Raw genomic sequence first — 210,002 nt, 5'->3', positions numbered from 1 at the left:
TAAGGAAGCTACATTGATTTCCATTGGAGAGCACGATTTTTTGAGACTTTAAGAAAAGCCTCATGTATTATGGGGGGGGGCTTAGTTTGGCCTGTCGATATCGATAGGTTGTAGGAACTAATGCAGTTGGCAAATCTGCTAAGTGCTACAATCATCTTATATTTTTAACGGAATCTTTTACTTCATTCGATTTAACAAACATGTTTCTGTAAAACCACATTCAGATGACATCGTTTATTGTCATTGTCGCTGTTGGCTCGTCCGATAGGTAAAGTGAATATTGATGTGTTTTACGCATAAAAATAGAAATTTCCTCAAAAAATTGTGTGTAGTCCGATCTTTTGGGATGTTGAGAGTTTCTGCTTGACCTGACCCTGAATAAAATATCTGAAAAACCTGTACAAATGATATATAATGGCAAAGAGTAACATCTTCGATTTTACTTAGTCATACTCAATCATGACCTTTTGTTCATAGTTCATCATACAGCACATGGTTTTTGACATGGTTAAAAAACGCATGATTAGTTATCGAATGGTCTAGTTAAGAAAAATAATTCGGGAGGTAAATTCCCTCTCTATTGGCCCACTGTTTACATATAAAACGAAAATTTAAAAGATAAATTGTTATACTTCGTGCGTGACTGAATTTGTGTCCAAATTTGAACAGATAAAACTCTACTGATGTCGGAGAAGTAGATATATATATTCAGAAGACACATACACACATTCACGTTAATGATGTACATTCATTCATTTATTTAAAAAGAAAGAAAAAACGAGGATGCATGCTGTACACTGCAAACAATTGCTGGCAAGAGTCGATCTGTTGATGAAAGTCGGAAAGAACAATTTCCGACCACCGCCGAAAGTCGAATCCAGTGTGGTGCGCATTGAGCCGCGAAATCCTCCACCGCCAATCAATTTTTCCGAATGGGACGGATTGACCAGAATAGCATTTTTGCGGAAAAACAAAACGCTGGCCGCTTCATTCAAGCAGACATCGGTGCTGGAAACGCTGGAAAAGAATTACAAGCTGCACTGTTCGCTGCACAACATTGTAAGTCTTTGAGGTCTTATTCAACTTTTTTTTTGATCAGCTACCGAGCATAATCTCTGAGCAATCAGCTCAGCATTGGTGTCTTCAGACATTCTATTTTTTACTTGCTGTTTGTAGTTCCCAGCTTTGCCTAATTTTCCGCTGTGACGAAATTAAATACCAGACAGACATGACGACATTTCGGAAATAACGACCTTTACAAAATTCAGTCTATTTCAGTCAAAATTAGGTCTGGTTGGTTTCCAGGTTATATGAAGCTGAATTGAAGGTTGGCTAGTCTGTTCTCGGATATTCGTTCAAACGATTCAAAAATAATTGTTTTCTCAATTGTATGTCGTAGTTGCTGATGCTTGTATCCTACGGCATAGGATTACGTTAGACAGAAGGGTTAATTTAGTCGACAAAATGTAAAATTGTTCGACGAACTGGATGAAAAAATTAGAATTTTTATTCAGTTGATTGACCATATGCAACCCCAAGTCAGGTCCAAATGTCATACCCATTTCTAACAGTCAACTGAATTATTTTGTTTACAAAAACTGAAAATTGGTGTGTGGAGTAAGGGGTGACGAAAGAAATTCCAATTTTGTGTTACATATGTGACTTGATCTACGTACTGCAAACGGAAGAACAACGTAAACCGGTTGAGGCATATCAATTCAATTCTCGACATAAACTAACTATACACCATGTGATCGGCATAAATATCCACTGTTAAAAGAGAGAAAAAACTCAACCAAAAAAGAGAATTGACTCAATGGCTCCACCATGTATACACACATACATAGCATCCACTCCGAACCGGTTATTTGTTTCCATATTCCTTATTTTCATTCATTTCTTTCATTTCACTCAAACCAACTGGTACGTTGTATATTTAGTATATCGGAACGGCAGTCATAGCTTAGACTCGTTCGTGGATAGAAGTTTTTCGTTTTTGCAGAAAACTTTTAAACGGTCAGTCGGAGCATGTGTTGTATTAATGTCTAAAAATATAAAAGTGAACATAATAAAATATTCAATAAATTTCGACACAAAACAAAAGGAGAAATTGAAAAATTGAAAAATTGAAAAACAATTAGTCTCTGTGTGCATGGTAAAATACATTCTGTCTAAAAATTGGTTTGTTTATTGAGTTGAAAATAATTTGTATTGGTGTGATGTATGGCAAAAATTTCAACGTTAATCGGTTCGATGTCCTTTTTCATGAATATTTTATTTCCTTACACAAGTAAGCCAAGTCAACCGTTTGATTAGTGTTTCGTAAATAAACTTCTGTTCATTTCTATCAATTCGAATAACAACCTGCATTAATGTATGCCGTCTGCAGTTGTTAATTGAATACAACGTCACGGTCAATAAGTAGCGGTAAGTTCTTAACAACCGATAAATGATATCACGAACAATTTCGAAAGCGACGATCCCATGAAAGAGATCCCTTAAAAAATGTGATAGAACTGTATGAACCGAATAGATCGATATTATACGATATACAACTGCACGCAACAGAAATATTGAAGAAGAAAAGAAAAATTGAAGACAACAACAAAAACTCAGACAATAAAATAACGAGCTCTCTTCCATTCTCGAAAGAATGTTTGTTATGGTCCCGTGTGGTCATACGAACGAAAAAAAAAATCTTATTTCAAATCGGTGCACACTGCACAACATTACAATTCCAATTGAAGAAGAAAGAAGAAACCACATAAATGGATCTTTGTGTTCACGTTAATTGGGATCCATTGATGGTTTTTACCATTTTCATTGAATACCGGCAACACATAATATTGAACATCAATGATGTTTGTTTAAGAAAATTATTAACATTTTGTTCAACTCTTTCCAGTTGTTGAATGTATTACAAGGGATGTGGTATACAGTTGGCTGGAAGGTAACGGTTTTATGATCCTTCTTTTTCTTTGAAAGTTGTTTAGTGTTGGTTTCGTGTTTCGGTAGAGTAGAGACCGATTTTGTTTAAAAGTTTATTTAAATACTAACAAAGACTCATCTTCTTCAATTTCTCTGAAAAGAATCTTGGCCATAGATGGTAAATGCAAATTTAGCACAAATAATCTTTTTGATGTGCAGCCAAAAGTTTTCTTCACAAAAATGTTTTGAATGGAACTTGGAACGACATGCATGTAACTTGTAAAATGTTGCCATTCCCCAGCGTAAACTTAAACCTGATTCCTATATTTCGTCAAGACCTCGGTGTAGACTGGCAATTAATTAAATTGTTCGAGCACAGTTACTGTCTCCACCACTTTTTCCAATGTTAAATTATTTATGGAAACAGTTGTGGTGACGAACAAAACGGAGATCATATCATATAACGGTAAAACTGAACAATAATAATGCACCAATGGTGCACGTACTTTTTTCCGTGAAGAAATTATTTCTGTTTTCATATAAATATTAAATTCGGATGATGAACGGGTTTTATGTTTCTTACTTTTGTCTTATTCCGTCTGGAGCCTGATACGGTAACCAGCAATGTCCACTCAGAGTTATTATCGGTAAACTGTTGAACGAAAAGAAAAAAGTCCGTAAGAAAGATTTGAGTAATTGCTGACTAGTCGTGTCATTAACACCACTTAACAAGTGAATTGGTTTTTAGACTGCTTCTGTTTTCAAACCGATCAATTTAAAGCTATTAAATCGTGGAAAAGTTAATTCAATTTAAATGATCGTTATATCACTAGACATAATAACCAAGCTCATTTAATCGGTTCAAATGACAAGTTTTGATTCTTTGTTATAAATGTGGCGAATGTCGAAAAGAATTTCTTTTCAGCTCAGTGACGAAAAGCGAAACTTTCGTCGGTTTCTCTGCGTGAAAAGCGTTGTATGCAACTCGGTGATAGATGCTTTTTGCCTGCGGCCCGAGTGTCAATCTACATATCTTGTAATGATCGGAACAGGTCAGGTTCGACATGGTCTGATTTAAATCAATTCAGGTTCAGGTGGAGCCCGAAACCGAAATTTTTTAGTTCAAACTTTAGTTCACGTTCAGACCAAGTTCAAATGACCCGAACCTGAAATAAGAGAACCTGACTCAAATCAGGTCAGGTTCACGTTGAGCCTTCTATTTGGTTCAGGTTAAGATCAGGTTCAGGTCCACCTGATCGGAGTCTTATTTACATAAATAAATATTTTTTGTTCATTTGGCTGAGAACACAAGTTTGAGTTCAGCGTAGTTACTGATGTGTGGCAAACAATATTCATGTGAGCCTGCGAGCTAGTAAAAGCCGTGAATATTGTTGGCAATAGTGGTTAACGTTAAATGTGGCACAGAAACATCTGAAATGACTTCATTTTTGCTCGTCTCGTTGGTCGAGTTGAATAGGCGCTGGATTTATAAAACCAGAGCTTGTCTTTTCAGATTTTAATGTCTAGGATGTTTCACTTAATAAAAATAAAAGATTGTTGGTCTTACACCAGAGTTCATAGGAACTCAAATTTCTCGTATTTGAGTTAATGCATTTCTCAATACAATTATTAAACGTAGAGCTTGTGCAGAATCAGCAACAACTGAACTTCACCAGCTGTTCAACAAGCATACTCTACTTGTGTATAATATAAAATCAAAACACATTCTAAACAATGAGCTTACTACAGTCATACAGTTATGTGCGCACATAGATGACCTTAACGTATGTATGTAGCTTGCCTTTGAATTGTTTTCGATACAAAGGTATTGTCTTTGTCGACAGCTGGAGATGTTCAGCTGTTGCTGATTCTGCACAAGCTTTACTTTTAATAATTGTATACAAAAAATTCTAATCAATAACAACTACGAAAGGCAAAGACGTAACAACTCAATCGCAAAATCATCCAATTCAGCTATAACGTTTTGTTTCACCGCCATCCGAGACACACAAGGTAGCCTACGTGTCCAAATTGCATCCGTCTACTACTGAGACTGAGGTTGTCAATTATTTACTAGACCATAACGTTATATCGTCGGCAGATGAAGTGTCGTGTAAGAAATTAGTTTCGCCCTACGTAGATATTGATACCGTTAGCTTTGTGTCCTTCAAAATCACTGTTAATTCTAAATTTTTTGACACTGTTATTGAAAGTAAATTGTGGCCCGGAAACGTTGTTGCTCGGGAATTTGTGAAACGCTAACAGCAAGTGAATTTTGTAGTGTTTAGTCGTCTCGTTTTAAGAAATATTGTAAGTAGTCAGGGGGCGTTTCGCCATTGATGAAATGAAATTCTCTTCCCCTCCGAACGATCCGTTGCCACTTGTTGCCAATTTGCGCCTGCAATTCTCTTTATACCATTATTCCATCTCTCTGGTGGTCTACCTCTAGGTCGTGTTTTAGGTGGTCTCCAGTTCATGATCTTTTTGGTACAACGATCGTCCGTTCTTCTTGCAATATGTCCCGCCTAGCTACACTTTAAATATGCTATTCTTTCCATGACATCAACGACTTTTGTTTGTTGTCGAATCCATTGATTTGTCATTCTATATCTGAGCGTAATTCCAAGCATACTCCGTTACATGGCTCTTTGTGCCACTCTGAATTTATTTTCAAAGAGCTTATTCTTAAAAAATATTTCATCTACGTCTGGGTGTGCAGTGGACCCAAAACTTGTGAAAATTCGAAAACAAAAAGTCCGAAAGACTCCGAAGATTGTTTTTCTCGGTATTTTTCAGAGACTTTAATCAAAATCGTATAATCACTGAAAATCCATTTCTTTAGTGTAAGTTCACCTTTTTTGACCAGAAACAACAATTCGAAATATTTGCTTATTCCTACAGAACGAAATGTTCGTCCCGAAAACTAATTAAATTTTTTCCGTTTCTTTGTCGTTTGTCGAAATACGACAAACAATTTCATCAAATATCAGACCCCAAACGGGGAAGCTCAATCAGTACGAAATGCGAAATTCCTTAAATTTTCTTGAGATTTTATTAAGATTTTATTCATGCAGAGCTATTGTTTTCAATCAAAAGATAGATTTTCATTTAGAAAACGTATTCAGAAACACTTAACAGCACAAACACACAGCATATATAGCTGGTGGAGGTGCCGTATATTTTCCTATATAAACATATAATAAATAGCAAACAAAGACGATTGGTATAAAGCTTACATTGAATTCCCATTAAGCTTTATAATAGTAAATTACCTCTGCTTTACCTCAATTGAGGTATTTTCCTTACCCTTTTCATTAAATACAAACCTTTCACTCATGATGTATAGACCAGCAAATTAGTGAAGGTACATCAAGCACACATAACGTGCGGTAAATATGTTCCTGTTAAATGCTAATTTTGGACTGGCATATTGGAAATTTGTCAATCAATTTTATTGGTGGTGTTGTTGTTACACCACGAGATTAAATAGATTAATAACAATCTGTGGAGCTATGCCGTTTGTTTAGTTTGTTGGTATAGGTAATGAATCCAATGGGTCCAATTTGTTGAGTCATTATATTTCATGTGTCGAACGTTTTCAATTAAGCCGAACACATATCGGGCTAATTAATCGGTTGCAATGATTGCCATGGACATTGATACAAACATCTCGGATTATACATAGTTGGTGGATTACAAGTGTGAATAAATCGGTAACTGAAGCGTATTAAAGACATAGCAGGATACATCTGTCAAATGGGAATGCATGTGTACAAGAACGAGTTGTCTATACGCCCGTTAGGTTCGGGTGTCGATAAATTTTTACCGGCACTCCTCTCAATTACGTTTCGGTTCAATAAACAATGAACGGATCAATGTCTTAACCAGCAGATTTGCGATACAAACGAATTAAATTCGTGAATGAAAAGCCAAAGTTTTTATTTTCTGCACTTTTATGCACACCTGGACTGTGCATATGTGAACTTCTATATCACCAATTTTATATATGTTAGATAAACGGTATGGACAAATGATAATTATCACGCAGAGTTTACCAGTTTATCACCACGAAGGTATACGTATTTCATCACATCAATAAATGGAAATGTTAGAAATCCATAAATAATTCAAACCAGCACACCTACTTAATAGTTCGGTTATTGTTTGTTTCAAATTCCGTTGAAATCATACACTTTCTTGCGTTATTGAAGATGCAATTGGAGAAACATAAAAAATATTTTTTCTTTTATGTGAACAACCACAGACGTGGTAGGAGTTGATGTTGTTAAATTGGATATTCGATTTTGTTTTTTAAGTCAACAAAAAACCTTACAAATGTAACGTATAATAGCCGGACTATGAGTAATTAAGATGGTAATAAGTAGCTAAATGAAAATAAAGTCGTTGCAATAAATGCAATGTAATGAACTTGTTATTAAACAGCGTTTCTTCGGTCGTCGATATTATACATAAATTAAATGTTATGCCAAGACATATGCCTGTTACACAGCATCCAGTGAACTAATAAAAGAAAAATGTGTATCGCGGTATCGCCCATATTTTTTTGTTGTGTTTATTAAAATTGTAAATTTATTACACCTCATTCATTGATGAATGATTGTTTTGGATATGATCGCTTCCCACTTCAATATGCTTTGTTGAGAAAACATAAAAAAACCGCATCCAAATGAAGAGTTTGTGCTTGTAAAGTATGTTAAACAAGCTTGTCAAGGTCCGTATTTTGAAGTTAAATTTCATTTAAAATACAAATTATGGGGAAATGGTCCCAGATGTTTTGCGTACACTGAAAGAAGTTTTAGTTGACAGATGTTCGAGACCTGTACAACCGCAACAAAGTTATTTTAAACTATTGAGGTAGTAGAGTCAGCTTCTACTGAAATATTTACAACCGATCTGAAGTTCTTGAAGATTTTCTGTAAATTTCAGGAAATTTTCAGTAAATTGGTTATAAATTTCAGCGACAAGGTAGGTAGTCATTAACTCAGTAACGAGTAATGACTCTATTACTTTTGTTGTGTGAAGTATTTTCAACAGATTGATTGATTGAAAATCGTTTATTTCATTGGTTTTATCCTACATTTTGCTTGATAACACACATTAACCAGAACTTATAATTTATTTTGTCATCGCTGTCGACAACAGATGACATTCTTTCCTTCTTTTTTGGATTTTTGTGTTTTCAATTATTCAAAAGTAATCCATAAACTCATGAAACAAGGAAATTTTTGAACTCACAAGTTTCAACGAACGAATGTAAGAATGTTCTGGGCCAAACACGGCTTTGTTGGGCCAGAATTTTATGTGGAACATAATTGATAAATACGTCGTCATCATTGTAGATCAAGCAGTGGATTTCTCGCGATAATATATTATCTTTTCGGCTTTAAGTTCGCATTATATTTTATGTATTAATGGAAGTCAATGCCGAGCAAACATCATAAATTTTATGACATAAAATTGGAATTTACGAGATAGTCGACTGACATAGACATTAACCTTTCACAGACGGCATACCATCAGAATGTCGAGAAAACTCCCGCCGCCGAGCAAGATTCGTAATTTTGCAAATGGGTGAGAACTCGATCTGGAGTAATTTCCATTAACAAAAATCCCAAAAATGTTCCATTTGTACTCTAGATCAAATTCGCACCAATTGGTCCAATTTTTAGTTACGTGAACATTCTCGATCGAAATCACAACTGAAAAATGTATTGGCGCGAAATTTCTATCCAAACGAGTAGATATGTAAATGTTAAATGAAGAAATGTGTCAAATTTCGCGATATGACATGTCCCTTTTCTGCATTTAATATTCAACGAAGATTTCCCCTAGCCATCATCAATGTGATCTACAATCTTTTACTTCATTACAGGGACTATTTTAGGGAAAACGTTTTCCCGAATTTCCTAATTTTCCTGATTTTCCCAATTTTTCCTCATTTTCCTGAATTTTTCCGATTTTCCTTATTTTTCCCGATTTTACGTTAATTCTAAATTACACTTCAAAACTCTCTTCCAGATTTAATGGGTAAATAAATTAAATGGTTTGATAGTGGTGGACGATTTCCTGAAAGTATTTGTTGTCATCTCAAAGTGGATTGAAACCATCGAGTCCTTTTTTCTCTCCAATGAAGATAATACCTTGTAGTGAATAGCGAACTACACCTCCATCTCGATATTTCATGTTATCTAAATACTAATGTCAGTCTCTTAGACTTCTTCAATTAATAATAAATAAAATTCTATCTGAAATCACATAATGAGTACTGATGAAACGATTTTGTTAGTAAAGAAAGACCAAGAACCGCGGTGCTTGATCAGCCGCGAAAATTAAACGTATGTCTGAGGTGCTCTGTCGCTAGGAGTACTGGGGAAAAGTCATTTTTCATATGAACTTTTTGTACAATAGTGCGATCAAAGTAGTGCGTAAATGGATATTCATATATGACGTTTGGAAAAATGAAGACCCCTTTCCTGTACATAAAATCTTGTTGCTAACTTGTGCCTAATCTGGACTCGGCTTCGCCTCGGATTGACAATTTTTACATCTATTGCTATATTGCGCAAAATTTCCATTTAGGCACATGTCAGCAAAATATCGATTGTTAAAATGAAGCGGAAATATAGAACCGCTGTCCGTTCCGTTGTTTAAACTAATTTTCCGAAAAAAATCGTTGCATTTTTGAGGCATAAAGTAGAACAATTTTTTAGTTTAAAATAATTACCAACTAAACACAATTTCATTAAATCGCAATTTTGTCCATAATCACCGTGCAAGGTGAACTCACTCGAAATTCATTTAACTAGATACTCCAGAATCATAAGCTAAACGTTCCAGTCAACCGCTACCTCTACATGACAAATGATAACTAATCAAAATCTAATAACTCGGCCAGGATTATTATCTCCATCACTTAGCAACCAGCAACCTTTAGCAATCGGGGATTTAAATACTTCGTTCGGTATCGGATAAAATTCGTCTAGACCGAGAGGAAATCATTGTAAGAAGTTGCAAAAGAGTTGCACACGTTAAGAAGAGTTGCAAAAGAGTTACAATTTTTAGTGATTTAATAATCCGTCTAGATTTAATGTTTAAATCTTTATAGCATTAAACAAAAGAGGTCAATTTTATGTTTTTTACCATTTTATGGTCAGGAGATCTGTAGTATCTGTAATAATTGAGTTTTCAATCTGCAAACCAATCGGAAAACTGACGTATTTATTGTAATTAAACTTGTTCAGATCTCTGTCATTTATTCTCAAGACCCTATTAGCGACTGCCACTTCCGTTTTTATTGAAAGAACCTTTCAGCTCCGATGTTATATCTTGAATTTACATTTTCGAAAACGACTATATCAACTGACATGAAAGTTATTCTTAAATATTAATGATTAACTACTACCTCAAGTCTCAGTGACAAATTAACTATGTCAAGGATGTTAATCATTTTAAAGATCACCCCTACTGTCCCGTAGTAAGCCACCTCTAAATTCCATTTCGTATTCTAAATATGACGAATATTAAAAACATCAGCGCAGAATATAATTCAAACCAAATAATTTTTTTCGCTCTAGCTAGTTAATCCTTCACAATGAGATTGTGAAATTTTGGTAAATGTTTCGAAATTGCAAACTTCTCGTTGTTCCTCAAATAAAATAATCTAGATTGACTGATGACTTTATAGAACACCCAAATATCTACAATTAGTATAAAAACCCCGACAACTGTGAAATGCAGAACAAACGAATATTGAATTCAAAATGCCTAGGTTTACGCAATAAAAAAAATATTTTTTTATTTTCTCTTTCCTATTTTCCTTATAATTTTCCTCAATTTTCCCGATTTTCCTTAATTTTCCCTATTTTTCCTAATTTTCCCTATTTTCCTTAATTTTCCCGATTTTCTCTAAAATTTTCCCTAAAATAGTCCCTGCTTCATTATGTTGGAACATGTTTTTTGCTATATATCACCGCGTCAGTTAGAGCTTGCTGTTTATTCCTGAAGTCGTTATCGATACCAGATTATAACGAAATACTTTCGTTTTTTAACTTATAGATCACGAGCCCACGACACTTTGAGTCCCTCATAAGGCCACGGCTTGGAACCTTCATTTTGGCACCAATTTGGACTTTCTACGAAGTGAGATGGCCGACATACACACTAGGTCTACCCTCGTTAGGGCCATTCTAGGGCCTAAATCTAAAAGTCGTAGAACAAATGTTTTTCGTATTGTGTAATGTAGCAAAATGGCATAGGTTTCATGCCGTGGCCTTATGAGGTACTCAAAGTGTCGTGAGCTCCAGGTCTATTACTCTGTAATGAATTTCTGGTCGAATAACGGTTAACTTAAGCATTAATTTGAATATACCCATTCATGTATTGCGCACTCTCATCATCATTGCTCATAAGGCGACTTGTTAAAACGTTTTTACATTTTTTTATTTTTAAGATGTACAAAATAATTATTCAGTCACATATGCCCCTGTTTTGATATTTTGCTGGAAAATATTTATTGACTTCAGCTGTTTCCTCAGTAAAATCAATATTTTGTTTGTATTTTTTACGTCATTAAAACTCGATCAAATGGGATATATGAATTCATGTGCTGGTGTCTTCAAGTTTTATAAATCATTCACGAGGCATGTCGTTAAACACTTTTTTTTAGATTGAGTATTTGCAGTGTTCTAACTGATGAATATAAGTATTTTCTCGGTAGATGGATGTTGTAGATGTTATAACGTCTACTCCCAAAAAAGTGTCCCCTTCAACAGTTCAATCATCTTTTCAGAATTCCCAAATACTTGGTGTTCCCTAATATAACTTCCTGAGTGGAAACATCGACAAATGATATAATAAACGTGTTAAGTACCTACTTCTTGCATAAAAGTTGGTCCGAATCTTCATGCGTAAAATAATCGAACTCACAGTAATCAGGTTGACCTGTTCCAGGCTGGGGCTGACTACCAAAAGGAAGCAAATTTCACTCGGATAAGGAGTCTAAATACGAATAAAAAAAACAGGAAATGCACTCTGGGAATTGCCCGACTAGCCCATATGACCAGCCGAGCCTGTCGACCCGAATATTTCTTTTAATGAACGTTTTGAAATGGATACGTGCTAATATTACACAAATTTGTAAATTTTGATAGCAATTTATTAGCATCCCCTAACCTATGGTGTGTGGGAAACGATTGAAGTCAATCAAGTTGACTAGGCATCAAAGTCAATATCCTTACGAGGTCAACCTGACCATTTCTTACTTCAGTCAGTTGAATTATCAAGGCTCGAAATAATTGTTTTCTATAAAGTATCGATCAGTGTTTTTACCTTTCACAAACGGCAATTTTACTAACGGATCTATTAGTTCATTTGATCTAAGTATTTTCAAGATATTGATTTCCGAAAACGTTTATTTCTTCAATCAATGTTGATAACAGATGATAGCTGTGCGTACTTTTTGACATGCTCTAACGGATTGGTCCACGAAAATTCTTATGTAAATAGTTTTCGTTAGATAGAGTTTCAATTAATTTAAAAAGGGCTTGAAGGTCAAATTCGTACATAGTTGATCTGCCGATTATTCCCATCAATCACACAAAAGCTGCCCACATAAATTTCTCACTAATTTTTATACTTTTTTTTGTTTATTTACTGAGAACATTAAAATCCGATTATATTATCAGAAAACGAGTGGGATGACAAAAAGAAAACGGCAAAATTCAAATACTCACGAGAAATAATCTCCATTTTACGTTTAGTTTTGGAATTATGAATGAATTTTTTGGTATTTCTTAATTTATTACTTTACTCTGTTCAACACATGTATACACACACAATCGTCCACAAAGAGCCCAGAGCCACAAGTTCGACTGTGTCTGAACACATGTTTAATAATAAAATTTTCATTGAATTGAGATACTTACCTAGACTCTTGAACAAATCGTCGAAAAAGGTATTTGAGGACAAACTTCTTTGTTTCAATTTTAGTTAGATGGTTATGGTGTTGTTGCGGTATTTTTAGCTTTGGACGAAGGATGGAGAATTGCAAAAAAACAAAGAAAATTCATTAAATTAATTTCGTAATGTGAAATTGCACTTTGGCATTGAGTGAAATTATGCAGCAATTATGGGTTGATGCACTTTTGATATTCATTTGACGGTAAAATGAAAAATTCAAACTGAATGAATCCAGAATCCGTAATTTAATTTTGTGGAATTTCCTTGTCATAAAATTAAATTATTGGATTTCCTAGAAATTAGATGAAAAACTAAAATGTGTTCGTAAAATGGTTCGATATGCTCATGTTCACATTCATGTGCTGATTAATAATTGGATTTTTAAATATTTGATTTGGTCGACTTTGGGCTATCAAACTGTTACAGTGCATACTGTTCTGAACTTTCCAATTCCAAAATTCACAGTTGCTAGTTCATTATGATCTCTGAGAATTAGATAGGCGTAAAAGCGATTGTTACGAGAAGGATAACCGAGAGAGCACGTGCATATGAGGATGAGATCACAGTCTGTAACCTGTGCAATATTGTTCAATGTTGTTACTGTTGCGAAATTAGTCAAATTCGTTTTTGAGCGATGGTATTGACACCACATGAAGAATGAACTTTAAAAATGAAATTTCGATTGACTGACAACTCAGATCATAGAAAGTGTCAGGCTCGATGATAGAATTTTTAGGGTGGGTCGAATTTTCATTTTTTTTTTAAATAAAATTCGTCTGTTCGTTTTTGGGTGTTTTTAACTCTCTACTACGTCCAGGTTTTTCTGATACCATTAACATTGTCTGTCCGGTTTATTCAACATAATATTACCTGTTCAGACTTGTGGGTTTTAAAGGGATGTTCAAGTGAAAAGTTTTGTGTATGAAAAGTCTAAAAGGACAAACAATTTACCCCGACCAAATTAACACTATCTCCAACATGCTTAAGCCACTTATGCCATTTTGAAGCTATCCCGTATTATTATTGATTTAACGACGGTAATGTTTGTTGTAACATTTCACATACGGTAAGCATATCAGCAGTTTTACTTCAGATACTTCATTTGATCTGAGTATTTTCAATGGATTTATAATCTTTTACTTCATTTTGTTTGAACATGATATTTGCTACATAAGACCGAATAAGTCAGATGTTCTTGTTTATTCCTGAAATAGTTATCAATAATAACAGATGATACTGTAGCAGATTGATTTAAATTGAGATCCACATATTTGTTTATTGAAAAATGTTAACGTTAAGCACCACTAAAATAAGTGAGTGGCCACTACGTGCCAAATACAAATTTTTCTTCAACAAATCTTTAAAATTTTGTCCGAGTTATTTACTTGTTTGCTGATATGCTAAAATCAGTAACTATTTTAAAATAATCTCAAAGACCATTCTACACTCTACTCCAAACAACTATGCAAACAACTGAATAATTTTGTAACCAAATTCAATCAAAGACATTCATCAAAACCGCATACATGTTGTACATTCGATTCAGAACCTGTAAATTAATTATTCAATTTTGCAACAAATCGTAAAGTCCATTAATCAAATTGCTTTACCCACCAGTAAAAAGTTACTCAGCGATAAATTGAACAGTTTGCCAGCTATCAAATATCTGGGATCTTTGGTGTATTCCATAAAAATGGGAATCATTTTCTGGTAATAAATCGGCCTACCGATCCAATTCGACGAGTATATGGCGGTAGTTAGTTGGGCATTTTTCAGCAATTGTTCCGTGCCGAAGTAGCAAGGTAGAAATATTTCCGTGGATAGTGTCATGAAATAACTCAAATAGAAAACAAAATTTACTATCTCATTGGCTGGATTCATCTGCAAATAAATCGAAACAGCACGAGAGAAAAAAAAAACATTTTAAAAGCTTAAAAAAGTAATCGTTGAATGTAAATCAGCTGTACCATAACTATTTGGAAAACGGTCACACATAAAATAGCACCGCTCACAAGAAATTGAATAAAAAATGGAATTGAAAATACATTTTCGAATGATTTTTGTAGGCTGAAAAATGTAAATTGTTAATTTTGATTTAAAACTCTGTGAAAGAAGTATTCACAAAGCAGGGACTGTTTTTGAGGAAATATTTTCCAAATTTTTCCGAAATTTTCCTACATTTAAGAGTTATATCGCCAAATCTTCAGGTGATTTTTTTAACTTTGGAAACAAGCGGTCTCCGATTTTAATGAGTGATAGCTCGTTGGATTCGTCTTTCAATTCTAGGAAACACGTGTCTTTCACTTTTTCTTAAAAAAAATTGTTTTCTTTGAAAAGCGCTCAAAAGTGAAGACATGTCAGAGGGTACCGAAAACAGTTTTTCGGCAATAACTCAAGAAAAAATTATTTTAAATTGTAATGTTGTACGATTGTCGGCCTTGAAAAGACCTACAGGTGGAGTATACGCACCGATTGGTGCTAGTTGATCCACTAGAGTTATGACTAGAAATATAGTGAATGTTCGGAGAGTCCGCCTTTTCTGCAGCTTCGATGTACCTCGGAGCTGAGTATGGGGTGTTGTAGCTGGCCTCTCCCACTATCGTTGCACATATAAATCGTTCCAGATGCTCTTCTGGCAGTTGGGCCCTCATAAAGAAGGAAAAAATCTACATTTTGACACCAACTTTTTTTTTCAAGACTTCTGTAGGCTTGCAGCCCAAAAGTACCGGGTTCATTATATGTGCAACGATAGTGGGTGAGGCCAGCTACAACATCCCATACTCAGTTCCGTGGTACATCGAAGCTGCAGAGAAGGCGGACTCTCCGAACATTCACTATATTTCTAGTCATAACTCTAGTGGATCAACTAGCACCAAGCGGTGCGTATACTCTACCTGTAGGTCTTTTCAAGGCCGACAATCGTACAACATTACAACCATTTAAAATAATTTTTTCTTGAGTTATTGCCGAAAAACTGTTTTCGGTACCCTCTGGCATGTCTTCACTTTTGAGCGCTTTTCACAGAAAACAATTTTTTTTAAGAAAAAGTGAAAGACACGTGTTTCCTAGAATTGAAAGACGAATCCAACGAGCTACACTCATTAAAATCGGACACCGCTTGTTTCCCAATCACCTGAAGATTTGGCGATATCACTCTTAATGCGAAAATAGAGAAAAATTGGGGAAACTATTGAGCGAAATAGCAAATAAGAATCCCTCAAGGGTTAGGGCCTATTTTCACGAATCAAAATTTCAGATTTTCAGATTTTTCAAAAATCTTGAAATTCACAAAATGTATCAAAATTTTCGAACTTTTTAATTCTCAGCAGCTTTAAGACCTTCAAAAATTTCCAGAGAAAAACATTCTTGAAAATAGGCCTTATTAAGTGTAGTGTGAACAACTTTACCTGGAACTAGTAGAGTGCATTTGAAAGCATTCAATTAAATTCAAATAATTTCGGTGATCCGTTTCGATAATCTTATCATCAATTTCAGTTGCATGCACGCCCAATCTCTTCAACCGCATAGCTAGTATGTCCGTATGCACGGACATCATTATCATCAAATAAACGGCAAATGTTTCCAACAAAATAATTGCGAATGCCATAAAGAATATTCCGATCACTTGGTACGCATACAGCAGACAATAATTAAATGTGTTGTTATGCCAGTCCACCGGGTACCACGATGGATAACTAAAATCATGAGAACATTCACTCGTATTTTACCTTTCGAAATGCATATTATATCATTTTGCCAACGGTAGTGTTCGTTCCGATGAAAATAGTGGTGAAACAAGTGAAAAAAACACTGCTACACCGGCGCATCCGACATAGCACAATGCAATTTTGTTAAACATCAGTTGACGCCTTTTCAGTAAATCATTTTCCATTTCATTTCTGATTTGAAAGGTTTTGATGCTGGCCAGCAGTTGTTGAAGTTCCTTATTATGGTAATGGAAATTGAAGACTTTGATAACAAAAGCGGCTTCACCCAGCCAAAGAAACAGAGTTTTTGTTATGAGATGCACTTCGGTTAGATAGAAAAATATTGTGAATTTGCAGACAACGTAACAAAAGGTGAAAATAAATTGAAAAGTCACGGCATAGATCATGTATAGAACGTAATGTCGATTGTGATTGGGCCAGAGACCGCAGACTTTCAGAAATAATATTATTCCACGAACTGACTTCAGTATTTTAATGGCCATATCTTTATGGTTGTGTCTATTGTAGAAACGTATACGGGTGGCTGTTAAACGTACACTGAATCGAATAACAGAAATGGAGAATGTTAAATATCGTTAAATGGTTCGAATTTTCTTACACCACTTAGAAACGATTCAAATTACCATAAAAGTTTAATTAAATCGCTTGGATAATTGATCACTTATTTTTCAATTAATTTCAATTTGTTATTTTCGGTAGGTGTTTTTGTTCTAGCGAAAAAAAAATATGGGCAACCACGTTAACCTGTTACGGGCGGCTATCATCTGTTATTGACAATGACTTCAGGATAATTAATGACAAGCTCTGACTAATGTGGTTTTATACACCAAAAAGCATGTTCAAACAAATTGAAGTACAAGATTTGAATATGCTTAGATCGAATGAAGTAATAGATCCGATCGTAAAATCTCGTTCATATTTGTGCGCTGTCTGTAAAAGATTAAATACGGCTTTAATATACCTAGAATACTTGATGAGATAGTAGTAGCGTATGTCTCTTTGGAAATTCATAAAACTAACCTGAAAATAATGAGCCTGTTTTGATGTGAACCTGAATTCACCTGACGCGTGAATAATCATCAGCTTAAACCTGGAACATCATGTTTACCGGTAAAATTGTATGAAAATTTCAGGAAATTTCAGGTTTTCAAAAATCAGGTGGAATTTCCACGATAAAGGAACTAAGGTCAGGAAGTAGTAAACAATGGACCTCTGTGCTTATAGAAGTCTCTTAAAACTATAATCTCATCTATGAATTTGAGTGACCTCGACCTGTACTGAAGTTTTAGGTTGAGCAATATTTTATCTACATCGATCACGGTCGACTTCCTCCGAACTAATGGTAAATAACAATAATCAAATGAAACATAAAGACGTTTCAAACAGCTGGTTTGGTAGCATCTGCTTCGAAATTTTTCTGTGCGGTCTTCGCCTTCGACAATAAATTTTACCATTCTCATCACATGTATTGTTTGATGAATTGAGCGAATGTGAAATGGAACAGATCTACAAATATTCTTTATCGATCGTCAATCATTACGTTCCGTAATAAGGATCACAAAATTGTGACCATGTCCAATTATTACGACGGTTCACTTTGTTAAAGAAGATAATGTTAATTGCTCATCTAAATATAACATATTTTATGTAATGACATCGTGGAAAATGTACCTGATGTTAGAAGACAAGTGTGAATTCCGAAATTTGAAGAATTCATGCTAACAATGTCCTATATGTTGTACTCGTTGTATTGCTTGACACTATTTTGTGGTTTAGCTTTAATTTAACGTACTGAATGAACGGTCTGATGCCCAAGTCCAGAAAACAACAAGTTGCTGCAAGCTGTTTATAGTTGCTCTTCTCCGACAAAAAATAATTTCTTTTTAATATTTTACTCGTTTGAGACGTAGGTCAAGGTCACGGTGCCTTATTAGCGTGTATTCATCAATTTCATTTCATTTCGAGTGAGCAACTTATCGAACAAACACCAATCAATGAAGTTAGCTCGCCATTAAAAGAAACCATTCAACTGAAATCATATTTACCTTTTCGTGACAATGTTCGCAAATAATCCGAAACATTAACAGTAAAACTTCTCAAAATTGCCCTCAATCAATGCTAAAAGGTATGCAAGTCAAGGACAAATGTCGAAAAAAAACCCATCCACACAACATTCCGCTGAATAAAAAAAATTCTTTGTAGACAAAACTAAAATGTAATTAATTTGCCATTAAGCCAAAACACAACACTCCTCAAATACTGACATTATATGCATTTATTAGTTTGTTTACTCACCAAACTGAACTCTCTCATTTATGGTTATGGATTTGTAAATATTTGCAACCGAAGAATTAACCATTTTTTTTCTATCTAAAAATGATGATCAAACAAAATTTCTCCCAGTCAAACCATTCATTGTATTTATATACTGAAGTGGTCATCAACAATAGAACCAATTGAACATTTTTAATAATAAATAATATTGCCTGTATGCAATTTCGATTCCAGCTTAAAATCCTCTGTTTACCTGTTGTTCGGTCATATAAAATATACAATTAAATCGATGCAGCGTTATTATTTGATACGAGCATTGATTAAATATTTTCAATGGACTTTGCTGCAATCCGATTACAATGCTCATCCGTACGGCTGGCGTAACATCGTTTTCATTTTAAATTATTTACTGATTGATGTTATATTCCAATGTGTACAAATGGGTTGAAGCGGGTGTGACTATGATTGTTGATTAATCTTTTGTTAATATCATTCTGTAAATGAACGAATCTGCGAAGCCGGTTCGACTCATTTTCACCTGTGGAGTTTGTGGATCAGATATGAATGCGTACTAAGTTCGCACTTTGTAGAACAGAGGATTATGACACTATTGATAGGGTGGCTCTGTTGGAGGGTGTTTCTGTACAACATAACAGGGCTTATTTCAGAGAATTCTCAAAAATTCCGAATATTCTGAAATCTTTTCAGATTTTTTCGGAATTTGCAGAATTTTTCAGAATTAATTTGCTTTGAAATAAACTCTCTTCTGTTGTCGTGACACACACTGAATCATGAAAATCCGATTCGGAAAGCCGAGCTCATTTATTCTTATTGGCAATATAGTTCAGAGCTTATTTTTAGGAATTTATTTCTTAAAAATTCTGCTAAATTCTTCAAAAATATTCCTAAAAATTTATAAAAATTCCAAAATTTTAAACATTTTAGTAATTTTCTTAGATTTTTATGGAATTTTTAAGAATTAAATTCCAGAAAGTAGGCTCTGTGTGTCAGAGATTTCAAGCTAGCGAATTAAAGGGATCTCTAATTGTCACCATTGAAACTGGACTGGATCTTGTGACAAGTAGTAAGAGGAAGCAAATGACGAGTTCTGTGCCAATACAGCAAATTTTATTAAAATTACAAAAGGTACACTGTGATATCCAAAGTCGCGATTTATGACCAGTCTAAGCCTACCTGCCTACCACGCACATGTTTGGTTCTTTCCAAAGTTGGAATTCCAAACATACAAAACATATTTTCATGTGTCGGGGCCGAAAATGAGGGAGTTTCGATATTTTTCTCAGGTTACACAAATAACTATTTTTATCTGCAAACCATTCGTACCTCATACTTTTCCTTCCGATGACGAGATGTTGTAGCTGTCAAAATCGCAAAGTGTGTTCTTTAAATTGCTTGATTAGACTTGGAAATCAGAAATTTTGGCTGTTGTTTTTTAAATGAATCAACATCAAGAGATTGATAATATTCCAACTCAGTGACTGTACCGACACCAAAACGATAAAGCTTTGATTCGGTTGTTCGTAACAAATTTAAATCTCAACAACAATTTCAAGGCCAAACAAGCAATAATTTTTTTTCTCTCATTCTTTTCTGAATTAAAGTTAACTTTTTTTTAATTTTTTTTAGAGCACACACATCAGTTGCAGCCTGATAATACACTTTATTTTCTTCGTCTCACAATCTCGTATATAATATTCGTACTTCGTACGTGATAAAATTTTGTTTTTTAAATACAGTAACTTGTAACGCGATTTTTAATTGATCTTAGGTCAGTTCAAGTAACCGTCATTAGCTCGGGCGTTATCGGATTTCGCTTGCATTTTTGTAAGAAGTTTATTTAGTTAATCATTAATAAACCAGTGATGAAAGCCTTTACAGTAGAGGAATCCTCTAGTAGATGTACTTATGTCGTTGACAATGTTCAAATTATCGCCTCAGATGAGACCTATGGCGACAAGAAAAGTTTTTTCAGTTCAAACATTAAAAATCTTTTACGTCGTTCGTTTAAAAACTTTCTCCTACAGTGACGGAAACAGAATCTTTTACTTCATTAGTTTTACCACATATTTTGATATTTAATAAAAATCTGACGATGTCGATAATAAGCCGTTTATTATAAAAATTCACATTTTGCTATGTCCTTAATCTCCGGGGTTCTTAGGGCAGATCCTCATAAAGTATGACAAAAATTACAAATAAACTTTTGTACGAGTTGAAACATTGAGTTACACTATTCAATGAAGTAACTAAGGCGAAAGGCAATGAATGATTTTTGGGTCACTCAACAAATTGTATAATTTTCCTCAATTTTCCTCAACAAACTTTGCATAACTTTATCACTTTTCCATACTTAAACGTAGTAAAACATGCACTTAACAATAACAGATAACACATAACTTAAAGTAAACCAAAGTCTAAGGCTGACAGCACAGTTTAAATTATAGAATTAAAAATACATTTAATATGGACAGGACGAAAAACCATTGACTATCCGACAAATATCGCGATATCTTTTAGCGCCATCACTTTCCACTTGTTGACGTTCGAGACGCTGTTGGGTTTGGTGACGTGAATGGTATCCCAGATTTTGTCGCTGATGGTGGTGGTGGTGGTTTTGTTGGTCAATTGGTTCGAATATTCGTTTCAGAAACAGTGGCTGTTGTAACGCAAAATTGCACAAGATTAAAATGATCAATGCAACGCTATAGAACTTGTACATTTTGTAATTCAATTGATGCGTTTTCTAACAAGAAATTGTGTACAATTAACGAGAGCTTTCAATTTCAACTCGGTTGCTCAATGACTGTGGTCAGACTGAGTGTAATCGTTTCAATTTTGTTATTATAGTTGATAAGAGAAATGATTAACTATGAACTTGAGCTATTTGAATTGTTATGGTGAGTGTGAAATCGTCTGCGAAATCATTCAATTCCGCAAAAAGTTTCGCATGGCTTCATTTGAATAAAATTTTCTGAAATTTTCGATATTTTATGGAGCTTATGGGAATTGCAGCTTATTACTTCTGATAAACTCAACTTTCAGCCAAAACTTAATTGGTTAAATTTTCATTCAAAAATCAAGTTCATACTCGCGGATTTCGTTAAACCGGTGGAGTATCATACTATACTTACTAAGAAGAATTTCTTCAACTTACAATGAAAATGAAGTGTTCATTCAACCTTAGAAGCCATAGCAGGATTGTTTTACTGATAACAGATTGTTTTTCTTTTAAACTGCTTTACGGGAAATGCCTTGGAATTGCGATTAGCCAAGTATTTTCCTAGTATTTTCGGGTCACGGTCTTCTACGAATTCAATTCCCTATTTTTTGTGGAAATAAAAATCTCTTCGAACCGTGAGAATAATAAGATTTTATGTATCTCCACACATAGTAACTGTTACTGGAATATACGATCAAAAGACCGTAGAATAAGTGGTCCGACATGAAATAAGTAGAATACGCGATTTGACTAAATTCTAAAATGAACCATTTATTCGGCCATTGAATCAGATCGAATGTTTTGAGTTTTATAGACGAACCACGGCATAGTAAAAGTAACCCAGGCAGGAGCGCTTGTTTGAGCGCTTGTTTGACTAGGGACCTGAATAATCTAGTAGACCCTATATTTTTTGCGAATTAATTTTTAGCCCCGTACGAAGTACGAAGGGGCTTATAGGATTACGATGCCGTGTGTAATTGATGGAATTCGAAGCAGACGGTAAGGGCAAAGTGTTTGCCTATGTTCATAGATGACGAATCCGCAATAAAAATTTGGGCCGTCTGTCCGTCACGTCGATATCTTGAGTAAATCAAATCCGATTTCAAAATTTTTTTTTCCCTGAAAGATAGTCAAAATAGTGAGGCTAAGTTCGAAGATGGGCATATTCGGGTCGGCCCTTCGTGAGTTAGGGCCACCTAAGTGATTTAAGGTCTTTTGGTGATATTTATGGCAAAATAAACGATGGAAATGTAAATGACACGGCAAATGATAGGTATTGTCAATACCAATCCAGGAAAAAAAAGTTTTTTTTTTTAAATCGGGTGAGTGGACCGTGAGTTAGGGCCTTAGAAGTGAAAAGCTACTAGGGCCCTATGTGTATTTTACATAGAACTCGAGTAAATTTCATTCGTTTTTCGTAATTTTTGTGTCATTTGGAAGGTAATCAAAGGCCGAATAGAATGTTGTTGAAAAAAAATAAATTTGGGTCCTCGGACTAAGGCCGCTACTAGGGCCCTATGTGTATTTTACATAGAACTCGAGCAAATTTCATCCGTTTTCCGTATTTTTTGTTTCATTTGGAGGGTAATCAAAGGCCGAATAGAATGTAGTTGAAAAAAAAATAAATTTGGGTCCTCGGACTAAGGCCGGTACTAGGCCCTATGTGTATTTATACTCAATAAATTAAAATTTTAGGGCGATTTGAAATTTTTGTTTCATTTGAAAGGAACGTCGTACGGGGCTTCGTAATTGCGCTATGCGCAATTTCTAAGATGTACACATTCCATAATAATTTTACTTTAACTACATTAACCGGCGCAATAGGTTTACGGTCAAAGTAGGGTGACAGACGCAATAGGGTCACGTACGCAATAGATATACGGGTTTGTACGGGGCTCAGTCGCAGCAAACGCTCCGACTGTTCTGATGGCTCGTTTCAACTTATGTCAGTGTTCATTTGAGTTCATTTTCATACAATGTATTAGGTCCCTCATTTGACGTTTCAATAATGAACCGCTCCTGCCAGGTTTACTTTTACTCTGCCGTGGACGAACGTTTAGACTACTTGTCACCCATACAAAACTACACGAATTTTGTAAGGATTTATATATGGAATGAAACGGTTTAATGAAAAATAAGAATGAAATATTTTCGAGTATTCAATAGGGTGTAGCGTTTTGACGAAAGTATTTTGTTTTTTAAGGCCTGCGGGTAGGTTCGATGCAGAATTATTAACGCCAGCAATACTGAGTACAATTAGGAACCGTTTTTGCATAACTTCTGTAAAAAATTAAAAAATATGGTTTTTCTCGTACCATTTTTTACACACTAAAAGGTCAACGAATCTGTAACCCGGTGAAACTTTACGTCGAGTCTATATTCGTTTGAAAGCTCTTGAAATTCCCTTTAAAATAAGCTACGACACGACTATATTGCTTCCCAGTCACATATTTCACCAAGCTTTAAATCCAGAAAAATTCTCAAAAAGTGATGGTCGGGAGCACTTCTTGTAATTTTTCATCAGTGAGTCAAATTTTTTTTAAATTTTAGAGTATGCCAAATTGAAGCCACGGTCTCTACGAGTAATTATCATGTACACTTAACAATTGTTTTCCCACACAGTCGCCAGAACTGATCTCACTATAGCTTTGGGGCCAAAAAGTCGGTTTTCAGAGGTGCGCTTGGGAGCGTCGAACTTCAAATTTTTTTTTTTGATATTTTCGTGATCAGGGGACTATTCTGCATCGAACCTACCCGCAGGACTTAAAAAACAAAATACTTTCGTCAAAACGCTACACCCTAGTATTCAACAATGGATCCTACTTGTCATTTTACAGACGGGTTGCGACAAGGAAAATAACACAGTCAAATTACAAAGAATTGTTTTAGAATCTTGAAAATTCCTGAAAATGAAGTAAAAGATTTATTATCAATCTCTTGTAGATACTTAGATCAAGTGAAGTAAACAAATATATGCGATTCTCACTCATATTATTGTGCTGTCTGGGAAACGTTAACGATCGGACGAGAAAATTTATTACAAGAATGGAAACTAGAAGTTAGGGCTCCTAAAGAATTTATGTGGTTGTTGTCTCGTTCTTAAATTAAAAAATTGGGGTTGGTGCTCGGGCTTCTTTTGAGTCGCATACGGAGGGAATCTGCATATATGCATATGCAATAAGTGCGCAACCATAATTTTCGTTGAGCGATCACAATTCAACTCTTTTACGATTTATATTCTTTCGCCTCATATCACCTATCAACTGAAAATCGTTGTTTATATTTCGCAAGATTTAGAAATAATCATCGTTTGAACAAAAATGTTTAATTTATGAGGAATCACCAGAAGCATTTAATGTTTATTTAAATACAAAACCAAATGATTTACGTCTACTCGTTCAGTCTCTGATGGTAACGTTGTGTTTATTTCCATATGATATGTGCTCCATGCTTCATCGTATACATATATGCGTGGCTTAATTTAATATGCAAATTTGACTGTATGATAATAGGTAATCAAAAGCGTTTAAAATGTATTACAAACTGTCTGCATTGCCGTAAATTCATTCAACTTAGAATATCATTATAATATTATGTTAGATGATCTATCCAATCGTGGGTAGCCGGAAGATGTAGGCACATGTTCATTTTTCAATTTCATCACCCGTGTGTTTCGAAGTGCGATACCTAATTTATATATAAATATGAAAAGTATGCTTCACAGAGTTTGAGACACGCTAAAGATGCGTGCATTTATTTCGTTACATGATTACACGACTTGTTACTAAAAGGCATCATAATACAAACACTGTACTAATATGGGGCGCGTTGGTGGTTTTTTTTCCTTCTCTCTCTCCATTGAATTAACACTTTTTTTTGTTGCTGTGATACAAAATGAGAATTTATTGTACAAAGGACATCAAATTCAATATCGACAGATTAAACATACAAATTTTGATAAACAGCGGTGGAATTATAAGATCGGACAACGCGATATCAATTCATGACCATTCCATGTCGAATGAAGAATGAACGATTTTGCTTGAAATTGTTGGATTTGAAATGAAGACAGTTGACGTTTATTCTGTAATAGTTTTTCAGTAAAACAGCCTACGGGCTGAAGAAACTCATTTCCATAGTATTCATTGAAAAATCGTGTTCTTGTTAATTGTTATCCATCTGAACAACGTTGTCTTCAAGTAGAATAAGTCGATCAAGTACGAACAGTCCCTGATAGAATTTAGAGTTCACTCGGTTTACCAGTTTTTATTTCCCAAGACTCTACTCGATAACGACCAACGACAAGAAGTTCTTGCTTAATATACAATAAATAATTTTGTCGTTAACTAACCAATGACTGACACAGTTGTAGCTAAACTACAATAACTTGTTGTATCAATCAACAGAAATTAAAGAAAAAACGATTGATTGTAGGCGTGCGTTGCTTCATATCTCGTGTATGTTATGCAAAATGACATGTAAGCAATTGGAACGATTCTTTTGTTGCAGGAAGGTGCCATGTCACATTAGTGAATTAATGGAAAACTGATAGTTCGTTTCGAAGAGTCTAGCGATAGTTTCTTCTTTGTAACCATTATTAAAAACTTCTATTGACATGACATCGTCAAACTCTTCGAAACTATACTGCATGAGGTAACTTTGCCTCCAGGTAATCTGAAATTACTGCCATAGCAGGGGTGGGCAATGGGTAAGGGACCGAGACTGACGTAGTTCACAAAAAATTGTTTTCATCCCTAGATGTCAAAAATCGATTTTAAAATTTTTTTTAAATTGATTTACAACGAGAGTAAAGTCAAAGAAGCTAAATTTTCGAGTTTTCAGTTGCCCACATATTTTGACCTCTACCAAAAACTTATTTTGAAATTTTTGTTAGACGTATTAGTCTTATTCGACTAATCGGGGTCCAATTTAACTGGAAAAAATAAAAACCGAAAGAAGTTTGTCGAAAAAGTATGTTTCGTGACTCGTCAAAGTTCGCCGACTATGAAAAATTGAGTGGATCTTGAACTTGAATTTTTATTTTTTGAAAGAAAAGATCGATTTTTTACTGGCTGCGTCATTATTGTGAGCAGTCTTTTTTGAACTTAAAAATTCGTAAATTCATCGGGAAAATGATTCAATTTTTGCTCAAGTGGGCTTTAATTCTTGGGAATGTTGTAGGCTATACAGAACAGAAAAGTTTTTGAAAATAATCTGAGAATCGTTTGTGTCGTAAGTGCCTAAAATTGGGGAAAAAACTGAGAAAATCGAATTTTTGAAATATGCACGAAAAACATTATTTTTGATTCATTTAATTGAATTTAATATCTGTGGTCACTTTTCGATCCAACAATTTAAAATCGAAGATTTTGTGCACTTTTTCAAAAATTTGATTTTCTCAGTTGAGGCATTTTTCCCCAATTTTAGGCCAAACAAACACTTACGACACAAACGATTCTCAGATTATTTTCAAAAACATTTCTGTTCTGGATAGCCTACAACATTCCCAAGAATTAAAGCCCACTTGAGCAAAAATTGAATCATTTTCCCGATGAATTTACGAATTTTCCACTCAATTTTTCATGGTCGGCGAACTTTGACGACTCACAAAACATACTTTTTCGTCAAACTTCTTTCGGTTTTTATTTCTTCTAGTTAAATTGGAACCCATTTAGTCGAATAAGACTTCTTTGCTTCTTTGATTTTACGCAAGTTGTAAATCAATTTTTAAAAAATTTTAAAATCTATATTTGACATCTAGGGATGAAAACAATTTTTTGTGGACTACGCCAGTCTCGGTCATGCAAAAATTGCAGCTGTGGCATAATGTACATAACTTGGAGACAAAGTTAACTGCTATTTTAAGTCATTGAAGGCTTAACGAATCAAGTTTCATTTTTCTTATGATTCACTAAAGTGACACGTCCTCTCTCTGCATTTATCTCTTCAAATTGTGATGTTTCTACAACAATTTTTTCAATGGAACGTGTCGGGAACTTAAAAAGTTGTGCTCTCAACACCACATCATAATAAATTTTATAAATAAAATCCCTTGCGCAATATATCTATTATTGAAATTTGTAAATGAATACATATGAATCCATTAATTTCTTTTGAAATTTTATTAAAAAAAAATATTTTTTTTATTTACAACAAAATTTGTGGAAATGCCCTACAGAACCAATATAATTATTTAAATTCATCGAACCCCAATTTTTATTTTACCCAAACGTGTTGTTGATTCGAAATTCCTGTATATATACAGAATTATACGATAATGTGGTGCTTCAATTACATAAAATAAACATTCCGCACATATTTACAATGCGACCACTTCGGCAATACATATTTTGAAAAATGTGAACTTTCAACAATGTTTTAAGTGATAAAAAAAATATATCCTCAACGATAAAAGGAAAAAATACACAAAAATAAAAAACCAAAACAACAGAGCACCAACATTTGTGATAACGAACCGAAATACGAATCGGTATCAAATTCTTCTTGTAAAGCGCGCAAATTCTGCGACACTTAATATGTTGGGACGATTTCGGTTCGCACTTATCGTATTGCTGATATATGTGGTGGATTATGCTCATTCGCATCGACGTATTCGGGAGCCAAATGGAAATCGTGTCAAGAAATCAGGCAATGGAAATGGTGGAAATAATGGCGATGCTGGCAGTGTATCCGAAACGCAAACAAATCCGTTCTTACCGTTGCCGGGTTTGAGGGAACGTAAACCGAATATAATATTGATTTTAACTGATGACCAAGATGTCGAGCTCGGTAAGTGTTATTTGATTTTATTGAAGATTCTGTAACTGATTTAATGTTTGAGACGAACATGACTCTAATGTAATGTATGCAAGTACGTAAGATGCCGCATTGAATAAAACTTCGAATTGAGAAGTGGTGGATTGGAAGCTTTTACTATGTAACCCCCAAAAGCCAAAGCATATATTTTCGTATGTACTTTCCAATGACAGTATGTGTTGATGGTTATATTTGCACTTCAATGAATTGATTCCTGATACAAGTTGGTTTACGATGATATCTCGAACTAAATTTGAATTTACAAAATGTTGTACCTCGGGGATTTCGCTTTAATTTACTTGAAATAGCTATCAATTTAGATGTTTTATGAATTGTTAGCAGTACGGTATACGATATTTGGTGAGATATTTGAGGAAGCGAATGATACTCATTATCGTTATATCCTTTTTGCAGCGCCGACACAGCCTAACAACAATTCCTATGAAACACCTTTTAAATTATTTTAAATCGTTTCGCGAGGATATCATCAATTCTAATCCATATTCAGCAGCAACTTTACTTCCCGCTCTTTATTATTGAATATTAGACTTATGCGTCCGACTTAGCGATGGTGTTTTGTGTTTATTTTCACAAACACGTAAAGCTTAGTAAGTTGTTGCTTGGAAATGTGTGATGTTTTGAGCAGTGGGAATAAGGCCCTTTGGCTACAAACTTCTGCCGGATTGTTATTGATTGATCATGCCTTACAGATTGTGAGTTGGTGTGTTTGTTGTTGATATTGAAAATTGTATTGGTTTACTTGTAATATTATGAGACGATGGACGTTTTTTTTGCATTTTGAAACAATCTAGTCTCTTTAGTATTTCTTGAACAACTGAAACAACTTGGAGGTAGGTCTTTAAGACTTTTGTATGGGATCCTTCATGGGATCCTTAAAACATCCGTTTCAAGAAAAAATCCGGGATCCCGGTTAGAAATTAAAGATCCCTCAGGGATACACCAAAATTTCTCAAAAATTTTGGGGGTCACCACACAAATATTGTAGACCCTCCACCCTCCTCAAAACAACAAATTTCCAAGCATGAACGAAGATTATTCTAAAAAAATTCCTCTGAAGTAACTTATAGCTCCTTGGAATTGTAACGCATACTGGAGCTACGCGATGCATTTAATTTAAGAAATTATTTGAAAACTAGGTCCCACCTTTTGGGCCGGTCAGGTCCCTTGACTGACAATTTTATGAATATTATTTTAAATCAATTTCATTTCATTTTTCGTTGTTAAACTTCCGAAGCATCACCAAAGTCCAAATTCTTTGCAAAAGTACTTTTTGTATTCTCACGGCTTGGGGTAATCTGGCACACGGTGCTAAAACAACGCATTTTTCAACTACGTAAAATGTGAACTCAGACACTTGCGCGTGTCAATTTAAGATTTCAAGAGTGCGTTCTTTTTGCACTGTGTGTCAGTTTCCCCAAAGAATCACAAAAACCTTCGTCTGAGTCCAAATTCTTTGGAAAAGTACTGTTTGTATTCTCAATTTCAATTAACCATAAATCATAAATTAAATACAACGACTCGTGTAAATTACGGCCCTCGCTCCGCTCTGGCCGCAAACTTCCCACTCTTATCAGTTGTCTATTATTCTGTTTCATCGTCTTATTGTTAACGTTAATCAGAAGTAAGTGATGCGAATGTAGGACGACTAGAGGACTCAAGTTATCGTGTTTACAAGCAAAAAATTTGGACAAGCAATTCCGTTTTTCATAACATTTCATACAACCTTTGGGACAAACATTTTAGGGTATTTTCCGGCATAAGATCCTGACTTACAGTAAAGGGAATAAATGAAATTGAAAAATTGAAATTGAGAAATGACTTCAAAGTGTACGAAATGTTTCTGGTCTTAGTGCATCGACAAGCGGATGTCAAATTTAAACCAACCCGTTTATGAAATTGTTTTAGATGTAGGAGTGTGCTCATGTCACGACGTCACGTACGATTAACAAGCAATTATCAGTAGATAACCTGTCATTTGAGAACAATAGTATCTTATGATATATTCTAACACACGGTAGCATAGCGCAGATGATGTGCAATACTAACCAATCCAATTGAATAATTATTACGTACAACGTCCCTCTAACAATCGCAAACATGGATATGTTGAATACGACATACTTTGACGAAGATTAAATTTAAGTTAAAATCGCGAACCAATCGAAACCAATTTCCTCGACTCACCAGTTTTTTCTTCTTCTTCTTTAAAACCACTCCAGGTTCATTAAATTTTATGCCACGAACATTGCGTTTGCTGCGTGACGGTGGTGCGGAATTTCGACATGCATACACCACAACACCGATGTGCTGTCCAGCCCGTTCGTCATTGCTAACTGGTGTCTATGTGCATAATCATATGGTGTTCACCAATAACGATAATTGTTCCAGGTACAAAATTTTCAAATTTGAATTCGGGTGGCTATGTATACGCAAATTTTTTTTTTAATGCATCACAATCCACTATAGCACATCATGGCAGGCGAATCACGAAACCAGGTCGTTCGCAACGTACCTATCCAATGTAGGCTACCGAACGGGTAATATGCTAATTTTATCGCCGCTCATAAAGAATTGAATGTGATTATTGATTTTGTTAGTTTGGCGAAATGTGTGAAAGGCTATTTCTATTTGCCTTCCAGTCGTTTCAATTATTGAATGCGAAACTTTTGTTTTTTTTTCTTTTTCCTTTGCTAAAACTAAAATAATTTTCAAACATTTTTTTCTCTGTTCGTTATTCGTGTAGGCTATTTCGGCAAATATTTGAACAAGTATAATGGGTCATGGATTCCACCCGGCTGGTAAGTTTAAACAATCTAACAGAACAAGGAAAACTTTTTTTTTTAAATTCACAACACAATTTCAGGCGTGAGTTTGGTGGACTTATAATGAATTCGAAATACTACAATTACAGCATCAACATGAATGGCCAAAAGATTAAGCATGGTTTTGATTATGCAAAGGTGGGTATAGCTTAACTATATGGATTTATGTTTTCATTTTATTTTCCCAATGTCGGAACAATTAATCGTAGCTATCTGCGGAGAAGTTTAATTTTCTCTTCCTTTTCCTTATTGTTTTCGTATTTAAATTTGTTTTGAAGAAAATGGGTAGGTACCGACATACAAATCGTCTGTGAGTACCATTCATGCCATTCATTTATATTAGCTACATTCTAGCTGTTGGTTTAGACGCAAAGAATGTTGTTTTAATGGAAAGACATACAGCCTGTGTGTAATTCATTAAAATTCTACTGAACGCTCGAAATGCTGAGGATGAAAGTTTGATTTTAAATATTTAATTTCATTTCATTTGTTTGTAAATAGCCGGGAACGAGTCGAGATCATATTGGTTGTTGTGCATTTAGCTTTTTAGGCACATTGACGAACGACTGCGCAACCACATTCGATGTAATAGATAAAATGTAACGAAAAATTTTAAGAAATTCGAGAAAATTCGAGAAATTTCAAGAAATTAGTTTCCAAAAAGTAGGCCTTGCTGTAAAGAGCGTGTTGATGAATGTCTGACCTTTAAAAACGGCTAATTATCTGTTAACGACAGCATTGTTAACAACTAGCGATGGCCTACGGATAATGTTATCGTATCTAGCGAAATTGTCTTATTTAAACAAATGAAGTAACAGATTATAAGTGTCAAACACCAGTTAATTAAATCCTTTGTGAAGAAAATACTCAAATTCGTTTAAAATCCACATTAAATTCTTGTGAATATTTAGAAAGTCCTTTTTTGAGTTGTTCAAGAAAAAAGAGTCAAAGCTGACCATTAAAAATCGTCGAAATTCAACGAAAATCGAAGAGAAATCTTTTAAATCATGTAAAAATACTTGAAAATCGTTTCCCAATGTTTTTCCAAGAGAAACTAATAATTTTAAGCGATTTATTTACTTTCATTTTCAAGAACTTTTACACGAGTCCTAGGATTTTTATTCGATTTTCAACAAATTTCGTGATTTTTAAGAGGATTTTCTATGTTTATCTGACCCCTATCTATATTAATACGACGCTCGCAGGAAGGGTATACTTCAAAAAACGTCTCTATATGTTAAAACCACAAGTGAAATTTAGGGAAAATTAGGAATGTAAGGAAGACATTTTACTTTCAACTTTCAACCCTGAATGGTTTAAGCCAGATACGTAATCTCTAATCTATCATTTTACTATAAAATATATTGAACCGATCATTATCCTATCTATCATGATTATTCATAACAATTGTCCCAATTCAACTTCCATCTTTTGAATCCCATCTACAGGACTACTACCCCGATTTGATAGCAAACGATTCCATTGCATTTCTACGACAATCGAAACAACAGAACCAAAGGAAACCAGTTCTATTGACAATGTCTTTCCCGGCACCACACGGTCCAGAAGATTCGGCACCGCAATACAGTCATCTGTTTTTCAATGTCACCACACACCAGTGAGTATAATATTGTTATTTTCGTACAAGTTAAGTGGTTATTATGTTACTCACTTTCATGAATTTAATATCGTCGTCTCGGCATTGTGTATTTGTTTGCTAGTACGCTTCCAGTCGGTCGATTGTTTTTAAACAAGCAAAACCGACGAAAATTGAACGAATTATTTTTCATGTTTTCTTTATCAGATAATTTGGTGAATTTAGCTTTTCGTCGGTCCGTATTTATTTGCTTAAAAGTGAAGTAGACGGTTTTTTTGTTATTTGACATATACAATTGGAGACAATTTGATATGTGCAGATTTTTGCTCCAGCTGATGATGGTTCGCAAAGACACACTACTCCAAACTTTGCGTGTTAAAATTAGATTGTCGAAAAGGTTTGTCCCTGATAAAAAGTGTCCATGGGAGCGAACAGATCAAATACATTTTTTGAGGTATTGTATGGGAATAATACGATATCTTCACAACGTAGTTCCCCTGATCAAATTAGCCCAAAAATCATGCACAAAATTGGATGTTGTAACTGAAGTTGAATCAGTGCCATCTGTATCCCCTGAATTGATCAATTTTCAAATTCCCGCCCAAAATAATCTTTTTTGCGTTGCGCCTCTTGTAACCGACCTAATTTTAGAGTCTAGCTAAGGCACTGAGTTTAAGGGACATTGTGTACTACAATAATGGCTACATTTACATACAATTATCTAGAAAAAACCTTAATCCGATTAAGTTTATCGGTTAGTGTATTCACATGAAAGAGAAAGATAGTCTCTCCAAATGGCCAGTGAAAACAAGCTTTTGAAAGGGTGTTTATGAGTGTGACAACATCATTGGCAGCCAATGAGTAAATATTGGAAAATGCCAAAGGTTTATATGTGAGGAAGTTGCAAATCTTTGTAGATGCTCTCAGAAAACCATTGGTAATGAAGGCTGTGATGGTATTCACTAATTTCAATTCGTTTCTCAGTAAAATATTTTAGGCCACCAAATTCATATCTATGTAATCTGAAGGTCGTAATGGAACAATTTTATAATCGTCGTATGGTTATTGAAACCTTCATTCAATTGAATTCTATGAACAGTGTATGACTAGGCAAAAAGTAAACGGATGGAAACAATCGACTATATGTCGTCTGATTGTCGTCAACATTAATATTGCATGCCGAGTAATTGTACATCTTTATCTTTGTGTTCCAAGTTCTTCATTGACTTTAAGCAATATGAGAAAATATGAGAGCAAAAAATCATTTTATACCTTCGGCATTGTATGTGAGCTCACAGACGAGAACTCAGAAACCATTCAAATAAATTGAAAAGAATTTCCAATAAAGGACATTCTCCATTGTGGAATGGAATGATAAATATATATGAACATGGAACATTTCATACGTGACTGGCATTAGTGAATCGTTACGTACAGTTCCCAGTTGCACACACTTATCGGTTTATCTGATTCCGATATATATCGTCTGTGAGCGAACATATATCTGCTTGAATTTCATAGTCCTATATGGTGCAAAGTGCTATACGGGTTATCAAATTTTATTATTATTCCTCGGTTTGTTTACGTGAATTAACTGGAGAAAATCTCATTATTGTGAAAATAATGGAACTAAACATTACCCACAGAAGACACATTTGACGTCATTTCACAGACGGAAAATTGAAAATCTTGTAGTATGGTTATATCCTGCTATATGGTAATACTAAGCTATTTCCCTGTATTTGTGAGCAGGAGTGAGCATGACTTCACAGTATACGTACCCATGAAAGTCGTATAACATTTTAGAATATTTTAGCAAATAAAATTTTATGCTTTCCAGTGAGTCTAACTAAGCTAAACGCTAAGGAGCAGCAACACATAAAATATACAATCCAAGCACGTGAGAACAATAACATCGCGTGTTTCTACGTTGTAAATTGTTCCACGTACTCTCTCGACTTTATACACTTGTGTTACGTTTCAGGTATATGGGGACTTGTTCAAAATTGAAAGATTGTTATTGCCGACTGTTAATAAGAGAAAAAAATAATATTTGGTTTTGATAACGAAATGGATTTGAATTTTCCGATTTATGTCTACACTTTAATATGAAAATTGAATTCTACCGAAATTGGATCGAACGGCTAAGTTTTAATATAAAAAACAAAAGAATTGAGATTGAAGTGAAGTCATCGATGGGGGAAGTCTCTTTGAAGTGTAAGCTGCTGCCTTCTAAGCTAAGTTTTATTTGTCTTGGGACCTCACTAACATCTCTTTACGGCCAATAACAAGCCACGGTGGGGCTGAACGAATTTTAAATAAACATGTCGACTTCCATATCGGTTCTTTTCATATCTGAGTTAGGGGAGACATGTACTATACAACGGCACATGCTGCAGGCGCAACCGCTGAGCCGTTTCTGAGAACTAGGAATATTGTCGCCTGGCCCAGCGGAAGTTGCTGGACTAGTGTTTGAAACTGGAATCGGTAGAGGGTCAAATTCTAAGATCAACCATATAAAAATTATTACTCTCGGTCATTTGGTCGCAGTCGCAGAGCAATAGAAGCTGAAAGTCGCAAATTTGTCAACCGGCAAGGTATGGAAGTAACCAAAGTTCACCGAGGGTAGCAAAAAAGTGACCTTTCTGAAAATGTACCAAAAGGGACCACTTTCAAAATTTTGTTATTGCCATTCGAAAGAGCACATTAACCTAATCTAGAATCGCTATTACATTGCTGGGTTGGGCGCTTCGTCGTGGAGACATAACCCCTTGAGGAAGGTGAAAGTGCGACTTTCAACTTCTATTGCTCTGCGACCAAATGACCGAGAGTAATAATTTTTATATGGTTCTCAAAACTCACTAGTTCACTTCCATAAAATTCCCATGAATTTTATGTGGAAACAGAACACTGGGGGACTCGTCAGGAACGACAGTGTCGAGATTTTTGTTATTGTATGCGCTCTACGGTAGGGAAGGTAAACTTTTTGTAAAAAATCAAGCAAACAAATGAAACCAAAAAGAAGAGCAAAAATCAACATTTTAATGAAATAATATAGGCCGTCAGCCAATAACGATAATTCAAACAATAACAATAATATCCAAACATAAACGATAATTCCCAACAATAATGACCTGTCAGAAAAAAGAGCAATTGTGAATGAGTCTAGACGTACAGATGTGTACCATTCACAAACGGCCTTACTTCAAAATTTTGGTGGCAAAAGAGATTTTTCGAAATAGATTGAAAATCTTTTTTGATGCTACTGTAATTACTCGGCAACCACACAACGTAGAGATTCCAAATCGGTGTCAAAATGAAGGTATTGGAGCCAAATTAAGAATGCCGGAGGGAAATAGTATGTTACTAAGACTAAAAGTCTTTTTTAGCGTGTGAGAGGTTATACTCTAAAAAAGACTTTTAGTCCGTGGTACGAATAATATTTTTCATATCCGACGGAGAAAAAGTGCGACGAAGTCGTAATTTTCGGGTCCTAGGTATGAAAAAGGAATTTCTGTTGGAAGGTCTGGTGTGCCTGACAAGTTGTTGAACAAATACATTTTGTATTCGGCTATGCGGCAATTTGACATAGGTGTTTGACCACTGCCTTATCAGGGACTGATATACGTGTGGATTCTCAGTCTAACAGGATGTTTCTTTTAAATAAAAGACAAGCATTTAAGCATCTTCAATAACAATTTGTAAAAGGATAGTTATAATTGAAAGTTCAGTTCACTATTCAAATACATTCGGAGGAATTTGATAAAGGAATTGGTATCCTTGAACGTAAATTTTTTAATTCATTTAACAAAGTATAGCAAAAGTTTAAGAGCAATGAATGCTTTTCAAATTTGTAGCCTTCTCTGAACCAAAATTTTTTCTGAAAAAGTGAAACCATTAAACCAAGCAAAAATGTGTAACTTTTAAAGGAAAATTTGATTTGTAGGTGATAACTGATCCCACTTGGAGAAACATGTGCAGATTACACAAATTTACACAGTCTGCAAAGGTTACTCCAAGTGGAATTAGTTATCATACAAAAAACAATTTTTCCTTTAAAAATTACACATTTCTGCTTGTTTTAATGGTTTTAGTTTTTCAAAAAAAATTTTGGTTTAGAGAAATTATCAAAAGCCGAATATTTTTCCTCCCAAATTTAGACTACAAGGGATGATCACACTTAATTAAAATATTCCTACAATGCTGAAGGTTCCATTTCGAAATATTGGCAGACTTGACTACCATATAGGCAGGTATGGCAATTTGCGAGAATCGTTGCGACCTTATAAAAGTCAGGCACTTTCTCATGTCTGATTCTTATTTTTTTTTTTTTATCAACAAATGGAAACAACTGAATAATTTTCGCGAAGCCCCACTCGACAGAAACTCTGAGGCGACTCATTCTCTTGTTAACCGTTTGCTGTTTTTTGGTTAGACGCCCCTTAAATGGTACAATAAGCTCTTTTGACAACGGATAGCCAGCGTCACCGTACAAATGCGGAGGATTCTCCCACCCTCGGAATTCTTGCTCCAGTTTTGCAACAGTTTTACTTCTGGCAAGCATATGTCCGTCATGTCAAATACCAAATACAAAAAAACATTTGTTCAACGATTTCTCAGGCACGCTAGACCTTCCAACAAAAAATTCCTTTTTCCCTCCGGCATTCCACATTTGGCTCGAATATTTTGACACCACTTTGGATTCTCCACGATGTGTTGTTGCCGAGAGATACACTAGGGCTACCCTCGTCTTGTTAGAAATAATAAAACAAAAAAGATGTTCAATCTATTTCGAAAAATGTCTTTCGCCACCAAAATTTAGAATCTAGTTTGCATTTGAACCAATGCACCACCAAAATTTTGAAGTAAGGCCGTTTGTGAATGGTACACATCTGTACGTCTAGACTCATTCACAATTGCTCTTTTTTCTGACAGGTCATTATTGTTGGGAATTATCGTTTATGTTTGGATATTATTGTTATTGTTTGAATTATCGTTATTGGCTGACGGCCTCTAATAAATTCAAATCTCAACCCATCGGCTCACGCACAGATCCATTCACCCACTCATTCACTTTCGCACAAAAACTCACAACAGTAAACTTCACAAACACTTTTACTAAAACTGAAACCGAAAATTAAACAAACGGAAAACACTGACACTAACACTAACAAAAGCCATGGCCACTAATCTGAAAAAACAAAAAGGAACATTAGAACCAACGAAAAACAAAAATCAAAGAGAAGATAACCTAAGCACTCCACTAACACTGGAAGAAGTGTTAGCACGGCCCACAGCGCAATTCCTCGGTGTTTTCTTCTTTTCGAATTAAATGGTCAGTAGTGCTTGTCCGTCTGATGAAGGTGGTCTGTAGATGAGAGAATGAATGCTCGCCGCAGGTAGACTCCCCGTTTCAAAAGAATTCCAATGCGGTTTGCCAGAGTTCTATTAGAGTGGTCCATCCAACTAAGAATATGTTCTTAGTTTCTCTATTCTCGGAGCATGGAAGTGGATTCCAATAACTGAAAATCAAAATCTAAATAGGCGTCTAACGTTTGACAAATAGTCTGAAAGAAATAATTTTTCAAGAATATTTCAGACACATCATGAACAAGGTTGGTAAATCATTTTAGTGAAAGACGTAGCCACTGAGACTTCTAGTGGAAATGAATCTAGTCTATAAAAAGTGTAAACTGTTGCAGTCTCCTTCATCTCATTGCTTTTTATTGTTCATCTCTTTTTTTTCTAAAATGCAGAGTTACGGGTTCCATGTTTAAACAAAATTAGAACTTTCAGAGTCCTTGTCTGGGTAAATTGTTGCACCCGACAAAAAATACGTTCGACACTCCGACACTGTCTTTCCTGCTTAGATCTGAGTTAATTCTTCAAAATTATCATACGATTTTACTCAACACCATACGTTTTTCTTAGTACTCCATCGTACGATCATGCCCCGAATCCGGATAAACAATGGATTCTCAGAGTAACGCCACAAATGGAACCGGTTCATCGTCGGTTTACTGATCTTCTAATGACGAAGCGACTCCAAACGCTGCAAAGTGTAGACGTAGCAGTGGAGCGTGTCTATCAGGTATTTTGTTAATGAAAAATTGACATTATCACGGATTCAACATCTTGCAATCATGTTACACTAAAAGGAATTGAAAAATTTGGGCGAACTGGACAACACGTACATAATTTACACGTCAGATCATGGATATCATCTTGGACAATTTGGATTGATTAAAGGCAAAAGTTTTCCCTTCGAATTCGATGTTCGAGTTCCATTCTTGGTTCGTGGTCCGGGGATCCAACCAGCAACTGTGTAAGTAATCTGTCAATGTTTTCAATCCACCATCGATTGCATGATGTCATATTTAACAGAGTGGACGAAATTGTTCTAAACATCGACCTGGCGCCAACGTTCCTCGATATGGCCGGAGTTGCAACACCAGCACATATGGATGGTAAAAGTTTTCTGCCATTGCTGGTGAACCGACATCGCCATATAAAAGACACATGGCCAGACACATTTCTTATTGAAAGTTCGGGTCGCCGGGAAACGCCAGAACAAATTGCTAGAGCGTCTCTGTTGAAATATTCAGGTTCGCAAAACAACAACGATACAACGATCGATATGAAGAAAAGGGAAAACGATACGATCTTGATGGTCGATGTAGGATCACCAGAAATCGATGATCAGGATGATGATGGTTGGTTTCGATATCTTTAGTTAATTAACCGTTAACCAAAACAATTACTCAATTAGATGGTACAGTGTCGATGGAAGAAAAAGGATTAGAAGACGATTCTGACATCGACGGTGACGATGATATATTCGGACTGTTGTCTCAGGATTATATTGTAGATAAACATGGGGTTCCGAGTATTGAAGATTTGGATGAATCGATTGTACCGATCCTTGCGCACAAAGATTCTCGTAACTTTGACAATGAAGTCATTGAAGGACGGTTTGGTAAATTTCACTTTCCATTCCAGCTCAACACGATCAGCTGGATAATAATCTTCCTGCCCAACCGTACTTGTCGAAGGTTGCACGTTTAAATTCCGAATGTTCCGATCCGACTATGCAACAGAACTGCGTCAGTGGTCAGAAATGGCGGTGCGTCAATGAGTCCGGTCGGTGGCGGAAACATAAATGTAAATTTCATGTGAGTACTTTTCGGATCGTTTGTCTTGTTAGACCTCGTTAGACCAAATTTTCGGAATTCTGTTTCGGTCAGATCTGTTCCTCCCTTGTCTATTTTCGACTGTTTACCCTTCCTTATTGGTGACAACCCCAATTCACTTGCTCTCTAGTCCAATCGCTTCAATAGACGAAAATGTATCAACGGTTGCTTTGCCGTGATCAACGAAAACTCTGTATTTGATGAGATTCATTAGTTCCGGCTGAATTGTGACCCATACGGCATTCGGACGATTTTGATTTTTTGTATGGAAGGGCAATGAAGGACTTTTTATGATTTTTCTTCATACAACGACCGAAGGACTTTTTGGAGCCAGTTCCGGCCCTGATATATAACTGTATAGTAAACGAGACCATAACAAAATTGCTGAAAACTAAACATGTTCACACCATCACATCACGCATCTTATCTAAACAAAAAGTTCGAACAATGAAAAAACTCTTCTTTCCACAAAGATTCAACTTCAAACTCACTTGGCCGAGATAAACAAAATCTCTTCACCCAACAAAAGAAACTGTGCCTGTTTCACACCCAATGGAATTGTTTACAAGAAAATCAAAACTGAAAAGCAATACGGCAACAGTCACATGCAAAGGTAATAATGATGAGCGTCTGTGTGATGTTCTTTTTGATTGTTGAATGAATCAATGACGATGAATTCACTATTATGTTTGTAACCGTAGAACGAATGAGAATTTAATTGTGGGACGACAGAAACGCAATGCTATCGATATCGACAACGAATTGGAGGATTTTCAAATCGTTTACGGTGAGGATATGGTCAATTTGTTGAAATTATCGGAACAAGTTGATAAACTGGAGAAGGAGTTGATGGCAGCTAATGCTCATCGAAGTAGAACGAAACGGGAATCGGTGGACCATATTGGCAGTGTGATCACGGTAATCACCTCGTTTAATCTTGACTGACACCCGATCCCTTGAATATTTTTCACTTTGTTTTCCTATAGGAAATTCAAGATTCGTTAGAGGAGCTTGAGTCGTCATTTAAAGGCCAAGGTAAAGTGGAATCCCGTGGCGAAGAAAATGGTAAATTTGGCGCAAAATGTTTCATTGAAAATAACGGGAAGGTGAATTGTTCCGACATAATTTACGAAGACGAAAAAAGTTGGAAATTGTCACGCGTCCAAATCGATTTGCTGATCAAAGTGTTGAAGAACAAGATCAGCGATTTGAAGGACATTAAAAAACACTTGAAGGAACACAAGCCCGCCCACATGAAAGACTACGACGAAATCCCTTCGATCGAAGACGACGAATATACCAAAGACAATCATCCAACATTTCGCAAGCACAATCATCACGACAATCTCGATCACAATCAGCAGCTGGTTAACCGCACTACTGAACGCAATGAACCCAAACGATATCAATTGCCAGCGGCAGCCAATAGACATCGCAATATCGATGAAGAGTTGGCACGAATCAATATAACTTCGCCTCGATTACACAGTTCGCATCACCGACCGAAGGGAAATCGTTCCCATTGGAATACGTTTCGACAACATCATCCGAAGAAGGTAAACCTTGAGGATTTATTTGCCGACGATAAGTCAAAAGACAAAGTGACAACGCTCGCGCCGGCTAGCGTTACAGAAAGTGATATTTTAAGCAAAATCAGTAGTAGTAGTAGCACCACATCGAAAATAGATTTTGAAGACGAGACAACCAGAAATTATTTCAATGAAATGGAATCATCGACAAAATTTGAGGAAGATGTTCACATCACTGAAGCACCTGGTCGACGTAAAACTACCAACGAAATGAGAGGTGAATTGCACATGATTCGGTTTCTCCATTCGTTACTAACTTTGTAATTTACAGGATCGACCAATAGTCCACGAATTGAGAGAGTTAAAACCGAAGTCATTACGGAAGATCCAGATGATGCCGATAGTGACTTTAATCCGGAAGGGAAATCGTCATGTTTGTGTGCAGACGTTGAAGTGTAAGTGTCTTTACTGTATCATTTTTGCTAGGCCACCCTAACCTGCCAATTTTTACAGTGCTACCGTGAAGCCAGATTTGGCCCGTGATGCTCGTCGGAAGCTGAAGGAAGAGCGTCAAAAGAAGAAGGAAAGAAAGCGTAATCGAAAGGCCAAATTGGAGAAGGAGTGTCTAGCAGAGAGGATGAATTGTTTCAGGTTTCTTAACCTATGTCGTCCATTCAAAATGTAAACTTAATTAACTTCGACCAATCAACAGTCACGATAATAGTCATTGGCGCACTCCACCACTTTGGAACGATGAGCCGTTTTGCTTCTGCATGAATGCGAACAACAACACCTATTCTTGTGTAAGAACTATAAATTCTACACACAACTTCCTTTACTGCGAATTCACCACCGGAATGATAACTTACTACAACTTACGGATAGGTGAGTTAGTTGCTGTCATATGAACCCTCGTATGAACCAATGAAACACTAAACATCATCCGTTTCACATTTGCCAGATCCATTCGAGACACAAAACAGAGTGGCGTCATTGACGCCGGAGGAGAAGTCATATCTACATGACACGTTAGAGCATTTAAAAGGCTGTCGCGGTAAAGGCTGCACACTTCCTAGACACAGTACAATTCCCGTTCAGCAAGATCATGACAGCATACAAAACCAAAGAATCGGAACGAAGCGAAAAATTGACATGGGTAAGAATTAGGGTCTTGTCCACCGCGAATAGACGGTTTCGATTTTCGATATTTTTGCTTTTATTTTACATGCAGCTTCGAATCGTCATTTAGCGGAATTCGGTGAACCAAAGAGACGAAAAATGTCAAAGTGAGATTGAGAAGAAATTTTGTTTTTAATTATCGGTGAATGGTTACATGTGTATGTTTTGGCAGTTTTTGTTTTGTGCTTTACACCGAAACTTTTTCTGTAAACTAATTTTCACCACTCGCTCGTACTGGATGTTCTTCAGCTTTTTTTTTGTCTTTTGATATGTGTTCCCATAGAATCTACTCATTTGGCGAGATCACGTACAGACGGCAGTCATCTGTTAACAACACTGACAGCAATAATAAACGACAAGGACTATTGTAGCCTTTATAGCAAAAAGCATGTTCAAATCAAATGAAGTAAAAGATTTCTGAAATCAATCTCTGAAAATCTTCGATCAAATGGAAAAGATCAGATAGTAAAACTGTTAATATGCTTGCTGTTTGTGACAGGTTAACTCTATGATTTTTTGAGTATTTTTGGGAGAACATTTTCCACATTTTTTCTAAATTTTTCCACATTTTTTTGGGAAAATTAAGGAAAGTAATTGAAAGTGTGGGAAAATAGATGAAAATATAGGAGAATGTTCTCCCAAAAATAGTCACTGGATTTTGTATTTACTGCTTTTAGTACTATGGGTATTTTCACTGAACTTTAGACTTAGAGACCCTTTAGTAATATAAGTGCTGTGGTATCTCGTATTTCATATTTGTTTTATGTCAGACATTGAACACACATTGCTTTTAATTATGTCATATTACGATTGAGTGTTGAAGAAAAGATATTTTGAAGTAGTTTCTGTGACAGAGTAGAGGTGGGGTTGAACAAAACTTAAATAGAGTCGCGACACCTGCTCTAATTTTTTTTCATGTTCTTATTGAGGAACCACATTCAGTTCGCGGATCCATCCAGCCGTTTTGGAGAGCCGGCACTCCCCACGGCCATGAGTGCCGGTTCTCCAAAACGGCTGGATGTTATAGTACTCGAATCCCTCAATAAGAACAAAAAAAAATCAGAGGTGGGATCGCGACTCTATTTACGTTTTGTTCAACCGCACCGTGATTCCTTAAAGATTATTGTAAACTAACAGCAACATACTCTTTGTTGACCTCAGAAATGTTTTCAAAAATTCTGCAAAATAAACTAGTCAAAAGCAACATCATCTAACCTCTTCCTTTCTTAATGATTTCTCGAGATGAATCTAGTACTTCAACTCAATTTTAACCGGACTTGAATCAGTCTGAAAGACCCGGAAGATAATAAACAGACCTGGCCGGTTTTCTGGTTACCTGATGTTTTATGTACGTTTTCACCATTTTATATTTCTAATAAAATTTACCTCAGGTCACGCCACGTCAGGTCAAAGTTCAATCGGGTCAACGTTGAATCGGGTCAGGTTCAGGTAATTTTAATGTGAAATCTGAACACGACCTGAGACATTTCAGATCGGATGGTAATAATCGAACGTTATTAGTTTTGGGTGGAGCGTTAAAAATAATTCCATTTACCAATATTTCCATCTAATTGGTACCAATTTGATGATAATAACGGTAGCGAGAATTAAAATATTTGTAAAAGGAAAAATTCCAATGGTCGTCGATCAAAAAATATTGGTCGAATATAATTTCCCATTTCAGATCAATGATTTCCGGTCAAGGTCATTTCAAAGTCCACCTATTTCGAGCCTTACCAACGTTATCAATTGGTATAGGATGATTAAGAGGCATCGATGCTTTGCTGAAAAGCATACATTTAGGTGTTTTTTAAATACTGAATTTTAGTTTACTTTTGATGACATCTTTCCACCAGAATCCTTTTTGAAAAATGTACGACCGCAATAACGACCATGAATGGATTAGCTTTCAACCTCGCTTTCAACAGAAATTAGATTTTGTTGTAGCAGTTTGACCACCAGCTCTGAGAACAATGAAAATTATGAAAATTTCGTTAAACTGCTCGCTTTTCTCAGAGCTGGTCGAACGACTGAAACCAAAAGTAATTTTTATTTGAAGCTAACGCATTCGTGGTTGTTATTGCGGTCGTACATTTTTACAAAAGGATTTTGATGAAAAGATATCATCAAAAATGAGATATCTGACACGTAAATGTAGGCTACAATTTTAGCTGAGTACCGGTTCCTCTTAATTGATTTATAAATAATCTGAAAGAATACAGAGGTTCAAATACGAAGGAAATTTGAGAATTGCACTTGCACTGTTTAGTAGATTTTGCGATTTTTTGTGATCAGAATCTTAACCAAATTCATCCAAATCACTTAACATATTTCTGCGTTATCTAAATAATGGACAGACGAACTAATTTTTTTGCAATGCAACTCGTTGGTCAATAAGTCTTCGATCAAAAAATATGTCACACTTGTGAAAGAGATGCAAGATATGGTTTAAAATGTGATAGAAAGAGATACATATAGCCGTGACATACTTTCTGAAGGACCTCTAACGTTTTTAAGACATCAACAAAGCTAACACACTAACTCTGACAGACGTGCATCAAGTTTAAAACATTATTTTTAAACCAAAAACTAATTAAAATGAGGCTTTATGGTGACATTTTCAGACATTGGAGCTTTCACATAACTCTTTTAAAGTTCTTCCTAACCCAACCTTTTACCCTACTTTGCCTTTTCGACTTCAATTATTCATAACAGTGCTTCAGTCAACTAAATAAACTTCCGACGATTTTCAGGTGGCACAAACGGAAACAACACCAACACAACGAGCATTTGATGCGTCGCAATCGCTCGAATCGTCGACCCGTATGGAAGGAGCGTGATTTATATAATTAATTTGTAGAAATCGAATCGAATCGATTACATTCGTTCTGTAACAACATTTTTTTCCCCCAATTTGTTCTAAATTGATTTCATTCCAACCATTTCAATTATTGGAATGGAAATAATTCAACCTCGACGAGAGGTCGAGCATCCATAATGTCGTGTAGTTTATGACAGTAATAATTAGGTAAAATTTTTGTAAAATTGAGTGAGTCAAGCAGTGAGTATAGAAAAATTAAAGTTGTTAAATGCATACGGGGAAAAAATCATTCAGTGTTAACTTTGGAACTTAGATTTAAATAAAATTCAAAATTATGGACGTATGGACCCTGTACTGTCAGTCTCTAAGAAATAAGACGAAAGGAAATCTCCTGAAATTGTATGTGCTCAATACACGGCAAGACTGACTTTTATGCCAGAAAAAAACACAAATCAGGAGCTTACAATAGTTATTTGTTCAACGAGGGTAGAAAAGTAGGTAACGGAATTTCGATGATGTTGTTTGTGACCAGAGCGTAGCGAGAGTCACAAGTCAACAGAGAATCTTATCGTTTTTCCTATGTACACTCAACGTTTTTCACAACAAAGGCTTCCCAATTTTCAGCGGAGGGGTGAAAATGGCTGTGTTTGTGAAAAAAAAACTTTTTTTCGTTGTATCACATCACATTACCACATGAGAAATGTTAGAAGTAATTGAGCTTGGATTCTAACTTGGGCCATACATTCCAAATCGTTCAAACTGCACACTTCTTGCAGTTTAAGTTGTTAGTCGTTTGAGGCTTTTGCAACAACCCCTAAAGTATAACGTGGATTTTTCCTTGTTTATTTGTCTGTTCCTATTAGAGTATGAAGAAAATTGATCGCTGATTTAAATAGGTAAATTCTTTGTCTGATTGTTGATTCAAATTTTTCCTCAAAATCTTATTTCAATTTTGTGAAAAAAAGTATTTATTAAAAGGCTTTTAGGTATCTAATGATGAGATCCATTCACTTAGAGCGTAAGAGGTTGTCGATAGAAAAATGTTTTTTTTTGTAACGTTAAGACAAAAGATTCGTGCTATTGTAACACTGTAAATAGTAGTGCAAAGGTGTTTCTTCCGGGAGTTAATATACATAGAACCGTTCTCTCGAAAGAGATGGAAAATTGTTTTTTTTACGTTTGATTTTTATGCTTATTAACATTGTATGATGATGATAAAAGAGAAATAAAAAAAAGTTTAGCTGAAATCTACAAAATGTTTTTTCTGAAGTCCAGGAGGGAGTCTCCAGGAAAATTGATGTAGAACGAACATATTTTTATGTGATCAGGTACAGTAAAGGTCAATCAAATTTCAGCCTAGGTTTGCTTCTGCTGATTTACTCATACAAACAAAACGGATTAAAGAGCACTCAAAAGTCGTTTGTTCTTAGAAACTGACTTATTATCACTAAAGTCTACAAAGGAACCAAAAAAACCCAGCTATGTTCGCCAAAAGTTATGGATCACTTCCTACACTCAACGTCACTTTCAAATTTGCAGTTTTAATACAACGGAAATCACGTAACGCAATCGTTTCTCACGCATATTTGACACTTACATTGGATATCTTCATTGCAAGCGCAGCGCGCAGCGCTGCGCCTTAATACATGACTGTCCCGGCATCTATTACACGATGCCCGCAGGGCATCGTTGTTTCTAAAAATCTAAAAAGTAGATAGGAGTGTTTTTTGGGGTGGCGAGATGGGAAAAAGTCGAGTTTGGACCTAGGTTAGGGCTGAGGCCGTACCTCGGACCTAATGATTTTACGGTTGATTTCGGTAGAGCTTTTGATGCTGATTCAGGAAATGTAGGTCAAAAAAAATTTTTATGCGTCGCTTGGCCGCTAGGTGGCTTCAAAGTCGGATTTTTTGAAACGAAAAATGGCTGCCATTTCGCGTAAAATTAATGGATTGGCGTGAAATATGTGTCTAAAGGGTTTTCGAGGTCGGCGCTTCGGAATAAAAACATTTGAGAGCGGCCACATGCATGTGAGCCACCGCAAATTGCAAAAAAGTAGTTTTTTGGGTAGTTTTTCTCAATTTTCTCAAAAATAGTACATAGAACTTTTGTGCAATTTCCATGGTTGATAGCCGCTGAAAATACCTATCGATTGAGGTATATATTAAAAAAATCGGCGGAAGCGTTTTCGACAAAAGATGCAAAATGTGTCAATTCAGGGTACCAACTTTGATGCTGGGACGGCCACAAGATGGCGTCGTAGAGCTTTGGTCTCTTCGGGAGAAATGTTCAAAAATGAAAGTTGAGGGGGGTCCTAGAACAAAATTTTTATGTCCGAGGTCAGTGGACCGATTTGAGATTTTTGGTCACTCGATGTTCCAAGAGCCTCAAGGTGCGGTTTCAAAATGTCATTTTAAAGTTGAGGTCTTTGTATCGCTTGAATTTCGTGTTTACGTAGACAATATAACGCATCGAGTCGAAGAAAAAGAATCTGTTTTCTTAAGCTCGGACCGGCAATAATCTAATCTAATGTAAGCGGTTGATGCTGGATCATTTTCCTAAAACAATTTTTCGAAAATAAAAATTTGGATCAGTGCGTGTTTATGAATTAAATTACCTGCGAAAAGATAAGGCCTATCGACTGTACAACATTTGGTCATCAAACACTAAACATTTCATATTAAAATATTTGAGTTTCGATTCAACTTTTACAAAACTCCAATTGCATCAAAGAACCATTTTGTGGTTTGTAAACATCAACAATCTGATTGATATAATGTACGTCAAAATGGTAGTGCTAAACGTACTAGATCAAAAGGTGTCAAAAATGGTACGCTTTTTGTGAGCGCTAAAATTTTTAAAAGTTCATGTTCATAACTTCACATGCCAAGGGAAACTGATTGTTTTATTTTGTCACTGAATAAATAAATTTAAATTGCAGTAACAACTGTTGTACGCACTATTTACATTTTTCGAACATTGCAAACTTTCATATGTAAAAAATATCAAATTTTTCGGTAATTTGCTGAACATCGATGTGATCGATGTCGTGGGATTGTTGTGACCATTATGATTGTTTTTTGCGCTATCTATTTTATACTTTTAAGAAATGGCAAAGTGAAACATTTTCTTTGGTTAATGTGAATTCATCCTTTTACAAATTGTTACAGTGAAACGGTTTCACCGATTTTATTTTATTTTACGCCTTTAAAATCTTTTGCGACTTTCGAACGGATCTTAAATAAATGATTATCAAATAAACGTTTCCCGTTATTCATTGAAAATTTAAATAGGCTAATCCAAGGTAGTACCGATGCGCTTCGGCTATTATTGTAAAACTTCTTTCGAAGAAAGAGTTAAAATCTTCGTGATTGTTTGTCCATTTTCGTATTATTTTGAATGTTCAGCGGAGTCATGATGTGAAAAGTCGTTAGAGGCGTAAATTATGGAGAGGGTATAATTGCTCATTCTAATACAAATAATTCACCTACCGAGATGATCGTCGTCGGGATGATAGAATAAATTTGTCATTATGTAAAATTATTAAAGATCATATACAAAAATTATAGATTACATATAGATTAGGAGGATTAATTTTGAATAAATGTTCAAACGCAATCTTTGATTCCAGCAGATTATACAGACTGAAGTTTTTGCACTGAGTCAGTAGTACAAGAATATCCTGTAGTCTGTATAAATGTTTTCAAAAGCAATTTATCTGTCCCATGAAGGAAACCTAGGAGGATGGTTAAGCAGCTTTAGCTGCTTCAGATGTATCTCCTTTTGAGTTTACCACAGTGTTTTGATCATGAGCAGCGAGTAAGATGTATAAGAGACCAGTCCTTTATTAGTAGATGAAAAATCAATTCCGATTAGAAAATTACAAGCGCAAATAGAGTTACGAATTACGAAACAGCAACGAATTTCAGTGTTATCGACTGCTTATTATGTAGTAACGCTCCCTCTTTGTCGAGCTCAATGCTTTTCGGTGAACCGTCAGTACATTCCACGGAATACGATTTTAGTAGACTCACAATAGCGACCCTCATTTGCATCATCGCGAAACGTTCGCCGATACAACTCCTGAAATTTCAAATGCTACGTCACCCAATTCTGTTACAAAATTGAAATAACCAACACTCGTACCTTGGTCCATTAGAGAACGGTAACCACAGAAATTCATTGGTTGTTCCATTATTTGAATAAAATCGTTCTGGAATGAAATGGTCGGGGTCTGGGAAGTACTATAAGAACGGGCACCGCAACATATTAAATTGAAATCGAAACTTTAAAAAACTAAATGGAAAACAACCTCTGGATCTCGTTGTAGATTATAAATTGGTATATAGACTGGCATTCCTCGTGGAATTTTAAATGAACTGTACGGTTCCATCGAATAGCCTTCCATAGCATCGCACTCTCTGTCAAGGAATGGTAGAATTGGATACAGCCGTAACGTTTCTTTGAGAGTTGCAGTTAAATACGGCAAGTCATTCGCAATCAGTTCATAATTCATCTTTCCATGCTTCGCCAAAGCTTCGAGTATCTCTTGACGAATTTTAGTTTGAATTTTTGGCTATGAAAATTTGGTTTTTTGTATAAACAAACGGGGTTGACGATATGTGTAGCGTCAACGCACTTCAAGCATGAGTGGTACTCTAAATAAGGCACTGAAACTTGACAGACTATGCCTGAAGTGCGTTAGTAGCTTTCAAAGTCTTAGTCGAACTGAACTTACATGTTTTGCGATTAAGTAAAAGAAAAATTCGAGCGTCGACGTCGAGGTCTCGAAACCGGCGAAAAAGAAAACAGCCGCTTGTGCAATGAGAATGTCATCGGACATTACCAGTTCGCCTTTGCCAACTTTGGCCTTTTTCAGTGCAATCAATGCATCAATCAAATCGTTTCGAGTTTCACCACTTTTCATTCTGTCGATCATCACTTCGTCGTACAAACGTCGTAAAAATGCTTCGAACACCGGATGGAACGTCTTCACTCTCAAGACTTTGAAGAAATTGGACAAGAAAAATAGTAGCTGCCCCGCCACTTTATCCACGTATCGATTTTGAAATGAAATCTTTGCCATTTGCAAGAACTCAGACGTTTGCGGGTTTTTCAGACAACCGGACTCCGTTCCAAAAGCGACAATCGATATGGAATCAATTGTAAATCTTGCCAATAAAGAACGCATCTCTACATCAGGTGCACCGCCTTTCACCAATCCATCAACGGTCTCGCGGAGGCTATTTGCAATATTCTCCACCATGTAGAACATTTGCTTCATCTTCCCACTCGAAAATGTCGGTGATAGTTTCACGCGCAGCTCCTTCCATTGCGGAGTTTTTATTTGAAATAAACTTTGACCGCCAATCGGATCGTGTACTGGATCAGCGCCGGTATGATGGTTCGGAAAATGTTGGAAATCTGTTATTAAAATCCGTTTGATCAGGTCAGGGTCGCGTAACAGAACTGTCGGCTTATGAAAAACGTTGATGCCAACGAATGGCTTGCCAATAGCATCTGGATGGTTGTATAAATAACTTAATGCACTTGTGTTGCTCTCTTTCAGTAGGACAGTTTTGTAGAAATGTCCCAACAAAAGTGGTGACCTGATGTGCGGTATGCTACGCACTTTCCAAAAGTTTTGTTTTTCATACGCCCAGTAGTAAATCAATGACAACAAAATAATTACTACACCGAATAATACTAAAGTTAACATTGCTCCTTAGTTTGCAAGAGACACGACCGTATCGACTAACAGTTGTACGTAAACTAGTTTGATTTTTCGACTTTGAGGTATCATCGACTAATTTCGCTTTTTTTTGCGGAGGGGGAAGTAACTATATCTAAAATTGTGGGACCTATTTCAATGGGTTTCTTTTTAAATATAAATGAAGGACTCACTAGCTAGGCAATTAGAGACGCAGCCGAATAAGTTTTTTGAATAAATAAATCTAAATAAAATGTAATAAAAATATGACAAGTAAAAGGTTGTTTCTCAGCGTAACTCAGTGTGTGTAATTCAAAATAAATTGAAAAATTGAAAGTAATTCTTGAACATTGTCATGATACTACATGATACCTTACAGGCTGATAGCCTGTATTTGTATTAAATAATCAAATAAATAAATAAATCGTACACTTACTGGCAAGTCATGTTTTATGAATATCAAATTAAAATTTACAACGAACATATGTAATAAAATTTTATTTTCGACTCAGTGCGAAGCTAGAAAGCTTGTAGATTTCATTGATTTTCAATAATTTTCGTATCGTTCCCCAATAATTGTCAAAGGTCTTCAAAGGTCGATGAATGGGTATTTTTGAAACTCATTTTACGGCCGTTAAGTTAAATATGTACGAACACGAACTGTTCGTTGGAAAGCTCAGGTCAAGTACTTTCAGGGAATGCCTAGTTTGGTGTATGTTTCAGAAAAAATCATAAAATTGAAGTTGGGTGAAAGGCGTCAAAATCTATGACAGGTCTTTGTCAATAGAGATGACTGCTAATGTGCAACTAGCATGATCTCTGTAACATACGCTATCTAACCCTTCTATTTATGCCACATATGCCATATTTGTGATCATATATGAAATTTTTACAATCAAAGTCTTCGTATACCCTCCACTAGAAAATTTTCGATCACGATCACGATAGCCGAAAAATCTACAAGGAAAAATATCTTTAGAACCACTACCGTAATTAAGGGTCGGAACGGGTTCGGGTTGACCTGTTTTAGTTCAGGTTGACCTGAACCGGATCATAACCCGAATCTGAAAAATTATTTCAGGTTCAACCCAAACTCGACCAAAACTTGAATTTTCGATTTCGGGTTTAACCCGAACCTGACCTGAACCCGAAATTGACCAACCCGAATTTGACCTGAACCTGAATTTTCAATTTCGGGTTCGACCCGAACCTGAACTGAACCCGAAATTTTCAATTTGATCAGGTCGGGTTCCGGTAACCCGAAATTTTGAGCGTTTATTACACTAAAAAAAAGTCAAAAGTTTCGGGTTACCCGAACCCGACCTGATCAAATTGAAAATTTCGGGTTCAGTTCAGGTTCGCATTAAACCCGAAATCGAAAATTCAAGTTTCGGTCAAGTTTGGGTTGAACCCGAAATAATCTTTCAGGTTCGGGTTAAATCAAGTTCGGGTTCCGGTCTGACCGAAGCCGACCCGTTCCGAGCCTTAACCGTAATCAAATTTTCCAAACACAAATTGCACTGTTCGACTCCAAAAATTTAAATCAAAAGTTGAATTTTTTTACGTTGTTGAATGAGATCAGAATGACATCAGAATTCTTATCTAAAATCTTAATGGACAGTTGTCATATTTAGTCCAGTTCCTTGTGTCAGATAAAGCTGTAGAAAATGTTGGAAAATCTCAGTTCCAGGAGCAGTGCAGATTCAGTCTTATATCGCAACATCCAGACTTCAGCTTTCAACAAAAAAAAAAAAAGAATTTTTACAATGGATTGTTGTTGTATGTATGAAAGATTTATAACGTAAAAACTATGGTAGAATGATCTGTAGTACCAGTTAAGGTCTCACTTAAGGTGCTAAACTGGGCTCCAATATTAGTGCAACGATTCCTAGACTCACACTTCATATAACGAGTATGGGCCAAGTCCAGTTACAGTACTTAATATGATCCAGGTTCAAATATTAAAACTTATTTCACTAAAAAATTTCCAAATTTGACGAAATATCTCTCAATATGAGGCCTTGGCTTTCGCTGTCTAACTTACATTTCAATTTAAAATTTTCATTACAAAAACTTTTTTTTTTAATTCCAGTAGTCTGACCACCAACTAAGGAATTGATTTCCCCCTGTTATCATGTAAAAAAAAACGAAAAGTATTCCCACACTCTTTATTTCGTTACTTCGATGAGTCGAGATCCAGTAACTTTATTACTGAAACGGTCTCGCCTTGGGATGACAATCGACATCTAGTGCGATAAAATACCTTCATATTATTCTTATTACATAAATAACTATTGCAGATTTGGAAGTTAGGGCAAAATTTATCTCGTTATATCTGTTCTCGGCAGATAAAATAACCTTCAATTGATTTGAATTTCTCTCAATCGTCAATCATTGGTTTCAGTAGTGCGGTAACTACATTATGAAGTTTTAGCGAATTTTAGCCTTATCATTATGCCGTTTGTTATGATAAGGTAGAATTTTCGTCTACTTTAACAGTTAACAGTTACTGATGATAAACTCATCCGATTATAAATGTCTACTCGGTTGCATTTTGCATTTACATTGTTTGTTTATCGCTATGTAAATAAATTACTTTTTCCATTTTATGACAATTTAATTTGAATACTTCTGGAAATTAAAGTGACTTTTCCAAAAATAAGATTTACTCGGCCCAACCAGAGTTAAACAAAACTCTTGAATATTTAATTGAAGATAACTCTTGTACATGTAGAGTCGAAGATATGATAAAATGGAATGAGAGAACAGCTTTTATTGTTATTTTGAAAACGACGATCAAAACGGAGTGACTGAAAATCGACCTCTACTCAATACAATCGCATCCACATCAGTTTTATCTAATCTCTTCGGATTGGTTTCAAATATGGCTCAACCGTAACTGGAGAATTTTGTGGTAATAAGCAGTAATAACAACACAAATATACTCGATATACGGGATATACTGGTACTGGTACTTTCCGACAGAATTTTTAAGTTTAATTTTCATGTTACCAATAAGGAAAAAAGGCCGTGTCCACGCCACTGTACACTCTGTATATTTAAGAAAAAGAGATTGAAAAAATGGAACTTATCAAGTACAAAACTAATCGAATTGTGAACTTGGTTAAGCTTTTACGAAATATAATCTGAATTCGGAATTTATCATTTTACAGAGCGTAATATGAAGGCTAACTGTTTCATCCAAGAGAATTTATGCTTTTTATGAAGCGTAGTCTTAAGGGTTCATGTTCGATTTTAGTGAATCCATCCTTTAACGACGAGAAGCATCTTTGAACAAAGTATACAAACACTGCAGGTAATGCAAATGCTGAGTGGATCACAAATTTTACGAATTTTTGCCACTTCGCATCTTTTTCGTTATCTTGGGTGAATTTGGCCATATTTCTATCTGTGCTTCTCGACACGAAAGGTTCGAAACTTCAGTCAAAATATTCTTTTCGCAACAAGTGACGAAAAGTAGGACTTTCCGTTGTCTTTGATGCGAAAAATGTTGTGAGTGATTCTTTTGAAAAACAGGCTACCGAAATCGGACGCATTTTCCAGTGGACTTTTTTATATGTGTCTAGAAAGGTATTCGACCCTAGAAGCCAAAACCACTTTCAAAAAAAATTCTTCGAAGTTTGTGTGGCTGGTGAAAGGTGATCAAAAACCGAAAACTTGCACTTTTCTTACAAAAGTTTCTCCAGTAGCACGAGCCGTACAGGGTTGTGTGGGGTGTCATTAGAAAGGTACTTTTATGTACTTTTGGGCCAAATAGAAACTTATGTGGTTTGGATGCATCTGAACTGAAATAGTTATGTGCAGTTCAAGTTTTCAACCGAAGACTTACACTGTTCTTACACGAAATTTCTCGAGGTCCACAAAACGTACATGGTCGTGTGGGGTGTCATTAGAAAGGTAATTTTATGTACTTTTGGGTCAAATAGGGACTTATGTGGTTTGGATGCATCTACTATGAAATAGAAGTTGAAATGTTTAAGTGCCCATATTTCATTGTAGATGCATCCAAACCACATAAGTCCCTATTTGGCACAAAATAAACATAGAAAGATTCAATTTCAACGTAGAATATTATTCTGACCAAAAATTGTTCTACAGCATTTACTGAAATACTTTCGTTTTATAATTGTTTGCATAAGATAACCTTGGAAAAATATTTTAGATGAGCTATCGAACGAGAAAGTCGATTCACATACTTTTTCATTCAATTTCACTTTCAAATTTTAAACACTCATCGTTCCTCACGCTCCATTGATATGACATTGTATTATCCTGATCCTTTATTAGTACAGATTAAAAATCAATTCTTTTATTATTAGATTAGAAAATTACAAGCTCCAATAGGGTTTTCAAATCTTTTTCGATCGTTAAACGGCTGCCAACGAATTACGAAGCAGCAACGAATTTCAGCGTTATCGGTTGCTTAGAATGTAGGAAAGCTCCCTCTTTGTCGAGCTCAATGTTTTTCGGTGAACCCTTTGTGAGTTCAACGGAAAACGATTTTAAGAGACTCACAATAGCGATCTTCATTTGCATCATCGCGAAACGTTCACCGATACAATTCCTAAAATTTCATATCCTCTGTCACCCAATTTCAAAATTGAAAGAACCAACACTGATACCTTGGTCCATTAGAGAACGGTAACCACAGAAATTCATTTGTTGTTCCATTATTTGAATAAAATCGTTCTGGAATGAAATGGTCGGGGTCTGGGAAGTACTACAAGAACGAGCAACATTTAAAATTGAATTCGAAACTTTAAAATAAATGGAAAACAACCTCCGGATCTCGTTGTAAACTATAAATTGGTATATAGACTGGCATTCCTCGTGGAATTTTAAATGAACTGTACGGTTCCATCGAATAGCCCTCCATAGCATCGCACTCTCTGTCAAGGAATGGTAGAATTGGATACAGCCTTAACGTTTCTTTCAGAGCTGCAGTTAAATAAGGCAAGTCACTCGCAATCAGTTCATAATTCATCTTTCCATGCTTCGCCAAAGCTTCGAGTATCTCTTGACGAATTTTAGTTTGAATGTTTGGCTATCAAAATGAAATTTTGTCTTTTGTATAAACAAACGGGGTTGACGATATGTGTAGCGTCAACGCACTTCAAGCATGAGTGGTACTCCAAATAAGGCACTGAAACTTGACCGACTATGATCACTTTTGCCTGAAGTGCGTTGGTAGCTTTCAAAGTCTTAGTCGAACTGAACTTACATGTTTTGCGATTAAGTAAAAGAAAAATTCGAGCGTCGACGACGAGGTCTCGAAACCGGCAACTAAGAAAACAGCCGCTTGTGCAACAAGAATGTCATTGGACATTACCAGTTCTCCTTTGCCAACTTTGGCCTGTTTCAGCGCAATCAATGTATCAATCAAATCGTTTCGAGTTTCACCACTTTTCATTCTGTCGATCATCACTTCATCGTACAAACGTCGTAAAAATGCTTCGAACACCGGATGGAACGTCTTCACTCTCAAGACTTTGATGAAATTGGACAAGAAAAATAGTAGCTGGCCCGCCACTTTATCCACGTATCGATTTTGAAATGAAATCTGTGCCATTCGGAAGAACTCAGATGTTTGCGGGTTTTTCAGACAACCGGACTCCGTTCCAAAAGCGACAATCGATATGGAATCGATAGTAAATCTTGCAAATAAAGAACGCATCTCTACATCAGGTGTACAGCCTTTCACCAATTCATCAACGGTCTCGCCGAGGATATTTCCAACATTCTCCACCATGTAGAACATTTGCTTCATCTTCCCACTCGAAAATGTCGGTGATAGTTTAACGCGCAGCTCCCTCCAATGCGGAGTTTTTATTTGAAATAAATTTTGACCGCCAATCGGATCGTGTACTGGATCAGCGCCGGTATGATGATTCGGAAAATGTTGGAAATCTGTGATTAAAATCCGTTTGATCAGGTCTGGATCGCGAACCAGAACTGTCGGCTTATGGAAAACATTGATGCCAACGAATGGTTTGCCATTAGCATCTGGATGGTTGTATAAATAACTCAACGCACTTATGTTGCTCTCTTTCAGTAGGACAGTTTTGTAGAAATGTCCCAACAAAAGTGGTGACCTGATGTGCGGTATGCTACGCACTTTCCAATAGTTTTGTTTTTCATACGCCCAGTAGTAAATCAATGACAACAAACTGATTGCTACAGCGAATAATACTAAAGTTAACATTGTTCCTTGCAAGAGACGCGACCGTATCGACTAACAGTTGTACGTAAACTGGTTTGATTCCAAATTTTTATTTTCAACGACTAATTGATTTGATTTGGTATCTTTATCACGAAGGGGAAACAAGCTCTGCAATTATTGGGTTCTACTTAATTGCAGACCTTTAGTATTATTGAAGGCTCTACGAGCTAAGAAATCAAAAACTGAAAATGGGAAATCGTTATTTACACTCGCCAAACCATGAAAACACTTAATATCACGCGTCAATGGTTATATGTGTACCGTACCTGTTTTGGACGATTGATTTTAGGCAATTTCGCGGATTGTAGGCCGAACGAAGTGAGGCTTACAAGCGAAAGTGCCTTAAATCAACCGTCCCAAACAGGTGCACATGTAAGTTTTCATGCAGAGGGCCGGAAACCCGAGAAAATTCGAAAAATTGCCCTCATTTTCGGCCCCGAAGCATGAAAAAGTTATCGGGAACCACACTTTTTCAGTTCTCTCTCAGCAGACCTTGCATACAGGTCTTGGGATTCAGACGATGTTTTGCTTAATGGTGGAGTTTGTTTGTGTTATTCGTCAAAGAGAGAAATTTGATACGAAGACGGAGCTTACTCTCCGTTTCAACGAGTAGTGTGCACATAGAACGATCAATTCGTTCGGCTTTGTATCGCGTATTTTCGGTTTCGTCTTTATTCTTATTCTTCTCCTACACATTTAAGTTTAATTCCTTGAACGATGTGTAAAAATGCGATAGAAATGCTTTGTATTTGGTTTTGTTGTTTGTGTATTTCATGCTGTGACTAGTGTAAAATTTTGTGCATCACAGGATTGAAACCACTCAATCACAGTATGTGTCTGAATTCGTATCCCACGAGAAATATTTTTGCGTACGTATGTATGTTTCGTCGAGACGAAGTCTAGTCCAGGTGATGCAAATAACTATTTCACAACGGAGGCGAGAAAATAGTTATTTTCTCTCTCAGACTTCATATATAACGAACGTGGGTGAAGATCAGTTCCAGTGCATAGTATAATCCAGGGCTTTATATTTAAAGATATTTCACCAAATTTCAGTAAATGTCACTAAACATTCTTCATCACTTATGTAACATGAACTGAATGTTGAACTTATAACTGTGTCGCATAAGCGTATCAATACACTTTGTATTACATTAGGAGGGTACAGACGTTGCAAAGTTGAGTGTTTTGTCTTACAATACGTTGACAACCTAAAATTCGCAGCAAGTTGACAATCTTACTGCAAATGACAAACAGATGATAACAGACAGTGTTTCTTCCATCCCGCAGGCAACAAACGGTCATCACCTTTTATCCTAAGGTCTTTTTTTTACAAAATGGAGGAGAAGGTAATATGTTAAAACTTAGACCTTTAAACTCCTTATGAAGTACAATTTCGATTTTGGTGGCTTTGCTTGGGACAAAGTTCTATTAGAAATTGTGGCTATGTTGAACCGACGAATTCCTATATTTTGAGAACGTAAAACACTATAGTGATGTTGCTCGTATGAATGTTTGTTTTGCTCTGGTGTGGGTATTGCACCTGGCTCTGCTCTTGAGACCTCAATCGACTTATTATTTTACACATCAAAAATTGTTATTGCATTACATATAACTCAATTTTTGTTATTATCATGGAATTATTTTGAACTCGATTATCCATCGATTACAGCAGTCTGACCACCAATTTGAGAGTGTTTTCCCCCTGTTCTTATCCAAAGAAAAAAAATACGAAAAGCATTTGTTCCCTCATTCGTAATAACGTTACTTTGACGATAAGAGATTCAAAAACATAATTGTTCAAACATCAAATGCTTTAAATATGATTTTTGTTGTTGTGGCTAAAATGACTTTTAATTGATTCCAATGATTTGGTGAATATTTTCTCTCACTGCTTCGATCATTGGTTTCAGTAGTGCGGTAACTAATCATATTACGAAGGTTTATCGAATCTCAGCTATTCCGTTTGTTATGATAAGATAGAATTTTCGTCTACATAAACTGAAGATAAACTCATCCGATTATAAATATCAAAATATCTTCATATGTCTATCATATTGCTTATTTCTCAAAATAGCAGTCGACCGTCCCAAAATTAAAAGATTACTCAAAATCTCGTACGGTCGTAGATTTCTCAAAATTTTAAAGTTTTCTCAAAATACCAAATGACTGAAGATTTTTCCAAATTCATTTAGCGCTACTTCGAGGTTAACGATATCTCCAAAATTTTGAGAAAACTATTGGGCTAACTTAACCCCCATACAATTTAAGCTATAACTAAAAACTATAACTAAAAACTAGTCGGTTGGCCTGAAGAGGCGCCACATTTTTTTATACTTCAATCTAACTGTACTATTTTTTTGTGTAACAACTTCACATTGATTCATTCCTATGAAATGTCACAGCAGTGAAGTTTGTTCATGAAAAAATAATTCAGTGACAGCAGTCTTTTTATGAAGAAAAGTACTAATTTGTAATAGATTTTACCCTTAGTTTCTAAACTCCATTCTCCTATTAGCACGCCCAAAAACCCTGCACGAACTACACTGTCTACTAATAAAATCGAAAATAATACAAAATCATTTGAAAATACTGCGCAAAAAAGCGCTTCATATTGTACCTACATTACCAATGTGTCGTGTGGTGAAAATCGTTAAAATATTTATCGCAAACACAAAACAGTTTTCGATGTTTTCTTAGTATTATCAAATACTCGAACCACAAACTCTGATCATCACTTTCACAGGTAGGTGGCACCACATATACATTAACTGCTTCCGAATTCAATGTTAACTTACGGTTTAAGCCAATCAATATATCAGACATAGTTGTATGCCAGATTATCATTAATGCGTAATTCTTCGGACCATCAATTATGGAATATTAACTTCAATATCTTCTTCTTGATAAAAGAATAAGAACAATTTTTGGGAGTTTCCCGTCGTTTTATACCATCAGGAAAACACATCTGTCCTTATCTCACATATGAGATTGTGGCATCTATAACTCACTAAAATTAAATATTTAGTTTCGAAATTTAAATGTAACATTTTTGGACATTTTGGCACACGTTGCACCTCCGAATAAAAAATATTTTTATTCACAAATTGATTTTAGTTTCTGCTGATTACTCGTAAATTTCACATGAATTGAAGCCTGAGTTTTTACTGAGGGTAGCCACTTCATGACGCATTTTTTTTTCAAAATTGCCTTTCTAAACTATTTTCCTGTTAAAATGTTTGCGTTCAAGCGCAGAATGCGTCATCTAAAATGATAACAGTTATTTTGGAATCATGAACAGGGACTTGTGTCACATATCCCTTATTAGGAAATTTGGCTGATTCAAGTTACTTTAAACATTATGACAGACGGAAGTCTTAAGATCAAATATCAAGTCATCTCATCTGTTATTTACCAACATCGATCTACATGAGCTATAAAACATAGTAATGACTATAATAAGCGCTGACCCATAGAACTCCCTAGCAGCGATACATAATACCAAAAGTTTGAAATAGAGACATCGAGTAGTTAATGCTTCGTTTCGCCATTTTTTGTATGAACAATAAAACGAAATAGCGTGTGAAACAAGCCAACCATTAAATTGACATTCGACAATTTTGTTTCGTTGCTGGTGGGTGCTACGGATTAACATTGGAAAGATTTGTAGTATACACAATGAAGAAAAATGTTAAAACTAATGAAGTAAAAGACTGAAAAATAGTGACAATAGAATTCACCCGATTGAATACTGAGAATTACGTTTGAGCCATTTGTAAAAGGTTAATGAGAACGGGACATGAGAGATAAGATAATTCTTAAAACCATTTATTTTACATAAAATATGACGAGAAGAGGACAGACTGCAGCCTAAAAGTAAGATTTCAATTTTGCATTCATGTATCACAAGCTTCGATACTATCACGAAAAGCGACAGCCCAATTTTGCTGGTTAAAGACACCAAAGACATAAATCATTTGTTTTGAAAGTTTTGTTGGTTTGGTGTAACTGGGTTATGCGGCATTCGTGTTGTTCACCACAATGTGAAAAATAACAAAATAATCGGAAAATAGATAAATTGTTGGGCATATAATAATTGTGGTGTGGTGTGGATAGCGTGGATACCATTATAAGATAGAGTCCCAAACCAAACATATTGTTATTGAAACGAAAAATTTCATTGGCCGTGTTCTGTTTCTGGTAATCTTCTACACAACCACATCCTTTCTGAAATAATAATGGCATTTGAGAGACCAGGTCAATACTGTATTGACTTCAGTATATAATATCTCAAGAAAACCCAATTCGTTATCACAAACACAATGGTTTGTATAGTAAGATAAGCTTTATCAGCGAATTGTGAAAATAATTCTACACAGAGTAATATTGAATCGTTAATACTCTTCAATGCGGATAATCCGGACTATCGATAATGACATTAGCATAACAACCTAACGTCCAGTGTCTACATTTAAATGAATCATGCACAAAAATACATAAAAATTGATAAGCGAAAATAACACAATTTACGCAGAGAAAAAGAGTTCCAGCATTTTTCTCCGAACGTTTTATGCGTTCAGTCAATGGGTGGATAATTCGGTGAATTCCCTTTGCCTTCTTCAATTTGTACGAAATGCCCGGAAAACAAAAGTTTCGAATTTCATCAACACTTGTGTTCGTCATACCTCGTTTGGCATGTTTCGCAAACACCTTATCTCAATCGCGGTATAATATTTTCACAGTAAAAGTCCGGGCGAAAATGAAATTCGTTGTCTTATAGTCCCAAAAGACAATAGATTCGATTCATGAGACGTGTTTTAAACTTTAGAGACTTTCATTGTCACCAGGGTGAACTATAAGCCTGAAAACAAGTTACCAGAGCGAAAATAAAACTGTGAGACACGTACACTCAAAAATGCATCAATATCAATATGGTGATTAAACAGGAAAGGACAATCAACAAATATCAGCCGAAATTTGTTTCAGCTGATTCACTCATTCAAACAAGACAGGGTATGTATGTTTGTATGGTTCTACCACTACCAGCGTGTGCTGTTAATAAACACTCGTAACCGGTTTTGTTTGTATTAGTAAACCAGCTGATTATCAGCTGAAGCAACGCACTTCTGAAGTGACATATTTTTGACCGATACATTTTTGAAATCTTATTTTACCATGAAGCCATGTTGACTACTTTTTGTCGTCCTCTACATTTTTTACATTTGCACAAAAATGGGTCATCACGGCTTAATGGAATAAAAATTATTTCAAAAATGTCTCGGCCAAAATTATGTCACTAAATGTTCTACGAGCAAAGCACTGTGATTCTAGCACACGAACATTCATTTTTCCAACGTCAAAAAACCTCCAAATTCTCAAACATGTATGCGTGTACGATTGCTTGTGTGGTGTGTTTTTAATCACACGACTCCTGGGCGTAGATTCTCATGCTGTTCGTAATTTTAAGGAGGGATTCTTTTGAAAAACAGCCTACCGAAATCGGACGCATTTTCCAGTGGACTTTTTAAATGTGCCTAGAAAGGTATTCAACCCTAGAAGCCAAAACCACGTTCAAAAAAATTCTTCAAAGTTTGTGTGGCTGGTGAAAGGTGATCAAAAACCGAAAACTTGCACTTTTCTTACAAAAATATCTCCAGTTACACGATCCGTACAGGGTCGTGTGTGGTGTCATTAGAAAGGTAATCACACGTACTATTGAGCCGAATAGGGATTTATTGGGTTTAAAATCGACACAGAGATATATGCAGTTAAAGTTTTCAACCTAAGACTTACACTGTTCTTACTGAAATTTCTCGAGGTACACAAAACGTACATGGTCGTGTGGAGTATCATTTGAATGGTAATTTTATGTTTATTTTATGCCAAATAGGGACTTATGTGGTTTGGATGCATCTACGATGAAATATGGGCACTTAAACATTTCAACTTCTATTTCATCGTAGATGCATCCAAACCACATAAGTCCCCATTTGACCCAAAAGTACATACAATTACCTTACTAATGACACCCCACACGACCATGTATGTTTGTGGACCTCGAGAAATTTCAGTAAGAACAGTGTAGGTCTTCGGTTGAAAACTTTAACTGCACATATTTCAGTGTAGATGAATTTTAAACCCAATAAGTCCTTATTCGGCTCAATAGTACATGTGATTACCTTTCTAATGACACCCCACACAACCCTGTACGGCTCGTGTTACTGGAGAAACTTTTGTAAGAAAATTGAAAGTTTTCGGTTTTTGATCACCTTTCACCAGCCACACAAACTTTGAAGAATTTTTTTGAACGTGGGGTCTAGGGTCGAATATCTTTCTAGGCACATATAAAAAAGTCCACTGGAAAATACGTCCGATCTCGGTAGGCTATTTTCCAAAAGAATCCCTCAAGAATTCGTAACTTGACAGTTCTTATGGGATTTTACACATGCAACTGTGAAGTTACGAATTGTTAAAGTTACGACCAGCATGAGAAATGCAAAACCTATTTTTATTGCATCAGCCTCCGAATATTTCTTATGTTAGGAGCAGTGCTGTGCTTACAGGCGTTCACCTCAATTTACCGAAATTTATCGAAAAGCGTTTTCGGTAAATTTCGGTAATTGACCAGTAATTAATAGTTATTTATGCTACAAGAACTGTAAGAGGTGTTTTTTGTTCAAGGAATGTAAGTGGTCTGCATAACTCGTTGTACATTATATTGGTGACCTGTCCCGCGCCTCACTATTATAATTACTAGATTATTCATCACTAATCCAAACGATTTTTTTTAAGGAAATCCTACAATTGACCAAAGTTTTTTCTTTGTAAAACTGGTCTCCCTATACGTTCCTACATCCAATTTTTCATAGTTGTGATTACCGACTAACATAGAACTATAGTTTCACACTCTAGTCCTTTCAATTCACCTCGCAGTTTTGTCAAGGCTCTGTCTACATACTGTACGAGAATTGTACAATAGCCGAGAACTGTGTGCTTTGTTCGTTGATTTTTTTTTAATTCGATGCTTACAATATTCTATTCATCCAAACATCGAATCCAATGTTATTTTTCATTCTCATTCACAAACTAGTGTTACTTTCGAAGCTCGACGAACACAATTCTATTCAATTTCAATTGATAAACACAAACATGTATGGGTGTATGTGTGTGTGTGTAGTAGATACGGCATCAGTATGTTTATAAAGTTGGCATCATAGAGGCCTCAAGGCTCTACGAAAATAATAGACGAGAAGAAAAAAAATATTTCATGAAAATGCTAAATTCTCAACTACAAACGCAATATAATGTTATTGCATTGTCCGATTGCCTATCCTTATCATCCATTCTAGTTTGTGGATACCGGCTTTTTTTCTATCTAATAAACAAGTCACCACATGCGCACGACGAACCACACAATATTATTTTTGTTTTATTCAAGTACACATAGACGATATTCCTTATATACCGTAGCATCAGCTGAGCTTGGTTAACAGCATCGCAATACATTGATAAAAAGAAACATTTTTTTTTTTCGTTAAAGGCCGAATGAAACAACAACAAAACAAACATCATTCCATTACATTTCCACCAATTTGAATTATATATTGTAAAACGTATCCACACAATTGTTGTTGGTGGTATGGACGTGAAAAACACGAACAACACACATCTCATCGGGCCGGGTATATTATATGTTCGTATAGTACATACATTTTTATGTCGAAAAATTTTCTTTATTACTTACTGAAAGTCAGTCGTTGTCGGCAATTCGTGATATAAAGAGTTCTCCGCTTCTCTGTGTGTTGCGCTTTTTTAAGGTGGTTTTAATATTGAAACAAAGTATAAATAAATAGAAAAGGAAAATATTGAAAAAAGTGAATCTCTCGAATGTGAGAAAAGTGTGGAAAGGAAAACAAAATTTTCAATTTTTATTGGAAATTTTCAAATTATTCAATCCATCGTAAATTGTTATTCGAAGAAGAAAAATTAATTCATAAAGTTGAATAAACAAAAGAAGAAGGAAGAAGAAAAAGTTCGTGTTAAACCGGTCAGTGTTTTTGATTTCCCTGCAGTGGAAATCCCCATTATCGTTTAGCGCTCGATTTTTCGTTATTTCTTGAACGTTAACACCAACAACACTGTGTGTTTTTTTTAAACAGAATATCGTTGAGCAACCGTTTTGCACTTTTTGTTTTACCAATTTTCCGGACAAATTGATCGATATATTTATTTATGTACGATATTTTGTTGGATTGTCGGTGAAGTGTGTGTTGAAAAATCGAAAATAAAAATAATCCGAAAAAAAAATATTGAGGAATTGTTAAGTGAAAATTGTTTCTCCGAATCGAACGAACTTATTCGGCAAAACGAGGAAAAAGTTGAATTATGATTTGTTACAAGATAAACATTCAGATGAATGAATCGAAATGTTTTGATAGCGGTAAACTTGACATTGTGACCAGTGTAATCGATTGTACAAATCTGGATGTAAAATTAGTTGATTTGGGTGAGAATCCGTTGTATTTAACGAGTGAAGTAGTTTTGTGAAAATCGATCCGTTCGATTGATTTTAGTGGTAGAAAGGTAGGCGTGTAAGAAAAAACAATCTGGAAATCATAAACTGAATTGCAAAAATCATAATTATCAAAGACAGTCATTAAAGTTGATCAAGAATAATAAAAAAATAATTTCAAATTCTCCAAACCTCACAAACTCTATCGCGTAGAAACGAAATTAAATTTGTCGAAAAAAAATCAATTTACAAAAGAAAATGTCCACTGGAAAACGTCTAGCCAAACGATCAATTATAGGTACTCGTGTCTGTGCACAAGGTGCTGATCATCTCTGGTATTCCGGCATCATACAGGCCGTCAAAACTCCAGCCAGCCTGCGTGACAATAACAATTGCATCAATCTAACGCCGGACACCAAATATTCGGTCCGTTTCGATTCGAAACAGGATATGACCGGATTGGGCTACGGTGCCGGTCAGACGCGCCGGTTCGTCAAGGAATACCGTGAAACCGAGCTGATCGGTCCCGGTTTCCAGAGCATCATGAACGTTCATTTGCGTCCGACGCAAAAAATTTATTTGACTTACAATGGGCGCGAAAGTGCCGGTGAGGTGATGTCTCACGATTTGGATAAAGACGAAGTTACCGTTAAAATGCCAGCCAGTGGTCATGAGGTGAGTTCATGCTTTTTTTTCTCTTGGCTTCACTTAATAATATTGCAACACACATCAATTCAACCGAGCGCACAGCACATTCATCTTCTTCACATCAAATATTATGATTCATCAATTAACTTTAAAGTCCAAACACTTTTACAAGTTATCTGATAAAATATAATAAAACCTTCTCGACAACATACAGAAAACTCATTTATCAACAAAGAATTACCTATGGCCGCCTGTCCAACAAAGAGCTTTTTAATTCCCTTTCACTTTGTTGTAAGTAAAATAATAAGTTAGGTACATGAAGCAATCGTTCGGTTTTCTACGTGTCAGTCACTACACGCTGTAATCAAATAATGTTGCGAGAGAGAAATAAAAAAAAGTTACGAAAAATCAGAAAACTACAAAACCGATTCGGAGACCTCAGATGATGAAATTTCGTTGGTGTATTTTAATGGGTTACTTCAAATTCGTCTCAAATTTCTATTACGTTTTTTCCCAAAGTAAATAAATCTATGTTTTGTGGGCCGAATGCGGTGTGTGTATAAGAACCGATTGGGCCTCAAACGGAGAAACGTACAGTTTACCATCAATTTACCATTTTTGTTCGCTTGTTAGATAAGAAATTTCGAAGAAAGAAGACATCGAAATGTTGCTCATTGGAAAGTTCATAAAATAAATCAATTTGCTTTCAAGACACACGAAACTTCGGTGTGCATTTTCAACCAAAAAAAAAGATTTTTTTTTGAGGAAATTGTTTTGGTTATCAACTTTACGACCTTAGTCGGAGGTATACATAAGTATTGATGTTGTTCTAATTGCATTAAATTTCATCGACAAAAATAAACACACCTTCTAACACATGCTCATAGAACACCTTCGGTGGCCTGTAGAGACACAACATTTTTTTTTCTTCAGTAATTCATTCTATTTTCTGCTGAAAAAACTTCACTCTGGTAAAAACCAGTGAAATGTGATAGCAGTGAAGTTGGTTCAGCTTTGACATAAGTAACTTTACGACAAAATGTACTAGAATTCTACACAAATCTATTACATTTCAGCCTTAGTTTCCAAACACCCTTTCCCTATTGTTTGACCTACATTCGATCTGTGGCTTGTCGACATAAAATATACCAAGTTTTATGACGACCCTGTGGTCTGACTACGCTATATATCCTAATCGATAATTTTAAACATAGAAAAAATAAAATTCCTTTCTGTTCCGTTCCGTTCTATATCGCAATGTATCACCGGAAACAGAAACGATGAATCTACTCAACGTATTTAAAATTTCATTTATTTATCTTCCTTGACGAGAAAAAAAATAAAACATTCACTGTCTCTGTGTCTCATCATCGATTCTCTCAAGCATGTGCGTATACATAAAAATTCAATCGTTTCAATGAAACAATGATAAAGATAAATCGATCTGTGTACATACCCCGCGCATCCCGATAAATGTTATATGTAAATTGAAATTATTAAACATTGAACATTGATCTAGTTTCGAAGCGATAACACGAATTTTGTCATTAAATCAATTTTGAATTTAATTAAAACGATCACACACTTCCGATTCGTTTATTCAGTCAGATAACAATTTCTTTTTCAGTCGTTATTTATGCAACGAGTACAAATATATTTGTAGCCAATAAACATTGGTTGGTCAGACGTGAAATGATGTTTTTTAAGCTTCCGCCTCCCTGCTAAATTAGGGTTGTAAAGCTCTACCGGTCTTTGGTACCTTGAGAACGTTGATCCCGGTTTTCGTCGTTAACATTCCACACTCTCGTCAAGGAGTCAAAGGAAAACGTGAAAAATAATTAAAGTTGCTTTTTAGATTGAATGACGGAGAAAATCTACTACCTCACTTGTTTACAGACATGTAGTACTGAATCTTGTACTTCATCAGTGTTAACATAGAATTTCTTTACATAAAAGAACACTAACTGCAGCTAATTTTTGTCGTTGTCGTCGTTAGCAGATGATTTTCAATTTCTTAATGATGTTGCTATTCAATGTTTGAGCGAATAAGTTTCTCATAACTGTCACTGATTGACGCTGTCGGCAAGTCTTCTGTCAATTCATACCAGCTATATTTTCATGGACATGCATGACGCGGTCGAACATTTCAATAAGTTAAACAAATGATTTTACTCACTGCACATCCGGAAAATGAGTCATTACGTCATTGACAGAAGCGTTAAATCTCATGTATCGGGGGCCCAAATTAACTTACGTCATTGTTTGGAAGTTTTCATTTTGCCAAGTAAGGTCGCAGGTTCCAAAGAGGAATATGTAATCTGCCATGCTTAAAATCTTGGATGTCAAAAGACCAACAATAACAAGAACACTGGTCCACAAGCACAATCTACTATTTTTCTAATTTCTAAAAACCGAATTGTACGGACAAATGACGCATTTATTACGGCTTAATCATTGAATCGGACATAATTTGTGGCACAAAAGTTTCTGATTTGTGTTGTATAACTGTAAAACATACTTAATATATGTCAAAATTTTTGATAGAGTCCAACGACATTGTTCAATATAAATGAAATGAGTTCAATGCGATGAATAACCTTAATAACCCCCCTATTAACATCACAGTCGCAATTTTGTTTTATTTAAGAAGTAAAACAACAACTGTACAATATGTTTGCTCAAGCTCAAACAGCCCAGGTACATATTGTCATTTAAACATTTTAAAGAAAATTAAAATCATGAAAACCTCTCAATTTCAATATAACATTACAAAGTATACAGAAGTAATACGCACACACACACATACATACCCATGCATATATGTTTCTATTGAGATTTGAACCGGCCGTGATTGTAATTTAATTTAATTTAATTTTTTTTTATATTTCGGTTCCGTTTTGTTAAATCCACACACTTCGAAATTTAACAAAACTAATTCACTATTTAAAGCAGCAGCAGCGCTTTTTTTTCTCTCTGGTGTGTGTCGATCCATTTAGGTCATTTAACTTCTGCCTTCTGCGCTTTATGCGGCCTTTCGCTTTCTACATTATTTTATACGGTATACTTGAATGGTACATTATAAAATGAACATACAAAATACACAAAAAAAAACTTTTTTTTTTCTTTCCTTTTCTTCCAAAAAACCAGAATATATTGCCCGCGACTTACAGTCAAAAAAAATTTACATTTCAACCGAATAAAAACAACAAACTTTCTTCATTAAGAGAAATAAGTGTAACCCACCGATGGAAATGTAGTTTTGTTTTCATTCAAAAAGCAATAATCTCTGATTCGGTTAGTGTAATTTGATCAATTGACCAAAAATGTTCGCTAATTTTTAACACCAAAATTTTCTTCTTTCGACATTTTGGAATGTCTGCATATTATGTAGATTATATAGTCGAGCCAAAAATTGATTGCTAAACTGTTACAGAGAGTTACATCTATATACCTTGGTCGTGCTACCATATATATGTATTCAACATTTCTCGTCTATTTACTCGAAAAATTAATTTTAGTTTCGATTGCAAAATCAAAAAAAAAAATTTATCGGATAGACCATGTCTACAACATGATCATATGATGTGTGTGGATAGTATATGTGTGGTAGTATATTGTCTTATATTTCACAAATTACACTTATCTTATCAGTGGTGTACTTGTTTTATGTTCGATATTATTGTATACGAGTATTATATGCTGCAAAGCCGGGTGCAAAGCAATTCAAATTGGTATTGTATGTTCTTACTCTCGACATATTACTATCTAACTCGGATGTAATGTTAGAGAATTTTTTCCGACAACAACAACAAGAAAAATTTCAATTATTTACTTTACCAGATTCGTATGCGGAGAGATTCGTTAATGTCTGGGCCCTGGTTTTGTTACGTACTTGCCAGTTTAAATTATCATTTTTTTTCTGCTCTCGAGTTAAATCATACACATAAATCAAATTATTTCATTTTGTTTAAAGTAAAAGGGATTTGAGCATACAGCTCAACGTTGTTGTTGTTGTTTTTTTTCGAGGCAGAGAAGAAGGTTAATGTGATTATAGCATAATGCTCTATTCTCTGTGATCGTCGTAATTAATTCAAAGACATGTGTATTACGGAAAAATTCATATCCATTCGGTCGGTTTAACTTTGGTTGAATAAGATCACTTTTGTTGTTGTGATTTTGTAGAGTTTCACCGAAAGAGTTTCTCTAATGATTGAGAAATCGCTAATTAATATTTTGTGATGAGTACGAATTTTACTTGTAAATTATTTCGACATTTTTTTCGTTGTTTGGCCGATTTAATTGTCTTGGAATGTTTCGTTCCATTATTATTTGTACAACGGATGTTTTTCACATGGGAGTTTTTCTTTAATCGGATTTCATGTAACCAGATTTTACAATGTAACAGCGACAACTTAATTCAGTCGAAAAAGCATTCAGAATGCGTAAAATAAATTTTATTCGGATAATGGTGAAAGGTTGATGATTGTGACGTCATTTTAGTTTTATGTGGTGGTTACGCTTGACATACTCCTCATACTCTTTGAAGTGTATACACATTAATAGAGGTCAATCTGAAGTCTGGATTTTAAAATTGAGGATGTAGTAGATTGAGGGATTGAAGAATTTTCCAAAATTTTTGTTTGTTACTCAATTTGTCTTTTGACGAACATTTACAGTAATGTCAACCAAATCTAGTCATAAGTTTGCTTCAGCTGTTTTAACAGCTGGTCCGCTAATATAATCACACTGCTTATGCTTGCTTATACGTCTTTACTGATAACACGGCAACGTGTCAATGAAAGTTCGTAAAAATACTTACTAGTGTTTGTATGACTGCACCAGCTTACAAGATTTAAATTTGGTTGATATTAACTGCAGAAAGAGTCAGATTGAAAAAGATTTTTTTTCTTGTGATTTAACTATTTAAAGTCCTAGATTCATCATTTTTAATGGTCACAGTACAAAAACGAAATAGTTTATCTAAATCTTATCCGTCTTACGGATCTGGTCCATTAAGAATGTTTAAATTAAACATAAAATTTTCTATTTAAATCCAACTCATTGTAGGGAAATATTTTCCGAGAAATCAGTCGCGTTATGTCTCTCCCGGTAATATTTTTCTTCGTGTTGAAATTAGCAACACATTAAAATTGTTGTTCTTATCCCGTCAGTGTTAATTTTACATTAGGCTTATGTTGACTGTAACAGTCGTATTTTCGAGCTGTTATGCCCATAACTTCAACTCCATTTAAATCCTCTTACCGTTTCATATTCTCTTCCCGGCCAGATGGCTTTAAGTGATTTATCATTTAAGAAAACCTCCGTTTCGCGATGACCTAGTTTTAATGTTGTCGTTTCGCGTTGTGTATTCCCTTTCTGCAGAATTCACCGTCCGTCATATAAGATTGGAAATGTTTTATTTTCGACCATCACATTTCTTCCATATGATAAAAAAGAAACACGTCCACGTTCATTATGTAAAAGATCAATCAAACGAAGCCGATGTTGCATAGTGAAAGCAAAACCGACCTTCTGACTCTGCAATTTGACTAATAGGTCGTAATATATTTTCTAACATTTTATAATTGTATTAAATTAGATAAACACATTAATTAAACGATCTTTTCGAGATCTCGTTTGGCTAAATGGGGACGTTGCATAAGTGTCAAGAGATGAAGTGAAAAAAAAAAATGTTTTTTCATTTTATTCTCTTCTCTTTTTTCTTTTAAATTAACTGAAAAGATCAGATGTTAAAAAAATATAAAATAATTGCATTGACATACCAGTCAAGTCAAGCTAAACGAAATTTATATTTTTACATTGAGCTTTCATGCACATCCGAGCTCTGAGTTTCTTCTGAAAGAAAGTGTATATGACGACAAAATTATATAATTTTTCCGAAAATATTTCTTTTTTTCGTTTTTTTTTTGGTCAATACTAAAATGACACAACCATTGAATGTTGAATCGAAAATGCGTAAAAATGGAATTCGGTGGTTTCACCAATTCAACGCGTTTTTTGGCGTTGATAGATGCTTTGTCTATCATCATCTTACAATCAACATTTTCGAAAAAATAAATAAATAATTTCTTCAATCTAAATTCCTATTCATCGCAGATTTATTTCATTTAATGCTCCATCAATATTTAAATAATTTTTTCTTTCTCCGTTTCTAATGCAAAGGAAAAAGGCAGTACAGTGTAAAATGTTGTAAATAAGACCAACACCCGTGTGCTCACAAAAATAACATAAAAATCATCGTCAAAATTGCGTAACACCGCACCATAGCTCTCTATTTTTCTATTCGTATAATTTGAAGAAAGAAAAAAAATAAATTCATGAGCCTAGAGCATTATAGTAGGTATGCCCTAACATCCATCCAATACTATCATTTTTAACAGTTCTTTTTTGCGTGCGTAAATTTCAAACGTTTGCTGTTCGGTTAATGTTCGGATGCGCGGCGGTGCGCGTATATATACTATCTTTAATACTATTTTGTTTATGCAAAGAGTTGGATTAGATAGGAGAATATCATCATCGTATTATGAGACTCCGTTGTGTGTATAATGGTGCGTACATTGTTATTGTCATTCCTATACGCACAATACAGTCACAATTCCATACCGAATCGAAAATATGTTTACTTCGGGTTTTGGCTATAATTCGTTGAAGAAAAAAAAAAGTTTCTTTTTTCCACATTATGCCAGTGCTATGTTCTTCTACGTCATCTGGTTGTTTTGGTTCGAATATATGTATATTTCGGAAACATTATCATTTAAAGCAATGTGTAGAGTACCGAACCCAAATACACACTTTATTCGGCGCACTAGTACGCATGCGTTTGTTTTGAATTTTTTTTGAATTTTTTTTTCTTAGGTGCGTGTTTTACTATACTTTTGTTAGTTGATGTATACACTATGGATTCGTCTATTTTAATATGTGTATACAAATACCATATTTACGCACAAGCACACCGAGTGTGTTTTCGAAATGTTCAAATATTTTTCTGGGTTATTCATCGTTTCTTACGTATATACACATAAAATGTGTATGAAGCTCTCGGCTCTCGTGTATTCGTGCGTTGATATATTTACAAAGCTTTTTAAGTTACTACGTCGTATCTATACCATATTATGCCTCTCTCCTCTGCACAAGACATAACCTCTTTTCTGTAATGTTGTTGCGATATTAAATTGGGTTGTATATAGATAGCAACGGGTTTTTCGGTTATAGTATTTCTCTGAACGTAGTATAGTCGACAATTTTCGTTCATCAAAAATTTTCTTTTCGACTATATGGTAGCATGTATATAGCATACTCTGCGTTCGATGGAAATTGAAAAAAAACAAAATAAGTATTTCTTAAGCGTTGTGACTACACACATACACATGACAATTGTGCTCTACTGTGTTAATGAGATTATGAATTTACCTTGATTCTTTTGTCCCTATTTGAGGAGAGATTATTTATTTAAACAATCGAAGAGTAGATACATATTACGTGGTATATCAGGTGTCGTACACGACAAAAATGTCACCATGATACCACACGTGTAAAATATAGCTCTGTTATCTCTATACCGAAAATGTTCTGAGAAACTATTTTATCGTCAGGTTTCATTTAACACGCGCAGCAATTGGAGGTCATTCTAAACAAATAAACAAATACAGACGATGAATCTATGTAAATGGTTGTTTACAACGTAGATCTTAGCCTAGTAATTAGGCATTTTTATTCGCCAGTTTACTAGAATTCGTGTCTCTTTTGACTGACCTGGAAACTGTTGGTTTTTTTTTAGATATCTGTAGCTTTACTTACATAGCCATATGAGAGACACCTACAATGCGAAGTTTTCTTTTTGTACTACTGTCAAGCCAAAGAAAAGTTTGTTTTAGGTGTATTTGCCGTTGCTAAGTAAGGCTTCAGTAATTGAAGTCTTAAAATGAAACTTGACAGGAGGATAAGGACAAATTTGAATTAAATCTCCTTTGCGTCGTTATGTGGAGTAACAATAAAGAGGGTTGGTCATTTCATAATTACTGGTTTCGTCAACCTGACTTTAGTCAAAATGTGGCTTTCGTTAAAACGTGCCTTTCGAAACTCTAAAATTTATATAAAATAACGTTAATTCTCTAACACCCATCTCTTACTGCATCTTTTCGTTTTCCAACGAAACTTGTACTGATTGACCCCTCCGCTAAAACGTTTCGGGTTAGTTGACGTACCGATTCTAACTTATACCAAACAATTTCAACCATTTCATGTAAATAATACGAGACTTTAAAGCAGACGTTTGCGTCACAACTCCACAATAGTACCGAATACGTTAACGAAATTTTTCCGCAATTTTGACAAAACATCCAGCCCCAGCCAATATTAGCATAGTGCGTAAAGCGACACCGCTGACAATTGCTCAAATATATGATCGTGAAGTCGTTCGTAGACTGATTAAATAAATAAAATATTTTCTGTATACGATGAAACATGTGTGCCCATCAATGTTTGAATTAAAAACACATTTTGGGTCTCGTTTTGAAGAAATTAAATTGAAAAACATAAAAAAAAAACACCAAGGAAGTGGAGAGATATTTTGTGGATAATTTTTCAGACGAAGGTCAAGTGGTTGCACTTAACCAATCGACAAGATTGGTATCCATACCATAATTCCCATAAAAACTTAAATGAGCGAGCTTGGGTTGTAAAAATGCAGCGAAAACTAAAAGGAAACATTGTTGCGTAGGTGGCGCACGCACTGCTTACAAAAAATATATATTTTATGAGGTATTTGTCTATCGTAACTCGTTTTATATGTTCAAAATACACACGTATATATGGGGACCGGGAATTTTGTGCGGTGATTTTTTTTCTTTCTTCTTCTCTCGCCGTTTGAATTATACAGAAATATTCGCGCACCTCTCAGTATTAATATGACGTTGGCCTTATAGTGATGATGTTTCTAAATATTTTTTTTTTTTGGCAAACACATACCTAAATTTCATGTGGATATGAATCAATGTTTAAATATTTTCAATGTCAGATATACCGGTCGAATAATTTCAATGGTAATTTTTTTCTTGGCATTGAGCGACTGTGTATTCGAAGTTATGAAACAGACAGATACACAGTGAACAAAAGCGAAGAATTGAAGTCCTGTATTAGAGGAATGTAGTTTTGTTTGCATTGGGAAAGAGCAAAGAGACGTACGTCTGTATTTAGGTGGCCAAAGCATAATGAGTTTCTGATTGATCGAACTATTTCTATTGACTGTGAGATATATGACAAATTGATGTGTGATTAATAAATTCAACTTTTTTTTAGTAATAATAGTTTTCTCACAAATAGCCAATCTGCTACTTCTTTTGTTTAATGAGCTTCGCATAAATCTACTACTTCATTGGTTTAACCATACAATTTTGAACACGATCTAGAGCTAAATGTTTATTTTCGTCATTCTTGTCGATAACAAATGAATGGTCGTTCCCTTGCAAGAAGCGCAATGATTAGTATAATCTGTAAAATATCTCTGCTCTTTTCGCAGAATTTCAATTGTTTTTGTTTAACATAATTATTTTTGCACCAACTCAACCTTCTAGTAATTTGTAGTTATCACGTTTCATGCGTACCACTCCGAAGCTTGTTTTCCAATATTCTGTCATATATTCACTAATTTATGCCATTGATACCACGAAAGAGAAAAAAAAGTTATTGGCTTTGGTTATGTCGTCGCACAAACTGTTCGCGTGTATTCGTGGTAATCATGCGCAATAACAAAAATCCAAGGTCTTAAATATTAGTGACCTATTTCGATGAAAAATACTTAAGACTTTTTATGGCATTGCTTCGGAAACTGTATAAGAAATGAAAGAATGAAAACAACAACTACAACAAAAAAACTAAATATATTCTGTGTGCCCCACTCAAAACTGTGTTATCTAAACAGAAAATACTGCGCCTCTTAAATAATTCAAAACAAGTCATTAACATTTCCATAAAAATTGTTTCGATCTCGAACGAACGAAAAAAAGAATTTAATTAAGCCGGCGAATGTGATACTAAATATATTAAAGCGAGTTGTAGTATCATCGTAATAGAATAGAAAACTCTCCGATCATCATACTATTATGCAAACTATAAATAAATTTGTTTCCGACACCGATGTTCACCAGTTAAATTGTTTTGGAGGATACTAATATACACAAAGTTGGTGCGATGTTTGAGGAAAAGTTGCACGGAACATGAATTGATTCGATCATTCGATTTATTTGCGAACTCTGTCTACAAGTTTTTGATCGGTTGTGTACGTTATCGGCGTTTTGTCATACATTTTTCGATTCATATCTCTTAACAAGTTCGAAGAATTAATTTTTTTTTCGTTAACGGAAAACCCAACTTATTTTGACCTTCAAAGAAATGAAAAAAAAAAAAACAATAAAATTGAAGATACCGTGTACACTGTACCGTGCCACAGCAGTCTTTGTCCCATATATTTATAAAAGTCGGTGCTATATTAGATGGTGTGTTTGCTTTAAACGAAAAACGAGAAAACATACAAACACAATTTTTTCGTTCAATATTCTATGACGTCAATAAATGACTTGTTTTGACGATTATTTTCATTCTTTTCGATAAATATATTTTTTTCTACTTAATTTTCTGTATGGATATATCATATATTGTGCATATTACATACCTATATACACAGTCAAATGTGTATAGTATCTTGTTGTTCTTTTTGCCGGTTGTTTTTTGCCGCTTTAGTCACTCGGGTTACTAACTACGTTTTATCTATTGAAGAAAATTGCGCGCATTAGACAAAAATACGTATATATATCTGTTGATTAAAGCAAGTATTCGCAACGTTCTCATTCAAGTATTGGACGTTATTCGGAACGCTCTTACATTATTTTCCATCTGAATTTTTAAAGAAAGAAAAAATCGGGCAATCATTCACATCGTGTAAATGATGCGCTACCAGTGTTTCTTTATCGCTCAAATTGTTTAAACAAATTTATTGTGTAGTGAATATTATACCCCGCGAGGTCTACAAATTTATACAAATCAGAGAATTGAGATTTGTAATAAGTATACAAATTGGTTTACATTTGATTTGTTGGATTACTTTTTTTGTTGTTGGTTCGGTTCAATCGGTTACCGGCAAACTGTACCCAAAATCTCTACAATATTAGTTCAGTGACTCAGACGTGCCTTGCTTTTTTTGTGCTTGGGTATTCCGTGTATAGTAATTCAATTCAATTGGTGTTTTTGAACTTTGCATTTATTTGCCATACGATTTTTTTTCGCCGTTGTGCGAAAAGTTACACACGTTAAGAAGAGCCGTAAAAAAAACAAACGTTAAAAAGGTGGGTTGCGGATCATCATCTTCATGATCATGTTCATGTAAATAAATTTGTGATTTTTTTTGTTCATCTCTCGTTCGTTCATCTGTTTATACATTGTAACATACAATCGTTTTTAGTTAGGCTTATAAGTTGATGCGGTAAGTTTTATCATTTTGATATTTTTGTATGATGGTACTACTCACTTGAGTATCTCTTATAACACATTTGTGACTTTTTTTGGGTTTGGTTGAACGGAGTTTTGCTGAATTTTAATGACCTGCCAGATTTGTAACGGTGTCTCATTTTGTTCTCTTTTTCGAAATGGAATAAATTTAGCGTGAATTGTAAATGTTTTAATGGGATGTGACATTTTGGCGTTTTTTTTGTACCTATTCAAATATCTACAAATTGGTGCACGCATCCCATTTTATTTATAGTGAAAACATGCCATGCGGGGGTATATAATTTCGGATAATTGGAGAATATTTCGTGTACAGTGCTTCAGGGAAGGATATACATTTACAACTCTGCTAATTGCTTTACTCGCCGAAGAACAGAGTACGGTATAGAATGACACAGACCGAGCATACAATATTAGAAAGGAGATGTATATCATATATGTGCTCTATGTAGGCACGGTCGATATCAAAAAGTTATGTTTTTTAGCTGAATCAATTTGCCCTCAGAAATAATTTAGCCAGTCAGCCAGTCTGTCGCAGTCATTGCGAAATTATTATTGAAAAATTTCTTTTTTCTTTATCTTTACTCGTATCAAAGCAGAGTATGATTAGGACAGGTGTTTTGCGTTTCCATCATTTCCGTTCAGCCAATTAGCGAGATTTTACAAATTATTTTGAAATTATTTTTCTGACGTCGTAAGTGAGTCAGAATGATGATTTCACAATTTTGACCGGTGATAGCTATGTAAGACTTTGTACCTTCGACTTTTTTGGGTTTTTTCGGAATTTGTTTGAGAAATTTATCTGGATGATGTTGAAGCACTGAATGAACTCTGTCATACAATTTGCATTACGCAAATTAAGGTTTCTCCATCTACATTTCTTACGGGTGGTGAAAATTGCGCGAATTATCTTCATTCAAAGTCTGCATTCATATCGTGTAAAACTTAAATGTGCTGTAACGTACCGCCTTTATGTCTTTAAAAGAGCTTTAAACCTTTTGTGTTCTAATTTTCCAATAGAATCCAAAATTATGGCTTAACACGGGAGAAATGTTCTGAATGAAAAAGTCGCTTGATTTTTAAACACAAGCTTTCATTCTTGAAAAGCTCTCAATCCACTTAAACTTCGACTTTACTCTCAGACTGTGGAAAATAGAAAATTTTAATGTTCGTTCCTGGCCCACATACAATCCTCGTTTTCTTTTATATTTTCGTCAATTTTGTTTACATAAAAAATTGGTAGAAATAAATAACAAGAAGTCAACGCGAAGAACTCTTGTTTCAGCAAGAGGCCACCTTTAAAACCTTCATAATTTTAGCCTGTAATCGTCTGTAATCGTCTTACGCAATCGTAACCAAGTTAAGTTTCGAAAGTGATTCGAGCACCTGTCATAGCATGTAATGCAAATGTCGTCAATCATATCTTTTCTATTCACATTTCACTGAAAAGCGTTTAAGTGTCCGGATATTTGAGGTGTCTCTTTGTTTCGAATAATATGTTTTGTGCATTCAACGATCGAGTGAAGAAAAACGAAAAAAAAACGCACGAACGAATATGTAAACATTCGAATCAACATTATGTATTACTTTATAAGATGTAAATGTTTATCGAAAGAATAAAAGTAAAACATAAAAATAAAAGAAATGAAAGAAAAAAGCTAGAAAAAGTTGGGAAAAAGTAATGAAATCGACAAAACCGGTTCAATACGTTTTGTTGTGTTGTTGTTTTTCTTCTTCTTCTGCTCTCCCATTACATTGCGTTTAAATGTACCGTTACAGTACACCGCAACTCGCAAGATATAAGCATTAGATTATACGGGTTATACCAGGTTTTAGCTTTCAACACGACATATGTAATAATAACACGGATTTTCTTTTTTATTCGCCTATTATATGTTCATTTTCTGATCAATAGTTATTTATTTAACGAGTGAAGAAATGTTGGAAATAGCATGTCGATGGTATTGTTTTCGAGGGCCATAAGTCAACCGAGGAAATGCAATTTCCAGAGCTTTTTTCCCGAGTTAAATAAAACGTTTTTCACGACAAAGGCTTTTGAGGCTTTTTCAGCAGAGGGTAGAAAATGACTATTTTCTCGCCTGCGTTGTGAAAAATGTTTTATTGAAATTGTATATGCATCGTAATATATTCAAATATGAATTGACCATACGAATTGTTATTGATGAAATGATTGTTGTTATTGATTAGAATGGACACAGAATATTTTGATATTGATAATCAATAATTGTGCAACTCATTGGAAGATCTTTTTCTTCTTCATGCGTTGAAAAAAATATGGTAAATGAAAATAATCGGACTCGATGCTTCTATTCATTTAAAAAGAAAAACTATTCCGTGCTAGATGTTCACCAAAACGTTGAATTGAAGCGTGTAAAATGCGCTCGCATCTTTATTATGATTATGATTTAGTTTGATATTGCCATAATCATACAAATGATAGAGTGTAATTTTCAACAAAAATTAAACAAGATGAAGAAAAAATAATTAAAAACTTTCACCATTTTCGAGCGAAATATATGAAATTGTTGGTTTTTTTCTACTTTACAATATAGATACGTATGCACGTACTTTCAACGAAAAATTTCCAATTTCGTGTGTGTGCTGCGGAGACGCACGCAAAACCATAAAATATTATTTATGTTATGTTATTATTAACATAGATCGATATCAAAAATAGTTTAAAATAAAAAAAGAAACCTCTGAGTTTCATTGCATTGCATCGTGTGTGCATATGTAAAATCGAAATTCGTTCACAGGGTGTTAAGCTTCACGCGTTAGTGATTACTATATAACAAGCTAATTGGGCTCCACATTTTGGGTGGGTCGGATCCTTGACTGATAATTACTTTAGTTTATTCAATGTAATCATCGATTTCACTGCAAAATTTTGAAAATTTGTGGAGATATGCGATACGGTTGACAATTTACTAACCCGACAAATATTTTTGTGAAAACATTTTCATAATTAATAAAAAAACATTTTTCGGGTAATTTTGCGGAAAAGCGAGCAATTGGACCTTTTGCCGGCTTTTTCAACTAAATCTTGGCGCTCTATGCTACTATCCTACAATCCCACTTTTTCCCCGAGATAAACACAACGTTTTTCACAACGAAGACTTTCGAAGCTTCAGCGCAGGGGAGAAATAGTTATTTATGCAATCGAGGTGCACAGTACTTTGTATCAAGTTGCATGCAACGTTTTATGCCACAGAGGCATCTCAAGTTAGCAAATTTTGCACATTTTATGATGCTGAGTGACATAAATGACTATTTTCTCACCTGTGTTGTGAAAAGAAAATTGTTACCTGCATGCGTTTGTGACCACATTTCCGATACATTTTTAAATGCAGTGACCGCGAGTGATTTTCTGCCGTCAAGGGGGAGTGGACAACTCACCCTTTTACAAACATTTTTTTTTAACATTTCCCTGTGTACATATAATTACTATGTTCGGCGTATGATTGAAAATGTTTACGTAACCAAAGGGCGGTGAAAGTTCATCGAAATTATGTTTTGCACAATAACCGGTAAAGGCAAACATATTGAAAAGTGAGAAAAGTGTTTAATTTTGATTTTAATATTAATTTATTATTATTATTTTAATATCGATTGCGTTCTAATCGATTTAGTTAACATTAACATCCATGCGAAACGGTATCGATGCCTAACAATGTTGTCGGGAATCGATGTTTCTTTTGTGTATTTTCGTGTCTCTATTTTCGTGAGAAGGAAAATCAATTTCAACTCACGTTAGGTGTGTGTGTCAAAGCTAGGGCTTTACGTTAAATCATTGATGTGTCCAAACGAAAATTTCAATAATTATATGGCGGCTCATAGGGTCTAAAATTGAATTGCGTCCATAAGAAATACAGGGCACAACTAACTTCGCGTTTGTATTTTTAGATGCCAGACACCCTCTCTATTAGTCCAAAGATTCATGGAACCAAGTACAATTTTTATTTGCAATTGCATATCAATTACGGTATAATTTACGAGCGACTGTCCCTATGATTATCGCAACCAATATTCTAGTTCTGACTTCAGTTTCAAGTTTCGTTGAATTTTTAATACAAAAATTATGGAGGAGAAACTTGACTAAAACATAAACTTCGTTTCTTGGAAACATGTCAACCACCCTGTTTTCCAATCACACTCATCACTCAAGGTGATGATGATATGGCTGTTTAAAATTAACGAATGTAGACAACGTAATATTTTGCTTGCACAGCCAGTGTAAAATTATCCAATATTTATTTGTTGTGTTCACCGCAACCAACCAATTGGAATCGAAAACGCATAATTAGATTCAGTATATCGCATGTTTTAAAATAGTGTGTGTATTGATAGTTGTTATAAAACATCAGCCAGCTTATTACTTGTTAGATTTGACTTTCTATTACTGTTTTATATTTTCATTTTATAGAAAATAAAATAATAAAAAAATCAAATAAAACAAAAGTCAGATGAATAAAATGCGCGAAGACAAAACTGAAACTATTTAACAATTTGTAATATCCACACCGTATAAATAACTCATACTGAATATAGTTATATATCGTTGCCGAACACGGAAGTATACAATTTTTACTCTTTATTATGATTATGTATTGTGTGAAATGCATACATGTATTTCACTACAAAGTGAATGGTACAAATTAATTAATTTAATAAAAAATATAAAATCGTCAGCCAATATAATGAATTAAATGAATTGTATGCTTTAAAAGCTACATATTACATTTTTCAATGCTGCAAATTTCATTATTGAGCAATGAACATTAAAAAAAATTAATTAAGTCACAGAGACAATTACTTATATTCACTGAAAGTATACGGCAATTCAGACTACATTTCATTTCACTTTTAAAACTGTAACAATGTTGTCGGCAATGTTATGATTAACATTGCTGTTAGCCGCTTTTACTTTTTTAGGGCACTTAATTCTCTCGTGTCGACCTAGCAATTTGTATTCGGCACTAAACATTTTTTTCACATTGAAAGTTTTGTTTTTATTGTGAGCCTGACCAATTCTATCTTCGTGAAACATCGTTGGCTTAATGTCAGGGTCTGGTATTGTAAATTTCAAGCAATGAAATTACTGTCTGCCGAAAATTTACTGAAATTTACTGAGAATTGACCGTAAATTTACTGAGAATTGACCGGAAAATGACTGAGAATTGACCGGAAAATGACTGAGAATTGACCGGAAAATGACTGAGAATTTACCGGAAAATGACTGAGAATTTACCGGAAAATGACTGAGAATTTACCGGAAAATTACTGAGAATTTACCGGAAAATTGCTGAGAATTGACCGGAAAATTACTGAGAATTTACCGGAAAATTACTGAGAATTTACCGGAAAATTACTGAGAATTTACCGGAAAATTACTGAGAATTACTGAAATTTACATAAAAACTTTTTCGTTTAATTTTTAGTAAATTTCAAGAATTTTCATTAATTTCAGTAAGAAAAATTCCAATATAATCCTCGCTTCATTTCCATTCTGTTCGCTGGAAATATAAGTTGCATTTTGCATTCAAATGGTAAATCAAACCTTAATGAATATCTTGAGATATTGAGCCAAAGATTCAATCCTCCTTATCCCCTCCCATTTAAAACAGCAACAATTTGAAAGTCGCTCGAAACTCAAACTCGTTAGTTTCGGGTTGAAACTCGAATTTTACACTCAAAGAACGGCACACATTCTATTTAACCGTATACACTTCGGGCCTTTAAAGAGAATGGTTCGAATTGTTAAAGTTATACAAATGTATCGAACATTGAACGTTGGTGGTTTATCTTCCTTCTCTGCATCTGTGTTGTGCACATTTTGTTTCAAACTCATTATTTCAAAATTATTTCCAATCATCAAAATTCCTTGAATTCCCACAATTCCCATTTCTGTAAATCAAACGAAAATTGGAGATTTTTTTGAGGACTACTTAGTCTAGTTATGAAAAACGCATCGATAATTTCTACTTTGAAGTTTTTAACCGAATAAATTTTGGTCTCTCAATGTCAACACACACAGAAAAGCTCAATCAGATATGGGCTGCTTTAAGCTCTAACATATTTACCAGTCTTTCCAATAAGCTATTCCATAAACATCTAACTGTTAAAATAAAAATGGCTTTCGGTTTGTGTAGTCTATCTCAGTACAATTATCAATTTCCTTCGTACGTTTTTGTTTTTGCTACAATTAACGTTGTACATCGTGCTTTTTTCGATGATCTTTCAATAACTAATTAACGAAACGAAAAAACGATATCGTAAACATATAAAAACTGGATATAAACAATCATCAACCGGGTGTCTCCTCTATATATAAAACACATTAAGTTACCATCGACTTGTCGATGACTATTATTTTGTGTTTGTTGTAACATACCCAACTGTTGCTCGATGCAATTTCCAAAAATAACGGTACTCGTTTGGCTAGCTATAAATACACTATCACTGTAATAGACATTGGCTTGATAAGTGGATTCAAGCATGTCATTGAAGCGTTAAATGCGACATGAAATGTGATTTGAATAGCATATATACGCGTGAGTTGAATCAACTTGTATTGATTAAAAAATTATAGTACAACCGGCGAAGATGGGTGGGGGGGTATAGAGAAGGAAATGTTTCATTGGTCGATTGCAATGAAATCAGTTCTGATTTATTCAAGCGCAGTATAATGCACAAGTTTGAGTTGATTAACAAAGAACAGACAAAACAAAATCTTGTAACCCGATCGCATAATATGAGAAGCAAAAGGAATATGATGTTAAACGGAATGGAAAATGTCTGCATTGAGTATACCGTTCACCTTAAATAGAAGATTTTATTGTCAACTGTCGTGTGCGTCATTCGTTTAATTAAATTTAACGACATCATCAATCTCAAACCTAAGTACATTTTACTTGTACGATTTCTGTGTATAGTTCGTTCGGTGCACTGCACATATCGGTGTGTCGCTTAAAAATAATTTTTAAATGGAAAAACGCAGACAATTAACCTAGCACAAACTTGTTGCTCAAAAACCCATTGCACCGACCGGCGCATCAGATAAAGTTGAAAATTTATATTTAACAGGTTGTTGCCAACTAACAATGACAATATTATACACACACGGAGGAAGTGTCTCTCTCTTTCTTCGGCTACAATTTATTTGTTTTGATGAAAAACCATATCAGAGAAACATTCAATGTGTAATTGGAAAGAATAAGATATTAATAACGGTACAAAATCACCACTTCACTTGGCCACAGATGTAGAGAGAAAAGAAACATTTCCAGAATAACAACAACAAAATAACGAAATTAGAGTGTGGAAAAACAAACGATCAACCGTAAATAATTGGCAAACGATAATAATAAAATAATTTCATTTTATCTAGATGTGTACACCATGTATACAATTTTACATTGTGTACACTAAAATAGCAAGCACAACCGAGCGAACAACAACAACAATAAAAAAAAATTGAAAACCAAACCAATCTCTTCTATAGTTCAGTTCGCATAAATATCAGAAAATCATCATGTTATGCACAACCAGTTAAATATCTGTTGAATCTTTCTGCATGAACATGAATTATGTTTTGCTGGTCTTCGACGATACAATAGTTAGATATAAATACACCTGGCTCTGCCAATCTCTAACATGCCATCAACCATCATCGTCGTTTTATAGAAATAAAATTAAAAAACAAAAAAAAATTGAAATAAAAGACGAGCCAATAACAATAACAACCGCAATATAAGCCATTTATATACACATTTTGTACTGGATTTTATTTATGTCGTTTTTCGTTGTTGCTTTTCTTTTCTTCGCCATATATCGAAACGATACCGTGGAGCCACTACGGTTTTTCGTCGATTATTGAATCGCTTACATAAAATACAAGCAAATGCTTTTATTATGAGCTTCCTGCATTATAATATACATTTTAGATGCAAAAGTTTCTACAACATTCAATTTCGAAAATTTAATAGGGATTGAGCGAAGACAAATTGCTTACAGATATAAATCTAAAATTCAGTTAATTTTTTACGACTTATACGAAGGCTATTTATCAAACGGTCATGCATGTATGAAATTCCTTCAGCAACAGGTAAAAAATACTTTTCTCTGATTCAATTATCAAAAAGCTCATATATGATGGGAATATGTACTTTGCAGGGACTATTTTTCGGTAAATGTTTGAGAAAACTTTGACAAATTTTGTAAAGTTTTGGGAAATTTTGGAAACTTGTGGGAAATTGTTGAGAAAAATTAGAAAACTTTTTTTGACTTAAAAAATTTCAGAAACAGATTTCTGGAAATAGTCAATAGATTCAATTCCAAATTTCTGTAAGAGAAATTTTCAAAATTCCTGAGAAACTGACAGAAAGGTGGGAAATTTTTACAAAAATTTAAGATATTTTCCCAAAATTTTTGCAAATTCTTCACAAAGTTTGGAAAATTTTTGACAAAACGATTTCCTAAAATCGTCCGGGATACATTGTAATTCAATTCCAAATTTCTAACAGGAGGAAGAAGGAAGCATTACATGCAGCTTAAAAGGTTTACTGTGCACACTCTGAAGACTCACATCCGCATTTTCTATTATTTCCACACGCAGTTGATCCATTTCATCGTTTCCAAATTAAGTTTTGCATTATCGAAACGTTTCATGCAATGCTGTTGACGCGTATATAGAATAGCGAAACGAAACTGCAATCCAAAAATATATTTTGAAAGTGTGACACGTTCATGTGACGCTTTTTACGTATTTTATATATTCCATTATCAACAACAATGAGTTAATTAATAAACGATCGTTTCAAATCCGACTCGACTTTTGTGAAACGTTTAAAGGTTTGCATGTGCGTCATTAATGCATTTATTATCTCGGGGTAATTCTTTTGGCATTTTTTGAATTTTTAGTAAATTACAATTTCAACGAAATGCAGAAATGCAATGCCCTTCAACAATTTAACGTATTACTCATTGGACGAAATCGTTTTTAAATGTCTCTGGATATATCGTTTAATGACTGTGCAATGAAAGTGGGTTTACCTAGGATACTTATAACAGTAGTTTGTTCATGACAAATCTATTTGATAAATAAATATTCTAAGACATTGGACTGTGATCTGAAGCACATAATTTAATTCCGATGACTAAGCTCAATTGTTTCAATGATCCCAAGTGTTTGCAATCTCTTGTCGTTCGTCGAAAACAGAAGAAAAAAATCGAAAATTCCAATTCAGATTAAAAATAAATTTGAATTATGAACGGCACGTGCAGTCCTATGAAATTCTTTGTGTAAACACAGTCATTGTACTAAAGTGTATATGCAAGATCATTTACATAAGATAGCGCGGCCGCTATTTTTACTCGAAAAATATTAATTTTCAATTAAGTTTTTAGTTCACAAAATTTATTTATTTTTTCCCCTGTTGTCTTTGTTACAAATTCGGATCAGTTGACACAAGCCTGTCTATATACAATAGTTAGTATGGTGTGATTTCAACATATAGAAAGACAATAATAATAGCCTCATGTGCAGTGCAGCTGGTTTTTATTCATTTCATTAAGATGATTCATTTCGCGTTTTTTCATAAAAGTGAGCATTTTATCTGAATAATATGCAACTGTGAGAAACCTTCGGCTATAGCGGCATAATAGTTCAATGATGAAAGTGCCATAAGTCAATTATACACTCGTGTTGTACGTATACAACACACATGTGCCATAAAATCAATAAGGTCGAATGATATCCTCGTAATTTATAAAGTAAGCCACGAGGCAAACTGATTCTCTCGGCATTTGTATTTTTCAATTTTTAATTGAATATCTTGCAACCGAAGCTGTTGTTATTCAACATTAATTTTGCGGTTTCGCTCACATGCCATTTGCATTCGTTCAGTTTCGAATTGGACTGCGTCATATGAAACGGCCTCTGAGCGTATTAAAATACATCGACAATGCGCTTTTTTCCCCTATTGGACGGTTTATAATAGCGCGCGATCCGGTACTCACAAAGGTGTGACGTTTAATTGGTAGTTTTATTTCATTCTATTTGTTCATTGTTTGAAAATTTAATTTAACAACACAAAAAAAATAAATTAATTCATTTAATTAAAACCAGTCGCTTTCAATGTAAAATGCACAAAAATTCACGTTTACTTGGAAGCAATTTTCAGGTAGTGTTTGCGTGAAACATACCGATATTTCCGGTATGGATGAATGTATTTTCGGAGGGGGAAGTTCCTGATGCGATTTAGATTTTAAATACTTCAAATGTTAACAACTCAATAGCGTTGTTAAATTGTTCGTGTGAAAGTTCAAAGCCCAGTTGCAGACAGATTTGAACCGATTGTCAAATTAAGTGAAGTTGAGAGTTCAACTTCTGTACCGCTTACCAGGAAAATCATTGTTGAGGAGAACCGGAACTCAGCTTCTACTTCGCTCGTTGCTGAAAAAACACCTTACAACACAAAGCGGTTACCTCATGTAATGAATTACTTTCGCAGTATCCAATGCAATCTCTTATTTTATTTAAAAAAGAAAACATGACGCAATCGCTTAGAGGCTATTTTTCCTCTTTTCTGAAAGTCATTTCTTCTTAAATTGACTTCGATACAATGATTCAATACTATACTCCCTTCCTGTCACCTAGATACCTTTCAAAAAAGTCTTCGAAATGATGAAACTAAATCCAAATTCGATGTACAAAATTGCCAGTATTCCGTTCCGCAACACTTTTCCTTCTCTCTCACATCAAAACACTTGGTTTATATACAGAAAACACTCATACGAAACACTCACCACTCACAATATAACGATTTTTTTTTATTAAAAAAATGGTAATCCAAAACGTTCGATTTCCAGAGATTATTACCTTTCGACTTTGCCTTTCGATTTTCATTACGTAACCAGCAATCAGTGCATCTCAGATGATATTTTACAATTTTTATTACTTTTATAATATTTAAATCATAATAATGACAATGCGATCGTTATAAATACGTATACCACATATAACATTCTCTCACTCTTCTGTTCATGGTGTTCATGGTTCACGTACAATTTGATGAATCTACTTTTTTATGTGTGGAGGAGTGAAATTCCATTAAATCGACGATTAATCGTAATGCTATGCTGTTGGAATTATAAAATTGCAACTGGTGGTTTTTCGATATCGATAAATGAAAACCAGTTCAGTAGTATGGGAATTTATTAGATAATTTTTTTTCTTTATTACTTTGTTTGCGTTGTAAAAATAGTTTGCTCTCACATCGAAGCATAAAACTGAAAAGCATAAGCCAGAGCATCGAAACAAAAACAAATCCAAACAGAAATGAACGCGAAAAATTGCTCAAGACTTTTTGTAATTTTTTTTTTTTATTATTAGTTTAGATTTCAAATGTGGGCGGAAGGCCGCACATAGTTAAGGCCTTGGCTTACTTATTACACACAGACACAAATGTATGTTAAATGGCGGAGTGCTGCAACAAGTTTTTTTTTATTTCTCTTCAATTTTCTTTCTATTTTGCGTTTTAGACTTTTGCTTTGTTTGCATTGTAACATTAAATGGATTTTGTTTTGTTTGTTCGGTGTTAATAGAGACGGAATAAAAAACAAACAAACAAAACAAAAAACCAACGAGGTATATATGAAAAACCATTGTTTGTGTTATACAGTTTAATAAAGTTTGAGGAAGTTATTCAATTATGGCAAAAGGTGAAGACTGAAGGCGCATCACGGTGCAATTTGTCGGGCAATCTAATGATCCATTCTGTTGAATTACAAAAAAAAATAATTGCACTTTTGCGGTTGTTGATACGCTCTAAGATCAGTTATTGGAGTAATTGCTGCATTGAGTACTTTTCAGAAAACTGTGGTTTTCAGGAACACTTAATGTTGAACCATTTAATGTACAAGTTCTCTTTTCTATCTAAAAAAGTGTGAATGTCTATGCGAGTAATAAGGCAGTCATTTCATATAATGTCGTTTCTATCACAACTATACCTAGAACGACTTACGCTTTGCTGCTGTAAACAGAAAAACATTTTATCAAAAATCAAAATGCTAGCGTAGAGATCATGACTTCAGTACTCAGAATAGTAATTAGTTTTTCACTCAGCTCAATATCTAATAATTATTCAATTAACTTGACACTCGGTTCATCTTTCAATGAACTAGCGAATACTCTCCCGATAGAGTTGTGATAGAAAAGAGAATAGAGAATGACTGCCCTATTACTGTTCCAGTTGTCATGCTTATACGCTTATTCTCGATAAATGTAATATTACGTCATATACTTGGTTATAATTCAAATGAACAGAATTGCCATAAAGCATAGCACTGTTCCTAGCATTAACGTTCGTATGCCATATGTCAAGAAACCTCCAAATTTTCATGCATGTGCACTTGCATGTGTTGTGTATTTTAACTCAATCCAACAGAGCATAGCTTCTGCCTTTGTGAAAGAAATGTAAAAACTATTCTTGTGCCATAATCAGCCTCCAGTATGTTAATGCTAGGAGTAGTGCTATTCCTAAAGTAATAGCTGACGCTGACATACATCACCCATTTAGCATAAAACAACACAAGAATCGGTTTATATCTTTCGCTGAATTACATCGCTCTCGACACACATCTATCGAAGCGAACAGAACGAAACAATATCGTATAACATTACTGCCTCTTTATTCGATCGGAAAGAAATTTGCAAATTAAATTAGATTATTACAAGACCGTCGAACATGTAATTGATAAAATCGTCAATTGTATGTTATCATGGCTTACATAACCCATTTTTGAATTGTAAATATTTGTGTTCTCTCTCTCCACGACGACACATTGAAAAACCACACAGTCGATTCTGGTTTTTTTTTATTTCACAGAAGGCAATTTATTATCATTTCGAGGGAAAACATTGACGATAATTCCAATTTTTTTTTCGCTGTTGTAAAGAAACAGAAATTAATTATTTAAATTTGTTTTTTCTTTCCGCAATCGTTTTGTAAGTCTCCCTGGTTGATTAATAATGTCAATTAGTTTAATTAAAACGGCTGAGATGTACGGGTGATTATTGTTGGTGCTGTGTTGACATTTTAATAAGCTTCAATTGAAAATCATTTCAGGAAAATTCTATTCCGGAAAAATTCTTTCGTGCAATTACTGTCTGACGGACTCTTGTAGTCATCTGACGGACTCAACTCGACATAAAAATTTAATAAACTCCTAAAATTACCAACCAACTTCGACATTTTCCATGTCAGTTACATATTCTTTACGCCATACAGTCTACCTATTCAATACGAAAAAGTTAACAATACACTCGTTGCACTTCATTTTGATTCTGTTAAGGTTTCCACACTAAGCTTCAAAACCATTAAGTTTCGAAATTGCTCAGTCAAAGCGTCGATCTATTATTACAACATGAGCTAATATGGTGTGAAACACGTACCTGATGTATATAAGCATATAGTACTCCTTGGCGAAATCAACATGTATATATTGTACGTATATGTATATCACTCATATTACAATTGCCAACGAGCAATAATTATAATTTTTCAATTCGGTGTGTGTATAATGCGCCTGAGAAGTGATTGTTTCGCATCATATATTACACGTTTCTCGTTTAATATAATAACGTTGAAGTTATATGTAGATCAACCATATTTTCCCATTCACAAAGTTAACACTAGACTCATATTGGCTACAATGTGGAAAACGTTACAGTAATATATTGAAAATGCACTCTGTGATACTTGCACAAATTGCCCCCTCGATTATGTAAAAAATGGAAAATAAAATCGAGGTAAAAATTATTATAAAATTGAAACGGCAGTTTGCGTTTACAAATTCTCATTTTTTTTTCCTTTCCAACAACGCTCCGATTTATATATATATCGCTAGATCCATGGTACGTACTAGTTTAAAAAAAAAGAATTTGCTTTTCGCGGTTTATGCCTTAAAAATTCATGCATTTCGTATTGTTGCTTTGCGGTAGATATTCATATCGATATGGCTATAGATAAAACGAAAAAACAGCACTGACTTAAGTTTGTCGATCATTTGGATACAACTTGTACACAATAACACATAACCCACATTATCGTGTTAAAAATGATTTTTTTTCGTTGTATGCTCAACCAATTAAATTTATTGACGGGAACTAAATGGATAATGATTTAATACGCTTCCACTTGCACCATTGATTGTATAATTGTTCCATTTTACATGCACATTTCAATTTGATACTTAATTATGTTGAATGGCTCGTTCCGATAATGATCCAATAAGTGAGGCATCATATCCTATTACTCTCGTGGTCGTTTGAATTTTTGATTTAAAAAAAACGGAAAATGATTTTTGGAATGAAAATACGGAAGTTTTTCAAATAGAGGTACATTTATAAACGGCATCGATCTATAATTTTGTCTGCACAAGAGGCCCATCAAAGGCTTAGGTGCTGATTTCGGCTCCACTCGAACTAATTTTGTCAGGTGCCTGGAGGCCCTTTGCAGCCGCTATGTGTGAGGTAGTAAGAAATGCATGGCCAGTGACATTTTATCACAATTTTTCGCCATTTCGTAATTTTCTAAGAACGACGATGTTTATAGATTAGAACAATTTCATTGCAGTTATAATTCGCTAGACTTGTTCGTTTACAAAATAGTGTAGTGTTTTGTTAGTACCACTGTCGACATGGTTGATGAAGAATACGTAAATTTCTCTCAGATCGAAACAGTGGTCAAATGTTCCACTAAGAATTTTTTCGTCATGATTTACGTCGATTGAAAATCCTCTAACAAAACTTCAATCCCCCATTGCACCATGAATTTTCTCACGGACGCAATTCTGTCGCAATTTTATTTTAGACGACAGAAGCCATAAGAATCTGTACAAAATTTTCTTTTCAAAAAATTGCCCTTTATAAACATGCTTTCGTTCACCTTTAATAAACAACAAAGGACTGATGGGAAATTAAATTTAAATTTTTAATGATGTTTGTTTAAAGCTTTAAAGCACATCCAATTGTTTGTCAACCAAGTCACTGTTGTGGTCAAAACAATTGTATTGAAAATGGGCAATTAAATGTTGACAAAATTAAAGGCTGCTTTCTTTTTAAACAAATACATTAACTGCCTTGCACATAAACTATGTTGCGGTCACGTGAATGGATATGTTGAATTTTTAACGATTCTAATAATTGCCAGAGTAATTGAAAGGCTTATGATATTTGTAAATATCATTAAATTTTCACTGCTCCATTGATTTTTCATTGAACTGGGCGTCATTGTTCTATAGTCTAGTATTGTATCCGGAAATTTCATAAACAGTATGAATATCACATTACTCTATCACTTTACAATGCAAAGTTGATAATTAGCTGAAACAGCTAGTAGTAAAGACAAATTTATTTTGTAAAAACAATCGTGTCCTTAGAGATCGAGATTTCAATGTGAAATGTAAAAGTTATTCAAACAATAACATCGGCACGAAAAAAAAAATTCAAACAAACAAACAATCGTTGCAAATTATATCGACAAAAAAGGCATTTTACAATATTCTTCCTCGATTCGGTGAAAAAAATGGTGCTAATTATCAATTCCAATTAATCTGTGTGGAAATACCATTCGAATATAGCTCGCTGGTATTTTCTATTTTACATGTTTAATTATGTTCAACTGTATTCAAATGTAAAACCGCAGCATTTAGCATTGCCAACAAATTCTAACCTTGACATAAATTCCTGCATTCGAATACGGTATGTGGTATAGTTTTATGTTATGTACATTGTACATACAGTTCTTTGCATATTACCGATTCAATTGTGCATTGATTGAGATTATTGAAGCCGTAGTTCTCGTTTTGTTGGTAATTTTTCTATTATTTTTTCTGTTTTGTTTAAAGGTCTGATTAAGCGTTCCAATTGGATTAGGTTACAGCATCTTGTTCATATTTCGTTTCAATAAAATCGTCATAAATGAAGACGTTTGCTGGAAATGTGGAAGATAATGAATTAGATGAGAGAAACGGGATAGCTCAGTGGTACTTGCAATTTTTCTAGCGAGTATATCACATTGATTTCACTTCCTAAAGGCTTCCCATGCTTCATAAGTTCGGTAGCTACAGTGTCGTCCATGGTTGCAACGACGTAGACTATCGGATAACGTATCCTGAATATGGTGAATTCGAGACGTGGTTGGGAAATCGTGAGCTCCAGACCACAGCCTATCTTTGTTTGTATAACTCGAAGTATTCTTTATTTTTTTAAAGTTTACTGAACTTCCTGATTTTCTTGATTTTTTTTCGGAAAGCTTTCTCTTAATTACAGAAGGCAGTACGCCTGACTGAACTTCTTATTGGCCGTAAAAGCTTGTTAGTGAAGTGTAGGGTCCCAAAACAAACACGCAAAATGTGGGTCTACTTTATTATACCATACCTTTGCAATGATTGGCGACTTCCATTTGCGACATTACAATTGGATTAAAAATTGAAATGTACTGTCGATTGACTCGCTATATCGCAAGTTTCTTGCGAAAATTCCACCGCTTTTTCAGTTTTCAATTTAAATAACTTAAATAAAAAAAACTCACCTCAGGTCTGACAAGCTTAAGCATTTCAATATTATAATGCATTCCGTGAAACACTATCGTAAAGTGTTGTAATGCCACTTTAATTCACTTTACTTGGAATTGCAAATTGTTATAATTATGCGGCTATCAATGTGGCAAAGCTTTTTCAATTAGCTTGTGTTTATTAATGTGCGGTGGCACGTTTCCCGGAACAAAAAAAAGTGATTGATGCAAGGCCATTTCAATTTTTATATCAGGTGTATGGTGCGATGATGCCCATTGACCTAATTTGTCTTCCACACACACAAAAAATCTCGTCTATACAGAGTAAACGAAAATCAATTTATTTGGCTGAAACCGAATCGATTTCAATGGACGTTGAAATAGGTTTTTCAATTTTTTGTTTGAATTTTTTTTTTCTTCAATGAATTCATCGTTTATAAATAGCCAATCATCAAATGATACTATAAGAGCGAATTAACCTTGTCATCGCATATTACGACTGTTTTTCTAAAGGCCTATCTTACATTATGATGACAAAAAACGAGTTGTTTACAACAACAAAAAAATTATTGTTTATATAACGAATAGTGTGTCTATATATTCCAACCACACGAGTCTCTCGATAGAATTGTTTGATTCATCAAATTTGCGCTGCATAATTATACTTCAATATCTGAAACAACAAGGCGAGAACATGCTTTCAAAACATATGTTTTTCTTCTCCTTCGCAACATAATCATCTCATACCATGCGATGAAATAATAATAATGTGCTGAAACAGCACAGAACTGGTATGATGTATCGAGTGTGTATAATATGTATCGAGATCAATTGCTGACAAACTTGTACTTTTTAACAATGCGACTACGCCCATATAGTTTGTCATTTATGTAATTCACAGATTTGTTCGAAGTGATCCATTGGGCCTATATGAATATTAGATTTTTGCTAGAAGTAAATGTGTTTCCGTAATGGCATTCATATATCACAACAATTTTTTTTTTGCTGAAACTTAAATGTATCTGTTTGTTCGGTTTATTAATGAGACTTTGGCAACGCAAACTGTAAATATGGCATCTTTCAGAAATCGTAAAGGTTTGTCAATCAGTTTGAATTTACTACAGTTACCTCTTACATCAATTGTACTGATTTTTAGCAATGACGTCATACCAGTTTACAGTCGGTATAGGATCTATTACTTCATTTGATTCAAATATTTTCAAGAGATCGATTTCAGATCTTTTACTTCATTTTTTTAAAACAATTTTTTTTGCTATTTAAGACTGTGCCTGTCAGAACTTGCCGTCTGTTCCCGAAGTCGTTGCCAATAACAGATGATAGATACCGTAAAGGGTTTTTTTCTGGAACTCCCATAAAGTTGAAAGCCTTAATTATTCTGAGGTTCCGATTGACAGTTACTTACAACGTAGTGCCCAAGTTTTTACTTCTTACATCTAAAACTAAAACAACATCTTAGTAACATTTCTATCCTACTCACTCTAACAACTTCGTAATATATTTGTCTCACTCTCACTTTTGGCAATTAAAAGTGACTGGGAGAATAACCCAACCCACTGATTGCTAGACGGTTTGTGGCCAATATTTTCCTTTAATCGAATTAGCTTTCAAATGGAAGGGCCAAGAGCAAAATCAACACTATTGTTTATTACTTAAAATGGAAATGTACATCAAAACAATACCACCATTAAGTGTGACACACATTATGACGTCCACTGACGAGCACTCATTTCTACACGTCTTTCGTTCACTTAATGAATCGTTAAGCTGTCGTACTGGCAATCAACCAAAGAAATTATATTTGAATAAAAAATGGTCTCATCTGTTTCACACATGCAGTAGGTGTACAGTGTACACTCCGAATATAATTGGCATATAAGCTCTGAACATGGATGAATCAAATTGAAGTAATTAATGTAGTTACTCTCATGCGGTTCCATTTCCTATTTTAAAACAAATCTTATCGTTTTGTGAGTGTTTTACCTCCCAAACCTTTCACAGTCGGTCTACAATCGCGATAATTTCTTGTGGAGCATTTATATACGTATACAAAAGTAAATCTCCCAATCAATTTTCAATAGTAGGTCTAGGTAATCCATGTTATAGAGTGACTTCAATTTTCGCTTACAAAATGATTTTTACGCAATAACTAGTTACCGCAACATTGGATTACATTCGACGACGTTAAAATCTAAAATGTCGATTTCTTGAGTGTGCTGTTTGCCGTACTGTATGTTAGCTATACGGTGTAGTACACACACGGTGTGTTATTTATTTCGATTTTATTTTATTTTTCTAACATTATACAATTTTTGCTTGATTTGTGTTTGAGTTTACGGAGTGTATATTACAGCATTTTTCGTATTAATGAAGCGGCTGGCATTAGTTTCTTGTTGGTTGATTGAAGAAGCCTTGCTTAGCTATGTAGAACAATATTTGTGTATTTATGAATGCATTAAATTTCATCAATCATTTTTGAAAATTAAATAGATCGCAGATTATATTTGAATTATTTTGTTCCATTTTTTCTCTTCATTATTATTTTTATAAATTGAATCGATTGCAAATATTATGTTGAAATATAATAGGCAATCGTAGTCTGTTGTGTTGTTGTTGTTGTTGCGATATTTATATAAATTTCTTTGTTCTACGCGATAGATAAATGAATAGAATGGTTGGCTATTGAAATGGATTTATAGACTAGAGAGTCAAACAACCTTGACTATATTATTGGTTCTCGCACATGAATGCATATATAAATACAATAAAGTACAATAAAAAATAAAACCAGACTCTGTCTTATCAATCATCGTAATTTTGTCATTTGTCTATACGAAATGTATACTCTGTGTGTATATCGTATGTGCGTATACACATTTATATATAAAAAAATGAAAGTCTAGACACGCTTTATATGGAGCAAAGTGATTCGTAAAGTTTAATAGAAATTTAACGTTTTGTTACCTACTATAAATCCCAGTTTTATAAGTACCATATATTCAGCATATTGACCCATGTGTTCAGTGAACCGTTGTTCTTCTTGTTTCCACTTCGATCTTTATGACCTCAATATCTTGGAATTGTGCCATTTATGGTCCTTTGGACTCTACTTGATGAGCTATATTTATAATGTGAGTCCGTTTCGTTCTTCTGTCCTTTTTCGTGATGTTTGTCAATGAAATCAATATAGGTATCTAAACACAATAGACATTCGTGTTTGATAGTTGCGTGCCAAGGTTTCTTTCTCTCTAGCCGGTATATAATGTACAATAAATTATAAATTTTGTTTTGCAATAATTCGTTGTGTTATGTTACATAGCGTTCCTATACTTATCATGTTGTCTCGTTGTCTGTCTTTTTATTAATCACAAAAAAAACAATATTTTTTTAGAAACCATTTTTATAATTGACGAGACAGAGATTAAAAATTCTCTTTTGAATACGAATACCAATAGCTAAACGGTGGAAAACGATGTCATAATTTAAAATTTGAAAAGGAATCATTCAGTCAAAAAAAAATCCGGTAAACTTTCACATTGCCGAGCTGAATAACACGAAAGAGAAAGAGAGAAAAAAAAGGCTTAAAGCGATTTCAATCAAATTGTAAACTTTACATCAACAATTGACGATTTTACCTGCATTATATCATTTTACTATACATAGAAACCTCACAAAAACTCACTAAATTTTTTTTTTAGTAAAAATGCATTACATAAAATCAAAGTTTTGTTTCTTTTCGATTTTACAATTAAATCTAGTCATGCAAGTTTAGCCGGTATGGAATTTAACATTGTTTTTAGAAATCAAAATTTTCGATTAGACTTTTTTTTTATTAAACTCGCCGTTCTTCTACAACAAGTTTTATAATGCGAATGTGATTACAGTTCGGAACTTTAAAAAAAGCTTAAAACCGGGGAACCTGTTATTATGTTTGTATATATTTTACGAAAAAGAGCCAATAAAACAATTTTTTTTGTAGGTTACCAACGCCACAATCCACGTACAGTGGAGGCGGTTATCGATTTTATGTTGAACGCACCTTTATGCAATAATTTTTCATTTAAATGTTGGAAATTGTTTATATTCAAATTAGCTAAAAACCAGAGAGACATGAAATCCGTAATTTTAATAAAAATAAAAAATTGATATTAAGAATGTCACTCAAGCATATTTTATATAATACCTACACTATACACATAAAAGTTGTTATTAACCGAAGGCCGGCGAGTTTTTTTTTTCATCGTATTTTGTTTTCTTTATTATATTATTTTCATGTTATAGTCATGCATTCCAGATGTTTATAGGTTGCCGTTTAATTGAATTAAGATCTGTCTCTGGAAACCCTTTTAAATACAGCTGATTTAAACAGAGCACATGTATTGGTTTTTCGCTTTGTGCTTCCGTGTTGATCGTTTTACTTTGAATTTTTCAGAGGGCGATCTTTAAATAAAAAATTCGAAACCTTAAGCAGGCATGGAAGTTAGGCGGAACCAAGTTCCACAGATTTTTTTTCGACAAAAAGAAATCGGTTTACGGGTCCGGCATTGAACTCAAAGGATCAATGACTGATCGCCTGGCTTCTTCACTCGGGCAGTAATGCAAAAATTCGTTTTTGATAAATTGCTCAAATTAATGTTTGTGTCGGTAATGTTGCTCACATGACAACAACCAATATTTAATGGACATGTACAACAACATTACGGACTATAGTTTTTGCGTTTACTTCCTGAATTGATTATGGCATTTTTTTTAAATGACACGAAATATTCTACTACTTCAAAGAGTGTTCATGAGATAGACTGTATTGAAATAAGTGAAGGATTCCAGTTATATCGAATAATTTCAATGGGAATGAAGCATCTGCTGTTTCATTTTAATAGCGGAAAATATTTTTTTTTTGAACGCCAGTAATTAATTTATATTAAATGCATACGATTCATGTCAAAAGGCAATAAATAGATGAAAAAACCGTGGCGTTCAATTTAGCTTAGGGCAAAATCATTATAATATTTAATATTACCTAATTCCGGCTCCCGCTCAGCATTAAACTTCATTTCATATATATACCAATGCTAATCTTAGTAGTATAACCTCATAATGTGTATACTTAGTGTGTGTTTTTTTTATACATATAATTCTACACTTAACTCTCGCCTCTATTTCAAAATAATATTTATTTTGATATTATAAAATGCGTTTTTCTCTATGCTCTGTATACCAAAGCTAGTTAATTTATTATTGGTTTGACCCAAATTTGAATAAACGTATGCATGTGCGATGCGTGATGGGGATTTGAAATGGTTGGATAATACAAATTTGTGGACAAAAAAACATTGTTCCATTTACGAAAAAAAGAGCATAGTATGGTGTATGGTGTGTTTGTGTAAGACTGTCAAGGGAAAATGCAGTGTAATTTCCAGTTCCAATGAAATAAGGTATTTTATGCATCACAGTCGAGCTGGATTGTTTGATGAATAATAATTTTATTAAAGTCAACTTTTCTTTGTACACAGTGCACATTGGTATGTTTTTGTTTTTTCATTTAAATTAAATAAATATAGCCAAGCAGTGTACTTTCGACCGCTTTGGTTTGACAATACAGTTAGCAGTTGTGCATATTACTCATCTATTAATTAAAAACTTATTTGTCTAACTGAACTAGTTCTACAGATTGTTGTTATAGCTAAATCAACAATACGTTTGTTGACGTGATTGTTAATCCTTTCGATCTAAAAAATTTCAACAGATTCGAACTGGTTCATCTAGTAATGGATCTAGTACTTCGTTGGTTTTATTATACAGTTTGGAATGTAGTAATACAAAAGATGGACGGACGGGCGTAGAAAATCTTGCATAATTGAAGGGACGACAAAAACTTCACTTTGAAAATTCTTTCAAAATTTGCCATAGATTCAATAAAATTTCTTAAAAATTGTCCCGGAAAAATTGAAGAAAAGTGCAGAAGTTCCAATAGAATCCTCTGGAAATCATTCAGGGACTTTTGGTTAGAAAATCCTTTGTTACTCAAACTTTTTGTTTTATCATTTTCTCGACCACACTAGCCAGAGTTCCTTATTTTCCCTGTTGTTAACATACGGCAGTCTGTAAGACAACTTACAATGACCGCGTTTCTTGTTTTCCAATGCTCTTAGAATTAAAGTTTCTCTAAAAAAACATTTTTATCACAAAATTCGTTTTAAAATACAAGAGGCAAGAGGACGTTATAAAAGTGGGTAAAGGAAAATCTAAATAAAAATACATTTTCGTTTCATTGAACACATGAAGTGTAGTATTAATTTGAAAACATTTCGTATGAGTAATCTATCGAATATGCACAAGTCTCAATCTCCCCAGGTGTTTTATTTATAAACTGAAACGATATGCTTTAACACTTCTAAAAATATCATTTCGACTGACAGTTTTATGTCTCTCGGGTATTAGCACATACCGGCCGGCATTTTGTGCAACATTTTCATTGTGCGAATCAATTTAGTTGCATATGTCGACGAGATACTCGACCTAGTTTTTTCCGTTGAATTATAAATATACGACAACAAGTTTAGTGGTTTTGCCTTTAGAATAAAAATAAAAAAAAATCGATTTGTCGCACTAGTTTTTCATTTTTTCGTCAAACTCCAATAAGATAATGGTTTTTCTGGTCGTATGCATCCCACAGCAATACCGATTGGAAAAAATGAAATCGTTTCCTAATTTTTATTTTCATTTTGTTTCAGCCATCATTTGAATTGAAAAAGAAACTCGAAGAAGTTCGCTTATTGGAATCTCGTCGATCGGCTCGATTGGCTGATCAAGATCGGGACACCGATTTTGCCAGATTGGCAGACATGGGAGGTGATCGTCGCAGAGCATCGCACAGCATCGATGTGCCGTTGGTCTTAACGCAGCAAGGGTAAGTCCTTTTTTTCGCTAAGCAAAATGAATGTACATTGAATATACGTTGAATTCTCACATTTTCGGTCGAGATTTTGTAATTTGATAAATGTTCTCTAAGACGAACAAACTAAACAAAAAAATTTTAAGATGGCAACCTACTTTTAAATCTGTTACTTCATTTGATTGAAAAATCTTGTTCTTCACTGGTTTAAACATACATTTTGCTTATTTAAGACTACTTTGACCAGAGGTCGCCTCTTATTATAGTCATCGATGTCGACAACAGATGACATACAGTGTAATGGAGAATATTAAACCGATCATGTCTCCACACTGCATCTACAAAAAAAAAACGACAAACTAACTGACTTAATTTGTTCTTTAAAGTTTGTGTACTTGTGACCGGCGAGCCAAACATTAACACATTTGGTAATCGCAACCAAAACAAATATTTTTTTTGAAAAGATAATATGGCAAAAGTCTATTTCCGTTCATGTGAAGAATAAGAAAAGAAAAAAAAATCGAATTAGAAGTGTAATACAAATTAATGTTAACCAAGGTCATGTTTAAATCTACACTCACGAAATTTTAATTTATTTCGATATTAATAGATCAGCAAACAAAAACTGCACACCAAAAAATTTTTTTTTACATTTTCATTATAATTTTTGTGTTGGCTGGTAGCTTATTAGTTAGTTTTGTAGTTGGCATTACAGGTGTCTAAATACGTTAAGAATACATGTCACGTACCACACATTATAGAGATTGGTACATCCACATACGATGTTGGTATATGGGTACAGAGATAGATCCACTGTCGAAAAATGTATATATGTAATTCCGAATGTTACATATCACATGCACGATGTGCGATGAACAAAATCGAACCGTAAATAAAAATAGATCACAACCGGATTTTTGTTTGACATCCAAAAAGTATTATGTCATCGTCATTTTATGCACCAAACCACCGCACACCACAAACATAAAAATAAACTTCGTTAAAAATGATTACATACGGGAAAAAAAAATGTGCATGGATCCGTTGGTGGTTTTTTTTCTGCATTAATTATTTTGCTTCTTTTTTCTCTTCTCTTCATTTAAATTGCTGCGAATTGGTTATTAATTGCCGACATAAATTTTCCTCATCTTTTTTTTCCATATGAATTCAATTAGCAAAGTCATCAAATTGCACACACGCTGTACGTCATAATAAATGTTTTATGTTCGGTGTATGTACGACGTAAATTATGATGTGTGTGTTACATTCAGTTAGTTCGGTGGCGAACTGCATTAACACAGATCGCACGCTACTGGCTTTTCATTGCATATTATCATCGCGATGAATAGTGCAGACTGACGATGCTTTGGGTTTGAAAGGAAAGAAAATTTATTGAGAACATAACAGCAAATATAAGAAATTGGCACTTTCGGGTTATTATTTGAATAGTTAAATGTAGAAAGGAGACGTGTTGAATTAGCGAATCATAAGAAAAATAAATTTTCATTCATTTAGCTCTGCTTCAATAGCTCGGAAATATCATCAGTCCATTTAATAGTATATTTTGTACCTAGGACTAAAAGTCTTTTTTAGCGTGTGAGAAGTTTCCAGACAAAGCCGAAGTTCCTGAAACCACTGTCTGAATCGGTTAACAATTTCGAAGCAATGCCTGTTGGCTATAACGGTCACGAATAAGACGTGCGTTCCGAATAAATTCATATTTAATTGTCTTGATCTTTCCATTCCATTAAATTTTTTTAATTCTTTTTCTTCATCAACCGACCCTCATGACCCTAATCGATTGGATCGAATACGCATTTACAGAAATGAAAAAAAAAAATGTAAACCACCGTACTAAATAACAACTTAATGTAAAAGATATGTAAGTAATGGCAGACATGCATCCATCGTTTTGAAAACACTAAAAAGAAAATGGATTTAAAATAAGAAATTATTATTTATGATTCGAATTAAAACACATGCATCAATTTACATCCATATCTATATGAACATTACACATTGTTGTGCATGCATTAAGTAACACAACCATTTTTTTCCTCGTAGTATCCTCTACACTACACATTCTTCATGCTCTTTATTTTGTATTTTAATCATTATCATAAAATGAAAGCCAGGTTCCGGCATTTTATATTATATAACTGTATCACCGACCCGAAGTAATAAACCAAGAAATTTACGGTACCGTTACATTACAAAGTAATGACGCATTTTATTCTACGGTCCTGTGTGTATTCACATTATGATGATGAGCTTAGACGAGAGAACTATTCATTTTAATTTTATTGTTTACTGGAAAAGTACAATTTAAATGACAATGCCGTTTATATACATACATTGTACGTAGATGCTGTGTGCTAACTCATTTATGTTGTTCTACATAAATCATGATTCATGAATGGCATAATACCAAGAGGTCCAAAGTGTACATTCCTAGATAGAGAAAAAAAAACATGAAAAAACACGAAGATAAAGAAAGAATTAAAATGGGCACGCATAATAGAAGTGTTAATAAATTATGCTGATTACGATCGATGCTAAGACAAGAACACAGTGAGCCTCATCCATCAGAAACCGCACTGTAAGCTGATATGGGAACTGACGAATAACGAATGGTTATACGGTTAACATAAACAAATTTCATTTATGATCTTTGCGGTATACAATTATGAGAAGATAGTTATGGTCAACTGTGCAGTCATATTCTTTTGTCACTACGTGTTCCGACTATGAATCATCGTGATGACACATTTTTTTTGGTTCTTCTGAAATTCATCGTTATGACCAATTTTCGGCACATGTATCAGTTTCGCTTTTCGGAATCTCTTTTTCACTCGATCGCCGGTTTCGGTGTGAATATAAAAAGTGATAAAAGCTTTAATTGAATGCGTCACAAAATCGCGTCTTCGTTATATTAGAGATAAGTGGATGCATGACCGTCATTTGATCGGTGAGTAGATGATAAATTATCGACAGTTAGATCATCGCTAGTCGTATTTATAGAAGTATCAGAATAATGAGAGATTTTGTTAAAAGATAAGAGAACATCATTGTAAGCTCTACTCCAAAAAAAAACTAGTTTCGATTTTACATTCAGAATTACGTTTCACGAATTAAGTCGCTGGCCTAAACCAGAAATTCATGTGCCATATTCAGGTCTGTAAACAAATTTCTTTCATTTTTTTTGCAAAAAAAAACAACAAAATTATTGCTCAACAATACGCATAACTGAAATGCGGAACCAAAATATTTATCACAAAAAAAATGAGAACAACAACAACATTGGCAACACTTTGTTTGGAAAACACTTTCATTGCCGCTCTCACCAATACTTTAAAAAAATGAAATGATTGCGAACGGGTTTAGTTTTACGTTTCTCTAAATAACATTTCATTCATAACTTTCAATTCGCTATTTTCTCCAACCATTCTCTCACAACCCCTATTTTCTGTTCATTCTTTGATGATCCATTTAATTTTTACGTTTTGTTTGTTCGAAGCATTGTATAGATGCATTTAATATATTCCATGCTGCACGATTCGGATATATACACATGCAAGTTTAAAACAAGTAATACAAGTCACTGTTCCGCAAAAAAAAAATTAAAACCAGCGCATATCAACAAATTTGTGAATTGTTTTTTTGGGTATGGTCAGTGACATAACAAGTAAAGCTTAATATTCTTTTGCCTCCATACGTACAAAGCCTGACTATACAATACAGTTGAATGAAATGAAGAGAAAAAAAAATTGCGTATTTTAAATGTGAAATGGATTTTTTTTCTCTTGCAAGCATCTCCGTATTTTTTTTCGCAATCGTGGTGAATTGAATCCATGTCTTCCACCGTGTATTATTTATATTGGTGTGTTCGTATAAACATATTATTTTGGACGGGTATTTCAAGTTTAATTTATAAGCCACGATATACCTCATCAGATACCGTTAAGTCGAACAAGTTGTTAGGAATAGAAGCACATATAAATATTGTTGGGTATAACATGTCGCTAAAAAAAACAGCAACAACAAGTGGCTAACTCTATACAGTGTATGACTCGAACCGTTCAGTATTACGTGAGTGGTGGTTTGTACCTGTTAGAAGATTTTTGTTTTTGTTTTTGTGTTTTAAATTTTGCCATATTTGGAATGCTCTTTTTGTGGAACATGCAATGATTAGGGTCAGCGGTGAGGGGCTGTAAACTATCTGGTTCAGCTGATTTTATCGACGAGGTAAATATATTTGATGGGAAATCGTTAATCCGGGAGTATAGATCTAGGACAGGTGTTTATTTGTGTAGGTAATTATTTAGGACAGATACTAATGGAACGATTGGGGCATATTCAATAAGTAGGATTCTTAGGAGATTTAAATTATTTAGAATGTACAAACATCTGCTTGTCGTGTCCGTCGGTGGCAATATCAAGGACAATTTTCAATGGCAGACGTAATCGCAACGGCGACAAATTTGCTTAGTTTCTTAATCCTAATTATCTTAATCAAAATGTTGTTTTTTCCATCGTCCATGGATGTTTCAATTATCGATGGAATGTGCGAGAGTCTGAAGATATTATTTATAGACTAATGACGTATCATATACCCACAGCCCCTATATGTTTTTAAATGGACGAGAACCATATGTACATAATACACCGTCAATACAATATTTTCAGCGGTTTTGTTCTTCATTTTATATTACCGATTTGAATACATAGATTAAAAGCTTGAAAGGTCGCGTCAAGGTAAAAAAATTCATTATTCATATTCGTTAGATTGACATTGATCATAGTGTTATTATGTGTATGGTATACGTTCACGTATCCGAGGGGGAAACAAGAACGGAAAATCCTGTTCCACCATTCGCTCATTTTTTCCCGTCGTTCGCTCCATACATTTGCTTATATTTTACCGTCATTCGGTCATTACTGTTCATTCGGTCATATTTTCCGTTCATTCGACCATATGTTCCCTTCATTCGCTCATATTTTCCTTCATTCACTCCAATGGCGAATGCAGCCTGTCCCACTATTTGCTCTTGTTGTTTCCCCCTCGCACGTATCGATAAAACTTTTTATAGCTTTGTGCTGAAGGAATATCTTGGTTCGGTTTTAGTTTTCGTATCGTAACAATACATCGATTTCAGAAAGTAAATTGTAATCGAATTGAGAAGTAAATGGAATGGTAGAGTCACACTGTACGTCATCATTATATGTATGTACCGGATAAGGAAAAGTGTAACGTCTGTTCGCTAATACATTTATTGTAAGTAAGATAGCAAAACAACACACACAGCTCTGAGTCAGAATTGATTTTTTTTTTTTTCACAATGCGACCATAATATGCAAAGAATGATGATTTCCCAATGTTAAAACAAATATTAATCAAACAAAACACTCGACGATCACAATCGAAAATTAAAAAGTCAGCAAACGAAAAGACATTTCATAATAGCATATAATAATAATGTGGCCGAGCACGAAAAAATAAAAACACTTTCATTGCGTTTCGGTATTTTGATTTTTTTTTATTGAAACTAGGTTAGTGTGTTACATCAACTTGAAACAGAATTTTAAAATATATTTTCTGACTTACATACTTACTCGTTTTTTTATTTTGTTTTTTCGAGTAGTGCTGTGCCGTTTTTATTTTTGTATACAACATACTGTCGTAAGTGTATATATGGTATGGGTAGCCGTTTAATTAACTTGTTACCATGTTCATTTAAATTTTAAATTTCCATTTTTTTATCGTAATAGCTCAAAACCGTGTCCCTAACATGCTACAAAGTAGATTTACTGTTCAATTATTGAAGTTTGATAGAGTTCTTCAGGCCAATTAGCAAGTAAAAATAACATAGATAATGTAGCCTTTCAGAAACGGCGAACCATCTATTAACCGCAACGATGACAAAAATAAGCGTTGAGCAAAATGTGTAATAAGACTGAAGAAGTGAAAGATTTTTCATTAAACACTAGACGTTGCTCAAACAAACGAAGTAATAGATTTAATAGTAATGTGACAGTACACTTGCCTTTTATGAAATGTTTTGAAGTAGTAGATTTGATACCAAGCAAAAGTTACATAAAACGCCTCAGAAGTACCTCTTTTGTACTTTTGTTTAATGCAAACTAGAGTTACGCAGGTCATGTCAAACAGAACTTTTTTAAAGATGAAATAAATGAAATGAAGTGTAAGCGCGTATATTGTCATAGTTAATGCTACAGTTACACTTAGTCTCATATCTTCGGGGTTTGGTATTTTGACTTTTTTTTACTTGTACAGTTAAACAAGCGTACGAGTTAAACAGGGAAAGTGTGATATTGTGACACGTTTTAATTGCTGTTCTGTGTAACCTCCTTTGGCAGAAAGAGGTTCTCCATCTCCGTTTGTTGTTTTGCTTACTTGTAGCGATTAATCAATTAAAATACCAAATTTATCCTTTATGTACCGTGCGAAACATTTTCATCTTATTTCTCAGGGTAAAGCCTGACAGAGGTCATAATTCATAAGATTCGTGCTTGAGCTAAAGGCACATCATCCAATAAAAAAAATCATCCGAATTTTTTCCAACCTCCGACCTCTCTAAATCCAAATCCAGTCGATTTTCATTAGATTCCCAAGTTAGTGAAAGAAATTGGTTGACTCTCATTTTCTTTCTAATTTTTTAACGTTTTCAATGTTTCAATGTACCCCCGGCCTGGAGAGTAACTTCTCTTTTCTCAATTCTATCAAAACTCTGTCGATAGAGAACTCACTATACGATGTCGCTGCAACAAAGCCAATGTCAACAGAAAAGTAATTAATTTTTGACTCGACGGATTTTAGTCAAATAAAATGCCATCGCATAGCACATGATCTCAGGACTCCGGAACAGAAATCCGTTTTTAAATCAACCCTATATCGGCTTGGTGATAAGGGTTTGAAAAAACGTTTGTTGTCATTTCACCATATCGTTTTTTAAGACTCTTAGCGATATTTAGGCCCATTTAAAAACTGATTACTGTTCCGAATTCATGAGGTCATGTGCTATACGATGGCATTATATTTCACTAAAATCCGTCGATTCAAAAATTAATTATTTTTTTGTCGACTTTGGCTTTGTTGCAGCGACATCGTTCAGTGAAGTAGTGAAATAGTTCTCTATCGGCAGAGTTTTGATAGAATTGAGAAAAGAGAAGTGACGCCGTAATCACTCTCCTGAGCAGCTTACAAGTTATCAAAATACAGACGATTGAAGTTTATAATTGAAATTCGGTGTGTTTGAAATTCTTATTTCCTTCATGCTTTAACTGTCGAGCGCTTTCTCATGAACAAAAACGTTAGTTGTCAAAAATCTAACTAGATAAGCCAAAGGTTTTGTCATATCGGCATCGGAGCGATTTAGTTACGATTGTCATTTCAGTCAACCAGAGCCAATTCTATCCCTAAAATTTTATAAATAAATTTCCCTAATTTGGCTAAGTTTTAGCATCCTTTCTGTCCATCACAATTTCCCTGTTTCAGAACGTTTACCTCTTGTACCTTCTATTAGCCGGCTAATTTTACCGGTCGAATAATTATATGTACTATCTAATAATGATTTATTTATAATTAAAATACTCATGTATACATCGATTGACGCCATTGGTAAATACATTCATTACAAAATTGCATTGTTAAATATCCCTGTAAATAATGCATAATAGAAATAGTACAAAATCGACGTTTCCAACTGCACTTAGAGAGAAAGAATGAAGAGAAAAAAATATTAAAAAAATAAAATAAAAACGTCCCGATGTGAATGTTCATTTTATTGTGCTGCAATGGTTTCATTTACAAGCACTGCTGATATATAATTTAGATGTGCATGATGATAATTACATAGGAAATTCATTTTTTTTTTTCGTAGAACCTCATATACGATTATACTGTGGCGAACGAGCATTTTCTATTTTTCAATATTTATTTGAAATGCGATATCATAATAAAATATTTGAAAAAAAAGGAATGGAAGAAAAGAACTGTATTCGTGTAATTTGTATTTATATGTTAAATTACTGCCATAATTCAGCATTACTATAAAGAAAGGTAATAGTGCATCGGTAATAGAATGCATAATTTTTCAGATTACTGTACATCGAAACCATTCGTAAATGTTTCAGTCATGTATTCATGGACATGTGTGTACCTCTCTACGTTATGCATATCATTTGATATAATAGATTTACGGTGTATAAATAGCATGAACAGAAAAAAAAATGAAATTCTCGTTTCAATGTTTCGCTTCTGTGCATCCATTCGAAAAGGAATTTTGAATTGACTGTGCCAGACAAAAATTTGTATGGTTTAGACAGTTTCCCAGTTTAATCAGAATTTTTATTTTCTCCTTTCGAGTCAACTAAAATTGTTTTTTTTTATTGACTCAACATAAAAGCTTTCAAGCTCAAGCGAACTATAAAAACTGATTACGGTTTCAATGACCTTTGTATGTGTTGTGATGCATTACAATCGACGGGGAAAGAAGCCGGCTATTGTTTAGGGAAAATATTTTCCCTCATTTTCCTAGATTTTACAACAATTTTTCCAAATTTTCTCGAAATTTTTTTCGTTCTGAAAATCTAATAAAATTCAAGAAATATTGGAATACATTTTCACAAAAATAATCCCAGCATGGTTTCCATTCAGTTTTTCCTAGGGACTATTATTGGGAAAATGATTTCACAGATTTTACCCATTTTCCCATTGAATACATTGAGAACATTAGGAACATTCGGTAAAATGTGAAAATATCCCCTGCCTCTACATCCCTTTGCATCAAAAATTCCAAATTATTAGTTTGAAGCTCGTTCCAAAATGAAAATCAAAATTAATGAAAAGGTTCCGCCGTTCGAAATAATCGTAAGGATGATGTTGAATACATTATCATCAGAAAAAGAAAGGAATTATTAGAATTCATCCGTCGAGTGAACATCGTGTCCAATAGAAACAATTACAATTACAATATTCTATAACTACACCACAATCATTAATCGACAATAAATAAAATTAAATGCTGGAACCAACAAACCTATTCTTCACCAAATATGTAATAAAATAAAACTCGATGGACGCTGTCCCCATAATTATTCGTTGTTCATCTACCTCCATTTGAAACATATGAAATTTCCACAATTAGAGGATCAAAAAGCTCACATTTTATGTTCAATTTCCCTAAGCGCGTATGGAAAATAATTTTCCGTTCCATTCCATTACTTTTGTCGCGTACATTTTTGTATTGTGCTATGAAAAGTTTCAAGTTAAACCACACTCCGGTGAACAAACACACAAATTTAAAAACAAAGTAAATTCGCAGTGAAAGGAGATTAATACGGTAAAATTGTAAAACGTTTGCGCCTTTATTTCAATTTTTCGAAGTGGAATTTTAAATCCTTCTCCCGTTGCTAATTCATCAAAATGTATTAAATGTGCTTAACGACAAAAGCAGCGAATGTAAAGTTGCATATATGACGGGAAAACAACTCTGCAAACTACTCCACTCAGAAACCAATTTCATCATTTTTTGTTTTAATAAATATTTAAAAAAATAAAAATTATGAATGTGATACCAGCTGCCATGAAAACTGAAATCTGAAAATGATATAAAACTGCCACATAATTTTTCATTCAATGTAATGTGATAAAAGTGAAAGTTGATTTCAGTGTACAAAAATGTTACATGTTACACCAACCAAACAGATATCTCAACAATTACTTCACTCAATTTTTTTTTCTTTAATAAATAAATTACAAATTTCTTAGAGATTCCTTTGTACAGATCTTGTTAGAGGAAAAAAAAGTATGAAATAACAAGAAACCAAATGCAAAGATAAAATGAAACGCAACGCAACTCTATGCGATCGTAACTTAGAATAGTGAGAAAAATAAACACCTTACCGATCCATGACATAAAATATGTATGGCATATCTATACGATTTTCGAATTGTTGAATAAAAGAGTGAGTTGGTTGAATCAAAACGTTAAAGGCTAATTTTTTGAGAAGTGAATTTGTGCCAAAGAAATTTTTTTTCTCGTAATATCAAAAATGTGTCAGGGTGATGTTGAAAAAATTTCGTGTATTTGTGCAATTATATTGCTTCACGCTATACAAAACATACAAAATGGTTTGGTTACCTGATTTTGTGACATTTTTCATTGAGAAATGATTGAATTGATTACGTAAAATGGTTTGTCGTTGCGATTGAGACTTTATCATAGTTTGATCAGGTACTTTTGCTTGTTCGGTTACTTCGATAATATTGCAAAGATTTTATGTTCATGCGGTGTTGGAAAAAAATTTGGCCGATTATTTGAGGATCTTATTCTATCGACTGGACCTCAATGGAAATTTTTCGCTATTTTGGTTGGCAGAGTGTTTTTGATTGAATGTTTAATTGTATGTTGAACCGGATCTTTCGTTTTTTTTTTGATCAGGTTAATGCAATGCATAAAATATTTTTGGTAAATCGGCTAGTCATTTGTTATTGACAACGACAGCAAGAATAAGCTTTGGCTAGTTTTCTTTTACATAGCGAAATGTATGACAAAAATATCGAAGTAATAGATTCTGCATCAAACACCTTTTCACAATTGGAGTAATACGTCAAAAGGTGTCAAAAGTCGGTCTATTCCATCTGTCAAAGTGACGTTTTAAACGTCAAACCAAAAATGTTTAGCCAAATAATCACAAAATCGAAAATTTTTCTATGAGACTATTCCACTGATAGAATTGAGGAGCCATAAGCGGCTTCATAACTATTTGGCATGAAAATTTTGGTTTGACGTTTAAAACGTCACTTTGACAGATGTAATAGACCGACGTTTGATCCCAACTGTCACTTTAATGCTTATAAAATTTCCTTTTCTTCCAGCAGTTTTGCCTGCAATGTCAGAAACTTTAATATTCGACCATCGACATCATAATTCTGTTGCCGTAATGCATTTTCGGTGAAATATAGACAAAAGAAATTACATGAATCGCTATGACAGCCACAATGGTTCCATTGAATGTAATTCGAAGAGCTCATTTGCCTTTTGTAATGACTAACTGAATGCTTAAGCATTGATTTATCTGTTTATTTTTTATTCGGGTTACCGCTTGTGGATTACTCATCCACAAGTTTTTTTTTTAAAATGTTACGAAATTAAGCACAATTGATAAAATGAAGTCATTGCCACTTTCTCGGGATTTCCCTTTAGTGAATTCGTAATGATTTAGTGATGGCATCAAAAATTTTTTTTATGAACGCGAATCGTTTCTGATTTTGGTAATTCGACGGTGCCATAAGACTCATTGCAACTTATTCTTTAACGCGACTTTACCCAAAATTATTATCTACTGATCTGTGTATTGTTACTTATCAGTGTTCACGAAGGCTCTTCACTCTTCAGTGATAAGCTATTTTAAAATTTTACTCATCGATGTATAGGGAACATCCATAAATCCCGTTCCTTTCAGAGATTATTTGTGACTCATAATCTACTTATCGTAATTTTTTGTTATACTTTCTCAACATGTACGCAGTGGTGCCTTTTTTGGGGCCGAGGGCAATTTTGAATGGGCGTCAATGTGTAATGCAAGGGGAACAAAAAAAACTTATTTTTGTACTCGGGCGCCATATTTTCAGACCCAGGCGTTAAATGTATGTCTACTTTGTCCCACTATAACCCTCCCCCTCTAATACTGACGACATTTATGGATGTCCCCATTCTTTGACTTTTTAAAAATAAAAAGGCAAAAAATAGAAAATGATAAAAAAGTGCTCATCGAACGCCATTATAAGATTTGGATTGAGGTTGAGGTCTTCATAAAATATTTATTTTCGAACTGGATTTTAGCTATTGACTATATTCAGCTTTGAGATATAAACGCTTAATACCACCTAGAATCTATTGTTATCACCTCACGTCCTTCATGCGAATATATTTTACGCATTTTTTTTTCGTTGTTGTTGTTCATATATGCCACTGTCTAATTCTTGCAGACTTGACGTAAATTACGATCGTAAATATATGACAGCAAATTTACAATTTTGAATTGAAGAAACAAACAGTGTGTGTGTGATGGCCTTTACCATTTTTTTTAAATTTTTTTTTAATGTTGTGTTTATTTTACTTTATGTTTTTTTTTCCTCTACAATACGCAAACCCAATGTCATTTGAATTTTGAAATCAACCGGTATTTTATTATGTAAAATTTGTGCTATTAGTTTTAGTAATTTTGTAATAGCCTACACACACCGCAGTATTATACAGAAAAAAAAGAAAAATAAAATTTACAAATTTGTTTACGGAAATGAATTTGAATTAAAAATATTCATTCCTATACCTACTAAACCATACTCACATAAAATGGATACAAATATGCAAGTTTAAAGTTTGTGTTGTTAATTTAACCCAACATTTATTTACATTCGTTTGTTATAAGCGAAATATTATACCTCTCGCTTGAGTCTCTGCAGTTAAAATATTTTTATTTTTATTTTATTTTTCCAAATGAGTTGACATTGTGGCATCTAAATACAAGAGGAAAATTAGATGGGAGGAGTATTGATCACTATCACCGCAGTGTATAATATCTAAAATGTTTATTATAATTTGACCCGTTAATGTTTCGTAAAGAGGTGGTAATTGAAAATAAATCGGCAAACAATTGTTTGCTACGAGTGTGTCAAGTAATTAACAATTTTTTGGGAGTATTTTTTTTGGAAAAATACCAATTACTTCGCTGCTGAGAACTTGATCTTATGTGCTAAGGTAATGAAAGTGAGCCAGGTTTGAGGAGCTTTAGGCTTAAAAGTTCTTTAACTCATAGACAACTGACATCTTAGCTTTAAAGAGCTTTAGTTCTTAAAGCTCTTTAACTCATTACCTATGTTGTCACTATGATACCACATACTATGATTGAGAGCTTTCGAATTTCCGATTGGAATTGAAAAAAAGCTAGCCAGAACCAATTAAACCCAACAAGAAAAATGATTGAACATCTGACGATTAAAAATCAATTTTCGTTAAAATTATTTAATTCTTTAAAAACGAAAAAACCCTCAATTATCACCATCATTTCCTTCCATCCACAGGTCACGCAAACGTCGCCCATCTTATTCCAACGACACAGACATGTACCATCATTCAATACACCATAACGACGATCTAATGGACGAATGCAATGCTGCCCTGGTTCTGATGAGCCTATCCTGTTCGCCGCTATCACCGAGACAATACGCTACCACTCGGCTAGCATCCAGTCCCGGTGGCAGTAGCGCTTCGTCATGGTGTTCCGGTTCGTCATCGCCGCCGTTGAGCGATGAAGGTGCACCGCAAATGAACACATCGACCAGCCCGAATCGTGTGCGTACCACATCGCTGTCGACGTCCGACGAAGGCATCGGCATGGATTATAATGAGGACACACCACGGAAACGAAGGGTAAGTTTTCAATTTGAATTTGTAAAATGAATTGTCTGTCTCGGAATTGAAAGCATCACACGTTTTGCAATTTAACGGCCATAAAATCCATCATTTAATGAGCTGTAAAAATGGATGATGTGAACGCTACTCGTATTAAACGAAAATTTACACACTTAACAATAATCTAACAATGACCATGAACAACGAGATATGCAAATCATCAGTTGAAAACGGAATGCATATGCATTTTATAAAGTACTGGCATAGTTACACGGCTACAACGCAAAAATGTTACGAGCACAAACTAATATATTATTACAAAGGCAAAAGTTAATGCGGGAAAAATGTCAGTTGTTTCTGTGTTAGGGCACGTGTAAAACTTTTATAGAATGAAAAGCTCTCGCACACATTCAACAAACCGCATATATTGGCTGAATGCAACTCGTTCTAACCAAGCGCATTCATATTATATATCTTTTAGACATTGCTAGCTATACACGAGCGTTTCAAGGAAAAATGCATTCTATGCCAACAAAATTTTATATCATAAACTACGAGTAGGTATATCGTACATGTAAACGCCGGGCATGTGCGGTTTATTACACATAGGTCCCTAAAATTTTATTGAAATTTTAAGAATAGGAAAAACGACGGTAAATACAACGAAACTTCCATTTCGTGTGCCATTTCGGAGGAAAAAAAACCTGAGAAAATGAAAAACGGTTCTAAGAATTACGGAAAATTTTCGCCGACTCTATACACACCTACATAGTATAATAGCCGATATGTACATTTCATATAACCAGCTGACGTACTGTATATTCAACCATGCCAAGTGCAAGGCTTTTCATAACAAATTTTAAAAACGTATGAAAATAGCATGCGCAATTTAAAATGCATTTCAGGTCGTTGTGAGTAGGCAATAATGCAACAATGAAATGCACTGCATATTATAATTCCTTATCGGCACTTCTGTGTCACAAGTGTTTGACGGTGGAAAAAAACCTAACGTTGAATTTATGGGCACATTTATGAATCTGAATGAGCTTGACGGACAATGCCGGTTCTGTCTTTCCGATTAAATCAGGCGCAGATTTCATTGCCATGAAAATGTGTAGCGTTCGATTAGTCTCTTCGAAATAAACTTTTTGAGCACACATAAATTCAAACCACACAGAAAATAATAATTCGAAAATTGCGAGACGTACATTGTGTGTCCATAGAATGAGGAGCGATTTTAATTATCAAATTAAAATTGGCATAGACGACAATTTAAGAATGATGCTGTATCATTCACTTTAAAAGCGTGTCATTTTTAATTGAAACATGAATAGGAAAATGGGAATTAACGATCGGTCGTCATTTCGTGCTAAACTGTCTCGATGTTGCGTTGTATTTTATATTCGTTGGTATTCAACACATCTCAATTTGTTAAATTTGCAAATCGGAGACTCATCATGAATTGTCTGCCATTTTTAGCGTTTAATAAGCGACAAGCGTGTTATGGTATAACCATCAAGTCTGTTACTTCTAATGCATCGTTTTTACAATCAGATCTATTACTTTATTTGTTTTAAGACTTTCTAGAGCATGATTCAAATCTATTACTTCATTTTTTGAATATGGTTTTCTATAAATTGTAACGCATTAGTCATGAATCGTTGCTCATCGTCCATTTTCGTCGTCATTGTAATTTCATACTTTTACTTCAGTTGATCCTTGTTAACGTATCCATGTTTGTGTAAAAGTGCTTCTCGCTTCGCGTGCAGTAGAATGAGAAGACACGGCCACACACTATCGTTTTAAAACATACAAAAAAAAAACCATCTGGAGAGGAATTACGGCTGCATTTCTCTATTCTCTACGGCAGCCGTAATTCCTCTCCTGAAGCCGAAACGAAATACTTCTATTGCATCATTTACATCATGCTATCAGTAATACATTCCTGATCTTAATTAGGTGTATCAATCGATAGTGTTCGCTATCAACCGAATTATCCACGCGTGCCATTAATTAATTAATTTAGATTTTAGATAAAATCTGAAACCGCACAAAACCGACATTTCTTCGTGAACGAAATAATAACGAAAACGAGGCACGCAACGAGTCGACACAACATCATTTATTAAAAACCTGAAATTAGGAATATTAACAAAAAAAGAAAGAAGCGTAATGTCACCTCGAACAGATTCCTACACCAAATATGTGATGGGTTAATTTTCCGAACTATGTATACATACACACACACACCGGGTGGTCATACGTGCATAAATAAGTAGATCTAAGTACGACTAATTCACAAATAATAATAAAATTTACATTATTTTCGTCTAGACAAAGTATATGTCATGATTCATGATTGTCACGACATTCATTACCGTCGACATGTTAGGCCGACGATATTAATTTAATAACCTTTAGTCGAGGTACACGTTTATGACCGCTTATTTAATGGATTCCATTTAAATTACACCGATAACTTTTTGCTTTACTGGCCAAGTGGTCACAGGTCTATTATAAAAGATCGATTTTTATCACACACCACTGTATGACCGGGTTAATTGAAATGTCTCTACGCAACAACAAAAAAACCGAAACAATCTATCGACGAGTAGCAATCAAAGATTTCGATTACAGAGTTTCTGATAAGAAATATTTTCACTTCAAGTCTCACTGTCTGGTTGGGTCAACCTGAAAAATTCAGATGAGATCGGATTAGATTATGGCCTGATATTGATGTGAAAAGATATCTTTTCACCCGATCTGTAATAAATTATATTTCCTTGATGACTCCTTTGAAGAACGGACAGAGTTTATAAGATCTAAACGATCTGCACAATATATGCAATAAGTTTCAGAAATGACATACGCCTTAAGGGTTACGCTCCAGTGGTTTATATAATTTTTTCAAATTAAAATGTCTGCGACTTCTAATGTCTAGAATCAGATTGATCATTTATAGCATTAGCTAAATGTTTTGTTTACAGTCAGCAGTCGTCTGTAATCAATATACCGGCCCCGGCATCTCGATTTATATAGCTATTATAGCGCTGTAACAACTTGCATTATTAAACTGTAATCAGATCAATTTTATTCCAATTATTATTTGCTACTAACACAAAATAGACGTGCAGTCTGTAATAGCCAAGGTCAAGTTCACTCATCCGATGTCTATTTAAAATGCAATTTTTTTTTCGTAATAAATAAAAATGTTTGTGTGCTGTGCACAATATTACACACAATACACACAATCGTCAAACAAAAAATAATAATATTTATCAATGTCAGAGTTTCATAGAACTCATAAATCAACTACTGACAGTGTGGCGAAATGTTAAAATTGTCTGCTTTTCTGTATGTATAACATACGCATTACAAGAGCATTTTGTATAATTACACTTTTTTTGTGGTTACACAGCTCAGCGACATTTTTTTTTGCTAATTCGATAACTAGCATAGGTAAATAGTCTCGCATACAGAAACCAGCTTATTGATCTGTGGACTTGTCTGTGGAATAATTGTTACACAAGAAATTTTAATTGCTACAATGGATTCGTATATGATTAACATTTGAAAGACATAAGGAAATGTTTTGTAGTCTACCTACAGACATAATGTCAACACAGTGTGTTCAATTATTTATTGTAAATTAACTGTTGTATTGAAGGTGACTTGTTTAACAGTTTCAGTGCAATTTCAACTAGGTCTATTTAGGAAGAGAAATCATACCAATCAGTCATTTTACTGAAGACTCAGGGACTATTTTTGAAAAAAACATTTTTCCAAATTTTCCAACGTTTTCCTTGATTTTCCGGAAACTTTTTTTGAGTAAATGTGGAAAAACTTGAGAAAAATTTGTCAAAATGTTTTATCAGGAATAGTTACGGCTATAACCTGTGTTAATCCGAATGTGAGAAATATTTTGTAAATTTTGAAGAGCTTTTGGAGCTTTATTGTATTTTGATTATTTTATGGATTTGAAAAAAAAATCAGAGAAAACTAGATGAATGTTGTAACACATTCGCTGACTATGCAAACGACAGACTCGATGTCCATAAAAAGTACAATTTGGTCGAATTATTTTAAAAAGTCTTGTAAGGTCACAAAGTCAAAAGAAAAATAGAATTTACCCTAATGCCACTTGAAAATAGGAAGAAGGACATTCAAATGTTGCGCCAAATCAGTAGCCAAGGTGGTTGTAAGGTTGCATACAATTAAAACAGAAAAGCAAAATCGAGATAGAATATGTTGGAATTATGTTCACTGTTACATTAATCATACCTCAATGGTCTCTTTAACGTGCATTGCATGCATTTAGAAATAATGGATCCAAAGCATTACAAAGTTGTAGCAGAAATTAATTTCTTCACTTTACCAGAGTAAGCTCAATTAACTCTAAAAGGCAGAGACTATTTTTGGGAAAACATTTTTCCATGTCTTCGTGTTTTCCCATAATTTTATAGATTTTCAAAAAAAACATCTTTGAAAATTTGGAAAAATTGCGGGAAATTGTCGGAAAATTTCTTTAAAATAGTCCCTGCAACAAGCTCTCGGAAAAGGTTATGCATTTATAACACCTTCTCGGAAAATAACGACCATAAATCCGGTATATTATTAACCCAAAATTTCTTTTAAAATAAAAAAATCTTCAACAAAAAGAAACAACGTTCTGTACATCTCACCTAATTCATCGGTTAATTTAACGAACGTAAAAATTATAACATTACCCATAAATAGCACTGTACATCAGTTACCTAACCACACGTAATATATGCATATAAATAAATCGCATGTGGCGAAAATTGTATTCAAGTTGCAAAAAAGACGTCATTCAAAATATCGAAAAGGTTAGTGCAAAAAAAAACTGTCTGCACTTTTCGGGTTTTTTGTTCATCGAATAAAATTAAAATTTGATTCGTTAGATGATTTCATCAACGAAAGATGCAAAGTCATTAATCACAAGAATTTCGGGTCTTTTTCCATTATATGGTGAAGTGATTTTTGCAATTTTTTTTTGTATTCGAAAAAGAAACACGTTGTGTCTGCGTTACAATATAAATAGGTTTCTAGGTGACTGAGTACAACCAGACTAGTGTACATAAAATGCCAGACTTGAAAATGAATTTATAATTTGAGCTTTAGCTATGGATCGTGACTAAATGCATGACAATCGTTTTGTAAGAACTGTCGGCTATTTTATTGTTTATTTGATATATTTGATATATACCTTTAATTACCAATTTATTAATGACTAGTGATATGAGTGTTTGTTAAACATTGCAATATATATAATAGCTTCCATATACACTCATTGAAACAGTTTCTTTTTCTTAAATATATTTTTATATCAAATATTATTCAACCTGGTAGACGATCGGAGTGTAATGCAAAGTGTGAACGAACTTTTATCACAATATACGAAATACTCAAAATATTTTTTTTTTTTGAATAATCAAATGGGTCTGCTACAAAAATACTTTGTAGTAGAACATGCGTAAATTTATGAATATTTTTGTTAGATAACAATTCGTCTCGCATTTTTTACAATCCACTGTTAATTTATTAGTGTTGATGTAGTGTGATATGTCTGTGAAAAATGTGTTCATTAAAGTGAAACAAAAATTGGCTATCATTTTAGCGAAAAGTTTATTTTTCGCTTTTGAGCTGGTTGAAACTTTTTGCCGTCCAATATTCCCTCTCACAACCTCTCACAATTATGAGCAATGGATAAGACCAAGTAACTATGCTCAATGCTCATACTAATGAATCATCATTGGAATCGACTCTACACTTTAACTCGGCTCATGTGTTTTAACAAATCAACAAATAAGGTAGTAATATGCACAGCTGCAAACTCAGCTCACACCACATTTTATGTTCATTTTGTGTTCATCATCGGTTGGTTCAATCGTCTGTTTTATTCGAATCGTCTACTTGTAAGGCAGTTAGGAGCTTACATTATAGTGATGAATGGTATCCGATCTATTCTTTAATTATCGTTAAGACAGTTCATTGAGAATGACCTAGACGAAAGGTCATTGAGTTTTTGAGGTCTAGGTTTTAAATTCCGCCATGAAAATTTTGACCGGCTTTTGAATCTTTTCGAATCGAATGCCACTCTATTCTAGTTATAATGTTCAGGGTCTATTTTTGATAGAAGATTTTACTAAATTTTCTCTCATTTTCCTAGATTTTTCCAAATTTTGTCAACTTTTTCCAGACTTTTCCAACAATTTCATAGATTTTTCTGACATTTTCATTTTCGTAGATTTTCCTATATTTTCAAAAAAAAACTTTTTAGAAAATCTAGTGAAATGTGTGAAAGTCAGCAAAAACGTTTTCCCAAAAATACTTCCTGCTAACATTGTATCTTACCATGTTTTCCTATTGACTCTGACCGGAAAAAGAGCGCTGCACATTGATATATATTTGTAATAAACACTCGTCCCAATATAATATAAAAACATTGAATCTATCACACTAACTGTATCCTTATTGATGTATTTCACTTCGCACGACTATCTTTTTTCCTATTGAATTTACATTGCATCCAATCTTCCAATCACAGCACTGATTCAGTGTAACTGCAACATTATTTCAAGTCAATGCTTTCAGTGAAAGAGAAAACTTTTGCACGCAAAGGGAACGTAATATATAACCACCCACATCGTTGTTAGCATTAAACTCTTTAATTACATTCACAATTGCCACACAACCTGATCGTGCTCATAGACAACCACATTCATTAATGATGCAACGAGCTATATGCCCTGGCGCAAGAGGAGTGTTATCATATCACACAGTGGAAAATTTGGAAAATTTATTCCATCAAAGCCAGAATAGTTTGTGTCGCTTTGATATAATGTGGAAATTAATGTTTTGTTTATGAATGACATAGATGTTAGAGTAGAATAGTGATGTAATCACTTTTCGAATCTACATTTACTGCAGCTTTGAGAGTGCAGTAAATGATTGTCCTTAAATAGCTTATTAGGTGAAGAGGGGAGAAGGGTATAAGATCTGATTCCGACTGAATGCTCATTCAAAAATTGCGTACACTACAAAGACAAAGTAGGGCAAATATTTGCGAAACTCTTTATTCGCTCAATCAATTTTTAATAAGACCTAAGCGTTCCCTTCCTTACTGTAATCATCTCAACTCAACCAACAAATTATATGGAATGTACACCTAAAAAAAATGCAAAAACCACGTTAAATAAACATGAAATCCATTAGAGAGACATTCACCGGAAGACACGGAATCAATAACAAGCATAAAATGTTTCCCGTACAGTGTTTTGCCATCATTGAGTAACTTATAAAATACGATCCATGTACAGCGCACAAATAATATAGAAAAATTGTACCCCGGATTAAATATGTGCTGGTGCTGCTATGCTTTTATTGAATGGTGGCGGCTGCCATTTATATCAATACACATTCAGCATACACAAATATTTTATGAAAACCTTTTTTTTCGGTCGCTGAATAAAGCAAAAATTCTAAATAAAATAAAATGAAAAAGAATTAGTCTATCCGGCGGGCGCCATGTCATTGCAATTTGAAGAGGTTTTTTTTAGGTCATACCTTGCAACAAGTACTGTTATATACTCATCCGGTTGATAAGCGACTTGTTGGCTTTTAACGTGAGAGACAGTGTATCGTTCAACGTGTCAAGACGAAAATCTGTGATCTGTCGTTCGCAACAATATCGACAATTAATCAAATAAACAATCGTTCTAACCGTAACAAATAGAACACAGGAGAACACCGCATATACTCTCAAATGTGTTAATTTGAATAATTCAAACACAAAATATCAAATAACAAAATTGTTATTTGTGTTGGCCACTTGTATAATAATCAACTCGTCTCATTATTTGTTTGTATAACATACAAGATGTTTGTTTTTAAATTTTAAAGACCTTCTTTTCTTGAACATGTAATTGAAAACATATGTTCGCACAATAATACTGACAAGACCGAAGATGCGATGAGGTATTACATTGTTGTTGCGAAGCCACTGTCTAATGAATTAAACAGACATTTCCTTCATGAAGAAGAAGATATTATTGTATCAGATTTCAATTATGTGTGACGATCCATCGAATTAATGTTCTTCCGTGTTTGCTGATTTTAGTTGAAAATAAAATTGAAAATTTTAAGTGGCACAAGGAGTCGTTGAGATGATTTATATACAGTTTGTTGTTGATCGTTTTGGGTAGTCATTGTTACAATGACTGGTTGCACCTCCCATTGTTTTAATTGAACAAATTTTAGACAAAATAGGTCAATTCTCAGAACAGCATTTTACATAAACACTGTGCTTTTGAAGTGACTATCAGCCACTTATTTTTTATCGAGAATGTAGCAACACCCTCTGTTATACTAGATTTGTTCGGTTTCCATTCTTCAGTATTTTTCTTTGGTTTCCCATTGTTGGTATACTGTTCCATGCAACATTTTAGTTTATTTTTGTTGTTTAAAAATAATCAATAATTTCCATTCCAGCGCTGCACTTCTAAATTATTCATTTCTAAAGTGTTTCTTTTTGTTCAACTTTATTATAATTATTCAATTGTTTTACAACGTTTGCTGCCGATTGAGAGCCAATTATAGAACTGAGGCGAATATTTTTGGAAAGCAAAGTCGATGTTCCTTCAGAAATGATGGCTACTATAACAACGAATAGAAAGAAATAAGTGAAGGCCTACGGTAAATGTGGTCTTATATAGTAAACTTAATGTTTAGTCGAATGAAGTAAAAGATTTTGGATAAAAAACCAGCCGATACTGTGGTGAACAACAGAAGTAATAGATTTAATGATAATGCCACGATAGGCTTGACAAGTAATTAAGTTAAAATTCAAAGGAATGAATCAAAAATCTTTAATAACTTCAAGCATGAGTGATCGTAGTGGTCAGCTGCAGAAAGTACTATATTTTACATGAAAATGATTTTACAGTGTTTTACGTTTGTATGATACACTGTCCAGTTTCAGTACTCTGTTTAGAGTACCACTCATGCTTGAAGTGCGTTGTTATTAAGCGTAATATGAGTTATGTTTTCGATATATAGAAGACTGCTGAGATACAGAGAATTTATCAACAATACGAATTGTCGAATTTATTCGTTTAATGTCGCTCCTGGTAGTAGTCAGAGGTGTGCTCTTTACTATGATTGACGTCCAAGGACACTTCTCCTGGTAATTTTATTTATTTTGATATGATTTGAACTCTACACCTACTCATATCATTTTACTTCTCTGCAATATATTCATTAGATCTACTACTTCTTTTGTTCAAAAGTACATACCACCTACTGTTTGATACAAAATGTTTTAACTTGCAACTAATTCATTTTCGCAGGGCTTCGCGACTAAAATACCTTACGTAATTGTTTGAAGATTGTTATTCAAAATTTCATTAAGCAATGCCGGATTTTTGTCTGTATATAGTACAGAAATATACCTGAACTATCGCAACTATCTTACATCATTACGTGTGACTTTTATATACAATGCTGCCATCACATAGCCCTAACATGGTCCTACCTTAAAACCAAAACCAAAAAAATACTGAAACTAAAACATTTTATGTCATTGTCTGCCGGAGTTTTATTCATAATATTGATTAGGTAGGAATAATAAGCAGTAGTAGGTAAATTACACAGAAAAAAAAACAGAGAATCCGCTTTGTGACAATATTGTTATTATTAGAATTTATCCATTATATTCCTAGGCATTTATATTCTTCATATTTGATTTATTCACGTACATACAACATACATCCATCCATAGACGATACGTGTATGTATTTCTACTCCTCTAACACAAAACATATTACAATAATAAAATAGTTTTTAATATAGGAGAAAAAAGACACAAATCATGCTACTTGAGCTTTTTGTTGTACATAATGTTCATCGTATGGTGTTTATGTATGTAAACAAGTAAAATAATACAACCATTACTGTGCCCACACGTTAATTTTTACCGGGATTGTCAAGGTAAAATCATTTTGATATTTTCAAAGTCGGCACTTTTTTGTTGTTGCTGCTGTTCTATACACTGTCGACACAGGAAGTCGAATGCAATAATGCTCAACTGAGAATATATTTTTTTTTAAATTTTAAATGCATCGAGCTAATTTAGCCTAGCTCATCTTCTATACGCGAAAAAACAAAAACTTCAAACGAGTCAGATTGAAAACGTTAATTACGTTGAATGTGAAACTTTCACGGACAGATCAATTAAGCGATTAGATTTTATTTGCAAAAAGAATATGCAGTGCAGTTAATTGGGATGGCAGAATTAATCGATTTCGGTTATGCAAGTTACAAAAGGTAACACAACGTGTATTCTTACGCAGGATTTATGAGAGAGATAGGTTAGACGCTTCGGCATTTTCTTTTGTCTCAAAAGTTACCCGTTTGACATCGCAGTCAAAATTCTTATTGAAAAGGTTTGGTCCCAAAATTTAGCTTTCGGGAGTCCGTGGTGCGTAAAACCCTTTCTTTTTGAACCTAAGGAATATTTAACACTGTAAATCCATCCTTTTTCTAACTTTTAATGACCAATGTTCCTTTATAACTTATTCCACAAGTTCAACTCACTGTTACCTGAGCATTTTAAATTTTGAAGTACTAGATTTGACATTTATATTGTTGATGGTAGCTACTCAATCTAGTACTTCGAGTACTTTATTTGAATAATGATTGTTCGTTGAAGAAGCAGATAAACATTCAAATCACCACGAGCTATATCTTCCGAAGTATTCAGTCATTCCCGAAGCTATCAGCCATGCCCGAAGTTCGATGACAAATATGTTTGATAAAATTGTGTAACATTGAATGAATTTCCATTGCTAAAATCATACACTCCCTCTTAGTATGACATTACAACATATTGCGTAAAGCTTTCAACGGCAAAAAAAACTGTGTTCATGGGAATAAAAATAAAAAATCGATTTCACTTCATAGCAGTGAAAACTTTATGTATAATTGGCTCATTTTTCCTCTATATACTAATCGCACATACCTCTACATACACTACTGCGCTTATTTCATTCCACTTTTTTCCATGAAATTGAGTCACGTTAACTGTATCCGAAAGACAAAGTTCTACAAAATATAATAAACACAAAAAAAAAGAATTGGAATGAAAACAGCGTGAGCAATCACCTTTCAAGTTCAATCCTCCTGTCTCACCGGCTATACGTATACATCATATATAAACTGAATTTTGTTCACATTTTGTGTATAAAAAATTGTGAATAGACAACGCTCTCTCTGTACGTATTTTACGCATTTCTACAATAAATATGTTCATCAACAACATTCCATAGCATCCAAAGCCAAATTAATGTAATTATGAAAATAGTATACGGTTTTTGTGCAGACAGATGCTACTATAAGGGAAAAAGAACATTCTTCGATTCGGCATAATATATCCAACGTGTAAGCCGGCGTATTCAAATTTATTCATATTTCGTTTACCTCTCGAAACACCGTATAATGACGTGGTCAGTTTTACATATACCGGTGTCAGAGAAATCATTCGCTGAACTCCTGATAATAACCCACATGGTCTATGTACCCCAATTTTATATCGAAAGATATCTCACCATTCCTTTTACGTATATAGAATATACGTAGGGAAACGTTTTATGGGGGCGACGTTTATTGTGACGTCATAACATTTTCGATTCTCCCGATGTAGTCATTGTAAGGCATCAAGGAATATAATAGCAGTGCTATTTACATGTTAAAAAACACATTCCAATTACTCGCCCACCATTGCGTTACATTGAATATATTATATTCTACGTCATTGGGATGAATTTAGAATCGTCTATGTCGGTTACGAACTAATGTCTACGTGTAGGCATTGAATGCCAATCCGTTTCGTATGAAATGATTATTTTCCTTTGGCTATAAGTTCCAGTGAAACGGTTTTTCCGCAATGATTATTCATATCAATCAATTGCATTTATTATTAAATCGACTACATTATGAGCTCACTATCCGCTTTCGGTATGAGGTTCGTCATCACGTCTACATTCAATGTTTTTTTGTAGTATTTATAAAGATTTTTGCGGCGGATTTTTGCGTAGACATACGTACAAGTATGTAACAGAATCTGTAGAAAGATTAATTACCCCTATTTTTTACACTCAAAAGATGTTTTGTTGACGCTTTGGCTGTAGACAGTTCGGGGTTGAAAATGTCTATTTTCTCCCCTCTTGTTTTCACAGAGGAAAATAGAACTGTCACATTCGTCTGTGTTTTGAGAAATTGTTAACAAATTGATGTTCGTGTAGAAAATAGATTAATCACATCTCGGACATATATGTTCACCTCTGGAAGAAAACACGAATCGCTCTATTTTGGCCGCAAAACTTCGTTCTTGTTGGAATTTCTCATTTTCTTCCCTCGGTAAGCAATTAACTATTTCGACCTGTTCAAAACCTGTTAGCTTCCCAATTTCCTTTGATGCCAGTAATTATTGTAGAAACGTTCAGGTAACAATGTTGACTGTAAATACCTACCTAGTACCTTATGGTGTCATCCTCCGTTTTACATGTTTTTTTTCGATAAAATATTTACTTTGTGAGGAAGTATATAAATGATCACCAATTACATTGAATGAAAAGTTACACCTTCTGCTCCAGTCGGTGCTTACGTATTGTCTAAACAGTTGTGTAATTTTCCATGTTTGCTATCGCTTGTAATAATAATAAAAGAAAAAACAACCTGAGCTACTGAACATTATAATCATCAGTTTCTAATCAGTCCTCAAGTATTTACGAATTAATTTATTTGATACGCAAGTTGAATGACTTTTGTTTGCTCGCAAAAATTGTTTTATTTTTTTCAACAATTTCATTATTTGCAAATTTAGATTATCATAAAATTATGCGCAGCAAAAAAGTCGTTCACTTCAAATTCAATTTTCACCAAAAAAATTTTTGGTTGTTTTTTTAGAAAAACACAACAGCTTTTTTCCGTCGTCGTCGGTTCGAATGCATACATTGTACACACACATACGTATGAAAAACAGCCGAATGCAATCAATTATGATAAGGTTTTTTTTTCGTGTTACTGATACGGCGTGTAATTTCATTGCAAGGTCACAATTAAGTCAAGGCCGGTTAAAACATAAAATTATATTGGAAAGATTACACAGTACTCCGTAATACAATAACCCACACACATACAGGCATTCATAGTGGTATGCCGTATGTGCCACGGAAAAAAATGTGTAATCTCTGTAAAGATGTTATCGGTGTAAAGAGAAAAAAAAATATTTTTATCAAACCGCATGGGTATTTAGTGATTCCCTAATTCTGAACAAAAACAAAAAAAAAATCACGAGATAACTCAGACAACGCATAACATTTTATATGAATGGCGTAAGGCAATAAAAACCGCGACATAACTTCAATCGGATTTGTGAAATAAAATTCAACATACTAAAAACTCGTGACCAATGTCCACACCGCTCAGTACAGATAAAGATTGTAAGTACAATTGAAAACAATCTGGTATGTCGAGTCATTGGCCCGAAGCTTTTCTGTGATCAAAAGAACTTTTTTTTTTAAAGTCTCCCATTAGTGTCCCAGTATATGTAGAGAAAATCAAAGGGTTGTCCGAATTACACCGACCCAGAATTTTATGCTAGACTATAAATATACTTTGGATACTTCAAAGTATACCGACCCACAGCGACCGGCATATATAAGTATGATATTATGTGCACAATTAGGTGGCGAGAGGTAATGCCCGTTTGAAGAGGTTCATTATTGATTTACTACTCCATCCATTTCGTCAACAATTCAACACACTGTAGTCATGCAGTTCAAAGAACGGTCTCATTTTAATTGAACCTATTTACCGAATCCCACGAATATATCCCTTTCAGTTTACATAATGTACGGCTAGACCTATTTATAAAATTCGATTCAATGGTGCCGAAATATGTATCCATGGTATCATCGTCCTGCGTTCATTAATAATAACATTCACCCGAAAAACGAGTGCCAGATCGCATTCCGTTACATACATGTGAATCGTGAATATGTATAGCACCGGCACCGAATTGTGTATACAATTTTAAAACTCTGGTGGTGTTATACATTTTATATTTCTTCTTTATAAAATTTTGTTGTTGTTGTTGTTGTTGTTCTCGAACAGCTAAAGTTCAATACCCATGAAGACATCGCCCTCATGAGTTTTTCTCCCTAAATGGTTATGGAACACAGTCAGTCTTGTTTGTACAGTCAGAGATATAAATGAATATAATGAACACACAACACTGGTGTTCAACTGGAGAGTTCATCGCATGCGTTTGGTTATACGTATATATGAAGATTAGTGTTTGTGCTCTGCGGTATCACTTTATATTATCGGGGAGATTATATATTTTCTGCAAAAGTGTTTACCTTTTTGTCAATTTTTCAATGCATAGAACTGGTTCGATTTATTCAAAAAATGGGATGAAAAGTGTGATGAATTTTTGCAGGTCAATGGTACCATACATATACCGGGCGGTTTTCTGAGAATCGGTTAATCTCTCATATCTGATTCATGTGAACTCATCCAAAATTATATGTATATCGGCTAGGCTGACAATAAACAATGTTGTAAACCGCAAGTTGTTTACTTCTCTTAATTTGTTTTCGATAAACTCGACACAAAATGCTCATTTACCTTCCAATGTCTTTGCACTTTGCAGTTCTGAAAATAAATCCCGTATTCAGCTAAAATGTTTGTAGTATACGAATCGTGTAAATATCGTTTCTTAAGTGATTTCTGATATGAATTTTATTTCATTTTAATTAGCTATGCATGCTCTATTGTACAAGGGTATTTATACAAAGAATCTTGAAGGAGCAATGACTTAATATTGCCGAATGAGCGCTACGGAGTTATAAAATTGAAAACGATTACAAATTTTAATTGCATTTCAATTTTTCACGAAATGTTTAATTGCGTACACGTTTTTCACTTGTTCGATGCTCTCCGATTCACTTTGTAATACAAGTTCTATGCAGGGAACGTTCGCTTTAACCGACCTTAACCTTTTCGGTTTACGTTTCGTCATAACGTGCAGCGAGTGTGTAAAAATGCTTTTTTTTTTCTTCGAATTTTATTGAGAACTGGATCTTCTCTGTGATCATCGGACTCGTATATATATAGTTTCGACAAAAGCATCTGCATTTTATTGGAATAAAAGAATAATAAAAGAATGTTTATAGTTCAGTATCGTACAACGCGTGTGCAACTCCAAATCACCTTACTGACAATAGTTAATAAAAGATCCAACTGATAAAAAATAAGAAGAAGAGAAATAAAAAGGAAAATTTCTTTTTGTTTTTATTCTAGATTGTAAGAAGGAAAAGACGAAGAAGAACAAAACAAAACAAAAAAAATTGTTCCAATAAAAAGACTCCGTATCAACGAAAGACTGTGTACAGTGAAGAAAACACAAAAACATCGTACATGAGAAGAGGGAATAAAACACATATATAATTATGTGTACGATCGTTAATGAATTTCCAACTCTCTGCACTGTGTGTTGATCTATCCGCTATATAGTACATATGTACAGTTTTACCGCGCTTTAAATGGAAATGCCGGCCGGCAACTTTTCGAAAATGTTGTGTATACAAAATGAAGCGCATATCATAGCACATAAAATACCATAATAAAAGGGTCTATGAACCTTTACGAACAGTAGAACAAACAACGTTATTCAACACGTGCAGCATATATATATTTAGTAAAATGCACAATATTTCGTACGTATACGTATGTCCGTTTGTACATACAATATCTTGAGCTGGAGAAATAGATTTTTTTTGTTCGTTCCTTTCGACACACAATCACACACTGAGAAATAGTATAAATAGTTTCGATTAAATAATTTTCACATTTTAACAGCTCCGAACGGCACAAGTTCTTTAGGAAAAAGAAACATCCAACCATGTAAAAAAAAAAACTTGAAATAATAATAGCAAAATTAAGAGAGAACAAAGAAAGTTCTTTTTTTTTCGTGTGTAAACACGATTGAGCGTTCACACTCGAGACTATAATATTACGTCGAGTTAGAAAGGGCAAACAAGTCAATAAGCCGTGTCTATATATACAACATATTCTTTGTATAGTCATATGATATCCGATTATATTTCGTTTGACAATGTTATTCCTACATTAGTGGCTTTAGTGTTTTATTAGTAGAGAATTGATTTCAGAGCATAAAACACATTGACCTCGTTGGATATATGGGACGTTTCGGAAGTAGAACGTTGAAAAGACATATAGAGGAAGCGAATTATTGATTTTCCAATTAATCGATTGATACAAGTCGGTTGGAATAATTGGACAACCATCGCATTGGAAATGTCAGTTGTAGTTAAATATAATTTATTTGGGACATGACCGACTTCAAGTACTTCAAGTCCTGTTATCGTGAGCTAGTTCAATCTTGATCGATTTTTTTTAAATAAACTTGAAGCACACCGGTTGATGGTTTATCGAGTAAAAGTTGTTCCTCGTAGCCGGTTCTAGGTTCTTACATTCTTAATGAGGATAAGACAGCTGTCAATAGAATTGTTGAACATCTATGCATACTGGACACAACAGAGTATAACATTCTGTTGCCCATTAATAATGCAGAAAAAACTCCCTGAACTACTTTTAATGAAACGTACGAGTTAACTTCAGATGCACTTCCACTTCAAGTCGGTTTTTTTTATATGTTTCGTCCTTAGGTTACAACACTAGATACAGTAGAGGATATGTTTATGAAAGTTTTAGACAATTTTACATTTGTTATCGACAACGATTGCAAAAAATATAAGTGATGGGGTTTGGCTAGTGTTCTTCTGTAAAACAAAACGAATTTTTAACCGAACGATGTAAAAGATTTTCTTCCACAAGCTAGAAAATAGTTTACACAAAAGGAGTAATAGATTTAGATGTCGTGATACGTTAAGAACGTTCCACCGAATAACTGACTGTAGCTACACATAACAACGCAAAAATGTCCTAATTCAAATTTTTCTTTAGTCTTACTGTCAAACTTGACAGAGTAACAAAAGAAAAATTTGAATCAGCTAGTGCAGCCAGTAAAATTAATGCTCCAACTTTTTTAGCCTTCAAAATCAAAGTTCTTACCATAAATCCGGCAACAAAATATTTTCACCACGAAAACCAATCTAAATTTTCGACGAAAGAAATGATATTTGAAATTCAATTCACAAAACAAAATGATCCGAATCGATGTGAACCCTCTAATCGTTCCCCACAAAAAATCATAAATCTCTGCATTCAATGCCGAGCCGACCCTTTTTTTCTCCGTAACACAGAAAATTTTCGTTTCTTTTCCGAAAAATCAAGCAGCTAGCATTTCTTTTGTACGGCATCTGATACAGAGTCATGTAACGTATTTCAATGTGTGTGCATTTAGATTATCCATAAAAGAGGTCAATACTCTCGTACACCAAGGGGTCGTTTTACTTAGACTACATATAGTACAAACAAAAATTACATACACTCGCTTGTAACTTGGATGCATCTTTCAACAAAAACAACAAGAACGAAATCCTTGCTTGGCTTTCGTTTTATGTTCAATTTACGTTCTCTTTTTTCTCCTTTTTATTTTGTTTACATCTCCGAAGACAGGTTTTCCATATGCATTTGGTGATAATCTTGTTCTCATCAGCTGTTGCATTGCTTTATTTTGAAATCGTTGCACTTATTCTGTGTGTATATTCCTTTTTTATTTACTCGAGTGCAGTTCGAGAAGCCTTATTTGTACAGGAACTGGACGAATGAAAATGTGGGTATTGTTAAACGCTATCCAGACGAATAATGTAATCGGTTTTAGGGTATCGTATTTTGTATTGTTGATAAATCATGAGCAGGTCGTAAAACCAGGTAGAGAAATATTTTCTTGAATACAAGTTTCGGTAACGAAATTCTATGAATCGAAGTAAAAAACAAAAATTACCCAAAAGAAAACACCCGGCCAATGATTCTATATACACAACATTTTTTATATATTATATGTATATGACGATGCAAACAAATATGGCGTAGGTTTGTTATTGTTTTCGTTGTGTCTCTTTCTATTCACCTGATTTCCATAACTACTCGCATTTTCTTACTTCAACACATTTGTTGCACTTTGTTTACATATTTTTCATCTGATGATATCGTTCCTATGGCCCCGTGTATGTATACCTCCATATAGCATATCATTTCGTCTCGTTTCGATAATAATGTAAGCCAAAATTTCCCATTAAATTCAAAGTTGTGTCAGGGATATAAGGGCCATTAGGAATAATAATGATAAAAAAAAATCGTTTGATAGAAACACTTTTTTCGGAGAACATGCGCATATCAGAACTGCATATTAGTACGAAATATTTATTTGGATATATCCAACGCACTTCAAGCAAAAGTGATCGTATTGACAGCTGCCAATTGTAGTACTATTTTATATGAAATGGTTCTTTACAGTGTTTTTCAGTTGTATGACACACTGTCAAGATTCAGTACCCCATTTAGAGTACCACTCATGCTTGAAGTGCGTTGATATATCCTAAGGCTTGAATGGTATATCGTATTATTTGGTGTTAAGTGTGAATGTGTTCGTATTGAATTGACTTTGTGTGTATTGGGATATGGCGTTTTCCCGCTAATATTCGTAAACATGTTACGACGTTGAATTCTTTTCACTTTTGTGTGTAGCATTAGAAAATACTCTGTTCCATGCAAACAGTTTGCGAACAAAGAACCAACAAAAACCTATTCAACACAATAAAAAAACAAACAGACAAACTACACAATAAACAAAGAGGCATAGTTTTGTGTTCTGCTGGATCACAACGAAAGCGAATAGTTTTCATTGTATTTAATCAGTATACAGTAATAATGCCAGTAAAGTACTGCAGCAAAACAATAGACAATGATTGTGTATGACGAGCAAGAGACGCTGGTAGCCAGGTCTTCACTGTTTACTGGTCTTTCCATAATAAAAGAAGAATAATGTGAAAATCAAATCTTTGTCATACTTTAATCATTTGATTGGATTCTCATTCATTTTTTGAATTGGCTACAACAATCAATTTTGTGTTCGGAATGAGACACAAACCGAACCGAACACAAACAATGACTAATTATTAAAGTTCTAATCCATTTTCGACCTACCACTTAACAAAGCCATTTATATAAACATTGTACACTTTGTGTCGTCGCTGCTATAGAGGCTGGTTCAATTTTGATGCATAACATCCTTTATTTCCGCATAAATTCTAGAGGTCATTGACTTGTTGTTAAGCATAACAACCAACATTCTCGTGCAACATGTAGTAAATGGAGGGACTGCACCGCTTATATCGGATAGGCATATGTATTCAACTATATTAACGTCGCAATAATACGCGTCGCTTTTTCGAACAACAACAAAAAATTGAAGAAGAAATTGATGAATCATCGTTCGGTGGTTTTATTTTCTGCTTTCTTTGTGTTTAAATTTCTATTTGCTAATTGGCATGGTCTTATCTGTGGTGTTGTTACCCGTGACGTGCGGCGACTTTAATGATGATGATTGTTGCTTTATTGACTGGAACAGGTCTCAATGAACCTGCGAAATCGTAGATTGGCAAGGGGAAAGTGGAAAGTAAAGTGTTCCAACTTTAATTGGTATAGGTAGAGACACTAATTTCTTGAATTTTGTGATTGTTGATTTGATCGAGGAAATGCAGGAAAATCGAGAAAATTCAGGAAATTCACCAAATTAATTTATTGGAATTTGAAGAATTTCTGGGATTTAAAGTGGCTCCTTAGAATTGTCTACAAACTGGATCTACGCAGGTCACTTGTTATGTTTTATTATTATGAAAAATAAATGAAATGGAAATGGATTTTCTTGAAACGACTTGACGAAAATCGAGAAACCTCAAGAAATATTTCAACATTTTCTTCAAGTTTCTTCGTCAAAGCATCAAAGAACAAAGAAAATTTTGGTCGAAACACGTTTTCGATCTCGTTTGTTCTCAGCTTAACATAAATGGGCGTATTGAATTGTCGTTTTTCATGTCCCAAATTCGAAAAAGATCAATTTGTGACATACGTTGAGCATACTGTATGTCGACAAATACGACGAATACTCTAATTATTTCGCTGAAAATCCATACACCAAATTGATGAAAAATTATCGCAAAGTCAGCCGAACAGACTAGAAAATTCAATTGTCAAATTATTATCGAAAATTACCAATCAATAAATTTAACAGCGTCCGTGCTTATAATTGAATTTTAATTGGTTGTGATGTAATCTGAAACGTGGCAATTCTTTACGGTTGGACGGCCAATTTACGCGGAAATAATGTGGAAATATCATCGGATTTTCATGTAATTATCTCATTTATACGATAAAAATTCATCAGACGAAATAATGTTATCAAAATGCGCCACATTTCAGTTCTCGCAATTTATGTATTACTTCCTCTACCACCACGGTAGATTTTGTCATCGGAATTAAAACTTCCAAGAACATAATTTCTGCAGCAATCACAATGTAAGATTTCCATCAAAGGCTAAAATAATTCCAAACAAAACCCGCTTTTCACACTAAAGCTCATAAACCAATTATCCTAACGCCGAAAGGAACAAGAAAGTTCACAACTTATCCATTCAAACAAAAAACTTTTTTTTTGTTGAAAAAATGAAAGAAAATTGTTTGAAGTTACGGTAGTTATTAGTTACACTTCTGCAGCGACAACAGCAACAACGAAAGCCATTGAATGCATTTAATGTTATATTATTATAGTGTAGCTACAAAGTAATAAATATAGCATGCTGCACGTGTAGCTCACATAAAGGAACCCTGTGTAGGAGTTTTTTACGTCATTCGATTCAATGGAAAACCTTTAACCTTCATGTGGCTGATGAATTTCGTTGCTGTTCTAATACATGGAAAATGTAAAAGGATTTTTTTTGGCATGAGAACTGAAACTTAACAGGATTCAAAGCATTAGGTAAAAATCTACTCCCAGAAGAAAAGATCCCCAACCTACCTATCATTGAATCTTGTCACAGTCTGTAGCTTTCTTGGAAATGTATCTAACATCTATGAAACAAGTATTTCAAAGAGGCGCTACAAACAATAATAAATAAAAACTTTTTTTTTCTATTATTGAAATGCATTTCCACGCGTGCGCTTTCTGTGATGCGCGTGTTTTGAAGGAAAGCATGCGGCTTTTCGGTTTGTTTACATCGCAAAATTATTGATTTGTTTTTGCTCTAAGCTCGGTGTATAGTTTTCGTTTTTCTTTGTTTTCCTTTTTTTGCGTTGTTAGAATATATCCTTCTTGGAAGTACAGTCCTGCATAATTGCGGAAGCTTTGACATATTTCAGTTTGTTTGCTTTTGATTTTTTGATTTTTTTTTTCTGAAGATCACTCAATCTTTCATTCCTGATTTGATTTTGTTAATGCCCCTTAGGAATATGAAGCTATGGACAATTGGGAAAAATAATTGCTCTAGGAATTAATCCAAATCCGACAGAGACAGAAAAAGTAATAGATGAGGTCTAGCTAGTGTTTGTTAAAACTAATGAAGTAGAAGATTTCGTGTCAATCTCTGCTGTACTTTGAACAAACTCCGGAAACAGAATGGTAATGGGAATTTACCGACATCAAATCAAATTTCTTACGGTATGCGGAAATGTATCAGCAACTACAACTCACTGCTTCTTATTTCCTTCCTGCTTTTTTTCAATAATTTCCCACAAATTCCTATTTGCTCAATCATTTTCGAACTTTTCCTCAAAGCATAACCCGGTTCCCGCATTATTATGAATTCAAATTGGATCAATAAATTAAATTATTTTAAAGCGCCCATTCATAAAGCTCAACCTTCGAATCGTGTTCTAGCATTCAATTTAGATTCATATTAGAATGACACCCATATTCATCTCTCTTCCCATTTCGAATTCGGTTCATATTATCAAAGCTAAAATTGAGATGCATGCACCAGTAAATCAGAAGCCATTTATTACGTAGTTAGTGTGGATCCTTCACCCAAATGCTTGTTCGATGTATTTCATGGACAAAGGAAAATGTGTGTTAGTATAATCCGATTCCAGAGTGGGCCAAAAATATGAAAATAAAAACGGGAATTGCGTTGCACACGTACATGTATTGGAAATTGGAACCGAATCGGTGATGGTATAGAAAAGGGATTTTACCACTCATCCCATTTATAACCGATCCAACATTGAAATACTACCAACGCGCAGATGTGTACAAATACAAGTGGACGACACATAACAAATTCGTATACACGCCATGCTTTATTTACCATCATAATCCCATATTTCTCGAAAATGTGGGTATGAGTGAAAAATTTTCGCGCAGTATTTACCGTACATAACGAAACTGGGTCAAATGTGCAGGGTGTTTAGTTTACATTATGTTTTGGTGTGTGTGTATGGTTAAGGTTAGAGGGTTTTTAGGTGTTCTGTTTTCTCTACTCTGTGTGATATTGAATGTATATAATGAAATGTGGGTTTTGAGTACAGCATAACCATGGTGGTGGCTTTGGATTTATAGCTTTTTTCATTAAGCATCGGATAGATATGATATTATACGAGAAATGTAATACGGCGTAATAATGTGCAAGTTATGATTTACCATCATCATAATGGAAATGCAATACATTAATGGGACGTAAATCGAATGTAAAATGCCCATTGTATTCGTTAAAGGGATAGATTACCATCAAACCATCATGGAACATGCTTTCCAATTAAAAATTTTAATTCGTTGAGTTTTCAGAGGAACCTAATGCAGAGCATTTTTTCCGGGAAATTAAATGAACGATGTCCTCATCCCAAATGAATAAATATTGAAGCACAAGCTTTACTTTCCTCAATCGTTCATAATTAAATATTCAACCAAATACCCCCAATGGGAACATCCTAATGTTATGAAGTTGCTGTGGGTGCGTTTATTATTTTCAATCCAACGTTCCACCCAGTTTCGAGGGCAGGTTTCAATGTTTTTCTTTGTTCTGTAATGAAAACTTAAACAAACTTTTACTAAATACACAAAAAAAGAAGAGAAATTCCGACCCTGGTTACTATTAACCGGAACACCACGGAAACCTATAGTTTTAACTTCACCTAACAAAACAAATTCAACTGAAAATTTCAATCGATGTTGACCTCCTTTCAAAATTATTTGCAAGGTTTTGATAATAATTCATAAATTATGCGCTTGTGTACATTGATTGCACATTTCGGTACGTCGGTTGTTGCATAAACTGGTTAATTTTCAAATTAATTAATGGTCGGCTGCATATATAATTGCCCTGCGTACAGTTTTTTTTAGTTCTATCGAAAAATAGGTTAATGTCAAGCCGATATCACCGCGTCCTTCCACTTGAAACGAATAGATTTTCATGGTTGTTTTCCTTCGAATTATTTAATCGAGTTCACGAAACAGTTGGAAGTGTTGGGGAAATCCTATGAGTTTGACACGATGAAGGCCTTGGTAATGAAGGCGACCATCTGTGTGGTAGGTAAATCAGGACATTCGACTTTATAGCTTACGGCTTTTCAACGCGCGGTGTTCGGATGTCAAAATTACTTAACTAAATTACACTTCAGGTCTATGTTGTTGTCTCGTTTTCGCTTATGTGATAAAATAGAGTACACACTTGTCACTATCAGTCTCGGCAAGCCTCGACTTCTTCGTGACAAGTGTGTAATATATATTATTTTCTAGGGAGGTAATGTGCCTCTCGCTCGTAGAGTAAAGCAGTGTATTATACACGTGAAATAATTTGATATCTCGTATCACGATGAGTAAAAGTACATCAGGCTAACGACATTGGATTCTTTAACTCATCTGGATACGAGATATCAAATTCCTTCACTGATTTAGTAATGTATTGTTCCCGGTAGTGAAAGAACCTTACGTAATTGTTTGGAACTTTTGTTTTGATTTTTGTGGTTGCTTCCCTTGCCTTCAAAAAAACATTTAACAGAAAAAATGTTTCAAACAAAGACGAAATCTACTACTGCCTTACCACATATCCTAAGTAAATAATAGTACATTTTCTACCTTGGTGTATATTTCGAGAATAACTTCGTATGTACAATTGTATATAACGAGCGCCAGCGAAATATACACCAAGGTAGAACAATGTTTTATATCCTGCAAGCTGATATTTCATACATTAGCGAAATAACCACAAATATTTGGATTTAAAACTAATTAATTAAGCATGTTGTTTTAAAACGCGTTCACAACAAAAAAACATCATACAGAGAATCCTTTATTTACTTACTTACACACATATACTGTCCACCTCAACATTTCGTTCAAATCACATCATTCCGACTACTCCGACTACTCTGATTATTTGATCGATGTAGAAGTGACTAACGAACCACTACCGACACCAATTGCATCGCGTTATATGATTTGTTGGCGTAGTGGTCAGCATGTTTGGTTGATATGCTGCTGGTCCCGTGTTCGCTTCCGCCGTTCGGCGATTTTTTTTTTTTTGCAAATATGTAGATGGAAAGTAAATTTACCCTAGGTGGGTTATGTGTGAATTATCCAATCGTATAGGCTGTGGTTATGTATGTGTTTGTGTTTATATGCAGAAACGCGTAATGTATGAAATATCAGCTTGCAGGAGATAAAACATGATTTTATGATCTTTTCACAAAATGAAACACTACCCCACTGTATGCCCTTTGGTTAGAATACAAAAGCTTCCAAGTTTCCATTTTCTTTACTTTTCATCTTACTGTTGCTTTGATTTCTTCTTCTTGCTTTTCTTTTCACTACTTCATGTGATATATAGTTTTCTAGAGCACATGAACATGAACAAAGTTACTCTCATATTTAGGTCAAACGAAATGTTTTCCATTTACGACAAACTGATGCTTCAACCCAATCTACGAGTGTTCAATTATCCTGGAATTTCGTGATATATAATTTTGATAACTTGAGAACTCCTGGAATATTGACAATGCGCATTATATACTCATCGTTCCAGATGTGTGTGCGTGTACATTGTACATTATATGCATGTGTTGAAAAGCTTTCTCATTTCGTTCCGAACACCATCTTTCACCATTTGAATGGAATTTTCATTTAGTAGAAGTTCTGTGTCACCATGTTTGTGTCGTACACCAACACATACACTACTACATGGGAATTCTGGATCAAACAAAGGGAATCATTATGTGTACATAGCGGCAGATCACATAGAATTGGAAAATTAGGTCATGTTGGAAAAACTGAATTGGAGAAAATACTTTAACCTAGTTCTCGGTTAGAACTTGGTATATTTTGCCTCCCTTTTTTTACTTTTCGCTCTTAACGACTTTTATTGTGGAGCTGGTGGATAGCATTTATGTACATGTACACGATGGTTATGTATAAAGTGGATTTCTGTTACACAGAGAACTGTTCCACCATGTTCATAAAATCCAGAGGTTTGAGTTGTTTGGCTGAAATGTGGGAAAAGCTTCTGTTTTTTGGTATGTGTGGATCTAGTGTATTGGATTCAGAACAGGAGGGAATGGCAATCGGTTTGGGAGAGATAAACTGGCTAAAAGGGACAACATATACATAATGTATATGCGGAATCGAAATGTTTATTATTTGTGAATTTGGCCTGATTTCGATTGAACGTTCGAGGAGGCGGGAGAGTGTTGAAATTGTTCCACTTGCCTGGTGAGGTAATCGAAAAGGGAACAAATACGAATGCTGAACTGGCTGTTGGCTATAATCATTGTAATTGGAAAATGATGTTAAAATTGCTGGCAAACATTTATTGATGGGATTGTGTTTCACGTTACAGTGGTATGAATTGCAGGCGATGTTTTTCACTAATTGATTTAATGGTCGGTTGTTGGCGGTAATAGGATAGGAAGCTAAATTATATTTTACATACTTTCGTTCCACCTGCGGGTGTTCGATGTAGAATACTCAATCAGAGATATTGTTGGATTGTTAGATTGTTAGGTACTTCTCTATCTGCATCGAATACAAGTAATCTAAATAATTTCACAGGCATTCAATAATACAAGGTTTTCAATCAAAGCATCACCTCCATTTACTGTTCACAATCAGTATACGTTCCCATGCGAGTGCTAACGATCTAACATTACAATCGATTACTCAATGCAATCACGCCCAAAATCTGGCAATCAAAATAAACCTCCGAAAAATCCAACGCTCTAAATTCTTAATTGATTATTCAATATCGCGCCCATCCTCATGATGACGACTGGCTTTGCTGCATTCAAAACGTATAAATTAACAAACTCTTCAAGTTTGTACAGTCTACTACATGGTAATCGACCAAACATACCGAAAGCAACCTTTTAACACACGATGAATACATAATAACCCGAAAGTCAGTTAGCATATTATTCCTCATTCGATTTATTAATCTATGTCGGAATGGATGCACATAAATAAAATATTTTCGTTTGACCTAAATTCTATGCGAATAAAAATAAATTGAACTAATGATACGCTCGAAACATACCAGATGTATGTTCTGTATGTGTTTATATGAGTGAGTGAGTTTGTCTTTGGATTTTTTTTTCTATTTTTCTAAATTAGAATTTCGATACGATGAACAACGATGGTGTGTAATGCCAGTGTTGTGCGACATGTTATATGTTTGTCTTGAATTACGTATACAGGACATGAGTGGTTCTCTGTAGGAACGGTTGGTATAATTCGGAATTTAAAATTCACCGACCAACATTTGTTAAAACATTTTGTACGGTTGCAAGTAAATAGAATATTTATTGTCGGAAAAGAGAAATCGTTCAATTGAAAGCAGAAATGTTGTCAAGCAGAAAAAAGGACTATAAAAAAATATCGGAAGTAAAACAAAAGGAAAATCGATGTAAAACGAGCTTTTTGAACATTTCTATTTTGTCATTTCAAACAAAACAAACCTTTTCCGAGCAAAGCAAATATCCTGTTTCGGAAACAAATAGCTCCAACGTCACATCATTAAGTTCTCCAGAAACTTTAAAGTCGGTGGAAGCTTTTTTATTCGCAATTCCGGCAATGTCAGAACAAATAGTTTTGCTACGACACAAATAGTTGAATGATGAGCAAAAAAAACAACTTTTGTTTGGATGTCATAGAATCAGGTTCCTATCATCGGAACTCAAAGGGAAAGAATTGAAAATATTTTCTGGAACGGTAGTACGGAAGTCGTTCTCCATTTCTATTTCTCTTCTACTCTACCTTGCGGTATACCTTTTGCTATTTCTCAAAACATGTCCTTTCAACAACGACTTTTGTGGAGAATAAATTTTCCAAAAGTTTTCTTGATTTTTCTCACATTTTCCGACATTTTTTCCGTATTTTCTTTAATTTTCCCAAAAAAATATTTTTCGGAAAAATGTGGGAAAATTTAGAAAAGTATTGGAAAGTTCTTCTTTAAAATAGTCCCTACCTTTATCTCGGACTCGGAACTCGGAAACAGTAATTAGTTTCTCAATCGACACAATTTCTTAAAGGTGATAAGACCTTAGAAAGCGATATGTTCGAGTCAGACAGGTTTTCCAAACTCTTATTTCACCTAACGGATATTGGACCGATTGAAAAACTTATTACTGTGCTGGAGTCTTAAGATGATGTGCTAACGTAGATAGTTTAAAGTATTTTTGTATTGACAAGTGCACTATCACGGGCTTTTAGTAAAGACATCTGTCTCGAAATAGCTTTGCGAAAGAGTAGAGATAGAGACGAGAATAGAAAAGGACTGTCGTAATACCGTTCCTGATATCGAATTCATCACAGAGGTTTTTGCACAAGTGCTTTCTCAATGATGTAACTGTGGTTTTTATGTTGTCTAAAGAGTGTGGGATGGTACAAAGCATGTCAATAGCTGGATACAAAGAATTTTCTACATTATCACCGTAACTTTACTGTCGTCAGTGCGTCTTTTATTCACAAGCACACCTAAGCATTTAAATAAGGAAACAAATCGCTGCATTAATATTTAACGAATTATATATTCGTAATTCGCTTAGGACACTTCCATGTTTTTATGCCAAGATCATCTCTCTTTGTCTGTCAATATTTACAATTTTCTAATCTTATTTGTTTTCCGTATTTATCTAAAACTCGCTTGATAGATTCCCCTCTATTTTACATTGTAATAACCCAGAATCTTACCATCATCGCAAAGATATTGATGCTATCGTAAACCTCTCGAAACAGATGTCTTATTTCTCAAGTGAGCTTCCCATGTCGTATCGCTGCGGCGGTATTATGTTTGAACCGATGATGTTTGTTGTTTTTTCGTTCATTCAAAACCAACTATTAGTGGAATTATGTTTAAATTAACCATCACAGAAACATATGCACGCCAAGGTAGACAGTGTGGATGCAAAGTATTCCTTTGTTAAGAGGATCGTTATAAGTACGCTTCAAAGTATCATTTTGAAATGGGAAACAAACAGGAATTCAAAGACGACTTTGAAACAAACAATCAAGTTGAGTGGATTCGTGTTATTTAGTGGTTTTGTGTGATGTACACATTGCCGTATTATAATGTGTATGAAGTGTGACGTTCCTATTCATCCCCATGTATGTTTATTATGTATGGCATTCACCGTACGGCTCTTTTTTATTAAATTAGAGCGTTACTTGCATAGTAGACCCGGTTCGTTCCATTTTCTATCTTATATTCATATACCCGATTCACATAGTGTACATTATGTGTATACCACCCGGTTGTACATTATGTACATGAGAAACTGGGTCAAATACAAATTTTTCGATTTGAAAGCAAGGCAAAAACTTTACGTTCTGTGTATGATAGCACGGTACTGAGTTATACGGTTTGTATATATGTAGACAAGTGTGTACGCTGCTGGTTTTCATTTGCAGGTATCATTTGATATGCGTATACATGGTCCATTTCATTTCATTGGGAAAACCTTTACACCCCGGCCGGCATTTGCCATCATGATAAATAATCAAATCATCGTTCGAATTAGGTTAACAGGAAACGAAGGAAAAAAGCACAAAAATCATGATGCCAAAAAACGGTCGTTTACTGAAATGGGAAATTATGTTCTCATCAGGCACACAGTGGTTGGCCTATATTTCTGTATAGTCTGAACACTCAGAATTGTGCACATAGAGTTTGGCCCTACATAATGTAAATTATATAATACGTATCTGTTGTAGCTGCTGTAGAAACATAATTTATCTGTATTGTGTGTGCTTTTTGGGTTAATAGGGCACACATCTGGGACACATAACCGGTTGCATAGAATTGGAGCATTTTTTTTTGTTCTCTGTAAGTCCTGGAATTGCATTTCACCATTCATTTTCATTGGACACAATAAGGCTTTTATTGCCATAATGTCGTTACGAATGCATTTAACGTACAGCTCGAAATTGAGGACACTGATTTAATTCAAACATCTAGTCAAGTACACACTCCATAACATTTCTGCGATTCTATGCAAGCTTTTCATCGGATTGCTTGATTAATCAGGAAGGATATTCGAAGTTGAATGCAACAGGATGGGAAGGCTTTTCAGTAAGATTTGAATCGACATTAATTATGTGGTAGCAACATGGGAATTTTATCCTGGAATTATCGGTTGATGTGCTTGCGTGCATATATTCCAGAAATGTGTGTTCGTATGCTAAACACTCTTTCATGTCGTTTTGATGGATCATTTTAATTATTGTAAGTAGAGCGGTGTGTAGTTAGTTTTAATTAAATTATCTATTAAATTGGAACGTGTGTATAGAGTACCAGCTTCAAAGGTTTACACAAACAATTATATTTCTCCGGAATCGTATTTGATGTTTACATCATAGAAATGCTTGCATTTGGCCTCTGGAGATAATGTTGTACAAACAAAAAACGAAGAGTTTTTGTTTTGAAATGCAAAATTTGTTTGTTTATGTTTGGTGACACGAGAGAGCATTCATTCGGCTCAAACAAACTTAATATATTTCCTATTAATTAAAAAGTTTTTTTTTTGTTGAAACGTTTGGATGGTTGGATCGAATTACACACACAAAAAAACACTTTATTAAACAAGAAAAAAGAGGTGTCATGTCTTCTTGCTAATTCACTTTAATTAAAATGTTATGATTAGCCATTAACATGCTAAACAAATAAACAGAACTGGTCGGTCGTTTCTTCTTTTTTTTCTCTTCCCAGAAATACACACCATACCAGCTAATGAGAGGCTAATGGTGTATTGAGTTAATAAGGTTTTGCAAGAAAATCATAAAGTTAGATAGAGAATGATGTTTTTGTTGCTGCTACACGCTGTGGGAGTTCAGATTTCCTAATGGTTATTCGAGAGCTATGTAAACATTCACAATTACCAAAATCAACACTAAATTTAGTGCAATCTCGGTTCTATATTTTCGTTTTTTTTTTGTTATTTTAGAAGTTTCTCTTGTTTGAAGTTGTTGAATCAAACTGTCTTTACTGTGACGCGACTCTCCAAACTAATTCTTACGAAAGTTTTGTTTTCGAATTAATTTCTCTGGCTATTATTGACCATAATGTCGAATAATGTGTGATCGTGCGAATACCTTAATACAGAAAGGAGACGCAAACAAATAGTGAATTATAACAAAAATGAAATTTCATTGATTTCCTTTTCTTTAAAATAGCTATAACCGATAATGCCGAACAGATCATCAGGAGAAATGTCAGTTCCAAAGTTTTTTTTTCGAAGTTTTTTTGATCTGAAGCATAGGCATAATACCATTCCCGCCACGCTGCTTATTCTCCCATTTACTTTTTTCAGACATTTCTCATAAAACAAAGAAAAAGTCAAAATAAGTAGTTTTCCCTTATGTGTTAAAACCGTTAAAATGTGGCACTGTCGTCATTATCTGTAAGATTATTCTTAAAACATTTCATCTACGCTATTTATTACATGTGAGTGGATCATGTGACAAATTTACAAGATTGTTCTAGACATATAACCACTTTCAATTCCCACAACAGCCGTAAATTTTACGAAATCACACTGACACACGATGAGTTCTGTACATAGAGAACCATAGAGTCTTTTTGGGAAATCATTTTCCCATATTTTCTTGAATTTTCGCACATTTTCCTAGATTTTTCCATATTTTCCTTGACATTTTTTTTTGAAAATTCGGTAAAATGTTTTCCAAAATAGAGTCACTGCATAGAACTCGGATTACTGCCTAAAAATCTGGATATTGAAAAAACCAATCTCAGTTGTTGCATAACTTTTTCAAACCACCGAAATATCTTCACTTAACTAATTCAATCTATTACTTCTTTTCGAGTTCGGTTTGATACCACATCTTGTACTTCATTAGTTATACGTTATCTATATAAGAGAACACTAGCAAGTAATCATCATTAATTGATTAATTGTTGACATCGTTGTCAATAACAGAGGATTAACCATTCTTCACAGGCTGTTCAAGTTTCGAACTGGATGCTGACTTTGCGTTAAGTGTAGCTATGGAACAAAATTTATATTTTTCAAATAAATTGCTGAAAGTCCCGGCATAAGCTAAATGGCACAGTTGTGGTAAATATTTTCCATCAACTACCACATTCTAGGTTAACAATACCCCGAAGCCAAAGTAAACATTTTAAGAAAAAATAAAATATTTTCCTTTTGCCATCGATCGTTGTGCTTCTTCAATTTGTTGCTTATTCAAAATCGAATTTTCCCTAACAACGAAACATCGAAAACATAATATCAACAGCGACAATCGCTATGATTTTAACAAAATGGAGTCTAAAAATCATCGAAAAAAATTTATGATAAACTGTGAGCATACCGAAAAAAAGAGCACACAACAAAATAAAACACTCGTGCCATATATAGCCCGGAAACCTAACAAAACTGGGTCAAACATAAATTGCATTGTAGTATAATACACATGTACATATATATACAATTTTCTGTCCCATTTATAGTCGTATCAACGTTTCGGATTACGACATACAGTACATATATACCAAACGTTCGTCGATGGGAAAAGCTTTATTGTATGTACGAAATGTTGAATGTTAAGTTTATTGAAGCTGTGTAATGCTTGTTGAAACATTTATAATACAAAAAAAAAAAATTCTGTACATCGTCACATCGTATACACCTCGAACACTCATGTTTTTGTTCGAATTGATTTTTAAGCTTCATCGTATTTTCCTCATCAGCAACTTGAATCAATTCATAATAATCCGAACAACACAGTGCGAAAGTACACGCTCCTACAATCAAATCCAGCTATCAGCTTGCACGATCATCTCCAGTTCTCCGAATTGCCTATTCGACGAGATCCATTTTTCAGGCAATAATTGCTTATGATACCTCTAATAGGTTCATTCATCCGTTAAAAGATGAAAAAAAAAATATCAATTTTCCATTGATCGAAATGTACCGCCGTAGGGCCGGTTTATTCGGCGGTGCATTTCACATTCGATGGAAATATGGATTTTTCGTTATTTTTCAGGCAATAATTGATATATCCGGCGACTTCCCTCGTTCATAAACATTTACACACAATCGTCGAAATTACGAAAATTTCATCAACGAAACATACACTCACAGAAACTGTGATCTATATTTTTCCCACATCGTCATTGGGTTTTGATGTGGGATGGCCGTTGAGAAAATTGAGAGGAAAACTCACCAAACCGCTATACCAGTTTTCGGTTCGAAACTTTGATTTTGGTTTATGTTTAAAAATCTAACGCCCGGCCGATTAAAACGAAGAAAATAAAATGTGAGTGAATCTAATTTCTTTATCTTTATTTGATTACAGGCTAATGGACGAATGTTGAAATGCACGTGGAAAGGGTGTCGAGTTGTACACACAACAGTCAATCAGATTGAGACCCATGTTCGTAATGCACATCTTGGGTAAGTTTAGTTTGATCGATTTAAACTTGACTTTGTTGGATCTGTTAAAACTATACAAATGAGATGATGATGATCATGATGACCATACACAACATGAAATATTAGCATCATCAATTGATTTATTACATTCCTTTGTTTCCGTGACCTATATATATTTTGTGTAGAGTGTTATTTCCGCCATTTACAAACACTGTGCTATTAGGTTGGTGTTTCCCATTTCTATTTCTATTTTGGCAATTCATTTTGCTTGAAAAAAATTGTGGTAGTCTGTAAACGGTTGAAAGGGCACCGGGTAGATCAATCATATCATGGGATTCATTTTTCCTATGAAAATAATTTACTTGAGTTAATTCTACTTCCTATGGTTTACTGGGGGTCTATTGGCTTCTCTCTCTCTCTCTCTTGGATTTTTTATCGTATTCTTATATATTCAGAAGCGAAGCGATTGAATGGAAAACGGTCGTTAAGTGTAGTTTATTGACGTGAACGTAAGACAACACTTTACTGTAATTAATTACACAAAATGTGAACGGATCGAATGCCAATCGACCAATCTATCTTATACGTATGCATGACATTGAAAATTATTAGTTCCTCAGCGGAAATCTTAACAACAATCCATTAAGAATATTGTGTTTTTGTTAGGTAGTTTTTTGTGTGCTTTGTTCAATACGTATCTGGAAAAGATTGACGATGTTAACTTTCAAAGTTGTGTAAAGCTTTAACATTAATAGATTGAAAGTCTTGCCACTTAGCCCTGACATCTCGAAAGTTTCAGCTTTACATTTCGGATTGTTGAAAACAAGAAATTATCTGGCAACACAAACTACTGTAGCAACCAAAACAATGTTGTTGATGTCCAATTAAATGTATTGACAATTTTAGCGATGATTTCCATGGCTGTAGTCAGGAAGTCTCATGAGTGTACTTAATCTATTACAGACGGCAAGCATATGACAAGTATTATTATCCGGTCTATTATACTTCCATCGATCAAAGTGTTGATTTCAAATCTGGTACTTCAATTTTTCTTAACATGCATTTTACTACATAAAAGATCATATTACCCAGAGCTTGTCATTATTTTTGTCGTCGTTATCGATAACAGAGGAATAGTCGTATGTGACAGGTTCTTTATGGAAAATTCGGAATATTTCAGTTTTTCTATTAAAGTTGATGCCAATCAAATTTGTTCCTCATTTGTTAAATCTACCTAGCGTACAGTCTCGCATTTCAGGTGCTCGAGATAAATTATTTGAATCATAAGATTTTTCATGTTTTCCCTTTTGTATTCGAGAGCTTCCAATTAATGTCGATAAAAAATAAATTGGTAATTCCAATTAATTAGTCAGCTCCCGTACTGTAATTGCAGTGTCATTACCATAAATTACCAACAAAAAAGCGAAAAGAAATCAAAAGAAATATCAACAAAATTATAAGTAATTAAGTGATTAATATCCAAAACCGCGCAATGAATACCGAAATGGTTTTATCTTTCATGGTGGAAACCATTGTGCAACCGACAACAGAAAAACGAATTCTTTGCAACAAAAAGGCATAAAAAACTCTCGATGATTATACAACGAAATGAAACCGAAGGAAACAAAAAACCAACAAATTTTCTTTTCAAAATGCTTTTTTCTCCATTGCATTGGTGTGTTTGCATTTTAATTTGTTCCCCTTTACCTACTTAACATACTTGGCATTATATACACACACTCTTCGTGGCGTACGAGATATATCACTTCTGCGGTTTCGCATTTTCGCATAATAATAATGAAAGAAGAGGAAAAAATAAATAAATAATGTTTTATGATTAAACCATCATTATGCCCGGTGTACGTCGGCAATATGTCAATGTTTATGATCATTTTAAAAGATATGAAGTGTTGTTTCAATTACAATAATGCAGCATATTGTTCAAAATTGGAATAAATATAATTTTGGTCATTCGGAACACGTAGCAATGATTTTCTTTTGTTTCGGGGTGATAAGACTTGGGAACGAGTTTCTTTGTTTGATTGTTGTTGTTGTTTAGCTGTTTTTCTTCTCTTTTTTTGTTTATGTAAATTAATATAACGTGTGCATTGGACATGTAGGTATTCACATTTGTAGGTAGGTAACTACTTGTTTGTTCAGATAACCGTAGATGGACGAACTTCTACATTCTTTTCACTGAACATTTTAGGTTCGATAAAATTAGATTGAAATGAACGGAAGCATTGACATAAGCGAAGATTGGTGATTTCAGTTGGCTTAACTAGAAATACACTTTCTTATTCGGTTGAACAAAATTTTACGATTCATTGAAACCAATCAGTTTGGGTGGAGACCATCTGTGATCGATAGTTACGACAAAAATGACTTTCGGTCCGGTAAATGTTTGCCTTATACAGGGGAATGTGTGTCAAAACAAATGAAGTAAAAGATTTTGTGGCAAAAATTCAGCAATGCTCTTAACAAATGTAGTAACAGATTTAAAGATATCTGATGACATGCTAGATGCAGAAATACTTCATTGTCTACACTTCAAACAGAGAAATTTTGACAAGAAACTTCTTTAATATCGATTCATCCAATACTATGGCATTCCAAGGCAAAAGTTGACCTCGAAGGCTTGAAGTTTACAATAATGAAACCTACTGGTTTTCTACTGAGCCCAATGCTGTGAGTTAGGTTCTTTTTCTCAACGAAATAACCGTTATCTGATGTAAATATTGAAGTAACAAAAACACTCTCGCAAACTAGACGATTAGACCGTACTCTCAACATTGATGGCAAATTATGTATTCACATAATGGTAACACTTAACCGATTCATTTTATCAGCAAGAACTTACTGCTAATGGATTTTCAAATCATAGATTTCCGATAAACTAAATCGAATGATGTTTTTTTTTCGCTTTCGCGTTCACAACATTTTTATTGTAACGTCGTCACCTGCTTTGAATTAAGTGTACCTGAAAAATTATCATATGATACACACGCAAAATGCTTCTACGAAATAACAAAAATGACACACAACAACGTAGAATCGGGTCTGTAATGATTGCGTCGATTAATCGGAACGTGCGTAATTTTCTTACAGATTAGAGATTACATAGAAAAGTAGGACACACCCATACAGGTGGCTTTGTTTCGGCAGAAGAAAACAATAGCAGATCTCACGTTTGATAAATAATTTAACTGTGTGCGACAACAATGACTAAAGAATTTTAGTTGTTGATTTTTGTGACAGCCGAATTTTCATTGATAAACAACTTTTGACGTCGTACCTTTTTTGGAATTTGTAGTAATGGCGTAACTAGCGTATCGATAAAAAAATTCTATTCTATTCTTCTATTTTGTTTGAAATGGTTTTTTTACAGTGTTTTACATTGCCATTACACTGTCAACTTTCAGTACCCTATTTAGAGTAATTTACTCATGCTTTAAAAGCGTTGAAAAATTACAACTGGCTGTTTTCCATCAGGGATGAAAATGACAGAGTGAAAGCTTGGGTCTTTGATGGATCAAAGATCATGATGGAATTATGACGAAATTCGGTACCAGCCACCTGCAAGTTTTAGAGAAATAATATCTAGTGATCATAAACAGTAACAGCCAATTTTTTAGACAATCCATATAATTTTCCGTCAATTGAATCTGTTACATACGGTTGTCATCTGTTATCGACAACGACAGCAACACTAAACGACAAGCTCTGACTAATGAGTCTTATATATAGCAAAAAGCATATTTAAAACAAATGAAGTAAAAGATTTCTGAAATCAATTTCTGAAAATCTTCGATCAAATGAAGTAATAGATCAGATGGTAAAACTGGTAATATGCTTGCCGTCTGTGACAGGTTAAAGAGATCCAATTCAAAGACTTGATACGTGTTTCGGACGTTGGTGGACATTGGCGTTAGTGTCTCTTCTCTTAATTTAACATTTAATTAAACCATTCACACCGGAAGTGCGTAACAAACAAAGATTCAACGCACTCTGAATGAGAGTGATGATTTAGGCTAAAGGGTTTAGCCTTTGTCGCTGAAGTCGACTTTGAAGATGAATAATTATAGCTGTCACAAGACACATTTTTTTCCCACCGATGGTGGTATAGTGGGTGAAATAGGAATTGACGCCCTGAGTGTGCATCACTATTCCGTTCGTCCTAATCATCACTGGATTCTTCAGAAATCCTTGACAAAAATGGGTCACGTATGCGAAAAATACGAGAAGTAACGATTGGTTATGGAAACCAACTGCTTGAACTTTCGCCAAATCATGACCAAATCCTAGCGACAACCGACCCAATCCCATCACTTTTTTATTTAAAAAAAAGTGGATCGGAAATCCAGACCTTGGATGCTGATGCAACCACGGCTTATTTTTGAGAATCTTATTTCCGAAAAATTCTGAACTGTGGGGAACTTTCGGCAAATTCATTTTCTTTAGAATCAAAATTACCAAACCTAAGTCCTGGATTGGAGGTGTCATGAGAGATTGCTGGAAGGACTCAGGCTAACTCTTTGAAACGGATCTGTGTGTTCTCATCAAAGATTATCTACTGTCGTCGGTGTCTATTCGGCTGTTTTCATAATTTTCGATCGTCATATATACTGTAGCATCCATCGACCGTTCACGCTCGTGAGAATGGCATTCATAAGCAGTTAGAAAAACACTTGCGATTAATTGTTTTTTTTTTTTAGTTTTCATTTTTATTTTAAATGATGTAACATCGAAATACCACTAAATTTGTTTATCAATGGAAAGTAAAGAAGAAAAGTGAAAACATTTTTTTTCATTTTTGTTGGTTTTGGTTTATATCAATATCCAGCTTAACAATTTGTATATAATAATCAATAATTAACTACACCACTTTTTTGCTTTTATTATTTTTTTTATACATCTAATGAACTGATGAGTGGGGGGACGAAAAAAAGGGTAGGAAATTCAGGAAGAAAGATAAAACTTTTTCTTTTTTTTACTTCACTGGTCTTTCGCCCAAAACTTGCTCGCTTGAAAGACCATTTTCTGTATTCTTGTGTTTAGCTAAATTTTTTATATTTAAATTCGAATATCCACTAGAGCAGCATGCACAAAGATTTCTTCTTTTGTTTGGTTGGTTTTTCGGGAGATTTTGTATTTATTTGCCGTACTAGATCGTTGAATATCTGCGAAAAGTGGGAGAAATTTGGTTGGAATTAGAAATGTTGGCTGGTGGATTCACTCAAAACAATTTCCCTGTGTGAGATTTCGGAAGAGAAAAACATCTCTCAATTTCACTGATTTCATTGAATTCAGTTTGAAGGAAATTGAGAGAAATTCAGATTCACTAAAAAAGTGGCTCAGATTGCCGATCTTGTACAAAACAGTCAAAACACTCACTTCGTTAACATTGGTTCTCGTTTTGGCAGATGTTTCCATAAATGTACAATTAAATTGTGCTGCAAGTCCGCTACCTACATCCTTCCCAACCACTCGTTCTTCTTCCAAATCACATTTATTGCCTACAAGAACCATCGGCACATCGTCCGTATCCTGCAACAAACCGATAAACACACACAAAAAATTAGTTCTCGTCTCAGCACTCGTCGATCGATCTCTCTCACCTTCACCCGTAGTATTTGTTCACGCAAATCCTGCAAGTCATTGAATGTGGACTGGGCCGTTATCGAATAGGCCAGCACAAATCCTTGGCCATTTTTCATATACAAATCACGCATGGCTGTGAACTGTTCCGTGCCGGCCGTGTCTAGTATCTCCAGCATGCACTGTTGGCCGTCGACCTCGACCTGCTTACGGTAACTGTCCTCGATGGTTGGATCGTATTTTTCCACGAATATACCCTGGACAAACTGAACGGTTAGTGCGGATTTGCCGACGCCTCCACTGCCCAATACTTTGGAAGAGAGTTTGTTTTGAAATTGGTAACTGGAATTTTCAGTGAAATTTCACTGACGTCGACTGGCAAAAGGGACACTCACCAACAATTTTGTATTCCCTCATCGTTGCCGAATGAATAAATTTTTTTTTTGGTTGATATTTCTGTGTATTATGCGGTTTGCCTCAGAGAATCGATTGTCTAACTAGAAGTCGTGATGATTTACATTTAATTGTGGTATTGCCTTGAAAACGAAAAAAAAAAATTATTTTCGTTTTATTCCAAAGTCTGGTTATCGAGTCAATTTCATTATGTTGGTTCTGTTTTTTATTGGTAGGTACAGCCGTATACAAACGAAGTACCTTGGTGATTGAAATAGATGGGTTTCTGTTTTTCGCTATGCTGTAGGTTTTTACATCATTGTGGGTCGGAGTGTGTCTATTTCGACGATTTGCGTTTGAATCAAATTAGATTTTTATTTAAATTTAAAGGGCACAGTCACTCCTCAATGATCAGCACACACAAACAAAACACATTCATTTAATAGTTGAATCAACCTTCATGACAAGTTAATAATATGAAACGAAAAAAATCATAATTTCCCAAACACACAAAGCCGCAGCATTCGTAAACATTGTACGAATTTGTATATTTAATACACACACTGCGCGAATATTGCGTTTATTCGGTTCTTGTAACGCATTCAATACGCGGAAATGAAAAATTACCAGAAAGGAACAGAAAAAAATTATTTGAAAACAACAAAACCCGTTGATTTATTTGACTAATTAAAACGACTGTTTACCAGCTGGTGTTGGGAGATTTTGTAAAAAAAAAAATTAATTCTGGTTTCGATTTTTAATAATAATTTTAAATGCAAATCAATGTTTTGTGATGAGGCGCAATGGAGAAGAAGAAGAAAAAAAAGATTTTTTCTCAGTTTGACCTTAGGCAGGAATTAAAACCAGCGAAACGTTTGGCCTTTTTTCTCGATTCGTTTTTGTTCTCATCAACCAAACGACTATTTATAATCAATGATGAACTTGTGATTACCTCATAAAACCTTCGGCGTTTGATTAAATATTTCTCTTTAGCACTTTAATTCGCATTTGAAATCGAGTAGTAACTTTATCCTCCATGATACTTTTTCGCTTTCTGACACTTTGGACAAAACGCAGTAAAACGGATTTTTGGTTTTGTCAGGTTCAATTTCCATACAGACACTGGTTTTCGCTCAAATGTCAAATGCTATTTGGGCCAAGCGCTGTGTCTGACATTTCTCCAGACTATTTTATTTTCACCACTCCAGCCATGGCACTCAACCGTTAAAAAATGGTATAGTACCATCACTACCATCAGCACCATGGATGGTTAAAACTTTTGCGCTGTTAGGTTGGTTTTGTCTTTGAACAACGAGCAACCGTTAATGCAGCTTTTCTTTGGCATGGAATTTTGAATTCATTTTTCTAATTGTTCGTAACAAACCTTTCCAGGTGTAACCGGCGACTGTTCAATTGTTTTGCACCTTAGAATGCCAACCAATTTAGTGTGAGTTTAAAATAAAAGTCGAAAGAAGCAAAACGTTCGGATGTCCAAAGACACCACTGATGTGAAACAAACTGCGCCACCTACAAGTCACAAGGAGAATGAGATAGACATTTTCACTTTGAATAGAGTTTCATATCTGCCATCTGTAAGTACATCAATCAAGTTGTGAATGAGGGTGTTTGCGAGGAGTTTGTACTTTTAAATGTTTATGTTAGTGGGAATGGTCGTCGATGTATAGTGAACAGGACAGATATTACTCATACTCATACGTGTCTTCCTTCGATATTGTATGATATGTGTGAAGATCTTTGGATTCATTATTTGAACTCATTGCACCATACATACCTATTGCACCCAGAACTGAAGTGACTACAGCGGAACCACAGACGTCATTGGGACCAACTGAATTGTGTTTCATACCCTATATACCCATAACTGAAGTGGCTGCAGCGGAACTACACAATTCATTGGGACCAACGGATGTGTGTTTCATAATCAAGGCATCGAAACCTATCCAACGCACTGTGCTACCATTTCTGTCCAAAACATGTGTTGCCTAGTGCTATGTTTCAAGCACGAAAGCTCTGCCTAGTTCCATTGATAAATGCAAAGAAATTTCTTCCTCCTCGCTAATTTCGCCTTGATGCATTCCAACACTGTATCAAGAGAGAAGCAAAGGAGCAAACCAAAAAACAACGGCCGCATCCAATTTCCATTGAAATTTTTGTTATATTTCCTGGCTGTTTGCTTTAAATTACACTCACAATTTTCTGCTGTTTTACTTAATTGACCGAATATATCGAAATGAAGGCTACATTGAAAAGACATTTTATGATGATGATGATCAGATTTCAGAAAATTAGCTGGTGCTGACGTCAAAAATTGCATTATAGTCGTGAGTTACTCCGGCGAACGTGGGTAAAAAACATTTCTTTTTTCTGGATAAATTGTGTCCACCACACCCGGTGTCTACTGTTCATAAATATAAATTAGCTGCTCTCGTCTCGTTCCTGCCGTATTTCCTACGAAATTTGATTGGACACCGCATGACTGATGTCCATTGACACTTCGCCCAGGCCATTAACCGTTATTCCGTTGACTAAGTTCACAGCTGAAATGAGCGAACGGAAAATTGCGGAAATTTCTCACTAAATCTGAACAGCCGAAAACATACCATTTCTTGCGCCTTGAGCGTCTAAATGAGACCAATAAGCCTCGGACGGTGATTGAGTGCTTGTACCAGGTGGAGCCGGAGTCATAGCGCCGGTGTAACGGAAATATGGATTCTTCAGATCCAGCGTATTGCTCGACGAAATGTTCGTTCCGTCAATTTTCAAATCGATTGTCACGTCATAGCTCTGCCGTTTGTTGGCAATGAGCATTGCCCTGCCAACCAACGTCTGTCCATGCATTACAAATATCGGTGACTGTAGCAGACATCTCACTTGATACCAATGCGTTAATGGTGACATGGGTGATGTGGATAGCCATACTTGGCTTGTGGAACCGACAAATTCGACATCGAACCAGAATGCTAGTCCGTGACAGATACCCGTTTGTAGACAATGAAATTCCAATGGAATGTCTGAAAGAGAAAATATTTATTGTTTTGGGTGCTCTTGTCTCGATTCGGCATTGGTTTTACCTATTCGATGCAGATCCTCTTCGTTGTCCGTTAAAAAGTTGACTACATGCTTAACCGACTTGCTCATGCAAATTCGAATATCAAAAGTGTCGACAATCGGCTGCCTAAAATACTCTTTCATTGCTTCGTTATGCAGTGCGCTCAAATTGACACCATGGAATGCCGACTGGTACCAGAAATTCGCCTTATTGTATTGCTCCAAATACAGTGCTTCGTCACTGAACGGTGCCACATGCAGATCGCCTTGTGTTGGGAACATTTTACCGCCCGGTTTCAACCATTTCCGTGCATGCAAATACGTTTCCAACATACGTTCGTTGTACAGCATGTAGCCCATCGGTTCGGATATGATAATGTCGACCTTCTGCGGTAGGTCAATCTCTTCAATTTTGCCCGGCATCACCGTTATCCGGTCCTGAACGTTGTTGGCCACGACCAACATTTGAGCATATTGTGCCATATTACTGGCTTCTATGGCGTAGACCTTTTCACAGCCAGCTTGCACCGCGAAGAATGACAAAATACCCGAACCGGCACCAACATCCAATACGACTTTGTTCTGCGTCGTGAATTAAATCGGTTAGTTGAATGCTCAGACCACTGAACCACTGTGAAAAAAGACCGTTGGTCGTCCTTACCTGAAAATCCGAAATGTTGCTCAGTATGGCCTTCTGATACGTGCTGGTCCGTACATAATCCTGCATCATATTCTGTTGTTGACTCAAGTAACCGTAAAATTGAAAATATTGTGATGCTGACGATTCTTCCGTTCGTTCCGAGAACACCGATTTCGGATGCAGTCGCCGGATATTTTCCAACACAAGTCGGAGTTTCTGCGCATCGGCTGCCGTTTTGAATTTGATGCAAATGTTTTCATCGTCGAAATTGATGACATGACTTTTGTCACCCATACGGGCCGTGTCTGTCAGAGCCGATATAGGATATTCGAGGCCTATGTCATTGCCTACAGTGGAAAGAAAAATTCGAAATTTAGTTTGGCCTTCTCAAACAGTGTTAACGGAGAGACGTTTGAAAAATGGTTTTTTTGTTCGGGTTTGAGGGCAACGTTAAAATGAACGGATTTTTTTGGCTGAATGATTGACACTGCCCTCGAACTTGGCTCAATCACTGTATTTTCGATAACAGCGCTCCCCCGTCACCGACACATTTTTTCCGTTCGATTACGTCTGCGTCTTGACACTGACATTCACACATCTGTCTTACAGCTTTCGTACATCTGCTAGCTAGACAACCGAAAAACTAACGTTTTTATCAGCCACATTCCGATTGTTCGAAATAATCGCACATCAAGTACGCAGTGTGGATATTGTGGTGATATTTAATGTTTCACCTTGTTCGATCCGGCGGTAATGCTTCGTTAAAACACAAACCATCATACAACGATCGAAACGCTATTTTTTGTTCGCTCCAAACAACCGAGCAAACATCGCATTGGTTCTTTTTCGTCTGCATTTCTCGAAACAGTAAACATAATTTACCGAAAAACACAGAACGCGCATCGTTCACATTGATTAATTCTTTTTTTAATCTAAAAAAAACCGCAACAAAGACGAGACAGTCGTGACGGCGTTTCGCGATGCAAATTCAACCGAATGCGAATGGAATATTTACCCGACAACACTTTCAAATTGACTCCCTGTGGATCGTATTCAGCCAAAAGGTCAACATTTCGTTTGCATTTGTCTACTAGATCACCATTACTTAAAATTTGAAATACTCGTACACACTTAATAACAGTGGCCATTGTCTTTTTGCTAAATGAAATTTACACACTTTTTTCTGCTGGATGAAGAAATATGATGACAGCCACCACTGACAGTTCACTGTATTATCGATAATGTAATGGTAATGATGTTTCAGGTGAATAATGTTGCTCAGTTAGATGCGCGGTATATTTGAAATGATTTTTTTATGGTTCATGTTGTTGTTGATGATGGTATGACATCATTATTTCTCTTTGATTATTTATTTTGTTGATGATGTCACTTCAATTGAGGTGTGGGACTGAGAGCGCTGTAAGATATTTAACCAATTTATTAAAATTATGACATCAATTTGACATGTGTCAGTGTTGCCAATGGAATCTAATACGAAATTTAGTCATAGGACTTTCCTTAACTTTTAAAGGATTTTCTTCCAAGACATTTTTGGATGTTTTCATTGATTTTCTAATTAGTCCCGAGTCATCCGAAACTTAATAATAATACCAGCCACTGCTTGCACAATTAATTTTTAACATTAAATCATCTTTTTCAGACCGAAGAAACCACGTCCCGACGAAAATGAAGATTCCTTCATCGACAGCGATCATGAAGAGGAATTCTACTACACAGAAGTTGAAGACGACGATCAAGACGAATCGTCGCCGAGTCCGCCGTCTCCACCAACACTTAGTCATCGTGATATGGCACGTCCTCCACACGAAGATCCAGAATATCAACGGCAACTTGTCGGTAGCTTCAGACAAGGCCTATTGTCGCTTGCTACACAAAAGCCAGTTAAGCCACCATTGCCAATGTCCATTGGTGGACCGGTGATACCAACGTCACCGATAGCACATCACAACTACACATGGGCGCACCAAAATCCCGTAAGTGACAGTGACTTTAAGTCAGGTTCGGAACAGGTTCGGGTCGGCCTGTTTAAGTTCAGGTTTACCCGAAACCTGTTCTTGATTTGAATGTGAAATTTCAATTTAAATGTAACCTAAACCTGAACATTTTCGGGTCAGATCAGGTTGGTGTAAGTAGCCCGAAATGTTTACATAAAAAATGTCGGGTTATCCGAATTCGACCTGATTTGTCTTGAAAATTTTCAGGTTCACGTCCGAACCTTAGAGTAATTACTCTTAGGTCCGAACTGTTCCCAGCACTAAAAGCGAAACGATTCCCTTATGTTCTTTGACTAAAATAACAAAATTGTGAAAATTTTAGATGTCTCCACAAAAGCATGTACGACTATCCCCACGCCCATCAACATCGTACGCTCCGTACCCATCGCCAACCTATACGAATGCAATAGCTGCCGCTCAGCATAACGTTCACATTGCACTCGGCACTACACCAAATAATTTACACAACGGCCATCAAATGAATGGCGTCGGCGGTGGCCCATTGAACCTTTCACACAGTGCACCAAATCACCATCATCATCATCATCTGCAGCAACTGCAACAGAACCGTTCGCCCGTCTCACCGAATCGACGGACTCGCGGCGAAAATAAGAAATGTCGCAAAGTATACGGTATGGACAATAAGGAGGCATGGTGCACCCAATGCAAATGGAAAAAGGCGTGCAGCCGTTTTGGTGACTGAAAAAAGCGTACCGGCCGATCGTTGGCTGTTCATGGGCAATGTTAAAAATTTGAAAAAACAAAAAATTTATGAAGAGAAATCCGAATGGGATTTACAAGAGAAAAATTTGAAGAAAAAATGGCAAACAAATGTGGTTGCTTTTGGTTATCAATTTCAAAATGGAAAAATGTTCTTTTTGAACATAAAATCAATGATGAAGTAAAAAGCAGACGACCATTGATCGAAAATAATTTTTAAAAAATTTGGCGGGAATTATTTGTTTCTTTTCAAATTTCGACTAAGGCTAAGGCATATTTATAACATTATATTCAAGTAAGTGATATTTTTAGATTTTATTCCTAAGTATAAAAGCAAAACATTTTAAGATATTTTAAAGACGAAGACGAAGAAGAAAAAATCTTTAAAAAAACAAATCGAGACAAAAATTTAATAATTTTTTCTTTGAATAAAAAGAAATAAAATAAATTTCAAAATGCGTAAAGAGAGATAGGAATGTTGAAGTATTGAAAGTGAAAATTTTTTCCCTAGACTATAAGACAAAGAAGCGAGCGCTGTTTAAATGAATAACAAAAAAAATGGTTTTCGGGAAGGTTTCAGTTTTGGATTGTATATTATCGCTCAGCCATTATTACATTGTTTTTTTTTTACTATATGTATTCTAATACTATCCCACCGACAGAATAGTCCTTGATCGAAATATATAGATTTGAAAAGAAGAAAATTTTTACCCGTTTTCCCCCACTCCAACATCAAATTTCACAATCGAATCATTTAGACGAACAAAAGAAAAACAAATTTGAATGTCATAAAGGAACACAGATGTAAAGATCTGACTGACTGATCTATGATCTGTTCCCGTACCTATCGGCCTAAAACAAAAAGTGTTGTCGGACGTTTAAGTGTTGCTCATTCAAAAAGAAAAATATGTCCTTTGGTTTGCTGAACTGCTGAACACAATGAAATTAAGGAGAAGATATATTTTCGCTCACTGCCCCCATGGTAGGTTTCCAGCGCCAGTCTGTCACTTTAACTCTGTGATATAAAAAAAAAGACTTTCCACTTTATGAACAGAGTCGTAAGAATCTGTGAAAATTCATAAATGGCACCACTGACTGGGCGACTTTCGGCTACCTTTCAGATGTTTCTTTCTTTATTGAACTGTGAAAACTAAGGTTTATTCAACGGTGGGCACTAAGTGCAGGCTTACCATATTGCAGAAGCTATTCTATTGAATTTTCACACATTTTCCTAGATTTACGGATACTTTCCTTAATTTCCCAACAAATATTTTTGGAAAGATTTGGAAATTTTGCAAAAAAAATCTGGAAAATGTAAGAAAATTCGGAAAAAAGTGGAACAGCTTTTTCCCAAAAATAGTTACTGCTATGTCGTTAGATCGAACTGATTTGCGTTCCACACTGATCTGTTGTGTAGTGACTGAATTTTCGCTGGAGAAATATGACTTTGAAGGCGCTGATGACAGAAGAGTCCATTTTTTGAAACTTAAATTCTTAGGAATAGGAATTTAGGGACTAGGGGAATAGGCAAAATTAGTCCTAGAATTAGGAACTGAACTTCGACAAAATAGCATACACTCAGGAGCTAATGTTATCTTGCCATATATATTAACCAATTTTTTTTTTTGGTTTTGGAGTAGTTTGTAATGAGCAAAATGATCTCTAATCTTCCACTTGTATTTAAAACAAAACAAACAAAAAATCTATGCGGTGGGCAATTTTGAGTTATCTATGAGAGCAATAAATTTGAAATAAAAAAAAATTAAAAAAATCAAAACTGAAACCTTAGAGTTGTTTCAACACAAAAATAAATATTTTAAAAAAATGCTACGGTTGATATTGATATATTTAAACAAAAAAAAAAAATGATAAAACAAATTCCATCATTCCAAAGTTAAATTTAATGATTTGTATGCTTGTATGACAAGATTTAAATGTAGAGTTGAAGAAGAAGAAGAAATAAAAAACCAAAAAGCGAAACTTCTTTTTTAGAAAGAGAGAAAGAGAGAAAAAAAATTGTTTTTCCGTGTGCTCCATGCCATATCAATATCAACAAAATAAACTGTGATTGTAAATCGATGCGAGAGAGTGATGATGATGATGATGATGATTATATAAAGAGATGGAAAGTATTGTGTGATTTATATTGTTTTTTGCTAAATTATTTTTGTTTTTAAATTTTGTTGTTGTTGATACAATTTTTTTTTGTAATTTATATTTTCGTTTAATTATGTTAAACAAAAACAAAAAATATTATCTTTGTTACGGATTGGATGTTTGAGTATTCCTTTTTTACTCTACCAAAATTTGCTCATTTCTAATTTATCACTCCACTTCTCTGTTTGTGTTTCCTCAAGTCTATCAAATTTATATCAAAATTTCCTTCAGCTGTTTTTCCAGCTGATCAACTCATACTATCAGTCTACTCATATACGGTTTATACGGTTTTACCACACCAGTGCGCAAAGAATAAACGTCACACCGAGCCGCTTATCGTTTCACTGAGAAAAACAGCAGAAGTAAACTGAGACACAAATTAGATTGACTTTAACTCTAACTAAATTTGCGTCAATTTTTCAAATCAAAAATATTTTCTTCAATAGCAAATAGAGCAAATATATTATTTTGGTGTGATTGACATCCTCTCTAATACAACAGAAAAGATTGAACTCTTTTTTGCTAAACCATGGTACAAATCGAATACGAGAAAATATTTAAAAAAAAAAGAAGAAAATTCTAAGCGAACAATATTATATAATGTATATGAGTGTAGATAGAGCGAGAGGGAGAACGTAATATGTGTGTGTATACACAGCGATCATTTTTAAATGATCGTGTATCATCATGGGATATATAATAATAATGATAGATTGTGTGCAAAAGTAAAAAGTTAATAATAAAGATTCATTAAGTTTCAAATTAAATTATTCATATTTTATGGTTTTCGAGCGGTTTCTTTTTCTTTCTTTTTGTACATAAATCTCTCTTTGTAATTAAGCGACAAAAATGTATGTATAGCGTTACCGTTAAACTAACAAAATTTAAAAAACAAAAAAAATAAAATGAAAAAAAAAATTAAATTTTAAAATTTAAAACAAAAAATCTAAAAACTAGTTGCCTCGGAGCAGCTAGATATATAAAGTGATTCGTGCGATCGTGAAAAATCGGTTTTCTTCTGCGTTCTAAAATGAAGCAAAGGTAGGAATTCCATTTCTTTCTTCACAAAAAAAAACTTTCAGAATGATTTTAGCATTATTGAGAATTTTCAGGAATTTTTAGCATTTTACGGAATCCTTAAGAATTTGAGGAATGAATTGTATTTCTAAAAATTTTTTTAAACTTTCAAAATTAATTCTCAAATAACCAAAAATCATTAAATTTAAAAATTTAGACAATTTTTGGGAGTCCCCAGTTTTCTTAGTATTTTCTGATTAGGTTCTCTTCAGTAAGACAAAGTTATGAAATTAGCTTCCACATTTCTGTCAATTTCTTTTTTCAATTCTTGTGACAGTAAGAAAATTCCTTGTTAACTCGATTAACAAATCTTCAATCATTTTTACAAATGAAACGGAGACATCCATAGAGACCCCCGAGTTTCGATTAGAGTAGAGAGTAAGAACCAATCTTTACGATCGTACGAATCTTCAAATTAAAATAATTTCGCTAAAAGAACGAATAAATCACGGATTTGAGAAAAATGAACAATATAGTTGGTGCAGAAAGACGACGTAAAATGAAATGAAAAAATTTACATTTAAAACGATTGAGAGAAGACATAGTTTCACAGGAAAATTGTCCATGGCAAATAAGGATATTAAGTATTTGAGAATGAAATGACCAGAAGAAGACGAAACAATTGAAAAGATTGGTATGTGATCAAAAGAAAAGAAGGAAACTTTTACCATCAAGTCAGGAATCAGAGTCCGAAATCCTATCTCTTTTACATATAATTGAAAATTTACATTTTAAACAAAAAAAAAAAAACCAAAAGGAAATAATAAAAAAACAAAATAAATAAAGTAAATAAATCAACAAGGCTGATTTAGTTGTTATGAAGAAATAAAAAAAAAATATTAAAAAAAAAGAAAATCATATCATTATCGACGAATATAAATAAAAAATTCGATTGAAAATTTGTTTAAAAAAAAATCTGGTTCGGACATGCCAGCAAAAAAAAAAAACAAAAACAAAATAAAACCACTGCCAAGACTTAAAAACAAAATAAAGATGAAGATGGAGGAGCATGAGAATATACTAAAATGAGGAAACGGATCGTCGAACGTAAAATTTTATTTTTCAAAACTTTTCGTTTCATCAAACTGAGATCATCGATTCGATCAAAGCATGAATATCAAAATGAAAAGCTGTTTCGATTGTTTCCTTGTTTAAATTTCGCTAAAAAATCAATGGTGCGTACTTTAATCGGCAATTTTTAAATTTGTTAAAAAGAAATTAAATTTAAATATTTCGTAAAATTATATTTAAAAAGGAAAATGGAGTGATACACCATATTTACACACCTAAACAAACAAAAAATTAGAAATGTAATTTTATTGACGAATTGAAACAAGAATCCCAACCAAGTGAATATAATATACTCTTCGGCAAATAGAAAACGTGAAACATTACGATTTTAATGAAACAATTGAAAGATACGAAAAAAAAACACTCGAAAGAGTAAGAAAGCATAACAAAGAAAAACATTCGAACATAAAACTTAAAATTGACTGATCGTCATGCGGCACCATATTTATTTTTTGAAAACACTGATATCTACAACCTCTTCACGAAAGTAGAGCCTCCTTTTTGCCATGAAGTTTTGGGACTGACTATTCCTGGGAAAACAATTTCCCAATTTTTTTTTATTATTTTCTCTCATCTTCCTAATAATTCAAAAAAAAAATGTGAAAAAAAACTTGGGAAAATATAAAAAAATTGAGAAAATTTTGGAAAATATGGAAAATTGTTTTCTTACAAATAATCCCTGAGTTTTTGCGACTTATGTGCAAACTAAAATTTAACGCGGTCTGTTTGAATTATTTTCCAAATTAAGCTAACTTTGCTAACCGTGCAACATAATCTAATAATTGACTTACTTCAACCATAATTCAACCGAAGTAATAAGAGTAGAATAACAGTTGATAAAAATGACTCGACTTCCATTTGAATTGCAGTTGCAAACTAACAATTTGGAAAACTGTGATCAATACTGAGTTGCACAGATAATCTATGACAAAACCTAATGAAATTGTTGGATGAGTCATATGAGTTGTCACTCAAAAATGTTCAAAATTTCAAACGAAAAGAGAAGGGTCTACTGTGCCGCGTGCAATTGATTGTTCTTCTGATAAGTTAATTCAGAGACAGCAATCAATTGAAATCTTTGTATGAAGAAGAGAACACCAAAATGGTGTAAAGATTGAAAAATAAAATATTTTTTTGAAAGACTAAATTTCGCCTCTTTGTACAAAAAATGAAAATGACTTTAAAGTAAAACAAACAAACAAAAAATGTAAAAATTATTGAAAACAAAAAAAAACTGAAAAATTTTGAATGTTACAGCAATTCAACCGTAAAATTTAAACATAAAATGGATCTCTATGTAATTAAATCATTGTGTTTGTGTAACTAAAAAAAAAAACTTAAAATTAATGAACGACAAAACAAAAATAATTAGAAAAATATTTTAATTCATCCCGAAATATCTAAATGTTTAGCGAATGTAACACGTTTTCGAATTAAAACAAAAAAAACCTATCTACTCGTACAAAACAAAACAAAAAAGGAATATATTTATGAACATTAATCTGATTCTAATGCTTTAAGTGTCGTTTTATCTAGCGTAACATTAGATACAAGAAAAAGAAGAAGAAAAAAACATTCAAACACACGTAACTCGCGTCAAAATTTACTTTCATCGTCGTCTATTTTCTAATAAATGACTAAATTAACAAAATCGAAATTATATCTTACGAGGAGCGAGCCATAGTAGGTCTTACTTAATGCGTTGTTAAATGGTGGTAACGTCACGTCTTGGACTTCAATTTTACATGTCGTTTAGCGAACGTTTAGCGATTTATTTCCACCAAATCCTTAAATGCTTAAACGAAAAACTGCGCGACGAACATCTAATCAAAAAATTTAACAACAGAGCTTGGGTTTTCCGAGACACAATCTCGGAGTTGATTGGTTGTACATAAATCTAAATTGCGATGATACATACTATACTATGATTGGTTGTCTGGCTGTGAACCATTTATTGAATGAAGTCTGAGCTAAAGCAGGGACTTGAACAAATAATGTCCCGTAGTTATGTTTTTTATTGCCAATTTACGGAATTGGGCGATCCATTTCTGTGTTTTATCTTTCTTCCGAGCAGTACGACTAAATGTTGAATGTACAACCAATATTATTGAAACATTTTCGATTTTCGTTTGAAAATTCCTTGGTATTTTTTCTCGACCGCCTAAATACTTTACCTGGAAAAATCAATCGCTTTTCAAGTACACATTTCCCGCGTCTCCGATGTGCACAATGAAAAATACCAAAGTTCTAGGAAATATTTTTTGTTTATTTTCATCGAAACATTTTTCCTATAAATTTTGATCTTAATCTCAATGTTTGATATAATATTCGGTCGACCGAAAGTGTCTATTAGATATTACGATATTACGGTAATATGATGTCCGTTCAAGATAAGTAACAAAACAAATACGAATAATTAAATGTAATAAATGAAAAGAGACTGGATTAAATTTTTTTTTTTGTGGAGCTCAAGACTGAGCGAAGTCTTTTCGGCAAGACTAAATTGGTTTTTTAACAAAAGAAAAAAAAAGAAAACAAATTCGAAAAGAAAATTTTTACTGAAAAAAAAACAACAAAAAATTTGTCGTTTCGTTTTTAGTCATTTACAAGAATTTTACTTGGCGCGTATTTAGCTGTGCAATTTTTTTTGTCTTGTTAAAATTAGTGAAAATCGATTTGATTAAATTTACAAAAAAAAAAGAAATTAATGAAAACCTCTAAGCAATATGTGTCTAATAAAGAAATATTAAAAACGTCGAGTAGCATACTTCAATATCGTCAACATAATTGAACCCGCAGTTTCGATTTAATTTAAAAAATTTTACTTTCAAAATTTTTAATGTCGCAACAAATCAATTCATTTTGCTTCTCTTTGAATCCATGTGTATCCATGTGTGTATTTGACTTAGATATACAATTCTTATATCCCAATAAAAGCCAATAATTCTATTCATCGTCGCAGTAAAAAATAAAATAATTTTTAAATTTAAAAGAAGAAGATAAAACAATCCATTTTTAACGTCTCAGTAATAAATAATAATAAAATTATATGCAATCCTCCTATACAAATACACTGACAACAATTAGCTTTACAAATACAAATGGTAAAATTGTCTGTCGTTGAAATGTTCTGCTTCCGTAAATATATTAGCTGAATTTAAAAGATTAAAAAACAAACAACAAATTGTTAGTTCATAAATTTAAATTAAACAAGAAAAAAAGCAAAATGATATTAAGTTGGTCGTCTCAATGCAAAATGATTTAAGTGAAACAAACAAACAAAAATGGAAACCAACAAAATCCAACAAAATGACGAAAATTGTAACCAAACTATATTAACCAAAACACTCAAAATTTGCCGGCCGTTGTAATATAATATTTTAGTTTAAAGGAAGAAAACTGAATGTAAAAAAATATTTTCCTCTGAATAAATTTGATTTTTATTTTACTTTGAAGAAAATACAAAATAAAATCAATTATTTTCGGGATCATAACATGAGTTCAATGGAAAGTATTTAAGTGAAATAATAATTAAAATAAAAAAGAAATTGAAAACAATAAAAAATTAAGTTTAAAAAAATGCTAAGATGATGAATATATAAATAAAATAAGCACTAAAAGTACATGAACAATCTTTCTGCAATATCCTTTCTAAGTAAACAACAATTTCCCTCATATGTAAAAAGAAAAAGAAATGTGAAAAATACAAAAAACTAAAATTATTTTAAGGAATATATTTAAAGAAAAAACAAAAAGTTAAATTTAAAGACCAGAAAATACAGAAACTAAAGAACGGAAAAAATATGAAAGAACCACACAACCATTTAATCAAGTTAGTGAAATAAAACAATAAGAATAATAATAAAAACATTGAAATCAAATAGACAGAACAGTTAAAAACGGAAAGAAAAATGTTTATTGAATTATTTGTTTTTAAAGTTAATTTTTATCGGTAAGTTATTGAGAAGAAATTTAAAATAAAATAATAAATGCAGAAATGAATGGAAGATAAATTCAATATTTAAGAGCATATATATACACACATATAATAACACATAAAATACAAACAAACAAAAAAAAACATTTAAATTATGATGGCGATAAAAAAAGATTATATTTTAATGTTAAGAGAGAAAGAGAGAGAGAGTATACAGAAATCTATAATATATATTATTAAAAAAAAGAAAATAAAAAGAAAAAACAAAAATTATTGCAAAGAAAAAATGAATTATTTTAAAAACGAGATTAAATGTTATATATACAAAATGGAATAAGTTAAAAACAAAATAAAGATGTAAAAAATTTGCAAAGAAAAAAATATTTAAAAATTTTCAAAAAAAAAATCTTTAACTTCATTCTGTAATAAAGTTTAAGATTCAAAATATACTTTTACTTAATCGAAAAACACACATTTATTTCTTACGGTATGCGTATTCGTAACGATTTAAAAAAAAAATTATTTTAAAAAACAATTCTTTACGCAAGAAACAAAAAAATGCAGAGTCGAAGAAAATAATATCAATTGAACATAAACATACAACAGAAGAAATAGTTTTTAATAGATAAAACATTATTTTACGATAGCGGGATTCCCGTCCGTTTAAATACTGTCCATATTCCCAAGTATGTAGCACGAATGAAGTGTCAAAAGTTGACTGAACTGTGAACATATACTCAACCGTGTTCGTTTTAATGACTGAATAATCCTAGATGGAGTCGAACCAATAACTGTAAAATCAGTCAGTTGCTAATTGTAGTTTTTATTTTATGAAGTACGATTTTTACAGTATATCGTTGAACGTCTTGGCAGGTCCTATTCTCAAAAATTCTTGATGAAATTCTCGAAATTTGTTGGAATTCTCGAAATGAATTTTCAAGAATTTTCGGCAAACTTCAAGAATTCAAAGAAATTTTATTCTCGAAAATAGGCCCAGCTTGTTGAGTTCTAGTGGCAAAGAAACAATTCACACACAACTTATAATTTAGTTTAAGGGTGGTGACTCCATTCTTTGTCTTAAATTTAACTCATGGCCTATTATTGATAAATTTATTTAATGAATTTAATGAAATTTACCGAATTTTTACTGAATTTATCGATAAATTTCAGTAAATTCGGTAAATACCAATAATAGGCCCTGTGTTGACCTACTGAACTACAGCTAGCCCATCAGACATTGTGTTCATAAAATCATTATTTTTGATAAACTTTGATAAAATTGTCTGACAGTTCTATCAATTTTAATTTCATTCTCAATTATGCAGTATATGAACACTGAAAATGGCGTGGATTCACCGACATATTCTTAGTGGGAAAATGTTAGATCGAACGGTCCCGAAAATTTTGTTCCATTTTCATCATCACACTAAAATGATTAGCTAATTTAATTTATTTGCAAACATCCCTCCCCGTCTCCCCCTTTTTATCCATTATTATATCTAGAAATGACCCGTTAATTTATTTATTAATAGTTTTGTAACACTTATATGTCGATCCCACTGTCCGGACGAGACGAATTTTGCTAGATTATTATATGAATTACAATACAACGTTTCATAAATCGAATGGTGGGAATGAAAAACATTTTTTTTTGTTAGAGAATATAATTTAACTTAAACTTTACGATAGCCATATGTACCTAAGATTCATAAATTTCTCTTCGTAAATATTTACCATTTTTTTTTCGTTTAACTTAAATAAACTGACCGATTACTTGCATGTGTATTATAACATAAAAAAAGAATTAAGCAAATGAAGGAACGTTTACAACGCCTTTTCTCTTGTTTAAGTAGAATCAATTTTTAATTTATCTTAATTTATAAACTTTTTAACGGTAAAATCGTCGAAGCTCCGATTAAAACCTATACAGCCATTTTGCTGGATTGAACGAAAACAGCTGCAAATTCAAATTCAACGAAAGCAAAAGATTTCATCCTGGTTTAGACCTTTTTTTTTCGTTCACGATTTGGAAGACCTGTTCGAAAGCAAGATCTGACAATATATTTTTGCAATCAATGTGAACAGATTTCCATAGTTCGATCAACAGAATTTCGGTGAATTGAGTGGTTATTAGTTGATGTATTTGAGATTGATAACAAATTGTGATATTTTTATTATCTAACTTTTATAGAGAAAGAAAAACTGTTATAAGTCGAAGAGCTGCTCAATGAACACGAAAAAGTCTTTAGCCACTCAACCAGGTAAACTTAGCGAATGTGTCTAACATTTCTGGTCGACAATGTTCTCGTTTGTCATAAATTCTTTTGTTTCCTCCGTTAAACGAGATAAACACCAAGATACTGTTCTCGTTAACAGCATGCTAAAACTTTCATTCAATTAGCAAAAATGACTCAAACCTTTAAAGATATTCAGACAACAGATAAACTCTCTAGTATTTTGTTTTTGCAGTAGGCAGCCGAAAGAGATGTGGAAGTTAAGTTTTTTTTTATTGAAATAGTTACCAATTATTTTGTTTAATATATTCGTTCAGTAACAGGTCTTGCGAAAAACGTTTACCCTGTCAACATAGTAAGCTGGGAAGCAATATTTTCTTGATCGCTCTGCATTTTTGGTGGAAATATGAAAATGAATTTTTTCGGAAAAATTTCATTTTTACAGTTTTTTAGAGGTTAAATCTACAATAAAAAAGAAAACAACAAAAAGAAGAAATTTATTTAAAGAAAAAAAAGAAGAATTTTACGATAAACAAGCAAGCGAAAACATCAAAAGAAAATGTTTAATTTATGCCGCTTCAAATCCATGTTGTGTAAAATTATAAATGAAAAGAGAAAAAAAAATTTAAAAACAAACTTAAAAATTACAAATTATAAGAGATGTATCGAAATATAATAATATCCAGGAAATAAAAAGAAAACTCATTAAGTAAAAAGTAAATTTGTTTTTCGCTGACTGTCTTCGCTAACAAAATTTGCAACGAACTATTACCCAAGGCTGTCACCCGCGTATCTGTATCTGCGTGACCTCCCCAAAGTTTACAGCCTTGCAGCACCACCTGCAAAGAGCTGTGGTGTTCCTCAATATAGACCCAATTTACTAATGTGTTTTCAACGACACCATTCCTGCCGCATCACTTTCATTGAAGTGACTGCAGCGGAATCCAGAGATGATTTCGACCAACGGCATCCGAGTAATGTCTGACCCACTATGCAACATCTACAGCAAATTCCGAAGGTATAAAATTGTTGTCTAGAGACTGTTATGACGAAGAAGTGTTTTGTAGGGGAAATTGAGTTTGTACAAATAACTTGCAGGAGCTGCCAAACGTTTAAATAAAAAAAATCTCCTTTATTTGAAGCATTTGAGGCAAGTTTGAACGAAAGAAGATTTTCTCGTCATAACAGTCTAGTTATTAGAAAACTTTTCAAATGAACAGATCTACTGCGTCTGCCAAAGGGCTTAAAGCAATATTTCAACGTTGCTGAAGTGATTACTTACACACAGGTGTCAAACAGAACATTTTTCAGTCTCAATCAACAAAGTAGTTGCAAGATTAACATGAACTACTTTTTGGAAAACATTTTTCAAATTTTCCAAAATTTTCTCACTTTTTCTGAATTTTTTTTTGTCCAAAAGCGGGGGAAAATTCCTTAGGGACGGAAAAGCCATATTACCTCTCTAGTAAGGTCAACATTATTTCAAAATGTAACAATGTAACTATACTTTCATTGGATGTCGTTATATAGATAATCTTCAAGTTCTTTCAAACGTAAGTTTCGTTGCGTTTTATTTAACCAAAATTTTTATGTCAAAAGAGCTGCCATTTGAGTAATAAATTGAAATCCTGTGTAAAAGTAGAATAGGCGGTGGTTCAAAATCTGTCGTTCAAATGACATTATTTTTAACGTGGATGGCATTTCAAACGGCCTTGAAGATGATCTATTGCTCATTGAATCGAAACTATCAGCTATGGTCTAATGTCACAGCGGAGGATAAGACGATTTAAAAAAAAATACCGATGAATGGTTAGAGCAACACCTCGGCAAGATGGAGATCCTAGGTTCGGGTCCCAGTCGTGGCACCAAAATTTTATTTCAGATTTCATTCCATTGATTCAATTTCTCTTATAATTTCACTTCAAATTCTAAACAATGAATACCTACGTTCAAGATAAATCGACAGATTTTGAAGAATCGCCCATACCTATGCACTTTCATTGATATTGCTTGCACCGACCAAATTAAACAGTCGCTGATTGTATTATTGTGTGCAAACCCATTTTTTTTTTAATTTTAAAAATAATTTTCAAAAAATAGGCCCCGATTGTGAGAGTTTACAGTTACATTAGTTAATCGTTTGAAGATTGGTACGTCGAGCTTATTTATAATGAAAGGTAATTAATCAAAGAAGATCGTAGTGCACCACGATAAGCTATGTGCAAAGGGTTATCTATAGGAAAGACCAATACCTGAATCAGCATCGATAACATTACCAGTAAACCGACGGAAGATTGTCGTAATCCCTGTCTGTACCTTGATAACTTTGATTAATTTGTGTGAATGTTTATTGTCGTTCGATCTTATTCTAGTATTCGAGAGAGGCAATAAAAATTATTTTCAAGCTGGCACATGGGGCTGACGATAAGATTTGAATATAAAAGGCGCATTGCATTCGTATGAATTCTGTCAGTCCGAATAGTGACACCGTTCTGCAATGAAATTCTCCGTGACTTTCGGCGTGTTAGTGTTGGTCATTGTGGCCAATGCTGGTGTTTCAATAAACAATCCGTTCTTCTGCTACATTACGGACCCGATTCGTTCAATGACAAATATGTTTTCGGTCAGTACCTCGTACGAAGCAATTCGTCGCTTCAATTTAACGACTGTTAATCCTTACATATCAAGTGAGTAGCACTTTCTGTGTGAGAAATGTTTTATATGAAAATTTTGTGTAGCCTGCACCGCATCGAAAATATGGTTTCTTGGACGATATGGCGGCCGTTTTCCTCATCCTGATTTGATGGAGGATATGATAGAGTTTGCCGAATCGTCGGTGAGTGACATAAATGTGTGTGTAGAATGTGTGGTACCAATAAGAGCTTCAATACCTTAGATTCAAGATGATATCGAAAGTAACTACAACGCAGGGAGGACAATGTTATGTCGGCAGGATTTTGAAGCTATTCAGAACTGGACTAGACCAACGAATTTTAATTCTCAAGTTTGAGTACAGAGGCGGGTGTTATTTCAAATCAGAATATTGCACGGCGTTTACAGCAGCTTTTCCCAGATATTCTTACCGAAACATATGACCCGGATCGCTTCCTTTTCCGTCATACTGAACTTGAACGCACCAACACATCTCTAAGAGCGTTTGCGGCTGCTCTTTTCGGTGCTGGGGCACAAAATGTCATCTACGAAGACATACCCGAAACGGATTGGTTTCTGAGGCCATTTGATGTTTGTCCGGCATTTTTAGATGAAGTGGAAAATAGGTTTGATCAACAATTGGCACTTCGTCAAGGACCCGAGGTCGAAGAAATGTTGGCAGACGTCAATAGAAAATTGGGGTTTCACAGCTCGAATTCGTTAAGTTTCGATACTGTTTATGTAATGTGGGAATGGTGTCGTTTCGAAACGGCATCGACGTTTGAATTTTCAGGATCTGAGACTGGAGGTGATTCGGTCTGGTGTGCTCCATTTTCATTAACTCACCATTTACTGTTTGAATACCATGACGATTTGTTTCACTTTCACTATACCGGTTATGGCGTAAGAAATCAACGATTGGTGGAGAATCTGAACTGTGGTGTCATGCAAGACCTTCTGAATTTCATCGATTCGAACAATGATGACGATGTCGTCGCTAGACTTTTTATGTCTCACAGACAGTTGATACAAACGATGATGGTTGTATTGGGTTCGTTCCGTGACACTTGGCCAATACATCAGCATAACTACGCCCAGCAATCAGGAAGAAATTGGTTGACGAGTGTAATGACACCATTAGGGACAAATTTAGTGGTTATTCGTTACGAGTAAGAATCGAAAGCGTACATTCCATCCATAGACGTAGGTTAGTAATTTTCATTCAACCATTGCAGTTGTGATGACGAACGACGACGACCTAGTTTTCCTTTTGAATGAACGACCTATCCTTGTACCAGGTTGTGATCAACACACAGGAGTATGCAAAGTCAGTGTATTTTTGGATCGATTCCGGCGATTCATTGGTGCTAACTGTGAGGAATACTACTGCAGTAGTGACTGAAGTGAATGTGACCTTTTTGTGTAATGGTTGAGCACCAAATAAATTTTGAATTCTGTGTTAATGTTGGAGATTCAATAATCTATACTTATATTTGAATGAGTCTGCCAACACCAACGCAGCGAATGCACTAACTTAATTCAAACAAGGCTGGTAACATGAGTATACATTGTAACATCCCCTACGCCACTTTACATTTGTGACTGTTAACATAGTTTTACAGGTACACTCGAGACTCGAAGGGCCGAATACATTTCGGACTTCAATTACACCTGCTTTCCTTTATATAACTGGTATGTTGCAACTTTACAATAGTATATTACGTACCTGGTAGAAAATTTGTAGTTTTGACTAGTGAGAGGCTTTCAGCCTGAGCCGAAGACACAAATTTCGATCCACTAGTAAAAAATAGTTAAACACTCGATTTTCAGTATAATCGCACAACTGCAATGACTAAAAGTGTCAGACAAACATGAAACATGGGTCACCTCTAATGTGTAAGATTGCCAAATAAGTCATCGAACATTTGACTTTCCGAAAGTTCCTCGACACACTGTACTTTAAGAAGTGCATAACTTTTACGTCGAGTCGAAGAAAAGCGAAAATTTAATTCACGAAAGCTTGTTAAGTTAGATTTTCCTTACCAACTGTTTGAGACTTTGACAGTTACAATAAAACAAACATGAGCAAAGCACCTAGCAGAGTAATAGAGATTTTTTGGTGTCAAATAGAGTGGTTTTTAGTACGAATTGCCATTTACATTAAATTAGACAGGAGTCGCCGTGAGATCCCCCATTGGAGGCAAATTTGAAAACGAAAAAGTGGTTACTGCGAAAGGGTTTCATTTAACTTTTATTAAAGAATTTACATTCAGTTACGTAATTTAGTTATTTGTATGCAGACTGCTAACGTGATGTTAGATTATTTGTTAAAATAATGTACATTTCAGTGATCATATTTTCATTGAAATAACGTTTGTGCCTATTTTTCGAATATATCTTGGCTCTTACCGCATTTTTAAGAGTGTAAAAATCTTATAAAATAAAAATGACATTTGACACTGCCAAAATTACCTACTTTATTTTTTTCTATTACCTTGCTTGGTGCTTTGACATAAGACATTCGACCACTGTTTCGATCTGAGAGAAAATACCATTTCTCATCAGGCCATGGCGACAGTGGTACTCGATACAGTGCTCTAAGAACACTATACCGATTTGCACACGAACAAGTCTAGCGAATCATAGTCGAAATAAAATTTCAGCTGATCACAAAATTTGCTAACTCGTGGCCAGTCCGTGGTTTCTTTCTTGGATTTTGATAAACTTTTTTTTTTCGTTGAAAGGCAGTGAAAAGTTATGAATTTTGAGCCCGACGTTAAAATAATCAACCATATGGTTCGAAAGATATTGTCGAAAACCTGAAAAAAAAGCTTTTTTTAAACAAAATTTGTAAGACATTTGAGCCGATTTTGATAAAATTTTATTTTTCCCTGAGAGGTAGTAAAAAGTAATGAATTTTGAGCTCGACATGACGTGTTACGGCCATACGGCTCAGAAGTTATTGTGGAAAAACTGAAAAGCCTCTAGGGAATACGACGAAAAGTGCTGATTTCACTGAATTTTTTTTATGTTCAAAATTCATAACTTGATACTACCTTTCACGAAAAAAAAAGATATCAGAGATACGCCCGTTAGTCATGTTGCCGATGATATGTTTGAATGTGAAAAAATGAAAGTTTTTTTCAAACCATCATAAGCCACACATATGCCACTTGGGTTGATTCTTCTACTTTGAACCTTAACCTTTAAAATGAGCTATCACACGTATATCTCCGTTTCACACAGCCCTGTCAATAATTCGATAAAGGCACCTCTGCACTTTAACTTTGAAGTGTTGGGGAGGGTGAGGTGGAATATTTTGTTTTTTTCTTTCAGAAAACTATTTCTTCGATGTCCACAACAAACTCCCATCACTCGTTTGCCGGAACTAGCTCGATAAACGTTCCTTAACAAAATTTGCGTTATCGACTACACTAATATCTACTGACAACGGATCTGTCTGCGTGTTTTACTCCATTTAGATGATTGAGATACCAATTGTGTATATTTTCACATTTACAATAAATAAATAGCACAGTGCTTACTTAGTGAGTCTAAGCAATGGTAATGGTACTTCCTCTGTGAAATTTACCTAACCGAGGCGAAGCCGAATCCCATTTTATCAAGTAAGGTATTCTACCCAAAAACGCGAAAAAGTTTGATTGACTTGAGTAGATCTACTGAACCGTTTACAAAATCAACGTTATAGTTGAGTTCAATACAATTATATTTAGCATGACAACGATGACAAACTGTTTTCGGTGTGAAACTCGATCCGAAAAAAAAAACAAACAAATTTTTTTTATCACAAAGTTACTATATACCAAACCAACACAGTAAGATATCAAGTTTTTACAATTTTTATGATTTGCCAATTTTATCGTCATATTACCGAAATCGTCGATTTTCCATTCTGTGGATAAAACTTTATTTGTCTATGATTTCTGTGCGTCTGAAGTTGGAATACCCAACCACTTGGTGTAAGAAAATTCTTAATATTTTATCGGACTAACAGGAACTTTGAACTTCAAAATAGAAATTTCGTTCGGAGAACTTAAAATAGCAGAATTAACTCAATTTATCGCTCATTCAACGTTACAGTAATTTTGTCTTAACATGACGAAGATTATTGTTCTTCATAAAATCAACTACGGAATTTCATTCGCAGTCAGTTCGTCTTAAGTGTTTGAAGTGTATAGACATAAGTATCGAAGAACTGGTTATTTTATCAATTACGAGACATACATTTACTGTCTATCTTATTCGCAAGGTCGTGGTCATTTCACAATGTTGTTATTATTATACGCAATAATTGTGACTCTGTTTTTGCTGTACGAGCGTTTGAAGCACAAAGACGATTATTTTGTGAGAAAAGGGATACCGTTTTTGAAGCCAGCCTTTCTGTTTGGATCCAGACATGATTTACTGTTGCGAAACCGACCTCTAACGGAAACGATCAGAAATTGGTACAATGAATATCCGGACGCGAAGTAAGGATGAACGAATGATGGAAAATCAACCGAAACACATTTGAACTCGCTTATTTTGTTCCTCAATTTGGAATTTCATTTTTCTCTACTAGAATGATTGGTCTATTTGAGTTTTCGACACCGACATTTGTGGTTCGTGATCCGAAATTACTGAAAAAGCTGACGGTGAAGGAGTTCGACTCATTTGCCGATCACAAAAGTTTCATAGGTGAAGATGTTGATCCATTGTTTGGTAGGGCATTGTTCAGTCTACAAGGGCAGAAGTGGAGAGGTTTGTCATGAATTCGAATGGAGGAACTTGAAGTTTGAATTGAATTTTTCTTTATCAGATATGAGGGCGACATTATCACCAGCATTTACAGGTTAAGCTGGTGAGCTTACTTAAACCAGATAGAGAAACTTAGATATTTTGTTTTGTAAATGCAGGAAGCAAGATGCGTCAGATGTTTGAATTTGTCAGTTCTGTTGGTCAACAAGTTGCTACTACTCTGAAAACACAAATAGAGAATGGCGGTGAGAGCTGCTTCGAATTCAAGGATCTGGCAAGAAAATTTACGGTTGATACGATTGCTACGTGCGCTTTCGGCATCGAGGTCAACAGTTTCGCACATCCAACAAATGATTTTCATCGAATCGCTGGGAAGGTGGCGAACTTCAGTTCATTCCTCACTACATTGAAATTCGTTGGATATTTTGCGGCACCAAAGTTGATGCGCGCACTAAAAATTAAGTTCTTCGATGAAGAGACTACCGAGTTTTTCCAGAAAGCTATCAACGAGACTATGAGGATTCGAGAACGTGATGGGATTATTCGGCACGACATGATCAATTTGCTGATTCAGGCCAAACAAGGCAAACTGACGCACGAAAAAGAATTGGAAACTAAGAAGACTGTTGAAGGGTTCGCCACCGTTGAGGAATCACAAGTCGGAAAGAATGCAGTTACCAGAAAGTGGGAAGATGACGACTTGTATGCACAGTGCTTCATCTTCTTCTTTGCAGGTTGAAGTCTTACCTCTCTGATCAGAACAATTTACCTTACAGCCATTAAAATCATTTAGGATTCGATACTGTATCGACTGTGATGACTTTCATGGCTTACGAACTTATGGTCAATACTGATGCACAAAGGAAACTTCAGGATGAAATCGACGAAATGAACGGAGCGCTTGACGGGAAAAAAGTTAATTACGAACAGATTCAAGGAATGAAGTACATGGATCAAGTTGTGTGTGAAACACTAAGGCTCTGGCCTCCAGCTCCAGCAGTAGATAGGTACTCGACATTTTTCGAAAAATTCAATCAAAATATTTCTCTGACCTCTGTTCACTGACAGGCTTTGTGTAAAGGATTACGAAATACAGTACGACGATACTAAGTTTATGATGGAAAAAGGAAAGAACTTTTACATCCCGATATACGGTATTCATCATGACGAACGCTACTTCGAAAATGCGGAAAAATTCGATCCGGAGAGATTCAGCGAGGAAAATCGTCGAAATATTGATCCGGACACGTACATACCTTTCGGTAAATTGAATTGATACTCTATCAGTATGGTAACGAGCAACTTTTTTATTTTTTGTGAATTAGGTCTTGGCCCCAGAAACTGTATCGGTTCTAGATTCGCTCTGATGGAACTGAAAACGATCATTTACTATTTGCTGCTGAACTTCGATTTTGTGCCGACGGAAAAAACTCAGATTCCGTTAAAGCTCTCAAACAATCCAACACAATTGCAGGCAGAGAAAGGAGTTTGGGTTGGATTTAAACCGAGAAAGTGAAAGTTTCAATTGGTGCTATCATCTGTTCGTAGCCAAAAAAATCTTTACATTTTATAGTACCAGTGTCATTGTATGTACAGTGATGGAAAAATGAGAGTGTTCATGTTTTCTATTGATTACGAGATAATTTTCATTTTTGAATTTGTTGTACGATGACATAAATTGTACTAAAAACAAAAACAAAAATTGTATTTTACCGTCTGACTATTATTGGTCCATCTGCCACGAGTAAAAAATAAATTGTACTAAAAACTAAATCAAATTCTGAGTTTATATTCTCGTCATCGAAGGTCTCGTGTAACGGACCAGTGGAAACGACTGCAGATGGTTAGACCACGCTAACCTCTGACCGCCACTGTATCCGGAGGTCGAAACAGCATTTCATCTCCACTTTCGCTTCACGCGATCCATGGGAAAGGGAAGAGCAATTATGCTCTGTTTGAACTGTGTATTCGTTTGAACTGAATTTTTTCTGCGTATTAGATAACACCACCCCTGGAACTAGTATGTTTTCCAGGTAAAATAAAGTTTTGTACCTTCGGAATGTTTATTGATTGGTACCTAGCAAAAATTGTAGCCTACATTTGAGTGTTTCGTATTTCATTTTTGATGGTATCTTTTCATCAGAATCCTTTTTGAAAAATGTACGACCACAATAACGACCACGAATGTGGTAGCTTTAAATAAAAATTAGTTGTAGTCGTTTGACCGGGTCTGAGAAAAGTCAGCAGTTTAACAAAATTATCCTAAACTGCTCATTGTTCTCAGAGCCGGTCAAACGACTACAACCAAATCTATTTTCTGTTTAAAACTACCACAATCGTGGTCGGAATTGCGGTCTTACATTTTTGAAAAAGGATTGAAGTGGAAAGATATCATTAAAAGTAAATTAAAATCCAGTATTTAAAAAACGCCTGTGGCGAGATAGAATGCATATTGACGTACCATTTTTGACACCTTCTAGTACGTTTAGCACTACCATTTTGACGTACATCAGAAACATTTTTGATGTTTACAAACCACAAAATGGTTCTTTGGTGCAATTGGAATTTTGTAAAAGTAGAATCGAAACTCGAATTTTTAATACAAAATGTTTAGTGTTTGATGACCAAATGTTGTGCAATCGATAGGCCTTATCTTTTCGCAGGTAATTTAGTTCATAAACATGCACTGATCAAAATTATTATTTTCGAAAAATTGTTTTAGGAAAATGATCGAACATCAACTGCTTACAATTAGATTATTGCCGGTCTGAACTTTAGAAATAAAAACATATTCTTTTTCTTCGAATCGATGTGGTATGATGATATTGTCTACGTAAACACGAAATTCAAGCGACTCAACTCTAAAATGACATTTTGATGCCGCACCTTGAGGGTCTTGGACCATCAAGTGACCTAAAATCTCAAATTGGTCTACTGACCTCGGACATAAAAATTTTGTTCTAGGACCCCCCTCAACTTTCATTTTTGAACATTTATCCCGAAGAGACCAAAGCTTTAAGACGCGATCTTGTTGCCATACCAATATCAAAGTTGGTACCCTGAATTGACACATTTTCCATCTTTTCTCAAAAACGCTTCCGCCGATTTTTTTATATGTACCTCAATCGATAGGTATTTTTAGAAAATTGAGAAAAACCACCCAAAAAACCACTTTTTGGTAATTTGCGGTAGCTCACATGCATGTGGCCGCTCTCAAATGTTTTTAATCGAAAGCGCCGACATCGAAAACCATTTGGACACAAATTTCACTACAATCAATTGTATTTACGTGAAATGGCAGCCATTTTTCGTCTCAAAAATTCCGACTTTGAAGCCACCTAACGGCCAAGCGACGCATAAAAAATATTTTTGACCTACATTTCCTGAATCAGCATCAAAAGCTCTACCGAAATCAACCGTAAAATCATTATGTCCGAGGTAGAGCCTCAGTTCTAGCCTAGGTCCGAACTCAACTTTTTCCCATCTCGCCACCCCACAAAACACTCCTATCTACTTTTTAGATTTTTAGAAACAACGATGTCCTGCTGGCATCGTGTAATAGATGCCGGGACAGTTATGTATTAAGGCGCAGCGCTGCGCGCTGCGCTTGCAATAAACAAAATAGGTTGAAAGCTACCACAATCGCGACTACGCGATCTTGTACTTCATTTGTTTCAACACAAATTTCAAACTTATTTTTTAGTTTCAACGAAGTGGCAAAAAAGCTGCATCCTTTTCATTGAGTTCTTGGAACGTTTACTCCATGGAAAAGAAGTGTGGGAAGATAATTTGCGACAAGAGTTAATCGTAGCGTGGAACAGAATGGTCGACGGGCAAGCGTGGTGGACGATGCCATTGGTACCGTTGGACAAAGACGGTGTATGCAAAGCTAGATCCGTTGCGAACGGTCAACAATGTGAGGGACCAGTCCAATATAAAAGCAGAATCATCAATGGGATAGAAAAAAAGAAATACGATAAGTTTTGTGCAACGTGCTACAACAAGTACTGCGCCATGGCAACATGGTCCCACCTGACCGATTGGTCAACGAAATTTGCAATGCATTCTTGTGCGGTGGAAATAATAAGATTAATTCACAATTCGGCATATTTAGATAGATAGATAGATTTTTATTTCACCGCCAAAAACTGGCTGAATAAATTTACATTCTTAAATTACAAAATTTTACAACTTACATTACTAACGTCAATCTGTAAAACACTCTCAAACTCACTAAACAACTACATCACATTTAGCATCACAGTTAGTCAGTCATTTCAAGTTCTTCCATAATTTTCCTTCTAAACACAACTCTACTACCACTGCTTTGCACGACATTTTTAAATTCATTAACGAGCCTAACTAATCGCGCCACGGGCTGTTCGTACAAATAGTTAGAGTTGTACCGCGGTTCCTTCAACAATTTTAAGGTCGAACTGCGGAAGTCATACTCACTGTCATTGCGAACAAACTTCGACGAAATCAAACTGTCCACAACATCACCTTTGAAATGATGTTGTATAGATTCGATGTCGTCCTTGTATACGTCCGATGATGGATTCCATATTGTTGATAAAAACTCCAATCTGGATCTAACGTAAGCCTTGTACAGAATTTGTTGCGTCTCCTTCGTGAAATTACCATTGGAATAATGTTTGATGCAACCAACAATTTGACGACATTTTCTAGTTGTTAGCTCGATGTGAAGTCCTGGATGAAACCATCCAAGGTCGCTAATTTCCTCTTTTCTCTCAAGAACATGATCACCCGTTGTATATTCTGTTTCGATGAATGAAGCTGATAGATGCTGAATACGTAACATTTCTCTGGATTGAAATACAACCGATTTTCGTCGCACCATTTTCTTACGTTGTCAATGTCTCTTTGTAATTTTCTTGAATCGTTGACGTCTTGAATAATTGCCGCCAATTTGACATCATCAGCAAATAGCAATATTTTCACATGTTTAACGACATTGACAATGTCATCGATGAATACGGTGAAGGCCAGTGGACCAAGTAAACTTCCCGGTGGCACTCCAGATGGTGACTCGAAGATTCTAGACTTTTCTGTCTCAATTTGTACGTAATTTTTCCTTCCAACTAAATATTGCCAAATCCATCTCGCTGTTTTTTTGACAACACCAAATGAAGCGAACTTGATTATCAGACCTTGTCAAATACTGCCTTAAAGTCACCGTAAAATAAGTCCAATTGACAACGTCGCTCGATTGCATCATACGCCAGTACTGACAAATTCAATAAGTTTGTTACAACAGTTCTTTTGTTACGAAAACCATGCTGCACATCTGATAGTCGCGGTTGAATCACTAGTCCAGTTTTGCACTTGACGGCCATTTCTTGCACTTTTATTTCGTGATCCAAAATTACTCAAGAAACTGACGGTAAAGGAATTCGACTCATTTACCGATCACAAAAGTTTCATAGGTGAAGTATGTTTTTTTTTCATGTGTGGTGTAAACCTGATTTAAATTCCGATTTTTCATATTTTTTCCACTACCTGTGTACTTGCCTTAAGATTTCAAACTTATTTTTTAGTTTCAACGCAGTGGCAAAAAAGCTGCATCCTTTTCATTGAGTTCTTGGAACGTTTACCCCATGGAAAAGAAGTGTGGGAAGATAATTTGCGACAAGAGTTAATCGTAGCGTGGAACAGAATGGTCGACGGGCAAGCGTGGTGGACGATGCCATTGGTACCGTTGGACAAAGACGGTGTATACAAAGCTAGATCCGTTGCCAACGGTCAACAATGTGAGGGACCAGTCCAATATAAAAGCAGAATCATCAATGGGATAGAAAAAAAGAAATGCGATAAGTTTTGTGCAACGTGCTACAACAAGTACTGCGCCATGGCAACATGGTACCACCTGACCGATTGGTCAACGAAATTTGCAACGCATTCTTGTGCGGTGGAAATAATAATAAGATTAATTCACAATTCATATTTTGGTTAGTAAAACTTTTTACTATAAGATCTATTACTTTATTTGACCAAAAATTTCACAAATCTTTTACTTCATTTGTTTAAAACTTTCTTTATTTGATTACAGATCAGCAAATGGACTCAGTACATTTAAGATGGGTGGTGGCGCTGCGTGAATTCGTTGACGAAGAAACAGTTCCGTTGCCGCCAAAGCGCAAATATGTACAAAAATTTATGTATGAAAAGTTGGAATCGGCGTCAGGATTTGTTTACCGAATTGGAAAATTATTTATTTATTTATTTGTTGGTTTTTGAGACCGTTCTAACAGCCTTTTACAGCCAATAACAAGTTCAGTCTGGACCACCGGCTTTACGTGACTTCCGAACCACGCCTCGAAGTATGTAATTACTCTCTGAGGAAAGTTAGGTGCGAAATTGATATCTCGCCTTAATGTAGGCTAGACATATGTACACAAATTCATCGTATTTGGGTTACGTCATACGATTCATTCAGTGTGTACATCGTTGGAGCCACCAAACACACCGCAACTACCCAAATTATGAAGCTTGAGTGAACTAAGGACGTTACCAATGCGATATAATCGCTAGAAAAATTCCATACGGAATTTGTCTGTCACGGGAATCGAACCCGGATCATTTTGGTGGAAGGCTAGTACGTAACCACTGAGCCATCCCGTCACAATTATAGGAAATGTTGCACCGTCTTCTGCGTTTTTGAACAATTCAATGAAATTTTTTAGTTTTTTTTTAGTTTTTTTTTAGTTTTTTTTATGTTGACTGTGTAGTATTGCTTTGACTTGACCAAAAATTGTTGAAAAAATATCTTTTATTCAACGAAGGGCGAACGAAAAGTATTGCCGTTTACGATTCGTGACGAAACGTTTTACCGTTTACAATCATAGTGCGGACGAACAACAGGACAAAACAATGCTGATTTCGGCGTATCACGCCATCATCAGTGCACCTATGTCTTGCGATGACTATGTGCATATCAGCACGACACAAACTGAAGTGAGCAATCGCTTCAATTGTTCGAGCATTATATACACTTTTTCGTCATTTGTTAAAACTCTTTGTTTTGTTTTTTGTGCTATATCTCTCACATACAGCTTTTGTGGATCTCTCACATCCGACAATTTTTTTTTTCGGTAATTTTAGTGACAATAAATAAATTGTTACTAAAACCACGCAGAGTATGGCAGCCGTGGCGCCACCCACAGCTGCGATGCCAAACTTCAAAAAGCATCGATACAATTATTAATAAAATTGTTGTATTGCTTGGAAAAATAGAAAATCCGACCAAAATATGTCGACATGGTACTCAAATGAAAGGTAAAGGACCAAACTTCATTTTACTAATCCTGATACTAATGTACTTCCTGGATGTACTTCCAGAATCTCTTATTTTTCGGCCAATAGCTATTCGGTAAACTATTGTCATAGATTTATAACAATGTTAAAGACAGTGAAACTACCAGAAATGCAATTTTTCACATGGAATAGGAATACTGCTATTTGTACTTATAAAACCTACTCACACATTATCGAATCAACAATTTATTTTCAATTTAAAATTCGAATTTTACATAATTTTCCAAAATTAGTACTTAGTTATCCTTAATTTTAAAATACAATGATTTTAAATTGGGTTCGAATTTGACTTCGCCCGTTTGTAGTCCAATTATATATTTGAAGCAACGATAAACACAATCGAGTGCCTGAGTATCGTTACCAAGTAGTACTGTTGTACTTCTCATTTCAGGGTTCCGTAATTCACGAATGAAGTTGGGAACTGCACGGGAATGGGATAATGGTGCTGGGTCGTAATAAATGGAATCTCGTTGTCCATTTACATCTCGAACGGTATACACACAGATGTGTAGATTCAAACATTTGTCGGTTGCCTTTTCTGACCGATTTCGTTTGGTCACCACAAAGAACGATGCATATTTGGAGTTATGATCGTCTGTGGTTGTTCGGGTCAAAGCATTACTGATTTTTTTTGACACCGTACGTGGTAAGTCGTATGCAACTATTCCGAATCCTTTAAGTAATAATTTGTTGAACGGACGTCTAATTTCAGAAACAAAACGCAATTTCTATACGTACATTATCAAACACTAATATAAGTAGAACTCATTTCAATTGCATCATGCTTAGTATAATGATTGACATGTTATTGGGCTTCGGCCTGTTTGTTGATCGTAAAACGAATAAAATAAATAAATAAAATAAATAAATAATAAAATAATCGTTTTGACGAGACCGTTGAATAGTGGGTTGTGTAACTGAATTCGCTTCAGGAACCGTATTATCCTTGGCTTCTTGAAAAGACGAATCTGTGAATTTTTCTTATTAAATTTTTCTTATCTTAAATACCATTAAAACCTTCTCCACACTGGTTGTTTATGCCCAATGGTACACTCATATTGCTACTCGGATCATTAGTTTTAATACTTTCAGAAGATTGTAAACACTGAAAAGAATTCTATTAGTATGAATAGTAGGACTTTGCAATCACTTTTACCTGATTATGTCTTTTTCCCAAATTGATAAACATTTCTTTTAAGAATTGAGAACTTGGATCATCGTTACCAGATGAGTCGGAACCTATTAATACAACTATTTAAGTAAAAGCTTATTAGAAAATATAGATATTGTCTTTAACCTGTGACATTGGGACCACAGCAATTACAACATCTTCCAAAATAGTGATTCTATTACCAGAATGAATTTGAATCTTTGATGTAAATACAGTAAATATTAAAAAGTAAGAGAATTCATACAAATTGTTAGTGATATACCTCCTGTTCCCCGTTTTCGGCATGAGAAGTTATATTGTTTATCTCCTGCAAGCTGATATTTCATACATTACGCGTTTCTGCATATAAACACAAACACATACATAACCACAGCCTATACGATTGGATAATTCACACATAACCCACCTAGGGTAAATTTACTTTCCATCTACATATTTGAAAAAAAAAATCGCCGAACGGCGGAAGCGAACACGGGACCAGCAGCATATCAACCAAACATGCTGACCACTACGCCAACAAATCACATAACGCGATGCAATTGGTGTCGGTAGTGGTTCGTTAGTCACTTCTACATCGATCAAATAATCAGAGTAGTCGGAATGATGTGATTTTAACGAAATGTTGAGGTGGATAGTATATGTGTGTGAGTAAGTAAATAAAGGATTCTCTGTATGATGTTTTTTTTTGTTGTGAATGCGTTTTAAAACAACATGCTTAATTAATTAATTTTAAATCCAAATTTTTGTGATTATTTCGCTAATGTATGAAATATCAGCTTGCAGGAGATAAAACATTGTTCTACCTTGGTGTATATTTCTCGAATCACTTCTTATGTACAATTGTATATACACTCGCTGGCGCTCGTTATATACAATTGTACATACGAAGTTATTCTCGAAATATACACCAAGGTAGAAAATGTACTATTTCTGCCTCTTCCGTTTTTAAAGCCGACCTTCCTGTTTGGATCCAGACATGATTTACTGTTGCGAAGCAGACCGTTCACCGAAACGATAAGAAATTGGTACAATGAATATCCGAACGCAAAGTAAAATATTTTTCTCGTCTCGAAAACAAAGTTTTCAAAGTTTCTCTTTCTCCTAAAATGATTGGTCTATTCGAGTTTTCGACCAAAATTACTCAAGAAACTGACAGTAAAGGAATTCGACTCATTTACCGATCACAAAAGTTTCATAGGTGAAGATCTTGATCCATTGTTTGGTAAGGCTCTGTTCAAACTAAACGGGCAGAAGTGGAGAGGTTTGTCATTAAGATGAGTAAGTTTTTTTTCATGTGTGGTGTAAACCTGATTTAAATTCCGATTTTTCATATTATTTCCACTACCTGTGTACTTGCCTTAAGATTTCAAACTTATTTTTTAGTTTCAACGCAGTGGCAAAAAAGCTGCATCCTTTTCATTGAGTTCTTGGAACGTTTACCCCATGGAAAAGAAGTGTGGGAAGATAATTTGCGACAAGAGTTAATCGTAGCGTGGAACAGAATGGTCGACGGGCAAGCGTGGTGGACGATGCCATTGGTACCGTTGGACAAAGACGGTGTATACAAAGCTAGATCCGTTGCCAACGGTCAACAATGTGAGGGACCAGTCCAATATAAAAGCAGAATCATCAATGGGATAGAAAAAAAGAAATGCGATAAGTTTTGTGCAACGTGCTACAACAAGTACTGCGCCATGGCAACATGGTACCACCTGACCGATTGGTCAACGAAATTTGCAACGCATTCTTGTGCGGTGGAAATAATAATAAGATTAATTCACAATTCATATTTTGGTTAGTAAAACTTTTTACTATAAGATCTATTACTTTATTTGACCAAAAATTTCACAAATCTTTTACTTCATTTGTTTAAAACTTTCTTTATTTGATTACAGATCAGCAAATGGACTCAGTACATTTAAGATGGGTGGTGGCGCTGCGTGAATTCGTTGACGAAGAAACAGTTCCGTTGCCGCCAAAGCGCAAATATGTACAAAAATTTATGTATGAAAAGTTGGAATCGGCGTCAGGATTTGTTTACCGAATTGGAAAATAATGGGAAATGTAGCACCGTCTTCTGCGTTTTTGAACAATTCAATGAAATTTTTTAGTTTTTTTTATGTTGACTATTTTTGAGAATTTTTAATAAAATTGTTGTATTGCTTGATCAGTAATTCAACATTGACTTGTGTGCTTTGACTTGACCAAAAATTGTTGAAAAAATTTCTTTTATTCAACGAAGGGCGAACGAAACGTATTGCCGTTTACGATTCGTGACGAAACGTTTTACCGTTTACAATCATAGTCCGGACGAACAACAGGACAAAACAATGCTGCTTTCGGCGTATCACGCCATCATCAGTGCACCTATGTCTTGCGATGACTATGTGCATATCAGCACGACACAAACTGAAGTGAGCAATCGCTTCAATTGTTCGAGCATTATATACACTTTTTCGTCATTTGTTAAAACTCTTTGTTTTGTTTTTTGTGCTATATCTCTCACAAACAGATTTTGTGGATCTCTCACATCAGGCATGAGCGCCGACGGAGAAACCTCGGCGGCGGCTAGCCGAAAAAAATTTCTCGGCGGCGGCGAAAAAATCCTTTTAACTTTTTTTCAAAATAAAAACGTTTAGATAAATTCATGGAAAATGAACTAGTAAGCATGAAAATGAAATTGTACGGAAAGCGAAAATGTAGGTCGATTAGGTTGTTCAAAGTGCAAGTGGAACTGGTCTTGTTACAAGCAAGTCTCTAAGTCTAAGGTTCACTAACACGTCAAGTTTTATTGCCTCAAAACTTGAACTAAATGGAAAATCGTGCTCCGGTACACTCATTTAACTCATTAAGAAAATGGTTTTCGAGAAGAAATCGAAAGCTCACGAAAATCAAGTAAAAATTGAAAAGAAAAAAATCGAGAAAATTCGCAAAGATCGATAAAGTTTTCTCAAATTTGTGAATTAACTGATTGTGCGCCTTCGGCTCGTTCCGCAAAGGTCATACTTGCCAAAACAACAAACTTCGAAGCGAGGACGTAATATACCATTCTGGAAAATTCATGGAAATTCAAGAAAATTTTCAAAATTTTCTTAATTTTGAAAAAAAAAATTCAAAATGTACTTGAGCTGCTTAGGATCAACAGGAATCTCGGTTTTCAAAATTATTTCACCCATTCACCTTTCGAAAATGAAATAAAATTTTCCAGCCGTTTCAAGCCGGCTTGAGCCGTGTTTTTGCCACCGGCTCGGCTGCGGCGCGGCTTGCTCAAAAATGGCCGGCGGCGGCTTGATCGGCGGCTTATTTTCGGCGGCGCTCATGCCTGTCTCACATCCGACAATTTGTTTTTCGGTAATTTTAGTGACAATAAATAAATTGTTACTAAAACCACGCAGAGTATGGCAGCCGTGGTGCCACCCACAGCTGCGATGCCAAACTTCAAAAAGCATCGATACAATTATTAATAAAATTGTTGTATTGCTTGGAAAAATAGAAAATCCGACCAAAATATGTCGATATGGTACTCATGTTGTACATCCCGATCTGTAATGTAAATACATTTAATCCCACTAATTGACAACGAAAAAATGCAAAGAGTCCAATCCTTACCAATGGATGGATTTGTTACCATCTTTGGTTGGGATTACCAATGTCTTATCATCGAAATCACCTTAACAAAAAAAAAGTTTCCAGTCATGCTTTGCAGATGATATAAACTACTTCTCTCATGATTCATACCCGATTCATTACCAATTTGAATGTAGCTCGTAGCTTTAATCGGTATGACAAAAACAGGTACAACAGGTACGGGTCCTCACAATTCTGGTTTTCTATGTCACTTTCATCTTCATCACCTTTAAAAAACTTCATTAGCAACATGATTATCAAATAGTATCAAATAGTACTTCTGGTGTGATAAATGAGGTCCGACGAATACTTTCGCATAAACAAATCACTAAAACATAACATTCCATGAACACACCCCCCCCTGAACAAAAATAAAGTTTTACCGAAAATGCACCCAAAAATTGATTGCTGTTCTTAATAGAGGGATCCTAGGGGAGTTCAAAACGATGGTCCGTTAAGCTGGACCAGATGCTTCCCCACCCCATACATTTTTTTTCTTAGGTGTATGGGGTTGGGGTAGCATCTGGTCCAGCTTAACGGACCATCGTTTTGAACTCCCCTAGGGTCCCTCTATTAAGAACAGCAATCAATTTTTGGGTGCATTTTCGCTAAAACTTTATTTTTGTTCAGGGGGGGTGTGTGAAGCTCAAACAAAATGTATCCAACGATTTCATCTATCGCACAACAAACGTATTTTCACTTGAACAAAACAAAATTTCAGCTGATTTCGTCGTTTACGACTCGTCAGTGCACCTTTGTCGACCATGTGCATATCAGCTCTTACAACTTTAGACTAAATCAAATCAAGTTGAACAGCAAACACCACACCAAAATTTACCGTAATTGTAGGACAATAGACTACTGTGTACACACTTTGTTCGACGCTTCTAGAAATTTGTTATGAGTTTTGGTTGATTTTTCATAGAAAAGCTATGACCGATTAAAATGCACTCGATGCAAGCGATCATACTAGATGATATTTACGCTTTATCATGGCAATTCGGATGGCTAGCCACACCATACTGTGTAATAAAGCACACAAACTTATTTCAACAACGAAAATTTAAATTTGAAAAAGTGTGAGACATTTATGTCGCATGGAGAGCTCATGTTTCCTGAATGCAATGCTGTCGACATACTTACTTTCTATGTCGAATATTGGTTTTTTGTCGAACTCAAAAATGGGCCACACGCTAATTTTTATTTTTAAATATTACGTAATACAACCTCTACACGAAATTTTTAATCAAATCCACTTACCAGTGTTTTTTCTTATTGCCATCTCGCATATAAGTAGACGTATGAATCCCTAATTTATTTTGCATTTCAATCTTATATAATGAAAATAGTTAATCACAACTTATTCTTCCTATTTTGACTATTAATTTAACAGTCTATTTGAATATAGCGAAACGCTGTGACATTTTGCCCAATTTTTCACGATTTTCAATGCATCCTGAGCAATCGCTTCATATTTCTAGAAAAATTCAGAAAATTACATTAACCTGTAATTATAATTTTCTAAAACTTCTTCAATCATTTTATTTGCTGCTGCTAGCAACATTTCGGTATCCATTGAATCTACCAGTGATGCTTCGTATTCGATGTTTCGATATTCTTCGAATTTCTCATGATCTTCGCTCATGTCATTTAACCTAATTATTTATGTTTACTTTAGATGTAACGCACAACATTACTATAAGGTAAGCGAGGTAGTAGCTGACCGGCTAAGCAATTTTTCAACTTTGGTCATCAGTATCTCAGGATGATTTCGATGAAGCAAAGTTTTTCCTTCGTCAGAATTTAATTTGATCTGTTCCCATTCCGTAGAATATCAGAAATATTGACAATTAATTAATTTTTATTGTAAAAAACTGATTTTGCTGAAGCACTGTTTTTGATGCAGTAGCTGACCACTAAAAAACGGATGTTTTTATACCTGACCAGTCTTGTTGCAGTAGTTGACCGCTACAAAATTAAGACATTTTTCACATTTTTTGCAATAATTTCGCATTATTCGACACATTTTCACTCTTAATTCACTGATATTAACCAATTTCAATGATAAAAACTCATAAAAACACAAAATATCAACGAATTTTAATCACATCATTTTGTACACAACAATGCACAATGGAAGGTGAATTTGTCACGTCACATGAAGAAAAATTTACGGAATTCGGTGCGGTCAACTACACAAACATGGCATATTTTTGATGTAATGTTTTGACCACCATGTAATTAATCAAATATTAACTTAGACGCTATTTATGTTAATAATATTAATTGTCGAACTATTTACTACCTAAAAACACCAAAACTTTGTCCATTAATAATTCTTTTGTCAATAAAAACATTAAATTAGACCACACCGATCTTACGATTTTCTTAAGAAATGTGCAACTTTGTACTGAGATGGTGCACTGGTTTCATTTTATGGTTTTATCAAATAAGTAAACATAATAATCGCATTATTTTCATGAAAAAAATAATCTTTAGGCTCTAAAGATTAATTATAACGTTAATTTGCGTATTTTCATTTGTAATTATTTTCCAAAACTGATAAATAATGTAGCTGGTCAGGTACACCTGCACGGTCAGCTATACCCTCGCTTACCTTATAACAGAGATACTTATACATCGTCTTTTTAATAGATATTTGTCACATTTGTAGCCATTCGATGGACGTATTTGTGATCTCTTGTATTTGACAACATTGTCTCATCTTTCACTGTTTCCTGTTAAACAATTTACATGCACTTCAAATCCATTTCTTATCAGACCATGGCGACAGCAGTAACGATACAGTGCTCAATAGAACACTATAGCGACATCCTTACGAAAATATCTATTGAATACCTTCTTCTGTGATTTGCCCTCAGGTCCTATAGTGTTCAAAAAGCACTGCTTCAAAGTGTTTAAACTGTTGTCTGAATAATCGCTATCATCACTGCTATCAGTATCAATCTGAATCTCATACATTTGTCTGGTCACAGCATCATAAAATATGTCGCCAGAGTAGACTGATGATGACCGCGAATCTGTTCTATCCCTCTAAAATGGTTATTTTTTTTTACAAACGCTTACATTAATTCACTTACATTTAGGGTTCCCATTCGTCCTCTTTTTGGAGGACATGTCCTCTTTTTTCATCTCGTTCTTCTTTTTTACAAAAATTCTAAGAACATCACTTTTTTGAAGAAGACGTCGTCTTTGTACTCTTTTTTCAGCTCTTCTTCTTATTTAAGTAAATTTGATGCAGCTCATACCTAAAGAACGAAAAATTTTCGCTGCGTGGATTTAACTGATAATCTTCTCTGTGGGAGAATCTCTGAACGGTATTACAACGAAATCTTCATCACAAAAAAAAAATCGCTCGCTCCGCTCGCATTCTTTACCACCTCATTTTTTCATACATTAAAATAAAAGTTAGTCATTTTACAAGAACCGCGTAGCGTTGTGTGAGATACCAAAGGTCACGCAAGGATAAGGTAAAACGAAGTCTACATTCAGATAATATGGAGTGGATGTTATCACTGAAAAGGAATCCAACAGAATATCAGGAAGATTTCAACGCATATTGTACACAGAATTTTTTGTTTTTAGCATGAACTGGTGTAAATTAGACAATAGTTGTACAAAGAGCATGTACACTGTACAGTTGCTGTAATTCCGTGTCAGAAATTCACTTTTCGTCCTCTTCTTTGAATGTCAAGGCGTCCTCTTTTTTGAATGTCAAGGCGTCCTCTTTTTTGATGCCGAAATGTCCTCTTTTTCAAAATTGAAAAATGGGAACCATACTTACATTATTCTTTCAAAATGATTGATATTGATGATTGCGATTCATGTACTACGCTTTAGCAGCTTAGGATGTGCTTCCTTTTGAGTTTGTGTTTGGACGATCTGCAGCGAATGAGATATATAATAGACTTGTTCCAACGAAGGTGACTTTGACTTCCAACGAAGCTGACTTTGACATCACTCAATTAGAGGGCCAAACACACACCTGTTGACTTTTTTTTTTAATTTGTGATAGCCATAGTATGAAAAAGGATAACCAACTTTGACCGGTTCGATCCTCTATTTGGAGTGACGTTAAAGTCAGTTTCGGTGCTAGACATTGCTAGTTCGAATATAACCACTATCATGAGGGAATGTGTGCAACATGATGAGGAAATATTTGAAACATTTTATGAGGGAATGTGTGCAACATGATGAGGAAATATTTGAAACATTTCATGAGGGAATGTGTGCAACATGATGAGGAAATATTTGAAACATTTCATGAGGGAATGTGTGCAACATGATGAGGAAATATTTGAAACATTTCATGAGGGAATGTGTGCAACATGATGAGGAAATATTTGAAACATTTTATGAGGGAATGTGTGCAACATGATGAGGAAATATTTGAAACATTTCATGAGGGGATTTTTGTGCAACATGATGAGGAAATATTTGAAACATTTCATGAGGGAATGTGTGCAACATGATGAGGAAATATTTGAAACATTTTATGAGGGAATGTGTGCAACATGATGAGGAAATATTTGAAACATTTCATGAGGGAATGTGTGCAACATGATGAGGAAATATTTGAAACATTTTATGAGGGAATGTGTGCAACATGATGAGGAAATATTTGAAACATTTCATGAGGGGATTTTTGTGCAACATGATGAGGAAATATTTGAAACATTTCATGAGGGAATGTGTGCAACATGATGAGGAAATATTTGAAACATTTTATGAGGGAATGTGTGCAACATGATGAGGAAATATTTGAAACATTTCATGAGGGAATGTGTGCAACATGATGAGGAAATATTTGAAACATTTCATGAGGGAATGTGTGCAACATGATGAGGAAATATTTGAAACATTTTATGAGGGAATGTGTGCAACATGATGAGGAAATATTTGAAACATTTCATGAGGGAATGTGTGCAACATGATGAGGAAATATTTGACACATTTTATGAGGGAATGTGTGCAACATGATGAGGAAATATTTGAAACATTTCATGAGGAAATGTGTGCAACATGATGAGGAAATATTTGAAACATTTTATGAGGGAATGTGTGCAACATGATGAGGAAATATTTGAAACATTTCATGAGGGAATGTGTGCAACATGATGAGGAAATATTTGAAACATTTTATGAGGGAATGTGTGCAACATGATGAGGAAATATTTGAAACATTTCATGAGGGGATTTTTGTGCAACATGATGAGGAAATATTTGAAACATTTCATGAGGGAATGTGTGCAACATGATGAGGAAATATTTGAAACATTTTATGAGGGAATGTGTGCAACATGATGAGGAAATATTTGAAACATTTCATGAGGGAATGTGTGCAACATGATGAGGAAATATTTGAAACATTTCATGAGGGAATGTGTGCAACATGATGAGGAAATATTTGACACATTTTATGAGGGAATGTGTGCAACATGATGAGGAAATATTTGAAACATTTCATGAGGAAATGTGTGCAACATGATGAGGAAATATTTGAAACATTTTATGAGGGAATGTGTGCAACATGATGAGGAAATATTTGAAACATTTTATGAGGGAATGTGTGCAACATGATGAGGAAATATTTGAAACATTTCATGAGGGAATGTGTGCAACATGATGAGGAAATATTTGAAACATTTCATGAGGGAATGTGTGCAACATGGTGAGGAAATATTTGAAACTCTGGTCACATTCATGTTCAATCATGTTTGATCGAACGACGCTGTTTTATTTCTCTTTTCGTCTAACTAAACAAATTTTTCACAAGTCCTGATATTGAACCCGTGTGCTTCATCGAAGAAAGAAGGTTGGGGCAAAAATGCAGTATAGGTGAACAGGGTGGATCGGCGATTTTTTGATTGGGAATAGTAGAGAAATATCACCTGACACCATTTCAGGCAAAATTGGGGCGCGGAAAGCAATTTTAATTTTGTCACTTTGTATAAGGAAAATTAATTTGAGTCAAAGAAAAATATTGTTTGTACAAGGAAAATGAAAAAATTAAAATTTCTTTCCGCGCCCTAATTTCGCCTGAAATGGTGTCAGGGGACATTTCTCTACCATTCACAGTCAAAAAATCGCCGATCCCCCCTGTTCACCTATACTGCATTTTAGCCAGAAAGTCTCCGATTACATCCTCCCATACCAATAAATTTTTTAATACAAACCAAATCGAAAATTTTTATCTCGATTGCACGAAAGATAAAAGAATAGAAAATGAAGTGAACATCGGTTAAATTAGAATAGTATTCGATTGAATATTGTATCGCAGCACTTGTTTTGTGTTAATTAATATTTCCAAATACTGATCTTTAATTGATAGACTTTGAATGCTTTAAATAACAATATGTGTCACATTGTGTCCGCCTATACCAGTCCGGAAACTGGTACCACAACCCTATAATATGTGATGTTATTAAACATGCACACATACGCACAAATGATGCAAATGTCGAATAGAATTTAAATATTGCTCGTTTAATTTTCTAGACTTTGGACTGAACTTGGTAGACATAGGCATCATTAGTCGCAAGGTCGCGTCGCAATCATTTCAATAATGCTTTTATTGTTCGGAGTAATTGTGACTTTGTTTCTGCTGAAACCCAAAGATGATTAGTTTGTGAGAAAAGGAATTCCGTTTTAGAAGTCGTCATATTTGTTCGGATCGAGAAAATATTGATCCGGACACGTACTTACCTTTAGATATACTCTTCCTGATGCCTGATGACCAGATTTTTTATTTTTGAAAAATATTTGTGAATCAGAAACTCAGAAACTGTATCGCTTCAAGATTCGCTTTGCTGGAACTGAAAACAATCATTTACTATTTGATGCTAACGTTCGACTTTGTACCAATTGCAGTCTTTGGGGTTTGGAGTCTGGTCTTTTCACACTGTGCTAAAAAGGATTTAAAGTCTGCTTTCAACTACAAACGGTGGATCCGCGTCTTTCATTGTTACATCAGTGACACATATCTGATTGTCCAATGATTTTTGCAATAATTATTTGCAGTAGAGTAGCACATATAATCGGTTGAAATTGCTGCAAAGAGCCCCGTACGACCTCGTATGAAAAACGTATACACTACTGCTGGAAAGCTTTATGCAACTCAGTATCATAATATGCATAAATACGTATGATACCAACGCACTTCAAGCAAAAGTGGTACTCTAAATAGGGTACGGAAACGTGACAGTGCTCCATAGCTCCATACAAAATTTTACACTGTAAAAAGAGTGGGGATGAAATTTCATACAATATAGTACTCTATTTGACACCTGTCAATCGTCTTTCATCTCATTTGACATGACTTTTTTTGAACCTGACCTCGCCAGATTTAAACTAAAACTAGGTCAATTCAGATTTTTTTTTTTTTGATTTTCAGTCTATTTTTGGAAAAAAAATTCTGGAATTTATCCAATATTCTTCCAGTATTCCAGATTTTTCTAGAAATATTTTTTTGGTAAAATGAAGGAAAACATGGGAAAATTCAGGAAAATATGGAATAATTCGAGAAAATGTTGTCCCAAAACTAGTTTTTGGATTAAGGTCAACGGTCTTAACCCCAAGCCACAGGTCAAATAAGGTTTCCGACAGTTCATTTCAGGCTATAGGTTGACCTGACATATTCACAGCCAACAATTCACGCTACATATAAGAAAGTATCGTGAATCACAATATTGGCTGGGAAGATTTTTTGGTAATAAATTTCCACAAAAACTCTGTTTAAACATACGACAATAAACAATTGTGATCTCTCAGTGCACACAAATTAGTGCGACGTTAGTCAGACTTTATAATTATCTAATACTAACACGCGACTACAATGTACAATATCTACACAGGCCATCACATTAAGAAATACGTTTTGCGCTTGTGTTTATGAGGTCAGTCCAATTAAAATATTATTATGAACGGAAAAAAGTCAATTTTGTCTTAGATAGTCAACAAGGCACAAGTTAAATGAAATCTTTTTTACGATCAATCAATTAGGTGAGAACTCGAACAACGATTGTGATGTTCGTTATTTTAAACAGATCGATTGTTTTTAAATCGGCGAGCAATTGTGTAATATACGCGCCAACACCAATATTTTTTGAATTACCCACCATCCAGCAAATAGGTGAAGAACTATAATTACGTTAGTCAACTGTAACTACAAATCGGATTCCATATTCAACATTTCTTCATTTAAATGCAATGGGGGTTGCTATTAGAAACACAGTCCACAAACAATAACCGTCGATGTATTAATTTCGACTTCAGTACACACGTAGAATTGTAAACATGGTAAGTTCTTGAACAGGACACTTTTGGCATAAAAAGACCAATTTACAACTCACAAATTGGTTCGCAGATTCTGTCACGAGTGAAATCAGACTCAGCCAGTTCCCGAAACTCAAACAGTCCGGCGGTGAAAAAAACTGTTCCCGATTTCGAAGAGTTTTTGCTACAAAGAGACTACACCGGAGCGAGAACAGTGTTAGAGGTAGAGGATTTTTGAAACATTTCGATGTCTGCACCACATAGTTTGGCACTAGTGTTGGCATATAATGGAAGGTCTCGTACTTCATTTGTTATTTCACAAGAACTAGTGTTTGTACTTTGTTGGGTTGTGTCGGTTGTTTGGATAAGTTTTTCTTATCTCACCGTGACTTACAGTAATGTTTCCGCTTCTCACAGTTTCGTGCTGCCGACAATGACAACATTCGCAGTTTAATCGATCAATGGACAGCCTTCTGCAATTTCCATCTAGGTGACTATGCCAAAGCGCTGGAACAGTACCAATCGATACGGAAAGATGAAAACACCGTGGCCATTAATGTTGCCGTCTGCATGTTCTATTTGGGAATATATCAAGAGTCTCAGGAATTGATCGAAACCATTCCGAATTCACCGCTCAAAGTGCGATTGCTGTTCCATTTGTCGCATAAATTGAAGGACGAAGAACGGCTGTTGGAGTTGCACGGGTCGTTGCGAGATGTTAGTGAAGATCAATTGAGTCTGGCTGGTTTACATTTTTTGCGAGGTCATTACCAAGAGGCTATTGACATTTACAAGAGAGTGCAATTGGATAAGAAGTAAACTTTTCGTCTTACATCGAACCCACTCGGGTATTCAGTTCAGGGAATTTTTTTCAGAGATTTCTTGGCACTTAACATTTACATAGCGCTGTGCTATTACAAGCTCGACTATTTCGATATATCGCAAGAGGTTCTGGATATGTACTTGACAAAATACCCGGACAGCATAATTGCCATCAATCTGAAAGCTTGTAATCGGTTTCGTCTATTCGATCGCCGAACGGCTGAATTGGATATAAAAAACTTGATCAGCAACAGTGGCACTTTCGGAAGCGATTTGATCAAACACAATTTGGTAGTGTTTCGTGGAGGCGAGGGCGCGTTGCAGGTATTTCCGATGTTGATTGACATCGTTCCGGAAGCTCGACTGAATTTGGCCATTTATTATTTACGTGGCGGAGACGTCAGCAAAGCTGAAGACTTGATGAAAGATGTACAGCCGTCGGTATCATATGAATACATATTGAAAGGTGCCGTTCATGCCGTTCTGGGACATGCGGGTTCGGTAACAAAATAAAAATATTTTTCGAAAAATGAAAGAAAATTGAATCAAGTTTTTCAAACTCAGAAAGAGCATCTCAAGAACGCCCAACAGTATTTGCATTTAGTGGGAAGTAGTGCGGCAGAATGTGATACAATACCGGGACGACAGAGTATGGCTTCTGCATTCTTTTTGTATGGTCAATTCGAAGAGGTTCTTGTCTATCTCAACTCGATTCGAAGCTATTTCGTAAATGATGATACATTCAATTACAACTACGCTCAGGTTAGTATAGCATTTATCAGCCGTCGGCACTACAAATTCACTAAGTTCTGCGACATTAAGGAATTAAACCACAAACCACTGAAGGTGATACAGATCCGGTAAACCACACGGAACCCAATTTTCGGGAGAATTCGAGTCCAGCGCGAGTCTACCTCATTACAGTACTATCAATAGAATTTTTGTGGCGTTGAAGGCTCGGACATGCAAACTCTACACTTGTCAAAATAACATTTTCCAAACCTCGTTGCTTAATTAAAGTTCGTTCACAACAACAACTTCATGGCTGGTGAGACCGTTTCTAAGGAAAATATTTTCCAAATTTTTCTCACCTTTTTTTACATTGGATGTGTTACATACGGCTATTTATCTGTTATAGATAACGACGACAAAAATAATGACGAGCTCTGTGTAGTATGGTAAAATGCATGTTAAAAAATTGAAGTACAAGATTTGAAATCAACCGATTAAAAATACCTTGATCGATGGAAGTGATAGACAGGTTAACTAATATTCCCATATTTTACCAAAATCATTTCTTATGAAAAGATAGAACATTTTGAGGAAAGGCGGTTTTAGGAAGAAAAAAAATGGAAAAAACAGTGACCCAAAATAATCCCTGTCTTAAATTCACCTGATGCTCGGCTTCCATGTTTTTGTGATCCGCTGCAGATTTGCATTACTTTCAGTATTTGTGTATAAGTTCAGCGTAGTGTCAGTTCTACCACGAAATAATTTTCCTCTAGGCTAAAGCAGCAACCGGATATTATGCAGAGGCCGAAGAAATTTTGATGCAAATATCAGACCCGGAAATTCGTCACCAACATACATACGGAATGGTATTGTCAAGGTGCCATATCAATTGTGGTCATGCTGAACAGGTGAATTTTTTTTTCCGACGGCACTTTTTTTTAGCATAGAGCGTGCAACTTGATGACAATCCTCTGGATGCCGGACTGGTTATCCAACGACAGATCGGGCAATACTGTGAAGCGGCTTGTAAAATTGATTTTTAAAACTTTTTAGTGGTTTTAGTGGTCCAGTATGGCCAGTTCAGCCTTGAATGTACTTGCCCAACTCGTTTCACGTTCAGTGAAATTTGAAGAACGATATTGAACCTCAAGAAAATTAAAATTTGAATTTTATTCAGGCGTGGAACATTTACGTATCCCAAGATAACAACACCGAATCGTATGCGCTACTGCAACTAATTGCTAACGAATCATACCGAACGGGAGAGTTTTGGATATCAGCAAAAGCGTTCGATATGTTGGAAAAGTGAGTGCAGTCTCGTGTACTTTAATTAAGAACTCTAATCAAAAATATTCCAAAAATTTGAACGCTAGATTGGACCCGAACCCAGAACATTGGGAAGGCAAACGAGGTGCAATAGCTGGTTCACTTTTAGCTATCGTAAAGGAACGAACGGTGGGCGCACCTCCCGAAGGTATAACAGCAATTTGTTCTCTGCTGAGAGATTCAACAAATAGCCAAGCCGAAACGATGCTGCGATCAATTAGGCGATACGCCAGTTTGTCGAAGTGAAATGGCAACGGAGGGAATAAATTTTGAAAATAAATTTAAGATTGAGATTGACCTGAATCCAATAGATAAATTTTCGGTTTTGCTTGAAATTCACGATTTTTTTATTACTTTTATACAACAACTTACCGTTAGATACAGCGAGAACAAAACAGCATACATCACATACCCATCCAATTTTTAAATAAAATCGAACCAAAAAAGGGAAATAAAACGTTTCTGAATCAACAAAACAGCGTAACACAAAAATCAACCTCCATGATTGTACGGAGACACAAAATCACGTTGAATCGCTGCCGGATGAACATGTTGAGGTACTGGCGAAAATATTTCCGAATTTCGTTGCTCATGCAATCGATTGTTGCCACCAGCCAGCAATTCGGACATAAAACCAATGTATGTGATGGCCAAGCGTAACGTTTCGATGCGAGACAGTCGCTTTTCGTAGGCAAATGTGGGAACCTTGCGCCGGAGTTTGTCGAATGCTTCGTTCAAGTTGAACATTCGCCGTCGTTCCCGAATGTTGGCCGCACGTCGCTGAGCAATCGATGCGACCCGGCGACGTGTTTTCTTTGTTGACGAACTGGATGACTGCAAACCATTGCGGGGAGAGAGTCTTTGCGACACTAAGCCACTCATTTGTGAACGGGGCCAAATAGCTGATTCGTATGACAAGAAAAAGTGGCATTTAGTGATTTGGCTTGTTTAGGCGTCGGACGGAAGTTTTCTTTTATCTTTAAATACCTAAGTCTCCACATGGAAATCCAGCCATTAATTCGGGATAGGAAACCATCGGTGGTGGAGCTTCTTGACCCCACATTGGTGTGAATGGAGTGACATCCGGAATGTAATTCGGGTCAGATGGATGCTGCAAGACAATCTTCGGTTAGAAAATTTCCGTAAATGTTCTGTGATTGGTGAGTTACACCGTACTAATTTGAGTTCAAACTATGGCTGCAGTAACAACTAATGAATGAATACAAATTCAAGGTACTGATTAGGGTCCATCAAGTTTCCACTTTTTTATAGTCGTGGATGAAATCTGATTCGAAGGTTTATTTCACCAGAGTTTAGAATTCGTAGAAAAAAAATTTAGTCAAAAGCTTGCGCTGCCAAACATTCTGACAATTTTCGAATTTTCTCTACCTGTTAGTTCGAAGGCATGTTCGCTCACATGGCAGAAACTTGAAAATTTTCGCTCTACAACTCGCTAAATTGTCTAAAATGTACCGTCCACAATAACTATTTCGACTATCGAGGGAGTAATTACTTTTGGAGTTTGAAATTGCTATGATCAGGAATTACATAACTGACAATCGTTGTTTGACTCTGTGCCCTAAACATTAAACAAAGAAATCTGGAAATTCCACTTTTCCCATAAATTCTCCTTGTATACCGTACGGTGTGGTTGAACAACTATTCTCGAGAATTTTGAGAACATCTTTACTGATACAATCAAAGATCTTTCGACCATAAGCGCAAACTTAAAATCATATTGGTTGCGCTCTCTAAACAAGCTGCATTTTCCTCCCTTTTTCGAGTGCCATTTCAGTAGGATGTAAAGGATACGCAAAAATGTGGATTGGTTTTAAAGGTGAGGTCGAGTGTACTCATGTCGGATATTTCGACCCTCTTTTCATGCCAAATTGTAACAGCGACTGCTGATAAAAGTTAATTTGATTTAAGTATTACCTCAGATGTGGAAGAGGAACATTTCTGGATTAGCTTTTACCGTTATTGTAAATAACTTACGTTCCATTGCACCGAAATGGTACACCAACTTCCACAAATGATAATTAAAAATAGCAAGAAAAACTGAAATGTTAGATGGCCAAGACATTGTTTAAAACGACCATTCACCGTGACGCTATAATGGTACAATTTTGGCCAAATGATGATCAAATGATGGTCATGTTATCAACTCCTCGTTTCTTCATTTACCCAAAATGTGCCATCATGGCCAAGATCATGGCTTCACAGTGAAATTTCGGGTTAAAGAATCTCTTGACCAAAATAAGTCTGACGGTTCTGAAACGACGATTGAAATAACATGAAATAGGAAGTTTCTGATTCAAGTTATTACATCACACTAAAAAGTGTTGGATTTTTAAACTTAATTAAAAGAACTTCGGTTTCAATTCAAAACGTTTTCAAAATTTTAAGTTAATCGATGCACTGATATCCTCCTGCATTCAATAAATTTGACTCATTCGATTCAACAATTTCGATAAAAATGTTTTAAAGAAAGAACAAAAATTCTCACTGCAATTTTATGTAATAAACGTACTCCATTGCTTCGATTTTCCCAATGATCGCTCGGAAACACAGACATTTAATTTGCTCTAATTAATTACTTCACCAAGCTCTGTTTCATCGAACTCACAACTTATCCCGTTGAAGATAAAATCACGACTTATCATTTATTCCGACACATCCGACCATCGAACAACAAATTTTGCAGTAAAATTCCTTTCTCCAAAAGCAATAACATTTTCGCCATCAAGTCCACCAGATTTCGTTGATGCGATTGGTTGAAAAGTTTTTGTTAGGGGAGGCGCTTATTCATTATAACATTTCGGTTTACTCGCATAAAGTACCCTATAGTGTGTATACGTATACAGCCCCACTTGCTGAATAAAATTGTGATTTACTTGTACAGGGTAGTTATGCAGACACTGTGCTCACAATTTGACTAAAAGGGGATGTATTTGTGGATGTTTCAAATTTGCTCTTTAAATATGTTTCTGCCGGCTCTAATCGCTTTGCTACCATACAGAAGTTGTCTATGAATTTGATAAATCTGACAAACGGTTTGTAGTTCTACCCATCAATGGAACACCCTGTATCAGATTTGTACAGAAGAGTGTAGGCATAATACGAAATTGAAAGTTTTCATAACACGACAGACTATGAACATTTCCATATGTTTACGGCGTATAAAATACACCAATAAATAAGGCAACACATCTCACCCTCCAAAAGTTCCAATTTTATTAAATTCGCTACACTTCACAATGACTCTAGATGCAGTCTCTGTTTTGACAAAAACAAATTAGAGGAAATAACCGCACTTTGCATCACCATAACCAATTAATCCAATTCACCGATTAGGGGTTTATTAGAAACGGTCCTACGCTATACCCAATTTACGTTTTAATTCGTTTTTCGGCGAGGTTGAAATGTCCTTGGTTTAACATGTAAATCGGTTGATAATGTCACTTCGCCTACAATCCAATCACCTGTGACTATTCGGCGGGGACTCTGTTTATTGAACAGATCGATTTCTTTTATCGAAGCCTTTCCTTCGCCTAACGGATAACGTTGAACAGCCGCAAATGTGCTCTACGGCAGAAATTTATTAGTTTTGATTTTTCGCTTATCTTTTATGGAAATTACCTCAACATAAAAGATTGTGAAAAGTAGAAGAACCAGTGAAGTATTCATTTCTGTACAAGAGAACTTCGAATCAACTGACGATGTGGACATTTATTTATGACTGAACTGAAGGTTTCAAGTCAAACGAAATTGAGATCGAAAAAATTTTCTGCATAAAATTAAAAGAAATCCATGAGCAACACATACTGGGGGATTTAGACCGACATCAAGACTGATTTGTGTGAACCCTGATGCTGAAGTGAGTAATTCCTTTTCTCAATGGTGGGACAGCAACTGAAAATCTTGTTTACCCCACGAAGTCGATGCACAATATTATATTGTGTCCCGTGTTACACAATAGATGAATAGATGGATGGTTCTACTCAATTTTACCAGTAATTTGTCCAGCAAAATGTCATCTTTGACTTATGATATTAATCAATCCCTTTTCCAAGAGTGCATGAAAATGTGCAGTTCTGACTTCGAAATGTCAACTTTTCATAGGATGTCGTTTCGATATCGAAATGGATGTCTTTTACGTACGATAAAAGACGAACAAGTAGCATGTCCGACCATAAATACCATTTTACAGTGCTTCGGCGTTATATTAGTCTAACAAAATAAACATAAGTCATTGCAACAAAACTACTTCCCTCACGAATCCGAAAAATATTCACAGAACCTACGAGAGCACCTCCAAATATCGTCGCCGATGAAAAACACTTTGGCCAAAAACACCTGAATCAACAATCATCTTCCGCTTTACCTTGAATTTGTAAAAGTAACGAAAACGTCGTAAAAAATTATCGTACAACAAGATCCAAACATTTTTATACCAATCGACCTATCTTTCTCACAAAAGTGGTGTCGTTTTACTCACTGATCGCACGGAAAATGTGTCATTACTTCATTGACGTCAGCGTTAAAACTCATTTCTCTAGGGCTTATTGCACGTCCTTTACCAGAGAGAACACACGAAATTCCTGAACGTCCTCTGTATCCGTTTAAAGGGAAAACATCGTTTTTGTTCCTTGGAATGTTTACAAGTACCTACAGGCGTCGTGGATTTCCTTAACGTTTTTCATATAGCTCCTTAGAATTGTATACGTACTGGAGCTACGCGGATCATATGTTGAAGGTTTCTTTCTATGAAAGTAAATGAAATGAATTGAAATGAGACCCGAGGCGTGACTTGTCGTTTTTCTCCACGTAACAGAAAAAATCAATTTCTTACAATATCTCACGTCATTTTCTCATTGCCTTTTGAATGAAGAAAATAGGGTTAATCACACCGCACATATGATAATAGTTATTTGTTCACCGAGCGTATAAAGAAAGTTGGAAATTTCTTTTATTGCCTATCCACCCGGAATATTGTTGTTACACGTACAACCGCGGAAAGCGGTCGTTACATATGGGAACTTTTTCATTACAAGTGAAGGAATAGTCATATGAATAGTACATTACTATGCAAGGGAAGTAAAGTGATATCTCGTATCCAGATGAGAAAGCGTATCCGAGGGCGGTAGCCCGAGGTACTTTTACTCATCATGATACGAGATATCACTTTATTTCCCGTGTGTAGTATAACGTTTTACTATGCGAGTGATGTAAAAGCTATTGCCTATACATGTAATAGCCTTATTACATGCACCAGCATAGTAAAATTCATTACATATCAGGAGATTTTCATTACATACCAGAGGACTTTCATTACTTATCAGTAAAAATGTATCACATAAAAGTATTCTTTAACACTGAAATCGAAACAATACTCGCGATGTTATTTTAGTTTTGATATCACAAACTTTGTCACTTGAATTAAGTGCACACCAATCTAAGCAAATTCATTAAAAACTTTCGAAAAAAAAACACAAAAATAAGTGACGGCCATTTTGTCTATAGCCATAATTTAAATTTTTTTAACTTCGACGAACACCTATGGCCAAACAATTTTAATTTTTGCATTTTTCACTTATTTTCAAAAACAATCAACACTTTTGCCTTTATTATCATGTATTCACTTCACTTCATAGCAAAATTTATTGAAACACCACCAAAATCGACAAATATTACGCAAAATATTAATCTAGCACTTCACAAAAACAAAACAGTCGAAGTAGTTTGTCAACATGTCACCAAAACAGTAGTGTTGCCAGTGATGCTTTCGGGATTAATATAATGAAGAAGTGTGAGCCGATTTCATGAGCAGACTAGATTCGTTTATAAACGTTTCAATGCAACAACAGATATTTTTGTTGGTTTTGTTGTATCGGTAGTTTTTATGTTTAGTATTAGTCTGGCAATGAATGAAATAGCGCGACATAAATGTTGGGAAATTGTGCATTAAAATTAATTTAGAATAATCTTTTGATATTCAAGAGTCTGCCAGTTGTCTACTGGAACAATGTTCCGGGAACACTTTTGGTTTTGAACTCTCAGGTCCTTGGGTGGGAAAATGTACTCGTAACAACAATATTCCGGGTGGATAGGCAATAAAGCAGCATACATTGGATGCTGCTTGGTAGTTCATTACACTCGGAATCAATTTTGTGAACTCGCGAACTCACTCGTGTGGTTTTAAGCAACTTGCTTTGGAAACGGTTATTTTGACTCGTGTAGTTGCATACCTCGCCTTAGGCTCGGATATGCAAACTCTACACTTGTCAAAATAACCGTTTCCAAAGCTTGTTGCTTATAACCACACTTGTGAGTTCGGCTCGTATCACAAAATTGATCCCTCATGTATTGAACTACCTCCGCAGCATCCAATGTAATCTACTATTTTGATGCTGTTGTTGTGACTAGAGAAAATGAAATGATTTTTTTTTCACAACTAAGGCTCTTGGAATTTTAGCTGAGATGAGAAAATGAGTATTTTCTTGCATGCATTGTGAGTGGGAAACGAATGGGTGGTAACTCTCCACCTGAATTCTGAATTTTGATGAATTTGTTGGCATACATTGCCCATACACAGAACACACAATACAATATAAACTATTCGAGGGACACAACACAGATGTTCTGAATTAGTTACGTCTATGCCATTCCATTCGTAAATATTGCAATGATTTTGACTTTATTAAAAAAAAAATTATGACAAACAACCCCAATTAAATTATGATTCCCGTTTAATAAGTGACATGATGGATATGCCTTTTCGACAACAACAGAAAAGAAGAAGAAGGAAATGAAAATGATATAATCCGCTAAACAAGAGGGGTGACATAACTTACACACCCTCCCTTTTGTATTCCAATAATGTTATTTACCCTCTTGGATAATTAATAAAATTGTTTCGCGTGAAATGTTGTTGAATGTTTTCCGAAGAGTGACATCACACTATAAAAATATTTAACGACTTAGCGAACTAATATCCGGAGATTTATGTCCAATAATGTGAAAGAGTTGATTTGTCTCGCGATCGAGACTGGAACAGAAACACAATTGGAAAAATATAGAAAGCCAAGCATGACATTGATATGTGTATAACAATCGAGGAATTTATCTCTAACTAGTGTGAGGGTTATGGTTCGATCCTTTCTGCCTTACTTCTTGTAGTGGGTATAGGTGGCTCCATTTTTCATTTCTGATTATTTAGTTAAATTAACTTGAATGCTTTTCCGGAACAAATTAGGTACCAAGGAACCAGTCGAAAAAAAAGTTACTAAAGAACTTACCTTCCACAGATATGACACTGCAAGAGTATGATCAGTTTATAGTCTGCTACTTCAGCTGATACATATACTCATTTTCAACGAGTTGATACAACATCTGGTACTTCCAATATTTTTATGTATTATTTTAACATGTGGTTTGCGATGTACCAATCTCCCTATAGTGGAAGTCCATCGCATTAAAATAGTTCACTTGATTATAGGTGCAAATCTCAGTTTTACAACGATACCTTTTTATGCTTTAACCAAAAAGTGTTTCTACATTGACACATTTTATATGTAGGAGCTGCGGGAAACTATCCATTTGTTAAGTAATTTTCGCCATATTAACAACGGTAATTGGGACAGAACTATCTCGTTGAATATGTCAATCAGATCGGATCAGTGAATTGCTGATTGCAGATACAGACTGAATAATTCGTTTGTACTTGCAGGTGATTACAATTTGGGTGATACTGTCATGTGGGCTATTAAAAGTACAATGCTAGCTGCAAACCGGTTGATGTCAAGGGTTCAATTCCCAACGCATTAGTCGACTCGCTATCCTTGTGTGGATTGAATCAGTTCCATTCGGTTAAAAACGCAATCGTAGATCTCTGTATCTCTTTGTTTCCAGGCTTGACCCTAAGCGAATCCAACTCTTCAGATCCACTAGTTGTGTAAGATCCTCACCACTCTGCGCTTAGAGTCTGTCTATATCTGTTTCTTCTTAAGTTTTCGGTGGAAAATCGTCCTGCTAGAATGAATTTTGACTGCACAGGCTGAATGACGAATTGTCAAAAATCGACTGGGTTGAAGAACTTATTAGTATGGAGTTGAAGAGTTCTATGAGATCCTAGACCCGCACATTAACTATTACTCACACCGAACTCTTTCTCACACGAGCTGATTTTTCTGATAAATATGAAAACTCGGACGAACACTCTCAACAAGGGAG

At 34.6% G+C, this 210,002-nt stretch overlaps 11 protein-coding genes and 1 long non-coding RNA gene across 19 annotated transcripts; 5 read left to right on the top strand and 7 right to left on the bottom strand.

The window, feature by feature from the left end:
• Nucleotides 1–1,927: 1,927 nt before the first annotated feature.
• LOC119076662 (extracellular sulfatase SULF-1 homolog) lies at nt 1,928–46,579 on the top strand. 4 transcript variants are annotated; one of them, XM_037183547.1, is made up of 21 exons: nt 1,929–2,155; nt 27,914–28,437; nt 30,705–30,873; nt 30,952–31,022; nt 31,229–31,283; nt 31,349–31,445; nt 32,756–32,925; nt 38,836–38,995; nt 39,063–39,229; nt 39,289–39,617; nt 39,674–39,844; nt 39,904–40,076; nt 40,568–40,707; nt 40,796–41,012; nt 41,081–41,900; nt 41,955–42,078; nt 42,137–42,274; nt 42,336–42,508; nt 42,585–42,779; nt 42,855–42,909; nt 45,556–46,579. In XM_037183547.1, the coding sequence occupies exons 2-21, from the start codon at nt 28,185–28,187 to the stop codon at nt 45,653–45,655; spliced, it is 3,777 nt and encodes a 1,258-aa protein (XP_037039442.1). In that variant the 5' UTR covers nt 1,929–2,155; nt 27,914–28,184; the 3' UTR covers nt 45,656–46,579. The 4 variants fall into 4 exon arrangements, with proteins under 4 accessions (XP_037039446.1, XP_037039442.1, XP_037039443.1 ...); XM_037183548.1 differs by having other exon boundaries at nt 1,929–2,181; XM_037183550.1 differs by having other exon boundaries at nt 1,930–2,016.
• On the bottom strand, nt 14,283–17,373 carry LOC119076693 (odorant receptor 94b-like). Of its 2 annotated transcripts, XM_037183602.1 has the most exons (5): nt 16,668–17,373; nt 16,314–16,601; nt 14,874–14,973; nt 14,521–14,787; nt 14,283–14,455 (listed from the first exon to the last, which is right to left on the bottom strand). In XM_037183602.1, the coding sequence occupies exons 1-5, from the start codon at nt 17,114–17,116 to the stop codon at nt 14,402–14,404; spliced, it is 1,158 nt and encodes a 385-aa protein (XP_037039497.1). In that variant the 5' UTR covers nt 17,117–17,373; the 3' UTR covers nt 14,283–14,401. The 2 variants fall into 2 exon arrangements, with proteins under 2 accessions (XP_037039497.1, XP_037039498.1); XM_037183603.1 differs by having other exon boundaries at nt 16,314–17,372.
• LOC119076680 (probable cytochrome P450 6g2) lies at nt 44,951–51,393 on the bottom strand. Of its 2 annotated transcripts, XM_037183580.1 has the most exons (6): nt 50,359–51,393; nt 49,933–50,196; nt 49,767–49,864; nt 49,523–49,703; nt 45,469–45,473; nt 44,951–44,961 (listed from the first exon to the last, which is right to left on the bottom strand). In XM_037183580.1, the coding sequence occupies exons 1-4, from the start codon at nt 51,337–51,339 to the stop codon at nt 49,526–49,528; spliced, it is 1,521 nt and encodes a 506-aa protein (XP_037039475.1). In that variant the 5' UTR covers nt 51,340–51,393; the 3' UTR covers nt 44,951–44,961; nt 45,469–45,473; nt 49,523–49,525. The 2 variants fall into 2 exon arrangements, with proteins under 2 accessions (XP_037039475.1, XP_037039474.1); XM_037183579.1 differs by lacking the exons at nt 44,951–44,961; nt 45,469–45,473 and having other exon boundaries at nt 49,448–49,703.
• Nucleotides 47,927–57,601, bottom strand: LOC119076681 (probable cytochrome P450 6g2). The gene is made up of 5 exons (XM_037183581.1): nt 56,573–57,601; nt 56,132–56,395; nt 55,974–56,071; nt 55,697–55,915; nt 47,927–49,517 (listed from the first exon to the last, which is right to left on the bottom strand). The coding sequence occupies exons 1-4, from the start codon at nt 57,551–57,553 to the stop codon at nt 55,738–55,740; spliced, it is 1,521 nt and encodes a 506-aa protein (XP_037039476.1). The 5' UTR covers nt 57,554–57,601; the 3' UTR covers nt 47,927–49,517; nt 55,697–55,737.
• Nucleotides 57,602–65,320: 7,719 nt separating this feature from the next.
• Nucleotides 65,321–166,856, top strand: LOC119076673 (zinc finger protein 395). Its single transcript, XM_037183568.1, has 6 exons — nt 65,321–66,758; nt 101,602–101,777; nt 114,871–115,219; nt 148,065–148,162; nt 159,502–159,835; nt 160,179–166,856. The coding sequence occupies exons 1-6, from the start codon at nt 66,342–66,344 to the stop codon at nt 160,557–160,559; spliced, it is 1,755 nt and encodes a 584-aa protein (XP_037039463.1). The 5' UTR covers nt 65,321–66,341; the 3' UTR covers nt 160,560–166,856.
• LOC119076716 (ras-related protein Rap1-like) lies at nt 153,048–155,254 on the bottom strand. Of its 2 annotated transcripts, none has more exons than XM_037183635.1 (5): nt 155,085–155,254; nt 154,135–154,275; nt 153,760–154,049; nt 153,536–153,688; nt 153,048–153,321 (listed from the first exon to the last, which is right to left on the bottom strand). In XM_037183635.1, exons 2-5 carry the CDS (start codon nt 154,154–154,156, stop codon nt 153,232–153,234), a joined length of 555 nt encoding a protein of 184 aa, XP_037039530.1. In that variant the 5' UTR covers nt 154,157–154,275; nt 155,085–155,254; the 3' UTR covers nt 153,048–153,231. The 2 variants fall into 2 exon arrangements, with proteins under 2 accessions (XP_037039530.1, XP_037039531.1); XM_037183636.1 differs by lacking the exon at nt 155,085–155,254 and adding an exon at nt 154,394–154,528.
• On the bottom strand, nt 156,286–159,056 carry LOC119076682 (histone-arginine methyltransferase CARMER). The gene is made up of 5 exons (XM_037183582.1): nt 158,857–159,056; nt 157,863–158,188; nt 157,225–157,783; nt 156,754–157,164; nt 156,286–156,690 (listed from the first exon to the last, which is right to left on the bottom strand). The coding sequence occupies exons 1-5, from the start codon at nt 158,987–158,989 to the stop codon at nt 156,602–156,604; spliced, it is 1,518 nt and encodes a 505-aa protein (XP_037039477.1). The 5' UTR covers nt 158,990–159,056; the 3' UTR covers nt 156,286–156,601.
• A 7,193-nt stretch (nt 166,857–174,049) lies between the features above and the next one.
• On the top strand, nt 174,050–175,205 carry LOC119076721 (multiple inositol polyphosphate phosphatase 1-like). The gene is made up of 2 exons (XM_037183640.1): nt 174,050–174,873; nt 174,940–175,205. The coding sequence occupies exons 1-2, from the start codon at nt 174,377–174,379 to the stop codon at nt 174,980–174,982; spliced, it is 540 nt and encodes a 179-aa protein (XP_037039535.1). The 5' UTR covers nt 174,050–174,376; the 3' UTR covers nt 174,983–175,205.
• A 2,662-nt stretch (nt 175,206–177,867) lies between these two features.
• LOC119076678 (probable cytochrome P450 9f2) lies at nt 177,868–180,228 on the top strand. The gene is made up of 7 exons (XM_037183575.1): nt 177,868–178,194; nt 178,287–178,465; nt 178,524–178,556; nt 178,621–179,196; nt 179,256–179,469; nt 179,531–179,724; nt 179,788–180,228. The coding sequence occupies exons 1-7, from the start codon at nt 177,992–177,994 to the stop codon at nt 179,976–179,978; spliced, it is 1,590 nt and encodes a 529-aa protein (XP_037039470.1). The 5' UTR covers nt 177,868–177,991; the 3' UTR covers nt 179,979–180,228.
• An 18,390-nt stretch (nt 180,229–198,618) lies between these two features.
• On the top strand, nt 198,619–202,073 carry LOC119076676 (intraflagellar transport protein 56). The gene is made up of 8 exons (XM_037183572.1): nt 198,619–198,914; nt 198,982–199,113; nt 199,308–199,705; nt 199,766–200,213; nt 200,277–200,474; nt 201,218–201,352; nt 201,622–201,749; nt 201,818–202,073. Exons 1-8 carry the CDS (start codon nt 198,912–198,914, stop codon nt 202,014–202,016), a joined length of 1,641 nt encoding a protein of 546 aa, XP_037039467.1. The 5' UTR covers nt 198,619–198,911; the 3' UTR covers nt 202,017–202,073.
• Nucleotides 202,074–202,093: 20 nt separating this feature from the next.
• On the bottom strand, nt 202,094–204,448 carry LOC119076715 (protein Fer3). Of its 2 annotated transcripts, none has more exons than XM_037183633.1 (3): nt 204,277–204,448; nt 202,758–202,881; nt 202,094–202,672 (listed from the first exon to the last, which is right to left on the bottom strand). In XM_037183633.1, exons 1-3 carry the CDS (start codon nt 204,343–204,345, stop codon nt 202,263–202,265), a joined length of 603 nt encoding a protein of 200 aa, XP_037039528.1. In that variant the 5' UTR covers nt 204,346–204,448; the 3' UTR covers nt 202,094–202,262. The 2 variants fall into 2 exon arrangements, with proteins under 2 accessions (XP_037039528.1, XP_037039529.1); XM_037183634.1 differs by having other exon boundaries at nt 204,301–204,448.
• A 533-nt stretch (nt 204,449–204,981) lies between these two features.
• LOC119076725 lies at nt 204,982–205,515 on the bottom strand. The gene is made up of 2 exons (XR_005087683.1): nt 205,410–205,515; nt 204,982–205,355 (listed from the first exon to the last, which is right to left on the bottom strand). It is a non-coding gene; the product is annotated as an uncharacterized LOC119076725 (long non-coding RNA).
• Between the last annotated feature and the right edge of the window lie 4,487 nt (nt 205,516–210,002).

This window comes from Bradysia coprophila, unplaced genomic scaffold, assembly GCF_014529535.1.
Source record: "Bradysia coprophila strain Holo2 unplaced genomic scaffold, BU_Bcop_v1 contig_232, whole genome shotgun sequence".
Classification (NCBI taxonomy): domain Eukaryota; kingdom Metazoa; phylum Arthropoda; class Insecta; order Diptera; family Sciaridae; genus Bradysia; species Bradysia coprophila.
The sequence above is the reverse complement of the archived record's forward strand: the minus strand, read 5'-3'. Positions and strand labels throughout refer to the sequence as shown.

Excerpts from the sequence above, each read along its gene's own strand:
- LOC119076693 (XM_037183602.1), bottom strand. The coding sequence starts at position 17,116 with ATGGCCATTAAAATACTGAAGTCAGTTCGTGGAATAATATTATTTCTG. Across the intron at positions 16,602-16,667 it reads TCATCGGAACGAACACTACC|TTATCCATCGTGGTACCCGG; the intron begins GTTGGCAAAATG and ends TCATGATTTTAG. Across the intron at positions 14,974-16,313 it reads ATGCACTCTACTAGTTCCAG|CCTACAAAAATCATTCGAAA; the intron begins GTAAAGTTGTTC and ends TACATTTTTCAG.
- LOC119076662 (XM_037183547.1), top strand. The coding sequence starts at position 28,185 with ATGTTGGGACGATTTCGGTTCGCACTTATCGTATTGCTGATATATGTG. Across the intron at positions 40,708-40,795 it reads GGCAACAGTCACATGCAAAG|AACGAATGAGAATTTAATTG; the intron begins GTAATAATGATG and ends TTGTAACCGTAG. Across the intron at positions 42,509-42,584 it reads TTACTACAACTTACGGATAG|ATCCATTCGAGACACAAAAC; the intron begins GTGAGTTAGTTG and ends CACATTTGCCAG.
- LOC119076680 (XM_037183580.1), bottom strand. The coding sequence starts at position 51,339 with ATGTTAACTTTAGTATTATTCGGTGTAGTAATTATTTTGTTGTCATTG. Across the intron at positions 49,865-49,932 it reads ATCTACAACGAGATCCAGAG|TACTTCCCAGACCCCGACCA; the intron begins GTTGTTTTCCAT and ends CCGTTCTTATAG. Across the intron at positions 49,704-49,766 it reads CCGTTCTCTAATGGACCAAG|GAGTTGTATCGGCGAACGTT; the intron begins GTACGAGTGTTG and ends TTGAAATTTCAG.
- LOC119076681 (XM_037183581.1), bottom strand. The coding sequence starts at position 57,553 with ATGTTAACTTTAGTATTATTCGCTGTAGCAATCAGTTTGTTGTCATTG. Across the intron at positions 56,072-56,131 it reads GTTTACAACGAGATCCGGAG|TACTTCCCAGACCCCGACCA; the intron begins GTTGTTTTCCAT and ends TCGTTCTTGTAG. Across the intron at positions 55,916-55,973 it reads CCGTTCTCTAATGGACCAAG|GAATTGTATCGGTGAACGTT; the intron begins GTATCAGTGTTG and ends ATGAAATTTTAG.
- LOC119076673 (XM_037183568.1), top strand. The coding sequence starts at position 66,342 with ATGTCCACTGGAAAACGTCTAGCCAAACGATCAATTATAGGTACTCGT. Across the intron at positions 66,759-101,601 it reads TGCCAGCCAGTGGTCATGAG|CCATCATTTGAATTGAAAAA; the intron begins GTGAGTTCATGC and ends ATTTTGTTTCAG. Across the intron at positions 101,778-114,870 it reads TTGGTCTTAACGCAGCAAGG|GTCACGCAAACGTCGCCCAT; the intron begins GTAAGTCCTTTT and ends TTCCATCCACAG.
- LOC119076716 (XM_037183635.1), bottom strand. The coding sequence starts at position 154,156 with ATGAGGGAATACAAAATTGTTG. Across the intron at positions 154,050-154,134 it reads GAGGGAATACAAAATTGTTG|TATTGGGCAGTGGAGGCGTC; the intron begins GTGAGTGTCCCT and ends TCTCTTCCAAAG. Across the intron at positions 153,322-153,535 it reads CGAGAACCAATGTTAACGAA|ATATTCAACGATCTAGTACG; the intron begins GTGAGTGTTTTG and ends CACTTTTCGCAG.
- LOC119076682 (XM_037183582.1), bottom strand. The coding sequence starts at position 158,989 with ATGGCCACTGTTATTAAGTGTGTACGAGTATTTCAAATTTTAAGTAAT. Across the intron at positions 158,189-158,856 it reads CAATTTGAAAGTGTTGTCGG|GCAATGACATAGGCCTCGAA; the intron begins GTAAATATTCCA and ends TTTCCACTGTAG. Across the intron at positions 157,165-157,224 it reads AGAGGATCTGCATCGAATAG|ACATTCCATTGGAATTTCAT; the intron begins GTAAAACCAATG and ends TTTCTCTTTCAG.
- LOC119076721 (XM_037183640.1), top strand. The coding sequence starts at position 174,377 with ATGTTGGCAGACGTCAATAGAAAATTGGGGTTTCACAGCTCGAATTCG. Across the intron at positions 174,874-174,939 it reads TTAGTGGTTATTCGTTACGA|TTGTGATGACGAACGACGAC; the intron begins GTAAGAATCGAA and ends CAACCATTGCAG.
- LOC119076678 (XM_037183575.1), top strand. The coding sequence starts at position 177,992 with ATGTTGTTATTATTATACGCAATAATTGTGACTCTGTTTTTGCTGTAC. Across the intron at positions 178,557-178,620 it reads ATTATCACCAGCATTTACAG|GAAGCAAGATGCGTCAGATG; the intron begins GTTAAGCTGGTG and ends TTGTAAATGCAG. Across the intron at positions 179,470-179,530 it reads CCAGCTCCAGCAGTAGATAG|GCTTTGTGTAAAGGATTACG; the intron begins GTACTCGACATT and ends GTTCACTGACAG.
- LOC119076676 (XM_037183572.1), top strand. Across the intron at positions 199,706-199,765 it reads AGAGTGCAATTGGATAAGAA|AGATTTCTTGGCACTTAACA; the intron begins GTAAACTTTTCG and ends AATTTTTTTCAG. Across the intron at positions 201,750-201,817 it reads GCGTTCGATATGTTGGAAAA|ATTGGACCCGAACCCAGAAC; the intron begins GTGAGTGCAGTC and ends TTTGAACGCTAG.
- LOC119076715 (XM_037183633.1), bottom strand. The coding sequence starts at position 204,345 with ATGTCTGTGTTTCCGAGCGATCATTGGGAAAATCGAAGCAATGGAGTA. Across the intron at positions 202,882-204,276 it reads GTTTATTACATAAAATTGCA|CATCCATCTGACCCGAATTA; the intron begins GTGAGAATTTTT and ends ATTGTCTTGCAG. Across the intron at positions 202,673-202,757 it reads ATTTCCATGTGGAGACTTAG|CTATTTGGCCCCGTTCACAA; the intron begins GTATTTAAAGAT and ends CATACGAATCAG.